The 253,949-nt window shown below is 37.6% G+C and overlaps 8 protein-coding genes, 1 long non-coding RNA gene and 1 pseudogene across 18 annotated transcripts in view; 5 read left to right on the top strand and 5 right to left on the bottom strand.

The window, feature by feature from the left end:
• lifra (LIF receptor subunit alpha a) overlaps nucleotides 1-14,342 on the top strand; it is a 37,851-nt gene extending 23,509 nt beyond the window's left edge. For both annotated transcript variants that reach the window (XM_067405740.1, XM_067405742.1), the window contains exons 12-18: nucleotides 1-4; nucleotides 1,761-1,862; nucleotides 2,325-2,471; nucleotides 8,798-8,935; nucleotides 9,120-9,216; nucleotides 9,510-9,576; nucleotides 10,657-14,342. The exon at nucleotides 1-4 is cut by the window's left edge and continues 179 nt beyond it. In XM_067405740.1, the coding sequence (XP_067261841.1) occupies nucleotides 1-4; nucleotides 1,761-1,862; nucleotides 2,325-2,471; nucleotides 8,798-8,935; nucleotides 9,120-9,216; nucleotides 9,510-9,576; nucleotides 10,657-11,244 (1,143 nt within the window). In that variant the 3' untranslated portion in view covers nucleotides 11,245-14,342. The remainder of the gene's footprint in view (nucleotides 5-1,760; nucleotides 1,863-2,324; nucleotides 2,472-8,797; nucleotides 8,936-9,119; nucleotides 9,217-9,509; nucleotides 9,577-10,656) is intronic.
• A 1,000-nt stretch (nucleotides 14,343-15,342) lies between these two features.
• spef2 (sperm flagellar 2) lies at nucleotides 15,343-39,552 on the top strand. The gene is made up of 36 exons (XM_067406441.1): nucleotides 15,343-15,400; nucleotides 15,553-15,655; nucleotides 17,519-17,771; nucleotides 18,322-18,492; nucleotides 18,703-18,843; nucleotides 20,748-20,827; nucleotides 20,952-21,120; nucleotides 21,793-21,981; nucleotides 22,080-22,267; nucleotides 23,399-23,567; nucleotides 23,798-24,017; nucleotides 24,126-24,229; nucleotides 24,444-24,534; nucleotides 25,308-25,360; nucleotides 25,463-25,566; nucleotides 26,496-26,734; nucleotides 26,852-26,990; nucleotides 27,530-27,684; nucleotides 27,851-27,993; nucleotides 29,112-29,239; nucleotides 29,326-29,464; nucleotides 30,028-30,165; nucleotides 30,282-30,436; nucleotides 31,237-31,320; nucleotides 31,399-31,519; nucleotides 33,599-33,722; nucleotides 33,799-33,924; nucleotides 34,043-34,181; nucleotides 35,118-35,347; nucleotides 35,526-35,632; nucleotides 36,867-37,049; nucleotides 37,272-37,364; nucleotides 37,745-37,915; nucleotides 38,032-38,226; nucleotides 38,581-38,703; nucleotides 39,085-39,552. Exons 1-36 carry the CDS (start codon nucleotides 15,343-15,345, stop codon nucleotides 39,142-39,144), a joined length of 5,085 nt encoding a protein of 1,694 aa, XP_067262542.1. The 3' UTR covers nucleotides 39,145-39,552.
• Nucleotides 39,553-39,676: 124 nt separating this feature from the next.
• LOC137034943 (serine protease FAM111A-like) lies at nucleotides 39,677-42,312 on the bottom strand (annotated as a pseudogene).
• A 2,192-nt stretch (nucleotides 42,313-44,504) lies between these two features.
• Nucleotides 44,505-47,639, top strand: LOC137034781 (uncharacterized). Its single transcript, XR_010896980.1, has 3 exons — nucleotides 44,505-45,922; nucleotides 46,159-46,238; nucleotides 47,409-47,639. It is a non-coding gene; the product is annotated as an uncharacterized lncRNA (long non-coding RNA).
• Nucleotides 47,640-50,564: 2,925 nt separating this feature from the next.
• ptrh1 (peptidyl-tRNA hydrolase 1 homolog) lies at nucleotides 50,565-54,515 on the top strand. Its single transcript, XM_067407297.1, has 5 exons — nucleotides 50,565-50,938; nucleotides 52,186-52,405; nucleotides 53,140-53,239; nucleotides 53,333-53,378; nucleotides 53,472-54,515. Exons 1-5 carry the CDS (start codon nucleotides 50,762-50,764, stop codon nucleotides 53,730-53,732), a joined length of 804 nt encoding a protein of 267 aa, XP_067263398.1. The 5' UTR covers nucleotides 50,565-50,761; the 3' UTR covers nucleotides 53,733-54,515.
• Nucleotides 54,516-63,321: 8,806 nt separating this feature from the next.
• Nucleotides 63,322-67,475, bottom strand: tor2a (torsin family 2, member A). The gene is made up of 5 exons (XM_067405827.1): nucleotides 67,058-67,475; nucleotides 65,672-65,937; nucleotides 65,116-65,291; nucleotides 64,862-64,989; nucleotides 63,322-64,757 (listed from the first exon to the last, which is right to left on the bottom strand). The coding sequence occupies exons 1-5, from the start codon at nucleotides 67,203-67,205 to the stop codon at nucleotides 64,513-64,515; spliced, it is 963 nt and encodes a 320-aa protein (XP_067261928.1). The 5' UTR covers nucleotides 67,206-67,475; the 3' UTR covers nucleotides 63,322-64,512.
• A 112-nt stretch (nucleotides 67,476-67,587) lies between these two features.
• sh2d3cb (SH2 domain containing 3Cb) lies at nucleotides 67,588-81,690 on the bottom strand. 4 transcript variants are annotated; one of them, XM_067405823.1, is made up of 11 exons: nucleotides 81,583-81,690; nucleotides 77,346-77,385; nucleotides 75,380-75,508; nucleotides 74,823-75,256; nucleotides 73,094-73,170; nucleotides 72,525-73,006; nucleotides 71,586-71,701; nucleotides 71,331-71,502; nucleotides 70,882-70,993; nucleotides 69,318-69,524; nucleotides 67,588-69,008 (listed from the first exon to the last, which is right to left on the bottom strand). In XM_067405823.1, the coding sequence occupies exons 2-11, from the start codon at nucleotides 77,370-77,372 to the stop codon at nucleotides 68,839-68,841; spliced, it is 1,926 nt and encodes a 641-aa protein (XP_067261924.1). In that variant the 5' UTR covers nucleotides 77,373-77,385; nucleotides 81,583-81,690; the 3' UTR covers nucleotides 67,588-68,838. The 4 variants fall into 4 exon arrangements, with proteins under 4 accessions (XP_067261924.1, XP_067261923.1, XP_067261922.1 ...); XM_067405822.1 differs by lacking the exon at nucleotides 81,583-81,690 and adding an exon at nucleotides 78,883-79,073; XM_067405821.1 differs by lacking the exon at nucleotides 81,583-81,690 and adding an exon at nucleotides 78,394-78,644.
• Nucleotides 80,908-87,621, top strand: cfap157 (cilia and flagella associated protein 157). Its single transcript, XM_067405826.1, has 9 exons — nucleotides 80,908-81,390; nucleotides 81,848-82,119; nucleotides 82,501-82,654; nucleotides 83,852-84,119; nucleotides 86,470-86,600; nucleotides 86,688-86,838; nucleotides 86,918-87,096; nucleotides 87,205-87,342; nucleotides 87,472-87,621. The coding sequence occupies exons 1-9, from the start codon at nucleotides 81,239-81,241 to the stop codon at nucleotides 87,476-87,478; spliced, it is 1,452 nt and encodes a 483-aa protein (XP_067261927.1). The 5' UTR covers nucleotides 80,908-81,238; the 3' UTR covers nucleotides 87,479-87,621.
• Nucleotides 87,622-89,620: 1,999 nt separating this feature from the next.
• On the bottom strand, nucleotides 89,621-237,397 carry col27a1b (collagen, type XXVII, alpha 1b). Of its 6 annotated transcripts, none has more exons than XM_067405535.1 (61): nucleotides 236,965-237,397; nucleotides 233,913-233,983; nucleotides 227,824-229,082; nucleotides 214,775-214,828; nucleotides 204,816-204,869; nucleotides 202,241-202,294; nucleotides 201,665-201,718; nucleotides 188,119-188,163; nucleotides 181,803-181,856; nucleotides 175,946-175,990; nucleotides 174,908-174,961; nucleotides 173,887-173,931; nucleotides 168,505-168,558; nucleotides 165,818-165,862; nucleotides 165,639-165,692; nucleotides 164,044-164,088; nucleotides 161,543-161,596; nucleotides 161,355-161,408; nucleotides 161,197-161,250; nucleotides 160,550-160,603; nucleotides 160,393-160,446; nucleotides 158,460-158,504; nucleotides 157,384-157,437; nucleotides 155,633-155,677; nucleotides 155,477-155,530; nucleotides 155,225-155,278; nucleotides 154,364-154,417; nucleotides 153,698-153,751; nucleotides 147,374-147,427; nucleotides 146,421-146,465; nucleotides 145,617-145,661; nucleotides 145,480-145,533; nucleotides 138,717-138,770; nucleotides 138,239-138,292; nucleotides 137,961-138,014; nucleotides 137,192-137,245; nucleotides 136,012-136,119; nucleotides 132,189-132,242; nucleotides 131,983-132,090; nucleotides 131,521-131,574; nucleotides 131,266-131,319; nucleotides 130,915-130,971; nucleotides 130,762-130,815; nucleotides 130,604-130,657; nucleotides 129,195-129,248; nucleotides 128,805-128,858; nucleotides 128,604-128,711; nucleotides 128,385-128,492; nucleotides 128,181-128,288; nucleotides 125,910-125,963; nucleotides 125,115-125,177; nucleotides 124,968-125,021; nucleotides 124,837-124,872; nucleotides 121,211-121,228; nucleotides 121,008-121,043; nucleotides 120,860-120,886; nucleotides 120,260-120,322; nucleotides 95,277-95,445; nucleotides 94,968-95,077; nucleotides 94,533-94,751; nucleotides 89,621-91,431 (listed from the first exon to the last, which is right to left on the bottom strand). In XM_067405535.1, exons 1-61 carry the CDS (start codon nucleotides 237,015-237,017, stop codon nucleotides 91,285-91,287), a joined length of 5,055 nt encoding a protein of 1,684 aa, XP_067261636.1. In that variant the 5' UTR covers nucleotides 237,018-237,397; the 3' UTR covers nucleotides 89,621-91,284. The 6 variants fall into 6 exon arrangements, 5 of the variants coding, with proteins under 5 accessions (XP_067261636.1, XP_067261637.1, XP_067261638.1 ...); XM_067405537.1 differs by lacking the exon at nucleotides 89,621-91,431 and adding an exon at nucleotides 94,021-94,152; XM_067405536.1 differs by lacking the exon at nucleotides 124,968-125,021.
• LOC137033571 (uncharacterized) lies at nucleotides 98,881-112,467 on the bottom strand. Its single transcript, XM_067405540.1, has 11 exons — nucleotides 112,344-112,467; nucleotides 108,978-109,140; nucleotides 107,144-107,336; nucleotides 106,976-107,044; nucleotides 106,682-106,780; nucleotides 105,219-105,323; nucleotides 104,669-105,067; nucleotides 104,532-104,564; nucleotides 100,796-102,743; nucleotides 100,525-100,656; nucleotides 98,881-100,339 (listed from the first exon to the last, which is right to left on the bottom strand). The coding sequence occupies exons 1-11, from the start codon at nucleotides 112,450-112,452 to the stop codon at nucleotides 100,119-100,121; spliced, it is 3,471 nt and encodes a 1,156-aa protein (XP_067261641.1). The 5' UTR covers nucleotides 112,453-112,467; the 3' UTR covers nucleotides 98,881-100,118.
• Nucleotides 237,398-253,949: the final 16,552 nt, after the last annotated feature.

Genomic DNA, 253,949 nt, shown 5'->3' with positions numbered 1-253,949 from the left:
CCAGGTGAGTCCTTTGAATTCATTTACAAGTGACTTATCTATTGGAATTTTTTTTAAATTTCCTGTTCTTTTAAAAACCCTAAAAGTATTTGGACACACAAAAATGTCTGCATTCCATTGCATTCGATAATAAAATACCAAACATTCTTCTCTCTAATGCTGATCATTTCTCTTCACTGACTCAGTGGGCCCTATCATAAACCCGGCGCAATGCGGTGCCAAGTGTGACGCAAGTATTTTTTGCTAGTTTCAGCCCGACGCAGTTATCATTTAATATCCTAAATGATAAAGGGAATGGGAGATGAGACTCTGATTGGTTTATTGCACGTTACACCCCAGACACCCCATGACTCATTAAGAGAATAGGGACAACCATTTTAGACCATGCGCCGGGCACACTGACCATTTTTCTCGTCCTTAAACTATCAAAAGTGGATTCGGACACGCCCTAAGTGCACTTGTGCCGTGCGCTTTAGACCGTAGGTGCGTCCCAATTCGCGTACTTGTGCACTATTCCATGACGCTTTTAAGTACAAATAGTGCAGTAGTGCGTTCACACTGAAAACTCCAAAAAGAAAAAGTGCACTTTAAATACCCAGATGATGCACTAAATTAACGGAAAAAATGAAGTGTGGAATGTTGGACACTTCGTGCACTCAACTGTCGCAGCTTTAATTACATAGCGGAGGGGAAGGGAGGATCGGACTCCGTTGTTAAATGACTAAATAACCTTATACAATTCACGCACTACATGGATGAGTGCATAGTGCACAAGTACATAGTGTATAAGTGCATAGTGCATAGTGTGTCATTTGGGACGCAACTCATGTGCTTAGATCGTTAAAATAGGGCCCAATGACTTTGAATCAGCTGGTGTTTTTGGTGATTTTTAGAGGAAATATGAAGTCAGTTCTTCTCACACAGTTCACACAGGTGTCCTAGCAGAGGAACCACAGGTTTAGTGCTCCTCACATTAATGTCTCCTAGTATGTTTTTTTTTTTTTTTTCCCCAGATATTACCTTTCATGTAAAAGGTCTGCAGATAAATGGAGTTATTGTCTTCCAAAAGAATGAAAGCATTCTGAACAGCCTGAAATGAGTCATTAGTAATTGCAGCCTTACATCCTGCTTAAACCCATGTAGGTTTGTAACAAATGTTCATAATGCCCACCTATGGTCTTCATTGGCTGCTCTTGAACAATGATGCCATCTATACAGTTCGTAACACTGTTTACAAGTGCTGAGTAAGCCTCTGGAGCTGAATTCATATATGGTAATGGCTGTTTAGTTTCCGACACGCACTGTAAGTGGTAGACCAATCACAATAGTCTGGGCCATCTGACCAATCAGAGCAGTGCAGGCTCCCAGAAAGCAGGAGTTCGGAGTGACTGAATCCTTTATTGAACTGTTTCAGACAAAAGAGGTGATGCTTCTGCAATGAATATTATGAGAAAAGGATTCTTTGTCCTTGAATGCATGTAAATCTATTGTAGGAGACTCCAAAACAAAATTAGAAGACTTAACATTAGCATAATAATAACTTCTGTAACTGTTCCACTAAACACATCACACAACAAGTACTTCATTTAAAAACCTAACAAACATCTTTTTGTCAAATGTTTTGATTGAAAAATGTCCTTGTGCTGTCTTTCTTCAACATACATGACAGTGGCAATGAATTTCTTCATGCTTTGTTTACACCACAACTGTATGTTTTTTTCCATGCGCCTTGTTGATTGATCATTCTCTGCTGATTTCAGACTCTCTGGAGAAAGGAGTGAGGTACACCATATCCGTGTATGTTCTCTCAACCGGCGCTGCTACTCTGCTGCAGAGATGGCAGGGATACTCGCAGGAAATGAGTAAGAGAACCACTGCTGTTCACCGTTAATAAGGCGCTTTCACACATACAGCCTTTGCTGTAAAATCTACAACATTTTTCCACTTAGAAGTCCTGCGAGACTTGTTGATAAAACGCTGGCAAGTCATTAATCATTTCGTGGAGGCATGTGAATGAGAGCATTATGTAAATTATGTAAAACGCAGACATCCGATACTTGTGTGAATAACATATTTACGCCTTTACTGGAAACGTTAATTCACCAATTTTATGGGAAGTTTGTGTGAAATGGGTTTTTTACTGAGGCAAATTTGGCATCTGGTCATTTTTTGGTTAACCACTGGTTTAAATAACCCATGAAATGGTTAGGCACAGGTTTACCTTCAGGAAGGTTGGGCAGGACATATAAAAGAGCCCATGGCTTTATGTTTTGTTGCTTACTAATATCTGATTATTTTGGCTTCTTTCGTTTGATCTTCTGTAGTTCCTGCACAGTCAGTTGATTTATCAGCCAATCAAACTGGCTCGGATGTGCTGTTGTCTTGGAAAGCCACCACGATGAAACAACAGCGAGGATTCATACGTGGATACACCATCTACCTGGCAAATGCTGCACGTCTGGATCTCGTTGGTAAGCACTTTCACACATTTGTGAATAGAAAAATCATCTGCTGATAAGAACTGAAATGCTTTATTATTGCATTTTAATATACGCAAAATGGCTAACTGGTCAATGAAACCATGTCTGAAATGACGTCTACATGACGAATACATGTACCGTTACACCCCTAGTTTTAATGCATTATACTTTCTAAAGGTTTAACAATGAATAGATAAGTATTACATAATGTATTATAACTGTGGTTACAATTATTCATGAGACCATACAAAATACATTATAATGCATCGTATAGAAAGGCTTTAAGTAAAGTGCTACCAAAACTTTTATCTTTTGTTATATATTTTTTTTTTGATCAAGGTCTCTTTTATTTTCAAAGATAACAAACAAAAGATAAACAATATTCACATAGTCAAGTCTAGTTCCTGTACATACAAACAACCCAAACAGCTCCCCTATGCCCCCCACCCAGATGTACTGGACCCCAACAAATTACCATGCAACCAGACATACTCAGATATGAGTCTGCAGATTCATACATATATAATTCAAATATCTAAATAAAATAAAATGACATCATCAATAAATAATAAAAAAAAAAAAAAAAAAAAAAAAAAATTACATACACATATGCATTGCACACACAATTGGGTTACATAGACATGTTAATAGCTGCCGTGCCTTCTACAAAGGAGATAAAAGGCTGCCAGATTGTATAGAATTTTCTAGTGGACCCTCTTACAGTGTATCTAATTTTTTCTAAGTGAACATAACTCATAACCTCCCTAATCCATTGGCCATATGTTGGGGGGAGAGCATCTTTCCATTTGAAAAGAATAAGCCTCCTGGCCAACAAAGAGCAGAAGGCCATCATATTTAGGTGGCGCCCAGAAAAGGTGGCATCTACCGGAGCCACACCAAACAATGAAATCAAAGGAGATGGTTGTATTGTTCTTCCACATATTTCAGAGAATGCCTCAAAGATGGACTGCCAAAAATTATGCAGCTTAGGGCACAACCAAAACATGTGTAATAGTGTGGCAGGAGCCTGTCTGCACCGATCACACGTAGGATCAATACTCGTTTTAATTCTAGACAATCTATCCTTGGTCCAGTGAAGACGGTGCACTATTTTAAATTGAACCACAGCATGTCTGAGGCATATAGAGGAAGAATAGATACGCTGTATAATTTTTTGCCAGGTTTCTTCTGAAATCGTTTCATTTAGGTCTGTTTCCCATTTAATTCTTAGGCAATCGAGACTATTCAAGTTATATGTATTGAGCAATGTATAAATTCTGCCTATTACTTGTTTTATGTTAACTTTACATTTTAAAATTGTTTCAAGCAGAGATTCAGAAGGCCTCAAAGGAAAACAGTCAGAATTAGAGGCCACGAAACCTCTAAGCTGCAGATACCTGAAGAAATGCGATTTATGGAGACCATACTTCTGTTGCAATTGTATAAAGCTGGCAAATCTATTCCTAATGTAGAGGTCAGATAATGTACCTATCCCATTTCCTGCCCAAACACTAAAAGCTTCATCCATCATTGATGGGACAAACATATGATTCTTTATCAATGGTGCATCAAGTGAGAGATCAGTGAGATTAAAGGTCCTTCTAAACTGATTCCATGTTTTAACTGAATGGATAACAACTGGATTATTGGTGAAGGCTGAGATAGGCTGTTTAAAAGGTAGTTTGGAACATAATAAAGCTGCTGGGGAGGTAGATCCAATGGATGTCCTCTCCAGCACCATCCAATCAGTACTATTGACATCCGTGAAATCATTTCTCAACCAATACAGCAGTGCTCTTATATTAGCAGCCCAATGGTAATACATAAAATTTGGAAGTGCCATACCACCCATTGCACGGGGCCTCTGTAATATATTTTTATTAATCCTGGGCTGCCTTTTATGCCATATAAAGGATGTAATCTGACTGTTTAAACTGGAAAAAAAAGATTTTGTTAGATAGAGAGGAAGAGATTGGAACAAATATAAAAACTTAGGGAGAATATTCATCTTAATCGTATTGATCCTCCCTCCTAAGGAGAGAGGCAGAGGGTCCCAACGCTCAAGGTCTTGTTTAAGGTTGCTTAAGAGGGGATTATAATTAGCCTTGAAAAGATCCTTGTGGTCATGTGTGACCCATATACCTAAATATTTAATTTTTTTAGGACTAAATTTAAAAGGGATTGACCCAAGATATGATCTATCTACAGAAGAAATAGGCATAAGTTCACTTTTCTGAAAGTTGACTTTATAGCCAGATATTTTTCCGAACTTTGTGATTAGACTCGATAATTCAGGAAGACTGGAGAGGGGATCCGATATGAATAATAACATGTCATCTGCATAAAGTGACACTTTATGCTCTGAACCCGCCCGGTGTATCCCCTTGATGGTGGGGCACTGCTTCAGGGCTAATGCGAGTGGCTCAAGTGCAACGGCAAACAAAAGTGGTGAAAGAGGACACCCCTGCCTCGTGCCCCGCTTCAGTTCAAAGTAGGTGGATAAGTTATTATTGGTGCGAATCGCAGCCACTGGGAGCGTGTATAGGAGTCTGATCCAGGAGATGAATTTAGGGCCAAAATGAAACGCTTCTAAAGTCTTGAAAAGATAGTCCCACTCCACCCTATCGAATGCTTTTTCAGCGTCGAGGGATAACATCACTTCAATATTGCCAGGATCGTGTGGAGTGGGACAATATAAGATATTAAATAGACGCCTGATATTGAAAAATGAATAACGATTTTTTATAAATCCTGTCTGATCAGACGAAATAATAGAGGATAATATTTTCAAGACGACGCGCCAAAATCTTGGCAAGAATCTTTGCGTCTGTATTCAGCAACGAAATAGGGCGGTACGAACCGCAATTGAGGGGATTTTTATCCTTTTTAATTAATAGAGAGATTACTGCTTGACGCGTGGTTGGGGGCAAGGAGTTGTTGGCTAAAGATTCTTGATATACTAACAATAACAGAGGAGATAGCTCCTCAGAAAACTTTTTGAAAAATTCGGTTGAGAAGCCATCTGGCCCTGGAGATTTGCCACTTTGCAAGGCACCAATTGCTGACACTATCTCCTTAACTGAGAGATCCCTTTCTAGTTCAGCTGAGAATTCTACACTTACAGAAGGCATTTTTAGGAATCTAAAAAAGTCTTCTAGGAGAACAGGATTGTTGGGCCCATCTGAAGTATATAATAATTGGTAGAATTTTCTGAAACAGGAATTTATCTTCTCATTATCAGTGCATTTTAGACCACATTCATCATTAATTTCAGGAATTGTTTGATTTGCAGTTCTTTGGCGCAACTGGTGAGCAAGTGCTCGGCCGGACTTTTCCCCATGTTCATAATGACCATGTCTTGATTTGGAGATAAGGTATTCAGCATGTCTGGTAGACAGGAGATCAAACTCTGTCTGTAATGACAAGCGTTTCTTAATAACATCTGCTGAAGGGGTATAACCATGCAGCCTGTCTAACTCTAATATCTCATCTGATAATTTTTTAATACGTTCAGTGTTGGCCCTTCTTTTATTTGCACAGTATGAAATAATTTGACCCCTTAAATATGCCTTTAGTGACACCCAAACAGTAGATGACGACATCCCTGGGGTTTGGTTGATGTCGAGAAACACTTTAATTTCAGATGATATGAACTTAGTAAATTCATCTTCTGACAGAAGCAGAGGGTTAAACCGCCATGCACGATATGTAGATTGTGTATCAGGAATGTACATTTTCATGATTAAGGGACCATGATCCGAGATGACCATAGCCCCGTAATCACACTCTTTCGTGAGATGCAGAATTCTTTTGTCCAAGAAAAAGTAATCAATACGTGAATACGTCTTATGCACCGGGGAAAAGTATGAGTACGCCCTAGAGGTGGGGTTACGAAACCGCCACACATCCGCTACACCATAGGTCTTCAGGAAGAGCTGAATAGTGTGAGCTGACTTCGTCAGGGATGTCCTCTTAGAAATACTCCTATCTAAAAGAGGAGAAAGTACACAATTAATGTCACCACCGAGTATAAGATGATGTGATGACAGGTCTGGTAGATGAGAAAAAAAATTTGTGAAGAATGTAGAGTCATCCCAGTTCGGGGCATAAATACAGGCTAAAATAACTGGGAGCGAGTATAATTTTCCTGCCACAATGACATATCGCCCTGCGGAGTCAGATTGCACATGAGATGCCGTGAACTGTACTTTTTTACTTATCATAATAGCAACACCCCTAGCCTTTGAGCAAAAATTTGATTGATACACCTGGCCCGCCCATCCCCTAACCAAGCGAGAACTATCACAAGCACGTATATGGGTCTCTTGTAAGAATGCAATATCTGCACTGAGCTGTTTTAAGTGCGAGAATACTTTTTTCAATTTCACCGGATGATTAAGTGATTTGACATTCCAGCTTATGAAGTTAACAGGGCAACCATCATAACCTCTTGTATTATTTATATTGGCCATATTGTGTATACAGAGAGGTGAGCACCATATATGAAACCCAAAGACACAAGAACATAAAAAACAAACGTACACAAAAATAAAATAAAAGTCTGGCAAAGTAGCAGCAGTTCGTAGATCGGTCCAGTAGTCCCACCCTCCCCCCTCCCCTCCTCATCACCCAAATGAACAAGGTGATCACAACAACCCTCAGAAAAAAATCCACACATTAAGTGCTTGTGGTTGGGAACGCTAAAGCCAAGCACTCGGGCTCCCGTCGAGCCTCCAACAAAAATAAAATAGAGATGGTAAAGTGTAGAGTAAAACAATTCAGTACCATGCTCGGTAAACTTATATATAAAATATATTTATCACACTGAGTATCAAGACTAAACTGAGTTAACTTCCTTAAATAACATTAAATCAGGTGTAATGACTCTTTACAGAAAGCCATCTATGACTGACATAATTAACCTAAAAAAATGATCAGGAACAGAGGCGACGTGCCTTTCATTTCAGCTTGGGCTAAACCATGCTGAGCCAAAAAAGATAGTATGTCAGTCTAAGGGTACATACTTCAAGGTGGTCAACATTGGGACAGTATACAGAGAAAAGTAAACATTGTGTTGTGAATTTGTACCTCATGACATCTGGCACAGTAATATACACATGATTACCACACCCGCAGAATTAACGTCAGAGGTATTATGCTCAGTTGAAAATATCAGTCTCATGAACATTCTGCGGCCTCCGTGGAAGGGAGAATATTCTTCTTGACATAAGTCATAGCTTTGTCTGGGTCAGTAAACTCCTGTCCTCCCCTCTGTACGTGACCCGAAAACGCGCTGGAAACAAAATCCCGTACCGGACTCCCTGTCGGTCGCGAAGCAGTTTCCTCACCTCTGTGAATGCAGCCCGAGCTTTTGCCACAGTTGCCGTGTAGTCCGGGAAGATGGTAATTGGTTCCCCGTTGAAACGGAGCGGACCCCGGGTGCGAGCGCATCGTAGTACCTGGACACAATCTTGGTAATAATGAAGCTTAGCAACGATGGCGCGAGGTTTTCCGCCCGGCTTCTTCGGCCCTAAGCTCCGGTGCGAGCGGTCGATTAACGGCTCTTTATCCAACTGTAGCACTTCAGATAGCAGCTTTGATACAGAGGTTGTAGTACTGGAGTCGGGAGTTTCGGGTACACCAATGATTCTTATGTTACATCTCCTCATCCGCCCTTCCATATCCTCACACTTCGATTTCAGTTCTGCCATTTCTGCCTTCATCTCACTCACAGAATTTTGTAAAGCAGCCACTTCATCTGACCAAGCTGATAGCCCCCCCTCTACCTCCTTGATGCTAACTTTCACCTGGTCGATCTCAGACTTCAGCGCCGCGGTGTTATTAATTATCTCGGTTTTCACCTCCTTCAGCTCATTCTTGAGCATTTCGAAGTCGTCAGCGAGAGCATTTTTCAGCTCTGACTTTATCACCGCTGAGATGTCCGCTTTCAGAGAGAGAAGGATTTCTGATTTTAATACTTCTACGTCCATCTCACGCGGCGCAGGTGAGGGCGGGGTCGCTTTAGCTGGGCTCTTGGCAGCACTCTGGTCCGAGGATTGGGCCTTGTTTTGGAGGTTTCAGTATACTTAAATTTCTTCAGCCTCGTGTCCATCAGGGCTCCGCCGTGGACTTGTTCCACTATCCGATGTAGTTCAGTAATAGTTCACTGTTTTACGGAAAGGAATACACCTTACGTTTTGGTTAAATTAAAGGTTCAACGGGAGCTCGCGTCAAACACAGCCTCACTCCATTACGGCCAAGCCACGCCCCCTTTTGTTATATATTTTAATACTTGTCTCTTGTGGTTGTGTTCCTAGCTAACATCTCTGATCCTGAGGTGCGGTCATACAGGGTGAAGGGTTTGTCTCTGAGCTCGTATAAGTTCGTAGTGAAGGCCTACACTTCAGCGGGGGAAGACATGGGGACGACTGTGGCCATTAAAATGGAGATGGACAGTAAGACATTGTGATGCTCATTCAGAGATTCTGCCATTGATCTGTAGCCTTACTTATTATCATTGTCAACATTTGTTTTTATTTTTTAACTGCTTAAATAGAACAACTACTAAATTCACATATTACAGATAACATATTGGATTATGTTATTCTCCTAAACTTCTCCTTTTCTCTGTTCATCCAGCAGCCGACATGTTGTTTGTTGGAATTCTTGTGCCGTTGGCAGCCATGTTCTGCTGTCTCATCCTCATCAGCATCTGCTGCTACAAGAAGAGAGAGTGGTAGGACTTGTGTTTTTAAAATGTTTAATCATTTCAAAAATTCTTTTGATAATGATGATCAAATCATTTTGACCTACAGTAAATGTGTGCTACAACAGGCAGTGTTCTTAAGTCTTACTGATCAGTCGGTGCTATTTTGTTATTGTTAATATACTAAATCAGTGCATATGAATGTTTGGATTACTTTTGTATTTTTTATGTTTTTAGTAATTTTGTTGTTTTTAACAAAAACAACATGATGTAAATCAGTTATTAATATGTTTTCCTGATGGTTTTGTGTTATTTAATTCCAGGGTAAAGAAAGCTTTCTATCCTGAAATTCCTGGACCTAAAGTAACTGGAGACTGGTCGTCCCCACAGGTAAAACCTTTTTTAATGGTGATATGATATCTTGAAAAATAGGATATTTGATACCATTTTTTGATACCATGGGGAAAACTTCCATATGTACTGCCATACAGATAATTTATCTCATAATTTTTTGATAATTTGGGCAATTTTGTTGTAATAGCTTACACACAGCACAGGAAGATTTTATCTGAATCGTTGAACTACATTTACAAAAAAAAAGTAAACAGTCATAAAATAAACGAATGGCAAGTAAACTAATAAAATAAGAGCAAATAAATTGCAAACGATAGCACAAATAAATACAATAGAATAAAGACACAAATAAAATATGGCTTTAAATTTTTCAGGTGGGACTAACAGTAGTGTTTATGTCAGAAATACTACAGAAATTAAAGTAATAAAGTGTAAAATAGTTTTTATTTCATACAGATTAATGCTTACTATTAAATTTAAAAAGTTAAAAAAGTTATTCAGTCAAGGGCAGCGAGTGATTTTCTCTTTGTCTTTTGTTCTTTGAGTAACATGACAGACAGCAGCAGGTTTATTAGGCTGCTGTCACTTTAAGAGCTGCACGGATCCAGTATACTGGAACACAACATGTGTTTTCTCTCAACTGTTCATGTTCCAAAACTGAGTGTATTTACCTGAATACTCGCCAAGATGGACATAATTTTGTGTATTTGACTGTTTAAGCACAATAAGCCATGAAAAAGAAGTCAATTTGCAGCTCAAACTTGCAAGCTGTTTGAGAGACTGTTTTATCAGAGCACCACTTAAATAGATCAGCTGTGCACACGCTTTTGGTGTGAGCACGAAATCTGCTGGAATTACTATAGTTCTTGCATTGCGCATAATTTTTCAACCAAAGGAAATTAGATGAGTCAATTCGCCGTCGAAAAAAAAAAGTGAGAACGCACAGCTGGTAATGGTGTATACTGCATAAAAGGAGTATTGGAACCATTTCAGATATTTCAGTATCAATACATATTGAAATATCAATTAATTTTAGACAACACTAATTACTATTAATAGCTTTGTGCTACAAACATGAATGATTCCTCAAATTGCATTTCTGTTGTTTGTGTTTAGGGTCCTCTGGATGTGAAGCCCCCTCCTCACAGTCTGGTCCACATTGTGGAGAGTCCAGAGTGGGATTTCAGTAAGAAGGGTCTGGTTCCGGTACCAGAGGAAGAGGAGGAGTATGAGAATGACAACATCGAGGTAGACACGGACTCCGATGAACCGGCCCTCCTGAGATATTACAACCAGGTTGTTGGTGATGGCTCCCACAGTAACCATGTCTCAGACTCCTCCGGTTCCTCAACTGCCTCAGTGGGCTCCACACAGACTGAAATCACATACGCGGGCATCCAGAGCCCGACCTCTTCGCAGGGGGCGTCTGGCGGCGGAGGTTACAGGCCTCAAATGCAGTCCGCCGCAGATCCAGCCGAGCCGCAAGACGAATTCGAGGCCGACTTCCAAGACGATGGCTTGAATACAGGCTATAAACCCCAGTGTTCCTGGCAGCTGGATTCTCCAGAGGCGGAAAACTTTAGCGGTTCCCTTGGCAGCCCTACGTCGGTCACATCATCCCAGTTCCTTATTCCAGAATCCTCTGAGGAGAAACCACAGTCTTCCAGCACCTGGTTCCACAGTTTTCTCTCCGGAAAATCCTGAGAACGCACTACTTCACATATGTTTTCACGTTAGTTTGTGCCGTTCACCTTTTATGAGGATGTTTTCGGTTCATTTTAGGCTTTGTGCCCTTACTGGAAATCGTTCACAATTACATAATCAACATCACTACTGTTTCTCAAGGACTTGTGTTACTGGCCAGAGAGGTGAAGTACTACTGAAGAGCTGAAGGTGGGCGTATCTTCTTTCGCTCGCTTGGAGCAGAATGACGTTTACCCCTAGGAACGCCGCTTTTGTTCATACAACAGTGTTCATGCCTCTTTCTGCAGTGTTTTTGGAGGGATCGCAGTAAATCTACACCCTTACAGCATTATATTGTGCACAACATTTCACTGCTCTTTTTAATTCTTAATTTAAAGGTTTTGTAGCACTCAAATGTAGGAGGTCTGGTAAAACATGTTGATTTGCATTTCAAAAGATCAAAACCAGTGCATTGAGGGTTTGTTCTCAAAGTCTGCACCGTTTTCAGGTGATTTAAAAAAAAAAATTATGTAGCCTCAAGCAACTTTTTCTCCAGTCTCGGTGTAAATGTAAACAGATACGTTCACGTTGAATAAGCTGACAGAACAAAAGGAAAAGCAGAATGGGGAAATGTGCATCTCTGGTTTTGCTTAAACCAACAGTTGTTGAAGTGTTCACATGATCTTTCGTTGCAGGCTTCATCTGTAAAATGAATGTAAACACACTCAGTGTTCGTTAAGGATGTGATGCAGCTAGCAAGTTTTGTGTATTTTTGTTTAGAGGTTGATGCTCAATCAGTATCATTTGTTGAAACGTACATTCTCAGCTAGGGCTTCACAATTTGGCGGGGTGAATCAAAAAAAAATTGTGATTGCGATTTTTAAAATGTGATTTTTAAAAAAAAAAAATCCAGATTTGCTGTGCTTGTTTGTAGGGCTGCACAATTTGGCCATACATTTTGTAATGTGTAGCAATGTGACTAATAATAGTATTCATTTTATTGAAATAATAATAAATAATAACTATTATGCTTACTACTACTAATACTACTAAACACGAAATATTACTATGGTAATGTTTCACTCTAAAATAAAAAATCAATTAAGAAAAATAATATAATAATAATTTTAGAATTGTTTTATTTTACTGTACAACTGTAAAATTACAATACTTATAGTTAAGTTCTTTATTTTCAAACTTTAAACCAACAAGCTTTTAGTTTTTGGCGGAAAACCACATGGTCAGCCTTTGCAATTTAATAACCCACTAGGCCATATTCAGTTTAATTTCGAATAATATTGCAGCCCTGTTCTCTAAAAATGGTCTAACATGGCTATTGTAGGGTATTACAATAGTTGTTTAGTCTTTTCATTTTTGCTTTCCAAAGGTCAGTAAGATTTTAAATTGGCATTATCCGTACAATATGTGAAGCACCCTTTCAGTTTTACAAATGCGTCTTTGTATTTCACACCCAAAAGTCCTTGAATATGGGACTCACTTCAACTTTCACACATGAATAGCACCTCCCAGTATAAACTCAACTGTTAGTTGTAGATGTGTCTGTCCAGGATGCTTGTATGTGCACCCCTGCATGTTTCCATAGATTGTCATGGGGTTTTAAATGACCACAGTGCCTCAGGAGTTTAGTTATGTTATATCCAAAGAGCAGCACCTTCTCTCAGAGCAGTTTCACCATCATTAGGATGGACCACAGGGTAATCACTTTAACTGGCCTTACCGACATCAGAGGAACCTGCTATTCTAATATACGGATATATGGGAGCTATGTGTTTAACGTTACTGTGAAGGCCTTTTTTCCTGAGCACTGTGCATATCGCTAGTCCTCCAAATCCTTGTGCAGCAGTCAGAACAACAGATACGTCACCTCAGGACGTCAACATGATGTCGCTACACTGAGCCTGAATGGTAAAAGTCGACATGAAATCAAAAGCGACCCCGTTTACTTTCTTAATATACATTCCTTTGTACTGATGTGACTTTAAATTCAAATTATAATAAAGTTGCTCCAGATTTGAAACTAACCTGTTCTTGTCAAACAATAGTTTAATTCATGTCTGGTTCTATTCTTCCACAAAATACCCACTTTTCACCATCTAGTCAATGTTTGATAGATAAAATCAAGCCCCACCATTTTGCATGTTAAATATCTTGTTTCCCTCTAAAATATCATAGAATGGAAGTAAAATGGGTTGCGAGGCAATTTCTTGTCGACTTTGAAGAGCATCAGATAGCAGTCATTAAACTCCTAATGTGGCATGTGATTGAAAGGGCATTAGAGAACGTTATTAGGAGCAAGATTATGAAATATCATGGGATAGGTCAGCATCTACTGTTGCTTAAGCTTTAAACACTACTGTGAAAGATTTTATTATGTTGGAATAAGTAGTTACTAATGTCATTTTTGCAGTTATACGTAGAGATCTTTTAAAGAAGCCTACTAATGTTTATTTTTTTATCTGCTTGTATGAATGTCAAATGCACAAATATCATTGTCTATGTAATGTTTTTTTTTTTTTAAACTGTTGAAGAATATGCATAGAAAGCCTTGGCTGTGGATTTTATAGCCCAGATGAGTGTGTTATTAGCAAATGGGAAATGATCTAATGATATATATGCTGTCAAAATCATCTCAAAGGCTACATTACAGGGAGAAAGTGATATAAGTGAGCAACTTACATATGTGATCAAGATGAGATTATCAGTGGAATGTCACTACAAGCATGAGGCGTTAATGTAAATATCATGTTAACACTAATGTAAATAAGCTTTTCTCTTGAGCATGAAGATCATCAGATTGGGAATATTGCACCAGTTAATATTTACTAATTAATATTACAATATTGTTGTTGCCTTTTGCATGCATGACAGATTCCACATTCAGTGTTCAGAGAGGGGAAAGATAAACTTTGAATGAGGAATATGGAATCATTTCATTAGAAACACTATATAAGTGTGTGTAAACACGTACTTGTAAGAAAAAATAAAGATGTATCCAGGCGTCTGAGCTCTTTATACTCTGCTAATACACTAATATTGTGCAACCTGTATTATTATAGACAATAAATCCAGATAAACCACACTGTTTTTCTGTGATTATTTTCCTTTGGACGTTGCATTGAATGTTTTTGCTTCTGTAATAGCATTGAGAAAGCTTTCAGTAATATTATGCTTTGTCAGTAAATCCCCTGGTGATATTTTACCCTTATTCCAGTCTGAAATGGGCCTTATCGTCATTATGTGCAGAATGCTTTTGTTTTCTCCAGACAGGATGGCAGCAGTGCTCGTAAAAAGGAAGAAGACATTCGGAGAAACATCTGATGTAGGTCAGTTGTCCTCATTTTCACCTCTATAAACCCACCACAACTTTCAGCCTTCTCTTGTTTTATTGGTGCTCTGTCCTAATGCTTTAGTGACATGCATCAGTTCTCTTTTTGTCTTTTTTTTTATTATTGTCCTTTACAAATAAAACATGCACAATATATTTCTGCAGTGATGGTAAAATTTTGAAGTTTTAATAAAAGATAAATTGATTCATTTTCAAACAAGCAGCAATAAGAATTATAAGGCAGAACTTTTTGAAAATACTCACGAATTTTTAATTCATGTACATTAATAATTAGAAATGTCCATAAGATTATCTGAGATCATAATTTGGAAGCTAAAGGATCACGAAAAAAAAAAATAAAAAAAAAATGTAAGAATCAAATAGTTCATTTTTACAGACATTTCAAATGCATATTCATTTGATTTTTAGAAATAATATTATCCAATTTCAAATAACAACACAACAGAACTTCGTGACAACGAATATCTTCAGCAAAGGTCTGTAATTGTAAAATTAATTCTGTAATTGTCTGTAAAAAGATGTGTAATTTAGCTATAGGTCACAAGGCACATCCAATCTGCCATGAATCCCATTCAGGGAATTTTAGTTGGACCTTTGTGCTCAGCCAGTTTGGTTACTGTGGCAACACCACGCCAAAACGAGACACTCCCCAAAACAATGTCATCCATAAACTACACAGATGCCTAGATTATCCTTACATCTTTGTATATATAAACATTATTAAATTTCCTCAAGAAAATTAAGCGTTCAGGATGTCTGACATAATCTGTCAGTGGCTGAATTCAGAGCTCCGGCTGTCAAAAGTCGTTGGTAAGTTACGAAATAGCCGTTAGCAAACGAGTTAACGAGAATGATCCGTCCATAAACGTTTGTATTTATAACGTTACCTGATTTAACAGCTGAACTATCAGTAATAATTTCGCCTCTTTTTTTCTTCTGAATGTCTTATAAATCTATTGCAGAGCCGTATTCCTTCGCCAGGGATTTTACAAACGGTTATCTGATAGGTGAGATCCTGTACAGATATGAGCTGCAGGACGACTTCCACCTGTTCTCCAAACAAAGGTATAGATGGATGGATAGACATACATATATTTTTATGTTTGTATTTTATATAACCGTTACATTTTTATTATCTGTTAATATCTCCCTAACGAATAGGTATTGATGGATAGATAGATAAACAGGTAACTTATATTGTAGATGACTGGATGGATTAATTTGTTGAATGGATGAACGATGGATGGATAAAAAATATATATATTAAAATAGCTATAAAATAATATAAAATAAGAGGAATAATAAAAAAAATGCATGTTATTTTTTGTTTAGTACTGTCCTGAGTAAGATATTTTACATAAAAGATGTTTACATTTAGTTCACAAGATAAAACAATAGCTGAATTTATTAAAATAACCCCATTCATAAGTATGTGAACCATTGATTCTCAATACTGATGATCCACGACTGTTTTTGTGTTTTGTGATGGTTGTTCATGAGTCTCTTGTTTGTCCTGAGCAGTTAAAATGAGCTCTGTTCTTCAGAAAAATCCTCCAGCTCCTGCAGATTCATCAGTTTTCAAGCATTTTTGCATACTTTCCAACAGTTGCTGTATGATTTTGAGATTCATCTTTTCACACTGAGGACAATTGAGGGACTCAAACTCAACTGTTAAAAAAGGTTCAAACATTCACTGATGCTCCAGAAGGAGGTGAAAACTTTTGAATTCAAATATCAAGGTAAATTGTACTTAATTTTTCTGCCGGGAAACATGCAGGTATCTTCTGTTGCTTCCGAAGGGCAGTACTAAATGAAAAACAATGATATTTAAACAAAATAAGAAAAATTGTGACATCTTCATCCTATTCAAAAGTTTTCACACCCCGACTCTTAATGCATCGTGTTTCCTTCTGGAGCATCAGTGAATGTTTGAACCTTTTTTAATTGTTGTGTTTGAGTCCCTCAATTGTCCTCAGTGTGAAAAGACGGATCTTATTCAGTCACTGCTGGAAAGGGTTCAAATATGCAAAAATGCTTGAAAACTGATGAATCTGCAGGAGCTGGAGGATTTTTCTGAAGAACAGAGCTCATTTTAACTGCTCAGAACAAACAAGAGACTCATGAACAACCATCACAAAACATAAAAACAGTCGTGGATCATCAGGTAACCACACACAGTATTGAGAATCAATGGTTCACATACTTATGAATGGGGTTATTTTAATAAATTCAGCTATTGTTTTGTCTTGTGAGCTAAATGTAAACATCTTTTATGTAAAATATCTTACTCAGGACAGTACTAAACAAAAAATAACATGCATTTTTTATTATCCCTCTTATTTTATTAAAATAATTCTCATTTTCACAGATTCTGCAAGGGGTTCACATACTTTTTCATGCCACTGTAGATAGATAGATACATAGATACATAGTCATATCACCCTGTAGCCCAAGACTGGTTGCCCACTGAAGCTAAGCAGAGCTGAGCCTGGTAAGTACCTGGATGGGAGACCTCCTGGGAAAACTAAGTTGCTGCTGGAAGAGGTGTTAGTGATGCCAGCAGGGGGTGCTCACCCTGTGGTCTGTGTTGGTCCTAATGCCCCAGTATAGTGATGGGGACATTATACTGTCAAAAAGCACCGTCCTTCGGATGCTGCACTTTGGTGGTGGTTGAGGAGATTCTCCCTTCCATATGTAAAGCGCGTTGAGAGCCCAGAAAAGCGCTATATAAAATGTAAGGAATTATTATTATTATGTATACATTGATACATATATCATGTAAAAAATATTTTTTGAGTTTTTGGGTGAAGTGTGACATTTTTTTGTGAGATTCATCCAAAAAGATACGTCAATGAAGGATGTTAAAATTATTTTTCAAACAGCTATTGATCAGAAATCGTAGTTATCAGTATTTGTGTTATTCCACAGCACGGCGAATGCAAAGCTGAATAACTTCACTCGTATTGAGCCCACACTGCAGCTGCTAGGCGTGCCCTTTGACCTGGCCATGGCCAAAGCGGTGATGCAGGGCAGACGGGGGGCGGCCACACATCTGCTCTACCAGCTCTACATCCTGCTGCAGAAGAAGAAGAAATCAGGCCTCACTGCCACAGCCATGGAGGTCATGCAGCCTGCGGCCACGGCCCGTCTACACCGCATAGAGAACAGCATCTATACTGAGGTGATCCTTTAGAACAAGGTCAAATAAATTCATTTCTTTCCTCCTCCTCTCTCATAGGTGGTAATAATGTTCTGGTTATTTGGCAGATTGGGATAACTTATTGCCTGGAAATATATTAAAGGATTAGTTCACTTCAGAATTAAAAGTTCCTGATAATTTACTCACCCCCACCATGCCATCCAAGATGTTTATGTCTTTCGTTCTAAAGTCAAAAAGAAATGAAGGTTTTTTTTTTTTTAGAAAATGACCAATCATTTCTCTAGATAAGACTCTTATTCCTCGTCTGGGATCATGTAGAGCTCTTTGAAGCTGCACTGAAACTGACATTTGGACCTTCAACCCGTTGAACCCCAGTGAAGTCCACTATATGGAGAAAATCCTGGAATGTTTTCCTCAAAAACCTTCATTTCTTTTCAACTGAAGAAAGAAAGACATGAAGATCTTGGATGACATGGGGGTTAAAGTTAGTTTCATGTTTTGATTTGCTTAACCAACACGGTAACTTTTGGACCAAAGAAAAGAGTCTCATTTCAGGCTGTTTGTCTCACAGCGCTTGAAGACGGTGGTAAAGCGTGAGGCGGATCTGAAGATGCAGAAGATCGCAAAACGCTTCCATAAAAGAGGGCAGGACATGTACAACCGCTCGGTCATGACTGAACTCCTGAAGGAAGAGGACCGGCTCAAACAGCAGGAGGAGAGGAGGCTGAGGGACATTGAAAAGGTCTGCTTCTCTAGAGCTAAACCACAGCTAACGTTTCCCTGCGATAAATATATACCTTTTACTTTATTCATTCATTAGCATCAAACAGGCATTAAACCTGTTTGTTAAACAGTTCTGTTTTACCCTCTAAGTTTTCACGAATGTGTTTTACTACGAATCAGCATGTAATAGTTCTGACTGAGATTGACAATATGATTTGTTGTTTGTCAGCAACGGCAGGCACGCAGAAAACAGAACGAGATTATGATTCAGATTCAGTCAGCTATAGTCCAGATCCCAAAGCCTCCACACACTCGCATGTCAAGAGCTTCCGAGAAACACCATCAGTTTCGGAAAAAGCAAGAAGCTCAGGTGAACAACACTTTTGACATCTTTTTCATGATAATAATGCACATTTAGCCCCATAAAGTTCTCATTATTGGAATATAGTATAGCAGTGATGTTATTGTTACCTAAAACTAAACTAATAACTAACTAAATAAAAAAAAGATTTCATTAGTTAACATGAACTAACAATGGACAGTACATCTACAGCATTTATTAATCTTAGTTAATGTTAATTTCAGCATTTACTAATACATTATTAAAATAATAAGATTATTAACATTAGTTAAAGCACTGTGAACTAACATGAAAAAACAGTGAACGACTGTATTTTTATTAACTAACATTAACGAAGATTGAATAAATACTGTAACAAATGTACTGTATTGCTCATTGTTAGTTCATGTTAGTTAATATGTGAAATAATGTTAACGAATGAGGCCTTATTGTAAAGTGTTACCAAAAATTGTTCAGTAATTGAAATAAAGCTGAAATAAAATAAAATATGAATATTTGATCAAAAAATTAAAAAACTTATTTTAGTAAGTTGCTGAAAGGCAACATTTCTAATTAAGTTGAAGAATTACAAAAACTAAAACATAAAAAAGATGAATGTAAATATAAAAAAAACAAAAAGACAGCACAACTTCTAAAATGAAAACTGAAAAAGTAAAAGCTAGTTTAAAATATCAATATACAGTACAGTCCAAAAGTTTGGAACCACTAAGATTTTTAATGTTTTTAAAAGAAGTTTCGTCTGCTCACCAAGGCTACATTTATTTAATTAAAAATACAGTAAAAAACAGTAATATTGTGAAATGTTATTGCAATTTAAAATAACTGTTTTCTATTTGAATATATTTCACAAAGTAATTTATTCCTGTGATGGCAAAGCTGAATTTTCAGCATCATTACTCCAGTCTTCAGTGTCACATGATCCCTCAGAAATCATTCTAATATGCTGATCTGCTGCTCAAGAAACATTTAATGTGTACAATTGTACAAAATATTTGTGTACAATATTTTTTTTCAGGATTATTTGATGAATAGAAAGTTCAAAAGAACAGTGATTATCTGAAATCTAATCTTTTGTAACATTATAAATGTCTTTACTGCCACTTTTGATTGATTTAATGCATCCTTGCTGAATAAAAGTATTCATTTCTTTAATTTCTTTTCAAAAAAATAAAAATAAAAATTCTTACTGACCCCAAACTTTTGAACGGTAGTGTATAATGCTACAGAAGCTTTGTATTTCAGATAAATGCTGTTCTTTTGAACTTTCTATTCATCAAGGAATCCTGAAAAAAAAAGTACACAACTGTTTTCAACATAGAAAATAATCATAAATGTTTATTGAGCAGCAAATCAGCATATTAGAATGATTTCTGAAGGATCATGTGACACTGAAGACTGGAGTAACGATGCTGAAAATTCAGCTTTGCATCACAGGAATAAATTACTTTGTCAAATATATTTAAATAGTACACAGTTATTTTAAATTGTAATTATATTTCACAATATTACAGTTTTTTACTGTATTTTTAATAAAATAAATGTAGCCTTGGTGAGCAGACGAAACTTCTTTTAAAAACATTAAAAATCTTAGTGGTTCCAAACTTTTGGACTGTACTGTATGTAAGTATAAATAATGCTAAAAATAGTACAGCACTATAATTCATAAATGCATAAATACTAATCTTTTTTTGCATTACAGTAATGAGAATTACTGTACCATAAGGTGATTTCTTGTTTCTTTTTGATTTTGGAATGAAAAATGACATATGTTGTGCTAGACAAGATAACTACTTCTTCGTCTTTTTTTGGAAGAAAAACGGTCCATATGGAAAAACATTACGAATCGTCAAAGGTTGTTTTGACAGAATTTGATTGTGTGATTGTGACCCTTTAAGATGAAGTATGATTTTCAGCATGTTCATCGTGAGATAGAACAGTTTGAGAAGCACCGGAAGAAGATTTCTCCTGCTGGCGTTGAAACCTTTCTCTACAGGTATGTTTGCATAACGCTGAAAATCTAGGAATACCGTCCAATGCTTATTGCACACAAAACTGGAAATACTTTTCTGATTAGGTGAGCTCTGGGATGTAACATGTACCTTTACCTGGATTTACAGTGGTCGTGTGACCCAGCCTATGAGTACAGGCGACAAAGAACAGTGGAACAAGGATTACATTGAGAACATCCGTCAGCGTCTGGAGGAAGACTCTGCTGCCCGGGAACAGAGAGAGATGCGGAGACGACGTGCGCTGATGGAACAACTCCAAGCCCATGAGGCTCAGCAGGTGACCGCTTATTTCAACCCTGTAAAGCCTACTGCATCATATTTGATACACACATTTTTTAGGCCTCTAAATTATCAACATGATCAAAACTTTGATGGAAAAGCTGTTGAACACAATCTACTACATGCCTTCTGTCATCTTATTGATAGTTTATACTTTTTTAGCAAGTAAAAGGCCTTTTAGTGTAATTGGAAAAACATCCCCCTTCAGGTTGTGCTTCATCTGCTGTGAAGATTTTTTTAAAGAAAACTTTAATGTTGTTCGTAATATTTCAGGGTGAACAACACTTACTGGACTGGAGCAATCCAGGATTACTTGATTATCCAAGTATAATTTTTTAGGAAAATGTTACAATTTGAGTATCAAATATGATTCGTCAGGATTTTGAGGAAGGTTTATTTGTTCATCTCTCAGTCATCATTGTTATATGTTGTTATATGTTTAAAAACTACAGAGCTTTAATCATAAAACTAAGCATTTTAAATATCATCTTACTAAGACATATTATTATAATACTGGCATAGTTCATTGGTTCATACAATGCAAAATACTATGTTTAGACTCTTAAATCACACTTAAAAATGTATGAATGTCATGTGAAGTGTCAAACTTTTGGCCCGCAGTGTATGTCTTTGATCATATCTGGTTCTTGCATTGATATTCTTCCTGCAGGAGGTATTGCGAGAGGAACAGATGGTCAGTCGATTGATGCGTCAGACGCAGCAGGAGAAGAGGATCGCCGTGCAGCTGATGCAAATAAAGCAGCAGAAAGAGGTCCTTCGACAGAACCGGATCTTCCAAGAGAGACAATACCAGGAACGCCGTCTTCGAGACTTCCAAGAGGCCTTGGATAGAGAAGCTGTGAGAGAACATACTGTACATACACACACATGCACAAACAAAACAACCCAAAAAGGTTTTGAGTGGTTCTGATTATGATTGTCCCATCCGCTGTCCAGGTTCTCGCCCAACAGGAACGTCTCGAGCGCAGTGAACAGATCAGGATGGAGCATGAGCTTCACAAACAGCTAGTCGCCGAGCGCGCTCAGGCTCGCTATCGCAAGCACTTTGACATCTGCAGAGGAATTCTGGGACAGATTGTTGACCTGGCTACCAAAGCTGGAGAATATCGGCTTCTCACATCAAAGTATTTATGTCCCTGATCACACTAAACAGCAGTCATGGAGTTAAAAAAAAAAAAAAAAACTCACATGATGAAAAATAAAAATTTTCTTGCTTTTTGAAATAAAAAAGTGCAGTGTGCTATGTTAATAACTTTATAATGCATTATAATAAAAGCACATTTTGCTACATTTTTTTTATAAAGACACTACTGTATAAAAGTGTGGAGTCAGTAAGATTTTTTATATTTTTGAGAGAAGTGTCATGCTCACCAAGGCTGCGTTTTTTTTACATTAATTCTCAGAAGCGCGTGATATAAAGTCGCAATTGCGGTTTATAAAGTCGGAATTGCGTGATATTAAGTTGCAATTGCGTATACAGTCAGAATTCACAGTTTATATTCTGACTTTATAACAAGCCATTTTAAGTTTATATCTTGCAATTCTAACTTTATAACACGCAATTACTTTCTTTATATCTCGCTTCTGGCTTTTTTCTCGCAATTCTGTCAACAACTCGCAATTATGACTTTTTTCTTGCAATTGCTTGTTTGACTGTCAATTCTGACTTTTTTCTCTCTGTCAATTCTGACTGTCAATTCTGACTTCAAAAAATTTAGAGAATTCTGAGAAAAAAAGTCAATTGTGAGATATAAACTCGCAATTGCAAGAAAAAGTCATAATTGTGAGTTTATACCTTGCAATTCTGACATTATAACTCACAATTGCAACTTTATATTACACAAAAAAAGTCAGAATTGTAAGATAAAAATCGCAATTATTGTTTAATTGTTTTTTTTTTTTATTCTGTGTCGGAAACAAGCTTCCATAGTTTTCTATATAAATATATTTTAAAAACTAATTCATTCCTGTCATGCAAAGCTGAATATTCAGCATCATTACTCAAGTCTTCAGTGTCATGACCCTTCAAAAATAATGCTGATTTGCTGCTCAACATCAATTACTTATTATTTTTAATGTTGAATATAGTTCTGCTTACATGTCTTGCTTTTGATCAAATGCATTCTCGCAAAAAATGAATAAATAAAATAATCTTACTGACCCCAGACATTGGAACGGTAGTGTGTGTGAGGAAATAATATGATAGGTAAATGCTTTAAAAAAAAGGCCAAATGCCCATCTTCACTCTTTCTCAGCCTGATACCAGTGAAGATGATGCAGGAGTGGATGGAGCTGTTTTTCAGTGGTAAGCCGCTGTATGAAGTGGCCAGTGTGCAGCCCACCCCTACTGACCCCACACCAGAACAGATGATTGAGCTGGAGAAGCTCCATATACTCAATAATCAAGACTACAATGAGTATGTGGTAAGGACAGTACGTTGAGAGTATTTTCAGTTATTGTAGATGTAAAGTATTAGTGATAGTGTGTTAGTAAAATAAATGACACATTTCACATTGGAGTACTTAATCTGTGATCAATTATTGCCTATTATTTACCCTGTAATTGTTTCCTGTGAAAAAACAGTCGAGGGATAGATCTTTTACATGCCAGTGCAAGTATTATGTATGTGAATCTTTCTGTTTGTTCACTTCAGGCCATGATGGGTGAGTGGGTTTTGCATGAAGAGGGTGCGAGCCAAGCCTCACCAGTGAATAATGATATTCTGGATCATGTGTTGAGTCGTCTACAGAGCATGATAGTCCGACCCAGTGGCAGCACTCCTCCTCCTCTGTTTCCCCGTTTCACCATGAGAGCATGCATTCTGGGAAAAACCCACTCGGGCAAAACGTCCTGCCTCGCCAGGATCAGCAACGGTAAGAGTTGATGTTTCATCATAATAAGAGCTCTACTGGAATGAAAAGTGCTATGACACATCTTAACTAAATATCCTGACTTGCTGTTTGTTGATCTCTGGGAATCAGTCCTTGGCATCCATGTGCTCTCAGTCAACGCTTTGATTCAGGATGCTCTATCAGCCTATCAGAAGGAAAAACAGGCTGCGAGTGAAAGCCAAGAAGTGTCACAGGTCAGAAAAACTTACTCTTAGTATTATGTAAGTTTCTTGAGGTAGAAAACCAACAGATCTGATCATATTCTTCAACAAAACCATTATTAGAACAGTTTTTGATCTGTTTTACTGTACTGTTGTCTGTTCGAACATTTTATTTACTACATTATTTACACTGTTTAATTCTCCTATTGGGGCTGGCCATGTATTTTCCAATGTATTCCATGCTCAGAAGAACCTGGAGAGAAATGGTCCTCCGACCGAAGGTATTGAGCAGCCTCAGAGAGATGAAGAGATGGAGACGTCCTCCCCTCTAGAATCAGGTTTGTGAGAATATTAGACAACTTCTAAAACTGACATTATTTACACTGCCATTCAAAAATGTTGGGTCAGTAAGAAGTTTTTGGAAAGAAAATAATACTTGTATTCATCAAGGATGCATTTAGTTGATCAGAAGTGGCAGTAAAGACATTTATAATGTTACAAAAGATTTAGATTTCAAATAAATGCTGTTCTTTTGAACTTTTCTTTTTGAAATCTATCACGGTTTCCACAAAAATATGAAGAGCACAACTGTTTTCAACATTGATAATATTCAGAAATGTTTCTTGAGCAGCAAATCATCATATTAGAATGATTTCTGAAGGATCATGTGACACTGAAGACTGGAGTAATGATGCTGAAAATTTAGCTTTGCATCACATGAATAAATTACATTGTAAAATATATTTAATTAATATTTTATTAATTATTATATATATTTTAAAGTGTAATAATATTACAATATTTAACAGTATTTCACAGTCCTATTATTTAATTAAATGGTTTTTATTATTCACTTTTATTCATTTGTGTAATAATTGATTACACTTATTCTTGAATTTATTTCTGTAGTTATCATGTAAATTTATTTCCATTTTTTTCTTTTTTTTAATTTAACTACATATTAATTATTTTTTCCCTTATATTTGGTTCTCCATAAATGCTCTATACCAAACCCAAAACCCAATAAAGATCAGGTTTGAAAAGAGAGACATTATTTACTCTGCTCACTCAGTTCCAATAGTGATCAACTCTTCCGTATGTCTCACATCAGGACCGCAGCCTCATGAGACATCTGGACTTCACGAAAAAGAGGACAAAGAAAAAGTAAAAGCAAATACACAGCCACTCTCCACACAAACTCTCTGTATTTAGCAGCACTGAGCTCCTTGATATGGTTTGTGACGCACACAATGCTGTGTTCTGCAGTGGTCGTTGCGAGCGCAGTGTGGTGCAGCGGTAGAGAAGGCTCTTAGGACAGGCAAAGCTGTTCCTGATCAACTTCTGGTTGACATTATAGTGGATGCCATCAGGTAAAGAGATGGAATGCTTATTTATGTATAATGCTTATTTTCTGACTTCACAGTTTGTTTTTTGCAGTTAAAATAAAATGTTTAATTTTCTGTATATTGCATTACTACACAACACTCTCTGGAATATTTGATTCTGACTCGTCAATCAAAGAATTATGATTCAGATTGTTTTCTGGGGGTTATTTATTCTACAAAACATTTTAAATGTCCCATATTAGGGGGTTAACTGCTATAAATTGAATACTGTTCAGCTGGTCATGTGATCATGGTGGTGACTGTACTTATGTAGATAGTATTATATCACGTGAGTGCACATGAAAACCTTTTAGTTTTGTTTTCTTATTTACTTTGGTGAATTAATTAACAAATTAACATTTAAAGGGATAGTTCACCCGAAAATGAAAATTATCCCATGAATTACTCACCCTCAAGCCATCCTAGGTTTATATAGCTACGACGAACGCAATCAGTTATATTAAAAAATATCCTGGCTCTTTGAAGCTTTATAATGGTAGTGAATAGTGGCGTGTGATTTTGAAGTCCAAAAGCACATCCATTCATCATAAGAGTAATCCATATAGTTCCATTGGGTTAATAAAGGCCTTCTGAAGTGAAGCTATGTTTTTTTTTAATGGCCATATTTGTATCTATATTTAAAACTTTATAAACTTCAATAACTAGTTTCCGGAAAACGGCTGTACGGATTGATTTACAGTGAAAGAGTAACCTATGACACGGCAAATGACGTAGATGTAGGAGTAGCATGAGCTTAGACTCTTACAGTTCAAATAAATATGGCTGCAGCAAAATCAAGCTCCTCTCTTATATCAAAATCCTCCGACATTTCTCTTTCTCTTGTTTTAGACTTCTAATTCATTACCTTTGTTTTATTTTGCTGTTGTTTGATTTCCTCCTGCTGTGTTCTTCAGGAACATCCCTGCTGATAGTGGCTGGATCCTTGACGGGTTCCCAGTGGACATCACTCAGGCTCAGATGCTGGAGAAAGCTCTGAACGGGACAGAATCTGATGAGACAAAAACACAAAGCAACTTATCCACAGACAAAAACATGCCTAAAGATTCATGTCCTTCATCCCCTGCGCTGGACGTAGTGGTGCTGTTAGACATTTCAGATGAGCAGGTTCTGGAGCGAGCCGCTCACCAGGCTGGTGTGTTTATTCGGATTGAAATGCTTGATTTTATTAACTTTAACATCAGTTACTCTTGCCAACTTGACAGGCATGATTGTTATTAGTATGTAATAAGCTGGTATCTTCACTTATTAGTGGACAGAGAGAGCGGAGAGCAGGAGAAAGACGGCAGCGATGATCCAGATGAAAAGATGAGCATGACAGATCTGGACACACAAGATCCAGCATCCTTGTCTGATGACAAAAGCCTGGGGACGAAACAAATACAGCACAGGTGTGTGAAAACATACGGTGGTTGTTTTCAGTACACAGGACATATGATTATACAACATATAATTGTGCAAACAATTAAAGTTGTAAAGATACAATCTTCATTTTGTAATGCCCAAAGTAAACATACTTTCCAGTTCAGTGTACTGGAAAATTGATTTAACATTACATGATCTAGGCGAATCCTGATGGATGAAATCAAGTTGTTTTTTTCTTTTCATATTTCATATTATGGAGAAAAAATGTTGTGACTTTCAGATTTTTCAAAAGATTTTTTAAGGCACAAAATGACCATAATATATGGATCCACCACTGAAAAGTAAATTTTCTCAGTATATATGTCACAATTCTGAGAAAAGTAGTCAGAATTGAGAGATATAAACTCGCAACTGCATGAAAAGTCATATTTGCGACTTTATATCACTCAATTCTGAGAAAAAAAGAATTGGAGGTAAAAAGTCAGAATTGTGAGATAAGAAGTTGCAAATGTTTTTCATTTTTTATTTATTGTTTAAAAAAAATATATATATATTTTTTTTTTAGAATCAGTGGGTTCCATGACACATGGCCAAAACTGGAGAAATGGTTCGGTAACCGGCAGAATATTCTTGTGAAAGTCACAGCAGATGTAGATGAGGAAACTCTCTTTAAAAACGTGGAGATGGTTCTGATGGACACTATGGACTCTGTTGAAAAAGGTACATCAACTTGCTTCAGATTCTTAACTCTATAAAGCATGACATATGAAATTATATATATCGTTTGGAAATCTCCCATTTTTCTACCTAACATTGTCCATTTCCATCTATATTTCCTTGTGTAAATGCATGTCTAATTAAATGTGCTCTCTGTCCTGACCTATAGAAGCAGCTCTGGGTCACTCCAGGAAAATATCTACATCCTCCTCGCTTGAACACACCCGTCCAGAAAGTGCCAGCTCTGCTAAGTCTTCACCAGCGACCCCAAAATCTACTGGAAGGGTCTACGTGGAGGAACCCTTACCCAAGGCATATACACACACATAACACACCTTCTCTCAGAAGACTGGCAGATGCTTCCATTAAACATGGAAAAATGATGTTCAAAGAGTCTGTTTGATTTGGAATATCAGATGGAGAGCCAATACACTTATCTTTTTTTTTTTTTTTTAATCAGTTTGATACTCAAACTGGTATGAGATTTATATGTCAAAGACTCTTGGGGCTCTATCACACCCGGCACAATGCGACTCAATGCGCAACACAAGTGTTTTTTGCTAATTTCAGTCCTACGCAGTTATCATTTTCACATCCAGCACTATTTTGTTTAAATAGCAAATACACTCATACCCATTTGTTCGCCCATGGTCTGAAAAACGAGGTGTGCTCAGGTGCATTGTTAGCGTGTTGCTATTTTGAGGCAACTGAAAACGACTGCACCATTGACCAAGTTAAACCTGGTCTAAAGTCAATGGCCCAGTATTTTTTAAAGTTTTTTTAAAGGGCACGTTAGCAACACACGTACATACAGGGATGCACAGCAGCACACAAACATGGAAAATATTAAAAATAAAAGGATTACAATGCTTTAACCCCACGCACGAGCAGATCCGGTTCCTCTTGTACTGCTTTTCAAAAGTTTGGAGTCAGTATGATTTTTAATGCTTTTGAAAAATACAGTAAAAATAGTAATGTTGTGCAATATGTTTTTTACAGTTTAAAATAGCTGTTTTCTATTTAAATATATTTTAAAATATGATTTATTCCTGTGATCAAAGCTGAATTTTCAGCATCATTACTCCAGTCTTCAGTGTCACATGATCCTTCAGAAATCATTCTAATATGCTGATTTGCTGCTCAAGAAACATTTCTTATTGTTATTTGTTCTGCTTAATATTTTTGAGGAAACCATGAGACATTTATTTCAGGAATTGAGGAATAGAAAGTTCAAAAGAACAGCATTTATTTGAAACAGAAAATGAATATAGAACATTTAAGACTGTATAGAGGACATATGATGGTTATGAACGACTAAAATAAAATGTTTTTTGCCACAAAAAACATTTTTATACAATTAAAAAAATATAATATGATCCATTTATATCACGTCAGTTCTTGTGTTTTCTCCAATGTTCATCTTTTTGCAGGAGATCTCAGAATATCTTGTTCCGTACTGGGAGAAGGTCTGTAATTCATATGTGACTAACATCAAAACAGTGATGCAGAACCTCCGCAGTGAACGTGAGCTCATCATTCACCACCTCTACAACATCCGGTGAGAGAACAGCGCTCGTCTGTGTGTGACGTGAGGGCCTGTGTATGTGTGTGTGAGTGTATAACGTATGTGTTTGTATGTTTCAGGGAGAACTTCAGGCAGTACCTACGAAAGCCGGATCTGAAACAGGAGTTTGTAAGCGCGTGGCAGCGTGATTATAACAGCGTTCCTGACAACGTCAGAGAGGACAAGGAGACTAAAGGAGAGCTCCATCAAAGGCTGGATGTGAGAAACTCCTGAACTGCAAAACTTGATTTTCTTCCTCAGTATTTTTGTCTTGTTATCCACTACAAATATCTAAACATTCTTAATACAAGATACATTTAGTTGAAAAGAAAAATGACATCAGATATAAAGACTTATGCTTAAAACAAGTGAGGTAAGAAAAATGAACTTGTTTATTTAAATCAGGTTTTGTATGATTTTTTTATATTAATATTTTTATTAAACTTCAAAAAGAAAAAAAAAATCATTGAAGACTAGAAGGCCTTAAAACATATTTGCAGTATATTTTTTAGCAATAAAGCAAGGAAATGTATTTTATTTTTCTGTGTGAGTTTCATTTAAACCTGTCTGTTTAATGTTTTTCAAGTATTTCATTAGTTTTGGTGTGAAACATTGAAAATCAATAGAAATTTGATAAAGAAATTTACAAATAATAAAAAAAAAATAGTGAGCATTTGTTTGTTTGCAGCTTTATCACAAACTAGCCACAAATAAATATTTTTCGCAATGAAATATGTGTTCAAACTTTCCCTCTAATCAGTGTGCGTTTTTAATTCGTGCAGGACTTGCGTGAGCGTCTGTGGGACATCTGCGATAAGCGCAAGGAAGAGGCGGAGCAGGAGAGAGCAGGTGTCATTGATGATGGCTGGTTAGACGATCACACTGCTGTACTAATCAACCATTATTCTGCATTAATGCAGGTAACACACACTCCTCTAACACATCACAAAACCACCTTCAAACCATGAGTTCGAAATCTAATGGTTCTGTTTGTGTGTGTGTGTGTGTGTGTGTGTGTGTGTGTGTGTGTGTACAGATTGAAGTGGGCCGCTTTCAAGACTCCCTATGTCTGCTGAGAGATTACTATTCAGCGATGTGTAAAACTGCGTTTCCTGAAAACTCACGTGGCTTCACTCGCATCCCTTTGCTTGACATCACTGCAGATGAGCACGAGCAAGAGGATTCAGAAATGTAAAAAGAAGCATTACATATCATCATGTCACAGACATAACAGGACTATAGACCTTCTTCTGAGCTACTGTAGTTGTCCATCTGCCTGTCTCATAGTGTATAATATGACATAATGACCGTATTCAGAATAGCATATACTAGTTTTGCAGTCTGCATGCAAATTTTTACAACATGTCATTGTATGGAATATTGTATCCCCAAAATGCAGTGTACACTTATTTTCCTTCAGTTTCCAGTGTGACAAATGAACTGAATTAACATTTTTATCATACTGCCAAGCATTTGATGTCAGAGGTGATACCTGGTCACTGAATATGTTCACAATTGTTTCAAAGCAGCTTCATATTAATAAACAGGAAAATAACAGTGTAACGTAAAATGAATTAATTATAAAACAAATTTCTGCTGTAAATCAGCTCTATGGAAGACTATAGTGTCATTACTTATTTCAAGTCTGTGACAATTTTGATTCAAATTAGTTCAGTAACAGGGTCGATGTTGCAAAGTTAGTGTCATTATCCAGCTCAATTGAGTTCTCGTCCTATAGTGTCAGTGCAGTTAAATATAACAATAATATTACTGAATATTGTCTTTCAAACATTTTACAATGTGACAACAATGTAGCAATATGCATAATGCCATTAAATAAACAGTAGCAATATACAGTACAGTGTATACTATGTAGTGAAAGTTATTCAATTCTGAGCATAGACATTGTTTTTTTTAGAGTAAAGATGTTTAGATAGACAGTGACATACTTGATGTTTGATGTGTTGATATATTATGCATTCATATTTTAGCTCTGGCCCTGCGCTGTTAGAAAAACCTGCAAAGAGTGCTGAAGAAAAAGAATCTGAAATGGAGGATAAGAAGAAAACTAAAGTGTATGTGTGCTTTCAATTTTTGGATGTGTTTAAAAATAAGTGTGTTTGTTGAATAACAGGATTTGTTTGTGCTGTCAGGTTTCCATTGGTTTCCTGCAGATCTCCCACTTCTGAGCTCCTCAGACAGATTCTGCACCATCCTGATGAGAAACTACTGCAGGAGTTCTTCCAGACTGCACTCACCGCCGTCAGGAGCATGGTGTGTGTTTATATCTGTGTGATGATTATAAAAAATGTACAGTATAATAATGTTTTTGTTGTTTAGCTTAAAAATATGGGCCATATTTGCTGTTACTGATATGCATCTTCTGACAGACAAATGTAATTTGTTTATTTAAAAAAAAAAAAATTGCTGCATCTTTCAGTTAAGGCAAGAAATATTCCTCTGAACAACATCATGTTTAAGTAGTGGTGTCACTGTAGATGGAAATCCTTGAAAAGCCCTTTTTTAGGAGCTCAAATCAATGAACAAATCTGTAAAGATTTAGAAATTGAGTCAAAAAGCAATAGATAAAACAATAGATAATCTATCATTTGATTGAAAACAGTGGTTTAATGCGGTGTAAATTAAAAACAAAAAAAAAACTAAATTGCATTAATGAACTCATAAAGTTATTCCGTAATTTATATTATTGTGGCTACTAGTGTGAATAAATTGTTCATAAACACTACCATTTAAAAGTTTGGGTTCAGTAAGATTTTTTTTAAAGAAATTAATACTTTTATTCCTCAAGGATTCTTTAAATTTTTTTGTTAAAAAAATATACATTTTTAAATAAATGCTGTTTCTTTAAACTTTCTAATCATCAAAGAATCCTGAGAAAAAAATAATTATGGTTTCCACAAAAATATTACGCAGCTGTTTTCAACATTGATAATAATCATAAATGTTTCTTGAGCAGCAAATCAGCATATTAGAATGATTTCTGAAGGATCATGTGACACTGAAGACTGGAGTAATGATGCTGAAAATTCAGCTTTGATCACAGGAATAAATTACATTTAAAAAAATAAAAAATAAAATAGAAAACAGTTAAATTTCAATAGTATTTCACAGTATTACTGTTTTACTGTATTTTTGAGCAAATAAATGCAGCCTTCTCATAAATATTAAAAACAATATTGTGTTTATATTTCTCATTAATGTTTTACTATAATGTTGATTCTTTAATCTTTTTATCCATGTTTGGACATTTTACAGTTTATTTTACAAAAACGATAGTTCCTACTCAGAATTCTGTTTGGAAAAGCTGTGAGTTGTAAAATGGTGATAAACTCCCTTGTGCCGGCACATCTTTCTTCACGTGTGTTTGCACACAACTGTAGGGTGACCAAACGTCCTGTTTTCCCAGGACATGTCATGTTTTCATGTCCTGTCCTGGCCGTCCTGGTTGTTTTTTATAAAGTGATGAAAATGTCCTGGTTTTCATTATTTTTCATTGGGCCATTAAAGATTTTCGGTTTCTGAGATTTTCGGTTTCTGAAGGCGTAGCATACATTAATATAAATCGCAGACATGCGCGATTGCTCTTGCAACTGTGAATATTAGTTCACATTGTATCGCAAGACTCTCTATTCCATAAAGGTAACTATATTCTCAGCGTCGCGGCTGACTTATGCCTAAACTACAGTTGTTTACTTCTAGGTAACAGTATATAATGTTTTCATTAGTATGCATGATTTGTGCAGTCGTTTGTAACTGAATAACAGATACTTTGTGTAACAGCAGAGCAACCTTCGGCTATCGTCTACTATGAGTTCAGCTCGTTGTGCTCTTTCTTTGTACCTTGCGTTGTAACAGCTGATAGGCCTATATAAATTTCTTTATAACTTTCATTTGATAAGAAACAAAAAAACTGCTTGGAAAGATCAGCTCTACAGCAAAATATAGATGGGCAAACAAGGAGGATGAGGAAGAAAAACAGGATGAAGAGGAAAACGAGGATGAAAAAAACTAAATATATAGACATTTTTTTTCATTTGTGGGAGCTATTTTTGTTAAATTTTATGAATTATTTATTATTAAGAGACATTAACTTGTCATAATAAAACATGTTGAGTAACCTCTGAGAAGCCTATCTGAATTTGTGTATTTGGTTATAGATAAGTATTTTGTAATGTAACAATTTTCTATCCATACAGAGGAGGCCTACTTTAAATGTGTTGAAATTATAAGGCATCTTTGAGTAAACCTCGAGTATCATTTGAGTATTGCCCAAGCCGAGTGTCTTGGTTTTCGGTAATCAAAATATGGTCACCCTACACAACTGTGTGTCAGGTGTTGGCAGAGACGCAGCAGCGAGAAGAAGAGGAAGGTGATGAAGAACAGAAGCCGATGGAGACACAGAGAGTGCAGACTTCAAACTCTGCTACGGACAATAAGAAAGCAGGGAAAAAGAAAGGTAAAGACCCTCCGCTCAATCACATGTGTGAGTTTCTGCTCTGTTATGTGTTGAGACAAGGGTCTGTGTGTTTTAGGTGCTCCCACCCCTCCTCAGGAGCCCAGTCCTCTGCCCACAGTGGTGAAGAACCCTGAGGAGATCAAGAGGAGAGCAGAGAGGAAGAGAATCAAACAGGAGTTCACAGCCGCTCTGAAACGTGAAGGTACGCCAAGAGCTCTTGTGATACCTGTTATGTTGGGCTTTTGTATATCGTTGTGTAAACAGTACAGAGCCTCAGGATGTTTGTATAAACAGTAAGAATGTGCTGTGTTTGTGTGCAGAACATGCGGTGAAGCTGCGTCTGGAGCTGGTGAAGGCTCATGCGCTGAGAACCGTGAGCAGTCTGCAGCAGAGAGCCGAGCAGGGCTACAGGAACATGGAGGAGTGGCTGGGAGCTCGCTTCCTGTCTGAGATGAACAGGTGAGAGGAGAGGAGGGGGACGGATATGTGATGGCAGGTCAGGAGAGGAAGAGAACGCTGTCTCTGCTTTCTTAATTGTAATCCATTTTTCTGCAGAGATTAATGTAAATGATAAATATACTTCTAAAAGGCTGAATATCAGAAATAGACAGTTCGTATATTGCTCCTGAAACCAAAATATGAATTGCCTAAATGAATTGACTCTGCAATTTTTTTTAAAATTAAGATTAACATAAAATTAATTCAGTACAATAAATACTATAATATTTAAAATCTTGTTTTGCAATATCAATTCTTAGGCAACTTTTTTTTTTTTACAAGTGGTCTTTAATACTCACCAAGTCTGTATTTATTTAATAAAAAATGCAGTAAAAACAGTAATGTTGTGATTTTTATCACAATATTAATATTAGTAATATTATCATTTTATTTAAATTGTTCTATTTTAATATATTTTAAAATGTAATTTAAGCAGCCATAAGTCCAGTCTTCAGTGCCCCCTGATCTTTTATAACAAGAAATGTTTCTTGTGCAGCAAATCAGCATATTAGAATGATTTCTGAAGGATCATGTGACACTGAAAATTACATTTAAAGTATATATATATAGAAAAAATATAAATTGTAATATTTCACTATATTTCTGTTTTTACTCATTTTTGATACATTAAATGAAGCCAGACTTCTTTTAAAAACATTTAAAATTTATTATTCCAAACTTTTGACCAGTAGTGTATTTTTAATATTTTAAATATATTCTCTTCTATTCATTGAAAAACTTATAATATAAAGATAGATAGATAGATAGATAGATAGATAGATAGATAGATAGATAGATAGATAGATAGATAGATAGATAGATAGATAGATAGATAGATAGATAGATAGATAGATAGATAGATAGATTAGACATTAATACGTTTGCATGTGTTTTCAGTATCGACCAGCTGACAGAGTTTGTGCGGAAGCACATTGAGAATGGAGTTCAGATCCATCATGAGCTCGTGCTGCAGAGCGCTGATTTCTGTGTGGATGGAGACACACGTGTCGTGGCGAGTCCAGCATCTGCTCCACGCCGATCCCTGCTGGAGAAGCCCAAGAACAGCACTCTCACAGTCCAACAGCTGCACATCCTCTGTGCTCAGCTGCACAAGACCGCCCCTACTGGTCAGAATCAGCATTACATTTCTATCACTAGTCATTTTTGAGTGAACAATTCCATTAATATTGTGTGCTAAACTGAATACACAGAATGAGAGATAAACAGAACTATGCAGAACTGAACTGAATTGAACATGTTTGAGTTGAAGTTAGTAACTTAAGTTAGTTAGTGTTGTGTGTTTAGGTCTGCTGTGCAGTAATGAGTTTACTGAAGTTCTGCATGAATTAACGTCTCCTCACATGGGTAGTGACGTCCTACCTGAGCCATGGATGCACATCACTCCCTCACAGGTACATCTTCACTCAAACTCCTCCGTCTCTGACTAGCAGAGCTTATTATGGTTTGTTGTGTGTCTTTGGTTACAAATAATCATCCAAATTATCTTTCCCAATGAACCATTGCTTAAAGGTCCCGTTTTTCGTGTTTTTTTTGAAGCTTTGAGTGTGTTTATAGTGTGCAATATAACATGTGTTCATGTTTCGCGTGTAAAAAAGCCTAGTATTTTTCACATAATTTACTTATCTGTATACCGCTGTTTCCACTGTCATAAAAACGGGCTGATGACTTCCTTGTTCTATGAAGTCCCTCCTTCAGAAATACGTAACGAGTTCTGATTGTGCCAGCGGTTCCTGTGTTGTGTCGACAGCAGCTTAGCGCTCCTTGCCCGGAAAGGTCACGCCTCTTACCATAACGTGTGCTGCACATAGTTTTACATGTGGATTATTGTGGTGTTGTGCTGAATGAACACAAAAGACAATAATTCCCGAGAGACTGAACTCTTTAATCTCCACAAGCAGCGACAGAAAATGTACAACGTTAGCACTCACTCAGAAGAGTACCTCATACGGAAAACAGCCATATACATAAACATAGTCCCCTCTTGTGGCCATTATGTGCACTGCAGTCCAACATTAACTATTGCAGTAAGGATAAAATTTTACAGATTTTATTTATACTCTAACAACAACATTACACACTAACTAAAGTTCGAAACATGGGATCACGAAGAATGGGACCTTTAAAAAATGATGTGCACAGATAAATCATTTATAATAAATACTGCAATATTCCATAAAAAATATGTATTGTGTGTTTGACCTTAAGAAGGAAGTGGCTGAAATTTATTCATTTTGAAAGTGTCTTCATTGCTTTGGCTTGGTATATAAAAAAGTGAAAAGGGCCTTATTTTAATGTTTTTCACCTCAGCTTCCTGTGCTTCTCAAGAGATTCCACAGGGTCTATTAATTTAGACTTAATCTCGTCTGATTATAACGATAAATGTCAAATTATATTTACTAATATCCACAATATATTTATCAAATATGATACACACAAAATTATTAAAGATAAATTCAAAATTAGTTCGGTGGAGCTTCAAACTAAGACAAAACATGAACACAATTTTGATATCAACAATGTTAAGACGTCATAATTGACAAAAACACAAATCATGTCAAACGACGGATTAGCCTGTTTGTACTCACATGATAATGAATGTGCTATTGTGTGCGTGTGCGTGTGTAGGTTGAAGAGCTGGTGTGTGTGTTAGCTCAGGACTCTGAGATGCTGGACTGGCGTCAGTTTCTCCTCAGTGCTGCTCTGCCGTGGCCGTTTCCATCTCAGAATCAGCTGTTAAAAACCCTCCAGCGCTTCAGAGCCGTCGACACTGCAGGATCTGGACTCATCACACAACAACAATACACACAGGTCTGTTACACTCACATTTTACAGAACATCACTGCGACACAAACACCTTCATACAGTAGGACAATCACTTTTACTGCATTTTTATAATGACAATATGGTTCCACAGTTAATTTTATTTCAATTGCATGCTACTTCTACAATTAAAATAAATTAAAACAAACCTCAAATATATTATTGTTCTACATTTCTATGTGTCCATCAGCTTTTTTGTTCTGTGATCAGGTTGAATTGTGGTTTCCCAGTAAAAGAGATCTTCCTGTCCCGGAGGACCCATCTGAACCTCTGCCCTACGACAGACTAGCCAACCTTAAGAAGGTAATGACACAGGAAAGATTTTTTTACATTTGAAAAAATTCACAAAACAATTGGCATTGATGTGCTTCTCAAACTGTTAGAAACTTGTTAAAACAGTCTTCAGCTGTTAATTTCTAACATTGGGATCTTTTTGAGGTGCTGAAGATCAGAAAGAGTTGTTTTTGCTGGTCAGTTTCAATAAATGACCTTTTTGAGTTCTGAAGGTTGATTCCTCATGATTTGACCCCTTTAATGCTTCGAGCAGTAAAACATCACTGAATACAGTAAATGCATTAATAATGATGGCTTTGAAACTCTGAGACTCTAATGTTTTTCTGATGCTCTGATCATATAATCTGTGCATGAACACGCATATGTTTTTTCCTTCTTTATATGTGCAGTTTTTCTTCAGTCTGTTTGCAAGCTCACACTCATCCCCGCTGATGCTGGACTATCTGAGAATGCTGCTGTATTTCTGCTGCCATCCTGAACCGTCTCAGGGCTTCACCAGAGCGCTGGGCCTCGTGATTGGACACACACTGTACTACAAACACACTGGACCCCTTACACAGGTAGACAAACACACACACACACACACAATCTTGCTTATTGTTTTTTACTTGTTATTACTGTAATGTGCAAAAATATTCTATTTGTATTGGTTCAATCCGCTGTATTTCTGCTGTAGTCTGTGCCGTATATGGAGGGCGCTGGAGTTGAGGAGTGTGACGCTGCTGATGAAGAGGAGAGAGGGGTGGAGTCTGATGAAGTGGGCGTGTCAGTTGATGATGTGCTCAGAGTTCTGAGTCTTGGAGATGATCACGCCTCTTCTCATCTGAACCGCTTCCAGCCGAATCGCAGGAGCAGAGATGAATTCAGAGAGGTACAATATAACAGCTCTGATCTAAAACTAAAAACATCCATCAGCCGGTCCTCACCCACATTTCATGTGAATTATTTGAATTCAAAATATAAACAAATGAGGAACTTTTCGATTTAAAATGACAAAAATACTTAACAAATCATAAATATAGCTAACAATTATTAACCATAACCAACAATGAGCATGTGTTAGTCACTCTCATAATTGTCTCATAAATGTAGGGCTATTTTGTGACGTATTTGTGTGTCCAGTAGATGTTTTGAAGCAGAGCAACATAATCTGTTGTTCTGTAGATCAGCAGATGATCCAGAGAGTCTCTACAGGACGGTAGTTAATGTGTTGTCATGTGTTCAGGAGCTGCTGAAGGTGTTTATGGAGTTGGGTTTTAAGGGTGAGGAGAAGATTGATTTCTTCACACTTTCCCAGCATCCCTTTCTGCAGGATCTAATGGAAGGATCTTCACAGTACCTGCTTCCTGTGAGTACAACACACAAACATGTGATCTCACACACACTACAGCAGAGCTCAGTGGTGAGAGCTAAATACTGTTCAAATTAATATCTGAAAATATATAATTTTAGTGATTTAATCAAGATTCCAGGAACTAAATGGATCAATTCTGATTCCATTAAAACATCCATTTGAAACATTTTCAGAAGGTTTTGTAGCTTTTATTCCAGGTTTCATGCAAACTTTATTTCAATAGGAAATACATCAACACTGAACAGAAAAAAATGCCCTTGTCAAGCCTTTTGATTGGATATTTATTGTAATTTATTATGTGAAATACAAATGAAGTGTGTATTTTTGCAAAAACATAAATGTGTTTTAATTAATTGTGATATGTCTTCTTAATAGGACATTCACAGAATTTTCCAGACCCAACAAACTGAAGATCCTCAAAGTGTCTCAACATGATCAACACAAACATGAAGGTAAATGCTAATGCTAAATTCATCATGAAAGCATGAAGAACTGCTGAAATTACCCTTTAATAACCTAAATGTATTCACTGTAGTGGAGATACACATTTGCTTGTAGCTGTGTATTCTTATCTCATATAACAGCGATTCTGTCAAATCGAATAATTTGTTGTATTTGTGATTCAGAGATGTCTGATGTGGATGATTGAACATGGTCGCTTACAACAAAAGCAAAATATTTAGATAAATCAATGTAAAATCAGCATTAAACGTCAACACAAATGTGAATTAAAAAGTAGATATAAAGAATATATAAATGAAAGATTTGTTATATGAATGTTAATGAATGTATATAAATACACAAGTATGCATGAATAACAATGTAAAGAAAATCTAATAAAGAATGAACTATAAATGTATGAATAATGTTCACTGTTCTGCTCTCTTTGCTCAAGTCGGACCCACAATAACCTTTAGGTGAGATAAATGACTTGACATCTTTCAAAAATAATGGAAACAGAGTGTAACTACTTCTTTTGAAGAACAATCATCTCTAAGAAATTACATGAAAAGTGAAAGCCCATAATGACAGTAAATAATTTTAGTCTGATTTTTAGGTCTCTCAGAATGGAACTTTTCAAAGAAGACTTTTTTTTTTTTTTGTACTCATAGCCACTAGTGTGGATGCCAATCAGATTGCAGTCTACATCAAAAACTGGAGAGCCAGAAGAAGTGTGAAAGAAACAAGAATCATAAGTAATCTGGTTGTCAAAAAAGTCCCATTTCTCTTCCACAGACTTTTGTGTCATAACTTGAATTAAATGGTTATTCTCAGATGCATGTTTATTTATAGCTTCTAGTCGATTCTCTTTCTCAATGATGAAGCACGGGTCCATTTTCTTGACCCCTTCATGTGGATGTCCCACAATGCAGATCTGACCTCTGTTAGGAGGGGTTGGACTGTAACAACTGAGCAATTCAGGATACTCAGGATACTCATCCAATTCAAGAAGAGCATAGTCAAGAAGATGCCTTCCACTCTCAATATTTCCATAAGAGTAAGCTGCAAGTTGGTTTAATGGTATGTGCTTGATCTGTGAATCCATGTCTTTATAATCAAATACAGCGGTGTACTGTGAAAAGTTAACTGTCGTAAGGTCAATCGATTTCCCAATAACATGAGCATTAGTGAGGATGAATCTGTCGAAGAGTAAGAAGCCAGTTCCTATGGCAGACCCCCTGAATCGAATGTGACACAGAGTCAGAGAATTTCATGAGCTTCTTCACTTTTGAAAATTTCTCAGCACTTTTATGATATTCTGCTCTGAAGAATGTTTGGACCTCAGACTTGTTCTTTAGGTTCTCTCGCTGCTTTAATGTCTCCAGTAAATCTTTGAACTGATCACGCAGAATTCCCAGAATCTCTTCAGATTTGTCTATGGCTTTAACTACATACCGGTTAGTTGAAGGATTGGTTGACTTTGTTGTGTTTCTTGCGCAGTGTTGATGGGATTCTGGCTTGGGTCGGCATTTTCTGCCGCATCAGAATCTGAAGCTACATTAGGCTCAGTCTCATCATCCTGACTGTCTGGCAGATTGTTCTCACTGATAACAACTACCTGTAAAGACTTTTTAAGTGTTTTTTTTTACAGGCATTGAAAATTCATGGTTTATCTTTGAATCTTTAAGTCCACAGTGTTTTCTGAAAATGTCATTGTTGAATTGTCCATCACCTTTAAGAGCAGTTTTGATTTTCTCTCCTATAAATGCAAACACATAAACATAACGAACCCTTTCCCTCAATGCTTTGCTCTTCAGTAAACTTGTCACTCCCCGTCCTCCTCCTTTTTCAACCTAAAACATTACTAATGTTTCAGGCAGTGCTTTAAGTGGCCCAAAAGAGGTGCCCAGGGCAGGACTTAGGGTGGTGGGGGCCCCTGGGCTTGAGTCACTTTCGGGCCCTACCTTCTATACATTACTTTAAATAGAACAAAATGATACATACACAAGCTATGTATTAGAGCTACACAATTCTGGATAAACTGAGAATAAAAATAGAGATCACGATTCTGAACAAACAACTTCAGCAATAATCATAAATTATGTTATTTTGTTAAGTCTATAAAAATGTTAATTGTTAATCGGAATCATTTATTTAAAAAAAACTTTGGTTTGAATGAATGATTAAATTCCTCAATCAAATACACTTGTTTCATAGATGAATCAGCATTTTGAACGAATCTCCAGAATGAACGATTCAATGACAAATGTTTTTTTAAGTAATTTGTCGCCATCTGGTGGCGTAACAATATAATCGATCCAATCGTTATTTGAAGTGCAAAGCTACTTTCAAAAGGTGACTAGTACAGTATACAGAGTTACATGTTTAAAAAAAAGAACGTTATAATTTATTTATATGATCAATTATTAAAAAAGGTTTTCTAATAAATAAATAATGATTAAAAAAGTTCAAAGTGATCATGGTGTTTATTGCAATGCACAAATATCTTGGTCAGAATGAGAATAAAACACTTATTTACCTGGAAAACATACTGAAAAACAAACAAATACCTTGTAAGGTTGCAATCATTACAAATCATTTGTATTACATATAAATAGCTAAATCTATGAGTGTATAAATCTGTTCTTGGTAAGTCTGACATATTGTATAGATTATATACATCTCCAGTATACATATAGGCAGTGTTAGGCTGACTTTGACCTACAGTATGTCTACTACATCACATAAATTACAATCTTAGAGAATAATATATAACAAAATTAAATAAGCATTTTCTCATTACCATGGCATTTTAAAGATCATTAGATGTAATTTAGTACTCTAGCAAAAATACATAAATAGAACTTCATAGAACATGCCTAACTTTGTTCAAATTTAGTGGTAGGCTAATATAAGATAGCAATTTTAATATAGGAAGTGCCTTCTGTCAGCATAGTGGAATACTAGCGCGACTCGAATGAAGTGCACTCAACATTTGTACATATGCCACAAATGTGGTTAAAGGATGGCTGTAGTCGGCCAATTTCATGTAAATTCAAGGTGAGGTATTTAGCAGCCGCAGATCTCAAAAAAAAAACTTACCGATCGGTGCGATTTGCTGCTTAAAGTCGGAGGAGTTGAATACGTACTGAAGCCATACATGCACTTTGCTGTCTTTATTGCAGATGAAGCTGTTTATATATATTTGTGAAATAAACGCATGTTTCCAACATTTACGTGCAGTAAAAAACTATTCATTCAAACCTTAATGCACTACTTATTTCAGCGCCTACAGGCCTTTGTACAATGAAGATCAACATAAGCTTATTCTTTTTAAATATCAAAGTCTATTTTTATACTTGTATTTCGATAAATATGGCATACATAATAATACAAATTGTGTTTAATATAATACTATTTCTACATGAGAACTGTTAATGTTGTAAAAACTGACTCATGTACATGGCATTTTTACCATAGTAAAAAAACATTGTCATTCGTCTCTTTATTGCAGAACAAGATCGTCGCATACAAAAATATACAGAGGATTTACAACAGTACTCATTGTTATAGCAGCAAATGAACAAAATCAAATTATTTCTCCAGGGAATAACATTAAATGAACACATAGGCTACTTCCGTTTTGTATTTTCAATACACTTCTTACAAATTATACAATCTTAATATATTGCAGCAGTTCAGTTTAAACTGGTATGATGTAAAATTATCTCAAATCTTCACACTATTAATTCTTCGGACTATTATGGACGTACACTTCCAGATTTCCATTATTTGTAAATAAATCTCACAAGAACATTATCATATAGCCTACCAATTTCTAAAAATAAAGATTTTTTTAAAGACAATATTCCTTTTATTCCAAATAGGCTAACAGATTTGTGTGGACACACAATCGTTGTGATAAAACTCAATTCAATGACAACATTGCAAAAGTTTCTGCTCGTGGAAACCCTAACCAAGGCAGTTTCAGAAAGTAAATAATAAATATCATTACCTGAAGAAGCCGACTGTGTAAATCCTTGACATAAACCGTTCGCATTTAAAGTTATTAAAGCATTTTCCCGAGAAGTCGCCGGCGCGAAGGTAACAACTGATACACTGCTTTGCGGATAGGCGGAAGTTAACTGACGTCATTGTGAAAAGGGTCTATTAAATTAAAATTTTCATTGCAGGGGCAGGACCAGGTAACAATGCTAGTCCAATCAACAAACTTTAAATGAAAAATTAAAAGACTGACATATTATTGAAAAAATCTAACGTAAATGGGCGGGGCCCCCTATTGGGCGGGGCCCATGGGCTTGAGCCCAGTCAAGCCCAATGGTAAGTCCGGCCTTGGAGGTGCCGGTACTCTATTATAGCCTTTTTTCTTCTTTCTTTCTTTTTTTTTTTTTCTTCTTTCTTTTTTTGATGACTCCCCTCATCCCCTGTGGTAACAACTATATTGAAGGGGTTTTAGTGATAAAAACCCGAGTGATAATGAGCATCACCTGCGAGGCGCGCCGACCTCAAGTCTCTCACGGAGGAGCTCCGCAGGCATAAAAGGAGGAGCGACGTCAGTGAAGGACGAGAGAGGACCAGGCTTGGACTTTATTTTATGCTTTATTATGTTCGTGTGGCCGGCAGACGTCCGCGTTTTGTTCTTTGTTTATTTTATATTAAAGTTTTGTTGAATCTAAGGTTTCACCTTTTTCAATAAGACAGCAGGGGAAATCTGTCTTCACAGCAGCTTCATGATGTTCTCCTGTTAGGGTTGCCACCCGTCCCGTGAAATACGGAATCGTCCCGTATTTACAGCCAAAATGACGCGTCCCGTATCAAATCAATACGGGACGCGATTTGTCCCGTATTTTACATAGGTCCACATTATGCAGCATCCCATGCAAATCACCCCACCCGCATTGTGTGAAGGTGAAGACACGTCCTATTCTGCCCCTGATTGGGTAATACTCGCTGCCATCATGGTTTGATTGGTTCCAATCAGAGTCAGAGGAGGGCGGGACGCCGCCTCGCCGGTTCTCTCCTGAGGCAGATAGTGTAATGTTTTTTTGTTTTTGTTTGTTTTTTTATCACCTCAAGTTTTTGATTGATAACGTTAGATTTCATATGCTGCCTATTAAGAAATAATGTTAATAATGTACATTAATCATGTTATGGTATGATTTGTTTATTAAGGTTAAGTTGTACAGTCACATAAGCATTACTCTAATAAGAGATATATTTAATACATATTTAATCAAAATATAGTACCTATGTGAATAAAATAAACAACTAGTTATGCTTAACCAATTTAAATAATTGCATCATTCAATACTATAGAATTAACAATAGACAATATAAAAATGGAATAAATAAATACATAAATATATTTACTTAATAAAAATGTTGTTAAGTGTTTTACTTAAATAATGTTTGTAGATATATCATTTCCAGTTATTTAGGTGTGGTTTCACTGTTTGGATGGTGTTACTGCAAACAATGACAAATATTTTAGCCAAAATCTTTGTTCACAACAAATGACAATTTACAATTTGTTTAATTTATAATTACTATGTTATGGATCTGTTAATTTAATAAGTTAATAAAATATGGTTCACATCTCACAAGTTCCTCCAAAAGCTTATTTTTTGTGGTCTCAGTCACACTTTGTTGGCCTATGTTTATTATTGTCATAGCTGTGTATTCAATATGACCACTTAAGTTGTGATAGTGAGAGACTGAGTGCATCTGTTCACACTGATTTCAATAGCAGATATCTTATTATAATGTCCATTGGTATCAATCTTAATATTTTTTATGAAAATATGTTTTAAGTTATGATATACCACCACTGGCACGCCATCGGGACTGTGGTCATCGTGGCCCCATGGGGTGTGGCCCCCACTGCGGCAGGCGTCCCTTATTTTTCTGTATTGAAGGTGGCAACCCTATCTCCTGTGGATCTTTGGATGAGTAAGTTATTTCTTTCAGTATGTTCTTTTCTTTTTCGATCTTGAAAATATCGCTTGTATTTAGAGCCTCAAGCACAGTCATGGATGTTTTACAAGGCACTGACAATTTCTTACACTGTAAAACTTTGCTGTAAATTTACAGCTAATTTCTAACAGTATTATGCTGTATTTTCATAAAACAGTAACATTCTGTATATTTTACAGAATGTCTGTAAATATACAGTAGTTTTCTGTTTTCAGCCCGTTTCACTCGTAATACAGTATAATACTGTAGAAGCATTGCATTATGGGATTGATTTTTTTTCCCCACGCTCATTTCAAATTTCTAGGCCAGGCATACATTTTAGCTTTTCTCCCAACGCTTTAAGTGTTTCACGTCGACTCTTCATGGTTTAATGTTATCATTAAACGATATTTGAGTCAATATAGTGTGCAGTTTTAAGCTTTCGAAGCGTCAGTTTGCGCGGGATGACCGGACGCCGCTGCTGAAGACGGAGATGTTATTTTCCGCCTGATTAATCAAAACGTTTGTGCCCGTGTCGAGAAGACGGAACGATTGTTCGGCTGAGAATACGGTAAGTCACTCTTTTCTGGAGCTTTTCGTTCGCGTTTTTACTTTGTCATGAATTGTTTGATCTTGAAATGTTAAACTTCTCATGAGCAAACAGTTAACGTTGCCCTGTTCTCAGCGCTTCACGCAGTAACACTGTTTCATCTTATAGACAAATCTAAGTTATTCTTACAACCGGATTTATTTTTCTCTCGTTTCAGTCTGAATCATCTGATGCAGCTCCATTGTTTACGTAAGTGTTGTGCTTATTTTCACGTATATCAGGTTTATGATAAAGAATTCAGTGAATAAACAATTTTATTTTGTCAATTATTTTAAGCATTATTTTAAGATGCTTCTTTTCTGAAGTGTAACAGGACACATTACTGAGATCATATGCTTAGCTGTGAGTTCTTGTGTTCACAAGAATGCTATGGTGAATGAATGCACAATATTCACTTCTCGCTCTCTTTGCTTTTCTGCTTTTAGGCTTTGACATACATCCTAAACATGGCTAAAGAACCAGAAAGGGGGGAAAATTGCCTTCTGTGAAATATGGTTTTGTTAATGTAAGTATTGCACCTAATTTCACATGTGATGTAATCAGGTTTATGGCAAAGAATGGACTACTTGCACTGAGGCTTGTAACACACTTACATTTTGAAATAATACAACTTGCCTATTTCTGCTTAGTGATCGATGCTGCAGTGTGTGTGAGACCTGATGAATAAGATCAAAACAAACCTTCATTTATTTTTATTAAATATTTTAATCCCTATTTTTCATTGACAATCATTTCACTGTATGTAATTCACTCAATTCTTCGTATTCAAATTCTTAATATTTAAAGTATATTTGTCAGTCTGCTGCCAGTGCGTTACTATTTAAAGGGTTAGTTCACCCAAAAATAACATTTCTGTCATTTACTCACCCTCATGTCGTTCCACACCCATAAGACCTTTGCTCATCTTCAGAACACAAGATATTTGTGATGCGAGAGCTTTCTGTCACATATCACAGAGACATATGGATTACTTTAACAATTGGGTTTACTACCATTCTTGACCTAAGTTGTGCTGCTGCCTATGAAGGAACAGAAAGCTCTCAGATTTCATAAAAAAAATATCTCCATGTGTGTTCCAAAGATGAACAAAGGTCTTACGGGTGTGGAACGACACAAGGGCAAGTAATTAACAACAAACCGAAATTAAATTTTTGGGTAAACTAACCCTTAAAGATTAAATATTTAACATTGCTAAATGTCTTGAGGCAGGTACCATTTATTTAACTATTTTAAAAGACTGGGATAAGAGCACCAACACACACAAGCTTGTACTTATCGTTACTTTATTAAATTAATTAAAATGTAAATTCAACAGGTATAAAATATAAGAAAAACAGTAAGAGAAAAACAGTTAATGAGAAGATGAGCACTGGACTGCAGCAGGTTAGTGGTGTAAATTGGTGAACTGAATGCTTTTACCAGAAACTCCCGAGATGTAGTACGACATACAATGCGGAAGCTGTTGTGCATATAGTCCATTCAATGAATGAACGATTTAATTGAATACAATTATTAGCATTTTTTTTTTGGCAACTTTTCTGAAGTGCTAATTGGATATTTAAACTTACTGCAATCAAATGCTTAGGCATTTGAAATGCTATGGTGCATATATTCACAATATTCATTACTGTTTTCTCTCTCTCCTTTTTTTTCTTCTCTTTTTCTTCTTTTATAGGTACTTTGACATCAACCATGAACACGGCCCAAGAAAAAGAGAAAGTGACTTCCAAAACTGGCAACACTGTGCAAAAAAGGAGCAGTACTGAAAAACTTGTAGGCCTACTATTTGTTTTTACTCCACATTTGGAAAAATGTTAAAAGTAAATAATATTGCTGTATTGTTCATTGATAACTGTTGATTGCATTTAAAATGTTGACCTTTCAACGTTGCAATTTTCTTCTTTTTAAAAATAAACGTTTTAAAACTCAGAGTATGTTGCTTTCCATTTCCTTTGCCATAACATAACAAAAGTATATTTTTAATGATTTAATGACATATATAAGTACAGTATGAAAAGCTGTATACATGCAGTTAATAGCTGTAGATAAACAGTATAATACTGTAAAAGTACATAATATTACAGCAGGATACTGTATTTGGTAATTACAGTAATATACTGTAAATGTTGTTTACAGAAGTAGTACTGTAAAAATACAGTAAGTGGCTGGCAACCCAGCTGCCAGTATTTTACTGTAAATTTACAGCGAAAAGTTTTACAGTGTAGAGTTTAAACAAAGATTGAAAGAGTGATCTTTCTCTTCGACTTCCTGTTAAAATGAGAAAAAAAACTATTTATGTACACAAACATTCGAGTGAATTCCACTAATGTTTTGTAATAAATGATTAATTATGCATATATGAGTTACAGTAAGTGATCTACCTGCTGCAGATCTTTTAAGGGTTCCTCTTCAGCTTCTTTCTTAAATGAATGAGCTGTCGTTTTCTGGGAAAATGTCAACAACAGTGAAGTTAATGCAGGATTACCACATCTTGCATTAACTTAACATGTCTACATCTTTCTACCATAATTAGTTAATGAAAAGGACAAGTAAGTGCAATGTTATGACCCTATCACTCCAAACATGATGCAGCAAAGCAAAACAAATTACTTTTCACCCTGAGAGGGAAACAAATATATACCTAAAAAAAAAATACAGTATACAGAACACTCAAACATTCGAAGTCGGAATCTGTGTTTTTTTTTTAAGTTCAAAGGGAATATTATCTTTATATCTACAATGAGAGTTGAAGAACAATTATTTCTATAAAAGTCTGTCTTTTTATTTGTCCTCTTTCACAGACAAGTATTTTCCATTAGTGTAAATGCATTTAAATTCTTCATTTTCAGCGAAAGAGTTTGAATCGCGCTGGCTCTCTCGCGAGAAGTGAATCACAGTTTATTTCTGTTGCAAGGCATGTGATTGGCTGTTTGGCACTGATGTCACGGATTCATGTGCACGAGCTCCACAAACTCAGGATCAAAGCCTGAGTTGACAGAGAAAGTTGATGAGCAGCATCATGGTACCAACAAAGCCAGATAGGAGTGGTTTGGCTTTGTCAACTCGAAACTAATCCTATAACCCTGAGTTTGTTCATCTACCATCATGGTACAGGCCCCAGATGATTGGTGCAGGCTTTTGTAGACGGGTGCTGATGAGGGTGATTGATGGCAGGTGCAGATGATGGTGGAGCGTTTGCAGGTGGGAAGCAGGAAGGATTCTGGGAAATGTAGTGCACAGGTGACAGGTGATCATGACAAGGCCTACACACTTCATAAAGATTTTCTGAACCTGCAACATGTCCATAAGAAATTACAACTGAAACCACCAGGAAAATGTACTCTAACCTCTGTTTTCTGCTCTAATATTATGTCCTAGATTTAAGATCTGTAAGCAAAATGCCTATAAAAATACATGAATAGGCCTTACATAAAAAATTATTAACTTTTATTAACAAATTAGGTAACACTTTACAATAGTTCATTAGTTAAACATTAGTTAATGTATTAACTAACATGAACTAACCATGAGCAATACATTTGTTACTGTATTTACTAATCTTCGTTAACATTAGTTAATGAAAGTGCAGTTGTTTATTGTTCATGTTAGTTCACAGTGCATTAACTAATGTTAACAAGATTTTAATAATGTAGTATGTTGAAATTAATAAAGTTTAATAAATGCTGTAGAAGTGCAGTTCATTATTAGTTCATGTTAACTAATGTAGTTAACTAATGTTAACTAATAAACCTTATTGTAAAGTGTTACCAAAAATTATTCTCTATAAGCAAATAGGCCAATACTTTTTAAAATCAGTAAAAAAATTGAACTGTTTATTGAATCCTTAGACAAAACATAAAAAGAAACTCTTAAAGAAGTTTAGGTGCTTTATGATTTGTATCATATTTTACACTAGCTTTTATGGCTCATATAATATGATATAGTGAGAATATGGAGCACTCAATAAGTACTCAAAGAAAATGCCTTAATTTTATTCAGAGGCCCAAACTGAGCATAAATGCAATTTGGTGCAGATGTTATGGCTAAAAAGATGAAATTTCAATAAATTATGTAAATCAATAAGCTTTTATAACAAACAGCATAGCAGACTACTTACATAAAATGCATATAAATAACTATCTGTTGTCACTATTTCCCAATATGTCACAGTAAGATGATATTTAAAAAAGCTATTCTTATGTTTACAGATCATTAAACCATTAAAGATTTCACAGCACAAAGATGTGTACCATGAACTGAAATAGATTCATACTTTTTAGAATTATACCAAAAGGCTTTTTACTTGCTAAAAAGTATAAACTATACGTTAGAGGGCAAAAGGCATGTAACAGATTGTATACAACAGGTTTTTCAACAAAGTTTTGATCATGATAATTTAGAAGCCTTGCATGGGGTTAAGTATTTTTTTTCCCCTAAAACTTTCAACGTGTTTGGAAATGTGTCTCCGATACTGTTTTTCCCATTTCTCCTACATGGCACTGTCTGAGCACTGCGAAAGGTTATTCTCCACCATCAAGATAGATGGCGCTGTGGGGTTTTAAGTACTAAAAAACTCCTTCGCTTCTCTGAGGTCAGTCACCCTCGCGTTGCCAAATATATAAAAAAAACACGGATAAAAAAATTTGTTTTCCTAAACTGGTCAAAACACCAACTGTTATCCCAGCTACATCATTTAATGTTTCAGTTTCACATATGTTTAAAATTGTTCTGGGATGGACCGAGATAAATGTTACACTTTGCCCTTATGATTTGACACTTTAAGGGGGATTTTAAAGGTGAAATCTGGCAATTTTTCGACGCACGTGGACAGGAGAACGTGTAGGAGTCGGTAAAAAAAGACCGCTAAACCGTGTGAATAAAACGTCTTCAAATCAACTATAGGTCCCACCGATTATGCTGTATATAAGTTGTAGTTGCTTTGCTTTATAGTCGCTATTATTCGTAATATAGAAGTCCACCAATCGAGATGTGTAATAGACCGGTATCGGTATCTTAACATGACTCATAATGAGTAACACCACAGTTCATGGCAAGGTCTGGGCGGCTGTGACACAAGCTTTCAAATTGCCAATGGCTTTCATAAGGCAGATGATAACGAAGCTGATTAACCGAGTGTTGATGAGCACGCTGCCATCGCCGAAGATGGCTGGTCAAGCGATAGTTGAGTCTAATAGAAGGAAAATGGTAGGTTATGTCTTTTACTTGGCATTGTTATTATAACAGGTTATGACTAACAGTTTTTCTCAAAAATAGATACTAAAGTTACCAGTGCCTGTGTTGTAGTTACTGGTTATTAGTCCAGTTAAGTCTTTTTTTAGTACCACTAGTTTTACGGCTGTTCGTTAAAGTACTTATTCGTTATATCTTAGTAACTTAGGCTGCTTATTCCAGTAGTGACTTGTATATTTTCAGTTGGTCACGAGAACTCATAACAAACTACAAATTTTTAATTCGCCAAAAGTCGCTTTCCCAATAGTAGTAAGTATCAACAATAACAAATATCTACTTCAGTAACTTATTTAACACTAGTGTGTATTTCATTTGTTGATAGTAAAAAAAAATATTTTAAAAGTAAAATTTTAGTAATTTAACTAATTTTTAAAAAATAAATTAAGCCATTCTGACTAGTTGTATGTCCCCTTGGGACCCAGGAATAGACTTTTGTCCTCTGTAGTGGACATTATTTTTTAGTGATTTTCTCTGTTACTAAACAGGACATTGATTTCATACATGTCCACTGTAGAGGACACTTAATGATTATCAGGCATTTTAGGAGATAAAGTGAATAGGGAAAGAAATTATATGTCAATATTCCTATAAATTATTAGATATTATTGTGAAAATGTTACCAATTATTACTCCCATTATTACTACTTTTTCTTTGAATGTTGCTCCAAGAACACATTAATATGCAAATTAGGTAGTGTATAGATACATTGTATTGAATGGGAAAACCCATGTATGGCTATTTTACCCACATATTGCATGAAGTAAAATGGTATATCAATTAATTCCATTATATCTCTCATAGTTGAGAATCATCTTTATACAAAGTTAAAAAAAAAATCCGGAATCCTAAAAATTGATTGGTGATTAAAAAAAAATCCCATTGTTTTTGCCTATACATGTAATTTCATGTCAATTTATTTTTTAACCAACTGAGTCCTGGTGTCGAATACAGAGGACATAGCATAACATATGAATAAAATAAAATGTTTCAGGTTTCTTTTTTTTTTTTCATTTGTTTCTTATGCTCTAAACAATGTAATGACGTGAAAAAATACTAAATTCGAAAAACCTTTTTTTCTGGGTCTCGGGAGGATATGACAAGTATAAATAGAATTATAACAGTCGAAATAGTATTACTAGTTTAATCAGGACCTATATAAACCTATGACTGATTCACTTTGTGTATTGCTGTTGTGTTTCAGGTTGTCGGGCTGGGAAACCCTGGTATGAGTGGCTCTCGACATAGTGTTGGTATGGCTGTGCTGACAACGTTAGCAGAACGTTTGGGAACGCAAGACAGATGGAGACCTGACCGAGAAGTCTCAGGAGAGGTTGTTGTAACACAGCTTCAAGACATCCAGTTGGTTCTTCTTCGACCCAAGTTGCTCATGAACATCAATGGTGTGAGTGTGGCAAAAGCAGGTGAGACACATTGTATTATCCTATAAAAGAATAACTCAACATTGCACCTTTTGAGCTCCAGAAAGTAAAGACATCATTAAAATGGTCAACGTGACTACAGTGGTTCAACCTTAATGTTATGAAGCAACAAGAATACATTTGTGTGCAGAAACAGAAAGAAAATAACTACTTTATTTAACAATTTGAAATATTGTCATGCGCAGTTGACATAGTGAACGCAGTGAAGGCATCCGTATTCAATGTCCGAACACGACTCCTTATTGGCCCTGCTCCTGCGTCGTGCTCCTCACGTTACAGCTTTGGCCAATACTGAACTGGCGTTCGGATGTAAACAAGGAAGCCTGCACTGTATTCACTGCGTCACCTGCGTATGACAACAGTTCAAATTGTTAAATAAAGTCATTATTTTTGTTTTGTTTTTGAACACAAAAAGTTAAGGTTGAACCACTGTAGTCAAATGGACTATTTTAACAATGTCTTTAATACCTTTCATTTTTGGGTGAACTAACCCTTTAAATAAACACTCTGTACCTGAATTTGTATTTCATTTGTATATTTGCTCTTTTTTTTTTCTTTTTTTTTTTGTTATTACAAATAAATATATTGTGATTATATATCATTATCGTGAAATAAAATTTCTTATATTGTGAAATAAGATTTTGGTCATATCGCCCACCCCTATTTCCATCATTGGAAATCTGAATTTATTGCTTTATTTTTATTCTTTTTTCCAGCCAGCAAATTTTTAATTCCACCTGAACATATTCTCTTGATTCATGATGAACTTGACAAGCCACTTGGGAAGTTCGGCATTAAACATGGTGGAAGTCCAAGGTGGGTAAAAACTTTTCATCAGACTTTTGTTCCTCTATCTATAATATATTATATTGACCTCATTGGTCATTGGACCATGTCTCTTCCTCTCAGGGGTCACAATGGTGTGAGATCATGTGTGGACTGCCTTCATACTGATGTAAGCTAGCAAATATTTTATAAAGCAAAACATCAGCTGTACTAGTGACTTGCTGTATGAGTTCATTCTAACATACGCTAATTGTGCCCGCAGGTGATGCCACGGTTGCGCATTGGTATTGGGCGACCGTCAGGAAAAACGCCTGTTGACCGTTACGTTTTGGGACGTTTTTCACAAGAGGAACAAAATGTTCTAGACTCTGTCATGAAGCAGAGTGTAGATGTTCTGCTGGCATTTCTCACAGACTCGCAATCCCAGACTTCTCCAGCAGAGGGAAGGAGAGCGTCACGCAAGAATAAAGCAAGGACACTTTCACCGCCTCAGGACACCACAGAAGAGCACAAACAGAACTGACCTTCTGTTACTACACATTATAAATTTTATAACTGTTTCTCTGTTGTGAAGGAGCTCAGTTTGGTTATAATGCCATGTTTTGATCCCCAGCAAAGCTAAGGACATGGAGGTCAAAACCAAAACTGACATCATTACCTACTAGTAATTTTGTGATAACCCTGTTCTGAAGTTAAGCTTGTAACGATTGGCTACACAGTCTCTGCCATCTTTTAAAGTTTCTTCAAAATTGGAGTTTATAAACCCCTAGAGGTTCCTAAGGGAACAACAGAAGGTTTGTGGCACTGGAATAGAAATACCTATGCTGTACTAAATAAAAAAATATATAATATTGAAAATAAAAGGTTTCTTAAAATATAATAGAATTACATTACTTCAAATATCAGCATGTTTTTCATATAAATAAATTCATAGGCATTAATTTGACAAAACAGTTTGGAAACCCCTGGTATAAAATCTGGACAACACTGACCTCACTCTTAATAGTGCCATTTCATGTAACTGGGTGATTTTTAAATGTGTTAATTTCATTGTATTGTGTTTTGCTTTTACAAAATATTTGCCCCTTACTATGTTCAGCTATAGTGAAGTCACCTTTATTTATGTAGCACTTTTTACAATGTAGATTGTGTCAAAGCAGTGAGCTATAGGTTTACGAACATTTCTGACATTCGGAGAACTGTTGCTTCATAAATGTTTGCTTCATCATCCATTAATATGAGAATGAGAAACCTGGACTTAATCTATATTAAACCTGCAAAAAAGTGTTCAAAATTTTTAAAACAAATAAACATGATGTAAAATAATTAAGAAAGTGACGTACAAGAAATATTTCAGATTACAGGTCACAAATAAGTTATGTCATTGATCAAATTATCCCAGGTGAAAAGAAATACATTTCTATAATGTACTTAAAAGTGCTCTATTTTCACACACTAATTTTAATATTCTAAAAATTCTTCTTTAGTACTTCTAAGGATAATCTTAAGAACATCTAAGTGTACTCAACTGTGCTATTTTGAGACACCATGAAATATGAACTAAAATGTGCTTTTATTATACTATCTCTATTTAAAAACTATATTTAGTTACCACTTAGTACAAGTGGCATCTAAATACATTTTTTAAATACAGAGATGGCACATTTTAGTTCATATTTCATGGTGTCTCAAAATAGCACAGTTGAGTACACTTAGATGTTCTTAAGATTATCCTTAGAAGTACTAAAGTAGAATTTTTAGTACATTAAGTATAAAAATAGTGCATGAAAATATAGCACTTTAAGTACATTATAGAAATTTACTTTTTATCACCGGATGGAGTGCCGCAGGGATCTGTTTTAGGCCCTCTGCTATTTTCAGTATACATGCTGTATCTTAATAATATTAGAAAACATGGAATTAGTTCAAACTGTTATACTGATGATACTCAGCTTTATATTTCATCACAATCAGATAAAATCTCTAAATTATCCAAGTTGACAGAGTGTGTTAAAGATATAAAATTTTGGATGACCAGTAATTTTCTTCTAGTAAACACGGATAAGACCAAAAACCTGTACACAGGATCTCTTAGAATACAATTTGCATCTAGAGGAATGCACTGTTACTTCATCCTATACAGTTAAAAGACCTGAGTGTTATATTAGAACGCTTGTCTTTCGATAATCATTTTTAAAATGTTAAAAAAAAAACAGCCTTCTTCCACCTCAGAAACATCGCCAAGCTATAGAACATGTTATCTGTTTCTGATGCATAAAAGCTATCATGCATTCATGACCTCTATTACTGTAATACAGCTGATTGTCCTGCATCCTCAATAAACAAGCTACAATTAGTCCAAATTGCAGCTGCTAGAGTTCGCAGGTCAAGAAAATATCAAATCAGCTCAGCTTATCATCTCTACACTGGTTATCAAGTTCTGTTGATTACAAAGTATTGCTACTGAGCTCTAAATGGTTCAGCTCGTGTGTATTTAACTGATCTTCTGTGGCCCTACAGTCCATAATGTTCTTTAAGGTCACAAACCTCTGGACTTTTGTTTCAGATAATCTAAGTCCACTAAAGGAAGGAGAGCGTTTTCGCATTTGGCTCCTAAACTCTGGAATAGCCTTCGTGATGATGTTCAAGGCTCAGACTCACTCTTCCGGTTTAAACCTATTAAAGACATCTATTTAGCCAAGCATTCACATAATACACCTCATCACCTTGTACTCCAGTTTTTTCAGATGAAATGCACATGATTATCTTTTCTTGGAATGTTATGAACAGCAGCTACACTAATTATTTTCCACATGCTTTTCTGTACCTTGGGATTCCCATAACGAGAGAGTACGCCAGCTCTAGTTTAGATCCAGCCTCTTATGAAGATTTCAGATGTCCCAACACCTGTGAAGAGATGACGCCAGCTCTGAATCAGCATTCACCATTGCCAAATTTTCTATATATCATTATGATCACAACTTGTAATAATTGCTTTAATGAGATCATTGTTTCTGCTTAAATTAATACATGATATGAGCTAACTGCTTGATTTGTATTATCTTAAAACAAACATACAATAAATGTGAAATGAATTGAATTGAATCATGTGACTATACAGACATTTAAATGTTCTTCCACTGAAGCTCAAGCTACTCTTTGGATCATCTAAAATCATGCTGGAGAATAAGATCATCAGATCTCACACAGACTTGTGGAGTTCATGGAGCTCGAGTGCTGCATGCTCTCATTAAAGCAACATGAGAGCAAAAATGTGCTAGTGTAAAATAATTATATTTTATATATATTATATTTTATATATAAAAAAATCATATAATAAAAATAATTTGCTTTGAAAAAAATGTAATTAGAAGCATTCTAAAATTAGAAGAATTCTAAATTATATATATACACACACATATATATATATATATATATATATATATATATATATATATATATATATATATATATATATATATATATACTTTCATCAACTCATATAAATGTAATAAAGAGGTAATGAAGGAATTCCATTATTAAAATGGGTTTTATTGCTCTAACATGAACAAAAGTTTTGTAGGTCTAAGAAAGAATCACTTGTTTTGTCACTGAATTAAAGAATGCTGAATGAACACTGAATCGACAAAACATAATCAATGCAACTCAAATACAAACAATGGATATATATAGAGCCAGTTTAATGGCAGCTCTTTGCTTGTATATCATTAGGCTATAGGCTTTAGTTACACTTAAAAATGTGATCATTCCTTATTGGGCTCAGTGCAATTATCAAGTTTCAAACTCATATAATTAACTCCATAACTGATTAAAAAAGAAACACGGACAGCGAATGATAAAAATCTTAAAAATCAGTGGTGTGTGGAGATTTCTGACAGATGTGGAGCATTCATCCGAGAGGACCTCAAAGATTTCCATCAATACCACAGCATAAGAGAACTATTGAAAAATACTTCAAAGACAATATCACTTGTGGCAGATTTTCAACATTCAAGCTTGACAAATACGCTTTCCCTGAGCAATACTTTACAATGGACCATTCCCAGCTTCTGTGAATGGCCAGGAATGCTTGGTCCACTCTTAGCACTAACAATAGTTAAGGTCAGAGGTTACTGGCACGGCTGGACACAGCTAATACAAAAGTGCAAATTTATGCAGGGTAATGTTCTGAGCCTTCTAGGGGGTCTTCCCTGTTTTACAAAAATATTTAAAGTAATACCACCTAATACACAATGCCTAAAGTCATTATACACAAATCAATATATATATATATATATATTTTAAATGTTTGTTTCAAAAACATTTTTTTTTTGTGTGAATTCTGTCTTTTAAACATTTTAGGTTTGCTATAAATTTATACAATTTACTATTCACAAAAATATTTTTGGCCAAAAAAGTTTGATATTTTTGTTACATTTAACTTTACTTTTTTAATTTTAAAAATTGATGTGCCTCATTACTGTTTTATTGTTTAAATTATGATTAAAAAAAAAAACATATTATTAATATGTTGCTTAATGGCAGGTTACAATGTAAAAGTTTACCCCATTTAAATGGTTACAATATAGACATGAGTTCAATGAATTATATTTTTTTTCTGAGCAATAACAATGTAAATGTTCAATATCATTTTAAACCATTTTTATTCCGTGCTAAATGACTTTATCTATTTGTGCAATACTTGCAATATCTCCCCAATATACGTTTTAAATTAAAGAAAGTAGTAACGTTATTTGAAAGGTTGTAGTTTTTATGAGGTACACGTGCAATTAATATTTGGCTACTTTAGTGTTTTCAGAAACCCTGTATTATGCGCCTATAAAAACACTTTACTTATGAAGTGTTAATGAACGATTCCTTTGTGGTAAAGTGCCAGGTAATCCCTTACACGAGTGGCTTTTGAGAGATAGGAAACGTCATCGACGACACAAAGCGTAATGGCACTGTAGACACTGTTGGATTGTAATTGCAATGGGCAAAAAATAGAGTGTTGTTTCTTTAAGAGGTTACTGGTCCCAGCGCAGCTGCTGGTCAGTACGCCGATTGAGACAGTGGATGCTCATCCCCTTCTCACCACAATGGCCATTTATCACTCACTGGTGTGTTATTCAAATCTCGTACCAAGCGGCCACCGACCCCACTCCCCTCGCCGTTTATTTAGAAAGCTGCGCAGTTGTCATCACGCGAGCCTCCGCGCATCCTTTAGCCAGAAACACTGCCAGTGTGTTTTGGTCCTCATTTACAACAGTCATCCGGACGGGACTGATAAAAAGCTATGTATAAAGGAATTCGTGCCTCACTAACATATATTGTGAGTGTCACGAGCATCGCGTCTTGAACACGCTAAACAACTTTATTTTATTCTGCGCATTGAAGTTGGAGACTCGCAGCACCGCGGAACGACACCTCTGGAGGAATTTGACGCACATCAGGAGGTTTCTCTTTTTTTTTTTTGCTCGTTTTTGGTCTTCCATACTTGATCAGAAACATCTCACAGGTGCAGACATGGCGAATCGCTGCCTCAGTGCCTTCTGGAGAAAGTGTATCGTGATGGTGCAGCACAACCTCCTAAAGATCACCGACCACATCGACAGAGCAGCTCCGCCAGCACATTCCTCGATTATTTTAAGTGGGAAATTTCGATTTTGTGAACGACAATCGCTCATTTATTTATTGCACTGGAACGAATTAATTGATAAATTAATTTGCTTAATCTGAGCCTTATTTAGCTACCCGGTAAGACCCGATTTTATTTTGCGGTTATTATTTTAGCAACAACAATAATAATAATAATAATAATAATAAAAAATAGGTCTGTGGAAATGTGCTTTTATTGTTTAGTAAAATAACATAGAGTCTTAAAGCAACATTACAGGCTTGACGGACAGTAGGATATTGAGCGTCAATTTCGTCTCGTGCTATTGTGGCATATTTCTGTAGATAACGAAAAGTGGACCGAAAAATATTATGATGTAATTCTACTGCCAAGGAATTTGTGAGAAACCGCCGATATACTGAAAGGCAGCACGCCTGAATTATGTAAAGAAAAAAACAATGTGCTTGAAGGCCTTTTCCCACTGAAGAGCAGAAAACACACGAGGACCCAAACGCATGGATTCTATACAGTAAATATTCACACAGTTGTGCTGTTTGTGGAAACATGAGCTCAAGCAGTTGATTGTCCAAACGCAATTCTTGTGAAATGTCAAGCGATCAGTCGAGAATTGTGCCTGGACATCTGTTGCTGGAGGCTCCCACGCGTCTCCAATCAGCTCCGTTACATCGATTTATTATTATTAGCCTATTTTTAAATAATGAAGAACTCTGATGAAGACATTGATGGTTTAAAATGCAATGTTGAACAAAACAGTTGACTTCATTTTAATTAGCAAGATTACATTTGTTGTATTTTTCGTTGTGTGCTGGTAATGTTTTGAATTAACAATAGAAAATTTAGCTTGAACGTTAACTTCATGGCACGTAAACACAATTGTTTTATTATAGCTGATTTTATTTCACATCAGATGTTTTGTTGTTGTTGTTTTTTTTGTATGTTGGTTGGTTTGTTTTAATTGGTGTATTACCAAAGCATAAATGTAACCTAAAATAATGTAAATTCAGCACTACACCTTTATATGTTTTTTAAAGGCTAACCTTGTATAATAAAATCTACATATTTATATCACGAAAACAGATTTTGCCTGCATTATTGTTTAGTAAAGCAGAACGAAAAATGTTTAGCAAATTAGTTTGTTAATTCAATGATTTGTCGAGTAAAGTTACTTTATTAAATTAACTTTAATAAAGCTTTTATTTGTGAGATTATTGTTTCTTTTTCTCGTTCAAAATGAGCTGAGGGGATTTTACTATTTTGTCACATTTATTGTATGAGGTGTCTGCTACAGACTTTAGGATAACAAAGAAATGGCATGTTAATCCAATAGGATTAAACAAGATTAGTTTTACACACAGGTCAGATCTTTTGATCTTTTGAAATCAGCACGAGTAGCATTAAACGAATACATAGTTGTCATCCATTTGCATTAGACCTTTTCATTTTTTTTTTTCTTTCCATGTGAGATCATACTTCTGCTGGAACACATTTAAAATGCGATTAATACGATAGTCTAATTGTTTAATGGTAGTTTAAATCGTTTTCTTATAGATTTAAACCACATAAAATAAAATTAAGATTTGGTTCTAGCCATAACGTTACAATAAACAATTCATAACCATCATAGCATTTTTGGACACTTACAAAAAAAAAAAAAAAAAAAAAAAAAAAAAAAACAACAAAAAAAGCAATTGACATTTAAAAAAAGAAATACAAATTTAAAAAAAAAATTATCAAAATTAATTTAAATATAAAAAACAAAATAGCTTTAACACAATGTTCTGTTCACCTGTCATAATTTAGAAGATTCTTTATTAATGTTATTATTAGCCTGATTAGCGCCAGCACATCATTTTAAATGTTTATTTGACTAATTCAGTATTTTTTTTTTTTACTGAAGAACTTCTTTCACCAAACAAAATGTGTTTATTTATGGCATTCTACTAAAATTAATGAAATTCGTCTGTTATATTAAAAATACACAACGTATATAACTTTATTCAAATGGTTACAAAATTATAAGCACCCTCTGAATGAACTGCATTGGTCCTAGAGACTGACTCTCCATGCACTGCTGTGCGAGCTTCACGTCCCCAGCAGAATAGAGTCACTGAGCTGATATGAAAGACTAGAAGCTGTGTTAGAGGAATTCGCACTTATCATTGCAACTGCCTCACGTGGAAGCAAATGAGGCCATACATCATGTAGAGGGAAGACGTGACAGTGTCAGCATCAGAGTCTTAGTAAGTTAGAGGATTATCAATCATTTCATGCTTGCAAAGAGGGACAGATTTTGGACAGACATTTTCATATGCATCCTCCAGAGGCCCATGTCCCCCACTGACCACACAGAGGCCAAGGGCATCCCCGGTGCCCCCCTCCACCCCTCTCCCAGCATTCCCCCTCCTCTCGCCCTTTGTTCACCTGTTGTCCTGGAGACTCCATTGCTGCGGTAACCACCCATTGTTTGGTTGAGAACAGAGATGAAGAGACAGTCCACAAATAATCTCACAATCAGCATATGACCTAATATTGACTTTTGAAATCGGAATGACAGAAAGTGGGATGTATTTGAGGTCGCAACATCTTAAACGTTTAGTGGGCTAGTAAAACGGCACCCTAAAAAGAAATTCAGGAGACCTATTAGCCTACCACAACTTAATGAATGCATGATTGCAACTTTTATTCTAATTTATTGATTTAACATTTTACGGAAAAAGAACTTTTCAGTAGACAAAAACTTGAGTTTTCGAAGTTGTGAAAATTATGTGTTCTGGGACCTGTTTACAGCCCATACCAGCCTTGTTTTTGTCATTGTAAATTTCAATTTGGCGTCTAACCAAGTGGCCGTTTACACTACACCGTTTTCAACTAAAACGGAAAACGTTTGTGTTTTGGTCTTTCATTTACACGACAGCGGCATTTTGGGGCCTGAAAACGGGTTATAAATGACAAGTTCTTGAAAACAAAACCGTTTTTGTCACGGTGTGTAAACTACAAAAACGCGAATTTGTGAAAACTGTAACGTCATGCGCATGCGTATTACGTATTCAGTCTATAGGCGCGTAACGTGACCTTGCCACCTACTGGCCTGGCATGCCATCCATAATACAGCGTTTTTAATCGTTTTCTTGGATCCGTGTGAACAGGGATCGTTTTGACAACGTTGTCATCTGTACGCGAAAAGCGAAAAGAAAAACGTTTTTAGTACATCGTTATCGTATAAATGTACCCTAAGTTCTAAAGGGTCACGTAAATTTACGTGATAAACATGTTACATTTAGCATGTGCTATGCTATCTGTTTATTGTAACTGAAATAGATAAGATTAATTGGTTCCAGGTTGCATTTCTTTTTTTTTTAGACAAAACAATTGTTTTTATTGTTTTTATTAAAACATTGTTTAATAGGAATGTTAATAATGACAATACTGAGTCTCTATAAAGCATATACGAAACACAACCAAATAACTGATGCAGTCAGAAAAAAAGCAAAAGTTGGTTTAGCTGAGCGTCTCAGCTGAATGCACCTTAAAAGGACTTTGCTGATTGTTTTTCATCTCTGGGCCACACAAGGCCCGCTGCATCCTCTGTCCCACCCCTCAGTCGGCCGCTAACTCCGGCCTGACCCTGGCCATGCAGATGAAAGCCTCATCAGCACTGTGGCTGGGCACATTTACAAGTGAAAGACAGCCAATAATGGGGTGGTTAGGGAGAAAATGAGGAGACAGAGGGGTGCTCACAGATGTTGAGGGGGGTGGGGGACCATTGTAGCCAGGCCAGAGGGGACCGGCGGAGGGGGTGATGTTGTGCCTTTTTAGACCTGATTTAGGACAGAATGGAGAGAGGTGTCCAAATGAAGGGGCCAGTGGCCAGGCAAGGGCAGCCGCTTTGGAGAGCGTGTGAACGGGAGCACGGGGGTCAAGCTAAGAGCAGAGGTTTGGCGGAGGGAGGGGGTCAGTCAGCTATTATCTCGCTTTTTGTAACAGTCCTGCAACGTTTGAAAATCCTTCCTTTGACGCCACCCAAGGTGAGGGCCTTGTCGCTACACTTCCTCTTGGTATACTGGGATGGGACAGATGAAGTCATCAGAGTGGGTATTAGTGCTTTGTGTGCAGGTGAAATGGTAGGGAAAGCTTTAAGAGCTTATCCACTAAAATTCAACACATTCTCAAAGGGCTTAATGTCCAGCTCACAGTCATGGACAGACCTTCAACAGACCACCTAACACCTGCTAACATTTCCTGCTGAGAAACATTTAATATCCTTTGGTAAGTGGAGGAAGAAGGGCCGTCAGAAGGAGTTGGGGGGCTTTGTGTCATTCAGTCCATGTTTAACTGTTATACGTTCACACAGTAAGGGACTAGGAATGGTCATATATGGGGTTGGGATGATGCTCAAAGCATTGTGAAAAAAAAAGATCTTGTGGATTTAAAAGATCAGATACACAAGTTAAAAAATGAAAGTTGATTTTATTGCCTTGTTTTTGATGAAGTGTTTCTTTTTTGCATTTTGTATTACTGTACATGTTTCAAATTAAATAAAAAAGAAAGACAAAATAACATTGCTGAAAAAGATGGTTGATCAATGCATAAAAAGATGCATGAAGAAAATGCTTTAAATCATTTAAAACATATTTACATCACATTGCAGGCTATTCTAAATGAATGTGCAGAATAACTGTACAATGTAAACAACAGTGAACAACACTGGAATTAGATATGGACACAATTCCACTGAATTTCAGGGCACTTATTTTAGTGTTTAAAATTAAATAAATTAACTGTTGTTCTTTGTTAGAACCATTCAGTGAGTTTTATATAGTAAAGAGAACAAAAAATAATAAATAATTTAAGTAATATTTAAAATCTGGCAATTTGTCTCAGATCAAACTAGACAAAGTGGCTTTTCAGATAAGAGAACAAAATCTAACACCCCTGGGTTGTTCCAAACCTGTATGACTTTCTGCAGTGGTTTTGGTTACCAATGACACCCATTGTATAGAAAAAAAAACTAAACAAAACACTGAGGCGTTTCTCAAAATATCTTTTATGTTCCACATAAAAAGATAAAGTCATACAAGTTTGTAACAAGGAATGATGGTTTGTAAATGATACATTTTGGGTGAACTGTCACTTTAAGACATGTACAACATGAGCTGCTAGATTCCACTTTCTGGTTTCATTTACATATTTAATATGAATGTTTTAAAATTGAAAAAAAAAAGGAAATATAAAGTGTTGTGGGACAAAAACCCTGCTTCAAATAGGCACTGCTGCCACCCAGTGGTCAGCATAAGAAATACAGCAATTAGTTTATTTGTCACCCCATGATAAAATAAATAATCAGTTCAGAGAGCACTTGATTTGTAATGAACTCCACACAGAAAATGAGTGTTTTGTAGGTTGTTTCAGTGACTCAGAGAACTCTGAAGTATAACAGAGTTCGGCTCTGTGAATTTGCCTTTGTATTACCTAGCAACTGGCTTATTCTTGCTTGATTTAAAACTGCAAAAACCTGAGATGTTTATCAAATTATGTACATTCTTCATCAGAACTCATCCACATGGCTGAAACATACAACTGAAAGAATGTCTCAAAATCCCAAATTCAGTTTGCTTCCCAAAAGGCTTTGTGCTGTCAAGATCCTAAAAAGATCTACCTTCGGCACTCAAAGGAACAGGTTAACTTTAGCTGGTACCAATTTGCAGCCAGTGCTGGAGAAATACTGGCTGTCATTTGGTGTGTAAGTCATGGCGCCCCCTACAGACGATGCCACATCTGCACGCTGACACTCTCCGCGCTGGCAGAGCTCTCGCTGGGCACAGCGCTCCACGTGTCGCCGAAGCAAGGGAAGGAAAGGCACAAAACGAGTGATAAGCTTTTCTGTAATTATTCTGGAGTGGTAGAACCCACCTGGGAAACAAAGTTCATCCACAGATTAGATTGAAAAGTGTGCAACATGTATCGAGTACTGTAGCCAGCAGCTATCATTAACATCATTGAGCTACTACACTCACTGTTCTTGTTGTTGTACACGGCATCAGCGATACTTTCCTCCAGCTCATCAGGGCGAATGTCCTCTCGATCTCTACCTGCCTGTCGACTCTCCAGTGCAAGTTTGTTAACTACCTCCTGACCTACAGTACTGAAAAAAAAGATGAAGATATGAAAATCCTCATTAATACTTGAAATTTGTTCTGCTTTAAAATGTAATATTGCCCTAAAAGATGGAAGCCTAGCCATACTTTATTAATCAGTCAGTCAGACTTACCTGATAAATATATAAATCGCCTTACGGTAGTTTGTCTGGAACAGAACATGAAAGGGGCCTAAATGTGGTTCTAAAACATCAATCACACCAGGAGGCATTTTCTCCATCTCATCAAAGATAAAGATTGAGCGAGCACAAGCGGTTAGGTTTCTCTCGACCCAACGTTTAAGATCAGACTGTGCACAAAACAAGAAAAGAACAAATAAATGAAAAATAAACAGATATATCTTATCTATCTTAAAGGATATAAATATTGAAGTGCACAACATTTGTGTTTGTATCCAGAGTTGCCAAGTCTGTGGTTTTCCCCCAAAACTGGGCTACTTTTGAACGGTTACAGCGGGTTTACAAAAATTGTATTCGACTGAAATTATTGTATTGAAATATAAACAAATAACAGCAACTGTAAAATATGTATTTATGGCATGAGAGTGCCATATTTTGAGTTTGATATTTGGGATAGGGTCTTTTGGGGCCATTTTTGACTGGCCATTGGGCTAGTTTTGTTACGCAAACCTGGCAACCCTGTTATATATCAAAAAATATATACGCATACCCTGTATTGTTGCACCCGGTTGGCTAAGGGAAAGTGTAACGTGGGAACAAACTGATGGATGTACGGACTGCCCATGGCTGTTCCATAGATATGTCGTCCAATCATAGCGCTGACCAGACTTTTTCCAGTCCCGGATGCTCCATGGAAAGACAGCACTAGTGGTCTGTCTGGGGTTTCATTCTGTAAAAATTTCACCACTGCTTCCGAGACAATGTCCTGAACCATATGCTGACCATAAACGTTTTTATAAAGGTCCCACTCTAAACCTAAAAAAAAAAACAGGCAGAGTTGGGATAAGTGCAGGGGTTTGTAAATAAAAGCTTGCTGTTACTCACAGCTGTTACACTGAAGTATGAACAAATGTCACAAGATCTTCATTTGACAGACATAGGCCTACTGAATGACATCATTAGAAAGCAATTCATTAAATGTGCCATAGAATTTAAAATTGAATTTGTTACGTAACAGTCGGGATCATTAATATTTACGCCCCCAATATTTGCATATGCCAGCCCATGTTCAAGGCATTAGACAAGGGCAGGACATCTGGATGTGTACAGCTGAATCATCAGACTAGTTAAGCAAGCAAGCCTCAAACTCATTCAGAATCAAATGTAGACATCCAAATAAATACAATACTCACATGATCCGATGCATGCATGATGAACATTTTGTAAAGATCCATTTGAGGGTTATATTAGCTGTGTGAACTTTGTTTATGCATTGTTTTATAGTCGAGAGCTCGGGGGGCGGGGAGTGCAATGATTTCAGCCTGAATCGGCGCATATTTAATGATGCCCCAAAATAGGCAGTTAAAAAAATTAATTTAAAAAAATCTATGGGGTATTTTGAGCTGAAACTTCACAGACACATTCAGGGGACACCTTAGACTTATATTACATCTTGTAAAAAAACAATCTAGGGCACATTTAAGTTCTCCAAATATTGAAAAAAACAATAGCATTTCAAAGCATAAGTTTGTCTCATGACATTTACTGTTTTCCAACACATATTAAATATAGCTACTTGGATTGCTAAGTTTACCAAGTATGTAACATAATCTAACATATTTCTTTTTTAATATTCATCAGAATGTCATTGAAGCAGTGATCTGTTTTAAACACATACAGAGATGCAGACATACTGTAAACTATGTATATTAGCATTTCGTTTATGTTTACAGTATGATCAGTTGTCACCTAACGTTACCACCAATGGTTAAGTTAATTCTGGCGTATTAGGTATAAAGGAATAGGGCCCATATTTATGTTGAAAGAAATCCCGAAGTTTTCTCTGCTAAGCTGGCAACACTATTAAGTACTACAGAAGCTAACGCTAACTGTCTATATGCTGAAGAGACAGCTGTTAATATCATACACAGCTTACCTTTTATGTCTGGTTTGTAGTCACAGTCGCAGCTCTCAGATATTGAACAAAAAATAGACTTCATCTCAAAACCGGTACCTAAGGAAGTACAATAAATTAAGAATATTATAAATATCATCGTAGCTACAGTCTCGGAGCACAGCTCCATGAGTTGGATGACGGAAGAGCAACTACAGATGCCGGACACTAGAGGGCAACAACTGATTTGATTTCACACATTACCGCGAATCGGTTCTTTCGAGCAGTTCAGTTCAAAGGACAATTCACTGATTCTTTTACGTCGTGACGCAATTGCGCCATTACGTGGCGCCTTACTTCTGGCGTTTATTATTAAAAACAAAAAAGCAAATATTTCTGCTTATACTTGAGAATTTTGTGGAAGGAAAAAAAGTGTTTTGCTTCTGTTTTGACACCGTATCTACTTATTTTGAAAAGAATCAAAAATCTATAGAAAGCTGGGGTGTATGATACAAATGTGTGTAGGCCATTCAGGATGATCATTTGGAATGCAAAGAACAATATATTATGCATTTATTTTTATTTTTATGAAAACACCATATAAATAAAAATATTTTTTTTCACACTTTATAAATTATTTAAGTTGTACATAAAGCTGGAACAAACTAAAAAACAAAAATGCACTGAAAACATGTAATGTTTTAAAAGCACAACATTTATGTAGGATTTTTTTTCTCTTTCTCTTTCCCCTTGGCTATGCTTATTGCGTTTTCTTTTCAATCAAGTTTTCTAAATAAAGGTACAATTGTAATTTTCCGTGTCCCATTTGCAATCATGATTCATCTAATAAAAAAACATGATTTAAAAACCATAAAATATAGACTAATTTGCATTTGCTATTTACACACATATTTAGGCCTACATATCTAAGCATGATTTTGCACGTTTTAATAAAACGCCATCAAATACAAACATTCTTCGTATGTGTGATACATCAAGTGGTAAACATATTTACAGTATGTATTTTTCTACCATTTAAGTAACCTTTCGCCCTATCAGAGCGTTTGTAGTGTAGTCAGCTCATTGTCGACTCATTACGAATCGGACATGTTTGAACGAGACCGTTCTCGGTTCAGTGACTCGTGAACCGCTAGAACTGATTGAGTTCGTAAACTAATTTTTCAGACAAGCTTTATTAATACAATCCATTCAAAATAACGATATTTAGAATTACTAATAGTAGGCTACCATGGATGATGATCCATAATCTATTGCATTTCAACAAATAAATAAGGCATAGCCTAATATATTCACTTTACGCAAGCTTTATTTGACTGTGATGTGGCAACTGGTATCAAAGTACATGATACAATTTCAGATCAGTATGCTGTAAATCATAGAGTAGGAATAGGATATCATAGAGTACCACAGTCAACTGAAATAACTAAATTTATTTATAAACGATGTAAGTATGAAATAGTAGAGTTAAATGTATGCATTTAAAATCTCCAAAAGGTCTACCAACGAGTAAATATTACCCATTATTTGGTCATTGATTATATGAACCAATAACAAGTGCAATTAAATGCATACTTCAAAGATCAAAGCGAACAATGTTAGTATAAAGTTATTTCCTCTTGAAAATATAACAAATGAACAAAAACCCAAAATCCAATAAGTTAAAGTTGCAGAATGTGTTCAGTTTATGTACAGTGACAGACATACATGCCCTCCATATTCCATGAAAACAAAACAAAAAACAACTGTAAATAAATTCACAAAACATAGTGGATATAATATGTGAATAGCTATCATCCCTTCTGTCATTTTGGTGAGTGAGAAAGCTCAAGCCTGTTGGACAGAGCTGTTAGCACTTCATCAAACTTTGAATATCGTTCATCTTTATTTCTTTCCACTCCACGGCTTCCCCACAGGAGACGCATCTGAAACTCTGTGAGGAAGACCTCCCGAACATCTGCTTCCTCCTGAAACCCTGCAAATAAAAATTCAGAAATAAGCCTCATGACTTATAACATTGCCTTTATGTTCAATTTTCATTATTAGCATACAAATTTTATGTTTTGCATCACTAATCAACTTCAAACTTGTTCTTAATTCCAATGTTTTTACATTATTATTTTATACTTTAAATATATTTATATTTTATACTTTAGACTTTAAAGTGGACAGGGTATGAGAAATATTAATGCAACCATTTATTGTCTTTATAAAAATGTAGCTATACCAAATAGCCCTAAAATTCTGTAACCATTAGAAATTGTTTATGTTATAAAGCCATTACCCTGCAGTTTGGCCTCTGCATTAGCACTGAACATCCTCCCATTGCACGCAATCTTACGTGCAGCATTCAGATGGCTCAAGACCATGGCCACCCCAGTGTCTGCACTTTCCCATGACTCGGACTCCTCCAGAGCCACAACACTCCTTTCAAGAAGGGACAGCAGAGGGAGCACATGGGGAAAAGTTGTCTCTGTGGGTCCACTTATCTCTGAAAGAGAGTTTGAGGTTGTCACTGGAGAATTTAAAAGAATCTTTAAAGCAAAGGTGACCTCCCCAGCTAACAGGGAACATTCTTAGAATGTTCTGGCAAGTTCTCTCAATTTTATACATTTTCAAGTAACGTTAATAGAATGTTTGTTCATCTGGTTCTTCAATGTTTTCAAAACATTAGCACAAAAATATTATTTATACATCATTCATGGAACTTTTTTTGTCTGCTTAACAGTTTTTAAAGGTGCCCTAGAACCAGTTTTTAAAAGATGTAATATAAGTCTAAGGTGTCCCCTGAATGTGTCTGTGAAGTTTCAGCTCAAAATACCCCATAGATTTTTTTAAATAATTTTTTTTAACTGCCTATTTTGAAGCATCATTAAATATGCTCCGATTAAGCGTGTGCGGCCCCTTTAAATCCTCGCGCTCTCTGCCCCTCGAGCTCTCGACTATAATACAGTGCATAAAGAAAGTTCACACAGCTAATATAATCCTCAAATGGATCTTTACCAAATGTTCGTCATGCATGCTGCATGCATGGATCAGATCATGTGAGTATAGTATTTATTTGGAGGTTTACATTTGATTCTGAATGAGTTTGATGGTGCTCCGTGGCTAAAGCTAACATTACACACTGTTGGAGAGATTTATAGAGAATGAAGTTGTGTTTATGAATTATACAGACTGCAAGTGTTTAAAAATGAAAATAGCGACGACTCTTGTCTACGTGAATACAGTAAGAAACAATGGTAACTTTAACCACATTTAACAGTACATTAGCAACATGCTAACGAAACATTTAGAAAGACAATTTACAAATATCACTAAAAATATCATGTTATCATGGATCATGTCAGTTATTATTGCTCCATCTGCCATTTTTCGCCATTATTCTTGCTTGCTTACCTAGTCTGATGATTCAGCTGTGCACAGATCCAGACGTTAATACTGGCTGCCCTTGTCTAATGCCTTGAACATGGACTGGCATATGCAAATATTGGGGCGTACATATTAATGATCCCGACTGTTACGTAACCGTCAGTGTTATCTTGAGATTCGCCTGTTCCTTGGAGGTCTTTTAAACAAATGAGATTTACGCAAGAAGGAGGAAACAATGGCGTTTGAGACTCACTGTATGTCATTTCCATGTACTGAACTTTTGTTATTCAACTATGCCAAGGTAAATTCAATTTTTCATTCGATGGCACCTTTAAAACATTACTTTTTAAAATGGAAAGTTCCGGTCAGTATTTATAATTGGTTGAGCCGTGTTCAAAGGCAAAGCCGTTGTAAATTACTCTACAAACATACACAATATGAATTACATTAGACGATTAGTATGTGTAAATGCATACCTTCTCCATCATTCATCATCCTCATTGAGGATCTAAGGGTTTTCTCATAAAGAACAGCACTTTCTGTGTACTTCTGACGTAAAACCGTCCATGTCTCATCCAAACGAGCAATCTGAAAAAAGCAGAAGACTGACTGAGTAGAATATTATAAAAGTTCACTGTGATTTTGCCAAGTGTAAGACATATTTTGTTGATCCTGGAACAACATTCCTGTCTGAAACTTTAGTCTTAACCCTGTCTCTACCCCAAAACTTATCCCTAAAATCAAAGTGAAATGATAGGTGAATAACACTGATGTAGAATCACCTAACACCTGGTTGTAAGCCTAAACTTGACATAAACTGTAAACTTGTCCCTCAAATCTGATTGGTTGATTAGAATGTTGTTTATTTACTTTATTGATACACTTTTCCCTCATGGTTCAAGAGATATGTCATCAGTCTCCTAACCTGTGGTAATTCGAGGCATTTCATAACTGTGGCAAAGCCAAACAAATTGCCCAAACTGCTCTTGAGTTCAGAGGCCAGGCAGATGGCTCTATGCAGCAGGGTGGCTCTCTCATCGGCACTGCCCGTGCAGCCCAGCAGCTGTACAGCCAACATTATGGACATAGTGTGAAACCTGAGGGGACAAGGAAGAGGTATTTGGTTATTTTAACCAAAGGAGGTTAACATCTCAAAGAAAGAATTTACTGGGTAACCAACCTTTCAAGCAGATCTTGACGGAGGTGATGTCCATGTGGGAGGGTAAGTAGCTCCATTCCCGAACTCACCCCCATCCCTTTCATCATCTCATCAGACATATCCAGAATTCGAGCAACCTGCAGAGTGAAGATTAGAAATCTTATTAAAGGGATAGTTCACATCAGACTCACCTTCAAGTTGTTCCAAATCTGTATGAGTTTCTTCTGCTGAAAACAAAAGATGATATTTTAAAGAATGTTGGTAATCAAACAGTTGACGATAGCCATTGACTTCCATAGTAGGAAAAAGAAAAAACAATGGAACCAATGGCTACTGTCAACTGTCTGGTTACCAACATTCTTGAAAATATCATCTTTTGTGTTCAGCAGAAGAAAGAAACTCATACAGGTTTGGAACAACCTGAGTAAATGATGACAGAAATTTCATTTTTGGGTTGACTGTCCCTTTAAGGGCACAGTGCATAATTTACTTGGAAAAATAACATTTTTCTAGATAGATTAAACATTAAAAAGTTTTGTATAATATATATATATATATATATATATATATATATATATATATATTTGTATGTCTCCACAATTTGGCCAACAAGTTTGTGATTATGTATCATCATAATAATAATAATATAATAATAATCAACAAAAAAAAATCATTATTGTAATATTTCAATGTAAAATAAAAAAGTCAGTATTTAAGAAAAAAAATAACGACAATAGTTTAACACTGAATTATGAGCTGCCCATGTGTAAATGAACACTCTGATGCATGCAGTGCATATGTTTATTTAATTCAAATGCAGCCTTTGTGTTTTGATATTCACACTAAGCCATATTGCAATTTTGGTTTTATTTTGATAAACCGTGAAACCCTAATGAATTTCATTTATTTTAATGCACAAAAAGTAGGCAAAAAATTAATACTTTATAAAGTCAAACCTACCATGCAGTCAATTTTGGTAATATACATTGCCATTGTCTTTATGTCAACTTCAAACAGGACATCCTTCACTTTTTTCAGCATTTTGTTCTCCAAAGGTTTATTTTCTGGGGGCAGCAGTGGTGACTGGTACATACTAGGTCTGAAACAGGAAACTGTGTCTATGGTGAAAGGCACTAAATAATCCTCGTCGTACTCCTCTCTGCGATCCATAGTCTGTATCTCATGTCTTACAAAGGGATGATTTGTAGGAGCAGGATCAGTTTGAGAAATCACTGGGTCATTTTGTGGATGGTTCGCTTCTCTGTTGTTTTGATGGGAATGTGTCATGGAGGACAGAAGATGTACTGTTGGTTCCAAGTAGATGAGAGTGTTTTCAGGGGGAGATGAACAAAGCCGTATTTCACTGGATTTTTGCAGAACAGGTGATGAAGGGACTACAACAAACTTCCTGTTTTCAGAGGGGCTTCGTCGCCGCCTGGCCACTGGAGACAAAAGCAAGTGCACAATCACAATGCTATTCTCTGATTTTCTGGTTTTACTTGATTTGATGATATTGAACTGAATCTTACATGTGCTCATTAATATGGGGGAAGTCGACACTACAAGGCGCTGCTCTACAGTGCCATCAAAACTCCTCACCACATCACTGTGGAATACAGTACAGGACAATCAATTATTACAACAAAACCTAATCATGTGTGATATTAAATAAAAATACTTTCATTCATATACATACCCCCCCCCCCCCCCAAAAAAAGTCGCTGTTTGGATTTAAAGGTGCAGTGTGTAAATTTTAGCAGCATCTAGCGGCAAGGTTGCGAATATAGAGAAGCTATGGTGGCCAACATAGGACAAATATATCGTCGTCTGAGACAGCAGAGAAAGCTAGTCAATCAAACGCGCTCTGTAGAGCAGTTTGTCCATTTAGGGCTACTGTAGAAACATGCCAGCGCAAAATGGTGACTTAACATGTAAGGGGACCAGCGGTGTATGTAGATAAAAACGGCTTATTGTAAGGTTATAAAAACATAAAGGTTTATTATGTAAGGTCTTTATACACCGTCTTTATGAAACAGTTATGTATATTATATTGCATTTCTGTCAATAGATCCTCCTAAAATTTACACAATTCATCTTTAAATTGGCAAATGCTTAATGTTTAAGATCATTATTGCAGTGATTACTGTTTCTAGCATGTTATATGTTTGGCAACAGTTCTTCTAACCCTAATTGATGAAGTGTGTAGCTTTTCATTTCTTAAACAACCATGTAGGAAGACACATCATCGCCATACTCCAGGATGAAAATGTCAAGATTCATCAGGCTCAAACCATGAAAGAATGGTTGGGAGGGAGTATGAAGAATCATTTCACACACGAATTGGTACCTCCAGATCATAAATTCATAAAAAGTCTTAGGGATGTGCTGGAGCAGACTTTACAGAGTGCTCGACTCTTGCATTGTCAATACAACATTTTGTCCAAAAAAGTGATGCACCTCTTGAGGGAAATAACATCACAACATTTATTTCCATTAAGAGGTGCAGGTTTAAGCATCCCAACCAGCCTGACAACAGCAACACTGGCTCAACCAATGAGATGTATTTGGGGCATGGCCATGCGTTTGACTGACCAATGGCATATAGGGGGAATGTTTTCAAAACAGCCATTATTTTTGCAAATCTGTTTGTTGTTGCTTAAAGGGGAAAATTCTCTTATCATTTACTCACCTTCATGCTGTCCCAGATGTACATGACTTTCTTTCTTCACATGAACATAAAGATCTTTAGAAAAATAATCCATCTCTGTGAGTCCATATAATGCAAGTGTACATGACCTCCAAATGTGACGCTTCAAAAACCACACAAAGTGAACATGACGCTAATCCATACCATGCTTTCTGAAGTGAAACGATTAACAATCGCTTAAGGCCAACTGTCATATGATTTCATGCTTGACGTAAGCGTGATGTAAGTGTGTTGTGAAACTCAAGCATGTGAAGCTTCATCATCACTTCTCATATGAATGAACTCATTTGGCAGTTAGCTGGAAGCAATGGTTTATAAGTCTCGTATATGGAGTACATTATATGGACTCACAGAAACAGAGTTAGAAAAAAATCCTTGTTTGTGTTCATGGGAAAAAAAGTCATACATCCTGGAAGGAATGAGGTTGAGTAAATGATTAGAGAATTTTCATTTTTTGGGCGGAGTGCCCCTTTAAGGCTAAGAATTTACACACTTCACCTCTTACACCAACAAATTAAGATTTTCTGAACAATTTCTATCATAAAACTCACCTCTGTGGTCTTATCAGCTCAATTTCCAAAGCCTCTGTCACAGTTATGCTTTCCCTCTTCTTTTGGCTTCCTTTCTGCCTAGTTGGTGAATTCACTGGGCTGCTCTCCACACTTGGTAGCCCAAACATTGTTTCTAGGTATCTTAGTGGAAGTGTCCTGATAACAGGTGAGTAAATGTAGGCACCACTCTGCTTTGTCAGAGGCCTTTTATTTCCAACATATGAATGAACCAGCGTCGGCACAGAATCAAACGTTTCCCCCTCCAGAATATACTGCGTTCGAGTAAATGCGTCATAAGATCTGAGCTGAACCTTGCTAATGAGGAAATGAAGAGCATTCTGGTTCCAGCAGCAGGTTAAGACATAGTCTCCAATGCTAGTGAGGGAGTCACGGACTAAAAAGTCCCCGTTCCATTGCACAAGAGACTCAGACACCTGTGAGAAGCAAAATTAAGTCATATCGTTCATTATATGTATTTTGAGAAGCAACATTAGTGAAACCAAGAACTTGAAACATGTAAGGATATAACATATTATATAAAATATTTACAATCTCACCTCCCAAGGTATGCGACCATGGTACCAGCCATGACTTGATAAGTTACAGCTGCTCAATTTCAGCTCTTTCTCTAACTCCTGCTTTAGTTTGTCTGATGGGGAATTCAGTTGGCATGTCTCTTTAGAAAACTAAAGGAAATAAAGCAATGATGAAAAACCATAAGAATAAAGAAATCATTACTTCCTATGAAACTAAGTGACTCACATGTACAGCGGTTTTGGTCAGTTGTTAAGGAGACATCACTGTATTTACAGTTTGTATAGGCCAATATATTATCGCTAACAACATTGTGTTGAGTCTTACGTGCACCAACTAGCCCTATTATCCAATATATTTATATGTTCATCTGGAGCAATAAAACTGATATAGGTGAACTTAAATGATGGGAAAATGTCCTGAATGTTAAATAACCACTGTGCAAAAGACAAACGACAGTGATGGTAAAAAGACTGTCTTTGTTCTAGAGGCTACAACAGAACTACCAGTGGTATAATGTGACGCATCTCTCTTTAAATGTGAGCCCATTTTCAGTTGCCCTAAAATAAACAGCAACATTTGGCACAGTTGGTTGCCTACAGTAACCCTGTTTGTCCTCAACCATTCTGAAGACATGGGCAGCAGTCCAAGCCCCTTTGTGTTACCCATCTTAATTCAATTAGAGTTTAATGGCTATGCTCTCAGATTCCTTTGTGACTATCGCTTTTTGAGGGAATGTCACCAGAAAAGTAAAATAACCAGTGTATTGCGGATCATTTTTTCTTTAATAATCACTGCTCATTGTTTTTACCAAAAGGATTAGTTCACCCAAAAATGAATTAATTTAATTTACCATCATGTCATTCCAAACTTCCAAATTTCTTTTTTATTTGGGCAACACTAAACAGTTAGTTTTCCATTGCCTTCCATTGTATGGACAAAAAATACAATGGAAGTCAATGTGAACCAAAAATGTTTAGTAACCATCATTCTTCAGAATATCTTCTTTGTGTTCCACAGAAGAAAGAAAGTCATACAGGTTTGAAACAACATGAGGGTGACTAAATAATGACAGAATTTTCATTTTTGGGTGGACTATCCCTTTAAATGACTGAAAGCCATTAAGCCAAGTTTACCTTAAAGGGTTAGTTCACCCAAAAATGAAAATTCTGTCATTTATTACTCACCCTCATGCCATTCCACACCCGTAAGACCTTCGTTAATCTTCGGAACACAAATTAAGATATTTTAGTTGAAATCCGATGGCTCCGTGAGGCTTTCATAGGGAGCAATGACATTTCCTCTCTCAAGATCCATAAAGGTACTAAAAATACATCTAAATCAGTTCATGTGGGTACAGTGGATCAATATTAATATTATAAAGCGACGAGAATATTTTTGGAGTGCCAAAAAAAACAAAAAACGACTTATTTAGTGATGGTCGATTTCAAAACACTGCTTCAGGAAGATTCGGAGCACAAATGAATCAGCGTATCGAATCTGCTGTTCGGAACACCAAAGTCACGTGATTTCAGCTGTTGGCAGTTTACCACGCGATCCGAATCATGATTCGATACGCTGATTCATTATGCTCCGATGCTTCCTGAAGCAGTGTTTTGAAATCGGCCATCACTAAATAAGTCGTTATTTTGTTTTTTTGGTGCACCAAAAATATTCTCGTCCCTTTATAATATTAATATTGAACCACTGTACTCATATGAACCAATTTAAATATGTTTTTAGTACCTTTATGGATCTCGAGAGAGGAAATGTCATTGCTCCCTATGGAGGCCTCACGGAGCCATCGGATTTCAACTAAAATATCTAATTTTTGTGTTCCAAAAATTAACAAAGGTCTTACGGGTGTGGAACGGCAAATGACAGAATTTTCATTTTTGGTTGAACTAACCCTTTAAGAATGTCACAATGTCACCCTGAAATTTGTCAATTAAAAAGTTAATATATTACATGTATCATGCAGTAGCCTACCTTTACATAAACACCGCTGTTTTCCATGGGACCTGAATGCCTGTAAATGCAGGAAAATGATCATATTAGACCAGTGTGGTAACTCAGGTCAATTGTAACTTTTTTGTAATGGAACTTCACATTGGAGTATAAAGTGACAGGCAGGTGGCTGTTAGGCAGGAAACTGTCAGAGGAAAAATACATGCCGCTCTTTCCCATGACCACTATATCCTCTGTGTATAATGGGGATGCCCTTACACAGTTCAGAACATTAACTGCTGGACCACAGACACATCTGACAACACCCAGTAACAGCCTGCTGTGTCCATTCCCAAACAAAAAGCCTCCATGCCAAACAGTCTGAATATCTTAGAGATTACAACATCAGTTCCCTCTCACGGTTTCACAATCAAATATTTAACGCTCTGTACAGAACGCAGCCTTCTGGGTTGAAAAAGCAGCACATAAAAAAAAGTGGAAAAAAACACATTCCTCAGCACATGGTGTTCACAGTCAGACACATAACGTAAGAGACTTATAAATGTAACCACTGTTACATTTATTAACCATTGTTTCTTAACCATTGTTTTTGTTGTTTTCAAGTAAAAAATAACACACTTACCACCACATTTCTTTATAGACATGTACTAACTAAAAACAAGCCAAAAAACTAATAAAGAAAGATTTTTGCTGTTTATCAAAATGGCATAAACAGATTAGAAGACACGTTAACACCTTACTCCAATAATCAGTAAACAATATAAATCAGACGTCTTCTAAACAACCTTTTAAAATAACCTCCCAGGGATTCTCTTCAAAAAAGTCATTCTTCTCTAAAACACTTTTTAGACTCGCACACAAACACCACAGGCGATATGACAGGATGAGGACGAGCACGTACTGTGCTTTGTTTTGCGGTCTTCCTCGGTAAAATCATTATTTTTGCAGTAGGAATATGGCGTAAACATGTAAGAAGACACTTTAACACTTTTCTCCAATAATTTAATTCGTTTACAGTATAAATAAATCTCCTAAACACATTTTTAACAACCATAAAATAACCTCCTACCAGAAAGGGATTCTCACCAAAGTCATCCTCCTATATACTTCTAGACTCAGACACTTCACTTGTTCTCGATACAAAGTCCTTCCACAAATAGCCTATCGAGGTTCGATACGACAGGATGAGGATGAGCACGAACTCTGTGCACGCTTTCTCTCTGTTTTCCTCTGTGATCTGTTCTCACTATGATGTTTATAACGGAATCCCAGTGGAACTGTAGGAATGTCAGACTCAGAAAGCGAAACGCGAAAACACATTTACAAACAGCAGTTACATAATGAGCAGACTCCCCTTCCCGAACCTCTCTCCTCTCAAACATCCATAAACAAGCACCATCTATCGCTATAAACACAAATGATTTACTGACAATGTAACTTTTACCCTATCATGTGACAATTTACCTGTACACAGAATGCAAATTCTACGATTAATTAGAAGACCCGGTCAGTTCAACAACATTTCATTAACATTTCATATAATTTTGTAATATCTCACCTCAGCGCTCAGTGTAGAACTCATTTCTATAGAATTTCTCTTTAATTCCGTTTTTTAAAGTTGTGTAAGTAACTTCAACCGTCATTAACCACTACTAAGATGGTCATTAAACTTGGTGCCGCTGGTGAGAGGAAGTCCATCACTGCTTTGTGTGTATTTCACCCGCAGTGCATGGACATGCAGAGCGTCTATTATTCTTCGCTACAATGTTGCAGTATCTCATGATGACGTCGTTTCTCTGTATTTTTCTCACCCCTCCCCCTCAACTTGGCAACTTTATCATACTCTCACACAAAATGCTTATTATTGTAAACACACACAAAAAAACCCCATTTGTTTATACAGTTCAGTAATACCAACTGAACCTCGCAGATGCCCATTTAGGTCACTGTTTTTATTCCTTGTGCTAGTCTCTGGCTGGCATGGCTTGCAGATAGAGCACAGAAAACTATTTTTATTTATTTTTTTATTTTTTTGTGAAACTTTATAAAGTTAATTTAACAGTGAGGATTTAAAAATGTCAAAAGTAAACAAAACATAATACCCAAAACGTTATAAACGTTATTTACTATATGAAAATGTCAAGCCACATGCACCAAACTCAGAAACCTGAAGATTTGGTTAAAAATAGACTGTAAGGTCATACTTTACGTTAGGCGTCTTTAACTATGAACAAACAATCCAAGAAACAAAAATACAAAACAAACAAGAAAAGTTAGGTATTTATAGTGTTCATGTTGCATTGTAATTTGCAAAACACTTTTGCTGCTGGTGGGATACGGGTAGGTTTAGGGGCAGGTTTCATGGTTACACTAATTATACGGAAAATAACTCTCTTTTGTTTTAAATTGTACTCAAAACTCTATAAAATTACAAACAATATATGTAAAAAGGTCGGTTGTGCCATTACATCATACAGAAAAAAATATTATTATTATTGTTTTCTTACATGCAAAACGTGTATGTAAAATTACAAATGTAATGTTGATAATAATTCTCGAAATCACCACCAGATGGCGCAAAGAGGCAGGTGGCACCCGGTGGCACCATTGCTCACGCTGTAAAACAACAACAACAACAACAAAAAGAATAGGCCTAGTAAAAAACGGTCAAATGACTGGAAGAACTGTAAAAACTGTAAAATTAAATTAAAATGTCTTAATTTAAATAAAGTGCAAAAACTTTTATAGAAATGTTCATTAAACGTTTTACAGAAAAACACAAGTGTGGGTTAAAGGGGAATGGTCAACAGTGTAATTATGCAGGCCTAACTACTTAATTACAGCTGTAATTACATGCAGGTATTTTTAAATATAGGCTAAGTACAATGTAAAACATGTATATACACATAATAAGTACATTGTATCAAATGATTACTTTAAATGGTTATTACACTTTAAGAGAGACTTAGGCTACTGTAATTTTAACATGGACTGTTTATATAACTTTGTTATTAAAAAGGGGAATTCTGCAAGGGTGAATAAGGATATTGCAGCAGACAAGAGGGCAGTTCTTTATGCAAATTCTCAATATCTGAGAACGTGAACAATGAGAAAGAGTCAATGTCTTTCAACATTCATGCAGTTTTAACCTGGTCCTAGGAAACTGCATTATTATTACTATTAGTTTATGATTATCATTATTATTATTAGTTTATATACTGACTGAGTATGTTAACACCATTTGTTTAAAATAACACGTGGGATACAACTTGTGGGTCAAAAATCAATTGGTTTCAGAATTACAGGTGTTTAGAAAAGTGCTGTAGTGATTTTTGTTGCATATTTAGTTGCAAATTACATTTAAGGGGCCTTTTACCCCAGGTGACCTTAAGCACCTTTGATCTATTGATAACAATATGTGCAAAATATATGTAAATATTCAGAGGACAATTTGTATAGCCTATTGTTGCTAACAGCCTGTTCTTTTCCATGGATCAAAGTCTATTGGTTCCCATGCCAAACACCATGTGGTATCCTATTTATAGCGCATTCTTTATCGAAATCTGACCAAACATGGTTAAGAAAAAATAAAAATAGCCTAGCTTACCTAATTAAAAATTGGAATTAGGCTAACCTAATCGGATGATTGAGTAAATTAAGTGGTACAATTCAACTTTTAATCAAAAAATGAAAGTGAAACTTGTTTTATATGGCCAAATCTTTTTGTATAATATTTTCAACAATTTTATGTTTTGAATATATGTGAAAAAGCACAAAATGTAGCCTACTTGCGCACGTCTCTGCGCAGCGCATGACCCACAACTCAAACCTCTCGTCCATGGCAACAAGAAACAATCGCATTTGTTTAGGTTTTTACTTCTCAGACTGTTTAGTTTAAAGCACGCAAGAGTCCAATGCCTCCAAAAAAGAATGGAAAGGGGAGCGGAGATTTCTCAAACAAAAAGGAAAGTATTGAGCCTGAGCAGAAAAACGACGAAGAATTAACGGAGAGTGACAAAAACTTTTATCGGGCTCAAATACGTGATTTGGAGGAGCGGCTGGAAAGGTGAGAGCTCTTGCAAGTTATCACGACCACTGACATTGCTGCTTATTATGTTGCATAAAAGTTTTTACAGGTGTACACGGTATTCAAATACTTAATTTATTTGAGGAAAAACAACAACACAAAACGCTTTTGCGCATTCCTGTAGCATGTAATATATCTGAAGCAATGGGCACGTGCGCGGGAAACACTCACCTAAATGATGATGTCGATTTGACCGCTTGATTGAAGTTTCAGTACAATATCATAATCGCATCTTCAGAGATCAGTTGTTTAATTGTGTTGCATTCGTTTAGCTCATGTCTGTGCTTTGAGGGAAATAAAATGGAATAGACTTTGGATTATAATGTATAATGTTAATAATTAACCAGCCAATGTACTTCAACAAATATGTCCTCAACAGGAAGTACTTGCCTCATACATGTTATTAAGAACTGTTACCTTGTCTTTTTCCTTGCAGATACCAGCATAAATGTGATGAACTGGAGGTTAAAGAAAAGGACTTATCCTCTAAGATTGATGATGTGGAGAAAGAGAAGAAAGACATAATTCTCTACCTGAAAGGCACACTGGCTCAAAAAGAGGATGAACTGACTGATCTGACTGAGACTTTATCAAGACACCAGCAAGCACAAGAAGCTGAGAGAGAGTCCTTTGAGTTACAACTGAGCATGCTTAGACATGAACTTCAGGAAAATAAGGAAAAATTAACTTCTGAGAACATGGCACTTGGTACAAACTTTTGAGCAGTCGCCTATTTGCATATATACAATATAAATATCTAATGAAATAAAAACATATATTGATTGTCACTAAGTATGAGATACACTCTTAAAAATAAAGGTTCCTTATTGTTCCATGAAGAATTTTTAACATCCACGGAACCTTTCCATTGCGCAAAAGGTTCTTTGTGTTGGGAAAAGGTTTTTTAGATTATATCAATATTCTTCACACTAAGAAAAAAAAAATCTTTTAAGAACTGTTAATGTAATGTTAATGTTTTTTGGTCTTAGCTGTACTGCTATGTGAGAGAGAGAGCCACTCTCATATAAGTGACTGGTATTAATAAATGCACTTTTCGTAATTAAAATGTGTTTATCTTTTTGTGTTTAGCCGGTAAGTTGGCGTCTTTGGAGGACTTTTCTATGCAGCGAGAGAAGCTGATGGCTGAACGCAGGTCTTTGGAAGAGCAGCTTCAAAATCAAAAAGAGGAACATCAAGCACAAATCTATAATCTGGAGAAAAAAGCTGTACTGGACAATGACAGGTGAGCATGTTCATACTCATCATTCAGACATCTACACTCAAAAAAATGATTTGTTGATGCTGTTCACTTTATTTAAACAACTTATTTTGATTCAACACCATTGTATTAGGTTTCTGGTTCAAATTTAATTGCTTCATGTTAAACTGACTTAAAACAATTACTTTTTGACTTAACTTACTGTTTTCATTTGAAAATAACATGTTTCAATCAAGTAAACTCAACCAGGACTCAATCAAACAGGGCTTTCACTTCCCATCATGCTTTGCAAAGGGGCTGATCTGGGAGAGTAAATGTTGAAATAAAGTGCTATTTTAAGCAGTTTTTAGCAACATGAGAAAATGGAGGGACTTTTTAATATTTACTTTCTATTATGTTGGTATTTAAAAGTTTCTGTTATGTTAATAGTTTTGGGGTTACCATTGTGGTGAAGTGTAGAACATGTGCTTGGGTTATCTAACAATAATTAAAGTTGTTTAATAATAAAAACAACTATTTTGGGCATGCCATAGATGGAGTAAACCCATCTTCTGGCTAACACTTAACAATAAGAGTCTTTACAGAGTAAAGATTCTGTAAAAGTTGTGTATATTGTTCTTGAATGCATCCACTAAATAAACTAATCCATTAAATTGGATTACTTTTTTAAATTTCTGTTTGATATTCATTTGAGGATAATTAAACTTAATGGTTTTGGACAAAATTAAGAATGTTAACCTGATTCAACTAAATGGCATTGAGTTAACCTTATGTAATAAATTTAAGTTAACTGAAATAAATAATGTTAATTAAATTCAGCATAACCAAATTATGTGGTACCTGTTGACAAAAAAATCAAGTAAATCCAACGTATCATTTTTTTGAGTGTAGGTCATGGGAGGTGCATTATTATTTGAGCATGACTTGATCAACAATGACTCTTATTTGTAAATATTGCACATTTAAGGTCTGAAACCATACAACTTTTGATTTTAATAATGCGTTGAAATTAACATGAAATTAAAATGTTGAAATTAACACAAACTAAGATTAATATGTGCTTTAAAGAACCTTATTGTAAAGTGTTATCAATGTTAAATATTTATAATACATTTAAATATTTTTAAATGTATATTTTTAAATATAATGTTGGTACATAAAGATGTTTAAAATAAAATAAATATTACATTTTTATTTATTTGACCTTTTCGGCTTATACAGGCTAAAGAAAGAAATGCTGCAACATGTTGCTGCTGTAGCAGCTGAATTCCGGCGGGTGTCAGACCAAAAGATGCCCGAGACGACAATGAGGGCCATGCAAGAGAACCTCTTTGTGACGGCACAACTTCAGAAGCTCTCAGATAAGACCCAGGAACTGCTGAAGGAGAATGATGCTCTACGAGCAAGAGAAAGGCAACTCAAAATAGAGAATGGCATTACAGAACCGCTGCTGCATGAAATAACCAAGAAGAATGTTGCTAATCAAAAGGTGGCCAATTTATCTATCTATACCCAACTGACAGGGAACATTCTCAGAACTTTGGATAACGTTCTGGCAAGGTTATCTTAAAGATATGAACAAATGTTCTTCCAGTAATGTTAACAGAACATTCTTTCAAAGTTATCTGCTATTTCATATTGTTTTTAAAGCATTCATTGAATGTTTTTTTTTTTCTTCCTGAAACGTTTTGGTTGAACGTTCTAATTTTTTTTTGGTAAATGACATAGTTGCTACTTTTGAATGTTCTCTGAACATTCTGAAACAATCACATTATGTTTGCAAAATGATCAAATGGAATGTTCCATTAACATTCACATAACCAAGAAAATGTTTTTAAAACATAAAAAATGGACATTTTAAACATTATTGTAATATTCAAAAATAACATTTTTATATCTCAAAGAGTTAGTTCATGCAAAAATGAAAATTCTGTCATTATTCAACCTCTTGTCATTCCAAAGACTTTCATTCATCTTCGGAATGCAAAATGAAGATCTTTTCATTCTGTCCCTCCATAGACAGCTACGCAGCTGAAACTTTGTTGCTTTAAAAAGTTCATAAAGGGATTGTAAAACTAATCCATATGAATTGAGCAGTTTAGTCCAAATTTCCTGAAGAGACTCGCTCGCTTTATATGATGAACAGATTTAATTTAGGATTTTACTCATATATAAACTTTGATCAGCGAACATAAACAGAAGCTCAACCGAACCTGATTGACAAGCGAGAAGCTCTTGACCTCTTGCGGAAGCTCAAATGTGCTGCGTAACACACGAGAATGAACCTCATTGGTTCAACAAAACATGCTTGATCTTCCGTTTACCACAACTGATATGTGAGTTGATGAATATTTAAATGTAAATATAAGCTGAAATTCAATATGTTCATCATGTAAAGTGATCATGTCTCTTTAGAAAATTTGGACTAAATCACTCAATTCCTATGAATTAGTTTTACGATCTCTTTATGAACTTTTTGAAGCATCAAACTGGTAGTTCTGTAGCCGTCTATGGAAGGACAGAAAGCGCTCAGATTTCATCAGAAACATCTTTATTTGTGTTCCGAAGATGAACGAAAGTCTAATGGGTTTGACATGAAGATTAGTAATTAATGACAGAATTTTCATTTTTGGGTGAACTAACTCTTTAATGGTAACGTTAGCAAAACATACTTGGACCATACTGTATTTTTGTTAGCTGGGTACTTTCATGCATTTATAGGTGCAGTATGTAATAATTTTGCAGTAAAATATCCAAAAACCACTAGGCCAGTGTTATATATTTTGTTCACTTGAGTACTTACAATATCCAAAATGTTTGCAACTATTTGTAAATCGTGAGAAAATTGCAATTTGAACCAAGGCTCTGGGACGTGTGAGGTGTCGCCTGTCAATTGCGTCATACCCGCGTTAACCTCGGTTTCCGGTTTTATTTTGTAGAAACCATGGAAACACCAAAGACGCTTTAATATTTACATGTTTTAATAGACAAGGGAACAACAGTTTTGATATATTTATAGACTATAAAACTAATTGTTGTTATATATCTCAACACGTTTAGTCTTATTGTTTAGGCTAAATCTAATTTTCTTGATTTTTTGCGAGTATCATGCTTTATCATGCCTCAGAGAAAAACACTAACGTTACTTTGTCAAGTAGCTAACATAGCATAATAAGATGCAGCTTTATTTTTAGTAAGAGTAATACAGCATTTTCTCCAGCATGCAATACGTTTTAAAATTAATTGCATGTCATTTATCAGCACAAGCCATCCAGCATTTAATATTATATTCTAAAATCGATCTATCTTACTGCAATGTGCAACAGTGTCTCACAGCAGCCGCTGAACAAACGCTCCGAGTAACGTTATAACATCATTTTCAACACACTCAAATGTATCTAATATGATAAACAGAGCTGTGTTACCTCATACTCATGACTGGAAAAGCGGAAGCGGCGCCGGCGACTGTGACATAATAAAAGTTCCGCTGCTCGTGAGGCGTGTGTTGCACAATCGCTCCAGCGGCCTCGTTCAGCTTCAACAACACTCGGTCCTGCTCTGCTTCATACTACAGTAACGTTAATAATCGCATCCATAAACATGATTTGTTCCCAAGTCCTATCCCAATTCTATTCCACTGTCCGTTGAGGTCTTGTCCCAAGATTCCGCGCTCAAACTTGGCGTCATCAAGCTATGCCTTTGTTTTGAATAGGCCTCTAGCGACCTCTAGCGGACAGAAAATATTACATATTGAACCTTTAAGTGATCTTTTTTGCTGTTTTGGAACACGTGAATTTTATATATCCTAACGCACAAATGAAACATTATTCTTTCTCAAGGTGGTCCATCAGTTGACAGAAAAGTGCAAGCAAATGCAGTCTGAAGTTGAGAAATGTGCCAAACTTAAACTGGAGCACCAAGAGCTGCTGGACAATCATTCTGCAGTATGCACAGAGCTTGATGCTCTCAGGTTGGAATCCTGAAGTCACTTATGAGTTAAATAAATGACTTTAAATACTTGTTACATGTATTTTATTAGTATTACTACCACTTACAGAACGAAACATGCAACAGTTAAAGAATTGCTGAACAAAACAAAAGCTGAAGCCAAGACACACAGGAAAGAGCTTGAGGAGGAAAGGACGCTGAGAGGACAGATAAAGACAGTTCTTGAAGAAGCAGCTGTAGCGCTAAAAGAGGCCTTAAGGGTAAGAGTGAACATAAAGATACATTATCATTCGGTGCTACAGAGAAGTAAATAAACAGTAGTCTTTGTTTTGGTTACAGGAGGTCCCTAAAGAGGAAGACTCGGAACTGAAGGCTACTGTAAGACGAAATCAGATGATGCAAAAGCTTCTGGCTGTGCTGGACAGTGCTGCAGCTTTAGGAAACGGTCCCACTCTTACTGAATTTATGCCAGAGGTGGCTTGCAGACGTGATCTGAAAAAAGTCTCTGACGTGAAAAGGTACAAAATGTATTTAATTTTAATGGCATGGAAAACAAAACCGTAATATATGAAGAAATTATTATAGCAATGTGATTCAATGACTCTCATACTGGCTTACAACTCCAGACCGAGTGAACTCCGACAGAAATCGATTAATCTTTCTCACTTCAAAACTGGAGACCTGGGTTTGGTCCCTCGCAAAACACACACCACATCATCAAAGATGGGAAATCTCTCAAGGAGTGTTTATACCTCTCCCCATAAGTAAGTATAAGTTATGGCACATCAACAGTGCAGACAGCATGTGACTATGGATGTAATGTGAAGTATTGTTTATATTGAAGCTGATGAATTTAATGTACATTTAACTCTGTGTTTAACTCTGTCTTTTAGGAAATGACTTCTTCATAGTCATACCTCATCAAACTTTGTGGGGGATATTTTTTAAATGTATTTTAAATTTTTTTTTCTAAATGTCATTGTTGTTTTCATGTCTTGTCATTAGGTGGCAGTGTTGTATCATTATATGGATAGATAAGTGAACTTGGCCTGAAATAGCAATAAAGTGTACTTTTTTTAAAAAGAAAATGTCTGGTTCATCAAGTGTTGTCTATTATTAAAATTATCTAAAAAAAAAATGCTTATTAGTATTGCCCCATCACCCCCTGCTGGTGGTGTCATAAATACATCATCTTTATTAATTTTGGGGGGTCCTGAGCAAGCTGAGCATGTTCTCTTGAGATGAATGATAATACTGATGGATATCTTTCCCCGTGTTCATAGGCCTTGGGTGTGTCCCAGTAGTTGGGATATTGAGGGCCATACAATCATGTAACACAACTGCAAATGTTTACACATAGGCCTATAAATGACTCAACCTTATTATGATTTTGAGACCTTATCAAGAGTTAGTTAAATTATGACCAACTAGTAGGAAATGTATTTCCTACAAGCAAAATTTCCAACAGCAATCGTTGAAAAGCTGACTGCTATTTTAGTTTAGTTATTGTGTGCATATGTCCATGGTTAACATTAGGCCTACTTACCTTTACCAGTTACATACAGTCATATCTTGAAGCGTAGTCTATTTTGATTTGAATTGTTTCGTTTGTAGTATTTTTGCTGGTGTGATTGTGGCCCTTTGCCGGCAATGTCGACTCAGTTGTAGTACCCAGACTACCAGTACCAGCTAAGTGTAGTATTTTTGCTGGCGTGATTGTGGCCCAGTGTTGGCTCAGTTTCAGTACCCAGACTAGGACCAGTACTGGCTAAGTGTACCATTTTAGCTGGCGTGATTGTGGACCAATGCTGGCAGTGTCGCCTCAGCTTCAGTACCCAGACTTGGCCCAATACTGGCTCAGTGTTCAATTCTTGTCGGTGTGATTGTGGCCCAATACCGGCAGTTTTGGCAGCTGGACTCAGGCCAGTGTATTTGGGGCGTATCTGGGGCGTCATTCATCCGTTGTCCATTCCGAGTCTGGCAACTGCAGGCTGAGTTATTCCAGATCTGGGCCTTTATTGGGCCGAACCGTTTTGGCTACCTGGGTATTTAAATGCTAGAATGAGACGGTCTAGTAAGTGTGTATGGCTTTGTCACACATGTTTCATGATCATGGCAGTAAAATACTATATTGAAACTTAATTTTGTAAAAATAATTTGTATTAAAAATCTTTAAATTAGGGAAAGTGAAAGTGACGTGTAGCCAAGTATGGTGTCCCATACTCGGAATTTGTGCCCTGCATTTCACTCAAGTACACACACACAGCCGGAGCAGTGGGCAGCCATTTTTGTTGCCAATCTTGGGACACTTATGTGAATAAAAGCCTAAATTAAATGTTCATCTTAATGCAATCAAGTCTCTTCAGAAAATTTGGACTAAACCACTCAATTCATATGGATTACTTTTCCGATCTCTTTATGAACTTTCTGAAGCGCCAAAGCATCAGTTGCATAGGCTGTCAATGGAGGGACAGAAAGCTCTCAGATTTCATTAAAAAGATCATTTGAGTTCCGAAGATGAACGAAAGCCTTATGGGTTTTGAATGACATGAGGGTGAGTAATGACAGAATTTTCATTTTTGGGTGAACTATCAGTTTAACTGGCTTTCTATTAATGGAATACAGTGAATGACAACCGTCTGTGGTCTCCCAGTGGCTTAATTTAATTAATTTACACCAAAACAAAAGATATAGCTCAGTGCTGCCTTGTTTTCCATCCGTTCTTTTTCGTGAATTGGAAAAGGATTGTGGGAGGTTGAAGGCTGCTGAGGATACATGCATCCTTCAAAATGAGCCGAATGTAGGACGCGGAATGAAGGCTGCCTTCCAAGGATCCTTCAAATTGAGATGTCCTTTGACAGAGCTTGATTGGCAGCTAGGGATATGCAGCCTTCCAATTGAGAAGCACACCCAACGGGTGGTGTGTCCATTGTCCTATGAATCCAGTGCGCATGAGTTTTTTAAAATTGTTCACTGTTGTCATATGGTCATCATGAGTGTCAAAGATTCTTCAAGCTTTCTATTTTTGTGTTTCGTTAATAAAACATTAGCATAGGGGTTTGGAACAAAATGTGGGTGGGCATATTTTCATCATTCTTTATTCAAACGGCCAAAACAACTTCATACAGACAGATATAAGGACTGCTGTCCTGCACACTTATATTTCGGTGGTATCTGTGATTTAATTTACACAAAACAAATCTTTGGTTTTTGCTAGATTTTGGAGGTAATGTAAAAATATTCATTATGAGAATATCCACCTCTTTCTTTGCTCTGAAATCACAACATGCATTACAGTGAGACCTTAAATTTACACATACAAAGAACAGATATTTAACAACCCTTGCGGCAAGTTAAGATGGCTCCTGACAGTTTTTATCAAAACAACAGAAATATTTCACAAGAATTTGATACATAACTCTTTTTAGTCACAGATATTGAAATAATTAGCTTACCATGATGTCAAAGCCGTTGCTCATGACAAACCTAATATAGTGGAAGATTCTAGTGCTCTCATTTTGATCAGCAACAGCAATATTACAACTTGGGTTTGTAAGGTTTCTAAATTGTAACATTCAGATTTGTACACGCACCTCAACAAAGACACAAAAATCAGTAATTTTGACAGAGCAGAGCACATTTTCCATGTCAAACAATTACTTCTGCAGTCAGATAGGGCTTATGCAATTGCATATGTACTTGATGGAAAGGCCTACAGCTGAGTGATATAAAGCACAGTGGATGCTACAAGACCACGTTTGCTATAATAAAAGAGTTCTTGTGCCTTTAAAGTTCAAATATTTGTACAAATAAGGCATAATAGAAGATAAAGGATTAAAACAATTTTGGCTGGAAAAAAAAAATCATTTTAACTTTCCTTTTAAAAAACGTATACAAAAATATTCCCTTTCAATGTATAAAAGGCACTTAAGTTAAAAACATTTGACGGAAACAGAAATCTAACCACAGGAGTTAAATGCATGTGAATCCATTTCTTTAAAATCTTTTGTCCCAAAACACCAAAAACATTAGAGATGGGAGGTAGATGTTTACATGTAACTTTTCAAGTCTGGATTCACCTCGACTCATATTCTGGCTATGAATTAATGTATATGTGTGTTTATGCACGTGTGTTGGTATCTGAAGCTTTTACAACAGACCTGCAGATATACACAAGTACACACGACAATGAACCTGAATTGAATGATATGAGTGACAGTAAACCTCACTTAGAACAAGAAGATTCATCTTTTAAAAACAACTCTATTGCACTTTACAGAAAATATACATACACACACATGTACATGTATAAATACACATGATCATGTATAACTATAAAATACAAAATAAGTACTTCATTAAAAATAAATGTCATAATTGCTCCTTATAGCTTGTCCAAAATGGATCATGTGCGAAAAACACATCTATGAATAAATTAAGACTTCTAACAGAGTTTAATAAGCACCTCTAGCCACATATCCAGGCCTTGTTTTGCTCTGAAAAGGCAGTGTCTGTCATCTCGAGCTGCTCGCATAAGAAGTCTTGTTTTCTCCAAAGCTGCTCTAGATTCCTCTTTCCTCCTGTTTAAATGCTGAGGTCCATGCTTGAGAGGAGAGGTACAAAACTCGGGCCAGTTTTGCTGGCCTCGAGAAGCTCTGTAATCCTGTTAATCAGGGGTATTTAAGGTTTCCATTGTTGCTTTTTTTTTATGAAAAGCATACAGGGCCCACCTCCAGATGGTAATGTGAGCCAGGTTTAGTGCTGGGCAAGTTGTAGACCTCCACAATGGGCAGTAAGTTTGGGTCCTGTGTCCGGAAAATGAACTGTGCCTGATGCCATCGGCCATCTGTGATCTGAGAGGATAAAACATGGAAGGATCAGTTGCAATAATAAGGTATCCTAATAATGACATGTGTAAAATAGTTGCACTATTATGCTACACCAGGGGTTCCCAAACGTTTTTGTTGGCTGAAACCTTTAAAGGGGTCATATAATGCCCCTTTTACAAAATGTAATATAAGTCTCTGGTGTCTCCAGAATGTGTTTGTGAAGTTTCAGCTCAAAATAGCCCACAGATAATTTATTATAGCGTGTCAAATTTACCCCTATTTGGGAGTGTCCCTTAAAAGGTGCCCTAGAACTTTTCTTTAAAAGATGTAATATAAGTCTAAGGTGTCCCCTGAATGTGTCTGAAGTTTTTAGCTCAAAATACCCCATAGATTTTTTTTTATTAATTTTTTTAACTGCCTATTTTGGGGCATAATTAGAAATGAGCCGATTCAGGGTGTGTGGCCCTTTAATTCTCGTGCTCCACGCCCCAAGAGCTACATAAACAACATAAAAAAAGTTCAAACAGCTAATAAAACCCTCAAAATGGATCTTTACAAAGTGTTCGTCATGCAGCATGTCTAATCGCGTAAGTACAGTGTTTATTTGGATGTTTACATTGATTCTGTATGAGTTTAAGGCTATGCTCCGTGGCTAATGGCTAATGCTACACTGTTGGAGAGATTTATAAAGAATGAAGTTGTGTTTATGCTTTATACAGACTGCAAGTGTTTAAAAATGAAAATAGCGACTGCTCTTGTCTCCATGAATACAGTAAGAAACGATGGTAACTTTAACCACATTTAACAGTACATTAGCAACATGCTAACGAAACATTTAGAAAGACAATTTACAAATATCACTAAAAATATCATGTTATCATGAATCATGTCAGTTATTATCGCTCCATCTGCCATTTTTTGCTGCTGTTCTTGCTTTCTTACCTAGTCTGATGATTCAGATGTGCACTGATTCAGACATTAATACTGGCTGCCCTTGTGTAATGCCTCAATTATGGGCTGGCATATGCAAATATTGGGGCGTACACCCCGACTGTTACGTAACAGTCAGTGTATGTTGAGATTCGCCTGTTCTTCGGAGGTCTTTTAAACAAATGAGATTTATATAAGAAGGAGGAAACAATGGAGTTTGAGACTCACTGTATGTCTTTTCCATGTACTGAACTCTTGTTATTTAACTATGCCGAGGTAAATTCAATTTTTGAATCAAGGGCACCTGTACATGCAAATGAGCTGCTGGCCGCTTTCCAGAAGAGGGCGGAGCTTTAACAGCTCACTCTTAGGTTGCTGAACAACAACAAAGCTGGAGAATCTCACATGCAGCCAAAATGAGGATTGTCAGCAACTGTTTTCAGCCTTACATTGTTTAAACTGGTGTCAAACACTAATGGAGAGACTCAGGAAGAAGTTACAACTTATGGAATGCATCTGGACGTTTCTGAACGGTTAGTGGATAAATGTATGTAGTTGCTGTGGAGTTGATTCAACTCATTGACTAGCATGTGCCGACATTTTAATATTTTGTGCAAATCCAGCATTGAATTGACCCTTGTTTGTGAAGCAGTCTGGCGTAAAATGACAGCATGGCAACAAAACTCTACTACAACAACTCTTCCTCTTCTCTAAAGCAGCCCAACATGGCCACACCCCCTTTGTTGCGTGCTCTTGGGGGCAGGGTTTATGTCAATTTTAGGGTTAGTGATGTCTCTAACCCAGGAAGAAGCTTGTTGTAGTCCCTACTAGCCGTTTGTTGTAGTCCTTAATGGGTTAGTTTACCCAAAAATAAAAAAAAAAGTCATTCCAAACCTTTAAGACCTTTGTTCATCTTCGGAACACAAATATATTTGATGAAATAAATTTGTTATTTTTGTTTTGTTTTTGTACACAAAAAGTATTCTCGTCACTTCATAAAATTAAGGTTGAACCACTGTAGTCACGTTGACTATTTTTAACGATGTCTTTTGTACCTTTCTGGACCTTGAAAGTGGTGATTATATTGCTGTCTATGGACGAGTCATATACCTCTCGGATTTCATAAAAAATATCTTAATTTGTGTTCCGAAGATGAACGAAGGTCTTACGGGTGTGGAACGACATGAGGGTGAGTAATTAATGACAGAATTTTCATTTTTATGTGAACTAACCCTTTAAACAGAGAATTCTTTAAAATAAAATATCTCCCTTTGCATTGACCTTTGAGTGTCATAATTTTGCAGATGTTGTTTATGCTCAAAAAGCAACATTACACACTAATCAAAGTCAAAAAAGTGAAATCATAATCAACCACCCCTTTAACATATTTACTTTAAGTACCCCATAAGATTTTATGTTAATATTTCAATTATATAACACATTCACATGTTCACATTTCTTTGATCTTGATTAATGGTCACATGACATGCAAGTGAAGCCTAATCTTTTTATTTGTATTTTATTTTGACTTAGTAGCTTTAAAGTGGACTCAAATCTCAGTTCACATTACATTTACACTAATGTTAAGAACCTTTCAATCAAATTGAATGATAATGATAATAAAAATTACTTTTTAACTTTAATTATGAAATGAAGACAGAAATATATTACTGTTGTAAATCAGTCGTACTTTAAAAAATATATATGTGAATAATTATAATATTTTTTACATTGCAAGTTACAATTCAAAGAGCTAAAGAGCTTTTAACATTTCAAATCCTCAAGCTTCTTCTTTGGCAGAATACTGGTGAAATTCTGTAAACGTCAGAAGTGTTGGAAATTAATCAAATGTGTAAATAAAGTAAACAATAGCACTTGTTGCTTTCCCAAATTAACGTTAAAATCGCAGAACATGCAGAGATGGAGTTGGTGCATTTACTGTGTGTGAACTGAGCCGCTCTGAGACACATAATAAATACAGTGCTGTGCTTCACACTGAAACACGCAGTGCATCAGACTATATAGATTTTTAATCAAATTAAAGCCTTTTATTTGATAATAGCACAAAGCTATATCGCGATTATTGTAAAGTCCCATTTATATACTTTCATTTTAGCTTTTCATCAGCTCACAAACACCCTGCAGTTTCCTCACAAACCCTCGTTTGGGAAAACCCTGCATTAATTTATGCATACCCAGCACTCGTCCTTTATCAGATCAGGCTCGACGAATCCCCCAGACTCGATTATCTGTCCGTTCCAGGCTTTAAAGTACACTGCGCTAGATGAAGGTGTTTTGGAGTCCCCTGCTGCCCAAACAGAGACGTTCAGGCAGTGGATGGTGATGATCTGCACAGCCTCTGAGCTCAGGAGGTGGATGAAGTTCATCTGGATTAGACTTACTCCAGTCTCCAACTTTAGGAAAGAAATAAGAATATATTCGATATATTAGAACAATGGAACAACATGTGGGGGAAGAAATGCTGACAGATTTTCACTTCTGAGTCAACTATTCTGTAGAGAAATGGACACAAAACCAGAGCTTCTTGAAATATGGCCATTTAAATTCTAGAGAAATCTGTGGGTTCAGATTCTCATAATGTTCTATGGTTGGTTGCCGGCTTTAAAGACCTTGGACACAGCGACTGGCTTTAGGCAGGTTTGACCTCCGTTGGTGAAGTTGCATGTCACTTCAATATTGTCAGAGGAGCAGCCCAGGTTAGGATCTATCCAATAAGTGCCTTTAGTGAAGAAACAAGATAAAAATAGAATGAATGAGTCCGTTCCTATCCTATTCATTCCTATCATACATGACAAACTACAACTGCAACTGGCTATTAGCTACTTTTATTATTTTACATAATAGGTTGTGTTAATGTAGCTATAGTGAATGTCACACAGCTAAAACAATGACATTTACAATGAATATAATCTACTCACCATCATTCAACTTCTGCTCGCATTCGAACAGATCTCTGCACATTCTGGCTGGATTCTCCTGCGTGCCCAGCGGGTTCTTTATGCTGTGGATCAGGGTGCTGAGGTAGTGAAGAGTCTTAAAGATCTCGGTTCCCTGGTCCAGCATTGGAAAGTCAGTATCTTGATACATCTGTGGAATGGAATGAAACAAAGTCAAGATGGTTTATGATGTTTTGCAGACTACCTGTGACTAGGGGGGCTTTCACACTGGGCACGTTTGCTGAGGTCTGAATCCGAGTGCGATTGTTCCCGGTGATGGTCTGGCTTCACACTCACTTGATTCAATTGAACCCTGGTGCATTTGCGTTCATCTTACATCCTCACTAAAGTGAATGGTGCATAATAGAAAACAGAACGTGTGTCAGTATGTAGTTTTTTCTTTTTTTAATTAAATTGGGGCTATTATGCGCAGCAGAGTGAATGACCGCTGTTCACAAACAGACTCTTTTGTGGAGAGAGCTGATTGTGAGTCATTCATCTGCCGCTCAGATTTCACTCACTCTGCATGATTACACTACACGCTCACTCTCACTTGTATCCAATGTAAATCATCATCACTGTCATCCCCTAAATGTGTTTTGTTGAACTAATGATGACGTCGTCATCAGCTAAAATGCATGCGCAGGTTAATTTACTTCGTGAACAACCTGAGTGCAAGATGCTTTCAGATTCAAGTGAATCACTGCAACCGAACTCAGGCCAACTCCTACAGGTAGTCTTGAGCTCAGTGTAAGGTCTGCACAGGATCAAAATTTAGCAGGCCCACCATAAACCAAGCCAAATCCCAATACACACACACACACACACACACACACACACACACACACACACACACACACACACACACACACACACACACACACACACACACACACACGTTTGTTTTTGTGAATTGTGGGGACTTTCCATAGACTTCAATGCATTTTACACTGAACAAACTGTACATTCTATCCCCCTACCCTGCCCCTACCCCTAAACCTAACCCTCACAGGAAACTGTGCAAACTTTTACTTTTTCACAAAAACTCATTCTATATGATTTATAAACCCATTTACATTGTGGGGACCGCTGGCTGGTCCCCACGATGTAGGTGAACTCAGGTTTATATTACATCATGGGGACATTTGGTCCCCACAATGTAATATAAACAAAAGTACACACACACACACACACACACACACACACACACACACACACACACACACACACACACACATACCTACTTAACTACAATGTGAGGACGTATGACTGGATACCCTACCTTTAGGGACTACCCTTTCTGAAGGGTCTAGAGACTAAAGAAAGACATCACTGCGCTTCTGGAGAAGCCGTTATTACAGATATCACTTGATTTTATCAATAAAACACTTCCTTAAAGACCTGACACTTTACCTTCACATTGGGGACAGTATTTTATATGTCCAATTTGGGGACATACACAAACTCTGATCTAGTCATCCTTTGAGGACTGTGGAGATACACAGACTCTGGTTAAGGTACACTTTCAGGACTTTGTTGTAACTTGTAATTTTATAAGTTATTTATCCTAAGAAGTCATAGAAGTGGAATATTATAATTCAAAGTTTCAATACTGGGTACTGGAATCAAGCTAGAGCAGAGAAACTAGTGTGAGAGACTAAACTGGGCTTTTTAACTTCTTCAAGAGCACTGAAAATGGGTAGCATACATTTTCATTTGATTTGCAGCTTGAGATCAAGTGCCTTTGGATTGCTCAGTTGGGAAATGACAATTAACATTCAGAAATATTATTGATTCGACTGTATTGACTATCAGAGAACAAAAGATGTACTGAATTAAGCTGAATAATGAAATTATTGTCTTCTGCAGAACTGTTTTACAAATGGAATACAAATCATGTCAATTGTTAAAATTTGCAACAGTTATTTTATGTGTGAAGGTGTTTTGAAATGAACTGTATAGTATAAACACACCTTAGAAATAAAGTTGTCTTGACTTCAAGGCAGAGAACACTTCCCTGACCACTGCCTGCATCCTTCTAGTTAATTTAGCATTGACTGCAAATAATCATTACCCCAAAAACATCTTAAGATGTTTTCCTCACCAGTGTCATCTCTGGCTACTCACTGGGGCCTTAAGACATTAGGCATGTTTTCTGCAAAATGTAATAATAGTCAAAAAAACTATATGAATAAAAATAGTGACACACACACTCCGATAAAATGACTCTTTGGGGACTCTAGTGATACACAAAATCCGATAAAATGACTCTTTGGGGACTCTAGTGATACACAAAATCCGATAAAATGACTCTTTGGGGACTCTAGTGATACACAAAATCCGATAAAATGACTCTTTGAGGACTCTAGTGATACACAAAATCTGATAAAATGACTCTTTGAGGACTCTAGTCATACACAAAATCTGATAAAATGACTCTTTGAGGACTCTAGTCATACACAAAATCTGATAAAATGACTCTTTGAGGACTCTAGTGATACACAAAATCTGATAAAATGACTCTTTGAGGACTCTAGTCATACACAAAATCTGATAAAATGACTCTTTGAGGACTCTAGTGATACACAAAATCTGATAAAATGACTCTTTGAGGACTCTAGTGATACACAAAATCTGATAAAATGACTCTTTGAGGACTCTAGTCATACACACACTCCGATAAAATGACTCTTTGGGGACTCTAGTGAGACACAAATCCGATAAAATGACTTTTTGGGGACTCTAGTGATACACAAAATCTGATAAAATGACTCTTTGGGGACTCTAGTGAGACACACACTCTGATAAAATGACTCTTTGGGGACTCTAGTCATACACAAAATCCGATAAAATGACTCTTTGAGGACTCTAGTGAGACAAAATCCGATAAAATGACTCTTTGAGGACTCTAGTGAGACAAACTGATTAAATGAGTCTTTAATATTAACAATAACAACACATTGTGGCGAATAACAGAAATTAAAAAAGATAAGAAAAAAAAACAATTTACAAAGGACAACAATGAAAATGCAAAACTAGCACTAACTTGGAGGCTTCCGTACTTCCTCCATTCACCCATCTTTAAAATCTCTCTACTTCCTCCTTTACCTTCACCCTCCTCCTTCCCTTTACATTCACTCGCTCTTCTCACAACCTTTACATTCGCTCCTCCCTCTTTTCATCCCCTTTACATTCACTCCTCCCCTTTCCACAACCTTTACATTCGCTCCTCCCTCTCTTCATCCCTTTTACATTCGCTCCTCCCTCTCTTCATCCCTTTTACATTCGCTCCTCCCTCTTTTCACAACCTTTACATTCGCTCCTCCCTCTCTTCATCCCTTTTACATTCGCTCCTCCCTCTCTTCATCCCTTTTACATTCGCTCCTCCCTCTTTTCACAACCTTTACATTCGCTCCTCCCTCTCTTCATCCCTTTTACATTCGCTCCTCCCTCTTTTCACAACCTTTACATTCGCTCCTCCCTCTTTTCATCCCCTTTACATTCGCTCCTCCCTCTTTTCACAACCTTTACATTCACTCCTCCCTCTTTTCATCCCCTTTACATTCGCTCCTCCCTCTTTTCACAACCTTTACATTCGCTCCTCCCTCTTTTCACAATCTTTACATTCGCTCCTCCCTCTTTTCACAACCTTTACATTCGCTCCTCCCTCTTTTCACAATCTTTACATTCACTCCTCCCTCTTTTCATCCCTTTACATTCGCTCCTCCCTCTTTTCACAATCTTTACATTCGCTCCTCCCTCTTTTCATCCCCTTTACGTTCGCCCCTCCCTCTTTCACAACCTTTACATTCGCTCCTCCCTCTTTTCACAACCTTTACATTCACTCCTCCCTCTTTTCACAACCTTTACATTCGCTCCTCCCTCTTTTCATCCCCTTTACATTCGCTCCTCCCTCTTTTCACAATCTTTACATTCGGTCCTCCCTCTTTTCATCCCCTTTACATTCGCTCCTCCCTCTTTTCACAACCTTTACATTCGCTCCTCCCTCTTCATCCCCTTTACATTCGCTCCTCCCTCTTTTCATTCCCTTTACATTCGCTCCTCCCTCTTTTCATTCCCTTTACATTCGCTCCTCCCTCTTTTCATTCCCTTTACATTCGCTCCTCCCTCTTTTCATCCCCTTTACATTCGCTCCTCCCTCTTTCCCACAACCTTTACATTCGCTCCTCCCTCTTTTCACAACCTTTACATTCGCTCCTCCCTCTTTTCACAACCTTTACATTCGCTCCTCCCCCTTATCCCCTTTACCTCATCCTTTATATTTATGACATATAGAAAGTTTAGTGACATTCCATCGAACTTCATTGTAACTGAACAATGAAAACAGAACATTGAAAATGAACTATTCTGTCTTCATTAGTGTTCTTATACTCCTTCTTACTTTCTTGATATTCTGATTCATTCCATCCTCAAAACAATTTCTACACCTTTATCCTAATTTCTTTTAATTTTCCTCCATTTATTACAAAAAGAGAATGATGTGCAAAGTGTTAAGATGGCATGTAAAATATATTTATAAGAGCTAATATGGGATTATTTTACTTGGGATAAATGGTACAGATTATTTTTGATTAGTTTATGTAACATCGCAGTACAGTCTTTTGCTAACAACGTTAATGTACAGCACCTTCAATGAGCTGGTCGCTAGTTGAGCCACTCTCTTCAGACAAATAAGTCAAATAATACTTTTAACACTTTCCACATCATATTATATTTTTACAGTATTTTTATATATTATATATTTATTTTTTTACAGTAAAGAAGTTATAAAAGGCACTGAAGTGTTTTTGTGTTTGTGCCTCCTCACAAACCACCCTTTCTTTTAAGAGTCGTGATCCTGTTCCGCACATAATTTTTCACACCAGTCCATGTTCGCTGCTTCAAAGCTTCTGGCTCTGCGTGAATGCATCTTTCACAGTCTTGCTTACCAGGAACTTTGCATGTCTTGATGAACTTCATCATGTGTCTCTCTACTGCTTTTACCTCATTGTCCTCCCATTTCTTTTTTGGAGCGTTTGAAGAACCTATGGAATAATTAAAAATGTAATTCTCATAACAACTAAATCAGTGAGTATGACCAAATCATACATATGTCCTAATGTGTAGATTTTTCTGAATTTTGAAAAGCCCTTGGATGGATATTGCTGCTTGGAGCTAATTTATGGTTATTTGATGATTATTGTGCGTGTAGTTTAGAGATTTTTCTTACCTTGATCCTCTTGTGAAACAGATTGATCAGATTGAACAGGTGGATCAGTCTCTGCTGGTGCGGTTGTCTGAGATACGTCACTGTAATCCTCCTCATCACTTGACATGGAATCACCTTGAGCCTCAAGTTGCTCTAAACAGTTGATAAAAAAAAAATAAAAAAAATCAACAGTTTATTGATTATACTTAGCATCTGTAACATATGATAATGTACAGTTTTTTGCAAATATATACAGCACAGACACACACAGACCGTCCAAGTATACTCATACCATTTGGGTCAATTTCAATGTCGTCAAGTTTCTTTCCTTTGAAGTCAGACAGTGTTCCTTTCTCCATGGCCATTAGGACTTTACTCATTTTTGCCAGCTGCAGTGTCCCCTCTGGTAACCGGTAATACTGTCTGTGGATTCTAATATCGTGACCAAGGAAATCAGCCAGCTGGTCTGCTTCATTCTCATCAAGGTTCAGAACTTTCGACATGGTTGCTATGTGTTTCCTGAGCCTGGTTGATGACAGCGCTTCGGGATTCTTTATGCCACATTCACAAGCAGCTTTATTGATGCACTCTCCTCCTCTGTAGGCAGACATCGCTCCACATCTGGCAAACATAAAGGGATTCTCTGCTGGAACGCCACAAACCTCACGTGTTTCAACGAGCAGCTCCATGGCAGTAACCATCGAAGGCTTGAGGAGCACAGGAACCTTTCTCCCCCGTTTACCACGGATCTCAACTCTGGTGAAGTGCAGGCACAGCTTCCTCTCAAACTCAGACAGACAGATGGCGATGTCTTTGTGTAGCTCAGAAGAATCCCTGCTTTTAAAAGCTGACAAAAGCATCCGGGACACCTCACCTTCTCTTCTTCTGTTGAACAGGATGACCTGGGACAGCGTGACTTTGGCTAGAGCAGCATAGCTGTCAGCAGAAGGGCAAGTTCTGAGCTTACTTAGGAGCTCATTGTGTTTCTTGTCAAGATGTGCATGTAGGACTTTGACGTCCTGAGTGAAAGGAATGATCTGTGGTGTGTTCCACTTGGCTTCTTTCAAAGTAGTTATAGCACCAGCAGAAATGTACTCATTCCACCTTGCCTGGTGTATTTTCCTGAAGTCTCGAGCACACTCAGCACGGTCATGATCTCCATACATCATGGCGTTGCTCTCAACAATGCTACAGATCTTGTTTAAAGAATGCCCAAGTTTGAGAGCTAAAGAAGGAATACGGTAGAAGTTTTTCTCTTCATCGTAGCCAGATACAACTTTAACAGCTGCTATGACATGTTTGAAGTTTGCTGGTATGATGAAGTCTACCATTGTTCTCAGTGGTGTAAACTTCCTTGCTTCAAGAAGAAGTCTGCCAACTTCTCTCATCTTCTGCCTGATGTAGTCATGTCTGGTCACATCAGACCCCATCCTGTTGAACATGTGCTGCCCCAGCTGCATGATGCATATGTCGGAATGGACTACGCGTGAAACGTCATCATAGTTCATAAAGGATAGTACTTTCTTGAAACCTGTGCTTACTTCTAAGCCAACTGGTGTGTTCAGAGCACACAGAGATCGAACTCTTTTCCTGCCCTGGGCTTCATCATCTTTAGGTTTCAGAGGACAGGTTTTGATATGTTTCCAAAGGCTACTCTTGTTGTAAAGCCCTTGGCAGTAAATGCAGTGAATAAATTCTTTGGCTCTTTTTCCTTTTTTTGGACGGTAACAGGCAATCATCTCCCCATGTCCTTGTCTCACAACATCTGTGTTGTGGGCAAAGTTGCCCCTTTTTCTAAGGTGGTTTAACTGGACTTGTCGTTCCTTTGAATTTTTTGGATATGCTACTGCCTTTACAACCTCCACTTCGTTGCGATGGACAAATTCAAGATGTCTTGCCATTTTTGAATATGGCTTAGAGCAATAAAGGCAATACTGCTTCTTCTTGTATGTCTTGCATTCCTGCTTTGGTGATGGCATGGACTGAATAAAAGTCTTATCACCAGACAAGGTGTTTGTCTCTTTAGTTTGGCATTTCATCTTTTTTGGTGATGGTGCCGTCACAAATTGATTAGATGAACTACCAGCCTCTTTGAGTGATTTTGGATGCATCAAAGCACTTTTACCCATGTCATGTCCAGAAGAACTACCATCCGATTCATCAGAGTTGATTTTTGGTATGTAGTCAACATCACTGTAGTCTGTGATATCGCTGTAGTCACTGATGGCACTTCCTGAATACTGAATGAGAAAAAAATGAACACTTACTCAAATAATTCCAAATGTTGTTTTTTTCCAACTACTTTTTTAGTGATCACATGAGTATACCACTGCCAGAATCTAACAGAAGAGATCGTATGTGAGCATAGTGGGCATGGCAGCAGTTCCCGTAAAATTACATTTCCTGGATTGTAGGCAAGTAAAGTCATAACTATGAAAATGATTTGAGTATACACTGCGTTCCAAATTATTATGCAAGAGACAAATCAGTAAGATTTCTGTACAATAAACATTCAGATTTTAGTTTTTCTAAGAAAATGTTTGTTTGTTTATTTATCCATGTCTTTTTAGATAACTGGTATCAACCTCAGACAAAATAATTTGCCAGGTCTATGGAAACCCTACTTAGAGGTTGTTCCACATTATTAAGCAAGTCACAGTTCTCATGCAATATGGAGAGGAAGAAAGATCTTCCTGAAGATGAAAAGCATGAAATGGTGCAATGTTGTGCAAAAGGCATGAAAACAACTAATATTGTGTGAAATTGAATGGAGATTATCAAATTATCATAAGATTTGTGAGTGATTTAGAGCACAGCAGGACTCAGTCAGATAAAGGCTTGTTGAGGAAAGTTCCTGTCAAAAAAATTAACTGTATTAAAAGGGCAGCTATATAAAAAAGCCAGTGTTGAGCAGCAAACAGGTATTTGAAGCTGCTGGTGTCTCTGGAGTCTCAAGAAGCTCTCCATGCAGGCTGGCAGTTGTGCGTAAAGATGCATTTCAGCCACTCCAAACCAAACCTCACAAAGAGAAACATTTACAGTGGGTTTAGAAATACATGAAGACTCATTTTTAAATAGTTTTATTCACTGACTAATGCCGTACTACAATGGATGGTCTAAATGGATGGATTTCTGGATGGTTGGTGAATGGCCACCACGTTCCAGCAAGACTGCGATGTCAGCAAGGAGCTGGTGGCTGATTGTTTGGGCTGGAATACTAGAAAGTGAGATGGAGGGTATTAAAATGACTTTTGCAAGATATGTGGAGTTCATAATAATTCATTTTCAGCTATGGTATAAAAAGGAGGATAGTGCACAGTACAATGCACTATTTGTACAATGCACTATCCCATGCTGCAAAAAAACATCACAGCAATAAATCTGTTTGAAAATGTATTTCTTCACCAACTGTTAATGTTTCTCTTTGTGAGGTTTGGTTTGGAGTGGCTGAAATGCATCTTTACGCACAACTGCCAGCCTGCATGGAGAGCTTCTCAAGACTCCAGAGACACCAGAAGCTTCAAATACCTGTTTGCTGCTCAACACTGGCTTTTTTATAGCTGCCCTTTTAATACAGTTAATTTTTTTGACAGGAACTTTCATTAATAAGCCTTTATCTGACCGAGTTCTGCTGTGCTCTAAATCACTCACAAATCTTATGATAATTTGATAATCTCCATTCAGTTTCACACAATATTAGTTGTTTTCATGCCTTTTGCACAACATTGCACCATTTCATGCTTTTCATCTTCAGAAAGATCGTTCTTCCTCCTCATATTGCATGAGAACTCTGACTTGCTTAATAATGTGGAACAACCTCTAAGTAGGGTTTCCATAGACCTGGCAAATTATTTTGTCTGAGATTGATACCAGTTATCTAAAAAGACATGGATAAATAAACAAACAAACAAACATTTTCTTAGAAAAACTAAAATCTGAATGTTTATTGTACAGAAATCTTACTGTTTTGTCTCTTGCATAATAATTTGGAACGCAGTGTATAAAGAGTTACATGGCAAGTCACATACCTGTCTTTTTCTTGATAGCCTTAAAGAGGGTACCTGGAAGAGGAGAAATACAAACAAATAAAAATAATATTTAATTTAGTCCTACCAGTCCAATACACCCAGACCATCCCAATAATTGAGCAAATGAAGATACCCACCTCTCTTAATGAGAGTGTCTTAGACATCTGTGATGAGAGAACCACAGGTGTGGATACAGCACAGGGTGAAGATAAGGGTGGAGCAGGAGAAGATGGAGGCTGTGCTGGGCTGGATGAGGATGATGAGGGCTGCGCAGGCGAGGATGAGGATGACGAGGGCTGAGAAGGCGAGGATGAGGACGACGAGGGCTGCGCAGGAGAGGAGGAGGTCGACGAGAGCTGCGCAGGCGAGGATGAGGACAACGAGGGCTGCGCAGGCGAGGATGAGGACGACGAGGGCTGCGCAGGTGACGTTGGTGGTGCAGGAGGTGGTGACGTTGATGAGGTCATTACAGAGGTGGACACAGCACAGGGTGGTGATGAAGAGGATGCATCAGTTGTGGACACAACTAAGGATGACTGTAACAGTTTGAAAATATAATCTGAATAAAAACATAAGGTCTACAAGCAAAAGAAACTATTAATTAATATTAAAATAATTAGCCTGTTAATGGACTGAGGTGTTGATCACAGAGTATTGTTATGATGTTGACATATTACTCAATCTTACTTTAGCAATCTTATTGCGTTCCTTTTCAGTTTCTGCTCTGTTAAAACGTTCATAGCAATCTTCATGATGTTTTCTTAATTTTGCCAGTCTTGATTGAAACCGCTTCTGTGGATATATAAAGAAGTATTTAGCATAAAGGGTTAGTTCACCCAAAAATGAAAATAATGTCATTAATTACTCACCCTCATATTGTTCCACACCCGTAAGACCTTTGTTAATCTTCAGAATACAAATTAATATATTTTTGATTAAATCCGATGGCTCAGTGAGGCCTGCATTCAATGCAATAACATTTCCTCTTTCAAGATCCATTAATGTACTAAAAACATATTTAAATCAGTTCATGTGAGTACAGTGGTTCAATATTAATATTATAAAGTGACAAGAATACTTTTTGTGCACCAAACAAAAAAAATAACGACTTTGACAATATAGTGATGGGCTGATTTCAAAACACTGCTTCAGAGCTTCACAAATCGAATCAGTGACTCGGATCTCCTATCAAACGGCTAAAATGCTGAAATCACGTGACTTTGGATTCATAAAGCTCCAAAGCAGTGTTTTGAAATCGGCCCATCACTATATTGTCGAAAAGTCGTTATTTAGTTTTTTTGGTCCACAAAAATATTCTCGTCACTTTATAATATTAATATTGAATCACTGTACTCACATGAACTGATTTAAATGTGTTTTTAGTACATTAATGGATCTTGAGAGAGGAAATGTCATTGTTTTGAATGGAGGCCTCACTGAGCCATCAGATTTAATTAAAATTATCTTAATTTGTGTTCTGAAAATTAAAGGTGTGGAATGACATGAGGGTGAGTAATTAATGACATTATTTGAACTAACCCTTTAAACAAACATAAAATGTACATTAACAATATTGAAAATAAAATTGTGACAATAACTAGGTAACTAGCAGAGGTGGGTAGTAAGGTAGTAAGACTACATTTACATTCCATAACTTTTGGTGCTTGAGCGGTTAATAAACATAACTGCATGTGTCTAAAGAACATTGTAGCTGGAGCTACTTCTCTCTGTTTATGTCTATGAAGAGTCACACAGATACTGTGCTTCTCCGCAGTGGTTCCTTCCAGACCAGGAAGGAACCTCTTTAACTTTTTACATTTCTTTTCACAGAAATTACATTTCTAATGACAAAATATTATTTTGTACCATTTGGAGCGTTTACACAAAGTGTGCTGGATGAAGTGGACACGCACCTACAATCAACTAAAAACAAACCTTCTAATGCATCCTACGGTCTGCCAGCGATAAAGATCTTTTCTAGTTGAACACCTGTGCACCAGCTGTTAGTAGTTGCCTGTGTTGAATAGGGTGTTCAGTATTTTGGGGGCGGAGCAATGAAGGGAGGGGTGTGGTTGTTTGGGTGTCGATTTCAAATATCAACAGTTTTTCCCAGAAATCATCTAATAGTTGCTGCATTATGAGACAGTTACCGTTTTTCTTGATGTTCTTGCTTTGCCTGACTGCTTATGTGGACCACTGCTGTTCACCTCGTCCAATCCAGGTGAAGAAACAGGAGCAGCACAATGGGGCTAGATGCCAGAAAAGGAACCAGTGAATATAAAAATCAGAAATGTTTGTATAGAACAGAAAAACCAGTAATTAATCTAGCTGTCCTACAGTAACTTTATCTATCACTCCTTTCCTTCTGTTAACACCCAGACACACTACTCACAAAAGAGACAATAATATAGAATAATGATACAGATGTTTTAAAGTGGACTTACCGATCTCTGCGGACCCAAACTGATGGATGGCTTTTTATCAGAGGATTCAGTTGATGCTTGATTCAAAGGCTTGAGAAATATGAGACCACAATCACATGGTAACTAATCAGATAGTAAAAGATTATCCTGAATTACTGATCAATCTTTCTATCATTTTTTTGATAGTACCTTGACTCGCCATGGCCAGTCTGAGTCTCCGTAATTGTAGGTGATTTCTTCTCCTGGTAGAATGTCTCGCACAGCAAAGAGACACAGGTGAGGTTTACTGCTCACTTCAAGGGTTCTCATTTTGCAAGTAGGATTTCTGTGTTCATCATTTACAAGTCTTCCCAAGGAACCATCTTCTTTAGATGCATCCATGCTATAAAGACATAAAATTATTACTCAATACTTGTAATCTTATATATGCTAGACAAGTAGAGTTATTTTTAAGTGGTTCTGAACTCAAGCCCTGGAAACCCACCGCTCTGCATAAGTTGTATGTCTCGTTTTTAATCTACCTGATTCAGACCATCAGCTGATCATCAGGACACAGCTCTATGAACTCAACCGAGTGTGTCAGGTTAAGGAGACAAACAGAATCTGCAGAGAGGAGGGTCTGAGAACCACGGATCTATCGGATAGTGTATGGCAACATCCTCTCAGCAGACAAATGCATCTAACATTCACCATTTTGTTCTCTTTTGGGAATACGGTTAAAAACGAATATTGATGACTCAAAGAAACTGCACTCAGCAGCCTTCAAGTCAGTTCATGGTTAATTTTAAGTATTAAGGGTGTGTTCACACTTGGCATGTTTGTTTAGATTAAAATGAACCCTGGTGCCATTGCTCTTTTATGGCACTTTCTCACTGTGCGGTACGACTCAACTCGCTCGGTTTGTTCTTCCACTGCAGTTAGTACCGCTTCAAAGTGATTGGGATTATAGTCTGATCATTACAGTTGTGCTGCCACCTCGTCTACTGACCACGATAGAGGCGTTTCTTTTTTCAAGTTGCATGTGATGGTCATTTAAAGCAAGTCGATTAAAAAACACAAGGCAGCAAACCCGCTAGAATTAAATCTAGCTGGTGTGGTAAATCCAATCTAGTGTCTCTGCGGATGCTGTTATACTCTCTGACAAATCAGTGATCTTCAGTGCTTACACGTCACATTTCAGTATCAGTATGGCACGTTTGGAACCTCAACCGAAGTGGTGCTATTTAAAGGGATAGTTCACCCAAAAATAGAAATGTTTATCTGCTTACCCCCAGCGCATCCATGATGTAGGTGACTGTTTCTTCAGTAGAACACAAATTACGATTTTTAACTTAAACCGTTGCTGTCTGTCAGCTGTATAATGGAAGTCAATGGAAAGTCCATGTATAAAAGTCCATAAAAATTAAGGGGCCGTGCCGAGCCGTACCATGTAGTGGAAAAGCAGCATTCATTAGAACGTGTGAACACTGCTATCTGAACCCTGGTGCACACTAAACAAGTGGACAGAGACTACTGAAAAGATGGGTCTTGGTCCACTTCCAAACAAACTCTGGAGCAGTTCGACTGAAATATGAACGCAACACGGACCAAAGAGATCTAAACGAAACAAAAACAGGAAGATGAGACCCTAAAAAGGACAGAATGCTCATGCATACCTGTTTTTTCTCTTCATAGTCGTGATGTTGCCCATAACAGTTCAGTACAGGTGTCAGAACCGGAGGGATTCCTGCCGCTGTTTTGACTTTTACACATTTTATAAACTCTTCACAAGTTCTCAGCTGGTCAAAATACCACCATATGTAGGCTACGCACACAGCATGTGCGGCAAGTTCTGTCATAAAAGCCCACCAATCAGGTTGTGAACATATCATTATGCCTTTAGGTTCGACGATAGAAATGCTAAGTGGACCCAGACCAAACGAACAAAGCAAACCAAACTACAAACATGAACACACCCTAAGTATCTTTCAGTTCCAGATGTTTTAGCATCTCTACTACATCAATCCAACAGGTCTGTACTCACCACCAATTTCTGCCACGCCACTGAAAATCAAACAGGAACGCGTTCTCGGCCTCAGTGTAGTGTTCAGTTCGGTCAAGACTTTCCTCTGAACTCAGAAGTTCACCTCTGTATTCAAGAACGAAATCACCCCTGAAAAAAGCTCTAGTGGTGAAAACTCCACGCCCTGAAGAGGAGAAATGCATTAGATTCAGCAGTTTATTAAGTCAACTATCATTTTGATCATTACTTAAAGTTCTCTGCCATATGATGTACATTATATGTAAAAGGGAAATTGCTGAATGAAAATAGTCAACAGCCAGGCAAATTTCTAAGTATGCTGTGCTTTTTATACATTACATTATACTTTAAAGTCTTAAAATTATACAGTTAAAATTTTTATACTCTTTCATACATAAACAATATTATCTTGGCTTTATATAGTTTAGAATAGAGTGCTGCAGCGATGACGTATTTTTGTAGTTCACACACCCCTGGTTCCCTCAACTAAAACCCTATATGTTGTTTTAACTGGCTTTTGTATTGCTGCAGAAACTAAGCTTAAGTTTGCCTATTAAATACACCACAGTTGCAAAACTTCATCGTCCTCATGATTAAGCTTCAACAACTCGTCTAGTACGTGTCTGTGTTGCAATATTTTTAAAAGAAAATTCTGTGTTTAACATGCATCGCTTCTGGATAGTTTGTCTTTGTGGTGTATGGATGTTTATGGATGGTTTTTGGCTTTAGATAAAGAGTTTTTTTGTTGTTGTTGATAAATGTGCCTCCAGGAACTGTAAAACTTTAAAAATCCATCTCCCTGTTTAATAAGTATAATGTTTTGCATTCTTATAATGTATGTTTGAATGGTTGTGTACAGTGTACATCCCTAAATCTACCTCTAAACACAACGAGGCTGTGAAAGTGACTAGTGAGTAGATGACTTTATCTGTTCAGGTGATGATTTTTAATGTCCCAGACAACCTCTGTCTCCCATTTAGACACTTGTTAGCAACTACCTTTAAAGTAAAAGCTTCTTTTTTTTTTTTAAATCACAAGAGGGTATTACTGATGTATATTTTGTGTCTTAGAAAAAAAAAAAGTGAAAAAGCAGCCCTTACTTCAGGAATTTAACCAAAACCCAATAATAATAAAAAAAAATTAAAAAAACATTGATCATGTACATGATCATGCACAACGATATACTGATAGCTCCAAAAAAAAGAATCACCTTATTGAAGGTCTTACGGGTATGGAACGGCATGAGGGTGAGTAATAAATGACATTATTTGAACTAACCCTATTATAAAAATGATCCATTGTCCTGGTTTACACACAAACCAATAACCACCTAAATGTTCAGTTTACCCAAAAATAAATTTCTGTCATTAATTACTCACCCTCATGTCGTTTCACACCCGTAAGACCTTCATTCATCTTCAGAACACAAATTAAGATATTTTTGATAAAATTCAATGGCTCAGTGAGGCCTGCATTGAGAGCAAAATCATTTCCTTTTTCAGTGTTCAGAAAGCTACTAAAGACATATTTAAAACAGATCATGTGACTACAGCAGTTCAATACTTTTTGTGTGCCCAAAATCACCCATCACTAGATATTATTGAATAAAGTGGTTATTTTGTTTTTCTGTGCACAAAAAAATATTCTCATCACTTCATAACATTAAGGTTGAACCACTGTAGTCACATGACTGTTTTAAATATGTCTTTAGTTGCTTTAGAGGTCTCACCGAGCCATCAGATTTTATCAAAAATATCTTAATTTGTGTTCTGAAGATGAATGAAGGTCTTACAGGTGTGGAACAACATGAGGGTGAGTAATTAATGACAGAAACTTCAATTTTGAGTGAACTAACCCTTTAAACTACAAGACTTTATTTGTAAAGCAGGTTATTCTGCATTAATGACATCAAGACCTAACCATTCGTGTATATCAGCACTTCTCAAAGCGCGGAGGGGATTCAATCCGGACCCGCCTCCATTTCGTATTTCAACAGCAGTAATTGTGTGTAAGGGATTAAAAGTCTGGATTTCCTACTTTGATAAACGCATGTCAAAATCATTTGTTTAGTGTTTTATGTCTTTTTGGAGATGGTCCGAAATTAAAGCGAAGGCGAGATATTTAAAGTTTTCCTCCGTGATTCAGTTGCCATGACATCCAGTGAGCATTTAGGCTACTTTTGATGTAATTGGGCGCGAGTTGCGTGACGCGACACTTCACGCGCAGTAAGCGTTTGAATGGGTGTGGAGCAGTGGTTCTCAACCTGCGGCCCGTCACAAATGTAAATGCGGCCCGCGATATGCCGACCACAATAATAATAATAATTTTAAAAAGTAGCATACAATTTATTTTTGTTTTAAAATTTAAATTAAAGCGAATTAAAAAAATATAAATGAGCTATAATGCTTTATTTGTCATATAAAATAATTTTGGTGAGCATTTATTATTTTCAGACATCAGCCAATGTAGAATAATGACGCAATCACTCAGTTAACGAAACAAACACAAGTGTGCGCTTAGGAAGAGTTCAAACAGTAGCCATTAATTTTGTAAATTTAAGCCTCAAAATGGTCAAATTTGTTATTAAAGGAGAAAAACAAAATGTGGAAGATAAAATGAAGGAACACAAGCAAACAAGAAGAGTCGCAGCATCAGCAGTAAAGGTAAGAAGAATGGAAGAATCAGTTTGCTGTTAATGAGCGAGATGGGCAGCCTTCCTGTTTGCTCTGTAGTAAAGTACTTGACAAGCAAAACCTACAATTTCAAAAGACTGAACTGTGAATTCGATGTGTTTGATTGATGTATTTTAAATCAGTAAAAATAACCGCATCAGCGCACCCGCGGCTGGAATGAGCCCAACTCGGCCGCGCGCTAGCGGATCCGATGCTGCGCCAAGGATTGCGACATGACAGAAAGCTTGATATCGTCAGAGATTGTAATTAGCCTACAGTGCACTCATTGTTGTTTGTAAAAAGAGCTGAGTAATATTTGCTTATTAAGGCGTTTATGTGATTGTTTGGTGACTATTGCGATAATGTTGAAGAGAGTCATAAAGTCATACAGAATTAAATAGCAACTTAAAGTGATGTATATAGCCTACAGTTTGTGTGTTCATTGAGCATTACTGATTATTATTGTAAAGCTAATGTCAGTAAGTTAGTTTTTATTTGTTATTTATTGTGTGCAACATCTAAGTATAATAATAGTATTATCTGCTAATACCATAACATTAAATCTGATTGGTTTGCATTGGTGACGTCATATGTAAATTATATGCGGACCGTGAGACTTGCACTTGGACCATTGTGCGGCCCACTGGGAAAAAAGTTTGAGAACCACTGGTGTATATGGTTAGTCATAAATACTTGCCTTTATATTTGCTGATGAACTGCTCTTGAAGCCCAGGCTTATCAGTTCTATGGGTCATGTGATCCTCTGCATCCTGCAGAGGTGTTTTACGCCTTTTGCTTTTCAGCATTATTTCTGGAAAAAAGAAATAAAAAGAAATATAAGGTGAATGGATTAAATAAGCATTTTGAAAAATCTTTTTGATCTTACTGGAATTGTTCACCCAAAAATGTACATAATTATTGTACTAATCCTCATGTTGTTCCAAACCTGTGTTGTGTTTTTCTGTGGAACACTAAAGTTTATCTTTAAATGTAATACAGAGCTCTATGCAGTGACAGCACATGTGACCAGTCTAAAACAGGCATTTAGATAAAAAAAAAACAGCAATATCATTGATGCCAAAAACCATTGTGACCAGATGATTGATATCAATCCATATTCATGTTAATTTAAAAGCTACAGATTTTCAGTCAGTAACCTGATAGATTCATATGGACTATTTTGTCTGCTTTGGAGCTTGACACACAGAATAAAAAATACTATAAAGTGTCTATGTACTGTCATTGTGCAAAAAAGCTCTGTGAAGATAAATAAAAAAACATGGATACTTTTGTGTTCCACTAAAAAAAAAAAAGTGTAAATAATGTATTACATAAAATTAAAAATGACATCAAATAATAAAAAATGAAAATTAATTATTTCAAATTACAATACATACTGTTGATATTTTACAAAAATTGAGAAAAACAGGCTACCACTGATTAAATTGTAGAATCTAAAGAGATATTATATGAAATATAACAAAATTCTATTTGCTCATTACAAATAAGCAATAAACTGTTTTTTTCCTTATTGCAAAAAAAAAAAAAAATCAAATGAGAATCAAACTCAAATACAATCGAGAAATAAAACATTAACAGAAAATAATTTAACCACTAAAGTAAACATACATCTTACTAACTTTCATATTTCACAGTGTATTTTAGTTATCATGCATTTTCGGGACAACACTTGATCTCACCTCTCCAGCGTCCATTGATGGGGGTTGTCGTCTTTTTCGCGTCAAGCAATGCCATGTGACTGCATTTCCCGGGAAAACACATCCACAGCTGACGTGCGTGCATGACGTAGTTACGTATTTGGATTTCACGTTGAAATTGTGACTACATTTATTTGACATAATAAATATTTTGGCAAACACCTAGATCTTTGTTTGTTTTATTCACAGTACTGGTTCTTCAAACTTAAATAAAAAATAAATAAAATAAAAACGGAGGCGTACGTCTTTCTAATGGACAGAGCACATGATCACTTTTAAACGATCTCTTTGGAACACATATCTTAATTTTTACTAATTCTATTTAATCAAATGTTTGAGTTAAAATCAGGGAGATGTGTGGATTATTTCGAGGCTCTAAAATAAACTTTAACGTGCACTTTATTAACAGCATTTTCTTTCATTTTTTTTTTTAATTTATGGTATTTTATATTAAATATAAAGGAAGGAAAAGCTGCTAGATCTTGTAAAAGTGCTTTAAAAACGCATATCCACGACAGATTATTCCATAATTTGAGCAGCACTTGTGATCTCTCCTCAGAGCTCATCTCACTCTGCACTCAAGCTGCTGCGCTGCTGCTGTGGGGGATGGGCGGGAGGCGCGCGCGCGATCAGAGGCCGGTGGGGGAAGGGCGGCGAGTCACTCAGTGTCACTGTCTGCAGCTCTCAGCTAGGGCTAGGGTTAGGGTTAGGGTTAGTGTTAGGGGAGCAGGGGTTTCACATCCAGTGCCTTTTAAAATCAAAGTATGAACAAAATAAATCTGTAAACAAACATGTAAACGTCCCAGCTTGAGTCATGATTCTTTTAAACACTTTTTATACTAAACACTGTAACTGCTCTCTCTCTAAATATAAAACAATGTTTGCTGTAACTGCTCTCCTATTATATATTCTCATTCATATGCATCCTTAAGATGTAAACCAGTATGTGCATTTCTTAAAACAGTTCATACAAATAACAGCACACAATGAATTACCTGCAATAGCCTGTAACCAGTTCATAATCCTTATATCAGTGTCATCAGAATGACAAGTCCTTGTATCATTGTTCACAAAGACACTCTGACAGTATTTTCAGAAGTAATATGGATACGATTTTGATGTCAGTGATTGAAAATACACAAGACTGCACTTTATCTGTATGGCATACATTTCAACAGTATGAACACGTCACTCTAGACTGGATGAGACAGGATTCAGATATACTTTCTGGTGGTCTGTCAAAATATTACAGTAGCTACAATGTCATGTGATATAATGACAGCCAGTGGCACAGATCATCACCAAACCGTCCATTCCAGCGTGATGAATATGATCCTCAACTGGATGGAACTGGAATAAATACTTTGACTGTTGCGATCATCCCAATCGGACTTATGATAGCTGCCTGAATTATAATAATGCTCTGTTCACTGTTGGACAGAGGAGAACTGATGACAAAGAAATGTTTCAAGGGTACCCCAAACAAGTGACGAACCTGGCTGGAACATGCTTGTTCAATGAACACTTGTCAGTGGTGTTGTCTATTACCTGAAAGTTTTCATCATCATTGTATGTGTGTTGTCTGCAGCAAGTTTCTGTATTTGGGTGAATATTTGCAGCAAGTGTGTTGTCAAACTGATCAAGATGTTTTGTTCATTTTTTCTGTTTGCATGTGTTTTCTTCAGTTGTGCGCGGTGATCTCTCTCAGCCACCGTAATATTTACTGTATAATGTAAAATGCAAGTAGACTGCAGTAACATAGCATTACATCAGTCTACAGTTTATGTAGTGAACAGTACATAGTGAACATTATCTGATTTCACACCTGTTCTGTCTACAAACACATCTCCCATCATTCGGCTCTTTTGACCCGTCTCGGCCTTAGGTCATGACTGAGAGCATGATCTACAACAGTGGCTCTTATTTCCATCAGAAACATCTCAGTCTTGGCCTCTTCTACCTCTTCCTCTGTTCTCCTCCATACCCTTCCACCACACATCCTTACTCCTTCTTCTGTCTGTTGACTCTGTTTGTGTCCTTGTTGTTCATTCATGTACAGAGTGTGTAACACTGTGTTGTGCTCTGTCTGTGCCTCCCAAATGAGATGGCATCTGAGATATTTTAGAGAACTGTTGATCATTGCTTGAATTACATTCCCCTTCATTATTGAAATTCAAAATTCATCCCTGAAATTTAATAATTCAGGACAAAAAAAGTCTAAAAGAAATGTATAGAAAATATGCTTGACAGTTTATGACTAGTTCAACCATTTTGCATTTAATGTCTTATGAAAATAAAAACTATTCGACACCTAGTATATTTTGATGAACCTGACATAAGCAAGTGATAATGTAGGAAACATCTGACACTTGTACATCAAATGCACAAATGTACCAAAGCATTTGCAATTTGTTCCGGAGAATGAGAATCTGCATTTATGATGTGAACAAGAGACTATAATGTGGATGTTGAACAAGTAAGAATTTTAGTTGTGATTGGAGACATGCACCAAAGTGAGAGAAACTGTTATATATAATATAATATAAAATATAAAATTATTATATTATATATAATATTAATTATTATAAATATCATATATAAATATAAATTATTATATTATATATAAAATATAAAGAGAATGTTTGCTGTAACTGCTCCTATCTATATAATATTATAATATTTTTTTTTCACATATCTTTTTATATATACATATATATTTTTTATGTTATTTGTGTACTGTGCTTGTCTCTTGTCTCTGATACTAATGGAGGAACAGCAGAACGCAAAGTAGGAGAAAACACTTAAAGCAAATAAAATCACTCATAAAAGCAAGCGATTTTGAAGGTTTTCAAATCTTTTTGTTGCTTGTGTATTTTATTAAATAAACTAAATCACCATGCTTGACGGATTAAAACAGTTTTCCCTCCGCTTTTGGGAGGAAATATGTACGTTTCATATTCAAATGACGTAATGTCTGTCGTCCCCGCCTCAAACTCGTTCGTACATTAATAAACTGTAGTTACAGTACGCGGATATAGTCTCCATTAGGCGGGGGCGGGGCGGCGCGATCTTTACACACACATTGATGCGAGCGCAAAACTCCGAGGATTAAAAGTTAAAAATACATGCCAATATAAAGCATGAGAGCTCCTGCAAATGAGTCTATTTTTATTTAAACACAAATTATTGTGAATATTTCTCAAATTAAATGTGGATTATATGTCAATTCATTCATATTCATGATAGTTTTTGCCTCCGCCATCTTTATTGGTGACGTGTTGGTCTCTGATTGGTCAGATCACCAGTCCCGCGCTCGTAGTATCTTCCTGCGCTCTGATTGGTCAGAATCCCAAAAGTGTGTATCTTTCCGGAAGTGCAGTTCTCCTAGAGGGCGCTGTGTTATACACACTTTAGTGGGGGGGCATACACACTTTAAGTACACAAATCACATAAAAGTGAAATTTTGGGACAAATGAGATTTTAAGCCAGGAAACCATTTTAGAGCATGCTGAATGCCATTATATGGTCAAACAAATGAGGACATACAAAATGTCCCAAGTTTTTTTGGTGGTCCCCAGTTTACTGGTGTGTATCCTGGTGAATGTACCCAAAAGTGACATAAGTAGGTACACACACACACACACACACACACACACACACACACACACACACACACACACACACACACACACACAAACCTGCATGAAGATGTATGCACAAATACAGTGTACTCCACAATTATTGGCACCCTTATTAAATATGAGCAAAGGTGGATGTGACAATAAATCTGCATTGTTTATACTTTTGATCTTTCATTCAAATTATAACCTTTCATTGAAGGAAAACAGTTGAAAGCGGGGGGAAACTCACATTATGAAATAAATGTTTTTCTCCAATACATGTTGGCCACAATTATTGGCACCCCTAGAAATTCTTATGAGTAAAATATCTCTGAAGTATATTCCCAGTCATATTTACATTTTTTTAGCACACCAGGGTGACTAGGAGCATGAAATTGTCCAGCCATGACTTCCTGTTCCACAGGAATATAAACATGAGGAAACACTTTCCCTTAATCATTCATCACAATGAGTAAAACCAAAGAATATAGTTCTGATGTGCAGCAAAAGATTGTTGGGCTTAACAATATAGAAAGTAGCTGTAAGAAAATAGCTAAAGCATTGAAAATCCCCATTTCCACTATCAGGGCAATAATTAAGTTCCAATCAACTAAAAATGTTACAAATCTGCCTCGAAGAGGACGTGTGTCTAAATTGTCCTAATGTGAAGTGAGGAGGAGAGTTTGAGTGGCCAAAGACTCTCCAAGGATCACAGCTGGAGAATTGCAGAGATTAGTTGAGTCTTGAGTCTCAGAAAGCCTAAAAAATGATCAAACAACACCTACATCACCACAAGATGTTCGGGAGGGTTTCAAGAAAAATCCTCTGCTCTCATCCAGAAACAATCTCCAGCATATTCAGTTGTCAGACACGACTGGAACTTCAAACTGGACCGCCTTCTATGGTCAGCTGAAACTAAAATGAGCTTTTTGGCAGCAAACCCACCAGATGGGTTTGGTGCACACATGGATAAAAAGTACCTCATGCCCACAGTTAAATATACTGCTGGATCTTTAATGTTGTAGGCCTATTTTTCTGCTGGAGGTCCTGGACATCTTGTTCAGATACATGGTATCATGGATTCTATCAAATACCAACAGATAAAAATTCAAAACCTGACCGCTTCTGCTAGAAATCCTATAATGAGCCATGATTGGATCTTCCATCAGGACAATGATCCAAAACAAACATCAAAACCAACACAAAAATGTGTCACTGATCACAAAATGAAGCTTCTGCCATGACCATCCCAGTCCCCTGACCTGAACCCTAAAGAAAATGAGTGGAGTGAACTGAAGAGAAGACGCACCAACATGGAGCTGGAATCTGAAGGATCTGGAGAGATTCTGCATGAAGGAATGGTCTCTGATCTCTTGTCAGGTGTTCTCCAAACTCATCAGGCATTATAGAAGAAGAGTGAGAGCTGTTATCTTGGCAAAAGGAGGTTGCAAAAAGTTTTGAATAAAAGTGTGCCAATAATTGTGGCCAACGTGTTTTGGAGAAAAACATTTATTTCATAATGTGACTTTCCCCCCACTTTCAATTCTTTTCCTTAAATGAAAGGTTATAATTTTGTGAATTTTTTGAGTGAAAGATCAAAAGGATAAAAAAAATGCAGATTTATTTTCACAGCTGCTTTTGCTCATAATTACTAAGGGTGCCAATAATTGTGGAGGGCACTGTATGACTGTGCCTAAGTGTACCCGCCGTTGTATTTCAAATTGCATACATGTAGCCCTAGTGTATAAGCTATGACCGTAGTGTGTTAGTGTCATCCTAAACGATGAGATTCGAGTACACCGTATCTTCCCTGTTTGTATAACTGTATCTTCCCTTTTATGTTTTTGCCACCTGACAAGTTTGGTTTCGTTGTAAAGCTCTCTTTATGCCTTATTCGACAATGTATGTCACATTACTGTAAAAGGCATTGTTCCAATTTTAATGGTACTTTGGGGAAAATACACTTATAATTCATGCAAATGAAGTCATAAATGGAGACAAAGAAAAGTTTGCCCGCCAGGATTGCACCCGCATCTATTGGCTGTTTCACACAAGGAGGCGTGTTGGCTTGTTTTTCCATAAGAGACAACAACACGCAATTTTTCTTTTGTCTCTGGATTGTCTCTGAATTGTCCATCGCCATCTCGTGCACGTCTCTCCCGGACGTCTCAGGCGACCGCGCTTCCATCACGCGCTCATCTTCTTTTTCTGTTCTGCTGCTCATTCAGAAAAACCAAGTCACTTCTTCATTGTCGATCCGGCAACACTGCTTTACGCTTTGATGCTATAATAGGAATTTATTCTCGTGGCCAGAGAATAACATTCTTTTTATAATAGTTTATGAGAAACTTAATTGTTTGCTGGACAAACTAGGATAGTTTCTCTAAACAACAATTAAACTAGAACTAATCATATATGTAATTGATTATAATTCGTTGTTATTAATTCACAATATATGTGCATAATTCCCTCTTGGGTCGATATATGTATCATCATAATTAATCATAAGGCTTTATGATTTATTATATTCATATATTTCACCAATGAATTGATTAAATACTTGCAATATTGCTAAAGATTCGTTACATCAGTACCATGGTGTGGTACTACTCTTTGTTAGGGATGGACCTTTGCAGCAATATACTTTTAACAAACATCGTTTAGTTGAATATGTAAATATGTGCTGCACTTTCCACTCAATAACAAAATAAACACACAACAAAAATAACAGCAGTGAGAAAACAACAGTTAGGAAAGCATCTGATCATAGTGACGTGGATGTTTGCACAAGTTGCAATTCACTGGCATCATGTTGACATGAGGTAATTATAATTACACTGTTATGATAGCATACTTAAAGCATACTTGAGACTATAGAATATATAGATCTGGCTATGTGAGACTATAGTTTGAATTACTCCCTTTTCTTTGCATGACACATTGACATTACAGTACAGTACAGAATGGCTCTTTTGGCATTATCCTGAACATTGTAAGCATTAATTTTACATGCTATTGAACAGAAGCGAGGCTCTCAGGAGCGCACATAAACGTTTTAAGTTCAGTTAAAAGCTTTTTACACATTGACAATAAAAAAGTGATTAATACATAAAAAATTCTCACCTATAGCCCCTTTAACAGTAGTCATTATTAACTGATTAGTTTAGGTGAAGATGCCACAGAACAGACCGAGTCACTGCTTTGAGGTCAAGTTCATTTGCTAAGGTCAGTGATATTGAAAACTAAAACATGTATCAAACAATATTTGCACCTACCTCAGACCTTAATGTAGAACGGGAATCAAAAGCATTTAAAGGAGTTCCAAGAGCCTGATTTTCCTAAGAGAAAACAAAGTAGAGTAGGACTATAAAGGAAGGTAAACAGTACAATGAGTTAAGAGAAAAAGAGTCAAACACAATATGTGATGTATCAGCTATTATGTAGGTGTGAGTGTTTTTATTTTAGGAGAACAAAGCCGTGTTTCAAGGATAGGGACTATCGTATGGTGAGACATTTTTTCAGGTAGCTCATAACAGCAATCTAGGCAGTGTTATAATAGCATAGAAACAGTAGGAAAAATATGGTATGGTATATAGGTGGTGGTTGGGGTTGACTTTAATTTTTTTTCTTTGGTAATCTTTGTGTCTTTTTAGACTAGCCTTGGATATGCAATACTCCACCTAGTGGTTTTCTTGACAATAATTACTTCTGTTTGTAATTTCATCTGAGCAGGTGTGTTTAATTAGGCTGCTTGAGCTGATTTTCCTATTAAATTATATGTAATATCTAATTAATTTAACTTGAGGAAAGTTTTCCTCAAATTTTCGGTGACCAAGACCGACAAAGATACCTTAATATATACTAGGCATACTTACATGAGGAAAAGATACACCAGGAAGCCCCTATAAACCAATGAGAGATAAAGAAACAGAAAGCATTGATTACAATGAGCTTCGGCTAAATGCAACTCAAGCATGACACATACTATTAATTTGTTTGTTAAAATGCATTAAGACTACTTACTGGAGGTCCAGGTGGTCCACGAGGACCTGGAGGTCCCTAAAGGGTGGCAAAAAGATATATATCTAAAAAAATTTTTATCTAAAAAATATATTTATCTAAATATATACATATCACTGTAAAGCTGCTTTGAAATGATCTGTATTGTATAAAGCAGTATATAAATAAAGGTGACTTGACTTGGTAGTAAGATTGGGGAAACATACCCTGGGTCCCTGAGCACCCTGTTTAAAATAAAAGGAGAAACACAAAATGTTATTTTCAGTGGGGAACCCTTTTTAACCATTCACAATTCACTTGGAAAAAGACTAGAAATAGTTCTCCCTATTAATTTGAATGTAGCTTAAAATTGTCTCAGGCTGAGTCTTATTCCACTCTCTATTTCCATATGATGTGAATCGGTTCATCATAAACATAAATGATTCAACTACCTGCGACACGGTTACAAGATTCCCAGTGCATTCTGGAAACTTGTAGAGTGAATGTTTGAGTGCACTTGGAACAATTTTGACAATGCGACAGCCTTAGAAATGGTTTACTCCCTGGGAAGTGCACTTGAGTGGATTGAGACACCCTTAAGGTGTAATATCATTTAGAATAAAATTAGGCAAAAATTAGGCTCATTTGGAGTTTGTTTCAGGAGTTCTAAACACCTTGCTAAAACGTTACAGTGGTAAACTGCTCTGAACTACCATTGGTCTGTCATGATTAGCTTTGCTCTGGCAATCTACACTGTGTTCCAAATTATTATGCAAGTGACATATCAGTAAAATTTCAGTAGAATAAACATTTAGATTTTAGTTTTTTCTAAGAAAATGTTTGTTTGTTTATTTATCCATGTATTTTTAGATAACTGGTATCTTAGAAAAAAAAAAAAAAATTGCCAGGTCTATGGAAACCCTACTTAGAGGTTGTTCCACATTATTAAGCAAGTCACAGTTCTCATGCAATATGAGGAGGAAGAAAGATCTTTCTGAAGATGAAAAGCATGAAATGGTGCAATGTTGTGCAAAAGGCATGAAAACAACTAATATTTTGTGAAACTGAATGGAGGTTATCGAATTATCATAAGATTTGTGAGTGATTCAGAGCACAGCAGAACTCGGTCAGATAAAGGCTTATTAATGAAAGTTCCTGTCAAAAAAATGTATTGTATTAAAAGGGCAGCTATAAAAAAGCCAGTGTTGAGCAGCAAACGGGTATTTGAAGCTGCTGGTGTCTCTGGAGTCTCAAGAAGCTCTCCATGCAGGCTGGCAGTTGTGAGTAAAGATGCATTTTAGACACCACTAACCACACCTCACAAAGAGAAACATTAACAGTGGGTGTAGAAATACATGAAGACTCATTTTTTAAATAGTTTTATTCACTGACTAAATCTTCGTCCTCAGTTAGGAACCTGGGTGTGCTCTTTGATACCAATCTTTCATTTGAAAGTCATGTTTCTAGTATCTGTAAAACCGCCTTCTTCCATCTAAAAAATATATCTAAATTACGGCATATGCTCTCAATGACAAATGCGGAACAGTTGGTTCATGCATTCATGACCTCAAGACTAGATTATTGTAACGCTCTACTGGGTGGTTGTTCTGCTCGGCTTTTAAACAAACTACAGTTGGTCCAAAATGCGGCAGCTAGAGTTCTTACTAGAACCAGAAAGTATGACCATATTAGCCCAGTTCTGTCAACATTACATTGGCTCCCTATTAAACATCGTATAGATTTTAAAATCTGGCTACTTACTTATAAAGCTCTAAATGGTTTAGCTCCCCAGTACCTAAGTGAGCTCTTAATGCATTATAGTCCTTCACGTTTATTGCGATCTCAGAATTCAGGCCAGTTGATAATACCCAGAATATCAAAATCAACTGAAGGCGGCAGATCCTTTTCCTATTTAGCACCTAAACTCTGGAACAATCTTCCTAGCATTGTTCGGGAAGCAGACACACTCTGTCAGTTTAAATCTAGACCAAAAACACATCTCTTTGCTCTTGCATACACATAACACATTATCAATACATTAACATTTTTCAAATCCGTTAAAGGATTGTTACGCTGCAATATTTAGGTCGGCCGGAACCGAGAACATTTCCTATAACACTAGATATACCTGTACATCAGAATAAGAATGGCATCTCCGCTAATATCTGTCTCTCTGCTTATCCTGAGGTTTGCCGGGTGCTGCATTCAGGCCGTATCCAGATCAGATGGAGAACCTGTGTCTGGACCTGACTACAACGTAGCCCAGGAGACAATGGACCTACAGATCCAGTTCTGGCTGCATCTATAATTCAGATTTTGAATCCCCGTATCCCCTTACATATATTTATATATAATCTATTTTTAATCTCTATAATAAAAATGTATAATTCAGATTTTGATCTCCATATCCATTTACATATACTATATATATCTTCCAAGGGGTTTTTTTCCCTCCTAGGACTTTTTTCCCAGTGCTAGCACGCTGGGTTTTTCTCCTAGGGGTTTTTTTCCACCCCTGGGAGTCAGCCGACATTGGCTTAATGTAGCACCATCTTGTATATGTTACATATTACCACGCTTGGTTGTACAGCTTATTTTTAACCACTTCCCTTTTTCTGTGCTTCTAATATGTAAAGCTGCTTTGAACAATTACCAATTGTAAAAGCGCTATATAAATAAATTTGACTTGACTTGACTGACTAATGCCGTACTACAATAGATGATCTAAACGGATGTATTTCTGGATGGTTGGTGAATGGCCACCATGTTCCAACAAGACTGCAACGTCAGCAAGGAGCTGGCGGCTGATGATTTGGGCTGGAATATTGGGAAGTGAGATGGAAGGTCCCTTTAGGGTCTCTGAGGGTATTAAAATGACTTTTGCAAGATATGTGGAGTTCATAACTGGCCATTTTCAGCTATGATATAAAAAGGAGGATAGTGCCTTCTGAAATACAATTCACTATGCACTATCCCATGCTGCAAAAAAACCCCACATCAATAAAACTGTTTGAAAATGTATTTTAATAAGCCTTTAATAAGCCTTTATCTGACCGAGTTCTGCTGTGCTCTAAATCACTCACAAATCTTATGATAATTCGATAATCTCCATTCAGTTTTCACACAATATTAGCTGTTTTCATGCCTTTTGCACAACATTGCACCGTTTCATGCTTTTCATCTTCAGAAAGATCTTTCTTCCTCCCCATATTGCATGAGAACTGTGACTTGCTTAATAATGTGGAACAACCTCTAAGTAGGGTTTCCATAGACCTAAGTAGACCTGGCAAATTATTTTGTCTGAGATTGATACCAGTTATCTAAAAAGACATGGATAAATAAACAAACATACATTTTCTTAGAAAAACAAAAATCTGAATGTTTATTCTACTGAAATCTTACTGATATGTCACTTGCATAATAAATTTGGAACGCGGTGTATTGTATAAAGTGCTATATAAATAAACATGACATGACTCAAATGGACTGCCAAATTGCAGAGCTTGTGCAAACATATCCACATCCCTATGATTAAATGTTTTCTTAACTGCTGTAGTATGTTTATTTTGTTATTGAGAGGAAAGCACCCAGCACATATTTATACTCTCGGAGCAGTGTAAGCGGCGTTGAGATGTTCGTAGCTATATCGCTGCAAAAGTATTTCAATTTCTTTTTACCCCTTAAAAAAAATTAAAGAGTACTTTGCTGTGAGTATACTGGGGCCTTTAGTAATGTTATTGAATTGAGATGATAAAGCAGGAAGTGAGTTTATGCCAAAGTCAATGCCAGTCTAAAACAGGATTATATAGGAACCATACATATTAGAAGTTCAGCATTTCAAAAAGATTCTTACCATTTCCCCTCTATTTCCTTTGTCTCCTTGTGGTCCCTAATACAAAGAGAGGAAGAGATAGATGTTTTTTAAATATGCACCCAATTAGAAAGCACCTATGAAACATCTTGAGTGATTCAGATCATACATACTGGGTTACCACTAGGCCCAATGATACCAACGGGTCCGATAGCTCCTTGCATCCCCTTAAAAGAAGAAACACCTACAGTAGTTGCTGATCAAGAACTCTTTATCCATCTCATTGGTGTTTTCAGAACAGTTCTCACAGTGGTACTTACCATTAAACCCTGAGGACCCTTTGGGCCCTGGATACCCACAGGGCCGAGGTCTCCGGGTGGCCCCTGTGAATGACAGAAACACTTTAGAAATCAAAACTGTTTGGCCTTAAACTGACACCAATGTCATCACAAAGCTTTTGTTTGGTTATACTGTGTGACTAGATCTCCTAAAGCTGCTTAAGAAGCTATTTTTCATCTTAAGCTACAATTCTTCTACAGCTGTAATGAAATACTACAGTAGGTTGCCTTGTTTGATTGAAGGCTTAGCATTAAAATGAGAAATAAACAATTGATGCTTGCCTGATTGTTTTCTGATGAATCACATAAAAGTGCTCTTTTTTCCCCAGTGTAGACGGTTCATTAATCACAAGACTAGTCACTGGTTTTATGTAAGCATCATTAAATATTATGAAGCACCAAACAGCTTTACTTTGTAAAATAGATTTGATTTGTGGTATAATCTACTCTTTTCAGCCTCTTTGGTAAAACAGGAAATCATTTCAGTTACTCAGAATAGAGAGGACATAATTTTACTTCTGTTATGTAACATACTAAAATTACAGAAAGGGACTTGATTAGAAATCTTGTAGTATCTATATGGCAGGTGGTTGGAGGGAAAGGGCCCTGGTAATATCGGTTAAAATGGATGTGGAGGAAATTATAACATTTTGATGAAAGATTATGAAGACAAACATTTGATATCTTTCACAATAAGACTAGCAACACATATTAAACAGTCAGTTTTTATTAAAATTTGAATTTATAAGATAACGGTAGTGCAATAAGTGAGTTTACCTTTGGTCCAAACATTCCAAGAACTCCAGGAAATCCCTGTTCTCCAGTATCACCCTTAAGAAAAATTTAAACAGAACAGTACGGTTTAAACAGAAACGGTTTGTGACAGTAAGTGTTAAAGAAATGTCACTGTCATTCATTCATTACTGTTAAATAGACCGAAAACATTAATATATATACACTACTGTTCAAAAATTTAGGGCCAGTAAGATTTTTTTGAAATAAACACATTCATTTAGCAAGGATGCATTAAATAGATCAGATTTGAAAGTAAATAAATGTATATATGTGAACCTGGACCACAAAATCAGTCATAAGTCACACAGGTATATTTGTAGCAATAGCCAACAATACATTGTATGGGTCAAAATGATCGATTTTTCTTTTATGCCAAAAATCATTAAGATATTAAGAAAAGACCATGTTCCATGAAGATATTTTGTAAATTTCCTAGTGTAAATATAACAAAAATGTATTTTTTGTGAGTGGATATGCATTGCTAAGGACTTCATTTGGACAACTGTAAAGGTGATTTTCTCAATATTTCGATTTTTCTGCACCCTCAGATTCCAGATTTTCAAATAGTTCTCAGCCAAATATTGTCCTATCATAACAAACCATACATAGATGGAAAGCATATTTATTCAGCTCAATCAAAAAATTTACCCTTATGACTGGTTTTGTGGTCCAGGGTCACATATGTTAAAATATGTCAGTGCTGTCCTTTTGCACTTTCTATTCATCAAAAAATCCTGAAAAAATGTATCTCAGTTTCCACAAAAGTATTAGTGATAATAATAAAAATGTTTCTTGAGCACCAAATCAGCATATTAGAATGATTTCTGAAGGATCATGTAGCACTGAGGAGTGGAATAGGTGCTTTGCCATCACAGGAATAAATTACATTTAAATATATTAAAATTACAATTTTAATAATATTTCACAATATTACTGTTTTAACTGTATTTTTGATCATGTAAATGCAGCCGAATGGTAGGGTACAGTATAATGCATAGGCAGGTGCACTGTGTCATTGTTAAAGGTGCTCAAGAATGCTTTTTCACAAGATGTAATATAAATCTAAGGTGTCCCCTGAATGTGTCTGTGAAGTTTCAGCTCAAAATACCCCATAGATTTTTTTTAATTAATTTTTTTAACTGCCTATTTTTGGGCATCATTAACAATGCACTGATTTACACTCGGCGCCGCCCCCTTAAATCGCGGGCTTCCTGTCACATGAGCTGTCGACTATATTACAGGGCATTTACAAAGTTCACACAGCTAATATAACCCTCAAATGGATCTTTACAAGATTTTCGTCATGCACGCTGTATGCATGCTTCGAATTATGTGAGTAAAGTATTATTTGGATTGTTAAAGTTTTATTCTGAGTGAATTTGAGGCTGTTCTCCGTGGCTAACGGCTAACACTACACTGTTGGAGAGATTTATAAAGAATGAAGTTGTTTATGAATTATACAGACTGCAAGTGTTTAAAAATGAAAATAGCGTCAGCTCTTGTCTCCGTGAATACAGTAATTAACCGATGGTAACTTTAACCTCATTTAACAGTACATTAGCAACATGCTAACAAAACATTTAGAAAGACAATTTACAAATATCAGTAAAAATATCATGCTATCATGGATTATGTCAGTTATTATTGCTCCATCTGCCATTTTTCGCTGTTGTTCTTGCTTACCTAGTCTGATGATTCGGCTGTGTGCAGATCCAGATGTTAACTGGCTGCCCTTGTCTAATGCCTTTCATAATGTTGGGAACATTAATGCAAATTTGTATTGTATTATATTCTATACAATAAATAATATATATAAATTGTATTATGCAAATTTTGGGGCGTACACCCCGACTGTTACGTAACAGTCGGTGTTATGTTGAGATTCGCCTGTTCTTCTGAGGTCTTTTAAACAAATGAGATTTACACAAGAAGGAGGAAACAATGGAGTTTGAGACTCACTGTATGTCATTTCCATGTACTGAACTATTTTTATTTGACTATGCCAAGATAAATTCAATTTTTCATTCGAGGGCACCTTTAAAAAGTCAAAATGCTGTAATTGTCCAGTCAGAATCAAGTATTTTAGAGAGTTGTGTAAGAAGTTACTTATGTTTGATTTAGTTATGATTTAGTTATGTTTGATTTTTTAGAGGTTCATGATTTAAGCAATCTGACATCAGTGGAGCAACATTTGTTGGTGTTTTTGTTATATTTGCAAAGGATTGTTTGTCATAACAGAGAAACGATACTCACAGGTTGCCCTTTGACCCCTCGGTCACCTTGTTTTCCAGGAAATCCCATTCCTCCAATAAATCCTCTTTTGCCTGGAGGTCCAGTTTGGCCAGGGAGGCCACTGTCACCCTAAGCCACAACAAAGTAAAATATTTAAGCGAAAACCAGCTAATAATGTGATCGATGCAAATAAAGAGCAGGTCATTATCCATATAAGCAAGCTACCTTTGGCCCAAAAGAGCCTTGAATTCCTGGCAGACCTGGTACACCTGTGTTTCCTTGAGGACCTTGTTTTCCAGGCAGACCAACCTCCCCATCACTTCCATGCTCACCCTAACGCACACAACAGAGAAAAACAAACCAAAACATCACAAACCACAAAAAGCACCTGGGCCATATAAAGTGTTACACTGAGAGCATTGAGAATTACATTCATTGTCTTACTGGCATTCCTTTAGCTCCATCTTTCCCAAGGGCTCCATCAACCCCAGGATCACCCTCAAGACCCTCACGACCAACAACTCCTCTGGGGCCAGGAAGACCAACGGGACCCTTTGGGAGAAACACAACTGTTTATATTAACATCAGTTGTAGGTTTATCATGATCTCACTGAACTCAGTTCAGCGTGTAAGAAACTTACTTACAGGGGACCCTTGATTTCCAGATTCACCATGAGGACCGTTTTTGCCTTTTGGACCCTGAATAAAATTGGTTATTCAGTTGAGGTTGATATTGGCCTGGTTTCACAGACAGGGCTTAGATAAGGCAAGGATTAGACCTTAGTTTAATTAGGACATGTAAGTAGCTTTAATAAACATGCCTTACTGGTGTGCATCTTGAGACAAAACAATGGCACTGACATATTTTAAGATATGTCAGTGCAAGTTGCTTTCAGTTGAAACAGCTCAGACACACATTTTAGTCTGGGACTAAGCTTAAGCCTTGTCTGTGAAACTAGTGGAATATGATTTAAAATGTGTGTGTGCATTATAAACAAAACAAAATCCACAATATGTTTTGTGTTCACAAATTACTTTACTGCCTTTGGATCCTTTAGGCCCTGGAAACCCTCTTGGCCCTGCATTTCCCTGTGGTTATAGACAGGGAAAATAAGATGAAGAAAATGATGAAAAATGTATAATTTATAACAGTTTATTTATAACACAGTTTAAAAGGATTAGTTCATTTCTGAATGGAAATTTCCTGATAATTTACTAACCCCCCATGTCATCCAATATGTTCATGTCTTTCTTTCTTCAGTCGAAAAGAAATTAAGGTTTTTGAGTAAAAACATTCCAGGATTTTTCTCCATATAGTGGACTTCAGTGGGGTTCACTGGGTGGAAGGTCCAAACTGCAGTTTCAATGCAGCTTCAATGGTGTCTATGCAATCCCAGCCGAGGAATAAGGGTCTTGTGTAGTGAAATGATCGGTCATTTAAAAAAAACAAACAAAAAAAAACAATAAAAATGTATAAATTTTTCAACCACAAATCCTTTTCTTGCACTGCTCTGTGATGCGCCACACATTACGTTGAAAGGGCACACGTGACGTAGGCGAAGTACTGCGGTAGGGCGAAAAATCAAATTTTCTCCTCCAACTTCAAAATATCATTAATATCCGATATCGTTGTTTTACCTTTTTTTTGTAAAGGGCGTTTGGCTTAATCTTTGCATGTCGCTTTGTAGACACTGGATCGGTACTTCTGCCTATGTCACACATGACCTTTGTAACATGATTCCATCATGCGAGTGGATCGCAGAGCTAGTGCAAGACGAGCATTTGTGGTTAAAAGTGTATACATTTTTATTTTATCGCTAGACGAGACCCTTATTCTTCATCTGGGATAGCGTAGAGCCCTTTGAAGCTGCATTGAAACTGCATACCACTGAAGTCCACTGTATGGAGAAAAATCCTGGAATGTTTTCCTCAAATACCTTAATTTATTTTCAACTGAAGAAAGACATGAACATCTTGGATGACATGGGGGTGAGTAAATTATCAGGAAATTTTCATTCAGAAGTGAACTAATCCTTTAAAGCAGGGTTATTAATGTTAACTAAAACTAAAACCATAAAAACATTTTTATTACTTGAAATAAAATAAACATTAACTGAAATAAAAAATATAAAAAAACACTTAAACATGCTTAAAAAAAATAGTTGCCAATGCAACATTTTTCATTTTCATTTATTTTAAGTTGAAGTACTAAAATAACTAAAATTAAATAAACTAAAACTAAAAATCATGATCAAATTATAATAAAAACTTAATAAAACAATAAAAAAACTATTTACATATTTAAAAAAAAAACTAATAAAAATGACTAAAGGACTAAAATTACTTTAACTACAATAAAAATTAAAACAGAAAATAAATAATAAAATAAAATCTAATTTAAAATATTAACAAAACTATAATACTATATTACTAGAATCACTCACAGGGAGTCCAGGAGCCCCCGGTTTTCCTCTTTCCCCATGAACACCTTCATGACCCTAAATATTTGACATATAAAGCATGTTTAATTAGTGATATATTTTGGATTTTTTTCTAAAAAAAATAAATAATTGTGTATGAAATAAAAAAGCAAAAAACTCACAGGGTATCCAGGGTCACCTGGCTCTCCCCTTTCTCCTCTGTTGCCAACAGGTCCCTGAATCCCAATGAAAACCAAACACATTGATCAGGTTGGCATCCACAATTCTCCCAAAACAAGGCATAAATGTGTAGTATATCTAGCGGACTGACTCACGATGTCACCTGAAGGACCAGGTGGACCTTCAACCTTCCCGTCATCTCCTTGCTCTCCCTGAAAAAAATGAAATTGATTTCAACATTGATTTCTGAATTTTTCTACCTAAAATATCTGGTATATTTGGCCTTGTGCTCTGTGTATATCCTAAGGTAAAATGACTTCAATAAATTAGAGTTAATGATAACTGGAAGGTGATTTAAAAGAAGGTTAACCTACAAAGTCCATTTAGATTTTTGGAAAAACAAAATGTTTGTTTATGCAAATACAAAGAACATGCATCTGTTAGATTTAATGGGCTTCTGAAACTAGCTTCTAGTTATAAGCAATCTTTTTTTTTTTTTTTTTTACCTTTTCACCTTTTGGTCCTGGGTATCCCATTGGACCTTGTGGCCCTTGATGACCCTAAAGTAAATGTGAAAATAAAAGAAAAGAAGTGGAGTATGGAACCATTTGAGTGCACAAAGACAAGTCAACTAGCTCTAACAAGCCTTATTAGCTCAGAAGAACGTCACATAATGCAGAGCAGCTGTTTTGACTTTGTACCACTTTATGCTGAGGTAAAATAAAGTCTTATAAGGCATGTCTATGTTAAATAACACTTACTTCATAACCCACTAAACCTGGTTCTCCTTGCTGACCCATTTTTCCCGGAGCACCCTGAAAATGATAGCCATGGGATCTGAGTTAGTTTTCAGAGAGCAAAATCAGAAACTGCATTCTTGCCAAAACAAAACACAATTAATAAAAAAACTCTACAATATTTTCTGTTGTTTATTATGACATAAATATCATCAGTTTCTATGGTATGTTCATGTAATACGAGATGTTTAAAATCGAACAATACATCTCTGGCAAAGAAAAGTCTTTTTCAGAGCAAAGCATTTGTAATTATTTCTCTCTTCCTACTGTGGCATCATCAGACCTTTGCAATCAATGGACTCATGCCGTTTCGGTTGACTGCATTGACGTTGAACATTCAAAATATGGTTTTGCAGAAACCTTTGAAAAGAAAAAAAAAAAAAAAAAAAAAAAAAGAAAAACCTTTGAAAACACCAAAATATGTACCACAAATCCAGTAGTTCCTCTGCTTCCTTTTGGCCCGATGAAACCCATGGCACCTTGCTCTCCCATTGATCCAGTCTCGCCAAGGTGACCCTGGTGACCTTTGCTGCCCTGAAAATGAATTTAAGCATCATTTATACTCTACATTTGGAAAAAAGAAAAGTTTTGATGGGTAACCATGTAAACTAAAAAAGTCAAACTTAAAATACCGTCTCTCCTGGTTTTCCCCTCTCACCAATTTTTCCAGGTTTGCCCTCAGGGCCCTGAAATTACATTACAGAATTGACACTGCAAAAATTAGAAGACAGATATCTCAGAATGAACACATTCAGTAATGACTTATGAGTTTGATCATTCAGAACTACCACAAAAATATGCAGTTTGTCTTCGCTGTCATCCAACATCACTCAATCTTCAATAAAATTTTAAAGCATGTGCTACAGCAATATAAAGTGTCCTAGAGTGAAATGATTTATACCAGTACTGCTGAGAAACTTCTGAAACCAGTGTAAGTGTCACATCTAGTTTTGGTTTTGTTTCATGTTTCATGTCTTATTTTGAAGTTTAATCATGTTTTATGTTCCTGTTTGCCATGTGCATGTAGCCTTGTTTGTGTCATGTTCTAGTTATGTGATCCTGCCATGTGCTCCCATTGTCATGTGTCCTATGTTGTCATTGGTTAATTGTCTTCATGTTCACAGGTGTGTCTGTTTAGTCAGTAGTCTGTGTATTTAAAGGGGTGGTTGCATGCGATTTCACTTTTTTAACTTTAGTTAGTGTGTAATGTTGCTGCTTGAGCATAAACAGTATCTGCAAAGTTACAGCGCTGAAAGTTCAATGCACACGGAGATATTGTCTTTTAAAGTTATGGCAGTTTATTGCCTACAAAGACGGGTGGTTTGGACTACAACGAGCTTCTTCCCGGGTTGGTGACATCATAAACCCTTGCTATTAACATAAACACTGCCCCCGGGAACACGCAACAAAGTGGGCGAGGCCATGTGGCACAGCATAATGAAAGCGGAAGAGTTGTTTACACCGAACGCGAGCTGTGCGACGCGACGCATCAAAAGATATAGAACTCATTATCATCTGTGATATTTTCTACACTGGATGCGGTGCTGAAGACAGATTCCTGAATCTACACAAGTTTAATGCTGGATTTACACAAAGACTTTTACTGAAAGATTAAGCAGTTCCCACTTTAAAGGCAGAAGCTGCTGTTTATCAGCCCCAAACTGTAAGTACGTTTTATTGTTTGTCTTTTAAACTTAATGTTATAGTTCTGTTGCTGTTTTCAATGCATCTAGGGCATATACAAAGAGCAACTCGTTTTTGCTAGCCAGTTAGCTAAATTCTAGTGCAACAAACACCAACAAACTTCTATGTTCATAGACAAACAGTTGTTCATGCTATAAATTAAACGCTACCTTTACAAAAATGTGACTACTCAGGCATGTATTTACTACAGTAAAGCTTTAATCAGGATAAAACTGTATATTGAAAGCTAACAAACAGCAGTGACAGCTTATCTAAACACTTTGACACAAATACTAAATGAAATACCATTCATAAACATCCTTCAAAAGCCGCGATTGCAGAGGTTCTACTTTTTCCTCTTCATCTGGGTCTGATTTGGCTCAATTTGATACAGCAATGTAGGCGCTATTATTTACTTTCCACCTAAGCGCGTAACTACGAATGGTAAGGGGCGTGGCGTTTCCGGACGCTTCAGCGAATCATGACAGACTGGGCCAGTAACCAACCTGCTGACCAATCTGAGCACTTTGCGTATGTCGGAGGGAGTGGCTTCATAGAAGCAGGAAGTCAAACGAGCCGTTCATATGACAGTGGAAACAGAGGTGTAGAATTAAGATAAAATATATGAAAAATACAGTATTAAAAAAAACCCGAAGCATTAAGACATGTTAAACTGTGCCCCCAAAACACAATCAAGCCTAGAAAAAAAAAATGTAACCACCCCTTTAAGCCCTCGTGTTTGCCAAGTATTGTTCCCTTTAACATCCCCTGTTCGCCTAGTAAAGTCCCGCCTTCTAAATAAGAGCCAACCGCCAAACGGTAAAGTCATTGTGTCACTGCAGCTGCCGTTAGAAGCTCCGGTTCCTATAGAAATAGTCAGATGTGCACTTCCTGTAGAGACTTGCACTTAGAACTGTGCATATGCATCGGCTTGATCAAGCCTGAAAACATCTCGGTTACAACTGTAATCTTAGTTCCCTGAAGAGGGAACGAGATGCTACGTCGAGAATGATGCTGTTCTTGGCAATAATGACAGTCCTTAGATCCGTGGCTGCGGTTGAGAGCACCTCCCCAGTCCCCCTTCTTTCTGGGGGGGGAGCCTGAGTGGCGACGTTCTGTTTTTGAATGGCATGGTACTAGGAGTTGGCTTTTGATGTGTGGGGCTGCTCCCTCTCAACAGCCCCTGAGAGCGGTAGGTGATGAGCTTCTGGAATGTAGACGCTTGCTTAAGCCGAGTTCAGACTGCACGAGTTTCAAAGTAGTCGGGTCACTGTTCTTTTCACACTGCATGACTATCTTGGCCAGCATTCAGTCGCTGCTGTGTTCACACTGCACGATGGATCGGCGACACTGCATGTCTTTACAATAGGAAGAATCGCTGACAACTCTGTCTGGCATGCAAACAACGTTACACAACCAAACACACGCGAGATTTTACAAGGAAACAACGCGATATCATACATGCAAGACCGGAGTTCTCAAGTGAGACTGGGATTATTATTAAAAATGGTAGCCCGCAAGAAGCTTGCAATACGAATTGCCTGTGCGCTAATTTGCAGCGAAAACAAGAAAAAGAAAAGAAGAATATTGAGGAGGAAATGGTTGGGGAGACGAGGGGAACAAGGATTGTGTGTTCTGCAATGAGAGTGGTCTATAACTCCTCCCCGAACTCCCCGCTGCTCTGTATCTTGCTCTCTCATTGGCTGTCGGTCATCGCCGATGTAGTTTTCAGTCAGAACACTTTTCACACAGCAGGATTTTGAATGCCGACAGGTCCAGGTATTTAGCATGTCAAATATCTCATGGGCGTCGGTGACTCATCTGCGATTCTCTCCGATCGTGTCTTTGCTCATTCACACTGCGTGATTTTCACTCGCATGAACAAGCACCGATTTGCCTGTGATTTCGGGCATTTGTCGGCAATTTCTCTAAAACTGTCGGCGAGCCAAAATCGGGGCTAAAATTGTGCAATCTGAACTTGGCTTTAGTGGCCTCCTCAAAACTTTTAGTGTGTAGACAAGCTGCAGCCTGACCAAAAACTGCATAAGCCTTGTCCACAAAAGCTGAAGTCGTTCTAACTGGCTTAGTGGGCAGTGTTGGGGCCTTTAGGGCTGACGCAGACTGAGGAGAGAGATAGCATGCTAGCGTCTCTTTCACCTTAGGCATCGCCCCATATCCGTGCTCTTTAGGCCAACTATCAAAGAATAGTGAGAGTTCATAGTGCACAAACATCTCACTATTCTTTGATAATAAACGGAATGCCCTGACGTGGAGGTTGTGCTCGTGAGGACAGGAAGCATTCATCCAGTTTGCGCTACTGAAGACACAGAAGCTAGCGTTTCCCTGTTTGAGCATGCTTTATAGTTTCCTTGTCGTGATGTCACCCGCTTATGGCGTCTTGTTACACCATTGGACTGATTTCACATATGCTTCATGACGCAATCACACAGAGCGTTCTGACAGCAGTGCGTTCTCGATGCAGCGCGAGTTCCCTTGAAAGGGAAATGCAGTTTTTTGTCATGATTCGAGCATTTACAAACAAAATTTATGAGACAGTTGTTAGATTTCATTGGTGAATTCACATATGAAATTTAATCGAAAGCTTGGCAAAAAGCTTTAGAGAATTTGATGTTTCCCCATTCAAAGAGATAGGAGATGCACTTGCATGCCCGGGAGGCGTTTCAAAGATGGTCACTGAGTGAAATGACTTGTCTTAAAGGGACTTTGGTAAAACTCAAAAAAAATTATCTGCTATTTATAAATAGAAAATACCTTGATGCCTATTAAGCCAGGATCTCCAGGACGCCCTTCAGTTCCTTTAAACCCGACAGCTCCTTTTTCACCTGTTTCTCCCTCCATTCCAATATCCCCCTTTTCACCCTACAGACAACAACATTTCTTGAGTCAATAAAATATTATCCCTTCAAGCAAAGAACTAAACAAAGTTTAAAATTTAAAAATAGTTAAAAATTGAATTTATCTTGGCATAGATGAATAACAAGAGTTCAGTACAAGGAAATTACATATAGTGAGTCTCAAACACCGTTGTTTCCTCCTTCTTATATAAATCTCATTTGTTTAAAAGACCTCCGACAAACAGGCGAATCTCAACATAATACCAACTGTTACGTAACAGTCGGGATCATTAATATGTATGCCCCCAATAATTGCATATGCCAGTCCATGATCGAGGCATTAGACAAGGGCATGACGTCTGGATCTGTGCACAGCTGAATCATCAGACTACGTAAGCAAGCAAGGACAACAGCGAAAAATGGCAGATGGAGTGATAATAACTTACATGATCCATGATATCATGATATTTTTAGTGATATTTGTAAATTGTCTTTCTAAATGTTTCGTTAGCATGTTGCTAATGTACTGTTAAATGTGGTTAAAGTTACCGTCGTTTCTTACTATATTCACGGAGACAAGATTGTCGTTATTTTCATTTTTTAAACACTCGCAGTCTGTATAATGCATAAACACAACTTCATTCTTTATAAATCTCTCCAACAGTGTGTAATGTTAGCTTTAGCTACGGAGCACCATCAAACTCATTCAGAATCAAATGTAAGCATCCAAATAAATACCATACTTACGCGATTAGATGTTGCATGACGAACACTTTGTAAAGAACATTTTTGAGGGTTATATTAGCTGTGTGAACTTTGTTTATGCTGTTAAAGGCAAGCGCGAGCTCCGTGGGCGGGGAGCGTGAGCATTTAAAGGGGCCGCAGCCTAAATCAGCTCATATTTAATGATGCCCCAAAAATAGGCAGTTAAAAAAATTTATTAAAAAAAATCTATGGGGTATTTTGAGCTGAAACTTCACAGACACACTCAGGGGACACCTTAGACTTATATTACATCTTTTAAAAAGACGTTCTACGGCACCTTTAAATAAAGTGATTATGCAAAAAAAAAAAAAAAAAAAAATGTTTTTCCTGACCTTAGCTCCATCAGGACCGCTCAGACCAGCCTCCCCATCAAGCCCATGGTCACCCTAAACAAGAGCTTCATTAAAAAAAAATTCACTATACTTTTTGTGCAACTTATTTTTATACTACAAATGAAAACAATGCTGTGAGGGACAAACATAGAGACTAGGTTGCATCTATAAACCATCCCTTGTGAAAAACAAGTACACTTTAGCCTACTTTTAAAAAGACTACTTGTTATGGAAATGATATACCTAAATAAATAAACTTAAGTGTGAACTGAATATAATGTTGGACACTTAAAGGGATAGATCACCCAAAAATGAAAATTCTGTCATCATTTACTCCCCCCTTCAGTTGTTCCAAACCTGAATACATTTCTTTGTTCTGCTGTAAACAAAGGAAGATAAGATAAACTAAAATATACTCAAGCGCCATTCCTATCGAAACTTTTTTATCATGTATTTACATAAAAGTGTGATTACACATTTGTAATGAAGTTGCAATTTCGTACATTTATAGTATATTAACTGTAATATTGAATATCAAACTACTGTTAAAATTATCTTACAAGTACCTTACATGTGCTTTAGTATGACAACATCAAAATAAGCATAGTATGACAAGCGCACATTCAAAATAACTAAGCACACTTCTTTTTCATGAGGAATTTTTTCTATTTTGTCCACTGTACATTTTTTGGAAAGACGTATTTTAAGTGTTATTAAATTAAATATGGCATCTCTCCTGAAAAAGTGTGGCTAAAATAAAGAAACATACTCGAGGTCCAATCAAGCCTTGCTCTCCAATATTCCCAGGAGATCCAATCACACCCTAGAAAATGTGGAAAAAAGTAATTAAAGTAACTAATTTTATAACAATACCGAGAGATTCTCAAATAGGATAATTATTTATATCCAGATAGGCTTTGTATAAAACATCTGCATATGATCACAGTAACCTCACTGTGGTAAATGTTGGACATGACATCATTACACAACGGCTACAACACACTAATCAGCATTCAGTAAAAAATGAGAAAACACAGCAGATTTCACCTTCTCTCCTGGTTCACCTGGTAAGCCCCGCTCCCCAACCTTCCCAGGTAAACCCTGTCACACAAACCAGGAAACGAATAAATGCTGAGCGTTTGGCTTTCTGAATCTTGCTACAGTCTTTGGTCCCTTACAGCTAACAAAACATGTGGGAATAATGGATAGTTAATTAGAAACAAAGCGACAATGTGGGACAAAATCTGTTTTTTATTTCTGGTAAAGTATTTCAATTAGCAAAGCCAAGCTAAGTGTTGCCTAGTGCCACTTGAGGACATTATAATTGTTTACAGGATCAAAAACTAATTTGGCATTGGTTAAATTTGGGCATAATGATAATTGTTTGTTTAAAAAAACAGTAAAGAGAGTAGGGCAGAGTGGTATAATGGGAAATAACACAGCTGGAGAAGTAAATATAAAACTGACTTAATACTGCTGGATGTACAATATAAAACATATCAACAGATTACGTAAAGAATCTTACCACGCCTCCAATCTCACCCAATGGACCTAATACTCCAGGTGGCCCTTGAGGACCCTTTTAAGAGACAGAAGACGTCATCAAACTTGACATGTCATATGTAAAGGCACCATTTTTAAATTGATCTGAACAGCGGAGCAAAACATATTAAACTTTTTCACACAAAGTTATTGTATACAGGGACGTGCACAGACATTTTATGGGGCACTGCCACTTCTCATAATTATTTATTTAAAAAAAAAGACAGAAGTGTGAAAAGACAACTCTGACTTCCTTACCAATTTATTTTAATTCCCTCACACTCATGCAATTGTTTTATACTCCACAGATTTCTACAAAAATAATCAGTTCACACAGAGACCATGGTTTTCCTTAGTATTCACTAGGTTTGTCACAAGAGAAGGCAACAGCAAAGGAAACTATGCCACAATGTGCATGTTTTACACAACTATTTTCAAGTAGCTATATATTTAGAATAAATGACTGCACCAAGGAGAGGGACATAGTTTCACTAATAATTTGTTTATTTTGCTCAAATCATTAAATCATTTTAATTTTTTTTGTGTTATTGGAATACTTCTTTCATGTAGTGGACAATTTTAAGATTGTGGTCCATTTTTGCTTTCATGTCTTTTACTCTAATGAAAAGAAAACTTTCCATTGTTTTAAGCCTACTACCATCCATCTGTTTTCATCTGTAGATTTCTTCTAATTAACCAAAACAAGCTAATTGTCACAGACACGCCAGGCTCCACCTCACCACAGTACCCACGCACTCAATCACCAGCTTATTAATCACCGCCACCTGCACCTCATTCACTCTGCAATCACCAGCACTACAAAGCCACCACTCTCACACACACTCACTGTCCGGTCTCGTTTGCACTACGCCTTGTATATGCTTACCTTAAGGACTCCCCTTCAACATACTTACCTGCTCCAGCGATCTCCTTCATCTCCTTCGTCTCCTGGTCCCTTCGTGTGCTTACCCATCTGTGTGTGTGAGTGTCTCCAACGTCTCCCTCCATCTCAGCTCAACTCCTGGATCCACAAACCACACAAGGACAGTATTACTTTATATTCATCTCTCAAGAACCTGATAACAGCCATTACCACTCTGTGTTCCACATATTGTTCCAATAAACTCACCTGGATTGCTTTTATCTCTGCCTCCGTGTCTATATCATAACAGAAGACCGGACCTTAACAACTAACGGCATGAGTACAAACGATCCATTCCAGGAACTCGTGGACGTGCTGCGTCGAGCACTCACACCACAGCCCTCAACATCGTCATCCCACAACACGGCTGTCTCCGCACCCACCAGCACCACTCCTTCACCTGCATTCACCGCCAGTCCCATGGCCAAACCGGCGCCCTACTCTGGATCGGCGGAGGAATGCAGCGGATTTCTTCTCCAATGTGAGCTGGTCCTGGAGATGCAGCCGCACTCTACACCACAGACACGGCTAAAATAGCGTTCATTATTTCACAACTGCAAGGAAGGCTCTGCAATGGGCAGATTCGTTGTGGACCCAGAAAGGCCCAGTCGTCCAATCCTATTCGGCGTTCGTCTCCCACTTCCGGGAAGTATTCGGGAAACCTCTGACTGATTCCTCGACTGGTGAGAAACTTTATAATCTAAAGCAAAGAAACCTATCTGTTAACGAATATGCCTTGCAGTTTCGAACGCTAGCCGCCACCAGCGGATGGAACGAGCAAGCCCTCATCACCACGTTCCGTCAGGGGCTGGAACCCTCCGTGCGGCTGCATCTCGCTGCATACGAGGACTCCATGGGATTAGAACGCTTCATCCAACTCGCCATCCGCGTGGGGTCCCGTATGCAGTCGTGCATTCAAGAACACCAGGGCCAGTCATCCACCACTAACCTCCTCCGTCGGTCCGAACCCGTCAGCTCCCCAGAACCAGCCAACGAACCCATGCAGATTGATCACTCTCGTCTCACCCCTAACGAAAGACAAAGAAGGCTGGCCCTGAATCTCTGTCTCTATTGCGGAACAATGGGGCATAATCTCTCCACATGCCCCATCCGTCCTCCTCGACCCGTGGTGAGTGCAATATTTCCCTCCATTCAGAAAATGAAACCACTCACTACAACTGTAACTCTTACTGCGGCTAACATCTCTGTTCCAGTGGTGGCGCTCCTTGATTCAGGGTCAGCCGGAAACTTCATCTCAGGCACCCTCTGTAGACAACTCAACCTTAAGATCTCTCCTTCACCGACGAGCTATCAAATCCACTCCATCACGGGCAAACCCCTAAGCCGCAGACACATCCGTCACTGCGTGGGCCCACCCCAACTCAGCATCGGTATCCTGCACACTGAACACATCCATTTGCTGGTTCTGGAGGAATCCACCGCTGACGTGGTTCTAGGGCGCCCGTGGCTGGAACAACACAACCCCAACATCTCCTGGCGCACGGGCGAAGTCCTGAAGTGGGGCGATCACTGCTTCCCAGACTGCTTCCCAGCGCTTCCTGTTCCAAAACCTCCACTCTCCAAGTCTCTTCTCGTGAATGCCACGTCCATCGAGAGCCCTGTTGAGAAGCGCTCCGTGGATGTTCCCCCTGACTACGCCCCCTTCAGCGACGTCTTCTGCCCGCAACGCGCCTCCAAGCTTCCTCCACACCGGCCATGGGACTGCGCCATCGATCTGCTGCCGGGTGAACCAGTGCCCAGGGGACGCATATACCCCCTGTCCATACCGGAGGAGAAGGCCATGGAGGAATACATCAAGGAGGCACTCGAACAAGGTTACATCCGCCCGTCTACTTCCCCTGCTGCTTCAAGCTTCTTCTTCGTGGCAAAGAAGGACGGAGGCTTGAGGCCATGCATCGATTACCGTGCACTCAACAAGATCACCATCAAGTTCCGATACCCACTTCCCCTCGTCCCAGCGGCCCTGGAACATCTCCGCGGTGCCACTGTGTTCACCAAGTTGGACCTCCGCAGCGCGTATAACCTCATCCGGATACGTGAGGGGGACGAGTGGAAGACCGCCTTCGTCACGCCCACTGGACACTACGAGTACCTCGTGATGCCGTATGGCCTGGTCAACGCCCTCCGTATTCCAGGATTTCATCCACGAGGTGCTCCGGGAGTTTCTCCATAAGTCCGTTCTGGTTTATATAGATGACATCCTCATCTACTCCCGGAGCTTGGCCGAACATCGCCACCACGTTGCGGAGGTCCTCCAGCGCTTACGGCAGTTCCATCTCTTCCTCAAGGCTGAAAAATGCTCATTCCACCAACCCTCCGTCCAGTTCCTGGGGTACGTGATTGATCACAGTGGCATCCGGATGGACGAGGGGAAGGTCTCCGCCATACAGTCCTGGCCCACTCCTACCACCATCAAAGAACTCCAAAGATTCCTAGGTTTCTCCAATTTCTATCGCCGGTTCATCAAAAACTACAGCACAATCGTCAGTCCACTCACCAACCTCCTCCGTCACCAGCCCAAGTCTCTGTCCTGGTCTCCATTAGCCACCGACGCCTTTGAGACCCTGAAGAAGGCCTTCACCACCGCTCCCCTCCTCGTCCACCCTAACCCGGACCTCCCGTTCATAGTAGAGGTGGACGCATCTACCACCGGAGTGGGAGCGGTCCTTTCACAGCAGCAGGGGACACTCAAGTAGACTCCATCCATGCGCCTTCTTCTCCCGCAAGCTCAACCCGGCGGAGGTCAACTACGACATCGGTGACCGCGAACTCCTGGCCGTCAAGCTTGCCCTTGAGGAGTGGAGGCATTGGTTGGAGGGAGCTACTCACCCATTTCAAGTCCTCACTGATCACAAGAATCTCGAATATCTGAAGGCCGCAAAGAGACTCAATCCTCGCCAAGCTCGCTGGGCTATGTTCTTCTCTAGATTCAACTTCTCCATCTCCTACCGTCCTGGTTCAAAGAATACGAAGGCTGACGCCTTATCTCGCCTATGCTCCTGAGGAAAAGCCCGAAAAACCTGATACTATTCTGCCGGAGTCCATCTTCATGAGCCCCATCCAGTGGTCCGAAGAAACCATTCCCTCCGCCAATGCCTCCACACGCACTCCGCCGGGTTGCCCACCGGGCTTGCAGTACATCACACGGACACGTCGCACTCCACTCCTGCACAACGTTCACTCTTCACTTGGCACTGGTCACCCGGGGGTCAAGGAGACCCTCTCGTTGCTCAAACAACGCTTCTGGTGGCCCAACATGGCCAACGACGTCAGGAGGTACGTGCAGGGCTGCAGGGAGTGTGCCATCTCCAAGAGCCCACGCCATCTTCCCACCGGCAAGCTCTTTCCTCTGCCCGTTCCTGAGAGACCCTGGTCACACCTGGGAGTGGACTTCGTCACCGATCTCCCGAATCTGACGGTCACACATGCATCCTGGTGGTGGTGGACCGCTTCTCAAAGTCCTGCCGTCTGATACCCCTGGAGGGTCTACCTACCGCCATGGCCACCGCAGAACTAATGTTTAATCATGTTTTTCGCTATTATGGATTACCTGAAGACATCGTCTCCGACAGAGGACCCCAGTTTGTCTCACACGTCTGGAAAGCCTTCTTCTCCCTCTTGGGTGTGACCGTCAGCCTATCGTCTGGATACCATCCTCAGTCGAACGGGCAGACGGAACGGAAGATCCAGGAGATCGGCCGCTTCCTGCGTACCTTCTGTCACGGCCACCAGAACTCCTGGAACCAGTACCTGGGTTGGGCCGAGTACGCACAAAACTCTCTCCGCCAAGCCTCAACGGGACTAACACCCTTCCAGTGCGTACTCGGCTACCAACCCCCGATGTTCCCCTGGGACGGGGAACCCTCCAACGTTCCGGCAGTCGACTACTGGTTCCGGGAGAGCGAGAGGGTGTGGGACTCAGCTCACCACCAGCTGCAGAGGGCCCTGCGCAGACGCAAGATGGCAGCCGACCTTCGACGCTCCGAGGCTCCTGTCTACCAGCCGGGGCAGAAGGTCTGGCTGTCCACCCGGGACATCAGGATGCGTCTGCCCTGCAAAAAGCTGAGTCCCCGCTTCATTGGCCCGTTCACCATCCTTCGGCAGATCAACCCCGTCACCTATCGTCTCCAACTCCCGGCACAGTATAGTAGAATCCATCCTACATTTCACGTGTCTCTACTTAAACCTCACCACCCTTCTGTTGTTCCCTCCACAGAGCCTGACGTGGCAGCCGCCGAGCCCCCCTTCCACTTCTCCTAGAGGACGGCACAGCCTACGTGGTCCACGAGATCTTGGATTCCCGGCGCCGTGGTGGTAAACTCGAATACCTCGTGGACTGGGAGGACTATGGTCCCGAGGAACGCTCATGGATTCCCAGGAACGATATCCTTGATCCTCTTCTGTTACAGAACTTCCATACCAACCATCCAGACAGACCTGCCCCACGACCCAGGGGAAGACCACCACGACGTCGGGGTCCGCGGCCCCTCAGGAGCGGGCCGTGGGAGGGGGGTACTGTCACAGACACGCCAGGCTCCACCTCACCACAGTACCCACGCACTCAATCACCAGCTTATTAATCACCGCCACCTGCACCTCATTCACTCTGCAATCACCAGCACTACAAAGCCACCACTCTCACACACACTCACTGTCCGGTCTCGTTTGCACTACGCCTTGTATATGCTTACCTTAAGGACTCCCCTTCAACATACTTACCTGCTCCAGCGATCTCCTTCATCTCCTTCGTCTCCTGGTCCCTTCGTGTGCTTACCCATCTGTGTGTGTGAGTGTCTCCAACGTCTCCCTCCATCTCAGCTCAACTCCTGGATCCACAAACCACACAAGGACAGTATTACTTTATATTCATCTCTCAAGAACCTGATAACAGCCATTACCACTCTGTGTTCCACATATTGTTCCAATAAACTCACCTGGATTGCTTTTATCTCTGCCTCCGTGTCTATATCATAACACTAATCTGCATATCTAAGCACATCAAGAGTTTTTTTCCCCTGAAATGTTATAAATACATTATATTATAACAAATGCCTGCAGAGGGCACCAAAAGCCTGCTGATTTTTGTTGTTACACAGCACAGCACGATCAAAGCCAACCACCATAATTAAGAATATATTATTAGTTAAATAATAATTTTTGGGCACTTTTTTTTTTGTTTGATAGAAATGCTACAGACTTTTATTGATGTATTATCCTGTGCAAACGTAGATTTAAGAATAGAATTATAATACAGTAATGCTATATTATGATTTTTAAATAGTTTTAATAAATCTTGCATCCTTAGAAAACTGTTTAATAATGCGTTTCATGGATGCACGTCCATGGAATGCTCCTCTTCCGGTTTTGACAGCCCTACATAAATCTTTACCATGGTTCTGAACTCGACAAAGCTGACTTGATATATATATATTTTTTAGTAAATATATTTGTTTGACAGGGAAGCTGTGCACAATAAGGGATATATGTTCACTTATTTTTTTATTAAAAAAAAAAGCACCCCAGAAAAAAAGAGCACTTTCTCTAAAGGAAGAAAAAGGACAGGGGCTCAAGCCCTTTTTATGTGTATGTGTGCACGTGCCTGATTGTATAGCTTTACAATTGAATTGATGCTTTTATGAACTTTTATGATGCTTTTTTTGGCATTTTGGAGCTTGAAAGCCCAAGTCTCTATTCTTTATATGGACAAAACCAACCAGTACATTTTTCAATATTTCTTCTTTTGTGTTTCACTGAAAAAAGAGTGATGGTGACAGAAATCACTCTTTTTAGCAGATGTACTTACAGGTTCTCCTAAGATGCCCTTTGCTCCAGGAGGTCCAGTTGGTCCTTGAACACCCTAGAAAATTGAGGTTTTTCAGAGATTTGTAACATTCAACATAGTTTATGCTTATAAGGATATTAGTTACTTCATTTACTTACTGTAAATCCAGTTGGTCCTGTTTCACCAGTTTCACCAATTTTACCCTAAAACACAAGAGAAAATCTCAGTGCTCCAGCAGAAACACACTTAAATGCTATACTGCCCATTATATAAATGACCATCTATCTTATAAGTAACTAAGTATTGAATCAACCTAACAATGCCTATGTCGTGGGTTCGATTCCCAGTAAAAAGCATTTTTCACATGCTTAAATGTACAATGAATCAGATGACAAAGTATCTTGATGAGTGAAATGCTAATATAAGGAAGAGTCTTAGCACTTTTTAAAGACCTAATCATCAGCTAACCTTAAACTCTGTCCAGCATGCAATGATATTAAAGTGTCAATCAGAAGTTTAGAACTTAAAGGGATAGTTCACCCAAAAATGAAAATTACCCAATGATTTACTCACCCTAAAGCCATCCTAGGTGTATATGACTTTCTTCTTTCAGACGAATACAATCAGAGTTATATTAAATAATGTCCAGGCTCTTCCAAGCTTTATAATGGCAGTCTGCCGGAAGCCAATAATTACGTTTTTAAAGTTTTAAATGTGGATATTTATTAACCACTATTAAAGGCCTTCATTAACCACTTTTATGATGGATGGTTGCATTTTTTTGGGCTCTCATCGTCTATTTACTCCCATTATGCTTAAGCTTAGGAGAGCCAGGACAATATTTAATATAACTCTGATCTTATTCGTCTGGTGGCTTGAGGGAGAGTAAATAATGGGGTAATTTCCATTTTTGGGTGAACTATCCCTTTAAGAGATAAAACAAATAAAAACTGTAATTTTACCATCTGTCCACTGAAACCTTGTTTTCCTGGTGGGCCCTCAGGACCCTGCAGAAAAGGGACAGAACTCAAAACAGTCACCAAATACTTTCCATTGCAACACACTGAGAGCCAAATGAAACTATCCTTTTTTATTCTGTTTAATCAAACCAAAACCAAGTAATTTGGACATGTTTTGGATAAACCTTCAATGCACACTGTTTCCATCATTGGAAGGTTAATAAAAATGTTGTGCTGACAATTTAGATGCGTTTCATATGTTGTTTTGTTCTGTGGTAGGGAAAATGCAGTGCATGCCAGCATGGCGGAAGGCAGTTACTTTGAAACATAGCATAGCATCACAATGCTGCTTTCAGCATGCACTATTTCACTTCATACAGCTGTATCATGCACACCCAGATATACTTTTTGAAGTTAAAGTATGACATAAACACATGAGAATACATTTTCTAACAATTACTAAGCTAAAATGAAGTAACTGTTAAGAAATATTTTTTACGTTCTCAAAAATGTTTTAATCTTTTTGTTCCATTTGCTAAATCTGAACTTGGCAAGAAAGCTTTTGTGTATGCAGCCCTGTTTGATTGGAATCACCTTCAATCGAAATTGAACATAAACAATTTGCTGTCTTTGGATCAATTTAAAGTAACCATCCGGCAAATGGAAGATGATTCAATGAAATGTAATTGTTTTTAACTGTGCGTGTATGGTGTAAATCTGTGTCGAAACTAATCGTTTTGCTGTTCATTTTGGCCAGGTCACTCCTGTGAAGGAGATTTTTAATCTCAGTGAGTCTTTCCTGGTCAAATAAAGGTTAAAAAAAAAAAAAAAAATGTTTCAAGATTTGAAAATTAAGCTGCCAGTGAAGATCAATATCAAAATAATCATACGCAGCAACTAATTATGCTTATAAAGAATTGTGAAAACAAGGAAAGAGTAATATAAAATTGTTTCACCTTCATTCCTATCACTCCTTTTTCTCCAACTGGTCCATCTGGTCCCCTTTCACCCTGCGGAGAATATATGGAGGTGTGAATGGCATTAAGAAGCAGACACATATGGTGTAAGAAAATAATTAGTTGAACAGCAGAGGGCACACTTGTACAAACAAAGACATTTTGAGTTATCAGAGGTGAAACACTGGGTCAAGGGAACAAGTTATTATTACTATCTAGCAGATGTACATTATGGCATTTTGTCAAGGTTGTCAAACTCATCACAAAAGGACAACTCATTCAAAGTAATCTGAATGACTTATGGTCTTGAACGAGTCTCTGGCTCACCAGGGACAAAAACCTGAATGAATGCAGCTTTAAAGACCTCTGTGAAACATTAGCCTTTCACATCTTAGAAGTTCAGTTACAGTAAAATGGAAAGTTGCCCTTATATTTCCATTGTGATTATTCATAAGCTTTAAGAAAAGTGTAGAGCCACAGCTGGGTGATCTCTGACTTTGAGGGATTTCTTTGTCTGGAAGGTGGAAACAATGATCAATGGGGATATTATTATGGCTGCAACCACTGTGGCTCCTGCCGAAGAACAGACGCATGGTGCTCCTCTGACAGCACTTGGTTTTGTGGGCCAGTGCAACACTGTTACCTCTGTTCTCCTGATCTAATGTCATTCAGGAAACCTTTGACCTTTCAGGGCCTAATGACAACATTTGAACTGATTGGAATCAGGCCTGGACAAAAAGTTCGATCATAAAAGGGCTTAAAATAAAACATTCTTTAAAGGGACAGTTCACCCAAAAATGAAAATTGACGGTAGCCATTAACTTAGTAGTATTTTGTTCCTACTATGAAAGTCAATGGCTACAGTCAACTGTCTGGTTAACAACATTCTTCAAAATATCTTCTTTTGTGTTCAACAGAAGAAATAAACTCATACAGGTTTAAAACAACTTGAGGGTGAGTAAATGATGACATTTTTGGGTGAACTATCCCTTTAAGGGTCTTTCTGAATCCTAATTGTAAAAGAAGGCCTTGCCAGGTTTCAATGGCAACTGTAGATTTAACAACAACAATAAATAAGAAGAAAAAGAAGAAGAAGAAGAAGAAGAAGAAGAAGAAAAAAACAACAACAACACAAAACTTGTTGAATTTGAATAGCATGCTTCTAACCCAATATTCAAAAAACTTACTGTACAATTTAAATGATAATTTTAAAAAAAAGGTTCGTAAACAAAATTCCCAGGAGGACTTGAATGCATCATAAGAATAAAGGGCAACACTTTAGAACTACTAAGAACTACTATATACAGGTTCATAATTAACATGAATGATGCATAATGTATAATTAATTCTAAAATAAAGCTCATGGTAACCCACTAGTAATGACTGAAGTATCACCAAATCCTTTACTAATTAAAATTACTAATTATTCGGATCAGTATTCTAAAGTTAGTTAATTAACTTCAAAATAGGGCTGTTCAATGATAACCATGGTTATCGTGTACAAAATAAGAGTCTGTGTTTACGTAATATATGTGTGTTTGTTTTGTGTATAATTATTATGTATATATACAGTAAATACACACACATACATGTATATATTTAAGAAATATAAGCATGTATGTATAAATATATAAATATATTTATATTTTTATACATTTAAATTACATATAAATGTAAATATTTGTACAGAAATAAAATATATTTTTCTTAAATATATACATGTATGTGTGTATATTTATATATACATAATAATTATACACAAAACAAACACACATATATTACGTAAACACAGACTCTTATTTTGTACACGATAACCATGGTTATCGCTGAACAGCCCTATTAACTAACTTTAGAATTAATTGTACATTATGCATTATTCACATTAATTATGAACCTGTATACAGTATAGTAGTACTAAGTAGTTCTCTGGGAAGTATGAAAAATAGTAGTTACTGATAACCTAATAGTGAACTCAGAGTTTCTTGTTAGTTAAAAGTAGTTACTAACTCGAGTGTTAATAATGCATTACTCATTTGTTCCTGTGTAGTTATTCATTAATGAAGGATCAGTATTCTAAAGTGTTACTGAATAAAGAATTTGAGTTGATCTGACATGTCCAGTGAACGATTAACCCTATAATCAATATTTATTAAACTATTTTATATTTGTCTGAGAGACAACTTTCTATTCCTCAATAAATTACATGAATATTAGCCTCTGAAGAGCAGTGAGATAAATGCACACGTCCATGGGAACTAACAGCACTGAGCATTTAGAAAATGATGAAGCTCAAATCCCAGACCTCAATGTTCTCCATCATTGGTAATTCAGTCCATACTGCCGTTCATCTTTTGTTTGTTGAAGGATTAATGTTTCATTTGTAATGGTTAATTTAGTTTAAAATGTGTTTTTGTGATGTGAGGAAAGACAGCTATGAGTGCTGAAAATTCTGATGGGAAACCAGCAAGCTATTAGAGAGCATATTAACACATTATGAGTGTGAAATTCATTTAAGTGTGAAGATGTGTGAAAAATAAATCCCATTTAACTTTCTTTCATTCCAAGAATGTTTAAATCCAGAGAAATTAGCTATTTTAACCAGGACACGGACCGTGTCTTTGCGTCGCCTATTAGTTACCCCCTTTCCACTAGCACAAACCGGGTGCTAGTTCAGAGCTAGTGCTAGTGCCAGTTCAGAGTTGGTTCAACTGACGAGCCTACTAAGAACCGGTTTGCCTTTCCACGGGCTTGAGAGCAGCACAGAGCCAGGTCTTACGTCACTGTATGCGTCTCATATTTAACAGCAAAGCTAGCGCTGCAGCGCCAAACACAAACACACCAAAGCTTGTTTGAGATGCATCGGCTTCTCGCAGATCGATCGGCGCATGACATCAAAGCTCCGGGAGAACGATCCCAAAGCACAAGGAGTCGTATGCTCTACAAACTCTCCCGCGGATCCGCGGCACTCCGATGCATCTCGAACAAGCCTTCTATCAACAATCGCAGATGTTTCACTACTGTTGATGCTCATGGCTATGCGAACCTACATCAGCATCTAAACACGGCTCACCGTAATTTGTATATACGGAGATTACAATCGAGCTGCTATTAGCCAGTGCCCAAGGAAGTTGACCGGAAGTTGAAGTCGGCCGGGTGCCGCCATCTTGTAGCAGAACTTCACTTGCGTTAGCATCCCCATTGACTCCCATTCATTTTGGCGTCACTTTGACAGTGAATAACTTTACATCTGAGGCGTTTAAAGACTCCATTTGTCCATTATTTCCAAAGATACACGACAATGTATAAAGGGCTCCATTACCTTCTATGTTACATTATGGCCCCGTAGAAACAGTTTTTGTAAAAATAGGCTAACGATTGCATCATAACCACTCGACTCTCTGTCGCACAGTAGAGAAATTACCGTACAGACAGGAGGAGAAGCTCGCAGGCAATCGGGGAGATTATCTTAATATGGCGTACTGGCGTTACATTTTAAAATACTATACAAAATAATTAATCAGAATACTTACTCCTGCTCACTCACGCCAAAGAACTCCCCGCTCAAGCTCGCCGTCTTTGCAAGATTAACGATGGCAGTTTGCACGCACAGCTACTAGAAGATTTACATCTGTCAGACAGGTTGCGGACGTCATCAAGCTTAGTGTGAGTCTGCGCGTCAGAAACGGAAGTGCTAAAAATCGCTAAAAATGGGCTTCACTTGACTCAATTGAGTTCCAATGGGGTCGCTGTGTCCATTTCTTTTACTGTCTATGCTATTAGCTCGATTAGCTGCCATTTCAAAAATGGTGGTCACAGGTGTTATGTTGGTCATGGTAACCCCGCCTCCAGCCCCTGACGCAAGTGGTTCTTACTTCTAGCCCACCAACATTTTGGTGCTACTTACGAACCACTTTTCCTGGTTCGGAGCTGGTGCTTTGTGTGTCGAAAGACAAAGAACTGATTTGAAACTAAGCTCTGTCTCTGAACCAGCACTCAAACGGCTTTGGTGGAAAAGGGGTAAATGTCATCATACCCTAGTTACCCTTGATTTCCAGTTTTATTTTTATTTTATTTTCGGCATTCTCTCTGTCATACAATATCTTTTAAAATTAATTGCATGCCATTTAACAACGCAAGCCATCCAGCATTTATTAATATGATATTCTAAGATCGATCTAGCTTACTGCAGTGCGCAACAAGTGTCTCACAGCAGCCGCCGAGCAAACACACAGAGTAATGTTATAACATAAGTTTCAACACACTCAAATGTATCTAATATGATAAACAACGCTGCGTTACCCCACATCCGCTTGACCGGAAGAAACGGAAGCGGCGACTGTGGCATAATAAAAGCTCCACTGCTCTAGAGCCCTGTGTCGCGCTTGTCACTCATTAGCAATCGCTCCAATGGCCTCGTTCAGCTCCAACAGCACTCAGGCCTGCTCTGCTACAGTAATGTTAATAATCTCATCTATGAACATGATTTCTGCCCGAGTCCCGCCCGATTCTTTTCCACCGGCTGTGAGGTGAAGATGACATCTCCCACGATTCTGCGCTCAATCTCGGCATCATCAAGCTACGCCTTTGTTTTGAATAAGCAACCTCTAGCAGTGAAAAGTTGCATATTGTGCCTTTAATGCATGCTTCTGGTCTTACTGTGAATGATTTATCATTACAAAGAAAAAATGGTTTGACTTTTAAAATAAAATGTGATCTTTTCATGTAGGTTGTACAGGCTATTATTGGCTAATAATCCAATTAGCTAATAGAATGGCCAATTTTTACAATAAATCAAATTCCAAAAAATAAAATCAAACCATCCTACAATTTTTCTCATTAAATATAGTTTAATTCTGAAATACATCAAACTACAGAAGTAAAATGGGTTGCATATGGCAACTCATAGTGACTTGAAAGGTTTTTCTACTCAGTGTTCTTGTCTGCTGAGAATATTCATAAATCTGACAGCATTGACATAATCCAATCCTCAGGCTTGGGACTTTCCCAACTCTTTAGCAACCCCCACAGGTTTCCATTACCCATAACACCCACCAGCACAACAAACATCCAAACGACTAAAATTTGATTTTCACAGTTATTGTAAATCCAAAATGACCAAAGCTGCTCATGAGTAATGTCACTTCTCCCCAGATGATGCGAGTCTGTCCTCTGTTTACCCCCAACTCCCGTTGCTCGCTTTGATTCGGAGCAGAACCCTGTGGGTGGCATTGACTCCTTCATTGTGATACTATTGTTTTACTTCTAAAGAATGCCTAGTCCAACTGCAGCTGGACTTAATTTTTTTTATATAAACTTACTTAATCCAAAGTGGTACTTTCCCCAATGAGTCGTAAAGTATTGTGATTGTGCTTTGTAGACATTAAAGTTTTGAGGATAAAGTTTAAAATACAGGACATCTGAACAAAAAAGTAGTGTGTAATTTTATAGTTTTGATTAGCTTTTAATGGTAATGTAATCAGAGCTGATGTAAAGACACCACCTGCCAAGGTCTCCTGCCATGACACTGTCATTGACTGTAACTATACAGGAAATATAGCCCAATATAGCTTCCAGTAACCACTGCATCAGCAGGATGCTAAACTCTCCAAAGATGAAAGAACTATATGCCAATGCAAAACTCACAGGCCTATGTGAACTTAAATCGCTTCCACTGAGAATATTGAGGATACAGTGATAATCATCTAGGGAGGTTACAAAAATACATTAAAAGGTAGGGTAGGCAATTTTGGAGTGGCTAGCAATAGCAAGCTAGCTTTGAAAGCATGATATCCCACCCTCCCTTCAGGGTGTTCTCCAAAGCCACACCTCCTTCAAAACACATGAACACGCATAGCAGAATTTGCAAAGTGTCATGAGATGAGAGACGGCGTTAAATTACACATACAAATTACAATAATAATTAATTTACTTATAACACCTGGCTGCAGCAGATTAATTTCAGCGTTGATAGTGTTGACATAGAAATGCAAAATCTGAGTCTAAGGACATGAATGATTTTGATGGACCGAATGCAATGATTGGACGAACAGTCCTGAGACTTCCACAGAAGATATTTGTCCATGTTTTAATATTTAGGGCACTTCTGTGATTGCTATCAGGATGTGAAGAGAGTTTCAACCAGTATAATAAAAAGTGTTTTTTGCCTACCCCTACCTTTAATGGATAAAGATATGAAATTCAGACTTCTGCAGATGCTTGGCTTGAACATTATATTGTTTCATTTATAAAATCTTCCTTTTAATACTTGAACATTTTTACTTTCCAAAGCACGTTTAGGCAAGGACATTGATGATCAGTTCTTACCCTTCTGCCTTTGGGTCCTCTGGTGCCGCTGAGGCCCCTAGAACCGGGAGGCCCCTGGAGAACACAGAACAGAGGACAAGAACAGAGTCCTGAAACAGGCAGCAAGAGAATGTTCCCTCAGAAAACCCAGCTAGAGCTGGCAAGAGTCTCTGGCAGGCAAACAAACATCACTTGACCCAATTACAACTACAGGGTGAAAGCTCTGTCCTTCAAAGGCTGGAGTTTGTTTGTTCTCTGCTGCACTCTGCCCTTTTCATAGGGTCATCTGAGTACCTCTTCCTGCCAAACGCTTGTATGACATTTGTGCGAGTAGAGCAAAGACGCGAAAGGAGCTGTCGGGTTTCATTCAGTAGGACAGTAATTACGTTAGTGTCTGTGTCTATCATCAATGGGCATGGACAGCTCTAATGGGAGAATGTAAAAGGTGCTGTGCAGAGGCAAAATGTTCAGTTGTTTATTGCATGAAATGAGACAGACTTGGCTTTTTAAGATGCTTCTGTACTCTGGATTTACCTAGAAAGATTCAGACCAGATGATTGCACGAAACAATGGAGGTTATAACAGCGAAGTAAGACACAAAACAGACTGATCTGTGTTGTACTTTTAGCAGAGACTCTTGGCCAGGCATATACAGTATATATTATAGAATACATGACATTGACTTACTGGTGTACCTGCTGGTCCAGATGGGCCTCTGTCACCCGGAGCCCCTGGGTGTCCCTAAAACAACATTCACAATTACAGACACATCATAATAGAATAATTTCTAATTAAAACAATAATCTCTGATACCTTTCATTCACCATTCATTCAGTTGTAACTGATGTTATGCGACTAAAACGTAATTTTTTCCTCTCGCGAAAAGTCATTCCAAAAATTATGGCAACGGATGTTAGTAGGTTTAAGTATATAGCAGCCACTGCACTAGCTATTATTTTTAATTGAAGGGAAACGTAGGCATGTTATTCAAGCATTAATGGCAAGAAAAGCCCCTTATATTTGGGAGCAACCACAAATGAGGTGTTTCTGGTTGTTTCTCCCTCCTATCTGGATTTTTCAATTTTCAAACAATTTCAATCGATCAATTTTCAATTTCAATTTGCTCAATTTGAAGGGTAATGGAAACGCAAATGTTAACAATGGAAATTAATACAAACTATTTTTTTGAATTGCCATGGACACCAAATACATGTAGACAGTTTCACGTATTATAGGAACTGTTGAAACACTGAAATGATGACAAAGCTTCTTGGAAAGGCTAGAAGGTTGCTCTTGGATTTCTTTGGAGTGGCCCAAACCACTTTACACAGCAAATGGCCACAATTTCCTTATGTCATTGAAAGGGAAATGACTCTTGCAGTGGTCTAGTTGATTATCTCATGAATGGAAAATGGCTGATGAGGCATTTTCCCACATACTACTACTTTCCAGCCATTGTAGCTGTTTTGAGTTATGGTGACTGCTCAAGGTTAAGTGGGTATTAGAGTTCCCCTGAGAGCAGAGACGAGATCCAGACTTACTCCTTACCATCGCTCCCCTTTCTCCAGGTGGCCCGGGCAGACCCATCTCACCACGATCTCCCTGAGAGCACAAGAAACACATCTAAGCAAACAACACAATAAAAGATAATACTAACATCAAGGAAAGACAACACTGACCATCATATAAAACCAACACAAATGTCTTCTGTTTGATTTAAAACACATGCAACAGAAGATTAATCGGAATTTAACATGATTACACATGGTTGAATGCTGTGAAAGCAAACAACCTACTGACCTTTTCTCCAGCAAGCCCCACCTCACCAAAAGGTCCGATGAAACCAATAAGACCCTTTTGTACACAATAAAAAGGACAAAAACAATAAAAGATGATTAACTCTAGTTTAAAATGTGTTTATTAAGGTACCAGAAATGTATATGTAAATTCCTTTACCCTCTCACCAAGCATCCCAGGATTTCCAGTGATTCCAGGCTCTCCCTATAGCAAATGGCCAAGATTTGTAATACAAAAACTCACTTAGTTGTTAATTTTAATCATTAACAACATAATAACTAATAAAAAAGGACTCATTCATGCATTATTGGGGGGAAAAAAATGTAAAGGGTGTTTCTTCAACTATGATCCTATATATTGTTGCTAATGGGGTTTTATCCAACTTTAGTGAGCTCGTTTTCCAATGAGACAACAGTGTCAGTGAAGAGCTTGAAAGTAAATATGAAATATGAAAAATAAAATATTTTTGTGTCATTTCCAATCAAGCATTAATTTAGTCAAAATTACGCAAAATGTTTGAACTCAGTCTGTGAGCAGGGCCGTACCCACCATTGATAGGTGTATATAATAAAGGTTGTGAAAAAAAATATATAGCCTATTATTAACTCTGCTTCAGTGCTGCAAGGATATTGCTTAACACCAAGATAACTGACCTTCTCATCTGAGCTGCCTCAGTGGACACTGTTCATCAGTGTCAAAATGTTTGAGATGACCAATCAAATCAAGATAAGTGGGCTTTATGTTAACACAAGCTGCTGAGTGTGAATTCCAGAGCGACACTTCAGTTATCGGTCGTAAGATGCCAGATAAGATGTAAGTAGCTAAACTAAACATTTAATATTTGACAGCTGTTTCAGGATAGAAAGGTTAAATGACCAACAGAAATAATCAGGAATACAAACTAATAAACTTGTCTAATTTCACCATTTTGAATTGAAAATAAAAAATGTATGTGATTCATGTAATGTAATCTGCAAGTGTTATAGGTGCTAAAGAGGATGTTTTCGTCGACTGAGAAACCAAAGACTGTTAGTGAGTTTTTGAAATGAGCACATGTGTAAGAACAACCCCCCTCCTTCATAGCTCATTTCGAGGGAACGCCTCCCAAAACTTGTGCACGAGTATTGGAACACGAGTGTTAGTGGATTCATTATGTCGGACTCACCGCTGGTAACTCATAATCTGCAGTTGTTACTGCTGTCTCCTGACAAAAACATTGAATGCGGCGCCTGTGGAGTGTGGAAAGTTACTGGAGCGCGCAGCCGCACTCGTCTCACACAATGAACGTCATGGCAGTGATTGACAAGCCAGAGGGCCAATCGTTTACGCGATGATTGGCTGATGTTTTTAAGGCCCTACCTCATGCACAGATGATGTATATTAATATTATTCCTTTCAGTGCACCTAATAGTCTTTTATCAGTTAGTAAAGACAGTTTCAAGTAATATTGCAAAAATGTATAAAACAAAACATCCTCTTTAGCACCTTTAATATGATTAGACAAGGAACATTTACAAAACACCCCAAACCTTCCAGCAAGCTCAATTTTGGGACCTCAGTATTTATAAAACCCTGTCTGTGAGTATACAGAAAAGCTAGCTATGAAAGTTTTCAATAAATTTGTAAACATTAAAAAACATTATTACAAAAATACAGAATGCTGTTAAACATGATACACCATTTATAATGTGATGATGAAATAACACGTATTATGAAATAACAGATAGATAACTTTTAAAGAAATAAACAATGAATGAATGTACTATATTTATATTGTTTTACATTGTTAATGGACAAATTAAATCAACTAGTCAGAGTTTGAAGATTTTACATAGGGCCATAGGCCATAGTTGAAGAAAGACATTTAAGAGGACAATTATAGTGGTCATTTGGCTGTCATGAATTCTTACCTTTATTCCATCTTCCCCTGGATTTCCAGGGGCACCCTTCCTCCCAGGTCTGCCCTGAACAGAAAGCAGAAATGACCCATAGTACTGGACTCCCAATCCTCTAAATCTACTCCCTGATATCTCATTATCTCCTGTTCCTGGGACCAATCTCCTCCACTCACCAACATATCAGCTCTCCAAGAGAGAGCTGCTTCATTAAATAATGCTGAAACAGAAGCATCAGTCACCTTGAGCCACACAAAGACGTGTTTATGTTGGAGCCTGGATGGATTTTCTCAGGTCATCTATTAGCTAATGTCGGACCCCTCCGTCTTATTAGCTAAATTATCCATACTGCCCTCATTTGGACAGACCAAACTGTGGGCTCTTTGGCAAGGTCTGCACATGAAAAACTGGGTTAAATGTAATGAACTGTTAATTTGAATTCATCTCTTACTGACAGGTACAGTACAGGCAGCTGTTTGTACAACAGGCTTTGGAATGAGGACAGACTATTCTTCACTACAATTCATACTATCATTGCTGAATCTGGGTCAAATCTGGATGCAGCATTCAGAGCAGCAAACTCTTGTGAAATTGTTTTGGGAGAGAGGAAAACTGTTATATTTGGAGGGTTTGAATCTCACACATTAGTCTAAGCAGAGTGACATAAACCAACAGGAGTGTGTGAAGCCTATTATTTATTACTCTAAATGCTCAATTGTAGCATGACAAAATTATAAAATACAAGAAAAAGAGGCCGCCGGTATTATGGACCAGTTGCTAAGCAAAATAATTTAGAAGACAAAGTGATTCCACAATAGCAAAATGAAAAGGCTGGAATAGACTGGTCACAGATATTGTAAACACCATAAGTAATCATACCACATTATAAATGTGGAGATATACATTCAACAGAGCTTATCATTGTAACAAAACATGAAACAGCATCAATAGTTTTGAAGGAAAGCCTCTGGTTATGAGAGGTGTCGTTCCATACAGTGTGAGTAAGCTATAAGGCTAATGTCGTGATAGCTAAGTTGTGTAATTTAAGTTTAACTCAAGATATCCAGTGGGTATCTCGAGAGAGCACTCACCTCTAGTCCTGGAGCCCCTGCTGGTCCTACAGGGCCCTGATCTCCCTGTGGTTTAAAACAGGATAATTATTTTAGAAGTAATAAGCATCTACAAAATTAAATTGATGAAGATGTTAATCTTTTTAATCTTTGTTTTGATATGCATATGAGCAAAAACTTTCTGAAAACACCTTGGACTCTAATGAGCTTCTAATAAGTTGAGACATAATATAATATAATATACACTACAGACCATATGTAGCCCTGCCTCTTTTTTCTCGTTTTGTATTTCCACAGTATGACGGTAAGATCTTACGGATTTATGAATGAACCACTCTTTTTAAAATATTCCCAGTCTACTTCAAACATTACAATGCTCACTTCACCAGTTGACTACTCTTCGACAGGGATGCCAAAAATGCTCAAACACAAAATTCTAAAGATGGCTGCGAGCTCTTTTCTCTGGTGCATAAGGACAAATATGGACAAAAGTATTAGAACACACCTCTTTATTCTTGAATTCAGGAGTTTCAATAAGACCCATTGCCACAGCTGTATAAAATCAAACACCTAGCCATGCAGTCTGCTTCTGAAGAGCTCAGTGAATTTAAGCATAGCATTGTAATAGGATGCCACCTTTGCAATAAGTCAGTTTGTGAAATTTCATCCCTGCTAGATATTCCATGGTCAACTGTAAGTGGTTTTATTGGAAAGTGGAAGTGTTTAAGAGTAGCAGTAACAAAGCAGAAGACCATGTAAAGTCACAGAGCAGGGTCACCGAGTGCTGAGGTGCATGGTGTGAAAAGTTGCCTTCGCTCTGCTGATTCCATGGCTGAACAGTTCCAAACTTCCACTAGCATTAATATTAGCACAAAAATTGTGTGGCGAGAGCTTCATGGAATGGGTTTCCATGGCCGAGCAGCTGCAAGTACACTGCCAAGCGGTGGATGTAAAGCACGCCACCTCTGGACTCTGGAGCAGTGGAAATGTGTTCTGTGGAGTGATGAATTACTCTTCTCTGTTTGGCAGTCTGACAGGCGAGTCTGGGTTTGGTGGATGCCAGGAGAATGTTACCTGCCTTACTGCATTGTGCAAACTGTAAAGTTTGGTGGAGGAGGAGAGATTATGGTGTGGGATTGTTTTTCAGGGGTTGGGCTAGGCTCCTTACTTCCAGGGAAGGGAAATCTTAATGCTTCACCATACCAAGACATTTTGGACAATGCTATGCTTCCAACTTTGTAGTAACAGTTTGGAGCAGGCGCTGTTCTATTTCAGAATGACTGTGCCCCAGTGCACAAAGCAAGGTCCATAAAGGCATGGTTGGATGAGTTTGGTGTGGAAGAACTTGACAGACCTGCATAGAGCCCCGACCTCAACCCCATCGTACACCTTTGGGATGATCTGGAACAGAGATTGCGAGCCACACCTTCCCATCCAAAATCAGTGTCTGACCTCACAAATGCTCTACTGGATGAATGGGCAAAAATCCCCACATAAACACTCCAAAATTTTGTGGAAAGCTTTCCCAGAAGAGCTGTAATAGCTGCAAAGGGGGACTGACTCCGTATTAATGTCTATGTATTTAGAATGTCATGTCATTACAGTCCCTGTTGGTGTAATGGTCAGGTGTCTCAATACTTTTGTCCATATAGTGCACATTCATTTGAGTGTTAAAACAGGAATGATCCTTATAAAATGTGCTGTAGTTTCTGAGATATTAAACATTATATTTTTGGCAATACACTGTAAAAAAAAAATATAAGAATGGTAAAAGACTGTAAAAATGGTATAGTAAAACCCTGTTAATTGGTTAACAGTACGTTCCCTTACTCTTGAACACTGTTTATAATTTCATATAACAGTCGTACATTAAGATTTACAGCTATAAATTCAGGATTTATATACAGTTCTCCTTGTCAGGCCCTTCACTGGTTTAGGAATGAACGGGTCCTACCTCAAGTCCAGGAACTCCTCTAGGGCCTGGAATCCCTGTACCTCCTGCATTTCCCTGGAAAGTATCTAAAAATTAGCATATCTGCCACCAATTTACAATATGGGACCCAATTACACATTTTGGGAACCTTTAAACTCCAAAGAAGAGAGATGCACACCTTTGGGCCCTCAATGCCATTCTGTCCTGGTGGTCCAATATCCCCTGGAAAACCCTGAGAAAACATAACAAAATTAGACAATAATAGAAAGTCTTCTCTGATTCATACTGTAAATCCATTATACCTGATCTATGAAAACACGCTCTGTCAAAGCTACTCTACTTTCCCTCCCACTCTCACAACTACTACAACTGCTCACTCAGAAAGTTATTGGAGCAAGTGCGAGCAAATTAATGGCCATCTCTTTTCAGTCACTTTAAATGAACTAAAAATGAAGGAACTACTAAAGCCAAGTGCACTACAAGCACACTTTTATGTAGTAAGTCTGTGAGTTGGCTACATTTTGTTACAGATTTAAAACATGAAAGAGCACCTGTGTGCAGCTGAAAGACACTCTGACATGTCTCCAAAGCCTTTCTCATCCATATTCTTTTGCTCTTTTACTTAATTTTATTATGTACGAGTTTGAGCATGAGTTTGTTTGAGAACTGAATTACAGTCGGGGAGAAATATGATCCTATAATAGACACAGCTGGTTTGTGATTAGATGTGTAGTGTAGAACAAGAAACCGTTAGTCCTTAAATGCACAGAAGGTGATGACCTGTCTTTGTAGAGAACACTTGGCCTAAAGTGACAGCACAATTACCTCAGGGCCAGGTGGGCCTGGCAAACCATCTGGGCCTTGATCTCCAGGCTTCCCCTGAAAGTCAAAAGAGCTTGGTATGCTTTGGCTTTTTGTCAAATCAGCGCTAAAGATTTAATATAAATCAACATGGTTCATTATCAAAAAGCTCATGAATTAACCTGTGGTCCTGGCTTTCCTCGAATTCCTGGTAAACCTGGTGAGCCCTGAATACCCTGGAAAATTCAATTAAGCATCAGCACATAGTTATTGGGATGTTTGAATACACAAATACAAATGCATGCACATAGTACATATACACATACACTCTGTGTAAGTAAATCAAAAGTAATGCCGTGAGATGAAATACCTTGTCACCTTGAAATCCAGGTTCCCCCGGTTCGCCTGGCAACCCGACTTCACCCTGTCAACAGACACAACAAAACGTAAATTTTAAGTCACTATGAAATCAAAATTGACACTAATTGTTTTTTTATTTTTTTATTTTTTTTATGGAATATTGCAGTATTGCAGCACATCATTATTTTTTTTTAATTATTGTGCCTAATAATCTTCAATCAAAATAACTTCCCCTACTTTTTGCAGCAACATCTCTTTTCTCTGATGACGTGTTTAAAGGGATAGTTCACCCAAAAATTAAAATTTGATGTTTATCTGCGTACCCCCAGCGCATCCAAGATGTAGGTGACTTTGTTTCTTCAGTAGAACACAAATGATGATTTTTAACTCCAACCGTTGCCGTCTGTCAGTCAAATAATGGGAGTGAATGGGAACTCGAACAATAAGAGTCGAAAAAACGTGCACAGACAAATCCAAATTAAACCCTGCGGCTCGTGACTGCACACTGATGTCCTAAGACACGAACCGATCGGTTTGTGTGAGAAACCAAACAGTATTTATATCATTTTTTACCTCTAATACACCACAATGTCCAACTGCGTTCAGCATTCGCTTAGTGAGGTCTGATCGCGCTCTGACAGTAGAAGTGATGTCTAGCACTCATAGAAGTCTATGCGCGAGACATCAGACATGGAGTTAAAAATCATCATTTGTGTTCTACTGAAGAAACAAAGTCACCTACATCTTGGATGCACTGGGGGTAAGCAGATAAACATCAAATTTTCATTTTTGGGTGAACTATCCCTTTAAGGTAACCTATCACTCACGGGAGATTGCAGCAACAGCAAACCACAACAGTCCAATCAATTCCAGATGGACAAAATCAAGCCTTTCCCTATATGGTTCTTGTTTGAAAAGCTGTTTCACTTGGATATACATCACAATAGGGAAGAAAAGACTAAAAGCCTGTTCACACCACGGACGATAACTATAACGATAAAGATATATAGTTCTAAATCCAGCGTAGTTCTAAGAAAAGCACATCGTAACTATAACTATAATTGCACAGAGAAACAATATCATTGGAATTACTTTCAGAATGATTTTTCCAGCTGATGAATAATAAAAACTTTGACAGCCAATCAGAATCCATTCTCAAACATTTAAAGCAGCAGATGACATAACTGCAGTGCATAAGTGGACACTAATAAAGTTATCATTACAGTTATCGTTTTTTTTGTGTGAACGGGCCTTTACACAACTTCCATTTCATGCCCACTTTAAGACAGGATGTCCCAGCAGTTCAATCACAGCATTAGTCAAGTTCTACTATATCTATGTTCATGTTACAATGTGCCTGAAGTAAACTGTAGACATGGAGGTGAAAACAAAGCCTTATGTATATCTTGCCTAGGAGCAAAATATGACATTTAAGTACAGAGCTGTGTGCCAGCTAGTCAGGTGCTGACAGCTCTGTACTTAAATGTCATATTTTATATCCATTTATATTTATTGAGAGACTGCATGGACTAGAAATCAAAAGTTTGGGATTGGTAAGATGCTTTTGAAAGAAGACTCTTTTACTCACCGTGGATGCATTTATTTAATCAAAAATATTATTACTGTCAAATGTATGCATTAATTGGTAACAATTTATTTAAGTGACTTTGGTACATGTTATATGTACTTGCTATTGTAATAGCAGTAAATTATGCATAATTACATGCAACCCAAAACCAAACACTAATCCTAACTCTAACCCTATAGTATGTTGTTAATTAGTATTACTCAGTACTTAAATGTATAGTTACACTGTAACAAGGACACCTTAAAAAAAAAAAAAGTATAACTTTATGGTAGCAATTTATTTTACAGTCCTGTTCCATATATTACCCAGTACTTTCTCAGGCAAGTACACTGTAAGCATACGTAAATGCATGTACTGTAAAATAAAGTGCAAACATTGTTATTTTATAAGTTTTACAAGTTTTCTGTTTTATGATATTTTAAAATGTAATTTCTTCCTGTGATGTCACGGCTGAATTTTCAGCAGCCATTACTCCAGTGTTAAATGTCACATGTCCCTTCAGAAAGCATTCTAATATGCTAATTTGGCGCTTAAGAAACAATTATTATTGTCATCATTAACCATTTTGAAATTATCATCAATATTGAAAACAGTTTTGCTGCTTCATTTTTTGTAGTCGGTTTTTCAGGATTCTTTGATGAATAAAAAGTTCAAAAGAACAGAATTCATTTGAAATAGAAATCTTTTATGACATTATAAATGTCCTTAATGTCACTAATGAATTGAACGCATCCTTGCTGAACAAAAATGTTAATTTTCTTAAAAAAAAAAAAAAAACTTTTACTGAACCCAAACATTTGAACTTTTTGTATTTGTGGCTGATGACTTGTGGTATGTTACAGCTGACCTCAGTCTCCCCCAAAAGTTGCTCTGTGCAATCAAATACAGAAGAAGCAAAAGCTAATAAAAGCCATTCAGATCACCTTATCACCTTTCAGTCCAGACTCCCCTGGGCTTCCTGGCACACCCTGCAAGAAAACAAAGAGACAAATGTTATTAAGAAGAACTGGTACAATAGGCCATTGTTTTATGAATTGATGCCACATGAAGACAAAGGAAATTTATACTTAAATTTAAAGGGATAGTTCACCCAAAAATGAAAATGATCCCATGATTTACTTACCATCAAGCCATCCTAGGTATGAATATCTTCTTTCAGACGAACACAATCTGAGAAATTTTGCATCCAAAAAAAATGCATCCATCCATGAAAAAATGAATCCATATGACTCCAGGGGGTTAATAAAGGCCTTCTGAAGCAAATCGTTGAATCTGTGTAGGACAAATATCTTTATTTAAAACTTTATAAAGTAAAATAATGAGGTTCTGGAGCGACAGTCATACACATTCGACGTACGTCCAAAAAGTGTTAACTTCCGCGACGTAGTACACAATGCCGTGACGTACTACATGTTATAGTGTAGGACATAGCGTAGTAGGTCATGGCATAGCGTAGAACATCATGGCATTGTGTACTATGTTGCGGAAGGTAATGCTTTTTGGACGCACATCAAATGTGTATGGCTGTCATGCTGGAAGCTTGTTATTTTACTTTATAAATTTTTAAATAAGGATATTTGTCTTACACAAATGCATCGATTTGCTTCAGAAGGCCTTTATTAACCCCCTGGAGTTGTATGGATTCATTTTTTTATGGATGGACAACCATTCACAACCATTATAAACCTTGGATATAAACCTTGGACACAGAAGTCAACATTTGAAGTGGATCAAAAAAGTTAATCAAAGTTGTCCTAAAAACTAAGCTGTCCTAAGAAGAAGGTTTTAGGACAACTTTGCTGAAAGGTTTTAATTCACTTCAAATGTTGACTACTGTATATCTCTGATTGTATACACCTAGGATGGCTTGAGGGTGAGTAAATCATGGAATAATTTTCACTTTTGGGTGAACTATCCCTTTAACTAATATGTCTAAAATCTGCTGTTATGAAAATAATCCATATTAATATGTTAGTCATTAAATGTGTTGAAAAAGAAAGTCACAGTATTATGTAATACTTTCCCTGCTGAAAAATCCAGCATGAATTCCATGCTGGCCCAGGCTGATTTATGCTGTTAGAGTTTGGTATAGTGCTGGTTTAGCTGATGGACCAGCATAGTCATGCTGTTCTCAAGCAAAATTGAGATGATGTAGGTAGTCCACCACCAGCAACCTGCATCCCATGCTAGTCCCAGCATGCAAAACACACCTTATGCTGGTGACCAGCAATGATAGATTTTTTTGCTGATTTTCCAGCAGAGATGTGTGAAAAAGTAATTGTTCTATCCTAAAATTATTTTTGTTATTTCAATGTATGAGTGTGCGAAGATTTCCATTGATTTCTCCCAGCTTGGTCAGGCTAGTAAGGCTGGTGTGTTTTTTTCTGGTTCAAGAGTTTATTTTGACACTTATCAGGCTGGAAGACCAGAGAAACCATCTCAAATCAGCTAAGACTAGCAAATCCCTTTAGCATGGACTTTTCAGCATGGATGTTCCTAACTATTTCATTGCAATCACCTTTGGTCCTATTAGTCCAGGAAGACCCACAATTCCAACAGGACCCATATCACCCTGTCATAAAGCATAAAAAGCATAAACAAGCATAACATTTTACATGCCAACAGAAATCACTGTTAGCAAGGAAAGTACTATAGCTATGAGGTTAGATGATAATAACTTAATATTGGTTCACTCACAATAAAACCAGGGATGCCAACAGGACCTGGGGCACCCATCTCTCCCTGTGAGAAATGGAGAACAGATACTGAGCGTTACTGGCACAACAGGATGCTGGAGAAGGGGGGGTGAAACCTCTGTTCCCTGATAGCAAGCTAATCTGTGGCTTGCATCTACCCCTCAGTGAGCCAATGAAAGAGACACGCTGTGGAGTACAGAGAGGGGCTTGTTTTGTGGCGTGACTGGCCGGCTGCTACCTGCCATACCAACTTCCTCCCTCAGCAGCAGGCCAAAAAATCCCCTGTGTATTTTCGCTCTCCTTGTTCTTTGAAAAAGTTAGGGGGGTCGGCTGCTCTTGCAGAGTGACTGCTGATGAAGGAAAGGGATTGAAGTGAAGGCGTGCATGTCTTGTCCGTTTTGGGATATGGTTAGGGTTACAGTGCAGCAGCGTTGACGGTCAGGCGGTCAGGTTAGTGCTAAGCTACTGTTGGCTCAGCTATAGACAGCTAAAGTGGGTTAGCGAGGACAAAGTTAGTTCACATGAGTGTATATTTTAAATGAGCTGTCTGCAAAAGACTCAGAAGAACATGATTCCTTACTGAATTAATTTTGTAGTCAAAATGTTTAAATAAAACTACTTTTTATGTAAATGGGGTGCAGAAGTTGAAGATAGGATAGGTGGTTGTTGCCATGTTGTTGATAGGGGTTCTGACTAGCTTTTAAAGTCTTTCCACGTTGTTGCTAGGGAGTTGTGAATAGTTTCTAGGATGTTGCTAGGTGGCTTGTAATTAGCCCAAGTAAACTGACCTCACTAAAACGTCTTAATGATGTTCTGCATCCAGACATTACAAAAACCTTAAACTTGCAATTAAAAGAAGAAGTGACAGATCTTTATATCAAATTGTGACATACATCTGAGTGAAATGGAATATGAAAAAACATATATCCTTATTATATTATTTTAATGTTATTTAAAGTACATTATGATGTTTTTCCGTGGCTGCTCAAGCCCTCAGGATCGGCGCTTATGGTTTCATAAACAAGGCCCAGTTCTACGCTGGATTTTCGGATCGTTTGAAACTGAAAGATGGAGCGGTCACAGCGGTAATGATCCCGGTCATGAGTCGGAACCGCATGTGGTGAGTAAAACTGCTTCAAATGTCTGTTTTGTTGACAATAGGCACCTAAGTGCATATGATGTAAACAATACGAACGTAGTTAATTCATAAATTCATTATTCATCATTCACTATACGCTATATTCATTATAGTGATTCAAAATGTTATATCCGTGGATATTGCGATGGTGTATTGTGTGTGTTTAAATTTAGCTGACCATTGATAGCTTGCAGACGATCTCTACACAAAAGCTCAGATTGGCAGAAACTGTGTGTGATACACCCTTTAACTTTGAGGGACACTCATTACATAGAACTACTCATTCCCATGACTTAATTACTTTATTTTTGTATGAGGATTGATTTTACATAAAATCAATCCTCATACAAAAAAGGTCATGCAGCTTGCTGAACATATTTCAAATGCTCTGAGAAAAACAACCGGATATTTAAGCAATTTTAACAGGTAAAGGTAGGTGTTCGAAATGCATCAATTATGTTGGTGGGCAGAAACAACAGAAACAAAACATTTTTGCCAACTATTGGACTGGATGCTACTAATTTACTGTTAAAAACAACAACAACAACAACAACAACAACAAAAAGACCAGAGCATGTCAGAGAAGCATGCACTTTTTTGGGGTGCTTTATTAAAAATTGAAGTGGTCTCTATAAACTGTCATTGTACTGATTACCCAAACAATCTTTTTTCTTCTGTTCCACAGAAGAAATAAAATCATCTGGGTTTGGAACAACAGAAGTTTATTTTTTTATTTGGGGATCATTGCACATATCTCCTCAACAAGTCACAAGACTGGATGTCCAAAGCAGAAATGGTGTGGGATAAGTTATGTGCTTGAACTTTAATACTCAAAATTAGAGGTTTGTTCAAATTACTAACCGTAAGTAATTGTGATGATTGGCTTAGGAAATAACATTAACAAGCTGGTGAAATGTGGTTTTGCACGCTTTTCTGCAGATCTTATAATTTTTGACGGTACACATTTATAAATTACTAAAATATTACACTTATATCTTAGAACAATTCATAATATGCATATTAGTGATAGAACAAATAACTCATTTCAAACTTATGGTACATGGACACATGAATAACACAGAAAGGATGAAATATTAGGTAAAGAATATGGTAAAACGATCAGAAGTGAAGCAACCCCTGTAATGGCAAAAACAGATTTTCTGCTGAAGACTCCAGTAGTGACAGCTGATTTCCTCATTACCAGTATTATTCAACACTGATCGGCACACACTGAACGCCCAACTGGCTTGTGTGTGTTATTATGGTGGCAGAAATCAAAGGTATTTATTAGAGTGTAGTGGTTTAAGTGCCCCGGTCAGCTTGTATAATCATATGTCCATAACAGTGTATGACAGGCAGCAAAAGGGCATGCAGAGGCTAGGAGACTTTGGGATGACTTTTTTGGTGAACATTTCTCCCACTGTGTGGCAATATTCTGATACACTGAACTTGATAATGCATATAACCCCAAACATTAAAACTCTGATCATTAGAAAACTGGAGTTGCCCCAGATGGCAGTCAGCCAAATGGTTGATGTAGCACTACTTACTGGGTTTCCATCAGGTCCTGGTGGTCCTCGCTCCCCAAAATCTCCTGGAAAGCCCTGAGCACACAAATGTGAGAGACAGCAGAGTTTAGCAGAGCAAGACGTGGAGAAACCACACTTAGACTCAGGGCAGATACCATTTGTGCATTGCTGTTTCCAGTTTCCCACAGGGTAAACATTGTCCCTTCACTTTAATCCTGCACAAACCTCGGTAATACCAGAACCATTCCATAATCATGGGATATTGAAAAACTGGATCTCAAAAAGCAGCCACAGGAAAGCAGCAATAGGATCGAATAAGTTTTAACCACTAAAAATATATCATATACAGCCAACACAATCTAGAAAAGGGATAATGTCAGTGGCCATAATTGCTTTACCACTATTTTAGTATGTGAGTAAAACAAATTGGAATTAATGTTTTTGTATTATTACAAAATACCTGATTTTTCTATTGCATTTGCACTTCAGTCATGCCACCCATATAGCAATGATTAATAATAAATAATGAACAGACATTTAAAGATCTCAATTGTTCTATTAATAAATGCATAAAAAAACTGCTCTTTACAGAATATATTGGTATAAAACAAAATTTAAACTCAAATCAAAAGTTAATAACTGAGACAACGATTTCAGAAACCCTCCACCTTCCCCAGCTCCACGTGTATAGATCTGCTACGCTATATTGTACAACAGCAGCATGTCTTACTTGCTCACAGCAGCGTGTTGTGCATGTATTGGCAGTAGCAAGTCCTGCAATTGCTCTGCAGCAGCAGCAACCAACAGCAGCAGCAATAAAAGCAGCAGCAGCGTAGCTGATCTATTTCGCCAAGACCAAACATATCAACACTGTCATACCCATTACCATGCCAAACACTCCGAGAGTTGTCATGACAGAAATATATGTGTGTGTGTGTCTGTGTGCATTAGATTTCTATTTCAAGGGGAGAAAAACTATCACGGTTTCCACAAAAATATATTAAACAACAGTATAACTGTATTAAACATTGATAATTATATGAAATGTTATTTTATGAACCAAAATTAAAACAATAACAACATAGTAAAAACATTTCATAAAATTAATGTTAATTTACTGTATTCCAAATAAATGTAGCCTTGGTGAGTATAAGAGACTTTCAAAAATATTTAAAAAATCATATTGACCCTAAACTTTTGAATGGCAGTATCTACATATAAATAAATAAATAAATAAAGGATGTGTAGATAGTTTTGAGGAAACAAGCAGCATATAAACAAATACCAATAAAAAAGCATTTGGCTGCTACACTGACGTTTTGTTTTGTGAAAACAGAGCCTGATGTCGAGTCACAGAAACAACCTCAGTTCTCGTCTGTGTCAGCCCTGCAGGAAATTCCATGGCTGAGTGTTTCCTTGCACTGGCAACAGCCAGGAGAAGCAAGAGGAGGACCGGCAGGGATTCGCTGACAGCGCCGTTTCCCTTCTATCTACTGTTAGGTTATATAAGAGGACAAGAGCCATGACGTCGCACTCCACTGTGTGCTAAACGTGTGCTTGTCTGAAAGCCAAAGTCAACACTTGCGCTGTGTGGAGATCTTTTTTTGTCCTCCAACAAGGCAAACAGTAAGTTACGGCCGAGGTGCATGAGTTGCCTGTCAAACAGAACTGCAGATTTAGAGAACTGCTTATTAAGAACAGATGAATCTGTGCTTGGCACCACGTTTGCTTTGAACTGCACATAATTGTAGTTGTTTTGGAAAAAGATGAGCTTGAATTCTTAATGTCAAGTTCTTTTGAAAATAAAATATGCAGACTCAGTCATTTTGGTAAATAGAGAATGATTATGGGTGATACAGATGGAAAAGACTTTTGTTAATAATTAGTGGTAATTTTGTATATTTATCCAGATAAAATAAGATAGCTCTCTCTTCTTTTCTATTAAACAGGGGTTTATTTAATAAATCGTCTCTCTCTTTAAATAAATTCAATTATAATTAACACTTTCTTAGGGATGAAAAAACAATCTATCTCAGCTAATGCTGTAAATTATATAAAGAAGCCTTTTCTTGCACATTACTATGATATTGTTACAATTAACAACATAGCCCAATCTATTAAATTCAGTTGCTATTTATATTTAGATATAATAATCAACACTCAAATAAGGCAGCTTTTGCTCACATAAGGCAGCTTTTGCATTAACTTCTAAATGTAATTATAAAATGATTTTTCCTTTATTTTTCTACTCAAATTTTTGAAATATAATTATTTACACAGTTGCTGTCATAACTTGTTTTCATGACAAATTTAATAAGACATTGTAAAGTAAATATAATGAATATATAAGTTATTAAAGCTGCAAGCAGCGATGAAAATGCCCTCGACTCAGGGCAACCACCACACAGTGGCCTTAGGAAAACAGTGAATAATGGGTGACATGCATGTAAGCGAGTAAATACAGGAGAAATATGGCAAGTCATTTCGACGTGCCACACTTCCTGCTGCCAACAGGTGGCGCTTTGAACATTACTGAATATTGTCATATAGATGTCTTTAGGCCAGGACTATTATCAAATTTTAGAAAAACGAAAACAAACGCACTATCGTCTGAGGTGCCAGTCAAAAGAGATGAATTCAAATGTGTATAAAAAAGGATATATGACCGCACACTCAACTTGCGAATAATCGGCTAATAAATTATTCGCAAGTTGAGTGTGCGGTCATATATCCTTTTTTATACACAGGACTATTATCAAACGTGAAGTTTGGGGTTGATTGGACATTGTTTGCCTGAGTTAAAACAACTTCCTGTTTCATGGCGTCAATTGCATACTTTAGCACTTAGCCAATTATTGCATGATTTAACGTGTTTCTAGTAGGGGTGACCCTGAATAGTCGACGATTCGAATCTTCGATAGGAGGAGCCTGATTCGACTACCAATCTCACAGTCGAATCGTCGCAGAGGTGTTATGAGACGAGATATGGGGGTGCTCAATATCTGATTTTACATAGACATACTGGTTCTTTCCCAATAGGTTAATATACAGCCTATTATGTTAATACTAAAAATGTGAAAAGAAAGAAGCTTTTAATAAATATTTTTAATGTGCGTGAATAAATCCAACCTGTGACCGATTTAAGTTTCACTTCCATGATCCGTGACCGACAGAGGAGCATCTTTACGGCAGGGATTAAATCTTCAACAATGTCTGGGATAAAGTGTACAATTGGATGCACTTTGAAATGGTAAAAAATGATCAAAAAAACGTATGATGCAAGTTGTGCAAACAGCTCATGTCCTAGAACTCAACAACGACAAACACTGCGGCACGCTTCTGCCGGCCAACGAACTGACTATAGCACGCTATTTGAAAAGACTCAAACGGACACAGGCAGATCGCGTGAAAGACTGGATTTTTGTTTCTCAATCAGGTAGGGTAGCTACAATTGATTTAAAACTATTTCAGCTGGATGTAATCTGATTTTTGGATGCTGTTAATGTTTAGCTAAAAAGACTGCCACTCCAGTTTAGCGTTTATCTCTGCAGTTAAAAAGACAAGTTGACAATTCTAACTATACTTTTGTTATTTTAATAATTTATTTAATTTTAATTGAATTATTGATCACTCTGGGTTACCTAATTTAACTATTTGTGGCTTGTGTTTTGAATATATGTTCCCCTGCACTTCAGGCATTTTGCAGTTTGACTTGATCATATTTCATTTTTTTAAATAGGCTATTTTCATTTATTAGAACGGTATATTCTGTTCTAATTCAATTCTGTAAATGAATGTTTGATAAAAACGAATATAATATTTTAAAATTAAATTAATTAATTTTTTAGTTTTTTTGGTGCATCAATGTTGCGCTGTAGATTAGTTAAAGCTTGCTCACACAGACAATTTAGCCGATGTAATTTGATTTGCCAACATATGAAATGTGTATCTGTGGCCTTTCTGCAGGTATTAATATATATATTTTAAAGTTTATTGATCCAAAATGTTTTTATTCATTTTCTTCTATATCTTTGAGAGTGTTCTGTACATCGTGGCTGTGAATGTTTATCCACACTGCCTTTCATTTGTTTAAAAAAGATAAAATCATTGTCAGTTTCGTTTGGTCAGTTTATTAGAAAGATGTTTCTCTGTGCTGTGTGTGAATGAAAATAAAAGTTGTCTTAAGCCATGGGTAGACTATAGCCAGGCTTTACTTCATTTTTCGTGTCCCGCTTCATCTCGTGCACAGTTCAGCGCGCAAACCTTTCAAAGTCTGTGCGCACTCTCTAGTAGATCCCCCCCCAATTATGATTCGACTATCAGTCGAATATAGGCAATCTGATTCGAATCGGATTCGACTATGTAAATCCGTAGTCGAGGACACCCCTAGTTTCTAGCATGTTTGGTACTTAATGGCATATTTAAATGTGTTTCCAGGAATGGATTACAGTGCAAAGCACGCCATTTCCTGTTGCCAGGAGATGGCGCTATGACTAACTGAATATTGGGATATAGATGTCTTTAGACATCTACAACAGCTTTCTCTTTCATGCCAAAACATCAGACTTTGTCAGGCCGCCATGGACACGCCCTACAAATGCAATTTAACATCGCAAAGGCCTTAAGATTAGACTGACCACATACAGTATAATGTTGATCTGGTTAAATCTCTATGAGGAGTTAATCACAGTGTAAAACATGTAATTTCCTGTTGACTGAAAATTGCCATGTTGATGTCTTCAGGCCAGGATTCTAATAAACATGTGAAGTCTGGGGCAGTCTCGGACATTGTATGCCCGAGTTACAACAACTTCCTGTTTCATGGCAAAACATGGAATTTTGTCAGGCCACCACGGACACAACCTTCAGCAAAAACTCTAGATCTTCGCAATTTAACGTTGAAAAGGCGTTTTTTTTTTTTTTAAAAAACGAAGCATTAAGACATGTTAAACTATGCCCCCAAAAAACAATCAAGCCTAGAAAAAAAACACTGAACCACCCTTTTAATATCTTTCCTCACTTGAAAAACTCGTTGAGAGATTACACGTAAACATATCTATGCCTAGATCATCTGTTCCCCTTCTTATGTGCTTTTTCCTGTTGTGGTGGTTAGCAAACAGCATTGCATTACCGCACACATGCGCCCTTCTGGATTGGAGCATGGATCGCCTGTGACTGACTGTATTCGTCGTCTGTCTGTATGCACTGAACCGTGATGTCAGTACCGTGATGGTTTGGGATGAATACTAGTACAGTTACACCCCTACTAACTAACTAACTAACTAACTAACTAACTAAATAAATAACTAACTAACTAACCAACTAACTAACTGACAAATCAATTAACAGAGGCAAGTCATTCACAGAAGGTTGTCTAGAGAGGATGGTGAGAGAAAACTTTACCGGCCTACCCATCTTGCCCTTCTTCCCAGGAACACCAGGTAAACCCTAAGAGGAGGCAGGAGAGAGGAGGAAAGCAAGGAAAGACAGGTAAAAAGAGACAGAAATGGCAATAAAGAAGAAAAAAAAAAGAAAGAAAACAAACAAACAAACAAAGCAATTAATTGATTACCAATTCCAGTGGATTCAACAGACTATGTGAATGCTGAAAGGTCTTTAGTTTCTATTCTTCTGGGCACAAAAGGGTCTCTTGGATCTCTATGAAATCTGTCCCTCTGGGCCTGAAAATAGGAGACATGATCTGGCTAATCTGCAGCAGGCCATATTCCAGCCCCCGGGGACTCATATAGCCATTTCCACAAAGTACTGCAAGCCGGAATTCACCAGCTCATGGTTTCTAAGCAAATATTGTGAGAACTGAGACTGACTACTGTTTTGAAGGGGGATCACTGTGGTTTTAGTAGAGCGTGCCCCTTTCATCAGGCTTCCTATTCAAAGCAAGTGCTTTGGATTTACAAGCCACCATTAGAAAGGAATAATGATACATGTATGGCATATGTGTAATAGTGTGGGGTTTGTTCCAGGAATTTTCCACTAGGGGCAACTAAAAACCAAACCTATCTTCATCATGCCACACAGTTTTACTAAAGACATCAGGGAACACCAATGGACTTTTATTACAAAACTCTATTAACAGTTATTATAGTTGCACACATGTTTATTATATTTTTTGGTTTGTTTGCTGTGTTCAGACCTACTTTTATGCTTATGCTTTGTAAATGCTGTCTGAAAGCACTATTTAAAGTAAACATTTTTGACACGGCTGATCTCATTATGGTGCACCCTTGAGGAGGCAACCTGCTCCACGTAAAACTAAACAGATTTTTTTTCTATAAGACTGTTATGTCTGGACTTTTCATCTATACATCTGTTCAAATTCAAACTATTTGCTGTTCAATTCTTTGTGTAAATCTCTCATAATTAGAAAAAAATACTTAAGAGCAGAAACAACAGCAAAACTCACTCTTTCTCCATCAGGTCCAGGAAGACCGAAGATGCCTGGGATTCCAATGAAGCCCTAAAACAGGGGAGTGTAATAAGACAAGAAATAAACAGAGACTTTAGAGCAATATGGTCCGAATATCCCTTGCTAAACTGCAGATTGACTTGCAAAGTTCTTTTGAGGACAGTGGTCGCTTGGTGAAGATCTAGGCCTTGAGGCAAGTGTATATGCCCATGGACTGCATGGTGCTGGCTTCCACGATGTAGTCCAAGGGCACATACCCTCACACCAGGGATCACACTGGCATTCAGCAGGATGGCTAAGGTTGGGTCACAAGGTTAACACAGATGAACATACAATGAAATCATGAAGAGAAAAAGACAAATGAAACATGAGATGATGCACTTTATGATATAATAGTAAAAAAAAAAAAAAAAAAAAAAATCAACATCAAAAATCATTACAAAAATTGAACAAAAAACATTAAAATAAAAATAAAGTTTTGCGTTCTTATACAGTAAAATCTAAAAACAAAAAAAACAAACAAAAAAACAACAACTAGCAAATAAATAAAATCCTTCTGGCACAAAGGCAAAGAATAAAAAGAATAAGAAGATGGAAAAGACTTCGGATGTACACTGTTGCCATATACTTTACAAGACCAAACTGGTTTTAAAATTTTAGTGGAATTATAATGTAAAACCCAGCTGACAAATCCCTGACAGCGGTATACTTTCAGAGCTGATGTTCTGAGGTTTTATAATAAAAACAACTCTCAATAACGGATCCTTAAATGTCTACAACCATTTCCTTTTCTGGTGCCTTTCACAGTTTCCAAACTGGAAAACAAGGTTTCAATACCAAATATGTAGCAGCCCTTACAAAACTTTCCGAACATAAATGCTCAATCACTCTAAAGCAAAATTAATAAGTAAGAACAAACATGGAATGCAAAAAATCTTGTACTCAGTGAATACATGGTGATTAATTTATAGCCAACACAGTCTAAATTATTTCTGATTAAAAAAAAAACAAAAAACAAAAACACTTGTCCCTTACCCGTGCGCCTTTTGATCCCATATTTCCTATAGGCCCTGGTAAACCCTACAAAACACAAACAATGCAATATTTCATGCCTGCAGATTGGACCAATAATAATTTTGTGCCTACAGAATTTGAATCACAAAATAAAGACTTCAATTTTATGGGGGCCAAAAGAGTTATGCTGTTGCAATTTTGCAAATATGCTCTAGTGCCAATCATTTAGGTGTTTAAAGGATTTAACTTGTGAACTATGAAACAACTCTGGCAACACTTTTAAAAATGACCACTACGACTTGCCAAACTCATAAACTGAACTGGGATGTGCCAATTCTGAGTAGCCTAACTTGGCCAAGTGAATTAAAGATCCACTTTGTTTTGCTTCCCTTTCGTGGGAACTCGCACTGCATTGCCATGGCAACGTTTTGGGGATCCCTTCAGCATAAGTGCTCCTGAAGACGTGTACAACTAGTCCCATCGTGATTGGTGCAACGTCATCCTGTGATATATGCTGGCAGAACATGGAAGTTATAAAGGAGCCGGTAAACACAGCTGTTTCAGCTTTCTGATCTGATCTTCAGCAAGCATTCTGTGTCTCCTGTCTGTCTTATTTGGTGTTGTTTGTCCCGTAGATCACACACACACACATATATATATATATATATATATATATATATATATATATATATATATATATATATATATATATATATATATATATATATATATATATATATATATATAAGCAACAGCAGATTCTGTGCATTCCTCCCTGCTCTCACTTTATCACGGAGGGAGATGCACACGAGTTCTGTGTCTGTTGTATGGGAGCGGAGCATGCACGGTCAGCCCAGTTTGTGAAGCATTTCCCCTTAAAATGCTCCGCTCCCGGCTGGCCCTTTTCTTAGAGTGTGGCCAGTTTGGCGTTCCCCGCAGCTCAGGTCCCTTCTCAGCCCTCAACTGCTGGGCCCAGTGCTCAACACCGGGATCCGGAAGCCTGCTCTGAGTGATTTGGGTGACTCGCCAGCTCAATCACCACAGTATGAGGTTGTGGATTGGCCAGCCAAGAGACAGGAGGAGCGCAGTAAATGCAAGCTATATGAACGCTACCTCCAGTCAGCACAGCAACCTCCACGTCGGGGCTTGCCGTTCTTCCAGGATCTCCACACTGAGGTGTCGAGATCCTGGAATAAGCCATATTCTTCCAGGCTTTCGAGCCCCATCATTCATCATTATTCTTCTCTGGTGGGGCTCAAACAGAACTGTTATGGGATGATGCCCAGGGTTGAAGAGACCCTGGCTGCATATTTGTCACCTGATGCTGCATCATCCCTTAAAGCCCCGACACTGCCCACCAAACCATGCCGTACTACATCTTCTTTGGTGGGCAAGGCGTATACAGCAGCAAGTCAGGCTGGTGCCTGTTTACACACTATGGTCATTTTACAAGCATATCAGGCCGACCTGCTGAGGGACTTGAGGCTGACGAGGTGCGGCCCGACGATATTAAAGAGCTTCGTTGGGCCACTGATCTATTTCTATGTGCCACAAAGGAGACGGCTCGTGCTATCAGCTGCTCAATGGCAGCTTCAGTGGCAACAGAAGCTGAAACTCTCGAGCATTAAGGAGAGGGATAGAACTTTCCTCCTTGATGTCCCGATGTCGTCTTCTGGTTTCTTTTGCAACACCATTTCTACGGTCATCGAGAGATTTCAAGAATCGAAAAAACAGGTGGCAGAATTTCAGAGGTTCATCCTGCTGAAATCTAAGTCCCAGGGGTCTGCAGCCAAGGAGCAGCCCCGCCCGTATACGCCTAGCTCCTCATACCGGCAGGCACAGAAAGAGAGTGTTGCCTCTCGAGTGCCCCCTGCAAAACCTAAGGCGCAGAAGCAACACTCTCAACCGAAGCCCCAAAGGGAGAAGGCAGATCTGAGGAACATAATTCTGTCTAGACGGGCTATGGGAAAGAGGCCTTGTCAGGCCTCTGAGAGCACCCCCTCCAGGGCAGGAGCTCATTACAGCTGCTCCTCCGTGGAGCCCTCAAGGAATCAATTTGTTAACCTGGCCGCCCTTGGCGCACAACGGTTTTTAATGAACCCAAACCTCAGTGTTCACACACTCTTGTGACTCTGGGGGGTTCGCTCTCAGTAGAGAGGCCTGTAGAAAAGTTAAATCAGTTGAACCCTGCCGCGGACGCACTTCAGGGTACCAAACCTGCTCCATCGAATGTGGCCAGGGCTGACCCCGAGAAGCTGGTACCCTTAGTAAATTTATGTTATGGAGGAGGAAGTTCAGTCTCTACTGCCAAAGGAGGCCATTGATATTGTTCCCCCCACGATAGACTTAAAGGATGCGTATTTCCATATAGCCATCCTTACGGAAAACAGAAAGTTACTAAGGTTCGCTTTTGGGGGCGTAGTGTAACAAGATCAGGTCCTTCCACGAAGTGCATGGATGCTGCTCTAGTACCTCTCAGACTATATAGACGAATGGCTGGTGTTAGCTCAGTCTCAAGAGCTGGCAGCACAGCATCGAGATGTTTTGCTCAACCACATGAAACGCCTGGGGCTAAGACTGAATATGAAAAAGAGCATGCTAACTCCTGTCCAGAGGATGACGTATCTAGGAGTTATATGGAACTCGATTGTGCCCGATGCAGGCACAATTGTCTCCCGCATGGAGAGTCGATTCTGGCGATGGTGTCCAGAATCAAGCTAGGCCAATCCATCACTATAAAACAGTGTCAGAGACTGTTAGGGCTCATGGCAGCAGCGTCCAACTTGATACCTTTTGGCCTACTGTACATGAGACCCTTACAGTGGTGGTTCAGGACTAGAGGGTTTTCCCCGAGGGGCAACCCATTTTGTACGATCAAGGTAACGCGCAAATGCCTTCATTCCCTGATCATATGGAAGAAACACTGGTTCCTGTCTCAGGGCCCTGTGTTGGGGGGCGTCCTGTCATCGCAAAGTAATCTCGACAGATGCATCCAACATGGGGTGGGGGGCGTCATGGAAGGCTGCTCTACCCAAGGTCTGTGGAGCGAAAAGCATCTTTCTTGGCACATAAATTGCCAAGAGATGTTAACGGTTTGGCTAGCCTAAAGGCATTTTCTCCCAGACCTTAGAGGTAACCATGTCATAGTTCGGACAGAAAATACGTCAGTGGTTGCCTACATAAATCACCAGGGAGGTCTGAGGTCACGCCCCTTATGCAAGCTGGTGCATCAGATCCTCCTTTGGTCTCAGGGAAATTTGCTCTCTCTGAGAGCAATGTATATCCTGGGGCATCTGAATGTGGGAGCAGATGTCCTGTCGAGGCAGGGGCTCAGGCCTGGGGAATGGAGACTGCACTCCGAGACAGTGCAGCTCATTTGGAGGAAGTTTGGACAGGTGCAGGTGGATTTCTTCGCGAGACAAGATAACTCGCACTGTCCTCTGTGGTTCTCCCTTGCTCATCCAGCTCCTCTGGGGCTGGACACTATGGTACAACCGTGGCCAAGGCTGCGGCTGTACGCATTTCCCCCAATCGCTCTGCTCCCGCGAGTTCTAGAGAGAGTTCGGCAGGACGAGGTCAGACTGCTGCTAGTAGCCCCGTGCTGGCCAGCCCGAGTGTGGTTCTTGGGCATAATAGCTCTCATCAATGGTCTCCCGTGGGAGATTCCTGTCAGGAGAGATCTCCTGACTCAGGCCGAGGGCTCAATATTTCACCCTCGGCTGGAGATCTGGAAACTCTGGGTCTGGCCCCTGAGGGGGACCAACTCCTAAATGCGGGTCTCTCTGCTGAGGTGGTAGAGACCATACTCAACTCTAGAGCTCCCTCCACAAGGAAATTATATACTTTCAACTGGAGAGTGTTTTCAGCATGGTGTAGGAGGCGTCAACTTGACCCAGTTAAGTGCCCAGTGGCTTCAGTGCTGGAGTTCCTTCAGGACTGCTTTTCGGCTGGTCTTACACCATCTACTCTGAAGGCGTATGTGGCGGCTATGTCTGCCTTCCACACACGTTTAGATGGTGCATCCCTAGGGAGAGACCAACTAATAACTTGTTTCCTCCGTTACGCTTTGATGATGAGGCCTATGGCTCAGATCAGGATTCCCTCCTGGGATCTGACAGTTGTTTTAGAAGGGTTATCCTTGGCACCCTTCGAGCCCTTGGACACAGCTTCTGATAAATTTGTCACACTTAAGATGACATTTTTGTTGGCTATTACGTCCCTCAAAAGAGTTGGGGACTTACAAGCTCTCTCTGTGGCTCCATCCTGTTTGGAGTTTGCCCCTGGTGGTGTTAAAGCTATCCTGCACCCTAGACCAGGTTATATACCTAAAGTACCCACTAATGTGGCTAGATCCACAGTCCTCCAGGCCTTCCATCCTCCTCTAACCTTGGCTGAACGCGAGAGGCTGCAGTCGTTCTGTCCGGCCAGAGCCCTCAAGATCTATGTCAGAAAGACCTCTCAATGGAGAAAATCGGATCAACTGCTAGTATACTTCAGGCCCCCTAAGAAGGGTTGCCCGGCTACTAAACCTACCATTAGCAGGTGGATTGTAGAGGCCATATTTATGGCATATGAGGTGCGTGGGTTGCCTTCACCTCTGCCTCTTAGGGCCCATTCCACACGGAGTATGGCATCGCATTTTGCACTATGGGGGCCTCCCTCCAAGATATTTGTGTTGCGGCAGGTTGGTCTTTCCCACACTTTCATAAGGTTCTATAGTTTGAACCTGCCGGCCACGCCTGGTTCTCGGTTGCTTATGTCCTAGATTGTGACATTTCTGCTTTACATCAGGACAGGCATTCTGTCAGTATGGCGACGCGGGTATTCATTCCCCAAAGCATTGCCATGGTGTCGCAGCACGAGTTCCCTCGAAAGGGAACGTCTCAGGTTACACATGTAACCATGGTTCCCTGAGATGGGAACGAGATGCTGCGTCCCCTTGCTATACTTCCTGCATGCCTAGCAGCCGCTTGCTTTAGATCAGAAGCTGAAACAGCTGTGTTTGCCGGCTCTTTTATAGCTTCCGCATTACGCTGGCATATGTCACGGGATGACGTCGCACCAATCACGATTGGACTAGTTGTACACGTCTCCAGGAGTGCTTACTCTAAAAGGGATCCATAAAAAAGCCATGGCGACGCAGCGTCTTCTTCCCCTCTCAGGGAACCATGGTTACATGAGTAACCTGAGACGTTTTTTCTTCTCCTATTTACAAAGCCAGGACTTGTACATTTCTTTCAGCACACACACAGAACATGCATCTAGCAAATATTACCAAAATTGTTTAGTTGTTGATTTATATTTTCAACAATGTTTCTCAGAAAATGCTTGCTGCTCCTTTAAGGAAACATTAAAGAGTTATATCAGCTGAAAAAAATAATTCCAGTAGGATTTTCTAGAACATGCCTAATGGTGAAGTTATATAAGACTGGAAGCTACCAGAAACATTTATTGGGTAAGTTGCATTTGCTTCCCTGAATATGTAAATCTGGTAGTCCACAAGGAAAAGCTGAGGCCGATCTAATAATTTCCACCAATTACATTTACGTTCAGCAGTGGGAGAAAATCTACCAAAAGTGGGAGAGTCATCTTTTACAAATGACTTTTCCAAAAATCAGGTATTATTCATGCCTTTGGCAGCCCAAAAATGATTAACTGAGTGCCAGCCCATTAAGCTCGAAATATAAAATCCATTTTCATTGCCTCTTAATTCCAAAAACAATTCTCATTTTTCAAAAATGTCAAAACTTGGGGTCATATTGGCAGAGCAAGCTCTTTTAGTCTCCAATACAAGCCCCAACACTTTACTATTAGTCTCATCATACTCGTATCTGTGAGTACTGTGCAAGTCAGCAGCACAACAGAAGATTTACTGCACCTGCCTGCCAGGATAACCTTTGGCACCCGGGCTTCCATCCGGTCCTCTTTCTCCCTGTGGAAAGAGAAAGAATAAAAAGAATAAGCAGGAAAAAATCCATTACAATAAATATATCATTAGCATTGGAAGCTCTTCTTGTAGAGAGCCATAAGACACAAAAACAAAGATAAAAAGTATAATGGAGAGAGAGGAGTGAAAAACATTTCTATTAAAACATCATGTTATTCTTATGCATGTCTGTAAATAGTTTCAGAGTTTTTTCATGTGTTGCCATTTTTGTAAATATTACAAATACAGAGCATGTGTAGCCCACCAGAGAAATGTGAGATTATGAAACAATTAAAGCAGAAATCTGAGGAAAGTCCTTTTTTATTAAATTGGTTCTACAGTGTATATTTAGTTCCCTTTCAAGCGTCATTCTCGATGCGCTGCATCGAGAATGACGCTCTGCATGACTGCGTCGTGAAGCACATGTAAAATCAGTCCAATGTTGTGACGAGACGTAAGAAGCGGGTGATGTCACGACAAGAAAACAATATAGCACGCTCAAACAGTGTAACGTTAGCTTCTGTGTTTTTAGTAAGCACTCTCTGTGAATCGTTTGTCTTATTTGGTGTTGTTTGTCAGTTCACAAGCATATATAAATATATAAATTATATATGTATATATAAAAATGCAGAGCAAGCCGCAATTTGGATTGTGTTTTCCTCCCTGCCCTTGTTATATCATGGTTTATACACACAATCTGTATGTTGCTTGTTTAGGAGCGGAGCATGCATAGTCAAAGTATAGAGTACAGAGTAGTCAGAGTACACTGTAAACAGCTTCCATTACGCACTCTCCGCTCCCACCTGACGGTTCGGTGCAGGAGAGGTTGAGAACTTGTCATCTCACTCCTGCACATGAGGAGCTGATGGAGGTTGTCACTTGCGCTGTTGCCAAGTAAAATATTAAATGGCCAGCTGAGAGGCAGGATGTTCATCCTAAAAGCAAGCTGGATAAAAACTTCCTGCCCTTGCGAACTAAACCTTCATGTCAGGGCCTTTTTTCCCAATCTCCACACTATGTCGAGATCATGGAAGAAACCAGTCTTCTATCGAGTGCATAGTGCGTAGACATCTCATTATTCATCGATAGTTGGCCTTAAAGAGCACGATTACATTATTCATCGATAGTTGGCCTTAAAGAGCACGATTATGGGGCAATGACGGAAGATATGCTTGTGAGCTATCTTTCACCTCAGTCTGCATCGTCCCTAAAGGCCCCGACATTGCCCACCAAGCCAGTAAGAACTACATCAGCTTTGGTGAGCAAGGCTTATGCAGCATCTGGTCAGGCTGCAGCATGTTTGGATACTATGGTCGAGCTGCAAGCCTACCAGGCAGATATGTCATGAGACCTGGATGAGGGCAGGGGTATTGGTCCCGACACTGTCAACAAGTTGTGTCGGGCCACAGATCTTTCTCTTTGTGCCACCAAGGAGACGGCCAGATCTATTAGCCATGCTATGGCAGTCCTGGTGGCCATGGAGAGACACCTTTGGTTCAATTTGATTGCTATCAAGGAACAACTTATGGGCGCAACACAGTGGTCTCCTGGCCTCTTCTGTGACGCAGTCAATACTGCTGTCGAGAGGTTTCAGGAGGCCAATAAACAGGCGATTACGTTCCAAAAGCTGTAACGATTCCTCGATCAAATTCGAATGCTTGATTTTAAAAAATCTTCAATTTCAATTTGCCCATGTCGAGTAACCCGTAAATACCAGAAGTGGCGCTTTCTTTGGAGGAGAATCCATGAAACGCATTATAAAACCGTTTTCTAAGGCTGCACGAAATTAAATCCGTTTAAAAATCATAATAAAGCATACTGCTTTTGTAAATTTACAAAGGCTTTGAATCAATTAAATAAATGTATGTGATGCAGTTTTAATACATATGCACTGTAATTTACATGCATGTAGGCTATCTAAATGCGTCTCAGAGTGGCGCCGTTCACAGTAAATGCTGCTCCACGTGAACTGTTATCATGACATTTACATTAGTGGTGTGTCTCAAACTCCATCTCCATCTCCAGCTCACAATGTGTGGCATTTAATCAGATTTGTAAGGTAAGTCATCTATAAACCTTAGCATCTATATACAACAGTGTGGTTCAACTTGGTGAAATGTGCCAACTGCTCGTTGCGATTTCAAAATAAAAGTTTAAAGCCCTCATTTAAGTCCACGTTCTTAGAAATTACTGTCATTGTAGCATTTCTGTTGTAAAGAAATGGCCAAATATTAAAGATTAATTGGACATTTGAAATAAATGTTGTAAACCTATATTAAGATTTTTAGATCGCATTGTAAAGTGTAAAAACTCGCCTTTAGCAGGCATTTGTTATAATACATAAAGAACAGTAGTTGTACAGTACAATATATTATGTATTTTGACAGTTTTGTTCAATAAAACCATACGACTACTTGCTTTTGATACTTTACTTGAATCAATTATTATTGTGTTATTACTATTATATATATGTATTTTAAGCCATATGTGTAAGTGAATGTGTTTTGTTTTACAAGCACCTTTATAATGATCTCATTAGTAGATGAGATATATGCACTATGGCTGCCGCCATGTTTGTTTACGCAGCGGCTCAGAGAATAGATCCGTCAGATTTACAACACATGAATTCATCCACTTCTTTCGAAATACACGGATAGCTGTCCAGTGAACTGGGAGAAGAACAGGGTAAACTTTATAGTTGCTTGCCTTACAGTATGTAATATTCATCTGATATGAATACAATGTGTCGTCTAATTATAATGGAAATGATTATTATTGCAGCTTCCTTAGACATCAGTGTATATTTTACAAACTGTAAATGTATTGTTACTAGTACGTATGTGTATTTAAATATCTGAAACCTAAAATAAACATCATGTGTTTGAAAACACTAAATAGTTGTGATAAATGCCAAGCATGCATCCGTCTCTGGCTCAGCACCAGCGCCTGGAGGTGGAGGGGGGAGAGTTCAATTACTCGAGTAATCTTCAGAATCGAACGATCGAACAGTTTCGAGAGACTGGTTCCCTTAGTAGAATATCTGACATTGTGGAAGCTACTATCAAATATTTCTCGTTGGGTCCTGCGTACAATCGAAAAGGTTTATACCATTCAGTTTGGTCTTGCCCGCCCAGATTTATGGGGGTCTTCCCACAGTGGTGGGCCCCAAGCAGGCTCTGCTTATGGAACAAGATGTAAAAACATTGTTGGAGAAGGGAGCCATAGAACGTGTACTTCCTCCAGACAGAGAAACCGGTTTCTACCGCTTTCTCGTTATTTTATCGTTCCAAAGAAGAATGGGGGGTTGTGTCCCATTTTGGATCTGCGTCATCTGAACCAGTCAATTATGAAGCTCAAGTTCAAAATGTTAACCTTGAGACAAATCATGTCACAGATAAGGTCCGAGGACTGGTTTGTCACGATAGATCTCAAGGACGCATACTTCCATATATCCATCCTTCCACAACACAGGAAGTTCCTGAGTTCGCTTTTGGGAGATTTCACCAAATACGCGGATGCAGTGCTAGCACCGTTGCATCTACAAGGCATCCGCATTCTTAACTACATCAATGATTGGTTGATTTTAGCTCAGTCGCATCAGCTAGCGTTTTGGCATTGAGATGTCGTTCCCGCTCACATGAAAATGTCAGGGTTGAGGTTAAATGCCAAAATAAAAAAAAAAAGAAAAAAGAAAAAAAAGTGTACTTTCTCCTGTACAGAGGACCACTTTTCTGGGCGTGGTATGGGATTCGGTTGTGAAGCAGGCATGTCTTTCTCCTGGACACATAGAGTCAATCCTTTCTACCGTAAACCGAATAAAGCTAGGCCAGTCACTCACTGTAAAACAGTTCCAGAGACTGTTAGGTTTGATGGCATGCAGCATTTAACATGATACCTTTTGGCCTGCAGAGGTGGCTCAGGACCAGGGGGTTTTCCCCGAGGGGAAATCCTTTTCTCATGATCAAGGTCATGCGGCGATGCTTACGCTTATGCTTGGTTATGTGGAAGAAACCCTGGTTCCTATCCCAAGGTCTTGTGCTGGGAGCTCCTTGTTGTCGCCAGATGCTAATAACGGATGCTTCCCTCATGGGGTGGGGATTCTAGATGGTCGCTCAACCCAGGGTCTGTGGAGGGGACACCACCTGTCCTGGCATATCAATCACCTGAAAAATGCTGGCTGTTTTTCTTGCTTTCAAGAATTTCCTCCCAGTCCTCAGGGGCCACCATATGCTCATCGGTGGTTGCCTACATAAATCACCGGGGGGTTTGCATCCGTGTCAACGTTTCAAACTGGTGCATCAAATCATCCTGTGTTCCCTGGGGAAACTGCTTTCACTCAGGGAAGATTACATCGCTGGGTGTCAGAATATGGGAGCAGACATCCTGTCGAGGCAGGGGCTGAGGCCCGGGGAATGGAGGCTCCACCCAGAGGTGGTGGAGCAAATATGGATGGTGTTTTGCTGGGCACAAGTGGATCTGTTTGCATCTCAAGAGATGTCTCACTGTCCACTCTTGTTTTTTCTCACGCACCCAGCTCCTCTCAGAGTGGATGCTATGGTGCAGGCGTGGCTGAGGCTTCGTCTGTGTGCATGTTCCCAGATTGCTCTGCTCCCGGGAGTTTTGGAGAGAGTTTGCCGGGATCAAGTCCGGCTCACCTTGATTGCTCCATGGTGGCCAGGCAGAGTGTGGTTCTCGGATCTAGTGTCTCTCCTTGACTGCTCTCCTTGATAGATTCCGATCATGAGGGACCTTCTGTCCCAAGCAGGGGGCTCAATATTTCACCTCCGCCAAGAACTGTGGAACCTGTGGGCTTGGCCTCTGAGGGGGCCCAGCTCATAGAGTCAGGTCTCTCAACTGAGGTTGTTGAGACCATTCTACAGTCCAGAGCTCCCTCCACGAGGAAATTGTGTGCCTTAAAGTGGAGAGTTTTCACTTCTTGGTGTAGTGACCGTCGGTTGGATCCAGTCAACTGCCCAATTGGTACAGTTCTGGAGTTCCTGCAGGACCGGTTCACTGCAGGTCTGACCCCGTCCACTTTAAAGGTTTATGTGGCGGCCATAGGTGCTTACCACATTCCTTTGGGTGGAATGTCTTTAGGGAGAAACCCATTGGTTACACATTTCCTCCGTGGCATCCTGAGGCTGAGGCCTGCAGTACGCACTAGAGTACCGGCATGGGATTTGGCCATGGTGCTCCGCAAGCTCTTCTGTAATCCTCCCTTCGGGAATGCAGACCAGGAAAGAAACAATCTGCTGTACCCTGTTTGGGTGCTGGATGCTTACGTCCACAAAGCTGTCCTGTGGTGTAAAACGGAACAATTGTTTGTCTGTTTTGGGTCTCCTAGCAAAGGGTCCCCAGCATCTAAGCAGAGGATGAGCAGTGGACAGTCAAGGCTATTTTGCTTGCTTATGAGTCAGCCAGGCAACATTCCCCTATGTCAGTCCAAGCCCACTCTACTAGAAGTATAGCTGCCTCTAAAGCGCTCCTGTCCAGAGTGTCATCTGTTCAAGATGTTTGTGATGGTGCAGGCTGGTCCTCACCGAACACATTCGTGAGGTTCTATGACCTGGACCTGGGCTCTACTCCTGGAGCTCAAGTGCTTTCATCCTAGATTCACACTAGACATGCACTGGTCACTATGGCGGCGTGGGTATAAACATTCCCACAGCATCATTCTCGATACAGTATTAGTTCCTTTGAAAGGGAACGTCTCGATCACGATTGTATACTAGTGTGGATGCTTTGGAGTTCACATGCATATTTTAATAGGGATGTCAATTTAATATTAATTTAGTGTTGTTATTGTGTGACAAAATAATCTGACAAAAATTAATGCATTTAATGTTATTTTTGTGTGCTGTACTCTGCTGAACTCTGTTCATTTTTTTAATTCTATAATTTATATCCAGTACTCTGGGGCTGTATTACAGAAACATCCTATCTTAAATCTTAAAAGATCTGAGATGTTTAGTGTAGATTTCTTGGCGAAAGAAAGTGTGACCACCACCAGACCTGAAAAAATTCCATGAAATACAGGAAGAATGACAATGAATAAAAATTAATTGATATTCTACCAGCTAGCAAACTTGAAAACCTGAACAAGATGCAATATTTGCACAGGGAAATAACTTCGGCACCGGACCACCATCAGCACCTTAAGGATTTTTCTGTAATATGGCCTCTGGAATATTTTTATTAATTTTCTAATTAATTCCTCTAATTCTCCTCTTGTGGAAAGAAAAAAAAAATGGCATGAATGAGAACTCACTTGATCTCCAGGGTGGCCAGAGGGACCAGGATGACCTTTCTGTCCCTAGGCAGAAAGAGAGAGAGAGACTGTGTTGAGAAAGGATATAAACACTGCCATTGTGGAGGTAAATTACAGCAAGGATAATGTGCCTTTAAGGGAGTCACTTCTCAAACATGTGCTTAATCATATCCTGGGGGGTTTTCAAATAAAGAACTCTGAAATTCAGTCATTCTAAAGGAACTGAATCATTTCCCGCAAACTGCTATTAAATGACCATAGGCTGACAGTTCGTTCTCATTACACATTACTCATTAAGCAATTTCATTCTTTTTTGACATGACGAGATGAAAATTTGCCTCGCATTCAATCTGTTAGCCAATGAGCTCAACCACAAGAACAAAGTGAAACCAGCATGTACAATGCCAGTGGTTAACAAATGTTCCCAGGATGGAAGGATGGAAAAGTAATAGAAAAACTTAACAGGTCTCAAAACGCACATTGACAGATTCCACACCAACAGCAAATCATTTCCAAACCAATACCAACTCATTAACGGCTGAGCAGATGGTTAAACTGTCTGGGGACAGGCCAATTAACTCTCATATCAGCCCATAATGAGGGGAAGACAGCAATTTATGCTTATTTGGTAGCAATACCTCTTCAGGTATTATTTTTATGAGAGTTTACCACATTACTGGACTATGTACTTTAATTGCTTCTTCACAAATTTCTCATAAGCAAAAAAAGAAAAAAAGAAATTGTGCAATGTTACTAGGGAATTTTCTTTTGAGGGGGCACCACTTGCATTGCTAGTATTGTGTTAAAAACCATTGAAACCAAGATATTTCACAGACTGTCCAAACTGCTCTTTATCATATAAAAAAAAAAAAAAACTATGAAAATGTACATTGTATTTAGGTTTGTATTGGGGAGTACATGATAACAGACTTTTCACTTTTGAACAATTACTTTCAGAAGAACAAGAACTAATGAACAAACAGTTACCCACAAAACAAATCAGAATCAACCTATGGAGCTCTTCAAAAGGACCAGTGGTTTAATGCAAGAGAAACATTCATGAAACTCAATCTTTAATGTGCAGAGGTACCACTTCAAGAACCTCTCTTTCTATGAAAATTTATAGGGACTGTAAATGTAATGAAGACATCATCGACACCTTCACAGTGAGTGAAAATTCATGTGGTGTTATGTGTCTTGGCTAGACAATTGGCAGTAACCTTTGGGATCTCAATAACAGAGAGGAAACTTCCATTGACTAGAATTCAAGAAGAGGAATGGAAATTCTATGGTAGAATTTAGCTCTCTGAAATAAGATGTACATTGTGAGTAATACTCTCACACACACATTATATACGTAAGAGATCATACATGCTTAGCTATTATATACACTGCTGTTCTTGAAAGAAATTAATGTCACAGCAGGCAGATCAAGGAAGAGAAGATGTGTGTGGAGTGGGAGGGGGGTTTGAGCCCCTTTCTTAATCACATAAGAAATGTTTCTTGAGCTACAAATCAGCATATTAGGATGATTTCTGAAGAACCATGTGGCACTGAAGACTGGAGTAATGATGCTGCAAATTCAGCATTTTAAAATTAAATTTTAAAATATATTCAAATAGAAAATGTTGAGAAAGGGAACGAGACACTACGTCAGCTGCTGATGCTATGGGGACGTGGCCCTGGGTAAGCGGGCCTTGCAAACAAAACGGCTTGCTTCTCGGGCTACAGTAAGCATTATTGTTCACTCTTTGGGTGAGGAGTAGGCCACAAGAGCCAGGCTCCCAAGCCCAACACCCTCTTCTTGTACCCCAACACCCTCTTCTGAGGGGGAGGAAGGGGAGGGCTGAGACTAGAAGAAAGGAAGAAGGAAAAGGATGAAAAAGGGGCAGGCTTAGACCATGTCCCTGCTCAATCACTCTCTCTTTTTTCAGCCCCCAGATCTGTGTGTGACTTGATTTGGTTCACCCCTGGTTCCTCAGAAGGACTGCTAGCTTTAGCCACACTTGCCTTTCGCTCTTCTCCCCAGGAACATGTTCCTGTAAAGGGATGAAAAAGGGAATGAAAAAGGGGGCAAGACCATGGGCCTCAGCCCTGCTCAACCATTCTCCTTTTTCTTCGCCACACCCATAGTTCCCCAATCTGTGTATGGCTTTCTCCTATTGTGCTGCCTTTGCCCCCCACTCCTCGGATGGGGGAGGCCAGGCAGCCTCACTAGTCTTCTGCTCTTCTTCCCAGGATCCTGGCGATAGATATATTTCCCAAATTCAGCCACCTGTGTTCTTGCCTCTCTAAACCTTTTAACCACCATCTCAATGGCAGTGCCAAAGAGCCCCGATGGGGACAGCTTTATCTGACTCTTTGATCCCTGACAAATATGGCCAGAGATGTCGCTCCATTACCAGCATAGCAGCCTGCTCGGTGGCACAGAGAACTAGATCTGTGGCCATACACAGTTCATAGACTGCCTCAGGAGATAAACCCTCCCCCTGATCCAAGTCTTTGAGCACATCTTCCTGGTGTGTGCAGAGTTCCACCAATCTGACTAGCTGCCGCATACACTCTGCCCACCAACCTCAATGTCATCAGACATGGTTTAGAGGGCAAAACAGGAGCATTCAGTGATGAGGAAAGTCCCTGGGGAAAGGTAATTCTCTATATTCATTTCCACCTGAAGCATCCACCTATATCCACCACTGCTCTCTCAGCCACTCTACATTCGAATAACATGAAGCCGAATGGATCTCTCAACTGACAGCTCAGTGTGCATGTCTGGGAGAAAGGGAAGGCTCAGCGGAGCTGCATACTTATGTCTCCACAGATATTGTTCATCTAAATGACCTTTCACAGTGTCGCGCATTGTCATAAGTTTCACCAGCTCATCATATTCAGTGGTTTGCTGCATCAAGCAGGAAACAGATCTATTAAATAAATCAGTTTCTACTGAAATCACGTCTATTATATCAGAATCACAGATGAGAAATGAGTCCTCACTTTCCATGAAAGAAACTGAGTGCACATCTGCTTCTTGCGCAAAGACAGTGCACTGCAGCTGGCGGGAAAGGTGAGAGGAAATTCCTCACGCTCTTTTACCAGCTCCGTCTGGGATTCCCACGATCGTAGCCTGCATGCTGCCTCAGCAAACGCAGAAAAAGTATCATTACACTGTATTCAGCACAAACTAAGCTACAATAATATGTGAGGAATATGTATGAATATGTTTGTGTTTTTGAAGGAATAACGTTTATGCGTGGTTATTGAAAAAACAAAAAACTTAAGTCACTGAAATAAAGCCAAAAAAAAAAAAAAATTAAATCTGTGTTCACAAGACTTCTGGGTATTGGAGGTTGTAGACTAGAATGTTTGCTTCAAAATTATTGAAAAAATTTATAACAAAAAATGATTAAGTTTTTGTAAGACACTTTTTGTTAAGAAACACAGTATGTGTGGAGGCGTGAATCATCATGAATAATGGGTGATTTACACCTATCGCATAAAGAACCTCTAATGACCTGCACAATAATGAGGCCTTTCAGTCAGTTAGCCTGTGAAAAAACCCTCTGTGATCATGTCTCAAGCTCATCATGGTGTATATCAAATTTACAGAAAAAACAGCAATACTGTGAAATATTATTACAATTTAAAATAATGGTATTCTATTATATACTTTAAAATATAATGTATTTCTGTGATGCAAAGTGTCTGAACAATTATGTTACCTCAATGGCATTTCATATAGCGTTTTAGCTTAAAAGCATGCACATTTGGAGAAATATTGGTGGATTCTCATATGTTTATGTCAATTTTCTATACAGAGGAGTAATATTTATTTAATATTTATTGTCATCACTGTGAGCGCTGGACACTGTGTTTTCAATTCATACTTGCAGCCGGAAGGTGCTCTGTGCACCTTTAGTCCACAAATTAATCCAAAGAAGAACAGGATATTCCATGAACTAACAAAGGCTTCCAGAGGTTGCTCACCATGGCTTTAACATCCCGATAAACACTTTTCAAACAATAAATACACAATTGAAACAATGTATACACGTATTACCTCAGAATTTGTGTCTGAATAGCCAACCCAATCTCACGGCAATTCGTACGTATTTTACGAGGTGGCTAAATCGTATGAATTCATACGACCTCACTCGTACTAATTCATACGTTTTTTGATAAATCGTATGTTTTTTACGAGTTGACAAATTCGTATGAATTCATACGAATGACCTACCCCAAACCCCGCCCCTAAACCTAACCGTCACTGGGGTTTAGACAAATCGTACGAATTCGCACGTGTGAAGTCGTATGAATTTATATGAAATAGCCACCTCGTAGAATAAGTACGAATTGGTCGTGAGATAGCGTTGGAATAGCACTCCCTCCATGAGCGTGGCCGCATTAGCGGATAATGAGCTGAATCAAGGGCGTCAGACATGTGTCTCTTTTCATACAGATTACATAAACACAGAATTTTTGTTTTCGATTTGACTTACACGATTTAAAACCTGACATTTCAATGTTTCTTTAGACATAAGTCTAATTTTTTGTGAAAAAAAGAACTGTACTTTACTCAACAAAGTGGACGTTTTTTGACCATTCAAGTGCAAAAACACATGAAAGAGAGCTCAGTTCAGTACTTGTCAGGCACTGACACACTTATCATTGAGGTGCTATTATATTTTTTGATTAAATTTGATTTTTAGTTTTTCATTGTAATTTTAGTTAAACGTTTTAGTATTTGTGTTTATGTATTTTTGTTTTTGCTTTTAAATGTCTATATAGTTTTTTTTTATATCTGTTTTAGTTATTTTAGTACATCAGGTTAAGCTAAAGCTTAGAAACTAGATGAAATAAAATAACAGGGCAACAGCGTTGCGTTTCCCGCAGTTAGATCAGCATGTTACACTTCAAATGTGCGCATCTTCCACACAGGACAGCGGTCCTGACTGGATATCTTCCCAAATCGTCCATCTCTATAATTTTCGTCTCGTTTTTATTCACTGACGAAAATTACAATAGATTTTAGTCATAGTTTTAGTCATTCAAAACGCAGTTTTATTTAGTCATCGTCTCGTTTTCGTCCATGAAAAAATGTTGTTGACGGAAATTATGACGAAAATTATTCATCAACGAAATTAACACTGGACTAAAGAAACGTTGAAATGTCAGGTTTTAAATCATTAAATCAAATCAAAAACAAATATTCTCGGTTTAAATAATCTGTATGAAAAGAGAGAGATGTCAGACATTTGCGAGCCAGCTCATTATCCACTAATTCGGCCACGGCCATGGAGCACGCGCTATTCAGATGCAAATTCTGAGGTGATACATGCAACAGAATGTGAACGCACGATGTGCGTCAGCTCGGAAAAAAGCATCAAGCTAAGTCAGTTTCATGTACTTTTCATCATTTTGAGATGCGGTGAGGAATAATTTCTAAAGGATTTACCTCAGAGGATGAGCATGACTGGATTCAATTAAATTTCGAGGATCAACTAGATCAAGCCGATGATTGTGAATGGTAAGTTTTTTTATTCTTAAGTTCTTTATTCTAATCGTGATATAGTGTCTGTGAGTATTAAACTGCAAAAAAACTGTTTAAATAAGAATCCTGCAAGTTTTGTGTGTCTCAGTGTTAATTAATGGAGCAGATCGAAGCGCGGTTTCGTTTACAACACACAAGTTACATTAGTAAATTGCCATTGCTATTCCCAAACTATATTGCTATACTGAGATGAGTGAAATCGATTGAAATACGCAATAATTACTGAAATAAAATGTGTTAGCAATGTATTAAACTGCACATCAACATTTAGGCTCTATAATATAACAAATATATAAAATGCCATAGGGGTAATATTAATGTTTAAATGCTTTGCATCACAGAAATACATTATATTTTAAATGATATTAAAATAGAAAACCATTATTTTAAATTGTTATAATATTTCACAGTATTGCCATTTTTTCTGTATTTTTGATAAAAATAAATGCAGGCTTGATGAGCATGAGACTTCTTTCTAAAACATTATAAATAGAAATGCGTCCAATCTTTGACTAAAAAAATTTCTTCACATGATCTGCAATCAAATCAAGTTTTCTGTTAAGAGTGGACATTATATTAACATTAATACAATAGCTGATGTGATCCTGTTATCAGCATGCTCACAGAAGGTTTTTTCTTTTATCTCACAGATTTGAGAATCATAGTGACCAGATATTGGCCCACACTGGACATTCTGAATTAATTTAATGGTGAGATCACTGACTGGAAGCAGGAAAGGTTTTTTTTTTCTCCAGTCCAAAGAAACACCAAACACCTTGGAATGCCAGTTAAAAAGCACAAATGTCAGGGCATGTCAAAACTTCACCAGGGCCCCAAAAATCCTCAGACCGCAGAGGGTTAAATTGCGTGTCCGTGGCGGCCTGACAAATTTTGATGTAATTCACTCCCTGAAAAACATTTAAATATGCCATGAAGTACCAAACATGCTAGAAACATGTTAAATCATGCAACACTTGGCTAAGTGCTAATGTATGCTATTAATGCCATGGAACAGGAAGTTGTTGTAAATTAGGCATACAATGTCCAATCTGCCCCAAACTTCACAAGTTTGAGAAGAGCCCTGTCCTGAACACATCTACATGAAAATATTCAGTTATAGTAATAGCGCTACCCAATGGCAACAGGAAGTGACATGTTTAACACTGTGATACACTACTAGCAACATACTACTGTATAAAAATATGCAGTTGAGTACTAAACATGTTAGAAATATTCTAAAACATTAGCTGAGTGCTAAAGCATGCTATTATCATGAACAGGAAACAGGAAGTTGTTGTAACTCAAGCATACAATGTCCAATCTGCCTCAAACTTCACATTTTTGATAATTATCCTGGCCTGAAGACATCTTCATGCCAATATTTAGTCATATCACCACCAGCTGGTAGCAGGAAGTGTGGCAAATACAAATGACTGACATTGTCCTCCTATATTTATATACTTTAATGCATATTTGCTATTTTTATACACTTTAATTATACTTTAATTATATAATTAAATGCATACTGCCCACCGTGCTCTGTTTCCTGAAGCCACTGGGTGGCGGTGGCACAGGTGCTTGAATTTTAAATTGTAATAACATTTCACAATATTACAATTTTTACTTTATTTTGAAATATGCAACCTTGTTGAACAAAAAACTTTTTTCAAAACATTTAAAAAATCTTACCGACCCCAAACTTATGAACAATAGTGTAAATATAGATAGATATATATTTACAGTGTTCCCAAAAGTATTCGACTTTTTTTTACATATAAAAATACAAGAATTCAATTACATTAGAAAAAATATTAATAAATATTCTGCAACAAATAATGCCAAAGCTTTTCACAGAACTAAATGCACTTTTCTAAACCAATGGTTCAGTTATCTTAACCAGCTGCTCTTTTCAGTAGATCTATGAAGTCAGTTCCCCTAAAGTTCACGCAGGTGTAACAAGTGTAACATGTATCTATATTATTACATCTATTATTTATTAAACAATTCAAAACCAAATCAAACTTGTTTTTTTTGTGTGTGTGAAAATCTTTCTTTAAAATAAGTAATAAATATCACTTGGTTTGATTTTCTTACATAAAGATTAAGAGCAAATGTTCTATCGACCGCTTCTGTGACAGTGCCAACTGTTCCATCAACAGTTTTCATTGTTTATCTGTGCCAGCTGGGGCAAATCTCTATACAAAACACCGCTCACAGAAACCTAATTAGTAAGGACTTCGTCAAAGTAAACAAAACAAATCATAGGCTGGGACAAGCGATTAAAGGAAGGTTAAATGCATACACACAGGCTTGTGATCTCCACACTGGAACTGAGTGATCTGATGTGGAGGACAATGAACAATGCCCTTCCTCCCCTTAAACTATGGAAATAGATTACATAAGAAGAGGAAAGTCCTTAGCGTAAAATTAAAGAGTCAGAGGAGGAAGCAGGACAAGTCTCCATCACCATGTTAAAAGAATGTGTCTTGCCACTGATGCTTATGTTTATGCCATGCATAAACAGAGAACAAATAAATCCCAGATGTGTGAGCTGAAGGGACCATAATAGAAGGAGTGCATGTATGATGGTGTATGCGTGTGGTGGACTTTCAGAAGATAAAGTCTCCCTTCTAAGTTTGCACTTGTTTACCAATGTATTTCATGTCAACATGTTTACATTTTCATCCGGTTAGAGGCATATGAAACACCATTACACTATCACCACTATACATTCACACTATCACCAATAGTTTTGTATGATTACAACCAAGTCACAAAAAAAAAAAAAAAAAATCAAGTTTTTTTTTTTTTTTTTACAATGAAAATGAATAAAAATAACTACAACAGCAAACTTGTTATTGTTTTATTGTGTTATTAATAATTACCCATTTTTGAAAAATGAATGCTGTGCACATTACTTTCCCATTCTTAATTTTGCATATTTCATTCTTTTTATATTTCTTTTTTTAGTTTTAATTATTATTTGTATTATTTAATTATTTATTTTAATATTTTGTATATTTTCTTAAAGTTGGATTCAAAAGAAAATTTACCCTATTTATTTTAAATATAACTAGATGAACAACAACAACCGATGGATAGAATCAAATCCCTGTCCTACAGTTTTCATTTCTGATAATCTGTTTCATTTGGATGTACATCACAATATGGAAGAAAAGATCTGTCGCTACTTACGTTACATAGCAACAGAATTTTTTGACGAGGTACTGCACTTTCCATGTCTCCTTAGAAAATGTGTATATACATATATTTACATAATTACTGTATATTACTAATTTGTGGCTAATTCAATTACTTTATTTATTCACAATTTACTACATATTGAATGCCATGTACAGTAATTCAGTATGGGAGTGAACATGAGATCAAGCCACATGCAAATTTGGTTTGTAAAAAACAGATTTCATGCATCAACAAACAATTACACATTTTTTTTCCCTACCTGGCTTCACAAAGTCCATTAGACAGTAAAGTTGAGAAGCAAACACACTTTAAGGGTTATAGTTCACCCAAAAATGAAAATTATCCCATGATTTACTCACCCTCAAGCCATCCTAGGTGTATATGACTTTCTTCTTTCAGTCAAACACAATTGGAGTTACATTAAAAAATATTCTGGTTCTTCCAAACTTTATAATGGGAGTGAATAGTAACCTCGATTTTGAAGCTCAAAAAAAGCACATCAATCATAAAAGTAATTCACACGGCTCCAGGGGTTTAATAAAGACCTTCTGAAGCGAAGCAATGCGTTTTTGTAAGAAAAATATCCATATCCCGTCTGCGTGTTCACGAGAGTCGAGTTCCGCTGTATGACGTAGGATGTAGTACGTAGGAGTAACATAAGCTTAGGTGAGAGTAGACGTCTCTCGCTTTTCAAACAAATAGGGCCGGGCAACAAACTCAAGCTTCTCCAACATTTATCTTTAAAAATCCCCATTTTAGACTTCTAATTCGTGACCGGTGCTTTGTTTTACTCTGCTTCTGCGTTCATCAATACGTCATGTGTCAGGTCAAAGTTCATTCTTCTGCTGGAATTGACTCGCTTACGGAAGCCAGTTTATAAATTAATAAACATGGATATTTTTCTTACAGAAATGCATCGCTTCACTTCAAAAGGCCTTTATTAACCCCCTGGAGCTGTATGGATTACTTTTATGATGGATTGATGTGCTTTTTTGGGCTTCAAAATCAAGGTTTCTATTCACTCCAATTGTAAAGCTTGGAAGAGCAAGAATATTTTTTAATATAACTCCTATTGTGTTTGACTGAAAGAAGTAATGTACACACAGGATGGCTTGAGAGTAAATTATGGGATAATTTTCATTTAGTTAGAAGATTTGAAATTTCTCCACTGGGAAACGGATTCATAAATTTAACCATTAAATTCTTATTATGTTATTGCTGTTGATACTGAGTGCTACTAAATAAGCCAAGATAGCTTAGTGCTTACTCAGTTTAGACTTGATATACTTTTAAAACATCTGACAATTCTAGTTTTGCTCCAAAACAAACATAGTCCAAGATAGTCTGCATCTACATTCTAACATCTACTTCTTACTGTTTTGCACTTGTTATGTAAACCTTAGCTACAGAAAAAAAAAGATTAATATATTTTTTTCTCTTTTGACCTAAGAGTGTCACTTTATTTTGCAGACACAGATGCTCTTCCAGGTAACTATGAATATATGCCTCCAATTAAAAAAAAAGAAAAAAAAGTTCCATTTCACAGTCAATGCCAAAGGACAGTACTCCTCCCAAATGGTCATTCACCTCTAGCTGAGTAAAAGAAAAAGTATTTTTTTCCCCTGCAGAAGCTGGCCCCTTTTCTCTCATTCAGTAAATCTGTGAGAGGGATTAGCAGAGAATAAAGTTCAATATAAGTTTGCTATTACAACCAAGGACATCTACAAGACTGATACTCAGTAACAGATGTGGTTGAAAGTCTGAGTTTGTTGATGTTGAACGAACATATTCCTATTGCTCAGACAGGTGGCAGGGAATGGCGTGTTCAAAAGCCCAGTTATAAAGGAAAGAAAAATAACTCCATTTTTAGCTGAGAGAATGTGATGTCAACTGTTTTATAGTGGTCTTATCCCTAAGATTTATTTTCAGCCAATTCCTAATGCTAAAGATTCCTAAGACTAATTTCCTTTCAATTATGCAAGGTTTTTTATCTTACACCATGCCACATTATGTCAGCACATGGTGGAGGAGTAGCAGATCTTCTTGTCTCCTGTGCTGTACCAGTTTAATTATGGTTTACCGTTTTCAGAACAACCACTGGGTGTTTCTAGTCCAAGGCTTCTTATTGGCCTTAATGTCAATATTTTTACAATTTAATAAATAAACGCAAGTGATGTTTGCCCATACAAAGTTTAGTATGCAGGATTTTGTGGATGGTTGCCAGGATGTTGCCATGCAGCTGTTAAGGTGTTCAAAATGTTTTTCTTGTGTTGTTATAGGGTTGCTAGGGCATTTTAGGAGGTTGCTAGGTGGTTACTTACTGGTGTACATAAAAAGAGTCAACCCCCTCAAACCAGCCTCCAAACCAGACTAAGCTTGTCTTCAGTTGACATAGCTGGAATCCCAGCCTGACCAGCTTCAAGTCAGCAAACCAGGCTTTAAAAAAAGGGATTTTTTTTTTGCCCGTTTTATAGTCCGGCAAGCAAAATCTGTCAGTCTGATCACCCAAAAAAAAAAAAAAAAAAAATTGCTCACCTCTTCTCAAAAAGCCACACAATTTGAGATCATTCACATTTGTAGCACAAATGTTTAATGGTAACACTTTACAATATGGTTCCATTTGTTAACATTAACTTCTGTACATTAGTTAACATGAACTAACAAGTAAAAATACTTCTAAAGCATTTATTAATCTTAGTTAATGTTAATTTCAACATACTAATACATTACTAAAATCAAAAGTTGTGTTTGTTTATAAGTTTGAATGGACCTGAGTTAACGTATAGTAACAAGAACTAACATTAACAAAGATTATTGTTAGCAAATGTATTGTTCATTGCTAGTTATTGCATTAACTAACATTACTAATGGGACCTTATTGTAAAGTGTTCCCAGTTTAATACTTAGTGTAAGGAGTTAGTTAAAATCCATATACCCAATTAGAAGCAATAATAATGATGCTTGCCTTAGATGTTTTGCTGGTTCAACTATGTCTGAGAACTTTGATAAGTAAGGGCAACTGAGCATAGAGCAGCAGCTGAGTGTGGGAATATGAGTAAGAAGAAAGGAATCTGGAACTTGTAATGACGAATGATGTGGAGTCAGCTCTACAGAAAGCATTTCAGGACACATCACAGAAAAATACTAACATATACATGGCATGCAGCGGTTCACTGTTCACAGCTTGGGTCTATAAAAAAAAGTACACAAACCAACTGACAAATACGGTGTATAAACGACCGTTCCCAATGAACCTCAGTGAGAAAGAGAAGGGGTGGAGCAGCACAATCTCCAAGCAGACGTTAGTAGCCTACGCTTGTCCTATTACGACACATTGTCCAGATGTGCCAGAGTCCACATCTGCCTTTTGGATTGAAAGACTGTACATGGATTAATATTTTGGAATTAAAAGCATAACTCAATCCCAACCGATTGTTACCTGCTCATATGACCAAATGTGTCACTGCTACTTACTGTACATGTGTTACTTTACAGTACATTTGAGTATTACTTTTTTTCATTTGTTTTATTGTTACAAGATTTTGTCTCTGGCCAAGACCCATGGAAGGAATAACTTTCTGGTTTGCTGCCAGCAGTAATTTAGCACAAGTAGTGTCTGCAACTATTTTCCACAAGCTTTTAATATATTTTTTTTATTTCTGTGGCTGTGTGATTGGAAACACATGGAGGCAGAGAAAATGCCAGGTAATTCCATTACTTTACAATGTTTCAGGGAATCGTTTTGATCCAAACGTTCAAACAAACACATTTAAACACCATCGATTCTGAATATATGTAAAACTGCTGATGTAATATGATGTGCATGTATGGGTCTCTTTGTGCGTGTTGTGTGACTGCGTGTGCTACTCAACAGCACATAAAATGACTTCTTAGAATCATGAATGCCAGTGTGCTGTATGCCAAATTTTGAAACCCAATTGAAAATGTCACTCTGCCTCATCGGTGAAAGTTTCCTAAAAGCTTAATAGCAAATTTGGAGAAAGTGAGTATGGACGTCTTTGCAATTTGGCATTAGTCAGATTGTAGCAGACAGACTGAAAGTGTTAGCAAAGGGACCTGGCAGAGTCAACTTCATCTAAGCGGTGTAGACTGTGTATATGTTCACTGGAAATATGAATGTTTTGAAACAGGCCTTCTGCCCTGGCCAAAGTGCTGTCGGTTCATTTGATTTAGTATCCATTTACCTCTTTTGTTGCACTATAATGACACCTATTTGGTCCTCTTAGGTAAAGCACATTTCAAAATAAAATACACATACTACATGGAGGTAAACCACAGTATTTTACAAGGAATTTTCCACAGACATCCCTTGGAATTGGAATACAATGAGGTAATGCACTGGCTATCCCATTCATAGCAGTGTTTGAGGACACCAAGGTCAGGTGGACATGTCTGAAACAAATTGGGTTTCTCTCCAGAAAAAGCAGAGGAAATGCTCTAAGCTTCCATGAGGCTTTCTACAAGAACCTTTTCCAATGGGTTTTCACACAACTGATTTTAGTCACAGTTGGAGAACCTGTTTCACATTTACTGAGTTAGACTGATGTACCGCCATTCCGAATATGTAGTGGTATGATTTCATGTGAGGGATTACTTTAGCATCGGGCTGATAAAGCAATAATGTTTCCTGGAAAAACATAATGCTTTGCTGTTTGAAATTAAGCGTGCTAAACAATTCAAAACATCTGGGTTGGGAACTACTCTTGGATCCGTTCTGTGACGTGACCTTGGTGGAGTCTCCCTATAGCAGATCAATCAAAGAATGCCTCTTACCTTCCGACCAGCTTGACCGGGTAGTCCAGGTAGCCCTAATATCCCAGGGTCCCCCTATAAAGAGGACACTGAAAATTACTTCTGGTATGATAAATTTGGCATTTTAAACATATTCAGACACCAAACAACTCACTGCTCCCTGATTCCTGAGAACTGGAACAGAACAGGCTACAAAACTAAAAATATTTAAAAACTAAAACTTATGTTAGGGTGTTATCTCATTCTTCTTCCATTTTCTTCCTTGTCTTGAGAAGGTGAAAAATTGAAAGAGAACCTTCACGATGACGGCTGATTTTTTTTTTTTTTTTTTTATGTTCAACAATGTTGACAAAACTTAAAAATATAGTTGTGAAAAAGAGGAATATTGTTTTATATTAACATCTTTCATCTGTCAGGACATAAACATACATAGATATAGTGCTCAAAAGTTAAGGGTCTGTAATATATATATTTTTTTTGAATGAAATTGAATACTTAAATTCAGCAAAGGAGGCATTAAATTGATCAAATATGACAGTAAACATTTATAATGTTACAATGAATACAATGAACAATGGGGGATATGGTAACACATACCTTTATTCCATTTGGTGCTCTGCCAGGTGAGATTCCAGGGTCTCCCTTTTTCCCCTGTAACACACAGAGGACAAACAACTAATACTCACACAAAATATGTATGTGGGATCCAAACAGAGTATGCTATTTTAAAAGGCTTTTAAATTAAAAGACTTTTCAAACTACCTACAGTGACATACCAATCACCCTTGTTTTGCCTATTGTGAATAATGTATACATCACACAGGAAATGAGGCGGTTGCTGGGGAGTTATTGTGACCCTTGCTCTCAAATTAATTCCAAACAGAAGACTGTAACAGGATTCCTCTCTGGATTTTTCTATATAGTCTACATGGATAAGAGTAATGAAGGCTTGCTAAGGAAAGGAGTGTTGTTTACACAAGAGAGTGACCCATGTACGCTTGAAGAATAAGTTTATAGTAAGTCTCTGCAATGACACTGGGGTTCACACACCACATTCTTCTGCCTTTTCAGGCAATGGGATGAAGCCATGCTTCATGGTTGTTTTAAAAACATCTGTTAATATATTTTTTTCTCCAATTAATCTAAGTAGAAAAATTTTGCAATGAATGCAAAGTTGTTGTTGTTTTTTTTGACAATGTTTCCGTCATTGTTTTTGCATCAGTTTCACAAAAGTAATCACACTCTTATTCATCATTTGATGAATTACTGCTCAATGAATGATAAATTTACAGCTATTTCCGAGAGAAAAGCCTGCTTAGAATCCCACAACAAACATACTGCAACTAGTGTTAACTCTGTGGGTCTTATTCTGTCCTTTTTGTCTCATTTTTGTCCCATTTGGCAATAATAATGAAAGAGGGAAATCTTAACTTGGGCCCGCCTTCATATGGCCAAGAAAGATCTATGTTCTCCTGGTCTATTGTAAGACTGCCGCAAGCAGCCAGATGTGGTAAAATGCACAACTGTGAAAAACATGAATGGAAATAAACAGGTCCAATAATGTCGTCAAACTCATACATCATCCTGAATTTCTTGCCAGTGTTCATTAGAATTCAGCTACTCATGCTTTTATTGTTTCTCTTTTAATTTACAACAGCTAAACTGGTTACTGGTTTTCTCTTGGGTCTCAAAGTAGCCATATTTTTATTATTTATTATTTTGTAGTATGTTTTATTGCTGTCATCTTTTTAGGTATTATAAAATAATACATAAACTACCTTGTGAGATCACTGTTGTAATAAAACACAATCACTAGTTCAAGTGCTACATAACGCACATATGGCTAACAAATAGAAGCCACTGAGCAGATCAAAGCTCATGTACAGAGGTTGGACAATGAAACTGAAACACTGGCCAATAATGTTGGAGGATTAAAGCCTATATATGTACGGCCTGGTGATCAATCTTCACTGATTTTACATTCCATCAGTAAGAGCAGAGTGTGAAGTATGAATTAGCAGAGCAATAGCACAGCTGTACATAAAATATTGCAATCCACACAACATAACGGGAGACACAACAGAGTTCAAAAGAGGACAAATTATTAGTGTGAGTTTCGCTAGCGCATCTTAGACCAGGACAGCAAATCTTTGTGGTGTATTGAGAGCTATGGTATCAAGGGTAATGTTGGCATACATACCAACCACGTAGGACGAACCACATCCAACAGGAGTACGCAAGAGGAAGCTGTCTGAAACAGATGTCCAGGTACTATACTGGATTGTCTCCAAAAACATAAAACCACAGCTGCCCAAATCACTAGAGAATTAAATGCGCACCTGTCTCTTGTTTCCACCAAAACTGTTTGTTGGGAGCTCCACATAGTCAATATTCATGGTCGGGCTACTATAGCCAAACCTTTGGTCTCTTGTGCCAATGCCAAATGTTGGTTTCATTGGAGTCAACAGTGCAGACCTTGGGCTGTGGACAATGTGAAAAATGTATTGTTTTCTGGTGAGTCCACCTTCACTGTCTTTTCCACATCTGTGGGAGAATCCCCAATAAGAGGCTTAACACCCGGACTGTTGCGTGCCCAGAGTGAAGCACGGTGGTAGATCAGTGATGGTTTGGGCTGCAATATCATGGCATTTCATACTGTGCTTGATGGGCGCATCACTGCCAAGGACTACCAAAATATTCTGGAGGACAATGTGCACCTAATGGTTCAAACACTATACTCTAAAGGGGCTGCGTGTATCAGCATGATAATATATATATATATCGTTTTTTTTTTGTCTATTGTAGTGTCTTATTATTTGATATGGATGTATATTGATGTGAATTTATGTGAGACAATAAAGTGAAAATGAATTGAATTGTGGCCTAAAACCAGGTCTTTCAGTTTCATTGTCCAACCCCTGTATATGTTTAATGATCCTCTTTAAGTTTGTGGGAATCACTAAAAAGTTAAAAGACTTGAGGACAGCTTTTTATGGTATGTCCAAACAAACTGATCAATTTCATCACATGTTGCTTTTGTAAAAAAACAAGAGTTTAATTAAACAAGCAAAAATTAAATTAAACAAGGAAATTATCCCATAGTTCCAAAAACACAAGTCTAAGATGATCACATCCACAAAAACATCACAGTACTGTATTTAGTGGTACATACCTTGGGCCCGGGGGTCCCTGGAAGGCCTGGGTTTCCATGCGGACCAGGGGGACCCTACAAAACAACACATGTTCACTTGTATTTGTGTGCTGTCTTCACTATAGTTACTGTGCAATCACTGCAGGAAACTTAGGATGGGTCACAGGCCTTGACCCACATTATTGTTTTTCCTTTTGCCAAAAGAAATGGCCAGTAAAAAGATCAGAATCAAAAGGAGAGGGGCATAAAAGAGATATAAATATACAGAGAGAGAGAGAGAGAGAGAGAGAGAAAAGAGTGAGAGAAATAAATACTCATGTAGTGGACTGTTTTACATGCACTTGATGTTATCAGAGTCTCAAATTAACACTTATAAAGTGTCAATGTGAGTTGAAATTGACTTTGGCGGGTAAAAGTAACTCCCCAGTTATGAACTGCAACATGATTTTAATCACATTTTAAAATGATAATTTGACCCTCACTGATGTAAGCGACTTAAGCTAATTAAATCAAAGACAACTGCCTATTGAAGAAAACATCTGTCACATCTCATCTGCCTTTAAAAATTTTTTTCCTTAGTGGAAATTGTATTGTCAGACATTTAGTTTGAAAGCCTTAAAGTTTTTTCCCCTCTTTTTCTCAAATTGTGTCTTCCCCAAAACTCCCTGTTTTCAATTAGAAGGAGGAATAATAAATTGCATCTCAGTACCAGTGGATGAATAAAGGTTAGCAATTTTTCACTGATATAATCATGTACAAATAAATCTACAATACAATACAAATAAATTAGAACTTAATTGAAATAAAATAAATATAAATAATAAAAATTAAGTAATACGTTTTTTTAATGACTGACTTTGACTTCAGTACAGTAACAAAAAAGGGTGATTTAATTTAGCTAACAATCTGTTTTTATAATACCATACTTTCCCCCCCTCAGATAATATAAATAGACATTTGTACATGAAAATATATATATTAAATTGACATCAAAGCAGTGATGAATCCGCAGTGGCAATTCTGTAAATTCCTCAAAAAATGACGTGTGGTGCACTTGGGTGCCTTTATACATTTCAGACTAAAAGTTGTAAAGGATGAAATAAAAATCACATTATGTCAGGGCAATAAATCAGCAGACCATACAGGGGTTCAGGACCTCTCAGCCCTCCACCTTCAGCTCAAACATTGGGGGGAAAAAAGGTTTTTAAACAAGAATCAGGACATTTACTTTAGTCCCTTAAAGTCACCAACCCTGTCGGAATCTGAGGGAAGCAGCCTAGTCTAAGTTACGGAATGTTTCTAAGTTACAAAATGTTTAAATATCTCATACATTTTTTATTATTCTGGCCCTCATAAGTACTCTACGTAAGTAGCACAGTTTGCCCAAGGCATGCATTCGGAAAATTGCCCTCCACTTAACAAGAAAGTGTTGTGTTTTAAAAGGTACTTCTAGCATATGCTTTTGGCATATAACATATGGACATGATTTTCTTCATTAGCTGACTTTTCCAGCAGCGACTAGGGGGCTTGAGTAGAGAAAGAGTGCAAGAAAGCTCCCTAGACACTGATTTATATGCTCTGCTTGCAAAGCAGACAAAATGGAAATGATCTTAAACAACAAACTGCAAAAGCCGCAATACAAATGCCTGTCACTTTGGAGGAAAAGATGTGCTAACTGAAACTAAAGGCCACACTGATAAAAAAAAAAAAAAAAAACACTGTGGGGAAAATGATTTGTGCCTGCTGATGTTATCGTTTATTTGCTCACGCTTTCTGCATTGTTTTAGCCAGAGGTGGGTAGTAACGAAGTACATTTACTTTGTTACATTTACTCGAGTACATTTTTGGAAAATTTGTTCTTTTTAGAGTAGATTTAAATGTGGATACTTTTACTTTAACTTGAGTAAATTTCTCATGAAAAATCTGTACTTTTACTTCGCTACGTTTGGCGACGTTTCTCTCGTTACTTTATTTTAATGCAATACTGTACATGTTAAGAAATGCGTAGTTTATTCCAAGCGCGGTGTCTCTTTTTTATGAACGATGCCCCAATTACAAATTAATCACTCTTTTGAATCGATTCTGTTCCAAGAATTGATCAAACAAGTTGGCAAAACTGTCTAAATTGGTTCACGAATCAGTTGAATGATTTGTTCAGTTCCTGCATGCACTGAATCATCTGAAGCGGTTTCTCAATCGGAGCATTGGATGAAGTAGCAGTGGACCTACAGTCAATTAAAAGCAAATCTGCAAATGCATCCTATTGTTTGCCAGCGTTGAAGATCTTTATTAGTTGAAGTGCGTTTGCTGTCTGTGAACAGGTATCGATTTTATTTGATTTCAATTCACACAGCCAATAGCCTACATTTTACAACCAAACAGAGTAGCCTATTTCGCCACGATAACAAAAGTATGTAGAACTTCTTTACCGTTGCTTTGGACATATATCTTAATTTATACATTGAATAAGCTACCATTGTTCAGAGAGTATGAAATGAACACCCGCCATCCCGCGGTAATTTGTGGATATTGTGCAGTCGCGGCACCAGCGACTTGTTCGGCTTGAAAATGAACGCCTGTGCATAGACGCTGTTAACCAGTTTACACGCGCCTGCAAAAAAAAACAAACAAACAAACATTTGATTCGATTTTGGAGAACAGATGGAAGAAGATCCGTCAATGTTCATTTGATCATTGTTTGTGTTCAGATGTTCAGCGGTTATGAGCGCAAACACATGTGAAGAGTTTTCTCTCTTTCTTCTTTCATATGATAGCCTACGATATTATTATACATATTATACATATATATTATATTTGGGCTACAGATGCCAGAAATAATGCTAGTCTCTCTGTGTTGCAAAGATATCTAATTATGGTAAACATTATAATAATTTAAATATCTTAATAACAACATGCTATTAAATTGTGGCTACCTAGCCTAAACAGCACTCATAAGTTTGGGATGGGTAAGATTTTTAATGTTTTAAAAAGAAGTTTCTTCTGCTCACCAAGGCTGCATTTATTTAATTAGAAATACAGTAAAAACTGTAATCATGTAAAATATTATCACAATTTAAAATATCCATTTTCTATTTATATATATTTTATAAAGTATTTTATTTCTGTGATGCAAAGCTGAATTTTCAGCATCATTACTCCAGTCTTTAGTGTCACATGATCCTTCAGAAATCATTCTAATGTGCTGATTTGCTGCTCAAGAAACATTTCTGATTATTATTAATGTTCAAAACAGTTTCACACACACACACACACATGATTAGTTTTTCATTGTGTACTTTTTTACTCTTACTCAAGTAACTATTAAGATTACTTTAACTTTTACTTTGAGTAAATATTTCTACAGTTACTTGTACTTTTACTTGAGTATAGTTTTTGGATACTCTACCCACCTCTGGTTTCAGCACATGATTCACTAAAGGAAAAATCAAATCAGGTAAATAAGCACAAAATATGTGCTGAATGTAATTTTCATGATGCAATTCCCTATCTTAAAGGTGTTGTGGAGGATGCAGCAGACTACAAATCTGTTATATGTTAGTGAGACTGTACAGCATCACTCTATCGATGTGATCTAGACACCTCAATCAGCTCTTTAAAATGCAGAAAGTATGTTTGACGACATTTCATGTCTGTATATATATATATATATATATATATATATATATATATATATATATATATATATATATATATATATACAGATTACTTAACTACTTTTCTCTATCATGTAATCATCATTTAATAAATTACTGCTGCCGAGATACTAGAAATTGTACACAAATATCTCTCTTAGCTCTATTTCAGCACATTTAGCAGCTACTTAAATGGATTGCAGATCATTCTTTTTGCACTGAAACACTGCAATCGTTCACCTCTGTGATTCATAACATGCAAAATGATTATATCTATTTGATTTTATTTAAATAATCATGTTTTCACGTTAATCACGTTTTAAAAAGAAGCATAAATCTGTTCATTGTGAAATCAATTAAGGGGGGGGGGGGTGCATAATGCCATTTCATGTATTCTGACTTATTTACACTGTTAAAGAGTTGGATTCCCATACTAAACATGGCCAAAGTTTCAAAACACGAGTTGGATGTATGACAGAGTATTTCTGTGCCAAAACTACTCTTCCAAATCCTCATAAACTTCGCAGTCTTCTTTTCGAGTATGGGCCTGTGTGATATTATAGGTTGGAATTCCTTTTTCGGGCACTTCTCCCAGAAGAGTGCACATGCACACGTTGACCAGAGTGAGAGAGCAAGAGTATGCCCATCAACGCGCGTTCGACTTTACGGAAGTCGTCGGTCACAGGACTTCACGAAATCAACACTGTCACCAAAGAAGTGTTTTTGGTTGTGAGGGAAAGATAACCTTGCTTCCCAAAGAACCCAGTGTTAAGTGGAGCTGAGAGATTTGTGCTCACGCATTACGCACTACGCTCTCAATATTTGTTATTAAAATAACCATAGAAACTGATAGTTGCAATCACTTTTTTAGTTAAAATGAATGGAGTATATCTCGTGTTTTTCCGTGGCTGCTCAAGCCCTCAGGATCAGTGCTTATGGTTTCATAAACAAGGTCCAGTTCTACGCTGGACTTACAGATCGTTTGAAACTGAAAGATGGAGCGGTCACAGCGGTAATGATCCCGGTTATGATTCGGAACCACAGGTGGTGAGTAAAACTGCTTCAAATGTCTGTTTTGTTGGCAATAGGCGCCTAAGTGCGTATAATGTAAACAATACGAACGTAGTGAACTCATAAATTCATTATCATTCACTATCCACTATATTCATTATAGTGATTCAAAAGTTATCCAGGGATAATGCGATGGTGTATTGTGTGTGTTCAAATACATTCCTTTAGCTGACCATTGATAGCTTGCAGATGATTGCTACGCAAAAGCTGCACATGCTCGTCACTCTTTAGCTCCGCTCACACGGCACGTCTCCAGGCGCTCGACTGTTCGGTACAGCGTATGTATCTTTTATAAATATGATAAAACTAAAGACTTTTTGGAGATATGAAGGATGCACTACTACTCTATAGGTACTCAAGAGTAACATGAGATTGGCAGAAACTGTGTGCGATACCCCCCCTTTAAATGTATTCAGTAAAAAGTATGATCATGGTTAAAATATGGCTAGCAGTGTAACAAGCAGTATTCAGTTAGTTAAAATATTTAAGATGGAAATAAATGGGATTCACTGATGATAAATAAATAAACCTGGTTATTGTGTAGTTGAAACACATTCAGTTTGTTTTTTTAAATTTTTAAATCTTACCCGTTTCATTTAAGTATGACTGACAAATATGCATTATCTGTTTATGTTAAAACTGTGTAATCCAAATGGATGGAATTTATACAGTATATACAATTCAAATTCATAAATCTTCAATTTAGGCCTAAATATTTTTTAGTGATAGCTGACAACCGTCAGGGAAATTATACTGTAGAGCAAATAACATGTAATGGTGAGATTCAAAGACTTAGCGAGAGCCAAGAAGCAATGCTAAGTCTACTTGTCAAAGCGACACTATTATTTATATATGATCCACCTGGGGTTAGCCATGAGTGGGGCTCATATTCATTGCCCTTCCTGCTGAGTACACACAAACTGGCCATATGGAGATACTTACAAGAAGCTCATGTACAGACTTCCACCTCGTTTTTTATGTTTGGTCAGGTTCTGCACATGTGGCCGTGGTTAGTGATCAGAGGAGATTGAGAGAGGAGTATCAAGAAAGCCTATCAAGTTACATATTGGCTAATCTCTCCTGCTCACTTTCAGTTCTCCAACAGGCACCCGTGTGGGCAGACGCGCGTGGTGGTTGTCACTTTCCGCCTCATATATTTGAGAATGGCTGACTTATGGCGGAGCTCCCTGACCTGGCTCATGTTTACCAGTGCACTTGAGGGAATATCTTTGTCTGATTTGGCCTCTTGACCAAGTTAAACTATGTTTAAAGTGAACTTTTTAGTGTTGGCATTGTAAAAAATTGGATCTAAGACAGCATGTGTAGTGCCAAGGACAGAGACAAACTGTATGTTAGAGAATTTTACTGTGTTGATACAATATGTCCAACACTCATGTCTGTCATCTATGAGGCATTGATTCACACCAGACAACCCTGACAGACCACATGACCCAGCACAATGGTGACACAGAAGGGAATGGTTTACAGTTCTGTGCAGTTGAGGGAGACCTGAGGGATGAATTACTACATAAACACTACCATACTTGGTATAGTCACTAAAGAAGTATGGAAATTGTTCACAATTGTTTTGTTTCCCCTTCAAAAATAATTATTATCCAAAATGTGCAAGTTACAACAAGGAAGTGACAAGGCACCAGACTAAATAAACTAGCCTGACTAAGTTTTAAAGAAAAGCTATAATAGAACAATTTCAAATGGTAGAAGAAACTGTGAAGCAAAATACTTGATGAATTTTCTTTTCTTAGAGGACTGTTTAATTTGCTGTTATAATGCTATTATAATGAGTTAAAGATGTGAAAGTATGGGCAAGTTCACTAACATGCTTTCTTCATGACCTCTGACCCTCACATTTATCATTTTTGCAGCCTGCCAATGTTCTTCACCATTCAACAATTCTTGAGCAGTGTTGGGGAACTTCACTTTGAAAGTTATATTATTATAAAAATCAACTAGTTCTAGTTCGCCACTAGTTCGTCAGCGTCGGCTTGGTGTGTTCCGGGCTATATGGGCAGCAAGTTAGTACCTTTGCATTACTTTTACATTTATATTTAGATCCATCACGCATTTTCCTTGGATTTAACCATACAGCAACAAATGACAGAACACAAGACCTTGATTTGATTGGATTATCTGCCTTATTTTTCAGTTAAAGGTGCCCTAGAATTAAAAATTGAATTTATCTTGGCATAGTTAAATAACAAGAGTTCAGTACATGGAAATGACATACATTGAGTCTCAAACTCCATTGTTTCCTCCTTCTTATATAAATCTCATTTGTTTAAAAGACCTCAGAAGAACAGGCGAATCTCAACATAACACTGACTGTTACATAACAGTCGGGGTGTACGCCCCCAATATTTGCATATGCCAGCCCATGATTGAGGCATTAGACAAGGGCAGCCAGTATTAACGTCTGGATCTGTGCACAGCTGAATCATCAGACTAGGTAAGCAAGCAAGGACAACAGCAAAAAATGGCAGATGGAGCAATAATAACTGACATGATCCATGATAAGATATTTTTAGTGATATTTGTAAATTGTCTTTCTAAATGTTTCATTAGCATGTTGCTAATGTACTGTTAAATGTGGTTGAAGTTACCATTGTTTCTTACTGTATTCATGGAGACAAGACTGTCATTATTTTCATTTTTAAACACTTGCAGTCTGTATAATTCATAAACACACAACTTCATTCTTTATAAATCTCTCCAACAGTGTGTAATGTTAGCTTTAGCCACAGAGCAAAACTTCAAACTCATTCAGAATCAAATGTAAACATCCAAATAAATACTATACTTACGCGATCCATTTTGAGGGTTATATTAGCTGTGTAAACTTTGTTTATGCACTGTTTAAGGCAAGCGCAAGCTCGGGGGGTGGAGAGCGCGAGCATTTAAAGGGGCCGCAGCATGAATTGGCGCATTTCTAATTATGCCCCAAAATAGGCAGTAAAAAAATTAATTAAAAAATATCTATGGGGTATTTTGAGCTGAAACTTCACAGACACATTCAGGGGACACCTTAGACTTATATTACATCTTGTAAAAAAAGTTCAATGGCACCTTTAAGAGCGGGTGCGGCCATTTGTAAGTTTAATGTGTCTGGCTTCTGGTGTCATTCGCTTCCGGTTATTTTTAGCTGTACAAAACAGCTCCTTATGCAGCTTGATATTGCAAACTGGTATTTCTTACCATTTTTTATGTATTGTTTTAACTATAATAAACACACTGGTTTGTAGAGCAAACAGTTTTACAGTTTACTGCACTTTGATATTCTTTTCGTTATTTACCTATAGCGGCTAATGAATCGGAAGTCTTGCACATTCACAGAAAACACCTTACTTCCATGTTAAAATATAATATGGATAATAGCAAATATTTAAACATAGATATCCTCACTGACCATCTTCTTCTTCTGCCCCAACTCAAAAATCACAAAAATCATACAGGTGCTTGTCAAGTTATGTCTCAAAAGCTACTTTCAATAAAAGGTCCAACATATGAATACATTTGTACAGCTGTGTTGCTATGTATTATGAATAAGCAACAGAGGCAAACACTATGTAAAGCTAATGCGAGCATCTCGCTTACAATAAGCCCATCTAACCCATGTCACCGGGCGGTCAGATATTTTTATATGACGTGCCACAACTGTTTGAGGCTGCTTACACCAGACACATGAAAGTAAATATTATAAACTGGTGCATGATGGTGCTGTATGGTACTGAAGCATCTATTGTAGCCCATCGCTTCACAATGCCCAGTTTTCATGACCAGTTTAAACTTTGAAGGTCTAAATGCAGCCAATTTTAGCTTGCACTTCTGTAACCAATGCTGAATGTCTTTTCCCATGTAACGAATTGCATCTTGCATATGAAATGTTATGAATTATTATTATTTTTTTTTTAATATCAGGAGTTACATTAAATATTCTTAGTAAATTATGCATTGACTAAGGCTGTGGGATCCCAATACTCTTGACCAGCCACTCTGGGGAGCTTAAGAGCCGGTGAGCACCAGTGAGGCTTTAAATGCCTTTAATAAGTCTGCTACAAAGAACCCTTTCTTTAGCTCAACAGATTGGGTTCCCACAGTCCAGCCCTCAGGGGCCTCTCTAAAGGGCAGTCTCATAGGCCAGGGCAGGTATCCCACACACAAAACATCTAGACTTCCACCAAGGGAAGTCTCTTTGAATCACTGACTAACTGATATCTCATTATCTCACTATTTCTTCCACTCTCGATTACAATCTTACTGAGCAAAAAGTCATTTATACAAGGTACTTACTCATCCTAATGACAAACTATCAGTTTTGTAACAAATAGAGACTTTGAGACTAAATAAATTGAGGAAAACTTTTTCACAAAATAAAATTAAGCCTTAACAACAACATAAGTATTGTATTGTCTTTTAATGTGAACTAATAATTTCATTAAAGATTTAAATACATTTAAATATATACAACAAAAAAATATGGAAATAATATATTTTTAATTTAGTGGTTAAATTTTCAACATGTCTGTGTTGGTCTGGATGAGGATTTGCATACATGTGTTTATGGCCAATGAAAATAATTCATATAGTCCCAATGTAAATGGACTAAGAAAACAATTTAAAACAATTTACAATTCAAAAATTGATTGCACAAACTAGATTTTACATGGAAATTGAACAAGCAGCAAAAATCAATTTTTAAGTGCAGGCCATCTGAAATGCAAAGTTGAACTCCACTTTGAGTCCAACTTTTTTATACAAACATATGGGTAATTAGTGTTTAATAGGAACTGGCCTTCTTAAACCATAAATAAAAGAATGCTCCTCAGTTCAAAGACCCCTCCACCCTCCAATAATGAATGACATAGTTCGGCATAATATGTTTGCAATATTTACAACAGATGCATTTTAAAACTACTAATTTACTTTACAATGTTGTTACCCCTTCTAGAACACCTGACAAAAAGAACATGTTGTTCCAGTGTCCTAGATGGAGTAATAATACGAGTGTGTCTGAAACTGGAGCATGGTAGTGTAGTCGATGGCGAAACTGCCAGTGTGAGTAACGCAAAATGCCAATTTCTTCACCTTTTAATGCAGCTTTGGCAAACAAAATCCATTAATGTAACATGCAGAGAAATATTAGGTTGACTTGGATGAAGTACAAACATAGAAATCTCCTAAGCCAGGGCTAGGCAACAGAGACATAAGAAAATAAGTAAAGGATTTTAACAGGCTTACCCTGGGCCCTCTCTTTCCTGGTAATCCTGGCTTGCCAGGAGGTCCTGGAGGTCCCTGAAAGAAGGGAGGGAAATCGTCACAAAAAGGGTCATTTAGTGTTAAATATCTACCTGCTGACATTGAATGAACAAACAAGGCAATAATCCCCCTATTAGATGGAGGCAGTGAAATCAAGTCAATGTTTTAAGATACTTTGAGAGTTAGACAACTCGCAAATATATAGTTTTAGTGGCTGTTTTTTTTTTTTTTAAAAAGAAGTAAATTGAAGAGAGAAGAAAAAAATGCTGAAGAAGATTATTTTAAAATGTTACAAGTTGAAAACCGGCATTGGAGAGACAGGATTAAAAAAAAAAAAAGCTTCACGTTTTTTTTTTTAATAAATCAAAATTGGACTGCTGTTGTTGTTAATAAACTGTCCATACTTCTGCACTTTTTGGCTTGTTTTTCTGGCAAATGACTGGTTTTAGTCATTGGTGACCTTGTTAATTTTGCACATCATCTAGCTTTAAATCAATTACACACATGAATCAACTGAGCTTGCATTTAAGAGGTCAGTGTTCATAGAATTGTGTTTTCCTTTCACTTAGGTAGAGGAGATTAAAAAAAACAAAAACAAAAAAAAAACAATAGCACATGCAGGTCTGATATAACACATCCAGCAATTCTTGTGCATCTGGCAAGAGTGGATCCTTTTCACAATTCTGCCTACCCGCAAAGCAGAGTATCAGTTGTTTCGTCTTACCTTCGCATTACAGACTTCCATGAAAATACAAAAGGTATACGTTAAGAGTAAGACTAATTAGGAATTAGGCTAGCTAGCAGGAACTTTAGCCTAGTTTTTGTGCAGTTGAATTGCTGTCAGAGTTGTATGACAACAATTACGTGTCCACACAAATCTGTTATTTGTAATAACAAGAATATTGTCTATAGTGTTTAAAAATATTCCTTATTTTTAGAAATTGGCATGATAATGGTATTGTACTGGTGAGAGTAATGGACAACTGAGAGTATGACATCCACATATAATACTCAGAAGAATTAATGGTGTGAAGAATTCAGACCATTTTATTTACATCATACCATTTTAAACTGAACTAATACAAAAGACAAAACAAAAGTACAGAATATGTTCATTCATTTAATGTTATTCCCTGGATAATTTATTTGGTTCGTTTTATTTGATGCTGCTATGACTGTAACAGTGAGTATACTGTGCAAATCATTGATATGTATAGATGCCTGATTTGACCACTTCAGATATGTCCACCATCTTGGAACAGTTAACATGATGCTGTTCACCACTTACACTAACAATTCTATGAATGTTCACCGAAAATGTCACAGCATTGTACAGCCTATGGCTGTAAAAACCACTGAGCTATAAATTCCAGATGAAATGGGATAACCTTTCAGAGGTGAGAATGTGATGTTCCCTTTCGAAAGGGAACTCCACACTGTGTTTACCGCATATGGGGAACGTCACTCATGAAGCGGTGTCTGAAAGCAATGTATCAAATCTCGCCAATCCTATTGGCCGACGACAGCCTATGACATCATCAAGACGTGGCCCCGAAGTATAAAGGAGCCCTGAAGCAGTATCTTTTCGTCTTTCGGGACTGTTTTGTCTGATCGCGATTTCATTGAATCTGGTAAGGACACTTTATATCACGTCTGACAAACGCTTCAGAAAGTGGGCTAACCCGTGTCCCAGGTTTTTGACACCCAAAGACACACACAATCTGTGCGTTTTCTGTCTGGGAGAGAAGCACGCACGGACAGTGCTTGAGGGCGCTGTCTGTGTTAACTGTGAGCGTCTCCCTATTAGGATGCTCCGTTCTCATTTGGCACTCTTCTCGAGGGAAGAGGCATCAACATCTGTTCCTGGTGGTTCTGGCCCTGCTTGTGCTGAGGCAGAGTGGCGGCTGAAATCATGGGGCTTGCAGGTGGAGCTCGCTGAAGAGTTTGAGAGAGGTGTAACTCTCTCTCAGCCCCCAGCGGCTGGCGAGGATGAGCTGTTGGATGACGATGATGTCCTTTCATTGACGTCATCGGATCCAGCAGAGAGTGCTTCTGGCTTCTAGCCCTAGAGCAGGAGATGGCTGTTGATGAGGAAGCAGGCGAGCCTGCTGAATCTTCAAAGCCTCCCTGCCCTGCGTATGCGGAGCTGTTGGAGGTTATGAAACGCGCTTCTGGCAGGCTGCAGCTGCCTTGGGAGCGCGTTAAGAAAGGGACTGCACACGGACGGCTCGATGAGCGGTTTCTTTCTGGCCATAGCCCTGCAGCCCCCGTGAGCCTTCCATTCCTTCCTGATCTCCATGTTGAGATCGAGAAAGCATGGAAGAACCCATATTCGACTTGCATTCATCGACATCAGCGGGCGAATTTCGCTGATGTTGAGGGACTGACCAGCATGGATGTGTGTCGATGCCTCCTATTGACGAGACGTTTGCGAACTCTCTCGTCATGGGGCAGGCACGGACACTGAAAGCTCCAGTCCTGCCGTATAAGCCCCTTAAGACCACCTCTCGCTTAAACAGCAGGGCATACACAGCAGCGGGTCAGGCTGGGGTGGCCTTACACACCATGGTGGTGTTACAGGCCTACCAGGCCGACCTGCTGAAAGATCTGGATCAGGGGCAGGGTCTGTCCCCTGAGGCGATAGAAGAGCTGCACTGCACCACGGATCTCGCTCTCCGGGCCACTAAGCAAACCACGGAGAGACATCTGTGGCTGACCCTGGCGGATATCGGCTTTCTCCTTGATGTGCCGGTTTCGCCTTCTGAACTTTTCTCCGTGGCGGGAAAGTTCAGGGAGGCGAAGGTGTGCTCAGCAGTGTTTAAAACCTGCATACCACTAAGATCTGAATCTGGGCCCAGACAGACAGGAGGTCCTGGCCCGTCTTGAGTTGAGGCTCGAAGACAGGGCCAGAAGTCCAGCATGGCCTCTCGGGCACCTCCTCCTCCACGGAGCAGGTCCCAGAGAAGGCGGGACTCACGGAAGAAGAAGCAGGATTTGAGAGAGGTGATCGAGCGCAGACGCCAGCAGCGCCAGTAATCAATCCCCACCTCTGTAAGGGCAATTTACATCTGCTCTCTCCTCTTCTTCTTCCACCTCCTGTGGTCTTGATTCAATGTAACATGCTCAGACGCTTCTGACGGTCAGGCTGACAGCTGGGCCCATGATGAATATTTTTCTGATGGCTCGCCTTCTGGCTTGTTAGTGAAGAGGCTCTTTTAGGCTTAAAAGAAACCTAGATTCCATCCTTCCTTCTGGAAAATGAGGAGTCTTCGGTCTTCGAGCCGCAGGAAGGTAAGCTGGGTCTGTATTTATGTTTTAAAATATATCAACCTTGTTTTTCCTGTATAGTTTTTTCCTGGGCATATAGATGAAAAAAGATAGGGTTTTTTTGGGCACTGAAGTTCCATTAGGTTGGCTGGAATGATTTATTTGTACTGTGTTGGCCACAAAATGGCCGCCTCTCAGCCACTTTTGGTAGAGTACCTTCTCCTCTGGTTTTACAGTATGTTTGGGTTAGCGCCCTTTACTTCAGATAGATCTAATGTCTAGTGTCGGCTTTCTGGGCCACCTGACATTGTTTGCTTGTTGAGCTTTGCTTTACTTAAAGTTTCCTCTTCTCTGGTCGAGTTTAGAGGTTGAGTTTAAGCCCAGGCAGATCTATGCTTTGTGCGGCCTTGTAGGTCGACAGCTTAGCCGGCCTAGGCTAGAACTAGGGTTTAAGTGGTTTAATGAAGCAAATTCACCCTTTATTGCTACTATCCCTTGTCAGGTTGTATAGTTCCTCACTTTTCAGTTTGGAAAACAGTTTTGCTCACTTAATTTAGCACTGCCACACTTATGCCCATGTCTGTCCAAAGTAGTAGGCCACTTTAGGCCTCCTTCAGACCATGGTAGCATATGTTGTTGTGCTCCCCTGTTTTGTTAGGGTTTAGAGTGTTAATTACATTGCCTGTTGAAATGTGTAGACTTACACTCAGGTTGAGTTAAGCTAGTTAACCACAATTGTTTGTTGGGTTTTTAGAGCTGGTTCGCTTTGAGCATGGTCACCTATGAAACCACTAGCTGACGCCACGTGTCTGTTGGAGTCGCAGGCCGTGCTTGGGACTCCTTCAATTAACATGTTGGCACAGTTCTGTGTTGGTTTTGCTATCACTGCCACTGGCTATGCCAGTGTCTGCTATAGCAGGCCCTGTTTGGGCCTCTCTCAGGGTATGCTGGCGGAGTGTGTACTCCTCTTGCTTTAAGAGTAAAAGGTGTTTTATTGAGTAAATGGCCTGTTAGTTTGTGTTGGATTTATTAAGCTCCAGTAGAGCTAAATCTTTACCTCACTAAGTAAGTCTGGTTCTATTATGGCTCCTGGGACTTTTTGCCACTAGCTGACACCACGTGTCTGTGAGTTGTAGGCCCTCTGGGCCTCCTTTGAGAGCATGTTGGCGTATGTCATGGTACTCCCCGAGTTTATCTAGTTAACCTCACTTTGGTTCGGTTTTCTTATGTTTGCTCCCTTTGAGCTTGAGACACTGCCACGAGCTGTTGCTGTGTGTCTGTCTGAAGTCGTAGGCCCGCCTTTGGGCCTCCTACAGAACATGATGTTGCATGTTGTACTCCTCTTGCTTTAAGAGTAAAATGTGCTTTTAAGGAGTACACTGCTTGTCGGATTGTGTTAGGTGGACTGTTACGTGGGCACTCTACAGTCTTATCTGCTGGTTTGACTCAGTTTCATTCTGAATGAGTTACATGGTTGTGGGTCCTTGCTTTCAGCAAGCTAGCTGTTCGAGGTGTGTGGCCCTAACAGGCCACCCTAGAAGCTTTCCCACCTCCATTTCTGGGTGTTGAAACTTAAGCAGATTAAACATGTTGGCTCTTAGCAAGGCTGCTGTGTTATTTATATTTTTGCACTGTGTAGAACTGTTGTCATGTTGTAGGGCCTCCATGTTCTTGGGCCTCCATGATTTTGTGCCAACAGTACGGTCTCTGCACTCCCCTTGTTAGGGTTGGCCTGCATAGTGCTTAGCTCTCTAAGTTGGTCAGTGGTTGAAGGCCTCTATGAGGCCTCCTGTTTATGTTCCAGCCCCAGGCTGATAAAGGTGCTCCCCTTGTCAGGGGTATTTGAGTACACATACTCCTCAGTGCAAATAATCTGGTGCTTTGAGTTTACTCCCCTCATTTGTAGGATTAAGAACACTTAGCTGAGTCCTGCTCTCCTGGATGCCTGTCTCTATGCTCTGGTCTGAGTTGCTTACTACCCTTTGGCAGTCACACTTACTGGATATCTTCTCTGAAGAATGCTTTGTTGAGGCTCTGTGTTCAAACAGGTTGCTGGCCAAGACTAGGTTGCTATCAGACCGGGTCGCCCTCCCTGGTGGCATTTGGGGCGACTGTGTCCCCCTTCTAGTGACTGGCTGGGGTTCCTTCTTTGTCAGAAAGTTTGGTCCCAGAAGCCTTGGAGTGGCCTTGGTAGGCCTTACATACATAAACTGAGACGGTTTGTGTTTTTATGTATAACTCAATATGCAATATCAGTATGCAGAATTATCACATTAATGATAAACTAAATGCTGTGAAAATGATCTTTTAATGTCAATTGCAAATTTAAATGTCATATTTTATATTAAGTATTCTCAAGTTACATGACAAATTTCACATCCATTAATGCAAGTGGTCTGAAAGGAAACCCATAACTACCAGTTGAAGAATAAAGTTAAGCTTTATTTTGAAACATTGCAAGGACTTTCAAGCCGTATAGCTATTTGGACTATGGACATCTCCAAATACTTAAATTCTTTGTTTGAATTTATGCCCTCTTCTGCATTTGTAAACTATTACATGACTGATCATATTTTATGTTCGTTATGTGCTATGGTATCTTAAATAACATTTAAAAAAGACAGTGATGGTATGCATTTTTTTTCCAGGCCTTATTCTGTTCCGCCAATACTCACAAATCTATTTTTATAACATTACAAAGTCTTTGTGCATTATATATATATATATATATATATATATATATATATATATATATATATATATATATATATATATATATATATATATATATACACACACACACCAATCAGGCATAACATTATGACCACCTTCCTAATATTGTGTTGGTAACGGGTGTGCCTCATACGTCCTGAAAAGTGAAGCTGCGGGCTCTTTGATCGCCCCCTGGAGGCTGGATGCAGTACAGGTCATAAGTCTCATTCGTCTGCATTGAGAGGGCAGGGTTTAAGTTAAAACATAAGAATAAATTATGCTTCAAATAACATTTTCCGAAAGATGGTTTTGGTCATTTAAGGTAGTTGTTATCACGCTGATTTATATTCAGTTATTCGTTTTTGTGATAAGTTTGATTTTAGCTAGCAATTTGGTGCTATAGAAACGGGGCATGTCGTCATGATTCACAGTTGATTGACAGCTTCTCTGAGGACTGTCAGGGCTTCGAGGGGAGATTCAAGATATATAACTGACTATTAATTTTCAATTTCTGTGTTATTTCACACTGACAAAATGAGCTGTTCAGCAGTAAACTGTACTAACTGACCTACAGGATCTGATGGATATATGAGCTTTTCTCAGTAACGTTAAATGTGGGCAGTTACTAATTATTTTTATGGGTATAAAATAATAATTAGCAGGATAAAACTAATATAGCCTACTCTAATTAATTATAGAGCACCGTCTACAGCAGTTGATCTCATTTAACATTTTAGAGTTGTTTCTAGTGGCATATTATAGAGTTTATCTACTGAATTTGCTGTTTCAAAAATATTATTGCTCTAGAAACAGAATAGCCTATTATTTTATAGGTCGAATTTTAAATTGTGTATAATTTATATAGCCTATTTAAAATACATCAATGATGACGTTCAATACAATGGAAGGAAGCAGCGTCGTGTCGTCCATCTTTTTTTACAGTCTATGGTTGGTACCCCTTTTGCTGCCAAAACAACCCTGACCCATCGACTCATTGACTCCGCTAGACCCTGTGCTGTGGTATCTGGCACAAAGATGTTAGCAGCAGATCCTTTATGTCCTGTCCGAGGTGGGGCATCCATGGATTGGATTTGTTTGTTCAGCACATCCCACAGATGCTCGATTGGATTGAGATATGGGGAAATTGGAGGCCAAGTCTACACCTCAAACTTGTTATTGTGCTCCTCAATCTATTCCTGAACCATTTTTGCTTCGTGGCAGGGCACATTATCCTGCTGAAAGAGGCCACAGCCACCAGGAAATACCGTTTCCATGAAAGGGTGTACATGGTCTGCAACAATGCTTAGGTAGGTGGTACGTGTCAAATTAACATCCACATGGATGGCAGGACCCAAGGATTCCCAGCAGAACATTGCCCAAACATCACACCTTCTTCTTCGCATAGTGCATCCTGTTGCCTTGTGTTCCCCAGCTAAGCCACGCACTGGCCATCCATATATATATATTTATTATGTTATGTTTATCAAAATAAAACTGAAAAAATATAAACTTTTATATATATTAAAATAACATAAGCTTATTAAGTTGACCTTTATTCTGGTACATACAGGCGGTGAATTAAGCAGTACATAAAGTACTGAATGAAGAGTCTTTCTGTTCCTACATGTAAGTAAATGCCATTTAGTTTTTATATCATTATCTCTCTTTCTATCAAGATCACAAAAATCTGGCAATATCAGTGAAAGACTTCAATCATCCATGTTAGTTTTGATATAATTTACCTGCAATGTGCTTTGGAATTTGCCTTTTGAAAAATGTGTCAGCGTCAACACAAGTGGCATACGCATCTGATGACAGCTTTGAACTAATGAAAAACATTTCTTACAAAAAAATTCTACGAGACAATTCCTGGCAATGTTTCGTAACACCTGTAGACCTGGCAAGCTCTCACATACTCATACTGAGAGTGATGCTGCCAGAACTCCACAATGTTTGCAGGCTTCCTGTTTCTAATCATTTCGAAAGCAACACTTACTAATAAAAGATTATTCAAAGGGGTGTGCTATTAATGTTTTCAAGAAATCTACTTTAAAACTACTTTAAATAAACATGAACTGCATATTGACTCTCTTTAGTTTTTTGTGCAATAAACTTCCTTTTAAAAATTAGCTTCTATGGAGTAAGATCAAACACAATAAACCAAGAGACATTGTGCACACAGTGTCTGCTTGATAAGAATGACATTAATATGGAAATGTTGAGCTCCAGAGAGAAAGAAAGACAGAAGAGCCCATTTGAGCCCCCTACTCTTGGTCTTCCACGTGGCAAATTTCCTGAATGAAAGCAATCTCTCTCTCTCTATCTGTCTCAAAGAAGGAATGAAAAGATTAGAAAAGGAGGAAACAAGGCCTTTTATAGCAATTGCTAAAGGGGATTTCTCCAGAAAATGCACAGTACTATCTGTGTGACAGCCATACTGAACAGCACATCTGGTTGTTGTTTGTTGTTGGAAAAGAGTTCAGAACTGTGACTGTATATACAGTACCATAATATGCTGCATAATAGTGCTGGATGAGGTCGACAGACTTTATAGCAAATATCAGCTCACTTTCAGTAGAGCACAGTTCTGTTCTGTAGTAAAAATCGTATGCACAAGAAATGGAAACTTACCCAGCAAGACTTGTAGTTGTAAGTCTATTACAAGACTGATTGATCGATACATACTCATCCAATCACGGTGCAACCTTCAGTTGCATACATCCACAACCTCACCCCGCTGGCTTCCTCCAGGTTGTCAGCTAAAAGACATTGGGTCTCATTCGCTAAGTATGCCTACAGGCAAATTTGTCTGTGAAATCTGCGTACGGACGTCTTCATAATCATGATACACCAAAAACTTTCATAATAAAATTTAAGTTATTTGCATTATAGCTTCAGCTGTAAGGTTTCTCTGAATAACACAGATATATACGCATATGTACAGCTGGCTAATAAGAGGTCTCTAATCTGGGTCTATGGTTTTGACAATCTTGAGCAATGCTTGTGTGCCAATCTGGCGAGCGCTTCTGCAGAGAGCAGTATGTTTGACAAGAGTGACAAAAGGTTGTAAAGGAAAGATTGTGCGGAAAGCCCTTATATGGAGATGGTTTGGATGTGTTTTATGCAAATGACTAACCTCGTGCACATGGCTACTCATTTAAAATAGTCCAAATTTACTAACATTAGAACGAGATTAAGAATAAATTCACGTTTTGTGAATTAGGCCGAGATTTTTCATGAGAAGTTCTCCTATGCGTACAAATACAAAATAATCCACTGAATGATTGAGACCCATTATTTCTATCACTGAATAACATTTTTTTTATTATTATTAATCCTACCCAAAAGAGTATTTCTACTTAAACACAAACTTCCTATGATTTACTCTTTTCCCAACGGTGACTGGACTTAAGGTAATCTAAAATGCTAAAATGCAAATGATAACACTGCACATAAGAGAGTTTGTGTACCTTTTTTAGGCTGTACTGCAAAAATATATATTTTAAAGGGGACCTAGTATGCCCCTTTTTTTAAATAAGTCTCTGATGCCTCTGTGTTTATGTGAAGTTTTACCTCAAAATACCCCACAGATCATTTTTTTTAGCATGTTTAAATTCCCACGTTTTGGGAATGAGCAAAAACACACAGTTTTTGTGTGTGTCCCTTTAAATACAAATGAGCTGCTGCTCCCAGCCCCCTTTCAAGAAGAGGGTGGAGCTTCAAGGGCTCATGCTACGGCATACCGATAACAACAAAACAGGACAATCTCACGCACTGAAAATGTCAGAAACTGTCAGTAGCGGTGTTCAGTTTGAACAGGAGTCAGACACTGATGCCTACAGAGCCAAAGAACAGGTATAGTTTAATTTGATTACCCTATAACTTATGTTGTCATCTTGCATTTATTCACTAGAAGACTGTTGTGGCGGACTCTGTCTGAATGATGGCCAAAACTTTACTGATGAGTTTTATGAAGTTTATTGTACTTCACACAAAAGATGAAGCATCCGTTTTCATTCCAGAAAGAGTAAGAGCTGAATAAGTACAAGAAGTGTGCATTAAAGTCTTATCTATGAACTCTCTCTCCCCCTTGCATTATCATCAACATACACATCAAATTACACAAAAACACTCTTTACAACTAATGGTAAACAAAGGAATACAGACCTTATGCTTTTTCGGGGTTTGCTTAATAAACTGGTAAACTTCATATCCGTAAAACAACTCCAATCGACTGTAATAAAGTGCATGCTCTCCGTTTCATTACTGCAGTGACCAGTAATGCTGAGACTATACTGTTTTTTAGCAAGACCTGTATGTTTAATTGTCCTTTTATTTTGACCCTCATTCCCAAAGCAGAATTTATGGATATGGGGGTGCATTCCCTTCAAAAATAAAACTTATTCACTGCATCTTCAGCACTCTTATGTTCACTCTTGCATCCAGCAACAAAACACCTGATTTGCTTACAAGACATTCTTGTCGCTACAGCTGCTCCGGCCTGAAAAAATGGCGGCAATGTGCAACTCACTCAGGGCGGAAACTATGCTAATACAGCAGAGTTCGTCAGCAGTCATGGGCCAGGTCTAATTATTTTGTGATGTCACAAATGGTAGAATCTGCAAATAGCTTATTCTGAGGCACTGCTTATGATTTATGGGGATTAAAAAAAAAGAGGAGTTGGTGCTTGACAATTTTACTTGACAAAAACAATTGCACAAGATATTTTAAACTTTTTTTCTTGTTTAGACATAAAGCTACATTTAGTAAGGTTTGGTTTTAAAATAAGAAAAAAATGACAATAGGGTAAAGAACAATAAATAATTCAAGATATATTCGTATTCTCTGAAAACAAGTCCTAATAATTTACACAATTCTCCTTCTCAAGTAAATTTATCTTATTTTTAAGTTTCAAGGATGTTTAGATATGTTGAGTGGAAAACAAGACAAACTGCTGATTAAGGTTGTTTTTTTATTTATTTATTTATTTATTTTTTTGCAGTGTGTGTCCTCTCAGCCGCTGGCTTGTGACCTCATTATTTAACTACAAGGAAAAAGTGCGTAAGCATTACACATTACCGGCATGCAATGCCCTTTCAAAGGGTTTTATAAACTAGGCTTAAGACCAAGACCACCAAAAGCTCAAAGGCAACAATGATGACACCATTTTCCAGCCTTCAACCAACAGTTTGCACCCAGACAAGGTTGTTTAACTGGTAAAAGATGTAGTTGTGTAGTGTGTGGTGTATTATATATTGAACTCCTGAAGAGGTAATGGAAATCAACTGACAAAGAATCCATATTAATGCAATGCTACAGTCAGCACTTAAATATAACAAAGACCAAGGCTCAAAAAAAAAAACCCCACACATGCACACACGTGTACACGCACGCACACGCATGCACACACGCACACATGGCCACAGCTAATAATTCACATTTCACCATTCTTCAAAATAAGCAAAGCAGCACTTGCCATCTGGCCACCATAAGACACTGTTTAAAAAAAGAAAGAAAATGGTCTTCGTACCATGGAGTTCTAGTGGTCTGTTGAAAGCTGAAGACCTTGTTGTTATGGTTTCTATAACCTGACTTAGCTTTGAGTATTTCAACAAGCAAATTCCCACCTTCTGTAAAATAATCAGGGAAAATCCTGCTATAATAACATTTTACTGTAAAATAAATGGATCATTTTACTAGCTTGTAAGACAAATTTCTTTTAGATTTTTTTTTTTTTTTTTTTTTAACAGTCTGAACTAACCGTGCCAAAAAAAAGTCAAATTATCTGATATTTTAAAAGACTCACTGACCTTGACCATTGATTTGATTTGGCAGACAAAAGTTTTTTGTGTATAAGTAAGCAGTGAAGGATTTAAAAGGATAAAAAAACTATTGAGGCTTTATTTTTTTATTCATTATGATATTAGTACAGTTATATCAACCCAACATTTTATACCTTATGTTACCAACCCAGTTACAGGTTGAGATCACAATGGTTTATACACACACACACACACACACACACACACACACACACACACACACACATACATACATATACATATACATATATATATATATATATATATATATATATATAAAACTATATTTACCAAAAAAGGTAAAGCAACAATGTTGGACGATTTTGAAGTGACCTTTCCAATGGAATTGAAGGGAAATGAAGTGACCTTTCCTATGTAATGCGTGGCACATCACAGAGGTATTGCAAGATGAGCATTTGTGGTAAAAAAAGTATACAATTTGCATTTTTTTTTCTTTTTTAGAAAATGACTGATCGTTTCGCTAGATAAGACCATCATTCCTCGTCTGGGATCCTGTAGAGCCCTTTGAAGCTGCACTGAAATGGCAATTTGGACTTTCACCCATTTGGTAACTGTTGAAGTCCACTATATGGAGAAAAATCCTGGAATAATTTCCTCAAAAACCTTAATTTCTTTTCGACTGAAACGATTCTAGATCAATTCTGAGATTTTCCGAATCCATCGCGATTCTCTCTCGAATCGATTCTGAGCTTAACAGCAGATGGCACTGCGTGCTTTAGAAACAGCCACTTGAACCTGACAGACACACCACTTGAACCTTCAATAAAATAATCATTCATAAAGTTCAAAAAGGTTGAAACGAATTACAAGGGTGTTTGCAGTGGACTGTTTACATTAATCTCGCATCATAAAAGCATTCTGAGGTGCAAGTACATAACTGAACGCACAAGCGTTTTTTCGTTAGCATTTGAGCGCGTGGTGAAAAACTAGCCTAGAGTGCCACCTGCTGTTAAAAACAAAGCTCAGAATTGATTCAAGAGAGAATTGCGATGCATTCAGAAAATCTCAGAATCCATCCACAAATCGAGATGAATCGATTTATTCTCCCAGCCCTATTTCTATCTGTCTATTTCTATTTCTAACCAAAATGTTTGCAGAACATTTTACAAAATTTTCAACAACTTGACCTTTGTCAGTCTGTTTCAATCTCTACAAAAATATGAAAAATGCAAAGACTATGGCAACAAAACAAATTAAAGAACATCCTACCGGTGGTCCAGGTTCTCCTTTCAGGCCAGGTGACTCAGCCAAGAGGGAGTATTGGGTTGGTTCAAAGTCAAAGGTTTGGAAACCATCTGTGGCCGCAGGGGTGACAGGCTCAAAAGAGGTGGGTTTGGCACCAAAAAACAAGGTCTCCTTTGGTAGAGGTTTCCGTGAAGCTATTGATGCTGTTGTCATCTCTGACACTGTGAATGTGCTAGAAGGTTTTGTTGTGGCAGGGGTCTGGATATCTAGTTTGTTCTTCTGTTGGCCTGTTGGTCCGGCAGTGACAGCCATCCCATTCTCTTTTAACATCTGGGGCTTTATAGTTGTCCTCACAAGTTTCTTCCTGGGGCTGCTTTTTTGAGTTGGCTTTGGAGATATTTGTGATGGCATGACAGTTTGTGCTGTGGCCTGCAGGGGGGGCTGTAGTGTGGGCTGGGCTATCGTTGGTGGCACTGTGCTTTGTACAGAATGAGATGTCATTAGAGTGGACATGTTCAGGCCTTGTGAGGTTTCATGATTATTGCGTATTTTGTCTTGTGTTAGTGAAGGTTTAGAGCTAAAATGTCTGTCATTTAGCTCTGTTACAATGCTTGGGGTCTGAATGGTGACAGATATATTGGGGTCTAGGGGTAACAGCGGTAAAAGAGGAGGGAGGTTAGGCCGATAAGTGTCAGCTTCCCTGCACTGTTTTTTAATGTACTTACAATAATTGTGAGCTGCCTTAGCAGAGGGATGGATATCAAACTGGCAGATGGCTCCTTCAAACTGCACATAGTTTTGGCTCATTTTTCCCAAGCGAAAGGAGCCCTCTGGATCCAGCGTTTCTTCATTTTTAAAATGCAAATCTGCATGTACACTTGTCTTCCCACAAGAAGTATATAACGAAACCCTTTGGGCTTGGATTTCCAAAGCCAGGTTGTGCCACTGGCCATTGTGAACATCATAATCAAAATTTACAGTGTTCTTTTGGCCCAAGTAAACTAAGATTTTCCCAGGGATGAACTGCACCCCTAGTTGCAGTCTTTTCCTCTTTGTCACAACGGTGAAGAGGAACGCATTGTTTATGCGATGCGAACATATGCTAAGGATGAGAGAGAACGCCGAGCCCAGTGATGCAGGCACGACAGAGCTCACTGGGACGTCAATTCTCGCCCTTTGGGTTAGGATGACTCCCGATTTGAAGGGGATGACACCTTGAGGTGTGGAGCGTGTCCCAGATGGTCTTTTCCCAACCAATCCCAGTCTTTGCAGCACGTCCACATCTACAAAAAGGAAAACAACAAATAATTGCAAGAATAATCACATATACATAAATGTACTGTGACTAAAAAAAGGATTTAAGAGCAAAATGGATCTTGTCACAGGCGACTGAAGCCTTGCAGCTGTTTCTCACACACTGAGAACACGGAGCTCATTACAGGAACAGATCATTAACAAAAGCATATGAAGAACATATGCGGCAAAGGTAATGTTTCATCTGGGGTAATGCTTCAGTTTTTCATTAAATACTCTGCTGACATTGTTACAAGTAGAAAAATAACACTGTGTGGGCTTATGCGAGTTTTACGGAATCATCAACTTTACTACAAATTCATTAGATCGTTAGAGGTCTGCAATAAATTAGGTCAAGTAAAGCGAGTGGGAGTACGCATATCAAACATCCCTTTAAGAGTTACAAAACCACAAGCATATTAGTCTGTATTGCCTGAAGCGTTCCAGTTTATTATGTGGATTTGGGTATAAGATGGCAAAAAATACATAAATAAATAACATCTCTGAAGTTTTATAACAATTTTGCTTCTTTTGCTAACATATTTGTTCTGGAAATCAAGACAATAACATTATTCATGAAAAAAAAATGCTGTAAAAAAACTGCTATGACCAATATCAATGATGTCCCATGTGATCCTTTTGCTAGCAAGCAGAGTAAAGTAAGTGGGAAGATGCCATATATCTTAGGGCTGCCACTTCTAAACAGTCACTAATGAGTTTGGAATAAAAACAAACGCATTATAAAACCAAATCTAACCCAAACACATCCCGACTAAACAAAATCCTGCTCAACATTTGCAGTTATAAAGTATACCCAACAAGCACTAAAATGAAAAGCACATGTAAATGGAATATGTGCATGGACTTTTTCCCCCTGTAAGCCCTGTATCCCTTAACAGATGATGATCAGCAGATTGTGAAAGAGGATTGTTGAAAGAGACAACTATGTCTGCAGTAGTATTGTAAGCAAATCTAAACAGAGTTACTAACATAATGGACACTTCATTATCAAGCATGTCAGAAAGAGGTGACAGATCATCTTCTGACAAACAGCAGGAAAACAACTGCTCTGAATTTAGAAAATGAATGATCTGAATAATTTCACATAAATCACATGAGATCCTGACACAAAAACAAGACTCCAGCAATGCACCTCAACAGAACACATGATGAACATCCGCTGGTTCTACTCACAAATCATAGTAAAGAGTGTCTGAAAGAGTCATAAACAGCATGAAATAAAAGCAGGGCTCAACTATAAGCATGACCCACTGACCTGAGGCCAGCGTGAGCGAGTTTAGGAACAGTTACCACAATTGATCTTGCCCTATCAGGCAACTGCAGCATTGCCATTACATCTTACTATTATGTTTTCAGTCTATAGGTGCTTAGTGTTTCTTTACAAAGTGACAACGCCAACTACTGGCCTGGCATGCATACAGCATTTTAGTCGTTTTCACTGATCTGTGTGAACAGGAATTGTTTTGACAATGGTGTCATCTGTATGCAAAAAACTTTTCTGTTTTTATTACATCGTTGTCGTGTAAATGTACCATTAGTGTATTGGACTACTCAGGTAAGCAGTAGCGGGCCTAACCATAAATTTAGGTAGGACAGATTCTGGGTCTTAGCACTAGTTTATGATAAACATTTTTAAGCTTTATATTCTAATTGCTGAACACATCAGACACACTTTTGGCAGAATTCTAATGTCCTTGCATTATTAAGCCTGATGATGGTGCTCTAATGATGAATGAGAGACTTCTTGAAATTGCCATCTTAGAATTGCCTTAATGTACTATTTATTGCCTTTGAATGTTGTTTCATAATGTTACAAGTTGTGTAGGAATTCAAGTGAGGAAAGCAAAGTCATGTCTATTCTCAGAACAAACATAAAACAAACACAACAGAAAAAAAAAATGTATATAAAGGCTATTCACATGATCATGTTTAAACTAAAGGATTTATACTTTTATTAATTTGATACGCTACTCCACATAGGAAGAACACTGCAGTAAAATTACTTTGACTTGACCAGAAGCAGCCTGTATGTCAGAATGAAATGTCAATGGAAAGTGGAATGTCATACACTGGAAATCATACTTTACACTACCGATAAGAGCAACGGCTAGAAAAGAATTCCAGAAACTCTCCAGCAACGGCTCACAAAGATGACTTGATCATAAGTCATGCAGCGGATACCCGGATAAATCTTGGACAGCATATGGGGAATGTGCTATATGGACTGTCTCACATATGGTAAAAACATCAAGCATACACTCAAGAACAAAGGTATCTTTCATGACTTGTTTAAAACATGATGGCTGTTGCATTTCATTAATGTCTGACACAGAAGCACCATATGTTACATGTACATGAATGAGTTAGACTGAATGTGACGGATGTTATGAACCTCCCCCACCATATTAAATCTGGTCAAAGCAGATGTGGGAATTCTAGACACACTTTGAATGAGAACCTATAAGTTTAGGCTACTTGTTTGAAACAACAAGTACATCTTAACATCCTAAAAAGTGCACATGCTAGTTCTTTATATCATGCATAGTTAGTCAGTGCTGTAATTTCAATCTCTACCTAGCATAATACTTAAATTGAATTGATAGTTGTACATTGCAGTAATAGACCACCAGCATTATTTATGCTAGATGTAAATACAGAATCTGTTCATTATTAAACAGTTTATACATTTTACAGTCAGCAGACTCAGTCAGTGACATCCAATCAGGCCCAATGCCATTCAAAAAGGGTTTCTAATCAAATGCAAAGCATATAGAATCACAGAAGCAACGGCTTCTGATTTACTAGCGAAAAATAAACAGACTCAGAACCTTCATATGTTGTTGATCAAAGGCTGCTCCATATATTATCTGAATATTGTTAACTCTGGCAAATATGGAGCACACTGCTTCTTAAAAACAAAGTACCTGTAGCCTCTTTCCCTTCTGACTCATGGAAAACTCCAATGGGTTGTAACATTAGATGTCTATTTGTCCAAGTCCTGTCAATTATCTTCAAACTTTATTGCAAGGTAGTGTGACTTTATGAACCCATGTGCTCATGTAACATACAGTGGTGCTCAGAATTATTGGCACCCTTGGTAAATATGATCAAAGATGGCAAATAAATCTGTTTATCCTTTTGATCTTTAATTCATAAACTTAGCAAAAATCTAACCTTTCATTGAAGAAAAAGAATTGAAAGTGGGGGGAAAGTCACATTATGAAATGTTTATATCCAAAACATGTTGGCCACAATTATTGGCACCCTTTTATTCAATAGTTTTTGCAACCTCCTTTTGCCAAGAAAAAAGTTATGATTCGTTTTCTATAATGCCTGATGAGTTTGGAGAAATCTGACAAGAGATCAGAGATCATTCCTTCATGCAGAATCTCTCCAGAACCTTCAGATTCCCAGCTCCATGTTGGTGCTTCTTCTTTTCAGTTCACTCCACTCATTTTCTTTAGGGTTCAGGTCAGGGAACTAGGAAGACCATGGCAGAAGCTTCATTTTGTGCTCAGTGACATTTTTGTGTTGGTTTTGATGTTTGTTTTGGATCATTGTCCTGATGGAAGATCCAACCATGGCTCATTTTAGGATTTCTAGCAGAAGCGGTCAGGTTTTGATTTTTTATCTGTTGATATTTGGTAGAATCCATGATACCATATATCTGAGCAAGATGTCCAGGAGCTCCAGCAGAAAAATAGGCCCACAACATTAAAGATCCAGCAGTATATTTGGACATGGACATATTTGGACAACCGTGGACATGGGGTACTTTTTATCCATGTGTGCACCAAATCCATCTGGTGGGTTTGCTGCCAACAAGCTCTTTTTTTAGTTTCATCTGACCATAGAAGCCGGTCCCGTTTGAAATTCCAATCATGTCTGACAACTTAATATCCTGGAGATTGTTTCTGGATGAGAGCAGAGGATTTTTCTTGAAAACCTCCTGAACAACTTGTGGCGATGTAGGTGCTGTTTGATATTTTTTTTATCGCTTTCTGAGACTCAAGACTCAACTAATCTCTGCAATTCTCCAGCTGTGATCCTTGGAGAATCTTTGGCCACTCAAACTCTCCTCCTCACCACACATTAGGATGATTTAGACACATGTCCTCTTCCAGGCAGATTTGTAACATCTTTAGTTAATTGGAACTTCTTAATTATTGCCCTGATAGTGGAAATGGGGATTTTCAATGCTTTAGCTATTTTCTTACAGCTACTTTCTATATTGTGAAGCTCAGCAATCTTTTGCTGCACATCAGAACTATATTCTTTGGTTTTACTCATTGTGATGAATGATTAAGGGAATTTGGCCATTGTGTTCCCTTATGTTTATACTCCTGTGGAACAGGAAGTCATGGCTGGACAATTTCTTGTTCATGATCACCCTGGTGTGCTAAAAAATGTAAATATGACTGGGAATATACTTCAGAGATATTTTACTCATAAAAATTCTAGGGGTGCCAATAATTATGGCCAACATGAGAAAAACATTTATTTCATAATGTGATTTTCCCCCCAATTTCAATTCTTTTCCTTCAATGAAAGGTTAGATTTTTACTCATTTTATGAATTAAAGATCAAAAGGATAAACAATGCAGATTTATTTTTACAGTCATCTTTGATCATATTTACCAAGGGTGCCAATAATTCTGAGCACCACTGTACAGGGTTCTGACACAGATGTCAAGACCATGGTGAAAGTGAACAGAATTGTATTTTGCATGCTGATCAGGCACTAAAATCGTGTTAGAAAATGTACAGGTTTTGAAAATCTATGAATGAAAATCACCTACCTGCAGCCTGTGCTTGTGCACACCTCAGACAGCATGTACAGTAAAGAACCATGCAGAGAAAGACAGCTCTCCTGTTAAAAAAAAAAAAAGTATTACAGTTACAAAATGATCAAATCAAACATTAAGTTGACACTGATTTGTGATTTTACAATCTCAACGTTGTCAACTGGCAACATTAATCAAGCATTAATATAGACAGTAGATACAACTTAGCATGAATTTGACGTAAAAAATGACTGATTTATTTCCAGTCATTTTGTTTCATTTTTCTGCCAATATCCAGTTAGTTTTATGCCTTATCCACAGTTTGAAACCACTTAAGAACTACCCCCCACCCCCAGACAATGAATTTAAAATAAAAACAGGTTTAAACCAAAGTCCCGGTAAAACAAGTCATTTCACTTGGCGGCCATCTTTGAAACGCCTCTCGGGCATGCAAATGCAGCTCCTATCTCTTTGAATGTGGAAACATCAAATTCTCCACAGCTGTTTACCAAGCTTTCGATTAAATTTCATATTTGAAATCACCAATAAAATCTGACAACAACTGTCTGTAAATTTTGTTTGTAAACGATCGAATCATGACAAAAAAAACAACAACTATTTTTCAGGTTGGATCAAGCTTAATGTGCATCTCGTGTCTCATTTCGGAGGCGCGCGTCTGACTGTTTCTATAGGCACCGGAGCTTCTAACAGCAGCTACAGTGATGCGATGTCGATTTACCAGTGTGCGATTGGCTCTTATTTAGAAGGTGGGACTTATGTTGCCGTATTGCGCGTTGCACTTTCTCCCATTCAAAACAATACGAGTGACACGTCATGTGTTATTCTATAGTCTTTGTTTATATTATACCATTCAAAAGATCACCATTTACCATTTTTTTCAAAGACTGTTAAGATCAAAATACAGTAAAAACAGTAATACTGTAAAATATTATTACAATTTAAAATAACTTTTCTATTTTACTATATTTTTAAATGTAATGTGATGGCAAAGATGAAATTTCAGCATCATTGCTCAAGGTTTATCGTCAGATGATCCTTCAGAAACTGATTTGGTGCTCAAGAAACATTTCTTATTACCAATGTTGAAAACAGTTGTGCTTCTTAATATTTTTATATTAAGCATTACTTATTCATTCTATTAATGAGTAGAAAGAACAGCATTTATTTGAAATAGAAACATTTTGTAATATTACAAATGTCTGTGCTGTCACTTTTGATAAATTTAATGCATCACTGACCCAAAACTTTTGAACGGTAGTGTATATCCTAAGAGTTTAATAATGTCAAATGTTTATTTCCAACATGCATACTGATTAGAAATCTGTTTTCAAAGCTTATGTGTCCAATCACTCAAATGACAATTTGAGACGAGTACTCTAAGCTTAAAGGTCCAACAGTAGTCTTGCAACACTGAGAAAACAACATTGCCTCTGTATTTCAACACTGAGAAAACAACAACAATGCCTCTGAGAGAGTTATTTAAAACCCAGAAAAGGTCAAACCAAAGAACCAAAATCTCTTTGCCACTGATCTTTTTTTATCTCAGCTACCGAAAGAAAACAAAGTCTTGGGATCACATTGTTCCATTCTACACTAAAGCATCACCACATCCATCTAAATTATCAGTCTAGTCAGTGTCCAAAAGCAGTGCTCCATCTGCCTGTAGACCCAGTAACACTTGGCAGCAGCAGCAGCCTTTACTGTAAAGCCCTAACAGCTGTTTCTGCTCAGTAGGCAGTCAAAGCTTATCATCTGCCTGGATACCAAAAATTTGCGATGCTCCATATAGAAAGTGAGTGTTTCCTCTCAATATGCCAAGGTGAGGAAATTCTGAGAGCTTCATTCTAAGAGCTCTTAAATCAGTCAAATCAATTAATATACTGAAATGAATGCAGTTGAGATGAGTATAAGCCCCTTCCCCCAAAAATATTTAGTGCAGATTCAATATGATTCGATTCTTAAACATGAACATGAAAGAAAAAACTAAGAAATAAATGTGCATTAGGTGGTTTTGCAGTGTTACCGAAATTCTAATGGAGACCGCGAGTGCAGATTTCTTTCATGGGGTCCTTATATTGAGGTGTTTATAATGAATGTTGATCAATTTACACTATGCAGCAAAAATGGTTGGTTCCTTCTATGACAATAAGCAAAGATGGTTCTACATGACATCTTGAGACTTCAATCTGGTATTCTTTTTCTGCCCCTGTGTGCTGACACTGTGGATGTGGGAATGCATTTGTGACCAGATATTGTAGTTTTACTTTAGTCAGCATTTTCTACCGTAGCCACAAAAACTAAACACTTGCCATGCTAAATATCCCTTTATACAGTCCCACCATGGACAATGATACAGTTCAGTGCAAAAGAGAGAGAGACAGCATTAATCTAAACACAAGATTTCTCTTAATAATTTAACTGGAAAACAATGAAATAATAATGACAAAACAGCTGAGCAGGCATGGTCATACATTCCAGACACCAAAAAAAACAAAAAAAAAAAAAACATAAGAAATAAATAACTCCTAAACTCAACCTGAATTACTGGTTACAAATCATAGTCTAAAATAAACAGGTAGGCTATATGTTGCTCAAAAAAAATAAATAAATAAATAATAATAATAATAATAATAATAATAAATAATAATAAATAAATAAATAAATAAAAATATATATAAATATATATATATATATATATATATATATATATATATATATATATATATATATATATATATATATATCTATATATATCTATATATATATATATATCTATATATATCTATATATATATATATATATATATATATATATATCTTTACTTCTGGATGAATGCTGTTCAACAAAGTTAAACAAGTTTTCTGTGCCCCATTCATTCATCAAGTTTCTCCAAACTCCAGAAAGGACATCATAACGGACCTCCCTTCGCGAACTCATTCTTCCTTATGTAACCGAGCTGACAGCCAACAGGCTAATTTATGACCCATTTAACGTTTGTGTGAAATCTGTCTATCTATTTTCATGACATGAGAGCGCTGTTACTCACCCCCCGACACCAGCTGCTTTGAGTCTGGAGTTCGGGGCATTGTCCGGCTCCATCGCGCTTACTTCATTCTTCCTCGGGAGTGTTTGCTGCAGTCAGGACATGACAGAGTTGCCGAATTACTTCCATATCACAACGTCCCTTAATAACTGCTAAAGGTCTTAATTCACCACTGTAGTACAAAACTACATGCCGTAGTCTTTCCCAAGTGTCAAATGTAGTACTTTCCAAAGAGAGGAACCTGCGAGGAGCGATGCAGACTTCTCCATCTGACAGTAATAGATCCGATGATGCTGTAAACTAGAAATTTAAGTCCAAAGAGGAAAAGACATCGTTTGCTGAGGTGAAGTACAAGCGCTTAGTCAAGTCGCCGAATAAATCTAGTACTTAGTAGGCATGCTGAAGATTTTAGACACTGGAAGCATATTTCCCTCTGTCGCCCTCAACTGTCTTCTGAGAAAGAAACACTTCGCTCTGGAAACTAGAAGGGATTCAATGGAAGGTGTGTCTTTCCAAACCCACACGTTTATTTTCGCTGTCCTCGAAATGAATAAATAAATAAATAAATACGCCAAAATAAAATAATAATAATAATAATAATAATAAAGAAATATTGAAGGGCGTCATACAACGCAAGTTCGTTTCAAATACAAATCCGGTAATTTATCACAGATGTGGATCATTAGTTCTCCCTCAACTCGCTTTCATAGTGATTTGGGCATTTGTTCTTGTGAAACCGTATCTTGTAATGGCTATTTAACTTTCAACAAGAGGAAATAAAACGCTTTTTGAATTTAAAACAATTACAAAGTCCTTTCTTTCAGTGTAGCACTAAAAAGGAAGTCCACAGTTAAAGGATTAGTCTACTTTTAAATAAACCTTTCCTGATAATTTACTCAAACCCCATTGTCATCCAAGATGTTCTCTTTCTTTTGTCAGTCGAAAGGAAACGGGAAGTACGTTCAATGCGATATTTTGTGTTTATAAAGCATATAACCTACAGTTGTATTTTTTTCGAAAATGACCGATCGTTTTGCTAGATATGACCCTAATTCCTCGTCTGGTATCGTTTAAAGCCCTTTGAAGCTGCACTGAAACTACAATTTGGACCTTTAACCTGTTGGTAGCCATTGAAATCCACGATATGGAGAAAAATCCTGGAATGTTTTCGTCAAAAACCTTAATATCTTTTCGACTGATGAAAGAAAGACATAAACATCTTGGATGACATGGGGATAAGTAAATTATCAGGAAAAGTTTATTTAAAAGTGGACTAATCCTTTAATGCAGGGCAGCATATTTCGACAAAAAATCCTCTTTAAACGTATACAGTAGATTTCATCCATATCGTTATTTATAGAAACTTTAAAAAGCTGACCAAATTTTACATTCAATGCAAGATTGCTAATAAAAAACATTAATCAGCGAACAAAAACAGAAGCTCAACCGAACCTGCAGTGTGAGAACAAACCTCTTGCGGACGTTCAAACGTGCTGTGTAACACGAGAATGAACTTCATTGGTTGTCGCACTTCAAGCGAACATGCTTGAGCTTCCGTTTACCATAACTAATGTGTGCGTTGATGAATGTGAATAAAGGCCTAAATTAAATCTTCAGAAAATTTGGATTAAACCACTCATTCATTGACAGCTGTCATTAACAATGTCTTCATTTGTGTTCCAGAGATGAACGAAAGTGTTTGGAATGACATGAGGGTGAATAAATGACAATTTTTTGGGGGTGAACTAACCCTTTAATTTTATTATTTATTATTATTATTGACTATTAGGTCAATAATAAAATCAATCAGTAACTTTTTAATTTAAAATAGGCTTAAAAGTGCCCTCAAATGAAAAATTTAATTTATCTTGGCATAGTTAAATAACAAGAGTTCAGTACATGGAAAAGACATACAGTGAGTCTCAAACTCCATTGTTTCCTCCTTCTTATATAAATCTCATTTGTTTAAAAGACCTCCGAAGAACAGGCGAATCTCAACATAACACCGACTGTTACGTAACAGTCTGGGTGTACGCCCCAATATTTGCATAGGCCGTCTGGATGTGCACAGCTGAATCATCAGACTAGGTAAGCAAGCAATAACAACAGCGAAAAATGGCAGATGGAGCAATAATAACTGACATGATCCATGATATCATATTTTTAGTGATATTTGTAAATTGTCTTTCTAAATGTTTCATTAGCATGTTGCTTATGTACTGTTAAATGTGGTTAAAGTTACCATCGTTTCTTACTGTATTCACGGAGACAAGAGCCGTCGCTATTTTCATTTTTAAACACTTGCAGTCTGTATAATTCATAAACACAACTTCATTCTTTATAAATCTCTCCAACAGTGTAGCATTAGCCATGGAGCACAGCCTCAAATTCATTCAGAATCAAACATAAACAATATAACAGTATACAATACTCACATAATCCGATGCATGCATGCCGAACACTTTGTAAAGATCCATTTGAGGGTTATATTAGCTGTGTGAACCTTGTTTAGGCGCTGTTTAAGGCAAGCGCGAGCTCCGTGGGCAGAGAGCACAAGATTTAAAGGGGCCGCACAGCATAAATCGGCTAATATTTAATGATGCCCCAAAATAGGCAGTTAAAAAAAATTATTTAAAAAAATCTATGGGGTATTTTGAGCTGAAACTTCACAGACACATTCAGGGGACACCTTAGACTTATATTACATCTTGTAAAAAAAAAAAAAAACATTCAATGACACCTTTAAATATATTAGGTCAAAGGGGTTCAGCTGACAAAAAATTTGGGGAATCCCTGCATTGTATGTAACTAAATAAGAAATAACATGAATTTTAATGTGTTTTGAAAAACAAAAGCCTTCCAAAGACAGTAATAAATGGTTAAATGACTCTGTTAATTGAGAGATAATTGAAATAATAATTGACATTTATTACTGTATATAGCCTAAATACACACACGCAACAATTTCATCTTTCTCTTATGTAGTGGAGCATCAGAACTTTATTAACAAACTTTGTGATAAATGCTTACAAATGATAGTCCTCTGGTATATAATGTTATTTTGATGAAATGTAGTTGATGAAAAACATCGAATTATATTGTCGAATAAAGTCCCTGGCTGCTCTAGATGCCGATGCCGCGGCTGTTGGAGATGCCGCTGTAGGGAGAGTTGCCGAAGACGACACTGGCTGCTGGAGATGCCGCCGGAAGTGCCGCTGCAAGATGCCGATGCCGCATTTTGCGCCAGCCCCTGCTGGGAAAATTAATGTGTTTGTCAGAAGCCGATTAGATATGCAATACTGCAACGTGCAAAGTGGAGAAAACACTGAAATTACTGTAAATCCAGTGATCAAATGCTATCTGATAAGCAGTATGCTTTTTTAGAAAATAACATTTCAAAGATAAAACAGAAGTAGTAGGGAGAATCAATGAATTATGTAATAACATGTAATCATGAGATCATTAAAAAAGTAGCTGTAGTCTAATTACAAATATTTTAAAATGTAATATAATCTAATTAGTAAGTACTTTTTGAATTTGATTACATAATCCAGATTACATGAATCAGTAACTACCCAGAAATTTTGGGATCATTGGCAAAATAACTGTGGGTTTTTCACCTTGATCTTGCTTGGCCCGGTGTTTGAATGTTGTGTTGGTGCCATCCTGTGCTGTGAAATTCCTTTCAAAAATAAAGTGTTTATTGACAGGGCTGCTCAGTCCAAACACAAGTGACAGTATCCAGGGATGTTCCAACATAGCAGACATTCAGTCCAGGGTGTACAGAGCCTTACAGCGCTGTTCCAACATAAGGTGAAAACGTGTTCATGGTGGTGAAAACCTCCGAGCTAGTTGTCGGCTAGCCTATATCTCAGTAAAGTCAAAACTCAAAAGGTCCAATCAATCGTATGACATCAATCGTAAAATGCCCTGATTGGATTAAACATACTCATGGAAATGGACTGATTAAGTGAGTCAACAATAATATCAGCATTTCCTTTCACATCCAAATGAACTTTAAAATGAACTTTGAAATGTTGATCTGTGAGTGATGCGGTTTTAGTGAGTACCTACTCGGCTTGGTGAAATGCACCTCCGTGTCTATGACAATGAGAACACCCTCAGTAAGGGCTGCTCGATTATGAATCACAGGCAAAAGTCATAATCACAGTTAAGTCTAACATTATAGCATTCAGCTTATAGCCAAATACAGAAATTGTATGCAGGACAACCTGTCACTCACATGAGACCACAGCAACAGCAAACGACAACAATCCAGTTCCTGATGGACAAAATTAAGTCCCATCCTACATTTTTTTTTTCACATTCAAGAAGCCATTTAATTTAGATATATGTCAAAATAGGGAGAGGATTGCAACTTCCATTTAATGCCGACTTTAAGCTTCAGTTCATACAGATTCTGGGATACTCCACCCTAAAATGGATAAAATTCTCTCATCACCCTAAAAATCTCTCATCATTTATTAACCCTAAAGCCATCCCAGATATGTTTCTTTTTGAAAGATCATTTGAAGGCCTTAGAAAAATTTGACAGGTTTGCCAATTGAATATTTAGATGCTCACACTGTAGTTCAGTGGAGTAAAAAAAAACCTTAAAAAGGTACAATAATATTTTTGCGTTGAAATATCCAAAAACCACTAGGCCAGTGTTATATATTTTGTTCACTTGAGTACTTACAATATCCCAAATGTTTCCAACTATTTGTAAATCGTGAGAAAATTGTAATTTTAACCAAGGCTCCGGGACGTGTGAGGAGTCGCCTGTCAATTGCGTCATACCCGCGCTAACCCTCGGTTTCCGGTTTTATTTTGTAGAAACCAAAACACCAAAGGCGCTTTAATATAGTACACGTTTTAATAGACAAATTTATTTATTATCAGTAATACATAATTTTCTCCATCATACAATACGTTTTAAAATTAATTCCATGCCATTTATCAACACAAGCCATCCCATATTTAATGTGATATTCTAAACTCGGATCTATCTTACTGCATTGTGTAACAGTGTCTCACAGCAGCCGCAGAGCGAAAGCACAGTAACATTATAACATCATTTTCAACACACTCAAATGTATCTAATAATAAACATAGCTGCGTTACCTCATATCTTTGCTCATACTCATGACCGGAAAAGCGGAAACAGCGCCGGCGGCTGTGTCATAATAAAAGTTCTGCTGCTCGTGAGCCGTATGTTGTAGACATCCCAAGTCTCCCGGAAGTTCCGGGAGTCTCCCGCATATTGATAGCGGCCCCCTGACGCCCACAAATTAGTTAAAATCTCCCGGAATCTAGAGCGAGCGAGCAAGAGCGCGCATAGAGACTGTGTTTCAAACCAGCGCGCGCACGGCAGAGAGGGAGAGGGAGCGAAAGAGAGACCTTGCGTGTGTGTGCGTGTGTGCGAAGCGCATGTATGACAGAGAGCATCCCAAATGGCCTTTTTCGGCAAATCAATCATTTATCAGTGAGGTGAGTTGACAAGTTTGGTGATATGATGATACCTCCCTGAAATGACTTTTTGCAGGTTGGGATGTCTGATGTTGCGCAATAGCTCCAGTGGCCTCGTTCAGCTCCCACAACACTCGGCCCTGCTCTTTTTCATACTAAACTTCATCCATGTATAGGATTTTTCCCGAATCCTATCCATATTCTTTTGCACCGTCCGTTGAGATCAAGACCACATTTCCCAAGAATCCGCTCTAAAACTTGGCGTCATCAAGCTACGGCTTCTAGCAACCTCTAGAGTTCAAAATTATTACATATTGTACCTTTAAAGGGATAAAAATGAAAATTCTGTCATCATTTACTCACCCTCAAGCAGTTCCAAACTTGTATGAATTTCTTTGTTCTGCTGAACACAAAGAAAGATAATTGGTAAAATGTCAGTAACCAAACAGATCTCGCCCACATTTACTACCATATAGGAAAAATAAGTACTATGGTAGTAAATAGGGGGGTGAGATCTGTGAGATTATAATGTGAGATTACAATAAGTATGTCCCAAAGCATTATATTGGAAACAGTATGCCAAAAGTAATGGATTTTTTAAGTGTAGATCCATTCACATTATGGCTGTGTTCCACTCCACTTTTAGAACTTCCCTAAGCGCTTTCCCTCCGGGGAATCCCTGCCACCATTTTGAAGTGTGTTTCACTTCGTAAAGTGGACAAGGGAAGTTTATATGGACAAACCCTCACTTCCTCAATTTTTGGAAAAAAAGTTAAATAATCAACTCCATAGCAGATTCCAAGTGGCTAATAGTTGCTAATATTGCCCACAACCCATTGCATTTTGGAGGAGGATTCAGTTCAGAACTACAAACATGGTGAATGTGTGTGACCAACAGTTAAGTAGGAATGTTTAAATAAAGGGGTTTGATTGATTAAGCAACATTTAACCTGAAAAAAAAAAAAAAAAAACATTTAATGTTATCCGTGTTATATTTCATCGGCAACAACATTTCTGAAGAACTTTTTTCTCAGCTATTCTGCAATGCTCTTTGATTGCGGTGTTGTGTTGAAACTTTGCGGTGAAGGTTCAATGTGCCTCTTTAACTAAACAGGACAGGTTGCAATCAAGCCTTGCTGTGTAAATCTCCCTAATCCAATTCCAAACTCTAACCTGGCTGGTTGTAATGCAGGGTAGTTCAGAAATGATACAGAGCAGGATCCAAATGCAGTTAGATGACATTTATTAACAAAACATACCAAAAGTAAATCCAGGAACATGAGATGAAGGCAAAAATAGAAAATCCAGACATGACAGGAAAACAGGGTAAATCCAGACAAAGGCAAGATGGGCAACACTGAACTGAACAACACACACAAATACAACAGGCAACACCAGACCAGGGGCCAGTACTATGATGGTAGTTGAACAAACTCAGTGTTATAGGATTAGTTTCGAGTTGACAAAACCAAACTACTCCAATCCGGCTTTGTACCATGATGCTGATCATCAACTTTCTCTGTCAGCTCAGGCTTTGATCTTGAGTCCATAGAGCATGTGCACATGAATGAGTGACATCAGTGGCAAAGAGCCACTGATCACATGCCTTGCAACAGAGAGAATCTCGTATTCACTTCTCGCAAGAGAGCCAGCACAATTCAAAACTCCATTGCTGAAGGTTAAGAGACTGAAGAAAATGAAGAATTTAAAGGCAGGGTAGGTAAAAAATGTATAAACTTTTTTTTTCAAAATTTGTTTAAACTTTATATATATATCAATACATAATTAAAATGTAAGTACTCTGAAAAAGAAAGTATAAAAATCGAGTGTCTGTAGACCTCTCACGACTGTTTTAAAGACAGCTCATTATTTCCATTCCCTCCACCCCCTCCCTTCTGGGCTCCTTCCAAAGCCACGCCCCCAAAATGCATGAACGCGCGACTCCGACCACTGAGCTGGAAGACGCATTATTTACCTGAGACGAGCAGAGAGGAAAGAGCACAGTGCATGTAGTGACATCTTGTCAGAATCACATGTAATAAAAATAACTTTATAATTACGAAGATAAACAAACAAGATGTATTTTAGTATTCACTATCAAGCTAGCATATTGATATTGGTAAAGTTTAAAATATATATTTTTTGATTCGCTAACGAGCTAGTTATCTATAAGGCAAAGCTAAAAACAGGTTGCATGATACACGTTTTTCCATTACCATCATTTACACTTTGATGAAGATGAATTTCATGTAAGATTCATAACATAAACGTTGTTCTACAGATAAACAGAGTAACATACACTCAAATATCAACTCACAACTGCATTGCAGACACAAAATAATAACACACACATACAACAAAGTGTGTACGACACACACAGATACAAGATAAAGACATCAGTAAACATAGGTAGAGAATATAAAAACAAAACAAAGGCGAAAAAAAACGTGCAGGTAAACTTACAGGTGAACATGGTAAAAGAGTTAGACAGAGGGTAAATATAGTTCTTAGAAAAGTTCCTAGATGCGGAGTAACGTTAGGCGTACTATCTGTTAAACATGTATTTAGTTATCTAAAGCAAAATTATGCACAATTCAACACTATAGCTATCATCTTGAGCTAGGCCTATAGATTATTTATCGTCTCTACTACGGCTCGCTGAGTAATGTTATGTTAGCTATATTACGCAGCTACGTGTGCTAATGACACATGCTTCATGAAAAAATAAACAAAAAAATATGTATGATCAAAATACAAAAAGAAAGATTTACCTGTCCAGCAGAAATAAAGCCATCAAGGAGTCACTTTTCAGCCCCTTGAGTTCCCTCAGTTCTCGCCATCGCTGGAAAGCCACGCCGATATTAACTCGCGTTTTATTTCTTTGTTTATTCAAAGAATTTTTGTTCATTGGCTTTTCGTGTACTGTTACTGTCTTCCTTTTTTTGCCTGGTTTGCCTTCACTAACTGCATAGTTAGTGAAGGCAACTGTACTGTGAATTTTGCTTGCTGTTTCTCTGCCATTGTTTTGGTATTCCTAGGATCGCGTGCCTCTTGAATTCCCCAAATCAAACGTGCGCGCGCAAGTGGGCAGGTCATGTGTGGCAAAAGGGTGGTTGCCATGGTTGCGAGAGAGTGACAGTCGCCTAAGCCAATCCTGTGTTTCGTCCCGAATGGAAATAATGAGCTGTGTTTAATACAGATTAAATGGTCTAGAATCACTCGATTTTTATACTCTTTTTTTTTTTTTTTTTATCAGAGTACTTACATTTTAATTATGTATTGATATATATAGAAAGTTTAAACAAATTTGGAACACAATTTCTTACCTACCCTGCCTTTAAACTGAAAATAAAATAAATTTTCTTGCTCAATCAGTGCAAGTGAAACTTAGTGAAATTTAGTTGATAATATATAGTGATACAGACACGTAAGGTCACATGTAGTCATATTTAAAGTTTATTTACAGCTTATCTATATTACATATGATCAGTATATTTTAATTTTAACTGAAACTAAATTAATAACTGTTAAACTAAAATCGCTTGTGTAATGAATAATATATATATATATATATATATATATATATATATATATATATATATATATATATATATATATATATATATATATATATATATCATTGAATTATTATATAAATCATATATAAATCATAAAATCATTTTAAGTAATTATCATTAAAGCCAAACAATTTCATTGTTAAATATTTTTTTACTCGTGACCTTTAATTTGGAGGAAGAGAAACTGGGGGAGTGACTTTATTGTGTTGGGTGTGTCAGTGTCAGTTTGCTCACATCTGATTGGTCCAATTTCAGTTTGAGATCTCTAAACCAGAACATAACCTGCCCTGGAGCATAAGTTACCATGGCAATGAACACAGCTAAAAGTCAAGTTACTTTCATGGTACCTAAAACCCAGGATTGGCGCAAACTAATTTGAAACTTACCTGGCTAGCCAGCAAATCCAGTTTCATGGTACAGGCCCCAGGAACATGAGAAACACTGGGGTTTAAATACAGTACACAGGTTAACAAGGGGCTGAGGGAACTAACTATGGTTGCTAAGGTTACAAACAAGGGTAACTTTCAAGACTAACAAGGCAGGCAATGAGAAAAACAGAAAAACACTTCAACATAAAAGTCCTTAAACACAAGACAGGGGAACACAAGATCATGACACTGGTAAATCTTTTAATCACTTAGTGGATGAGGTAACTATAAATAATTCAGGTATCAGCTGCATTGGCATACTTGTGATTTTTAAATGTGATGTAAATTTTAGCCTTTCACTAGCTGCCATATAAAGGGCAACATAAAGATCTCTGTAAATACTTGCAGGTGCCAAGTTAGTTTTATGTTTTTATTCTTGGCTGGAGGGTAACAATGGAAGCCTGCTGGTTTTTCTGTCTTATTATCATAATGGATTTCATATGCTTAACCTGTGCTAGAAAGTAGACGGTTTTGTTGACAGATATAGAGCAAAGAAACAAATGCTGTAGTGAGATGTCAAATTTGTGTTTTGCTTTAATGTATTGACAGCAGATGGACATGTTTATTGTTTGCACATGAGTCTAGAAATGTGATTTACAGGTTAATTTTTAATGTAAACACATCCATGAAAGCAGGTGAGTAAAATGGCATATAACAGTGCCATATGATTAAGTGAACACCGTAAGACAAAATGAATGTAACAAATGTTGCTATAAGACTCCACAAACCATCTCTATCATCAATAGCAGTATCACCTTATAATGGTATAATGATCTCATCTCTGTTAATGTGGTGGCTTTTGCTGGACCTTGACGATTAACTTCTCCGCAATGACGTCTGCCATTTTAAATGCTCGAGCCCTTAAATTAGAATGGATTCTGATTGGCTGTCTGTGTTTTATTATTCAACAGCTGGAAAAAAAAAAACGATATTGTTTCTCTATAATGTTATTGTTATAGCTGTGGTGTGGACAGTGCTATTTTTTATATTTAGAGCGATTTTTAGAACTGTATCTTTATAGTTATAGTTTTTGGTGTGAACGGGCCTAAAGACTTGAACTGCTGCCTTAACAAGATTTGATAAACCCCATGCACAGTACCACCACACAGCTAAAGCATCTGTATGTGGTACAGCTGTAGTCAACAAGTCCACTTCTGTTGGAGTATTTATCCTGTCCTCATATGTAAACAGGAAATTTGGAAAAAATGGTCTGTCTTCCCACTGAGGTAGATCTACAAAGGGCAGAATCATAGCCCAAAAATGTTGTTATTGTCTGAAATGTGAATGTACCAGCTGTGACTATTGACCTACTTCCAAAACTTCAAGATTTTTAGACTACAAGTTGAGAGTATTGAAGTTCCTAATTACAATGAGCAGCATTTTGATCTTCAATGTGCAATATATTTTCACTCAAGGTTTTGTCCTATACAGACTCGTACGGCCTTTAAAATATGTATCTTTTACCCTCTTATACAGATTTACTTAACCTGATTAACGGACACTGGAAGCTTATGATGTCAGCTGGATCAAAAGGGCCTATGAAGAGGCTATTTGTAAAAGAGGCATTTCAGGCATTTGAGGCTGTAAGGTATTTGCATAGATCCTACTTGTGAGAAGATGTAATGTTGGGCCAAAGTCAAAGAAAATGGGGTTAGTGTAAGGTCATTCCTCCTTTTGAGTCTCTTTCCTCAGAAATATGTGCCATTACTGACGGAAACATAACTGGTGCTCATTTTTACACATCTCTATCTTAGAATTGCTGAGGAGGATTTAAGTGCTACAGATCCATAACATGTAAAAACATAAATTCAGTTGGTTCTGTGAGCTTCTACAACTATGGAAAGATTTAAAAGGCAGAAAGAAACTGGATAATCACATCTAAGCAGCTTAGTCCATCCAGTCAAAAATCCTGATTGTCCTTTTCTCAATTTTTTTTTGTTAGAATGGTCCTAGTTGTCTTATGTTTAACTTTATGGCAACTAAACAAACTTTTGATGCTGATTATGATGATTTCTTTTTATTGGGGGCACTCAAATGTATTTAAGAGTTACAGTACAGGTAATAGATGAATTAAGTACTTTTTATGGTGCGTAATTTCTAATTATATTCTACAACGGTCGTCCCAGTACAATCATTCATGCTTATATTGCATGTTCCTCTCATTACTGTAAATTTGGATTAACATTATCCATTACAATGGTCTGTCAAAAATGAGCCAAGACACTTAACAGAGAGATCAAGCAGCAGCAGCAGGAGCAAATTAATGAAATGGAAAGTAGACTTTTTAGAAAATGGCTAACAGCATCAAAGACCAATGATGATACTTTGTTGCAGAAAGAAACAAGTTCATTTTTCCATAGGTGCATTTAAAGTAAATTCTGTAAGAATTTCAACATTTCTAGCATGTAAACATCTTCATGACTTTATTCTCTGACTCTTGGTTGGCTTTCCATCAGCCTAAAAAGTGTAATAAAAGTAACCGATTGTCTGGTAGGTCAAGGATTAAAATTTCAAGTAACTCTGTTGCTGACTCACATCAATATCGCCCTACACTCTAGGAAACCAAGGATAAGAAAGATTTAAAATGTAAATTTAACATGATTTGGATTTCAAATGTAATGGCTGATAAGCTCTAATCAGTGATTGGGTAAAGAAAAATGTACTTCATTTATTAGAGCTTATCAGCCATTTCAACATGTCTTCATTTCAGTCTTCAATCATTTACTTACCCACCCGGCCATAACTCAATCCTAACAAACAGATGAGGACATCAAAACTTTTTTTCCAGTACAGTGACCTGGAGCTAATTGGCAGGAAATTCAATTTCAGATTAGCTGATTGGTTGCTGGAAAGAAATTAAGCCCCCTCTATCAAGAACCAGGCAGTTCAAGAAATCTATTACAGAACTTCCTATTTCAGAAATCTGAGTTAGCAGCCACTTGAACTTGTGCCAGTATAACACCATGTTGATAAATCTCACAGATAAACTGTCTTTCTCTTATCTTCACCCAAACCCACATTGAATTCCACCTGATTTGAATTCCACTCCTCATTAGGCGCCTGTCTAGTGCTACCACAGAAATATTTGATATAAAAACATTCTCATTAATGAGTCTAGAAAAGACAGCAATAAGTTATATACAGAATATCATTGATCCCATGTGGGTTTAAGAAGATTGTTTTGTTTTGTTGTGGTCTGAATATGAATATTTGAATATGGCTCCTAGTTGCACTTGCCCTTGACTGTATATCAGGCACTGTATATCAGCAAGGCATTCCTCTAAGTGTTTTTATCTTGTTGCAGAGTACTTCCTGGCTTGTTTGGATATCAGTTGAGACTTGGCATTCACCTGCCCTAAACAACAAGTGTCTTGTTTGGATTTGGCTGCAGTGTAATGCAGTTAAACGCATACCTCGAATATGTTCACTGAACCCTTGTGAAACCACTTGCTGTAGTCAGTAGTTTGGCTTGTGCATTTTAACGACAAACCAAGAGTGAAAATGCTATATGCTGCTTCATATAGTCCACAGAGGGTTTTGACAGATGTTTATGGTCAAATATTACATAATTTTGTGCATTTATGAGACCAAATACTGTCAAATAAATTTCTTATGAGCCTGTGGAAACAAGTTTGCATGCAGTGCTGTAGACTCTTTAATTTTAAAAGGTTTAATTGAATCCTTTTTTAAAAATTGTTTCACCCTCATTTTATTTATTTCGAACTGTCTTTTGGCTGTGAAACACAAATTGAGAATTTTTGAAGAATTTCCAAAACAATGAAAGGAAATGAGGACTAGAACGGTAAAACACTAAAATGACAAAAAGCTCCAAAAAAGTGGTTCATGATTTGTGCTCTATATTCTTGATCAATGATAGGTTATAGCTCTATGTGAGGAACAAAACAATATTTACTGTAAGTCGTTATTCACTTAAGATCTTGAAATCTGCCCTAACTCTTCTTTGGTGCATACATGCAAGTTCTTGATAGAAGTACTGGTGTAAATGTATCATTCTTTTCTGTCAGATATTTTCAGCGAATCGGCAAAAGAAAAAAAAAAAAGATGAATGATTCATTCATGAACTGGACATTTTCAGGTTTTTAAGCTCAACTCAGTTAACAGCTCACCAGAGGAGAAGATTAGCATTAGTGAATAAATAAACTTAAAGGGTTAGTTCACCCCAAAATGAAAATTATGTCATTAATTACTCCCCATCATGTCGTTCCAAACCTGTAAGACTTTCGTTCATCTTTGGAACACAAATGAAGATCTTTTTGATGACACAATGCTGTCAGATTTCTGTCCATTGACTGCCTTTGTAACTTCCACTTTGATGCTTCAAAAACTTTCATAAAGAGATTGATCAGGTTGAGCTTTTGCTTATGTTCACTGATCAATATTTGCATGCAAGTAAAAGGCTAAATTTTTGAAGAGTCAAAGTGGTAGTTACAAAGGCAGCCAATGGAAGGAAATCTGACAGCATTCTGTCATCAAAAAGATCTTCATTTGTCTTCCGAAGATGAACGAAAGTCTTACGGGTGTGGAACGACATGAGGGTGAGTAATAAATGACAGAATTTTCATTTTGGGGTGAACTAACCCTTTAATTATCAGTCTTTTCAACATACAAAGCTATTATTTGGCTTCAGAAGACTTGAAATATACTACATTAGTCATATGGACCACTTATATAATTTATGATTTTTTTTTTTAGGTCTTTTTTGAAGCTTTAAAACTTAAGTTCCCATTCAATGTGTCAATAATGACAGAATTTTCATTTTGGAGGTAATTATCCTTATAACCAACCTAATATTTGGGAAATAATGCAAAAATATAGTAGAATATTATTGGTGTAAAACTGTAAATGTCTTGTAGAAACATTTTTCTTTTTTAACTAATTGTACGTATAACATGTTTCAGACAGACTGATATGTCCCTAAAGGTCATACTTGCATTGTGCTAAACACTCATGCAAAAAAAAAAAAAAATAAATATATATATATATATATGACCTAATAATCAACTGCACTTCTATAGCATTTATTAACCCTTTAGCATTCCTGTAAATTTTGCCTAAAAATGGCATACCCAATGTAAATTGCATGCCGTTTTTGAACCATATCTCTTTCTCATATATAATGAGAAAGAGATATGGTTCAAAAACGGCATGCAATTTACATTGGGTATGCCATTTTTAGGCAAAATTTACAGGAATGCTAAAGGGTTAATAAATGCTATATATATAATGAGAAAGAGATATGGTTCAAAAACGGCATGCAATTTACATTGGGTATGCCATTTTTAGGCAAATTTTACAGGAATGCTAAATGGTTAATGGTAACACTTTACAATACGGTTCATTAGTTAACATTAGTTAACTACATTAGTTAACATTAACTAATAATGAACTGCACTTATACAGCATTTATTAATCTTTGTTAATGTTAATTTCAACATTTACTAATACATTATTAAAAGCTTGTTAACATTAGTTAATGCACTGTGAACTAACATGAACAAAGAATGAACAACTGTATTCTCATTAACTAACACTAACGAAGATTGGTAAATACATTAACAAATGTATTGCTCATTGTTAGTTCATGTTAGTTAATCCATTAACTAATGTTTAACAAATGAACCGTATTGTAAAGTGTTACCGGGTTGATAAATGCTATAGAAGTGCAGTTGATTATTAGTTCATGTTAACTAATTTAGCTAACTAATGTCAGCTAGTGAACCTAACCCAATAAGATAAAGGCAGAAAAGCTTCTACACAGGTCTAAAGCATTGAGTAAACTCAGAGAAGCAAACAGAGACTGTGCTGTCTGACCAAAATTCCAGCAAACAAAAACACATGCCAGCCGAAACTACACAAACACACCCTCAACACCAAGTCTCTGTTGCTGTCAAAGAAATGCATTTATACTTACCTTTCAGACAACTGTCTATTGAATAGGGGTAGATCCAATTTCCATCTACTTTCCATATACATCACTACCATGCAGAGTAATGATTCAAGCAAACCGTTTTAAAATGCCAAAATATACAGTAGTCCTAAGGCTTTCACCCATACTATATTGATCCCTGAGGAAAAAATCATCTCAGTGCTAATCTTCAACTTTTTGGTTTCTAGGATTTTGTTTAACAAATGCACATTGATTTTGTTTCCCAATTTGTTTTTGAATCTTATGTCAGTAAACTAGTGCTATTTAAAAAAAACAAACAAAAAAAAACTTCAAAACTATCAACCTTTTCGTAAGCTACATACCCATGAAGGCCATGGATGAGCAGAGTGTACTGTCTCATGGCACAGAAGTTGAAAAGGCTTTCTCTTCAAAGCAGATTAATTTTTTCAGGCATTAGGATCAGAGCTCTGAATCCAGGAATGCCTCAGAAGTTGGGATCTTATTTCTTTGCTTTTAAAAGGTTTTTTTTAAATAATTGCTGTACTTAGTTAGATTAAAACAACATTTTTGACTTGACATTATTAATTGGATTATTTATACTTTAGTGGTACCTTAATGACTACAATTTCTTTTAATCCTTTTTTTTTTATTGCACAAATCAAGGTGCATGGCTGGCAATGGTACTAACATGAGTCTTTTTATAGGAATGTTCAGACATATATGAATGTGCATTTTCTTTTGTCTTTTATGCCTTTAGGAGGAAAATGCCATTCATCAGTGATTAGAGCTTCACTTCTTCTCCACTTCTTCATTTCTCAGCTGAAGCTTTGAAGGAGACCTGACATCTACTTATCAGCAGATAAAGAAAAAAGGAACTACCAGACAAAACACAAAGGGTACACCAGTGTTTCTTGCTGGCACAGCAACAACCTGAAACCAGAAATTTATTTTATGAAAAGCTTTGATCAAGGTTTTTCCGAATGTCCTTGCTGATGGGTCAATGTCATTCCACTGTAACGTGAATGTCTGAGACTCATTTAGTTGTCTATGAATCAAGGCATTGTACTAAAGGTTTCACCAAAAGGCCCCAGATTGCCTTGCTCATGAGTTATATATTCATGAAAAATTTTCATTCCCATAAATTTTATTTCAATTGAGGGTGAAATCTCAAAGAATAGTGATAATGTACGTATTTCATTGGAAAAAGGTATCAATCTCATCATGCATGAATACAACATTTACAATCAACAGGACTATAAAATGAGAAAAGGGTTTGACATTGAGGTCAGGCATTAAATTCCCAAAGTTTACTTTTAATCTTTCCTTTAGTAGGATGGAACACAGAATGTGTAAAAATAATGTCTGCTATAGAGGTCTGTTCTTATCTTTTCAACCAAAGGCAACAGAAGAGGCAGCTTTTTATGATGATAACCTAATGGATATAAAAGACTTACGGTCCAATGCAACAATAATCAAGAACTATTTTGCTCTCCAGGTACAGCTCATTTTACTTATCCTCCAATAAATGGTCTCTCTTATATTACCCAGAACCAAAATGAACATCTCACCTTCCATTAGATGCACAGACAATTCACAGACTTCAAA

The sequence above is a fragment of the Chanodichthys erythropterus genome, chromosome 13, assembly GCF_024489055.1.
Source record: "Chanodichthys erythropterus isolate Z2021 chromosome 13, ASM2448905v1, whole genome shotgun sequence".
NCBI lineage: Eukaryota > Metazoa > Chordata > Actinopteri > Cypriniformes > Xenocyprididae > Chanodichthys > Chanodichthys erythropterus.
Note: the sequence above shows the minus strand (reverse complement) of the source record. Positions and strands in the feature narration are given on the sequence as shown.

What these genes read in the sequence shown, in the direction of transcription:
- spef2 (XM_067406441.1), top strand. Translation starts at nt 15,343, where the DNA reads ATGTCTGACATAATCTGTCAGTGGCTGAATTCAGAGCTCCGGCTGTCA. An exon ending in CACCTGTTCTCCAAACAAAG is followed by an intron (nt 15,656 to 17,518) that starts GTATAGATGGAT and finishes GTTATTCCACAG; the next exon opens with CACGGCGAATGCAAAGCTGA. An exon ending in TGCACATCACTCCCTCACAG is followed by an intron (nt 35,633 to 36,866) that starts GTACATCTTCAC and finishes GTGCGTGTGTAG; the next exon opens with GTTGAAGAGCTGGTGTGTGT.
- col27a1b (XM_067405535.1), bottom strand. Translation starts at nt 237,017, where the DNA reads ATGGAGCCGGACAATGCCCCGAACTCCAGACTCAAAGCAGCTGGTGTC. An exon ending in ATGGCATTGAGGGCCCAAAG is followed by an intron (nt 160,447 to 160,549) that starts GTGTGCATCTCT and finishes GATACTTTCCAG; the next exon opens with GGAAATGCAGGAGGTACAGG. An exon ending in CGAGCAGAAGTTGAATGATG is followed by an intron (nt 95,078 to 95,276) that starts GTGAGTAGATTA and finishes TCTTCACTAAAG; the next exon opens with GCACTTATTGGATAGATCCT.
- tor2a (XM_067405827.1), bottom strand. Translation starts at nt 67,205, where the DNA reads ATGGAGCTGTGCTCCGAGACTGTAGCTACGATGATATTTATAATATTC. An exon ending in GCGATTTATATATTTATCAG is followed by an intron (nt 64,990 to 65,115) that starts GTAAGTCTGACT and finishes CTTTTTTTTCAG; the next exon opens with TACTGTAGGTCAGGAGGTAG. An exon ending in CGTGTACAACAACAAGAACA is followed by an intron (nt 64,758 to 64,861) that starts GTGAGTGTAGTA and finishes TTTGTTTCCCAG; the next exon opens with GTGGGTTCTACCACTCCAGA.
- cfap157 (XM_067405826.1), top strand. Translation starts at nt 81,239, where the DNA reads ATGCCTCCAAAAAAGAATGGAAAGGGGAGCGGAGATTTCTCAAACAAA. An exon ending in GCTGTACTGGACAATGACAG is followed by an intron (nt 82,655 to 83,851) that starts GTGAGCATGTTC and finishes CGGCTTATACAG; the next exon opens with GCTAAAGAAAGAAATGCTGC. An exon ending in AGAATGTTGCTAATCAAAAG is followed by an intron (nt 84,120 to 86,469) that starts GTGGCCAATTTA and finishes TTCTTTCTCAAG; the next exon opens with GTGGTCCATCAGTTGACAGA.
- ptrh1 (XM_067407297.1), top strand. Translation starts at nt 50,762, where the DNA reads ATGAGTAACACCACAGTTCATGGCAAGGTCTGGGCGGCTGTGACACAA. An exon ending in TGTGAGTGTGGCAAAAGCAG is followed by an intron (nt 52,406 to 53,139) that starts GTGAGACACATT and finishes TCTTTTTTCCAG; the next exon opens with CCAGCAAATTTTTAATTCCA. An exon ending in AAACATGGTGGAAGTCCAAG is followed by an intron (nt 53,240 to 53,332) that starts GTGGGTAAAAAC and finishes TCTTCCTCTCAG; the next exon opens with GGGTCACAATGGTGTGAGAT.
- LOC137033571 (XM_067405540.1), bottom strand. Translation starts at nt 112,452, where the DNA reads ATGCTGAAAAGCAAAAGGCGTAAAACACCTCTGCAGGATGCAGAGGAT. An exon ending in GTTCATCAGCAAATATAAAG is followed by an intron (nt 109,141 to 112,343) that starts GCAAGTATTTAT and finishes TCTCCTCTTCAG; the next exon opens with GGCGTGGAGTTTTCACCACT. An exon ending in CAAGAACATCAAGAAAAACG is followed by an intron (nt 105,324 to 106,681) that starts GTAACTGTCTCA and finishes ATATATCCACAG; the next exon opens with AAGCGGTTTCAATCAAGACT.
- sh2d3cb (XM_067405821.1), bottom strand. Translation starts at nt 78,419, where the DNA reads ATGACTTTGGTGAGAATCCCTTTCTG. An exon ending in TTGGTGAGAATCCCTTTCTG is followed by an intron (nt 77,386 to 78,393) that starts GTAGGAGGTTAT and finishes CTGCATTTACAG; the next exon opens with GCATTCAGGTCCCATGGAAA. An exon ending in ACAGCGGTGTTTATGTAAAG is followed by an intron (nt 75,509 to 77,345) that starts GTAGGCTACTGC and finishes TATTTCCTTTAG; the next exon opens with TTTTCTAAAGAGACATGCCA.